This window comes from Ascidia mentula, chromosome 1 (assembly GCF_947561715.1).
Source record: "Ascidia mentula chromosome 1, kaAscMent1.1, whole genome shotgun sequence".
NCBI classification, from domain to species: domain Eukaryota; kingdom Metazoa; phylum Chordata; class Ascidiacea; order Phlebobranchia; family Ascidiidae; genus Ascidia; species Ascidia mentula.
Window position 1 is genome coordinate 10,978,989 of NC_138566.1, and position 270,682 is coordinate 11,249,670.

A 270,682-nucleotide genomic window follows, 5' to 3' on the forward strand; every position below is an offset into this window, starting at 1 on the left:
CGATGCCTACGATGCCTACGATGCCTACGATGCCTACGATGCCTACGATGCCTACGATGCCTACGATGCCTACGATGCCTACGATGCCTACGATGCCTACGATGCCTACGATGCCTACGATGCCTACGATGCCTACGATGCCTACGATGCCTACGATGCCTACGATGCCTACGATGCCTACGATGCCTACGATGCCTACGATGCCTACGATGCCTACGATGCCTACGATGCCTACGATGCCTACGATGCCTACGATGCCTACGATGCCTACGATGCCTACGATGCCTACGATGCCTACGATGCCTACGATGCCTACGATGCCTACGATGCCTACGATGCCTACGATGCCTACGATGCCTACGATGCCTACGATGCCTACGATGCCTACGATGCCTACGATGCCTACGATGCCTACGATGCCTACGATGCCTACGATGCCTACGATGCCTACGATGCCTACGATGCCTACGATGCCTACGATGCCTACGATGCCTACGATGCCTACGATGCCTACGATGCCTACGATGCCTACGATGCCTACGATGCCTACGATGCCTACGATGCCTACGATGCCTACGATGCCTACGATGCCTACGATGCCTACGATGCCTACGATGCCTACGATGCCTACGATGCCTACGATGCCTACGATGCCTACGATGCCTACGATGCCTACGATGCCTACGATGCCTACGATGCCTACGATGCCTACGATGCCTACGATGCCTACGATGCCTACGATGCCTACGATGCCTACGATGCCTACGATGCCTACGATGCCTACGATGCCTACGATGCCTACGATGCCTACGATGCCTACGATGCCTACGATGCCTACGATGCCTACGATGCCTACGATGCCTACGATGCCTACGATGCCTACGATGCCTACGATGCCTAATTTTGTTATCTGCTCTGCAATTGTATATATGCTGTCAAACTCGATTGTAACGTAGTTATTGCGTCAAATGGCCCAATGTTGCTTGACAACGTTGATTGTAAGTTGCATTTGGCGTATCAACAACATAGAAACAAAGTTTTTGTAAACGTCGCTTTTTAACAACATTTAATTTTGATAAGTGTAGTGTGACACGTGTTAACGACCTTATTACGACGTTGAGAAAGTTAAAAATATGTGTTAGCTGAGTGATTACCAACCATATAAGGCTGTTAAACTTGGCAGGCGGATCGTTTAACAACTGCAAACTTATAAAATTTCGGTTTAACATTGCACACATACGAGTAACAACATGCAGGTTGGGTGGAAACAATGATATTGACAGGAGATTGTGAATAAAACGTAGGAGTAATATTTCATGCAATAGCATGATTTACAGGATCACCCCACTGCGCAGGTCCTTGCTTGGTGATCACAACTGCAAGTGGTTTCGTCATTTCCGTCAATAAATTGCCTGCTTAAGTTTTCTGCTACCAGCAATGTAGCTGCGAGTAAGTTAGTTTATTGCAATTTTTTTCCTTTGATTGTACTGTATTTTTAACCCGTTAAGTTAAAAGGCGGCGAAAATGTACATATTAGTATATGGATGGTATACAGGATGAAACGAGTTTAGTATGAACAGGAATCACCAGATGCTAGTGTGGGCTGCTTGCGTATGTGTTGTGTGACACACAGAAATGTTACCTTGATGGTATAGTATTTTTCCAAACAATCGAATGTTGTAGTTCTGCCTTACAATGCCTAGGCTCAATGCCTACAATGCCTACGATGCCTACAATGGTATTTTAGAGGCACCCTTTATCTTCTCTTCTGTTTATATTTACATAATTTTGTTATCTGCTCTGCAATTGTATATATGCTGTCAAACTCGATTGTAACGTAGTTATTGCGTCAAATGGCCCAATGTTGCTTGACAACGTTGATTGTAAGTTGCATTTGGCGTATCAACAACATAGAAACAAAGTTTTTGTAAACGTCGCTTTTTAACAACATTTAATTTTGATAAGAGTAGTGTGACACGTGTTAACGACCTTATTACGACGTTGAGAAAGTTAAAAATATGTGTTAGCTGAGTGATTACCAACCATCTAAGGCTGTTAAACTTTGCAGGCGGATCGTTTAACAACTGCAAACTTATAAACTTTCGGTTTAACATTGCACACATACGAGTAACAACATGCAGGTTGGGTGGAAACAATGATATTGACAGGAGATTGTGAATAAAACGTAGGAGTAATATTTCATGCAATAGCATGATTGACAGGATCACCCCACTGCGCAGTTCCTTGCTTGGCCATCACAACTGCAAGTGGTTTCGTCATTTCCGTCAATAAATTGCCTGCTTAAGTTTTCTGCTACCAGCAATGTAGCTGCGAGTAAATTAGTTTATTGCAATTTTCCTTTGATTGTACTGTATTTTTAACCCGTTAAGTTAAAAGGCGGCGAAAATGTACATATTAGTAAATGGGTGGTATACAGTTTGAAACGAGTTGTTACGTTCAAAACGAGTATTGTATAAACAGGAATCATCAGATGCTGCTTGCGTATATGGTTTGTGACACACGGCAGTGGTGCGCACGATAATTATCATCGAATTGAGTTAAGTCACGTTGAACGCAATGCCTTTGCGATGGCTAAATAGCTTAGCTCGAGTTGTGTTAAGTTTCAGATTTTCAAAGTAACCAGTGAAGGAGTTATTTGTACCCGTCTCTATGATGGTAATCCATTCACTGGATGTTTTTTTATACGCTAGTAAAAGCATTTCGCAACTGCAGCAGGAACCTGAAAATGATCATAGGCATCCACACAACACATGTTTGATTTTCCGCAAGGCAGTTGAGGATTTGCTGTCACGTATTATTAGCAAATGTGTGCATACATATTGTGGCAGTTCAAGTAGTTAGGTACAAAGTACAGGTTGAAACGAAGCGAAGGATTTGTGCTGAAATCTAGGTATCGCCGTTCGTCCCGCGTCCTTCAATCGGGTTTGTTTGTCACACCAGTTTAGTGAGTATTGGTTTGGAGGTGGTTAAACTTATAGATTATTTTACAAAAATACGTTATGAGACCTATGTCTTGGTAACGATTCCTCACACAGCAAGAATTTTTTTTCAGTTTTTGAACAAAGTTAGTTTATGATCGGTGCAATGTAATCTTTGGGAATATCAGTAAAAAATTATTTAAGAATAATTCAAGAGCAATTTCTTACCTTTGATTGTATTGTAGTTTTAACCCGTTTAGTTAAAGGGAGGCGAAAATGTACATATTAGTACATGGATGGTATACAGGATGAAACGAGTTTAGTATGAACAGGAATCACCAGATGCTAGTGTGGGCTGCTTGCGTATGTGTTGTGTGACACACAGAAATGTTACCTTGATGGTATAGTATTTTTCCAAACAATCGAATGTTGTAGTTCTGCCTTACAATGCCTAGGCTCAATGCCTACAATGCCTACGATGCCTACAATGGTATTTTAGAGGCACCCTTTATCTTCTCTTCTGTTTATATTTACATAATTTTGTTATCTGCTCTGCAATTGTATATATGCTGTCAAACTCGATTGTAACGTAGTTATTGCGTCAAATGGCCCAATGTTGCTTGACAACGTTGATTGTAAGTTGCATTTGGCGTATCAACAACATAGAAACAAAGTTTTTGTAAACGTCGCTTTTTAACAACATTTAATTTTGATAAGAGTAGTGTGACACGTGTTAACGACCTTATTACGACGTTGAGAAAGTTAAAAATATGTGTTAGCTGAGTGATTACCAACCATCTAAGGCTGTTAAACTTTGCAGGCGGATCGTTTAACAACTGCAAACTTATAAACTTTCGGTTTAACATTGCACACATACGAGTAACAACATGCAGGTTGGGTGGAAACAATGATATTGACAGGAGATTGTGAATAAAACGTAGGAGTAATATTTCATGCAATAGCATGATTGACAGGATCACCCCACTGCGCAGGTCCTTGCTTGGCCATCACAACTGCAAGTGGTTTCGTCATTTCCGTCAATAAATTGCCTGCTTAAGTTTTCTGCTACCAGCAATACAATCAAAGGCAATTTTTTTCCTTTGATTGTACTGTATTTTTAACCCGTTAAGTTAAAAGGCGGCGAAAATGTACATATTAGTACATGGGTGGTATACAGTTTGAAACGAGTTGTTACGTTCAAAACGAGTATTGTGTAAACAGGAATCATCAGATGCTGCTTGCGTATATGGTTTGTGACACACGGAAGTGGTGCGCACGTGACTGCATATCACCTGAACAGTGGCAATAAAAAACCAAACAATCGAAATATTTTTCCAAACAATCGAATGTTGTAGTTCTGCCTAATCTTACAAAAGTAAACATGTTAATAACATAGTAATACTCTTCTTTGTAGATAACGTATATTCTGTTATTTATAGCTTACTTTAGGATAGGAAAACATGCAGTCCACCAATTTCATGGATGTTGCCAAAGTGGAATCATTGGAGAGTAAAGATCCAAGCACGCAGGTTTATGCTTAGTATTGTCACGCCACAGTACTAACCTAAAATTCCGTATCACAAGCTCACATGAATTAGTCGTCATGTTTGTTATTGGGTGGTCAGTAAAGTTATTGTGCTTAATGGCGTTGATTAAAAAATGATAAAAAAATTAATTTACTTACATTATCACATTGTTGTTTTTGGTTGCTGGTAGACACCCACTTCGCATACAAAGCGCAATCGTGAAGTTGCCAAACAACAAAATGCGTTTTATAGTTTTGTTTATTTCAGGTTGGTGCCTGTGTTGTTGATGGTTGTGGGAATGTTATAGGAAAAGGCTTCAATAAGATGCCAAATGGGGCGGAAGACAAATTTCCCTGGAGCCGTGATGCTGATAGGGAAGAAGATAAAAAATATTTCTATGGTTTGCACCAAATTGAATAAAACGAATAACAGTAAATGGTATTCTAGCATTTACTGAATGAACCATAAATGGCAGAGTAAGGCCTGGCAATCACTGCCCTTTCCGTAACGGTACACACAAAAAAGCATTTGTTATAAAAACAAGAACAACCTGATTTGTACTTGACTATCTGATATTGTATAATAAACACACATTTGGGCATTGAAAAATGTTAAAACGTCTGAAAAAACATTAGCAAGAAAAGTAGGAATTGAAATCCATATTCAACTGTTGTAGCAGTTCAGTGACTGGGCTATCTAGGTATAATGTGCAACGATTACCCACAGTGCGCTAGCTTTTTGTATGATTTTTATGTGTTTTGTGACTTTGCTCCAGGGGACTATGACCACATCCTATGTTGTTGTACTACCTTGTATGCTCATCAGTTTGTACGTCATCAACGCTGTCTTTCAAACTAGCGTGTGTAATTATTCCTGCCTTCCCCTGCGGTGCTTCTGACTTTGCACAGAAGATCTTGCTAGCCCAGATTTAATATTGTTATGACTGAATATGTATTTATTATACAGTAACTGACGATGTCGGCAGAGCGAAACATATATTGATTTTTAGAAAACCTGGCAGATCCAGTTTTTAAACCAGTGCTTTTTTTGTTTGTACACTAACAATAATTTACGTTACTTTACAGTTTGTCATGCGGAATTGAATGCAATAATAAACACTGGCAAAACCCGTTTGGAAGGTTGTACAATTTATGTCACTCTATTTCCTTGCAACGAATGTTCCAAGTTAATAATACAAACAGGTAATCCCTACCAGAAAAGCGCATATTCGAGTTGTAGATACTTCGCAACTGATTCAACTTTTAAATTTTATTCATTATTAATAGGCATCTCCAAGGTGATTTATTGGCAAAAATGGAAGGAACCTAATGATCCAAAAGTAAAGGCATCCGAGAAGTTACTTAGTGTAGCAAAAATCCCGACTGGGCAATTAAAACCTACTTGTGATGAAAATTTGTGATGCAAAATATAATAATTTCTTCCTTAAAGTCCTTAAAGTCCTTAAAGTCCTTATCCTTTTTCACATATTCTTAATTTATTTAAATTGTACAGTATTGGTCTCTTTTGACATTTGAACCTATAGGCTATGTTAACGCTGCAATTACTGTGGAAAGATTCACTTTCATGTTACCATTCATGAAAATCCTTTCAATCAATAGGATTACCTTTGTTTTCTTGATGGACATGCTATTACAGTTAATCACGCATATTTATCAGTTTTATTTACGGACGTAATGTTTGTAGAGTTGTGTGTTGTAGAACATAGTTGATGCAAATCAGTATGAGATTACACAGTATTGTATTTGAATTACTCGGTCCAAAACTTTTTTAATCACAATTTTGAAACTGTTTTATGGGTGATCGGGATTGTAAATAAAAGTGTATGTTAAATTCCAACTAACAACATTCTACCAGATGGAGAACTGCAAGGTAGAATTAGCGAAGTTCTTTAATACTACATTATTTTCAAAAGTTTTGATTTGGTCTGGTAATACTGGTAATCACCATGTCTCATTATGTCTAAAGCTACTGGAGAAGTGCAAGCGGGCTGTACATATAGAGGTCACTCGCTTACTCGCTTGGCACTTCTACGTTCATTAACACTTCTCAAAGGTTTCCCGGTCGAAAAGGTTCGCCTTCGGACGTGTTTAGCGACAACGGCACTAACTTTGTCTGGACAGAACGTGAGTTCGACAAAGGCATTGTCAATTTGAATCAAACTTGCATTCACAATCATCTGAGCCAGCAAAGAATCAATTGGTATTTAAACCCCCGCTTGCGAGTAACCAGGGCGCAGTATGGGAGCGACATCGTGTGGTTTACAAGAGGCTGAATTGCGAAAACGGTTCTTCGTCGTTTACCCGCATATTTTATAATTCCTGACGATATCGTTTAAAAAGTGAGGCCGACCTCCAAAAAGTGCAAAACCCGTTTCTGGGGGGGAGTAATGTAGCGACATATTATGTTGTAAGGATGTGACGTCGCAGTTTGGTTTCAATTCAGCGAGTGCTTTATTTAGTTTGCGATGATGACGTATAATCATCAATTTATTACAGCGTAAATCCCTTTTTCTCTGTGTGTTTAATCCCAAATATTGTTTGTGTCTCAGTACATTTTTACATGAAATAATGGGGTTATTTATTCATACAAATGTATTACAGCCAATACAAACAAAAGAAACCATTGGGTGGCAAATGTGATTAAAGACTCGCAAACCTGGTAAATAATCATCAAACGTTGTGTCAGAACTTATAAACAAATATTTACTTTCGAAAATTATGAAAGTGTCCACAGCTAAACATTTTGCAAAATTTTCATGATTTCGTTATTTTATAAAATATGCTCTTTTCATTGCAAAAGATTTATGACTTGGGTGGTTGATGAAGTGTTGATTATATATGTGTCGGGGGCATAATATACGAGAAGGGATGATTAAGGTTTTACTCCAAAGGCAGCCGTAATCACTGTGTGACAATTTTTAGTCATGCAACCGAAGCAATTGTGGTCGAAGCGGATTGTTTCCAATTCAATGGTGTCGCCGTTGGGACAGTAGGTGGTGCAAAGGTCGTTTGCACAGGCAGCAAACAGATCTCTGCAAGGAGCTGTGCACGAGTCACACTTGACTGCGTAGTGTTGATCTCGGCAAAATTGTAGGCAATGTTCCAAACACGTTTCGTTTCCTGTCACAAAAAGAAACTTTTCTACAAAAACGGCATATTTAAATTTATTTGGGTTATTGACGAGGATTAAACAATTGTTTATTGACTTAAAATAGCGCAAAGGATTTGCTTAAGGGATTTTTTATGTTTGCTGATGATATTTAAGTATACGTACCTAGAAAGATAAAGTACAATAACTTCTCAATAAAGTTTGTATGTAAAAAAACATAATCTGGCAAAAAAAAACACTCCCTATAATCAAAATAAAACAATTAAACGACAAATTAGGGATAAACTAATTTTTGCCATCAAAAATACAATATGTATGGTACTAAAGTTACCTTCCACGAAACAAATATATATCATACCAACCTTGGATGCAATTTGATTGACAGTTCTCAGTGCATGTTGTTGCCAACCCGCATGGTTCCATGCATTTCTTCCCACATTTTTCGAATGCCTGATTTGCCAGATTTGCCAGATACGATGCCTACGATGCCTACGATGCCTACGATGCCTACGATGCCTACGATGCCTACGATGCCTACGATGCCTACGATGCCTACGATGCCTACGATGCCTACGATGCCTACGATGCCTACGATGCCTACGATGCCTACGATGCCTACGATGCCTACGATGCCTACGATGCCTACGATGCCTACGATGCCTACGATGCCTACGATGCCTACGATGCCTACGATGCCTACGATGCCTACGATGCCTACGATGCCTACGATGCCTACGATGCCTACGATGCCTACGATGCCTACGATGCCTACGATGCCTACGATGCCTACGATGCCTACGATGCCTACGATGCCTACGATGCCTACGATGCCTACGATGCCTACGATGCCTACGATGCCTACGATGCCTACGATGCCTACGATGCCTACGATGCCTACGATGCCTACGATGCCTACGATGCCTACGATGCCTACGATGCCTACGATGCCTACGATGCCTACGATGCCTACGATGCCTACGATGCCTACGATGCCTACGATGCCTACGATGCCTACGATGCCTACGATGCCTACGATGCCTACGATGCCTACGATGCCTACGATGCCTACGATGCCTACGATGCCTACGATGCCTACGATGCCTACGATGCCTACGATGCCTACGATGCCTACGATGCCTACGATGCCTACGATGCCTACGATGCCTACGATGCCTACGATGCCTACGATGCCTACGATGCCTACGATGCCTACGATGCCTACGATGCCTACGATGCCTACGATGCCTACGATGCCTACGATGCCTACGATGCCTACGATGCCTACGATGCCTACGATGCCTACGATGCCTACGATGCCTACGATGCCTACGATGCCTACGATGCCTACGATGCCTACGATGCCTACGATGCCTACGATGCCTACGATGCCTACGATGCCTACGATGCCTACGATGCCTACGATGCCTACGATGCCTACGATGCCTACGATGCCTACGATGCCTACGATGCCTACGATGCCTACGATGCCTACGATGCCTACGATGCCTACGATGCCTACGATGCCTACGATGCCTACGATGCCTACGATGCCTACGATGCCTACGATGCCTACGATGCCTACGATGCCTACGATGCCTACGATGCCTACGATGCCTACGATGCCTACGATGCCTACGATGCCTACGATGCCTACGATGCCTACGATGCCTACGATGCCTACGATGCCTACGATGCCTACGATGCCTACGATGCCTACGATGCCTACGATGCCTACGATGCCTACGATGCCTACGATGCCTACGATGCCTACGATGCCTACGATGCCTACGATGCCTACGATGCCTACGATGCCTACGATGCCTACGATGCCTACGATGCCTACGATGCCTACGATGCCTACGATGCCTACGATGCCTACGATGCCTACGATGCCTACGATGCCTACGATGCCTACGATGCCTACGATGCCTACGATGCCTACGATGCCTACGATGCCTACGATGCCTACGATGCCTACGATGCCTAATTTTGTTATCTGCTCTGCAATTGTATATATGCTGTCAAACTCGATTGTAACGTAGTTATTGCGTCAAATGGCCCAATGTTGCTTGACAACGTTGATTGTAAGTTGCATTTGGCGTATCAACAACATAGAAACAAAGTTTTTGTAAACGTCGCTTTTTAACAACATTTAATTTTGATAAGTGTAGTGTGACACGTGTTAACGACCTTATTACGACGTTGAGAAAGTTAAAAATATGTGTTAGCTGAGTGATTACCAACCATATAAGGCTGTTAAACTTGGCAGGCGGATCGTTTAACAACTGCAAACTTATAAAATTTCGGTTTAACATTGCACACATACGAGTAACAACATGCAGGTTGGGTGGAAACAATGATATTGACAGGAGATTGTGAATAAAACGTAGGAGTAATATTTCATGCAATAGCATGATTTACAGGATCACCCCACTGCGCAGGTCCTTGCTTGGTGATCACAACTGCAAGTGGTTTCGTCATTTCCGTCAATAAATTGCCTGCTTAAGTTTTCTGCTACCAGCAATGTAGCTGCGAGTAAGTTAGTTTATTGCAATTTTTTTCCTTTGATTGTACTGTATTTTTAACCCGTTAAGTTAAAAGGCGGCGAAAATGTACATATTAGTATATGGATGGTATACAGGATGAAACGAGTTTAGTATGAACAGGAATCACCAGATGCTAGTGTGGGCTGCTTGCGTATGTGTTGTGTGACACACAGAAATGTTACCTTGATGGTATAGTATTTTTCCAAACAATCGAATGTTGTAGTTCTGCCTTACAATGCCTAGGCTCAATGCCTACAATGCCTACGATGCCTACAATGGTATTTTAGAGGCACCCTTTATCTTCTCTTCTGTTTATATTTACATAATTTTGTTATCTGCTCTGCAATTGTATATATGCTGTCAAACTCGATTGTAACGTAGTTATTGCGTCAAATGGCCCAATGTTGCTTGACAACGTTGATTGTAAGTTGCATTTGGCGTATCAACAACATAGAAACAAAGTTTTTGTAAACGTCGCTTTTTAACAACATTTAATTTTGATAAGAGTAGTGTGACACGTGTTAACGACCTTATTACGACGTTGAGAAAGTTAAAAATATGTGTTAGCTGAGTGATTACCAACCATCTAAGGCTGTTAAACTTTGCAGGCGGATCGTTTAACAACTGCAAACTTATAAACTTTCGGTTTAACATTGCACACATACGAGTAACAACATGCAGGTTGGGTGGAAACAATGATATTGACAGGAGATTGTGAATAAAACGTAGGAGTAATATTTCATGCAATAGCATGATTGACAGGATCACCCCACTGCGCAGTTCCTTGCTTGGCCATCACAACTGCAAGTGGTTTCGTCATTTCCGTCAATAAATTGCCTGCTTAAGTTTTCTGCTACCAGCAATGTAGCTGCGAGTAAATTAGTTTATTGCAATTTTCCTTTGATTGTACTGTATTTTTAACCCGTTAAGTTAAAAGGCGGCGAAAATGTACATATTAGTAAATGGGTGGTATACAGTTTGAAACGAGTTGTTACGTTCAAAACGAGTATTGTATAAACAGGAATCATCAGATGCTGCTTGCGTATATGGTTTGTGACACACGGCAGTGGTGCGCACGATAATTATCATCGAATTGAGTTAAGTCACGTTGAACGCAATGCCTTTGCGATGGCTAAATAGCTTAGCTCGAGTTGTGTTAAGTTTCAGATTTTCAAAGTAACCAGTGAAGGAGTTATTTGTACCCGTCTCTATGATGGTAATCCATTCACTGGATGTTTTTTTATACGCTAGTAAAAGCATTTCGCAACTGCAGCAGGAACCTGAAAATGATCATAGGCATCCACACAACACATGTTTGATTTTCCGCAAGGCAGTTGAGGATTTGCTGTCACGTATTATTAGCAAATGTGTGCATACATATTGTGGCAGTTCAAGTAGTTAGGTACAAAGTACAGGTTGAAACGAAGCGAAGGATTTGTGCTGAAATCTAGGTATCGCCGTTCGTCCCGCGTCCTTCAATCGGGTTTGTTTGTCACACCAGTTTAGTGAGTATTGGTTTGGAGGTGGTTAAACTTATAGATTATTTTACAAAAATACGTTATGAGACCTATGTCTTGGTAACGATTCCTCACACAGCAAGAATTTTTTTTCAGTTTTTGAACAAAGTTAGTTTATGATCGGTGCAATGTAATCTTTGGGAATATCAGTAAAAAATTATTTAAGAATAATTCAAGAGCAATTTCTTACCTTTGATTGTATTGTAGTTTTAACCCGTTTAGTTAAAGGGAGGCGAAAATGTACATATTAGTACATGGATGGTATACAGGATGAAACGAGTTTAGTATGAACAGGAATCACCAGATGCTAGTGTGGGCTGCTTGCGTATGTGTTGTGTGACACACAGAAATGTTACCTTGATGGTATAGTATTTTTCCAAACAATCGAATGTTGTAGTTCTGCCTTACAATGCCTAGGCTCAATGCCTACAATGCCTACGATGCCTACAATGGTATTTTAGAGGCACCCTTTATCTTCTCTTCTGTTTATATTTACATAATTTTGTTATCTGCTCTGCAATTGTATATATGCTGTCAAACTCGATTGTAACGTAGTTATTGCGTCAAATGGCCCAATGTTGCTTGACAACGTTGATTGTAAGTTGCATTTGGCGTATCAACAACATAGAAACAAAGTTTTTGTAAACGTCGCTTTTTAACAACATTTAATTTTGATAAGAGTAGTGTGACACGTGTTAACGACCTTATTACGACGTTGAGAAAGTTAAAAATATGTGTTAGCTGAGTGATTACCAACCATCTAAGGCTGTTAAACTTTGCAGGCGGATCGTTTAACAACTGCAAACTTATAAACTTTCGGTTTAACATTGCACACATACGAGTAACAACATGCAGGTTGGGTGGAAACAATGATATTGACAGGAGATTGTGAATAAAACGTAGGAGTAATATTTCATGCAATAGCATGATTGACAGGATCACCCCACTGCGCAGGTCCTTGCTTGGCCATCACAACTGCAAGTGGTTTCGTCATTTCCGTCAATAAATTGCCTGCTTAAGTTTTCTGCTACCAGCAATACAATCAAAGGCAATTTTTTTCCTTTGATTGTACTGTATTTTTAACCCGTTAAGTTAAAAGGCGGCGAAAATGTACATATTAGTACATGGGTGGTATACAGTTTGAAACGAGTTGTTACGTTCAAAACGAGTATTGTGTAAACAGGAATCATCAGATGCTGCTTGCGTATATGGTTTGTGACACACGGAAGTGGTGCGCACGTGACTGCATATCACCTGAACAGTGGCAATAAAAAACCAAACAATCGAAATATTTTTCCAAACAATCGAATGTTGTAGTTCTGCCTAATCTTACAAAAGTAAACATGTTAATAACATAGTAATACTCTTCTTTGTAGATAACGTATATTCTGTTATTTATAGCTTACTTTAGGATAGGAAAACATGCAGTCCACCAATTTCATGGATGTTGCCAAAGTGGAATCATTGGAGAGTAAAGATCCAAGCACGCAGGTTTATGCTTAGTATTGTCACGCCACAGTACTAACCTAAAATTCCGTATCACAAGCTCACATGAATTAGTCGTCATGTTTGTTATTGGGTGGTCAGTAAAGTTATTGTGCTTAATGGCGTTGATTAAAAAATGATAAAAAAATTAATTTACTTACATTATCACATTGTTGTTTTTGGTTGCTGGTAGACACCCACTTCGCATACAAAGCGCAATCGTGAAGTTGCCAAACAACAAAATGCGTTTTATAGTTTTGTTTATTTCAGGTTGGTGCCTGTGTTGTTGATGGTTGTGGGAATGTTATAGGAAAAGGCTTCAATAAGATGCCAAATGGGGCGGAAGACAAATTTCCCTGGAGCCGTGATGCTGATAGGGAAGAAGATAAAAAATATTTCTATGGTTTGCACCAAATTGAATAAAACGAATAACAGTAAATGGTATTCTAGCATTTACTGAATGAACCATAAATGGCAGAGTAAGGCCTGGCAATCACTGCCCTTTCCGTAACGGTACACACAAAAAAGCATTTGTTATAAAAACAAGAACAACCTGATTTGTACTTGACTATCTGATATTGTATAATAAACACACATTTGGGCATTGAAAAATGTTAAAACGTCTGAAAAAACATTAGCAAGAAAAGTAGGAATTGAAATCCATATTCAACTGTTGTAGCAGTTCAGTGACTGGGCTATCTAGGTATAATGTGCAACGATTACCCACAGTGCGCTAGCTTTTTGTATGATTTTTATGTGTTTTGTGACTTTGCTCCAGGGGACTATGACCACATCCTATGTTGTTGTACTACCTTGTATGCTCATCAGTTTGTACGTCATCAACGCTGTCTTTCAAACTAGCGTGTGTAATTATTCCTGCCTTCCCCTGCGGTGCTTCTGACTTTGCACAGAAGATCTTGCTAGCCCAGATTTAATATTGTTATGACTGAATATGTATTTATTATACAGTAACTGACGATGTCGGCAGAGCGAAACATATATTGATTTTTAGAAAACCTGGCAGATCCAGTTTTTAAACCAGTGCTTTTTTTGTTTGTACACTAACAATAATTTACGTTACTTTACAGTTTGTCATGCGGAATTGAATGCAATAATAAACACTGGCAAAACCCGTTTGGAAGGTTGTACAATTTATGTCACTCTATTTCCTTGCAACGAATGTTCCAAGTTAATAATACAAACAGGTAATCCCTACCAGAAAAGCGCATATTCGAGTTGTAGATACTTCGCAACTGATTCAACTTTTAAATTTTATTCATTATTAATAGGCATCTCCAAGGTGATTTATTGGCAAAAATGGAAGGAACCTAATGATCCAAAAGTAAAGGCATCCGAGAAGTTACTTAGTGTAGCAAAAATCCCGACTGGGCAATTAAAACCTACTTGTGATGAAAATTTGTGATGCAAAATATAATAATTTCTTCCTTAAAGTCCTTAAAGTCCTTAAAGTCCTTATCCTTTTTCACATATTCTTAATTTATTTAAATTGTACAGTATTGGTCTCTTTTGACATTTGAACCTATAGGCTATGTTAACGCTGCAATTACTGTGGAAAGATTCACTTTCATGTTACCATTCATGAAAATCCTTTCAATCAATAGGATTACCTTTGTTTTCTTGATGGACATGCTATTACAGTTAATCACGCATATTTATCAGTTTTATTTACGGACGTAATGTTTGTAGAGTTGTGTGTTGTAGAACATAGTTGATGCAAATCAGTATGAGATTACACAGTATTGTATTTGAATTACTCGGTCCAAAACTTTTTTAATCACAATTTTGAAACTGTTTTATGGGTGATCGGGATTGTAAATAAAAGTGTATGTTAAATTCCAACTAACAACATTCTACCAGATGGAGAACTGCAAGGTAGAATTAGCGAAGTTCTTTAATACTACATTATTTTCAAAAGTTTTGATTTGGTCTGGTAATACTGGTAATCACCATGTCTCATTATGTCTAAAGCTACTGGAGAAGTGCAAGCGGGCTGTACATATAGAGGTCACTCGCTTACTCGCTTGGCACTTCTACGTTCATTAACACTTCTCAAAGGTTTCCCGGTCGAAAAGGTTCGCCTTCGGACGTGTTTAGCGACAACGGCACTAACTTTGTCTGGACAGAACGTGAGTTCGACAAAGGCATTGTCAATTTCAATCAAACTTGCATTCACAATCATCTGAGCCAGCAAAGAATCAATTGGTATTTAAACCCCCGCTTGCGAGTAACCAGGGCGCAGTATGGGAGCGACATCGTGTGGTTTACAAGAGGCTGAATTGCGAAAACGGTTCTTCGTCGTTTACCCGCATATTTTATAATTCCTGACGATATCGTTTAAAAAGTGAGGCCGACCTCCAAAAAGTGCAAAACCCGTTTCTGGGGGGGAGTAATGTAGCGACATATTATGTTGTAAGGATGTGACGTCGCAGTTTGGTTTCAATTCAGCGAGTGCTTTATTTAGTTTGCGATGATGACGTATAATCATCAATTTATTACAGCGTAAATCCCTTTTTCTCTGTGTGTTTAATCCCAAATATTGTTTGTGTCTCAGTACATTTTTACATGAAATAATGGGGTTATTTATTCATACAAATGTATTACAGCCAATACAAACAAAAGAAACCATTGGGTGGCAAATGTGATTAAAGACTCGCAAACCTGGTAAATAATCATCAAACGTTGTGTCAGAACTTATAAACAAATATTTACTTTCGAAAATTATGAAAGTGTCCACAGCTAAACATTTTGCAAAATTTTCATGATTTCGTTATTTTATAAAATATGCTCTTTTCATTGCAAAAGATTTATGACTTGGGTGGTTGATGAAGTGTTGATTATATATGTGTCGGGGGCATAATATACGAGAAGGGATGATTAAGGTTTTACTCCAAAGGCAGCCGTAATCACTGTGTGACAATTTTTAGTCATGCAACCGAAGCAATTGTGGTCGAAGCGGATTGTTTCCAATTCAATGGTGTCGCCGTTGGGACAGTAGGTGGTGCAAAGGTCGTTTGCACAGGCAGCAAACAGATCTCTGCAAGGAGCTGTGCACGAGTCACACTTGACTGCGTAGTGTTGATCTCGGCAAAATTGTAGGCAATGTTCCAAACACGTTTCGTTTCCTGTCACAAAAAGAAACTTTTCTACAAAAACGGCATATTTAAATTTATTTGGGTTATTGACGAGGATTAAACAATTGTTTATTGACTTAAAATAGCGCAAAGGATTTGCTTAAGGGATTTTTTATGTTTGCTGATGATATTTAAGTATACGTACCTAGAAAGATAAAGTACAATAACTTCTCAATAAAGTTTGTATGTAAAAAAACATAATCTGGCAAAAAAAAACACTCCCTATAATCAAAATAAAACAATTAAACGACAAATTAGGGATAAACTAATTTTTGCCATCAAAAATACAATATGTATGGTACTAAAGTTACCTTCCACGAAACAAATATATATCATACCAACCTTGGATGCAATTTGATTGACAGTTCTCAGTGCATGTTGTTGCCAACCCGCATGGTTCCATGCATTTCTTCCCACATTTTTCGAATGCCTGATTTGCCAGATTTGCCAGATACGATGCCTACGATGCCTACGATGCCTACGATGCCTACGATGCCTACGATGCCTACGATGCCTACGATGCCTACGATGCCTACGATGCCTACGATGCCTACGATGCCTACGATGCCTACGATGCCTACGATGCCTACGATGCCTACGATGCCTACGATGCCTACGATGCCTACGATGCCTACGATGCCTACGATGCCTACGATGCCTACGATGCCTACGATGCCTACGATGCCTACGATGCCTACGATGCCTACGATGCCTACGATGCCTACGATGCCTACGATGCCTACGATGCCTACGATGCCTACGATGCCTACGATGCCTACGATGCCTACGATGCCTACGATGCCTACGATGCCTACGATGCCTACGATGCCTACGATGCCTACGATGCCTACGATGCCTACGATGCCTACGATGCCTACGATGCCTACGATGCCTACGATGCCTACGATGCCTACGATGCCTACGATGCCTACGATGCCTACGATGCCTACGATGCCTACGATGCCTACGATGCCTACGATGCCTACGATGCCTACGATGCCTACGATGCCTACGATGCCTACGATGCCTACGATGCCTACGATGCCTACGATGCCTACGATGCCTACGATGCCTACGATGCCTACGATGCCTACGATGCCTACGATGCCTACGATGCCTACGATGCCTACGATGCCTACGATGCCTACGATGCCTACGATGCCTACGATGCCTACGATGCCTACGATGCCTACGATGCCTACGATGCCTACGATGCCTACGATGCCTACGATGCCTACGATGCCTACGATGCCTACGATGCCTACGATGCCTACGATGCCTACGATGCCTACGATGCCTACGATGCCTACGATGCCTACGATGCCTACGATGCCTACGATGCCTACGATGCCTACGATGCCTACGATGCCTACGATGCCTACGATGCCTACGATGCCTACGATGCCTACGATGCCTACGATGCCTACGATGCCTACGATGCCTACGATGCCTACGATGCCTACGATGCCTACGATGCCTACGATGCCTACGATGCCTACGATGCCTACGATGCCTACGATGCCTACGATGCCTACGATGCCTACGATGCCTACGATGCCTACGATGCCTACGATGCCTACGATGCCTACGATGCCTACGATGCCTACGATGCCTACGATGCCTACGATGCCTACGATGCCTACGATGCCTACGATGCCTACGATGCCTACGATGCCTACGATGCCTACGATGCCTACGATGCCTACGATGCCTACGATGCCTACGATGCCTACGATGCCTACGATGCCTACGATGCCTACGATGCCTACGATGCCTACGATGCCTACGATGCCTACGATGCCTACGATGCCTACGATGCCTACGATGCCTACGATGCCTACGATGCCTACGATGCCTACGATGCCTACGATGCCTACGATGCCTACGATGCCTACGATGCCTACGATGCCTACGATGCCTACGATGCCTACGATGCCTACGATGCCTACGATGCCTACGATGCCTACGATGCCTACGATGCCTACGATGCCTACGATGCCTACGATGCCTACGATGCCTACGATGCCTACGATGCCTACGATGCCTACGATGCCTACGATGCCTACGATGCCTACGATGCCTACGATGCCTACGATGCCTACGATGCCTACGATGCCTACGATGCCTACGATGCCTACGATGCCTACGATGCCTACGATGCCTACGATGCCTACGATGCCTACGATGCCTACGATGCCTACGATGCCTACGATGCCTACGATGCCTACGATGCCTACGATGCCTACGATGCCTACGATGCCTACGATGCCTAATTTTGTTATCTGCTCTGCAATTGTATATATGCTGTCAAACTCGATTGTAACGTAGTTATTGCGTCAAATGGCCCAATGTTGCTTGACAACGTTGATTGTAAGTTGCATTTGGCGTATCAACAACATAGAAACAAAGTTTTTGTAAACGTCGCTTTTTAACAACATTTAATTTTGATAAGTGTAGTGTGACACGTGTTAACGACCTTATTACGACGTTGAGAAAGTTAAAAATATGTGTTAGCTGAGTGATTACCAACCATATAAGGCTGTTAAACTTGGCAGGCGGATCGCTTAACAACTGCAAACTTATAAAATTTCGGTTTAACATTGCACACATACGAGTAACAACATGCAGGTTGGGTGGAAACAATGATATTGACAGGAGATTGTGAATAAAACGTAGGAGTAATATTTCATGCAATAGCATGATTTACAGGATCACCCCACTGCGCAGGTCCTTGCTTGGTGATCACAACTGCAAGTGGTTTCGTCATTTCCGTCAATAAATTGCCTGCTTAAGTTTTCTGCTACCAGCAATGTAGCTGCGAGTAAGTTAGTTTATTGCAATTTTTTTCCTTTGATTGTACTGTATTTTTAACCCGTTAAGTTAAAAGGCGGCGAAAATGTACATATTAGTATATGGATGGTATACAGGATGAAACGAGTTTAGTATGAACAGGAATCACCAGATGCTAGTGTGGGCTGCTTGCGTATGTGTTGTGTGACACACAGAAATGTTACCTTGATGGTATAGTATTTTTCCAAACAATCGAATGTTGTAGTTCTGCCTTACAATGCCTAGGCTCAATGCCTACAATGCCTACGATGCCTACAATGGTATTTTAGAGGCACCCTTTATCTTCTCTTCTGTTTATATTTACATAATTTTGTTATCTGCTCTGCAATTGTATATATGCTGTCAAACTCGATTGTAACGTAGTTATTGCGTCAAATGGCCCAATGTTGCTTGACAACGTTGATTGTAAGTTGCATTTGGCGTATCAACAACATAGAAACAAAGTTTTTGTAAACGTCGCTTTTTAACAACATTTAATTTTGATAAGAGTAGTGTGACACGTGTTAACGACCTTATTACGACGTTGAGAAAGTTAAAAATATGTGTTAGCTGAGTGATTACCAACCATCTAAGGCTGTTAAACTTTGCAGGCGGATCGTTTAACAACTGCAAACTTATAAACTTTCGGTTTAACATTGCACACATACGAGTAACAACATGCAGGTTGGGTGGAAACAATGATATTGACAGGAGATTGTGAATAAAACGTAGGAGTAATATTTCATGCAATAGCATGATTGACAGGATCACCCCACTGCGCAGTTCCTTGCTTGGCCATCACAACTGCAAGTGGTTTCGTCATTTCCGTCAATAAATTGCCTGCTTAAGTTTTCTGCTACCAGCAATGTAGCTGCGAGTAAATTAGTTTATTGCAATTTTCCTTTGATTGTACTGTATTTTTAACCCGTTAAGTTAAAAGGCGGCGAAAATGTACATATTAGTAAATGGGTGGTATACAGTTTGAAACGAGTTGTTACGTTCAAAACGAGTATTGTATAAACAGGAATCATCAGATGCTGCTTGCGTATATGGTTTGTGACACACGGCAGTGGTGCGCACGATAATTATCATCGAATTGAGTTAAGTCACGTTGAACGCAATGCCTTTGCGATGGCTAAATAGCTTAGCTCGAGTTGTGTTAAGTTTCAGATTTTCAAAGTAACCAGTGAAGGAGTTATTTGTACCCGTCTCTATGATGGTAATCCATTCACTGGATGTTTTTTTATACGCTAGTAAAAGCATTTCGCAACTGCAGCAGGAACCTGAAAATGATCATAGGCATCCACACAACACATGTTTGATTTTCCGCAAGGCAGTTGAGGATTTGCTGTCACGTATTATTAGCAAATGTGTGCATACATATTGTGGCAGTTCAAGTAGTTAGGTACAAAGTACAGGTTGAAACGAAGCGAAGGATTTGTGCTGAAATCTAGGTATCGCCGTTCGTCCCGCGTCCTTCAATCGGGTTTGTTTGTCACACCAGTTTAGTGAGTATTGGTTTGGAGGTGGTTAAACTTATAGATTATTTTACAAAAATACGTTATGAGACCTATGTCTTGGTAACGATTCCTCACACAGCAAGAATTTTTTTTCAGTTTTTGAACAAAGTTAGTTTATGATCGGTGCAATGTAATCTTTGGGAATATCAGTAAAAAATTATTTAAGAATAATTCAAGAGCAATTTCTTACCTTTGATTGTATTGTAGTTTTAACCCGTTTAGTTAAAGGGAGGCGAAAATGTACATATTAGTACATGGATGGTATACAGGATGAAACGAGTTTAGTATGAACAGGAATCACCAGATGCTAGTGTGGGCTGCTTGCGTATGTGTTGTGTGACACACAGAAATGTTACCTTGATGGTATAGTATTTTTCCAAACAATCGAATGTTGTAGTTCTGCCTTACAATGCCTAGGCTCAATGCCTACAATGCCTACGATGCCTACAATGGTATTTTAGAGGCACCCTTTATCTTCTCTTCTGTTTATATTTACATAATTTTGTTATCTGCTCTGCAATTGTATATATGCTGTCAAACTCGATTGTAACGTAGTTATTGCGTCAAATGGCCCAATGTTGCTTGACAACGTTGATTGTAAGTTGCATTTGGCGTATCAACAACATAGAAACAAAGTTTTTGTAAACGTCGCTTTTTAACAACATTTAATTTTGATAAGAGTAGTGTGACACGTGTTAACGACCTTATTACGACGTTGAGAAAGTTAAAAATATGTGTTAGCTGAGTGATTACCAACCATCTAAGGCTGTTAAACTTTGCAGGCGGATCGTTTAACAACTGCAAACTTATAAACTTTCGGTTTAACATTGCACACATACGAGTAACAACATGCAGGTTGGGTGGAAACAATGATATTGACAGGAGATTGTGAATAAAACGTAGGAGTAATATTTCATGCAATAGCATGATTGACAGGATCACCCCACTGCGCAGGTCCTTGCTTGGCCATCACAACTGCAAGTGGTTTCGTCATTTCCGTCAATAAATTGCCTGCTTAAGTTTTCTGCTACCAGCAATACAATCAAAGGCAATTTTTTTCCTTTGATTGTACTGTATTTTTAACCCGTTAAGTTAAAAGGCGGCGAAAATGTACATATTAGTACATGGGTGGTATACAGTTTGAAACGAGTTGTTACGTTCAAAACGAGTATTGTGTAAACAGGAATCATCAGATGCTGCTTGCGTATATGGTTTGTGACACACGGAAGTGGTGCGCACGTGACTGCATATCACCTGAACAGTGGCAATAAAAAACCAAACAATCGAAATATTTTTCCAAACAATCGAATGTTGTAGTTCTGCCTAATCTTACAAAAGTAAACATGTTAATAACATAGTAATACTCTTCTTTGTAGATAACGTATATTCTGTTATTTATAGCTTACTTTAGGATAGGAAAACATGCAGTCCACCAATTTCATGGATGTTGCCAAAGTGGAATCATTGGAGAGTAAAGATCCAAGCACGCAGGTTTATGCTTAGTATTGTCACGCCACAGTACTAACCTAAAATTCCGTATCACAAGCTCACATGAATTAGTCGTCATGTTTGTTATTGGGTGGTCAGTAAAGTTATTGTGCTTAATGGCGTTGATTAAAAAATGATAAAAAAATTAATTTACTTACATTATCACATTGTTGTTTTTGGTTGCTGGTAGACACCCACTTCGCATACAAAGCGCAATCGTGAAGTTGCCAAACAACAAAATGCGTTTTATAGTTTTGTTTATTTCAGGTTGGTGCCTGTGTTGTTGATGGTTGTGGGAATGTTATAGGAAAAGGCTTCAATAAGATGCCAAATGGGGCGGAAGACAAATTTCCCTGGAGCCGTGATGCTGATAGGGAAGAAGATAAAAAATATTTCTATGGTTTGCACCAAATTGAATAAAACGAATAACAGTAAATGGTATTCTAGCATTTACTGAATGAACCATAAATGGCAGAGTAAGGCCTGGCAATCACTGCCCTTTCCGTAACGGTACACACAAAAAAGCATTTGTTATAAAAACAAGAACAACCTGATTTGTACTTGACTATCTGATATTGTATAATAAACACACATTTGGGCATTGAAAAATGTTAAAACGTCTGAAAAAACATTAGCAAGAAAAGTAGGAATTGAAATCCATATTCAACTGTTGTAGCAGTTCAGTGACTGGGCTATCTAGGTATAATGTGCAACGATTACCCACAGTGCGCTAGCTTTTTGTATGATTTTTATGTGTTTTGTGACTTTGCTCCAGGGGACTATGACCACATCCTATGTTGTTGTACTACCTTGTATGCTCATCAGTTTGTACGTCATCAACGCTGTCTTTCAAACTAGCGTGTGTAATTATTCCTGCCTTCCCCTGCGGTGCTTCTGACTTTGCACAGAAGATCTTGCTAGCCCAGATTTAATATTGTTATGACTGAATATGTATTTATTATACAGTAACTGACGATGTCGGCAGAGCGAAACATATATTGATTTTTAGAAAACCTGGCAGATCCAGTTTTTAAACCAGTGCTTTTTTTGTTTGTACACTAACAATAATTTACGTTACTTTACAGTTTGTCATGCGGAATTGAATGCAATAATAAACACTGGCAAAACCCGTTTGGAAGGTTGTACAATTTATGTCACTCTATTTCCTTGCAACGAATGTTCCAAGTTAATAATACAAACAGGTAATCCCTACCAGAAAAGCGCATATTCGAGTTGTAGATACTTCGCAACTGATTCAACTTTTAAATTTTATTCATTATTAATAGGCATCTCCAAGGTGATTTATTGGCAAAAATGGAAGGAACCTAATGATCCAAAAGTAAAGGCATCCGAGAAGTTACTTAGTGTAGCAAAAATCCCGACTGGGCAATTAAAACCTACTTGTGATGAAAATTTGTGATGCAAAATATAATAATTTCTTCCTTAAAGTCCTTAAAGTCCTTAAAGTCCTTATCCTTTTTCACATATTCTTAATTTATTTAAATTGTACAGTATTGGTCTCTTTTGACATTTGAACCTATAGGCTATGTTAACGCTGCAATTACTGTGGAAAGATTCACTTTCATGTTACCATTCATGAAAATCCTTTCAATCAATAGGATTACCTTTGTTTTCTTGATGGACATGCTATTACAGTTAATCACGCATATTTATCAGTTTTATTTACGGACGTAATGTTTGTAGAGTTGTGTGTTGTAGAACATAGTTGATGCAAATCAGTATGAGATTACACAGTATTGTATTTGAATTACTCGGTCCAAAACTTTTTTAATCACAATTTTGAAACTGTTTTATGGGTGATCGGGATTGTAAATAAAAGTGTATGTTAAATTCCAACTAACAACATTCTACCAGATGGAGAACTGCAAGGTAGAATTAGCGAAGTTCTTTAATACTACATTATTTTCAAAAGTTTTGATTTGGTCTGGTAATACTGGTAATCACCATGTCTCATTATGTCTAAAGCTACTGGAGAAGTGCAAGCGGGCTGTACATATAGAGGTCACTCGCTTACTCGCTTGGCACTTCTACGTTCATTAACACTTCTCAAAGGTTTCCCGGTCGAAAAGGTTCGCCTTCGGACGTGTTTAGCGACAACGGCACTAACTTTGTCTGGACAGAACGTGAGTTCGACAAAGGCATTGTCAATTTCAATCAAACTTGCATTCACAATCATCTGAGCCAGCAAAGAATCAATTGGTATTTAAACCCCCGCTTGCGAGTAACCAGGGCGCAGTATGGGAGCGACATCGTGTGGTTTACAAGAGGCTGAATTGCGAAAACGGTTCTTCGTCGTTTACCCGCATATTTTATAATTCCTGACGATATCGTTTAAAAAGTGAGGCCGACCTCCAAAAAGTGCAAAACCCGTTTCTGGGGGGGAGTAATGTAGCGACATATTATGTTGTAAGGATGTGACGTCGCAGTTTGGTTTCAATTCAGCGAGTGCTTTATTTAGTTTGCGATGATGACGTATAATCATCAATTTATTACAGCGTAAATCCCTTTTTCTCTGTGTGTTTAATCCCAAATATTGTTTGTGTCTCAGTACATTTTTACATGAAATAATGGGGTTATTTATTCATACAAATGTATTACAGCCAATACAAACAAAAGAAACCATTGGGTGGCAAATGTGATTAAAGACTCGCAAACCTGGTAAATAATCATCAAACGTTGTGTCAGAACTTATAAACAAATATTTACTTTCGAAAATTATGAAAGTGTCCACAGCTAAACATTTTGCAAAATTTTCATGATTTCGTTATTTTATAAAATATGCTCTTTTCATTGCAAAAGATTTATGACTTGGGTGGTTGATGAAGTGTTGATTATATATGTGTCGGGGGCATAATATACGAGAAGGGATGATTAAGGTTTTACTCCAAAGGCAGCCGTAATCACTGTGTGACAATTTTTAGTCATGCAACCGAAGCAATTGTGGTCGAAGCGGATTGTTTCCAATTCAATGGTGTCGCCGTTGGGACAGTAGGTGGTGCAAAGGTCGTTTGCACAGGCAGCAAACAGATCTCTGCAAGGAGCTGTGCACGAGTCACACTTGACTGCGTAGTGTTGATCTCGGCAAAATTGTAGGCAATGTTCCAAACACGTTTCGTTTCCTGTCACAAAAAGAAACTTTTCTACAAAAACGGCATATTTAAATTTATTTGGGTTATTGACGAGGATTAAACAATTGTTTATTTACTTAAAATAGCGCAAAGGATTTGCTTAAGGGATTTTTTATGTTTGCTGATGATATTTAAGTATACGTACCTAGAAAAATAAAGTACAATAACTTCTCAATAAAGTTTGTATGTAAAAAAAAATAATCTGGCAAAAAAAACACTCCCTATAATCAAAATATATGCTTGCTTGTGCACTGCTTTTATAAGAGACTGACTGTTAAACAACTTTATTCGCACGAGCTTTCGCGAGATTGATCTCGCTTCATCAGGTGCAGCAAATGACGTGTCAAATAAAATGCGGTAACAGCGCTAAAAACAAGGAAGAAAAAAAGGAAAAACGCACGAAGAGGTGATAATTGTTGGTCACTGAGTGCCCGTGGCATCTTGGTGCGTATAATGGCTCATGTGTATCGATCAATCGTACACTCACAGACACTCCGGTACAGACGAATATGTTCCCGTCGTGATGACTGCAACGCACAGTTGCGCGAACTGCGTACCAGGTTTATAGGGAATGACTACCGATCCAGCATGGTAGACAAGGAGATGGCAAGAGCGACGACCGTCCCACGAGACCGGCTTATTCAAGAGAACCAGCGTGGTAGCAAAAACACACGAATCCCCATCGTCGTCACATACAACAAACCGATGGGACGACTGAAAAAAATCGCAAAAGACCTACAGCCCATCTTGCATGGTGACAGCCGACTTTGTGCAGTGTTCCCGCAGCTTCCGGTTGTCGCTTATCGCCAACCACCAAACCTGAAAACAATGCTAACCCACACGGAGACTACTACCAAGAAAAACTTTGGGACATACCCATGTGGAGGTGCGAGATGCGCATTGTGCCACCACATTAACCGATCTAATCAGCTCATGACTAAGCATGGGCAACATTTCTCACCACAGGGAACATTTTCCTGCAGGTCAACGAACGTCATTTACGCTTTGACGTGTGCGCGCTGTCCACGAGCTTTGTATATCGGACAAACCGGACAAACACTGAGACAGAGAATGAACGGTCACAAAAATGATATTCGGCACAACAACTACGAGAAACCGGTAGGTGCTCATTTCAACGAGCCTGACCACAGTGTTGAAGACTTGAGGGTCATGGTGCTACAGAAGGTTATAAGAAGAACGAGACTAGCGAGAGAGACGGCAGAACAACGCCACATCCAAAAATTTGACTCTATCAACCACGGTCTCAATAGAGACTGGGGCTTTATGAGCCATTATACGCACCAAGATGCCACGGGCACTCAGTGACCAACAATTATCACCTCTTCGTGCGTTTTTCCTTTTTTTCTTCCTTGTTTTTAGCGCTGTTACCGCATTTTATTTGACACGTCATTTGCTGCACCTGATGAAGCGAGATCAATCTCGCGAAAGCTCGTGCGAATAAAGTTGTTTAACAGTCAGTCTCTTATAAAACCAGTGCACAAGCAAGCATATAGTCATAGATCAGAGACAGACACGACAAACTGAAGAAATATAATCAAAATAAAACAATTAAACGACAAATTAGGGATAAACTAATTTTTGCCATCAAAAATACAATATGTATGGTACTAAAGTTACCTTCCACGAAACAAATATATATCATACCAACCTTGGATGCAATTTGATTGACAGTTCTCAGTGCATGTTGTTGCCAACCCGCATGGTTCCATGCATTTCTTCCCACATTTTTTGAATGCCTGATTTGCCAGATTTGCAAGATTTGCTTTCACCACGCTCATGTAGCAAAAGCAAGCAAATGCACAAATCAAAACCAGTTTCATTATCCTGATTTTACAAATTGGCTACAAACAAAATAACAATCATGCATTTTTGTTTTCAACATTTAATTTCCCAGTCTTAATTCAAAATCATTATACGCATGTCGTTTAACAACTACGGAAACAACCTTAACCCAAGATACAACTTACAGACAAATATTAAGACGTTGCCACCAGCATTTGCCGTTCTCATGCTATATCAGCCCGACCACTTCCACATTGTCACAAACCACCGGTTCGACTTTTTTTTGTCTGCAATACGAGACTATTGTTTCCGTTCGGTTAGCTTCTTGCCAAATGCAAGACAAGCAAACCGCTGCAACATGGATCTGCATCATCAAATATTTTAGATTGTCAAAAGGTTTGCTACTGTTGCAAATGACAACGTAAGGTTTTACAAATCATTTTGATCAGTTTTTACCAGAATTTCCCAATTGATGTGTTCCTTTTTTTTTCTTTTCTAGTCATATAATAAAAAAGTTTTAAATAACGTATAAACATATTATTTTTTGAGCTGAAATACTCGATTCGAAAAAAAACTTTCAGGTAACAAGGTCGGTACACTTTTTTCCACTTAAAGTGTCAGGCACTTTTGCCATGCAGCACGACATTGGCTGTTAAAAGTCAATATTTTCCACCTTCCACGAATTGTTGAAGCAAGCAAAAGTGATCGCGGTGTTGAAAAAAAATCCCAAAGGGCTACATGCCTGTCTCCCTCCCCCACACAAACAGGAAATTTGAACGGTTCATGCTCTGTCATATTAAACCCATCGACGAAAACCTAATTCCAGAACAAGTTGGCATCAAATCATGAAAGTCAGGTCAACTATTAAAACTCACGCAACATGTTAAGAACGATTTTGAGAAAAAATTGATCACAGGTGTTGCCTTATGGTAGACCTCGACAATCATGAAGTTTTTGACACTCGATACTAAACTAACACTCATAATACAGTCCATGTTATGAGACCGACGTTTCTTGTTAACTTAAATGGAAACCGCAGTAGATGGCGCAAGCAGAGAGACGGCCCGACACAGGGAAGTGTACTACGTCACAATGTGTACTCAAATGATCAACCTGAGCACCCAGACACCAGAACCTATGTGGGTGCCGATGACTTCTGCATTGAATCCCACCCAACAATCTTTGAAAAAGCAGAAAATACCTGAATGATTCCATTTGTCTAAACTTTGTCCCCTACTATGCAGCAAATCACCTACGAACCAACCCTCTATTTCGAAAATAGATATGCCAATCGGCAACCAAAAGTAATGTGGCATGGCAAACAACATAATCACACTCCTAGCTTGGTGTTTTGTTAACTTAGACCAGTGACTTTCAACCGGTGTTCCGCGGAACACCAGTGTTCCTTGAAAGATCGCCAGATGTTCCGCAACGGGTCGAAATCATTTGTTTATAACAAAGGGCGTAAATAGCTATATGAAAATCACACACTATCAGCAGTTTTAATGATCCATCGTGAATTGCTTTATTTAATGTTGTGTAACAGTAAGACTCGTTTTGTAATAATAAGAATGCAATTGCGCGAGCCTGTTGCTGATGAAGTTACATGCCGCAATACTTCCAACAGTTTGGTGTTCCGCAAGATTATTTGAATAAAAAGTGTTCCGTGGCTCAAAAAGGTTGAAAAATACTTACTTACACCACTCCCTTTCCTGCAAGGATTACCAAAGTTTAAGTTGTTGCCAGAAATGACACCCTTACTTACGTCAGCTGGGGTACAGGTGTCAAAACTATCCACATAGCAGCAATGGCCATATGTTCTCAGCATTATATAGTTCACCAGAAAGGTGTGTAGATCATGCATTTTACCTTTTGGTTGGACCCCACCTTAAATACTGCATGCAGAGCCATAACCCGGTGTCTAAAAAACATAGTAGCAAACCTATATCTCATGTCTTGTTCCTCCTAACATAAGAAGTAAGAGGCAATCACAAAAAAAAGAAACTTAAGCAGGAAACTGCCCCCCTCAACCCTATGTTAGGTACTACAAGAAAAAATCTTACATAAAAAAATCCATTTAAATTTGTTATTGTGTAGCACAATACAAGATTAGAAAGGCGTATATATTTCGCAACTTTGTCTGGAATTTCTTATCATAAATTAACATAGACTACTTTTGCCAAATATGCCTTCGGAGTGCTCAGAAGTAAAAAAAAATAACATGTACTTGCTCTTGAATTCGTTTCGACACAGCAGCACTTACCTCTAAAGGGTGGCAACTGCTTTCTTCCTTGCTCACCGGGGCGTTACGGTTGTGAAAAAATTTTGGTTCTTAGCCATGAGTTGTACAAACTGCTGGCTTTGCGCAAAACTTAGCGCCCAGGTTGTGTAGCACATAGCAATGGCGGAACATTACATTCCAGTTATAGATTTCAGTGCATGTGCTTTGAATCAAGAAAAATGTTCACATGATGATTTGACAATCTCTGGCAAGCTGATGGTTGAAGCTTTTTCAAATGTTGGATTTGTTTACCTGAAAAACACTGGGATTGATGAGTAAGTTTGGTTTGGTAGAGACTTAGTGCATCGTTTACGATTTGTATTTGACGTTTTAGTCGGCGTTCGGTGTATACTTGTAGTATTAAAGTGCATATGACACGGCCATGACAACTTTGCGTAAAACTAAAGGTACATCTACAACAAACATATATCCAAAGTTTCACGGTTCTAAAATCGTAAACCTTTTGCGCGGAGGAGAAAAGGACATCACATAAGGCGCTTGCGTCGAAAAAATGCATTGTTTAGATAGGAGAAGGCGCCTGTTTTTGCAGATATCGAATAGTTTCAAACATAGGAGAATCCACAGATTACGTTACCGTAAAGGTCAGGACAGGGTTTTGCATCACACCAAAAATTTGTCATTGTGGCGTCAAGAATCAAAGGCTTATTTGTCCCTAATTAGAGGAAGACCATAGGGTATAGCAGAAACGACATAACTGTGAGTGAACAAAACGACAATGCTAAACAAACGGTTTGTCTCTGTCGTGTTTTCAAAAGTGTATCACGTTAGCGATCATAAATGCTGTAACAACAAGAACACCTTGTCCCAGTAACTGTTTTATTATTACACAACTAAATAAGACATAATAGGTCGAACAGCGGCCATCTGTCTTCAGCTTAAATTAACATCAAAATCCGTTTATTGCACTTGTTCACTTTTTGTCCCCTGTTTAATGCAATATTATGCTTAAACCAGTTTTACAATGTTCTCCATTCCTACGCATAAGGCTTGCTGCCAGCACTGGCGCACGACCGAAGCGCCTTCTATGACGTCACGCAACAATATCTCGCTTTCGCACGATTTCGTTCGCAGCGGCAAAAGTGCGACTTTGATCAGCTGTATCTTGATGAGTAAGTTTGGTTTGGTAGAGACTTAGTGCTTCGTTTACGATTTGTATTTGGCTTTTTAGTCGGCGTTCGGTGTATACTTCTATAAGCTAATACGTGTTGGTACAGTATGTGCATACGTTGAGCATTGTTATCAGTAAGAATTACAACAAAATTATTCGGGCCAATGCGGTTTAAAATTGGACAAGACCCCAAATTATTACATGTGGTAAATACTTTCTGATACGGCTTGGTTGCAGTAATCTGGTAAGCTGTAACAGGAGTTTGATCAGCGTATATTTAATTGACTACTTACACAGAATCTTTGTTCTAACGAGTGGCGCAAAAAAAGGCTTCACACTTGTTTAAACAAAGGTTGCACTTACCACAAAGGAATGTTTTGTGCATCACAATAGCTACATTACAATGCTAATAACAAACGTGGATTCATAGTTATCATTGCAACAATTCAATTCCAATCTAAATCTAAAACAGAAAAGTTACGATGTTCATTGTTTAAACAGTTTGAACAACTACATTTGCACAAATACGACATTTAATTTAGATCTGTCAATACTAAAAAATGCTTCAATATATTATTAGTTGCTGTTGATGTCTCAAACGGAAAAAATGTTCATTAGGATTCTAAATCCTACATAAACTTTGCCGAATAGATAACGCAAACCAAACTGATCGCAATTGCACGACAAGAATATTTTGCAGACTTTTCAGTTTTAAACAATCTTGTATCTTCACAGTGGTTTTATACAAAAAGTAAACGATGTAACGGCCAAGTTTTTTACAAGTCCGTTTGAAAAAAAGGAAAAATACAACAAAAAGCCTGGACAAATTTTTGGTTACATGGGATTAGGAACGGAGAAGTATTAGTGCATTGCTAAACTATTTTCAATTTTCTTAATGCAGGAATTCCATTTTTGAGCAGATTTCAACCCAATCTACCCTGCGATTACAAGGAATTCTTCAATGTAGATGGCGGATCTTTCTTTAGTAAGAAGGAAGAATGGCCAAATGATCTGGCACCGGGATTTTCTGACACAATCTTAAATTTTATGGAGAAGTCACAAAAACTTTCTCTTCGTATTCTTCATGCTCTTGCTATTGGTCTGGAGTTAAAGGTGGCCGAACAATTTCACTTTGAAAGTCTTTATTTATTTCATACAAAAATATCAAAGTGTATCGGCACAATATTTCCAATTCTAATGAAAAACGATTACATCTTCTGTTTAAGGATGAAGACTTTTTCACGAAGTGTCACACGGATATGCATTCAACAGAAACATCTGCGACTTACAGTAGCACTCTTTATTACCCACCAGTAACAAACGATTTGGAGCCTGGACAACAAAGACTTCTCGAACATTCCGACTTCACTTCGATTTCATTGATTTTTCAAGATACCATTGGTGGACTACAAGTAAAAATACTATCTAAATATTTTGTGTGTAATGCAACATTAGGGTTTAAAGATGATACACAAGTTGCGGTAAAACCGTTTGTTTGTTTAGGTCAAGCATGTGGATGGACATTATGTTGACGCAACACCAATAGAAGGAACGGTTTTGATAAACATAGGAGACACAATGCAACATTGGACCAAAGGCAAACTTAAATCCACGATAACGTCGATTTACTTAACGAATAACAAATGAATATAGAAATATTTTGTGTTTAGAAACATCGTGTGATTATCCCCGAGAGTGAGTTTTTGTTAAAATCTGTTCGGAGATCTTTGGCTTACTTCGTCCATCCAAATAATGACGTTTACATCAACCAACCACTCGTATACAAGGATGAGAGTCTCAATGACGTGGATGAAGTTCCTCAAGAGGATCTGTTAAAGTCTAAAGACTATTTGTCAAAAATATTTCGTTCCCTTTGGGAAAATAAGGCCCACTAAAATTTATGTTATGATGAGATTGAACAAAATGTAAAATTTTTATTGTCAAGTTTAATTTTCAAGCGACATTTTATATTTGCTGAATTGCTGATAATGTAGGCTACAGTTTGGGCCACATAAGGAGCGTTCACGTCACGGTGAATGTCGAAATACTGTTTCCTGCGAATCCTACTGACACGTTTCTTGTATTACATTTTCATATACATTCTAATTCATCTGTGATCCAATATTAATATATTAATAAGCCTTTACATGTCTGGTATGTCCTTTTTAACGTTTACGTTGTTCTCAAACCCGAACGCTAGCAGAAAATGTTTATATATGCCCCCCTCAACCCTATGTTAGGTACTACAAGAAAAAATCTTACATAAAAAAATTCCATTTAAATTTGTTATTGTGTAGCACAATACAAGATTAGAAAGGCGTATATACATATATCGTCATTGATTGTTGACCAAATGCATTTGCGTACAAAGGTATTTTTGTTTGGAGTCATTTCGCAACTTTGTCTGGAATTTCTTATCATAAATTAACATAGACTACTTTTGCCAAATATGCCTTCAGAGTGCTCAGAAGTAAAAAAAACAATTAACATGTACTTGCTCTTGAATTCGTTTCGACACAGCAGCACTTACCTCTAAATGGTGGCAACTGCTTTCTTCCTTGCTCACCGGGGCGTTACGGTTGTGAAAACATTTTGGTTCTTAGCCATAGAGTTGTACAAACTGCTGGCTTTGCGCAAAACTTAGCGCCCAGGTTGTGTAGTACATAGCAATGGCGGAACATTACATTCCAGTTATAGATTTCAGTGCATGTGGTTTGAATCAAGAAAAATGTTCACATGATAATTTGACAATCTCTGGCAAGCTGATGGTTGAAGCTTTTTCAAATGTTGGATTTGTTTACCTGAAAAACACTGGGATTGATGAGTAAGTTTGGTTTGGTAGAGACTTAGTGCTTCGTTTACGATTTGTATTTGGCGTTTTAGTCGGCGTTCGGTGTATACTTGTAGTATTAACGGATTCTATGAGCTAATACGTGTTGGTACAATATGTGCATACGTTGAGCATTGTTAGCAGTAAGAATTGCAACAAAATTATTCGGGCCAATGCGGTTTAAAATTGGACAAGACCCCAAATTATTACATGTGGTAAATACTTTCTGATACGGCTTGGTTGCAGTAATCTGGTAAGCTGTAACAGGAGTTTGATCAGCGTATATTTGATTGACTACTTTACACAAAATCTTTGTTACAACGAGTGGTGCAAAGAAAAGGTGTCACGCTTGGATAAACAAAGGTTGCACTCACCACAAAGTAATGTTTTGTGCATCACAATAGCTACATTACAATTCTAATAACAAACGTGGATTCATAGTTATCATTGCAACAATTCAATTCCAATCTAAATCTAAAACAGAAAAGTTACGATGTTCATTGTTTAAACAGTTTGAACAACTACATTTGCACAAATACGAGATTTAATTAAGGTTTGTCAATACTATAAACATGGCTTTAATATATTAGTAGTTGCTGTTGATGTCTCAAACGGAAAAAATGTTCATTAGGATTGTAAATCCTACATAAACTTTGTCGAATAACTAACGCAAACCAAACTGATCGCAATTGCACGTCAAAAATATTTTGCTGACGTTTCAGTTTTAAACAATCTTGTATCTTCACAGTGGTTTTATACAAAAAGTAAACGATGAAACGGCCAAGTTTTTTACAAGTCCGTTTGAAGAAAAGAAAAAATACAACAAAAAGCCTGGACAAATTTTCGGTTACATGGGATTAGGAACGGAGAAGTATTAGTGCCTGCTAAACTATTCTCAATTTTCTTAATGCAGGAATCCCATTTTTGAGCAGATTAAATCCCAATCTACCCTGCGATTACAAGGAATTCTACAACGTAGATGGCGGATCTTTCTTTCGTACGAAGGAAGATTGGCCAAATGATCTTGCACCGAGATTTTCTGACACAATGTTGGAGTTTATGGAGAGGTCACGAAAACTTTCCCTTCGTATTCTTCATGCTCTTGCTATCGGTCTGGAGTTAAATATGGCCGAACAATTTCACTTTGAATGTCGTTACAATATATAAAAATATCAAAGTATTTCGGCACAATATTTCCAATTCTATTAGAAAACGATTACATCTTCTGCTTAAGGATGAAGACTTTTTCACGAAGTGTCACACGGATATGCATTCAACAGAAACATCTGCGACCCACAGTTGCACTCTTTATTGCCCGCCAGTAACAAGCGATTTGGAGCCTGGACAACAAAGACTTCTCGAACATTCCGATTTCACTTCAATTTCATTGGTTTTTCAAGATAGCATTGGTGGACTACAAGTAAAAATACTATCTAAATATTTTGTGTGTAATGCAACATTAGGGTTTAAAGATGATACACAAGTTGCGGTAAAACCGTTTGTTTGTTTAGGTCAAGCATGTGGATGGACATTATGTTGACGCAACACCAATAGAAGGAACGGTTTTGATAAACATAGGAGACACAATGCAACATTGGACCAAAGGCAAACTTAAATCCACGGTAACGTCGATTTACTTAACGAATAATAAATGAATACAGAAATATTTTGTGTTTAGAAACATCGTGTGATTATCCCTGAGAGTGAATTTTTGTTGAAATCTGTTCGGAGATCTTTGGCTTACTTCGTCCATCCAAATAATGACGTTTACATCAACCAACCACTCGTATACAAGGATGAGAGTCTCAATGACGTGGATGAAGTTCCACAAGAGGATCTGATAAAGTCTAAAGACTTTTTGTCAAAAATATTTCGTTTCCTTTGGGAAAATAAGGCCCTCTAAAATTTATGTTATGATGAGATTGAACAAAATGTAAAATTTTCATTGTCAAGTTTCATTTTTAAGCCAAATTTTTTTTTTCGCCAAATTGATGATTATGTAGGCTACAGTTTGGGCCACCTAAGGGCGTTCACGTCACGGTGAATGTCGAAATACTGTTTCCTGCGAATCCTACTGACACGTTTCTTGCATTACATTTTCATATACATTCTAATTCATCTGTGATCCAATATTAATATAGGTCGCCTTTACATGTCTGGTATGTCCTTTTTAACGTTTACGTTGTTCTCAAACTCGAACGCTAGCAGAAAATGTTTTCATATCTCATACGAACAAGAAACAAGACTGATGTGTGCATTAAAATTTAAAATATACTTTTTACGGACCCTTGAAAAGGAACCCAAATATATCCAGGGCTAAATGAGTATACGGTTTTGTGTATGGAATATGTCTCGAGCGCCAATGCCCTCCCCGGAACGCTCTCTGCGTTCACCTAGCGATGATGTTTCGCTTATGCAAAACGGCGGAAAGGTGTTGAAAAGCGTGGTTTGTTGTACTTTTTCTTTCATGGGACTAGTGAAAAACTTTTTGTTAGATAAAAGTGGCTTTTTTCAGCTTCTTGTTTGTGATGTAATTCAGGGTTCATCGACAAATGAAAAGCAGACGAAATGGTTCTGATCTGTGGTTGACAATTGCATTGATTTTTAGGCCAAATGGGGGGAGGATGTTGGGAATGCGGGCTTGGTTTACAGGCAACCTTCCACGGAGACAAAAACAAGATCTGGGTCGTAGCCTCGTTTCCATCTTGATATACTGAAAGACGTGTGAAGCTTAGCATCATGTATAAACTTGGTGTCTACCATGTCCCCAAGTCAGCATACTATGGCTGTTAAAGCTAGCATTCTGCTATGGCATATGTGTGATTGGTCAATACGTGGGTGCAAAATACTTAAAGTTAATGAGTCTGAATAGGAAGGCCAAAGCTAATATGCTATTGCTGTTACTTATTATGGTCAATACGTATACCACAAAAACAAAATATGCAGAATTAATGAATGGAGAAATAATTATACATGAACGACGATGTCACCAACAATGAACCCTACGATGTTCCTTACTACCCGTTGTATTGTTACCTGGGTAAAGTGTGCAGTGCAGTTCTTTATTGTTTACCGATCGGCGGATCGTACAAAGTCATTGTGAAAGCTGCAGACACCACATACAACTTGTGTTTGCTTGGTGTCACGTAGCCAACTATACAGCACGCAGCAATGGCGGAACATTATATTCCAGTTATAGATTTCGGTGCATGTGGTTTGAATCAAGAAAAATGTTTACATGGAGATTTGACAATCTCTGGCAAGCTGATGGTTGAAGCTTTTTCTAATGCTGGATTTGCTTACCTGAAAAATACTGGAATTGATGACTAAGTTTGATTTTGTAAAGGATTTGTGAATGATAGTTTGCAATGCAGAGAAGTAATACTCAAACGTTCAAATCAGTCAAACTGATTGACCTGTTAAAAATGTAAAAAACATTACCAACGCCTAAAGTGCATATGACACGTAAAAATCAAACATGTTAATAATCAAACTAAGAAAAGTTCAGAACATTTCTGGCGAAAAAAGTAGCTTGATACGACGACTGGTTTCTGAGATACAGCTGATCAAAGTCGCACTTTTGCCGCTGCGAACGAAATCGTGCGAAAGCGAGATATTGTTGCGTGACGTCATAGAAGGTGCTTCGGTCGTGCGCGAGTGCTGGCAGCAAGCCTTATGCGTAGGAATGGAAAACATTGTAAAACTGATTTAAGCATAATATTGCATTAAACAGGGGACAAAAAGTGAACAAGTGCAATAAACGGATTTTGATGTTAATTTAAGCTGAAGACAGATGGCCGCTGTTCGACCTATTATTTCTAATTTAGTTGTGCAATAATAAAACAGTTGCTGGGTCAGGGTGTTCTTGTTGTTACAGCATTTATGATCGCTAACGTGATACATGAACTTTTGAAAACACGACAGAGACAAACCATTAGTTTAGCATTGTCGTTTTGTCCACTCACAGTTATGTCGTTTCTGCTACACCCTATGGTCTTCCTCTAATTAGGGACAAATAAGCCTTCGATTCGTGACGTCACAATGCCAAATTTTTGTGTGATGCAAAACCCTGTCCTGACCTTTAAGGTAACGTAATCTGTGGATTCTCCTATGTTTGAAACTATTCGATATCTACAAAACCAGGCGCCTTCTCCTATCTAAACAATGCATTTTTTCGACGCAAGCGCCTTATGTGATGTCCTTTTCTGCTCAGCGCAAAAGGTTTACGATTTTTGGTCGCCGTTACTTTTCGTGCAGTTTTCTACATTTTTTAGTTGACGTAGAACCGTAAAACTTTGGATATATGTTTGTTGTAGATATACCTTTAGTTTTACACAAAGTTGTTATGACCGTGGCATATGCACTTTAACCAAACTTCAGTACACAACAACCTAATTAGGCAATGCAAGCCCAGCCAAAACGGTAGCTATGAACTTAAATTGGATTTGTCCTGAGTCCGAATTTGACAGACATCACTGTCAGGAGAAACTGTTGTAATGTGCTAAAATGTTCTGGAGTTTTGGAAACTACATTTTGTAACTGATGTTAGGATAATGTCATCACTCAAATCTGTGCCGTACGTGTACCAGTAGGTGGCAATTTCAAATGTTTCAAATTCTCTTATTTAAATAATCTATCAGCACAGTTTGAGGGGTCGCAAATGCTTGGATTAACACACGGATATTTTTGCTAGTGACTAAATTTTGGGTAATTTATTTTGTTTTTAGCGATTTTGTTCGAAACGTTAACGATATGACGGCCACATTTTTCACCAGTTCATTTGAAGAAAAAGAAAAATACAACAAAAAGCCTGGACAAAATTTTGGTTACATTGGAATTGGAAAAGAGAGGTATGAATCCCAATATTAGCCGTCACATCGCAATAGTTTGCTCAACTAAATTGATTTTCCTTTTCTCGATACTGAATATTAATTGAACAGGTATGAACCCAGTACACCCAGCAATTACAATGAAACGTATAACGCTGATGGCGCATCTTTCTTTCGCAAGAAGGAAGAATGGCCAAATGATCTGGCACCAGGATTTTCTGACACATTGTTAGATTTTATGGAGAGGTCACGAAAACTTTCTCTTCGTATTCTTCATGCTCTTGCTATCGGCCTAGAGTTAAAGGTGGTCGAACAATTTCATATTGACAAAAGTTAAGATAATTTTGATACAAAACGTCATGCCTTAGGATGAAGACTTCTTCGCCAAGTGTCACACGGAAATGCATTCGAAAGAAACTTTTACGTGTACTCGCACACTATATTACCCACCAGTAACAAGCGATTTGGAGCCTGGACAACAAAGACTTGCCGAACATGCTGACATAACAGCAATAACATTGATTTTTCAAGATAGCATTGGCAGCAATGGCCATATGTTCTCAGCATTATATAGTTCACCAGAAAGGTGTGTAGATCATGCATTTTACCTTTTGGTTGGACCCCACCTTAATATACTGCATGCAGAGCCATAACCCGGTGTCTAAAAAACATAGTAGCAAACCTATATCTCATGTCTTGTTCCTCCTAACATAAGAAGTAAGATGCAATCACAAAAAAAAAGAAACTTAAGCAGGAAACTGCCCCCCTCAACCCTATGTTAGGTACTACAAGAAAAAATCTTACATAAAAAAATCCATTTAAATTTGTTATTGTGTAGCACAATACAAGATTAGAAAGGCGTATATATTTCGCAACTTTGTCTGGAATTTCTTATCATAAATTAACATAGACTACTTTTGCCAAATATGCCTTCGGAGTGCTCAGAAGTAAAAAACAATTAACATGTACTTGCTCTTGAATTCGTTTCGACACAGCAGCACTTACCTCTAAAGGGTGGCAACTGCTTTCTTCCTTGCTCACCGGGGCGTTACGGTTGTGAAAAAATTTTGGTTCTTAGCCATGAGTTGTACAAACTGCTGGCTTTGCGCAAAACTTAGCGCCCAGGTTGTGTAGCACATAGCAATGGCGGAACATTACATTCCAGTTATAGATTTCAGTGCATGTGCTTTGAATCAAGAAAAATGTTCACATGATGATTTGACAATCTCTGGCAAGCTGATGGTTGAAGCTTTTTCAAATGTTGGATTTGTTTACCTGAAAAACACTGGGATTGATGAGTAAGTTTGGTTTGGTAGAGACTTAGTGCATCGTTTACGATTTGTATTTGACGTTTTAGTCGGCGTTCGGTGTATACTTGTAGTATTAAAGTGCATATGACACGGCCATGACAACTTTGCGTAAAACTAAAGGTACATCTACAACAAACATATATCCAAAGTTTCACGGTTCTAAAATCGTAAACCTTTTGCGCGGAGGAGAAAAGGACATCACATAAGGCGCTTGCGTCGAAAAAATGCATTGTTTAGATAGGAGAAGGCGCATTTTTGCAGATATCGAAAAGTTTCAAACATAGGAGAATCCACAGATTACGTTACCGTAAAGGTCAGGACAGGGTTTTGCATCGCACCAAAAATTTGTCATTGTGGCGTCAAGAATCAAAGGCTTATTTGTCCCTAATTAGAGGAAGACCATAGGGTATAGCAGAAACGACATAACTGTGAGTGAACAAAACGACAATGCTAAACTAACGGTTTGTCTCTGTCGTGTTTTCAAAAGTTCATGTATCACGTTAGCGATCATAAATGCTGTAACAACAAGAACACCTTGTCCCAGTAACTGTTTTATTATTACACAACTAAATAAGACATAATAGGTCGAACAGCGGCCATCTGTCTTCAGCTTAAATTAACATCAAAATCCGTTTATTGCACTTGTTCACTTTTTGTCCCCTGTTTAATGCAATATTATGCTTAAACCAGTTTTACAATGTTTTCCATTCCTACGCATAAGGCTTGCTGCCAGCACTGGCGCACGACCGAAGCGCCTTCTATGACGTCACGCAACAATATCTCGCTTTCGCACGATTTCGTTCGCAGCGGCAAAAGTGCGACTTTGATCAGCTGTATCTTGATGAGTAAGTTTGGTTTGGTAGAGACTTAGTGCTTCGTTTACAATTTGTATTTGGCTTTTTAGTCGGCGTTCGGTGTATACTTCTATAAGCTAATACGTGTTGGTACAATATGTGCAAACGTTGAGCATTGTTATCAGTAAGAATTACAACAAAATTATTCGGGCCAATGCGGTTTAAAATTGGACAAGACCCCAAATTATTACATGTGGTAAATACTTTCTGATACGGCTTGGTTGCAGTAATCTGGTAAGCTGTAACAGGAGTTTGATCAGCGTATATTTAATTGACTACTTACACAAAATCTTTGTTCTAACGAGTGGCGCAAAAAAAGGCGTCACACTTGTTTAAACAAAGGTTGCACTTACCACAAAGGAATGTTTTGTGCATCACAATAGCTACATTACAATGCTAATAACAAACGTGGATTCATAGTTATCATTGCAACAATTCAATTCCAATCTAAATCTAAAACAGAAAAGTTACGATGTTCATTGTTTAAACAGTTTGAACAACTACATTTGCACAAATACGACATTTAATTTAGATCTGTCAATACTAAAAAATGCTTCAATATATTATTAGTTGCTGTTGATGTCTCAAACGGAAAAAATGTTCATTAGGATTCTAAATCCTACATAAACTTTGTCGAATAGATAACGCAAACCAAACTGATCGCAATTGCACGACAAGAATATTTTGCAGACTTTTCAGTTTTAAACAATCTTGTATCTTCACAGTGGTTTTATACAAAAAGTAAACGATGTAACGGCCAAGTTTTTTACAAGTCCGTTTGAAAAAAAGGAAAAATACAACAAAAAGCCTGGACAAATTTTTGGTTACATGGGATTAGGAACGGAGAAGTATTAGTGCATTGCTAAACTATTTTCAATTTTCTTAATGCAGGAATTCCATTTTTGAGCAGATTTCAACCCAATCTACCCTGCGATTACAAGGAATTCTTCAATGTAGATGGCGGATCTTTCTTTAGTAAGAAGGAAGAATGGCCAAATGATCTGGCACCGGGATTTTCTGACACAATGTTAAATTTTATGGAGAAGTCACGAAAACTTTCTCTTCGTGTTCTTCACGCTCTTGCTATTGGTCTGGAGTTAAAGGTGGCCGAACAATTTCATTTTGAAAATGTCATGCAAAAATATCAAAGTGTATCGGCACAATATTTCCAATTCTAATGAAAACCGATTACATCTTCTGTTTAAGGATGAAGACTTTTTCACGAAGTGTCACACGGATATGCATTCAACAGAAACATCTGCGACTTACAGTAGCACTCTTTATTACCCACCAGTAACAAACGATTTGGAGCCTGGACAACAAAGACTTCTCGAACATTCCGACTTCACTTCGATTTCATTGATTTTTCAAGATACCATTGGTGGACTACAAGTAAAAATACTATCTAAATATTTTGTGTGTAATGCAACATTAGGGTTTAAAGATGATACACAAGTTGCGGTAAAACCGTTTGTTTGTTTAGGTCAAGCATGTGGATGGACATTATGTTGACGCAACACCAATAGAAGGAACGGTTTTGATAAACATAGGAGACACAATGCAACATTGGACCAAAGGCAAACTGAAATCCCCGGAACGTCGATTTACTAAACGAATAACAAATGAATATAGAAATATTTTGTGTTTAGAAACATCGTGTGATTATCCCCGAGAGTGAATTTTTGTTAAAATCTGTCCGGAGATCTTTGGCTTACTTAGTCCATCCAAATAATGACGTTTACATCAACCAACCACTCGTATACAAGGATGAGAGTCTCAATGACGTGGATGAAGTTCCTCAAGAGGATCTGATAAAGTCTAAAGACTATTTGTCAAAAATATTTCGTTCCCTTTGGGAAAATAAGGCCCTCTAAAATTTATGTTATGATGAGATTGAACAAAATGTAAAATTTTCATTGTCAAGTTTTATTTTTAAGCAAAATTTTATATTCGCCAAATTGCTGATTCTGTAGGCTACAGTTTGGGCCACCTAAGGAGCGTTCCCGTCACGGTAAATGTCGGAATACTGTTTCCTGCGAATCCTACTGACACGTTTCTTATATTACATTTCCATATACATTCTAAATCATCTGTGATCCAATATTAATATAGGTCGCCTTTACATGTCAGGTATGTCCTTTTTAACGTTTACGTTGTTCTCAAACTCGAACGCTAGCAGAAAATGTTTACATATATCATACGAACAAGAAACAAGACTGATGTGTGCATTAAAATTAAAAATATACTTTTTACGGACCCTTGAGAAGGAACCCAAATATATCCAGGGCTAAATGAGTATACGGTTTTGTGTATGGAATATGTCTCGAGCGCCAATGCCCTCCCCGGAACGCTCTCTGCGTTCACCTAGCGATGATGTTTCGCTTATGTAAAACGGCGGAAAGGTGTTGAAAAGCGTGGTTTGTTGTACTTTTTCTTTCATGGGACTAGTGAAAAACTTTTTGTTAGATAAAAGTGGCTTTTTTCAGCTTCTTGTTTGTGATGTAATTCAGGGTTCATCGACAAACTGAAAAGCAGACGAAATGGTTCTGATCTGTGGTTGACAATTGCATTGATTTTTAGGCCAAATGGGGGGAGGATGTTGGGAATGCGGGCTTGGTTTACAGACAACCTTCCACGGAGACAAAAACAAGATCTGGGTCGTAGCCTCGTTTCCATCTTGATATACTGAAAGATGTGTGAAGCTTAGCATCATGTATAAACTTGGTGTCTACCATGTCCCCAAGTCATACTATGGCTGTTAAAGCTAGCATTCTGCTATGGCATATGTGTTATTGGTCAATACGTGGGTGCAAAATACTTAAAGTTAATGAGTCTGAATAGGAAGGCCAAAGCTAATATGCTATTGCTGTTACTTATTATGGTCAATACGTATACCACAAAAACAAAATATGCAGAATTAATGAATGGAGAAATAATTATACATGAACGACGATGTCACCAACAATGAACCCTACGATGTTCCTTACTACCCGTTGTATTGTTACCTGGGTAAAGTGGCAGTGCAGTTCTTTATTGTTTGCCGATCCGCGGATCGTACAAAGTCATTGTGAAAGCTGCTGACACCACATACAACTTGTGTTTGCTTGGTGTCACGTAGCCAACTATACAGCACGCAGCAATGGCGGAACATTATATTCCAGTTATAGATTTCCGTGTATGTGGTTTGAATCAAGAAAAATGTTTACATGGAGATTTGACAATCTCTGGCAAGCTGATGGTTGAAGCTTTTTCTAATGCTGGATTTGCTTACCTGAAAAATACTGGAATTGATGAGTAAGTTTGATTTTGTAAAGGATTTGTGAATGACAGTTTGCAATGCAGAGAAGTAATACTCAAACGTTCAAATCAGTCAAACTGATTGACCTGTTAAAAATGTAAAAAACATTACCAACGCTTAAAGTGCATATGACACGTAAAAATCAAACATGTTAATAATCAAACTAAGAAAAGTTCAGAACATTTCTGGCGAAAAAAGTAGCTTGATACGACGACTGGTTTCTGAGATACAGCTGATCAAAGTCGCACTTTTGCCGCTGCGAACGAAATCGTGCGAAAGCGAGATATTGTTGCGTGACGTCATAGAAGGTGCTTCGGTCGAGCGCGAGTGCTGGCAGCAAGCCTTATGCGTAGGAATGGAAAACATTGTAAAACTGATTTAAGCATAATATTGCATTAAACAGGGGACAAAAAGTGAACAAGTGCAATAAACGGATTTTGATGTTAATTTAAGCTGAAGACAGATGGCCGCTGTTCGACCTATTATTTCTAATTTAGTTGTGCAATAATAAAATAGTTACTGGGTCAGGGTGTTCTTGTTGTTACAGCATTTATGATCGCTAACGTGATACATGAACTTTTGAAAACACGACAGAGACAAACCATTAGTTTAGCATTGTCGTTTTGTCCACTCACAGTTATGTCGTTTCTGCTACACCCTATGGTCTTCCTCTAATTAGGGACAAATAAGCCTTCGATTCGTGACGTCACAATGCCAAATTTTTGTGTGATGCAAAACCCTGTCCTGACCTTTAAGGTAACGTAATCTGTGGATTCTCCTATGTTTGAAACTATTCGATATCTACAAAACCAGGCGCCTTCTCCTATCTAAACAATGCATTTTTTCGACGCAAGCGCCTTATGTGATGTCCTTTTCTGCTCAGCGCAAAAGGTTTACGATTTTTGGTCGCCGTTACTTTTCGTGCAGTTTTCTACATTTTTTAGTTGACGTAGAACCGTAAAACTTTGGATATATGTTTGTTGTAGATATACCTTTAGTTTTACACAAAGTTGTTATGGCCGTGGCATATGCACTTTAACCAAACTTCAGTACACAACAACCTAATTAGGCAATGCAAGCCCAGCCAAAACGGTAGCTATGAACTTAAATTGGATTTGTCCTGAGTCCGAATTTGACAGACATCACTGTCAGGAGAAACTGTTGTAATGTGCTAAAATGTTCTGGAATTTTGGAAACTACATTTTGTAACTGATGTTAGGATAATGTCATCACTCAAATCTGTGCCGTACGTGTACCAGTAGGTGGCAATTTCAAATGTTTCAAATTCTCGTATTTAAATAATCTATCAGCACAGTTTGAGGGGTCGCAAATGCTTGGATTAACACACGGATATTTTTGCTAGTGACTAAATTTTGGGTAATTTATTTTGTTTTTAGCGATTTTGTTCGAAACGTTAACGATATGACGGCCACATTTTTCACCAGTTCATTTGAAGAAAAAGAAAAATACAACAAAAAGCCTGGACAAAATTTTGGTTACATTGGAATTGGAAAAGAGAGGTATGAATCCCAATATTAGCCGTCACATCGCAATAGTTTGCTCAACTAAATTGATTTTCCTTTCCTCGATACTGAATATTAATTGAACAGGTATGAACCCAGTACACCCAGCAATTACAATGAAACGTATAACGCTGATGGCGCATCTTTCTTTCGCAAGAAGGAAGAATGGCCAAATGATCTGGCACCAGGATTTTCTGACACATTGTTAGATTTTATGGAGAGGTCACGAAAACTTTCTCTTCGTATTCTTCATGCTCTTGCTATCGGCCTAGAGTTAAAGGTGGTCGAACAATTTCATATTGACAAAAGTTAAGATAATTTTGATACAAAACGTCATGCCTTAGAATGAAGACTTCTTCGCCAAGTGTCACACGGAAATGCATTCGAAAGAAACTTTTACGTGTACTCGCACACTATATTACCCACCAGTAACAAGCGATTTGGAGCCTGGACAACAAAGACTTGCCGAACATGCTGACATAACAGCAATAACATTGATTTTTAAAGATAGCATTGGCAGCAATGGCCATATGTTCTCAGCATTATATAGTTCACCAGAAAGGTGTGTAGATCATGCATTTTACCTTTTGGTTGGACCCCACCTTAATATACTGCATGCAGAGCCATAACCCGGTGTCTAAAAAACATAGTAGCAAACCTATATCTCATGTCTTGTTCCTCCTAACATAAGAAGTAAGATGCAATCACAAAAAAAAGAAACTTAAGCAGGAAACTGCCCCCCTCAACCCTATGTTAGGTACTACAAGAAAAAATCTTACATAAAAAAAATCCATTTAAATTTGTTATTGTGTAGCACAATACAAGATTAGAAAGGCGTATATATATATATTTCGCAACTTTGTCTGGAATTTCTTATCATAAATTAACATAGACTACTTTTGCCAAATACGCCTTCGGAGTGCTCAGAAGTAAAAAAAAATTAACATGTACTTGCTCTTGAATTCGTTTCGACACAGCAGCACTTACCTCTGAATAGCGGCAACTGCTTTCTTCCTTGCTCACCGGGGCGTTACGGTTGTGAAAAAATTTTGGTTCTTAGCCATAAGAGTTGTACAAACTGCTGGCTTTGCGCAAAACTTAGCGCCCAGGTTGTGTAGCACATAGCAATGGCGGAACATTACATTCCAGTTATAGATTTCAGTGCATGTGCTTTGAATCAAGAAAAATGTTCACATGATGATTTGACAATCTCTGGCAAGCTGATGGTTGAAGCTTTTTCAAATGTTGGATTTGTTTACCTGAAAAACACTGGGATTGATGAGTAAGTTTGGTTTGGTAGAGACTTAGTGCTTCGTTTACGATTTGTATTTGACGTTTTAGTCGGCGTTCGGTGTATACTTGTAGTATTAACGGATTCTATAAGCTAATACGTGTTGGTACAATATGTGCATACGTTGAGCATTGTTAGCAGTAAGAATTGCAACAAAATTATTCGGGCCAATGCGGTTTAAAATTGGACAAGACCCCAAATTATTACATGTGGTAAATACTTTCTGATACGGCTTGGTTGCAGTAATCTGGTAAGCTGTAACAGGAGTTTCATCAGCGTATATTTGATTGAATACTTTACACAAAATCTTTGTTCTAAGAAGTGGCGCAAAGAAAAGGCGTCACGCTTGGATAAACAAAGGTTGCACTTGCCACAAAGTAATGTTTTGTGCATCACAATAGCTACATTACAATTCTAATAACAAACGTGGATTCATAGTTATCATTGCAACAATTCAATTCCAATCTAAATCTAAAACAGAAAAGTTACGATGTTCATTGTTTAAACAGTTTGAACAACTACATTTGCACAAATACGAGATTTAATTAAGGTTTGTCAATACTAAAAACATGGCTTTAATATATTAGTAGTTGCTGTTGATGTCTCAAACGGAAAAAATGTTCATTAGGATTGTAAATCCTACATAAACTTTGTCGAATAACTAACGCAAACCAAACTGATCGCAATTGCACGACAAGAATATTTTGCTGACGTTTCAGTTTTAAACAATCTTGTATCTTCACAGTGGTTTTATACAAAAAGTAAACGATGAAACGGCCAAGTTTTTTACAAGTCCGTTTGAAGAAAAGGAAAAATACAACAAAAAGCCTGGACAAATTTTCGGTTACATGGGATTAGGAACGGAGAAGTATTAGTGCCTGCTAAACTATTCTCAATTTTCTTAATGCAGGAATCCCATTTTTGAGCAGATTAAATCCCAATCTACCCTGCGATTACAAGGAATTCTACAACGTAGATGGCGGATCTTTCTTTCGTACGAAGGAAGATTGGCCAAATGATCTTGCACCGAGATTTTCTGACACAATGTTGGAGTTTATGGAGAGGTCACGAAAACTTTCCCTTCGTATTCTTCATGCTCTTGCTATCGGTCTGGAGTTAAAGGTGGCTGAACAATTTCACTTTGAAAGTCGTTATAATATATAAAAATATCAAAGTATTTCGGCACAATATTTCCAATTCTATTAGAAAACGATTACATCTTCTGCTTAAGGATGAAGAATTTTTCACGAAGTGTCACACGGATATGCATTCAACAGAAACATCTGCGACCCACAGTTGCACTCTTTATTACCCGCCAGTAACAAGCGATTTGGAGCCTGGACAACAAAGACTTCTCGAACATTCCGATTTCACTTCAATTTCATTGGTTTTTCAAGATAGCATTGGTGGACTACAAGTAAAAATACTATCTAAATATTTTGTGTGTAATGCAACATTAGGGTTTAAAGATGATACACAAGTTGCGGTAAAACCGTTTGTTTGTTTAGGTCAAGCATGTGGATGGACATTATGTTGACGCAACACCAATAGAAGGAACGGTTTTGATAAACATAGGAGACACAATGCAACATTGGACCAGAGGCAAACTTAAATCCACGGTAACGTCGATTTACTAAACGAATAATAAATGAATACAGAAATATTTTGTGTTTAGAAACATCGTGTGATTATCCCCGAGAGTGAATTTTTGCTAAAATCTGTTCGGAGATCTTTGGCTTACTTCGTCCATCCAAATAATGACGTTTACATCAACCAACCACTCGTATACAAGGATGAGAGTCGCAATGACGTGGATGAAGTTCCACAAGAGGATCTGATAAAGTCTAAAGACTTTTTGTCAAAAATATTTCGTTCCCTTTGGGAAAATAAGGCCCTCTAAAATTTATGTTATGATGAGATTGAACAAAATGCAAAATTTTCATTGTCAAGTTTCATTTTTAAGCAAAATTTTATATTCGCCAAATTGCTGATTCTGTAGGCTACAGTTTGGGCCACCTAAGGAGCGTTCCCGTCACGGTAAATGTCGGAATACTGTTTCCTGCGAATCCTACTGACACGTTTCTTATATTACATTTCCATATACATTCTAAATCATCTGTGATCCAATATTAATATAGGTCGCCTTTACATGTCAGGTATGTCCTTTTTAACGTTTACGTTGTTCTCAAACTCGAACGCTAGCAGAAAATGTTTACATATATCATACGAACAAGAAACAAGACTGATGTGTGCATTAAAATTAAAAATATACTTTTTACGGACCCTTGAGAAGGAACCCAAATATATCCAGGGCTAAATGAGTATACGGTTTTGTGTATGGAATATGTCTCGAGCGCCAATGCCCTCCCCAGAACGCTCTCTGCGTTCACCTAGCGATGATGTTTCGCTTATGCAAAACGGCGGAAAGGTGTTGAAAAGCGTGGTTTGTTGTACTTTTTCTTTCATGGGACTAGTGAAAAACTTTTTGTTAGATAAAAGTGGCTTTTTTCAGCTTCTTGTTTGTGATGTAATTCAGGGTTCATCGACAAATTGAAAAGCAGACGAAATGGTTCTGATCTGTGGTTGACAATTGCATTGATTTTTAGGCCAAATGGGGGGAGGATGTTGGGAATGCGGGCTTGGTTTACAGGCAACCTTCCACGGAGACAAAAACAAGATCTGGGTCGTAGCCTCGTTTCCATCTTGATATACTGAAAGATGTGTGAAGCTTAGCATCATGTATAAACTTGGTGTCTACCATGTCCCCAAGTCATACTATGGCTGTTAAAGCTAGCATTCTGCTATGGCATATGTGTGATTGGTCAATACGTGGGTGCAAAATACTTAAAGTTCATGAGTCTGAATAGGAAGGCCAAAGCTAATATGCTATTGCTGTTACTTATTATGGTCAATACGTATACCACAAAAACAAAATATGCAGAATTAATGAATGGAGAAATAATTATACATGAACGACGATGTCACCAACAATGAACCCTACGATGTTCCTTACTACCCGTTGTATTGTTACCTGGGTAAAGTGTGCAGTGCAGTTCTTTATTGTTTACCGATCGGCGGATCGTACAAAGTCATTGTGAAAGCTGCTGACACCACATACAACTTGTGTTTGCTTGGTGTCACGTAGCCAACTATACAGCACGCAGCAATGGCGGAACATTATATTCCAGTTATAGATTTCGGTGTATGTGGTTTGAATCAAGAAAAATGTTTACATGGAGATTTGACAATCTCTAGCAAGCTGATGGTTGAAGCTTTTTCTAATGCTGGATTTGCTTACCTGAAAAATACTGGAATTGATGAGTAAGTTTGATTTTGTAAAGGATTTGTGAATGATATTTTGCAATGAAGAGAAGTAATACTCAAACGTTCAAATCAGTCAAACTGATTGACCTGTTAAAAATGTAAAAAACATTACCAACGCATAAAGTGCATATGACACGTAAAAATCAAACATGTTAATAATCAAACTAAGAAAAGTTCAGAAAATTTCTGGCGAAAAAAGTAGCTTGATACGACGACTGGTTTTTGAGATACAGCTGATCAAAGTCGCTCTTTTGCCGCTGCGAACGAAATCGTGCGAAAGCGAGATATTGTTGCGTGACGTCATAGAAGGTGCTTCGGTCGAGCGCGAGTGCTGGCAGCAAGCCTTATGCGTAGGAATGGAAAACATTGTAAAACTGATTTAAGCATAATATTGCATTAAACAGGGGACAAAAAGTGAACAAGTGCAATAAACGGATTTTGATGTTAATTTAAGCTGAAGACAGATGGCCGCTGTTCGACCTATTATGTCTAATTTAGTTGTGCAATAATAAAACAGTTACTGGGTCAGGGTGTTCTTGTTGTTACAGCATTTATGATCGCTAACGAGATACATGAACTTTTGAAAACACGACAGAGACAAACCATTAGTTTAGCATTGTCGTTTTGTCCACTCACAGTTATGTCGTTTCTGCTACACCCTATGGTCTTCCTCTAATTAGGGACAAATAAGCCTTCGATTCGTGACGTCACAATGCCAAATTTTTGTGTGATGCAAAACCCTGTCCTGACCTTTAAGGTAACGTAATCTGTGGATTCTCATATGTTTGAAACTATTCGATATCTACAAAACCAGGCGCCTTCTCCTATCTAAACAATGCATTTTTTCGACGCAAGCGCCTTATGTGATGTCCTTTTCTGCTCAGCGCAAAAGGTTTACGATTTTTGGTCGCCGTTACTTTTCGTGCAGTTTTCTACATTTTTTAGTTGACGTAGAACCGTAAAACTTTGGATATATGTTTGTTGTAGATATACCTTTAGTTTTACGCAAAGTTGTTATGGCCGTGGCATATGCACTTTAACCAAACTTCAGTACACAACAACCTACTTAGGCAATGCAAGCCCAGCCAAAACGGTAGCTATGAACTTAAATTGGATTTGTCCTGAGTCCGAATTTGACAGACATCACTGTCAGGAGAAACTGTTGTAATGTGCCAAAATGTTCTGGAGTTTTGGAAACTACATTTTGTAACTGATGTTAGGATAATGTCATCACTCAAATCTGTGCCGTACGTGTACCAGTAGGTGGCAATTTCAAATGTTTCAAATTCTCGTATTTAAATAATCTATCAGCACAGTTTGAGGGGTCGCAAATGCTTGGATTAACACACGGATATTTTTGCTAGTGACTAAATTTTGGGTAATTTATTTTGTTTTTAGCGATTTTGTTCGAAACGTTAACGATATGACGGCCACATTTTTCACCAGTTCATTTGAAGAAAAAGAAAAATACAACAAAAAGCCTGGACAAAATTTTGGTTACATTGGAATTGGAAAAGAGAGGTATGAATCCCAATATTAGCCGTCACATCGCAATAGTTTGCTCAACTAAATTGATTTTCCTTTCCTCGATACTGAATATTAATTGAACAGGTATGAACCCAGTACACCCAGCAATTACAATGAAACGTATAACGCTGATGGCGCATCTTTCTTTCGCAAGAAGGAAGAATGGCCAAATGATCTGGCACCAGGATTTTCTGACACATTGTTAGATTTTATGGAGAGGTCACGAAAACTTTCTCTTCGTATTCTTCATGCTCTTGCTATCGGCCTAGAGTTAAAGGTGGTCGAACAATTTCATATTGACAAAAGTTAAGATAATTTTGATACAAAACGTCATGCCTTAGGAAGACTTCTTCGCCAAGTGTCACACGGAAATGCATTCGAAAGAAACTTTTACGTGTACTCGCACACTATATTACCCACCAGTAACAAGCGATTTGGAGCCTGGACAACAAAGACTTGCCGAACATGCTGACATAACAGCAATAACATTGATTTTTAAAGATAGCATTGGCAGCAATGGCCATATGTTCTCAGCATTATATAGTTCACCAGAAAGGTGTGTAGATCATGCATTTTACCTTTTGGTTGGACCCCACCTTAATATACTGCATGCAGAGCCATAACCCGGTGTCTAAAAAACATAGTAGCAAACCTATATCTCATGTCTTGTTCCTCCTAACATAAGAAGTAAGATGCAATCACAAAAAAAAGAAACTTAAGCAGGAAACTGCCCCCCTCAACCCTATGTTAGGTACTACAAGAAAAAATCTTACATAAAAAAAATCCATTTAAATTTGTTATTGTGTAGCACAATACAAGATTAGAAAGGCGTATATATATATATTTCGCAACTTTGTCTGGAATTTCTTATCATAAATTAACATAGACTACTTTTGCCAAATACGCCTTCGGAGTGCTCAGAAGTAAAAAAAAATTAACATGTACTTGCTCTTGAATTCGTTTCGACACAGCAGCACTTACCTCTGAATAGTGGCAACTGCTTTCTTCCTTGCTCACCGGGGCGTTACGGTTGTGAAAAAATTTTGGTTCTTAGCCATAAGAGTTGTACAAACTGCTGGCTTTGCGCAAAACTTTGCGCCCAGGTTGTGTAGCACATAGCAATGGCGGAACATTACATTCCAGTTATAGATTTCAGTGCATGTGCTTTGAATCAAGAAAAATGTTCACATGATGATTTGACAATCTCTGGCAAGCTGATGGTTGAAGCTTTTTCAAATGTTGGATTTGTTTACCTGAAAAACACTGGGATTGATGAGTAAGTTTGGTTTGGTAGAGACTTAGTGCTTCGTTTACGATTTGTATTTGACGTTTTAGTCGGCGTTCGGTGTATACTTGTAGTATTAACGGATTCTATAAGCTAATACGTGTTGGTACAGTATGTGCATACGTTGAGCATTGTTAGCAGTAAGAATTGCAATAAAATTATTCGGGCCAATGCGGTTTAAAATTGGACAAGACCCCAAATTATTACATGTGGTAAATACTTTCTGATACGGCTTGGTTGCAGTAATCTGGTAAGCTGTAACAGGAGTTTCATCAGCGTATATTTGATTGAATACTTTACACAAAATCTTTGTTCTAAGAAGTGGCGCAAAGAAAAGGCGTCACGCTTGGATAAACAAAGGTTGCACTTGCCACAAAGTAATGTTTTGTGCATCACAATAGCTACATTACAATTCTAATAACAAACGTGGATTCATAGTTATCATTGCAACAATTCAATTCCAATCTAAATCTAAAACAGAAAAGTTACGATGTTCATTGTTTAAACAGTTTGAACAACTACATTTGCACAAATACGAGATTTAATTAAGGTTTGTCAATACTAAAAACATGGCTTTAATATATTAGTAGTTGCTGTTGATGTCTCAAACGGAAAAAATGTTCATTAGGATTGTAAATCCAACATAAACTTTGTCGAATAACTAACGCAAACCAAACTGATCGCAATTGCACGACAAGAATATTTTGCTGACTTTTCAGTTTTAAACAATCTTGTATCTTCACAGTGGTTTTATACAAAAAGTAAACGATGAAACGGCCAAGTTTTTTACAAGTCCGTTTGAAGAAAAGGAAAAATACAACAAAAAGCCTGGACAAATTTTTGGTTACATGGGATTAGGAACGGAGAAGTATTAGTGCCTGCTAAACTATTCTCAATTTTCTTAATGCAGGAATCCCATTTTTGAGCAGATTAAATCCCAATCTACCCTGCGATTACAAGGAATTCTACAACGTAGATGGCGGATCTTTCTTTCGTACGAAGGAAGATTGGCCAAATGATCTTGCACCGAGATTTTCTGACACAATGTTGGAGTTTATGGGGAGGTCACGAAAACTTTCCCTTCGTATTCTTCATGCTCTTGCTATCGGTCTGGAGTTAAAGGTGGCTGAACAATTTCACTTTGAAAGTCGTTATAATATATAAAAATATCAAAGTATTTCGGCACAATATTTCCAATTCTATTAGAAAACGATTACATCTTCTGTTTAAGGATGAAGACTTTTTCACGAAGTGTCACACGGATATGCATTCAACAGAAACATCTGCGACCCACAGTTGCACTCTTTATTACCCGCCAGTAACAAGCGATTTGGAGCCTGGACAACAAAGACTTCTCGAACATTCCGATTTCACTTCAATTTCATTGGTTTTTCAAGATAGCATTGGTGGACTACAAGTAAAAATACTATCTAAATATTTTGTGTGTAATGCAACATTAGGGTTTAAAGATGATACACAAGTTGCGGTAAAACCGTTTGTTTGTTTAGGTCAAGCATGTGGATGGACATTATGTTGACGCAACACCAATAGAAGGAACGGTTTTGATAAACATAGGAGACACAATGCAACATTGGACCAGAGGCAAACTTAAATCCACGGTAACGTCGATTTACTAAACGAATAATAAATGAATACAGAAATATTTTGTGTTTAGAAACATCGTGTGATTATCCCCGAGAGTGAATTTTTGTTAAAATCTGTTCGGAGATCTTTGGCTTACTTCGTCCATCCAAATAATGACGTTTACATCAACCAACCACTCGTATACAAGGATGAGAGTCTCAATGACGTGGATGAAGTTCCTCAAGAGAATCTGATAAAGTCTAAAGACTTTTTGTCAAAAATATTTCGTTCCCTTTGGGAAAATAAGGCCCTCTAAAATTTGTGTTATGATGAGATTGAACAAATTGTAAAATTTTAATTGTCAAATTGCTGATTAAGTAGGCTACAGTTTGGGCCACCTAAGGAGCGTTCACGTCACGGTGAATGTCGGAATACTGTTTCCGGCGAATCCTACTGACACGTTTCTTATATTACATTTTCATATACATTCTAAATCATCTGTGATCCAATTTTAATGTAGGTATGTCCTTTTTAACGTTTATGTTGTTCTCAAACTCGAACCCTAGCAGAAAATGTTTACATATCTCATACGACAAGAAACAAGACTGATGTGTGCATTAAAATTAAAAATATTCTTTTTATGGACCCTTGAAAAGGAACCCAAATATATCCAGGGCTAAATGAGTATACGGTTTTGTGTATGGAATATGTCTCGAGCGCCAATGCCCTCCCCGGAACGCTCTCTGCGTTTACCTAGCGATGATGTTTCGCTTATGTAAAAACGGCTGAAAGGTGTTTTTCTTCCATGGGACTGGTGAAAAAATTTTTGTTAGATAAAAGTGGCTTTTTTCTGCTTCTTGTTTGTGACGTAATTCAGGGTTCATCGACAAATTGAAAAGCAGACGAAATGGTTCTGATCTGTGGTTGACAATTGCATTGATTTTTAGGCCAAATGGGGGGAGGATGATGGGAATGCGGGCTTGGTTTACAGACAACCTTCCACGGAGACAAAAACAAGATCTGGGTCGTAGCCTCGTTTCCATCTTGATATACTGAAAGATGTGTGAAGCTTAGCATCATGTATAAACTTGGTGTCTACCATGTCCCCAAGTCTTACTATGGCTGTTAAAGCTAGCATTCTGCTATAGCATATGTGTGATTGGTCAATACGTGGGTGCAAAATACTTAAAGTTAATGAGTCTGAATAGGAAGGCCACAGATAATATGCTATTGCTATTACTTAATATGGTCAATACGTATACCACAAAAACCAAATATGCAGAATTAATGAATGGAGAAATAATTATACACAAACGCCGATATCACCAACAATGAACCCTACAATGTTCCTTACTGCCCATTGTGTTGTATTGTTACCTGGGTAAAGTGTGCAGCGCAGTTCTTTATTGTTTACCGATCCGCGGATCGTACAAAGTCATTGTGAAAGCTGCTGACACCACATACAACTTGTGTTTGCTTGACGTCACGTAGCCAACTATACAGCACGCAGTAATGGCGGAACATTACATTCCAGTTATAGATTTCGGTGTATGTGGTTTGAATCAAGAAAAATGTTTACATAAAGATTTGACAATCTCTGGCAAGCTGATGGTTGAAGTTTTTTCTAATGTTGGATTTGTTTACCTGAAAAATACTGGAATTGATGAGTAAGTTTGATTTTGTAAAGCTTTTGTGAATGATAGTTTACAATGCAGAGAAGTAATAATCAAACGTTCAAATCAGTCAAACTGATTGACCTGTTAAAAATGTAAAAAACATTACCAACGCTTACCCAAACTTCAGTACACAACAACCTACTTAGGCAATGTAACTATCCACAAGCCCAGCCAAAACGTGGTGGCAATGAACTTAAATTGGATTTGTCCTGAGTCGGAATTTGCCAGACATCACTGTCAGGAGAAAATGTTGTAATGTGCTAAAATGTTCTGGAGTATTGGAAATTACATTTTGTAACTGATGTTAGGGTAATGTCATCACTCAAATCTGTGCCGTACGTGTACCAGTAGGTGGCAATTTCATATGTTTCAAATTCTCGCATTTAATAATCTATCAGCACAGTTTGAGGGGTCGCAAATGCTTGGATTAACACACGGATATTTTTGCTAGTGACTAAATTTTGGGTAATTTATTTTGTTTTTAGCGATTTTGTTCGAAACGTAAACGATGTAAACGCCACATTTTTCACCAGTTCGTTTGAAGAAAAAGAAAAATACAACAAAAAGCCTGGACAAAACTTTGGTTACATTGGAATTGGAAAAGAGAGGTATGAATCCCAATATTAGCCGTCACATCGCAATAGTTTGCTCAACTAAATTGATTTTCCTTTTCTCGATACTAAATATTAATTGAACAGGTATGAACCCAGTACACCCAGCAATTACAATGAAACGAATAACGCTGATGGCGCATCTTTCTTTCGCAAGAAGGAAGAATGGCCAAATGATCTGGCACCAGGATTTTCTGACACATTGTTAGATTTTATGGAGAGGTCACGAAAACTTTCTCTTCGTATTCTTCACGCTCTTGCTATTGGTCTGGAGTTAAAGGTGGTCGAACAATTTTACATTGACAAAAGTTAAGATAATTTTGCGTTATTCTGATACAAAACGTCATGCCATAGGATGAAGACTTCTTCGCCAAGTGACACAGAGATGTGCATTCGAAAGAAACTTTTACGTGTACTCGCACACTATATGACCCTCCAGTAACAAGCGAATTGGAGCCTGGACAACAAAGACTTGCCGAACATGCTGACATAACAGCAATAACATTGATTTTTCAAGATAGCATTGGTGGACTACAAGTAAAAAAATGCTACTTCAATATAGTTTGTGTATAGCACGATATAAGATTGGAAAGAGGTGAAACATAAACAGGCAAATATTCATACATTGATTCAGGTCCAATATATAGAATATAGAAATATTTTGTGCAAAGTATCTGGAGTTAAGTAGTTTAAATAAAAAAAAACAAAGCTAGGATGCTGTTCATCATAATGCTGGAAGATGTTTCGAACTCATACATGGTTCATCATCAGTACTCAAATGGTATTTGAAAATTTTGAGTTTAGAAACATCGTGTGATTATCCCCGAGAGTGAATTTTTGTTAAAGTCTGTTCGGAGATCTTTGGCTTACTTCGTCACTCCAAATAATGACGTTTACATCAACCAACCACTCGTATACAAGGATGAGAGTCTCAATGACGAGGATGAAGTTCCTCAAGACGAACTGATAAAATCTAAAGACTTTTTGGAAAAAAAAGTTCGCGAAATTTGGGGAGATCAGGCCATCTAAATACATTTAATTAAACGCAAAAACATTGTATTTAACTTACAGTAACACGGCTGTTATGTGCAACTCACCGATACATACATACCAAAAACGTCTATTATATTCCCATAGACCAATGCCGCTGGGGGAAGATTGCGAAATCCAACTAAGTTCGCAGTTAATCAGATTAAAGTTCTAGCGGTTGCGGCTTGTTTTGTAAACCTTCTCAGCTTGGCAACCTGACCAACGCCACACCATAACTTCACAATCATGTTGCAGGAATATGATATTGTGCCTGTTCTTCAAAAACTTCTCACACAAGTTTCACATTCATACGATGTCTGTTCTCTGTCACCGCATAAATTTTAAGACATTTTAAACTGTTACGTCGAGATTGAAGAATGCATCAAAAACTGCAACAAATTTATGTTACGCCCAACACCAGAGCAGTCAACAAACAAACCACAATTTCATCGCGAGACAACATTACCCGATGACGATGCAATTTTGTAAAGAAATATCGCTGCCTTGACTTTCATGTGTAAAATATTTTGCTTTATATCTTTACATATTTAATTCTACTTCTTATGTTTTAGTTCATCAAACGAAAAATTATCACCCATTTAATTGTGATATTGTTGTGTGGCATTTGTAACATACGTCAGAGAATCCAGTGCTTGTATTGCGTAATGTTTTGTGAGCAGCATTGCACAAGTGTTGCACAACCCATTGCAAACCACATGCATACCAACGTAAAGCTTCGTTTGCAGCATTGCACAAGCATTGCAAGCCCCGTTACATGATGCATTGTATATTTCGCAACTACCGACCCAAGTGTAAACATAACCCAATAATGCGACACAAATGATTTATCCACCGATTGTTTTAGAGTAAAGTCATTCGTTCAACATCATGTGTGATAACTAGGACTGGCCTAGATTTCTACTTAATCATTCAACCAAGATGTTTTTTTTTAATATATATCATGTTTACCACATTCTACTATTCTGCATTGTTTTGATGAAACAGTCAACAGATTTCAATACAATCGTTATCCAGAGAATTATCCAAAATCTGATTACTTTGTAAGACGAGGTAGAATAAATTATTACAACCCAAGAGCCTCACCACGCACTAGCGCCATTGAGACACTGTTAGATATCTCTGAGACAATTAGAGTTATTTACACATTTACATTTATTAAATAGGTTGATTACAATGCATACATCGTCAAGTCAAAGTAATAGCGACAACTTGCGTTCATTCGCTACTTGTCCAGCAAAGGTTTCCAGTATGATGACAGCTTCCTGTTGACCCATTGCTCAGTGGTTATTGGTTTGTGCGAATCGCCAGGTTGGTTTCTACTCTGGTCCTTGTAAACCAACGGAGTGTTGATGACAACGTCATTGTTGGGGATTGCGAAATACACAAGTGAACGACGAAGAACCGCATCATCCACGCCATTCTTTTTCACAACCACACGATGTTGCTGCAAAGTTGAGGTCATTTTGCAATATTGAAGTTATTTTTGTGTGGAAATATAGCCATTATTTGACTTTTGCCACTAACCGTAGATTTAAGTTGGTGACTTGTCCAGTGTTCCAGAATATCTCCCACATTTACAACAACCGTTCCTTTGATAGGAGTGGCATCCACGTAATTGCCGCATGTATCTTTAACCTAAAGATCAAATTTAGATTTATGCTAATGGATGAAAGGATGCTGCCAGAATGAGATTTACCTGCAAACCTCCATTTTGATCCTGGAAAACGAACGTTACTGACGTCGCATCCGTGTGTTCTCCGCACCACAATTGGCCAGGAACCAATTCACTTTTCACAGGCGGATAATAAGCGGTCCGAGCTGTGGTGTTGCTTTCATTCGTGTGCATTTTGCTGTGACATTTGTTGAAGAAATACTCGTCCTGTTTCAACAAAATTAAAAGTTGATTCGTTATTTTCATTTATAATTGTAAGTCTTACCTCCAACTGCATTCCAACAGCTAAAGCACGAAGAACTCTCAAAGTAAGTTTGCGTCCGTGCTCCATGAAACCTAACATAGCATCTGAGAATCCTGATGCGATATCATCCGCCATTCTTCTTTTCTTCTTGCAAACGACGCGCCATTTGCATTGAACGCCTCTTTGTAGTCTGAAGGTTTCTTTTGGTCAGCACTGAACAATTTAGTTTAATTATTAAACGAAAGGAAAGTCTAAATACCCTTTTCTTAGAAAATTAACGGAACTTAGTTTTTCATCGTTAGTGCAATGTTACTCAAAGTTTATTTGTGTTAACATGTGCTTCATTAAAATTAAAAAAAAGCCGAACGAGCATGTTTTGCAAAAAAGTTTAATCATTGAAAAAGAAAATTAGGCTTACTTCACATTTTCTTTTCCCATTTCTATCCATCCAAAATTTGTGACACCCTTTTTCGCATATCGACTATTATCTTTTCCTGGCTCGTGAAAAAAGTATCGGTCACTTTATGGACATCTTGGACATACGAGCTGCAACATTTTAAAGAAAATATTACCACTAATTATATACTTCAAGCAATTAATTTTGACTAACTCAGTTATGCCGTAGTTTTTCAGGTACGCGAATCCAACGTTGTAGAAAGCATCCACCAACTGCTTTCCGACAACAGCAAAATCCTCTTGTAAACATTCCTCGTTTTGCAATCCACAAGTTTTAAAATCAATGATTGGAATATTGACATCTGTCATGGCAATTATGTGCCCGCTTTTGTGTTTTTAACAGAAATGGGTCGACAATCAATGCCTGATTCCAAAATCGACATACACTGGAATATACAAGTAATACAAATTACAGCGGTGTTCTGAGGAAGATGTGGCAAAGTAAACAAAAGGGTTTACATTCAGAAAAGTAAAACGGTACTTAGAATTTTCAGAACCTAATGTACTCATTGTGTCAATCACTACACTTTCGTTTTATAGGGAAAAAGCATTTATAAGGAAATTATTCTTTAGGCTACATGAACACGTTTTGGTGTTCAAACCCCAGAAATGAGAGTTAACGGACAAAACGTTAAATATCATATTATTTGATTATTTACCAGGTTAGCGAGTTTCTGATCACATTTGCTGCCCAATGGTTTCTTTTGTGTGTGTTGGCAGCAATACATATGTATGAATAAATAACCCCCTCATTTCATGTAAAAAATTACTGAGACACAAACCAGATTTGGAATTATACAGAAAAACCTATGGGTGTAATTTGAAAATCATTGCTCAAATAACTTTAGACAACGCCAGCGGAAACGTATCGTTATTTATCATACATTTCTCAGTTTGTGCATGTAGCCTGGTGAGCACGTACGGCATAAGAGACTTGCAAGTGTTCAGCTTGGGTGTTGAACCACAAACGTGTGACGTTGCTGCAGGAAACCGCAAATACACGATGAATATGTTGCAAAGTGTAGTTAACTATTTTCATGCTAACAAGGCAGCTCTTAAGTTTAGGCTTTTAATTTTATGATTATGCCTGCTTGAATGTTTTGTAAACATTATATTTTAGCTGTTTTAAAACTTTTCAAATACATTCGAGTGTAATAAGCTAAACATTTAAGTGATATTGTATCCTTATGAAAAAGTACAATAGATGAGGGTGTCCGACCTATTTACCTTTCAGTTGAAGAACAAAATTAAGTTAACTTTCGTGGTATTTTTTTACTTTGTATTATTTCTGTTGTGAATTATATTAATACAAAGCAGCGCAACTTGAAATGGTGACGTCATCATCGCAAAACAAACATTGTTATATTTGCGCCATGTAATAAATGATCAAAGGTTTTATTGCCATCATGACAAAATCTATGCCTGGAATGTAATGTTTCGCTATTGCTGCGAGTAGTTGGCTACGTGACCTAGAAGCAATGGCACTTTGTGCACAGTTAGCAACGATCGGTAAAGCACAAGCTGCATTCACAACCTTAACGCGCCGGTGAGCAAGGAGTTTGGCGCTATTTCAAGGTTATGTGCTGACGCGTCGCAATACATAGCAAACCAAGTTAAAGTTAATATTTTTGAATGTAGAGCACTCCAAAGCAATATTTGGCTGAAATAGTCTGTGTTAATTGAAAATGAACGTTCCCAACCAAAGTTACCGATGATCATTATTTGCAATTGAAATTTACTTCAATCTTTGACTGAAATACCTTTGAACGCATGCATTCGGTCAACAATAAATGCCAACATGTATAGTTTTTGTGGGACTGCGTTTACTTTGCTATTTCATAAATCATAACCTTTCCGCACAAAAAATTCAGTGTACAATTTGCAACTTTAATTGCAATGCAAACAATTTGCAGCATTTACATTCATTCAAAGTTAATTTAAATACATTGGTCATGGGCTTAAGATTATAAAAACACATTTAGTTCATTCTCCACTGTTCCCTGCATTCCAGTAAGTAGAAAACATCTTTATGCCCCACTGCAACGCAGTTAGCGGTTCATACGATTCGTCGTATTTGTTTCTGGTCTCGTCTTTGTAAACCAATGGTTTATTGATGACGACATCGTTGTCAGGATATACGAAATATCCGAGTGAACGACGAAGAGCCGTATTCCGCATTTCAGCCTCCTTAAAAACCACACGATGTTGCTGAAATAGAAAACAAATTTTACACACTAGTCTTGATCAACTCTAACGTGGGACATATTACGGACAAATACCTCAACGTTCGGTGTCACCGCTATGAAGAAATTGAAACAATTAAGCAAATGATTCAAAAAAACACTGTCAGCTTAGAATCGCAGAAAAAGGCTAAACGAGTTTTGTAAATTTGAAAACAACTTATGTTTGTTTTCGGAATGATACCAACCGTTGATTTAAGATTTTTGTTTGACCAAATTTCCAGCATATCACCAACATTTACAACAACCGTTCCTTCGATAGGGGTGGCATCCACATATTCGCCGTCTCTTGTTCTTACCTTTGCGACAAGATAAGTGGAATTTGGTGACGCTGATTTAACAAACTTTTCTTACCTGCAAACCTCCAACTTGATCCTGGAAAACGAACGTGATAAATGACGAATCCGCGTGTTCTCCGCACCACAATTGACCAGGAATCAATTCACTTTTCACAGGCGGGTAATAAATGGTCCGAGCTGAGCTGTTGCTTTCATCCGTGTGCATTTTGCTGTGACATTTGCAGAAAAAATACTCGTCCTGTGTCAACAAATTTAAAGATGGTTCGTTAATTTTATTTATAATTGTAAGTCTTACCTCCAACTCCATTCCAACAGCTAAAGCACGAAGAACTCTCAAGGTAAGTTTGCGTCCGTGCTCCATGAAACCTAACATAGCATCTGAGAATCCTGGTGCGATATCATCCGGCCATTCTTCTTTTCTTCTTGAAAACGACGCGCTACTGATATTGAACGCCTCTTTGTAGTCTGGCATATTCGGGTTTCCTCTAAGTGTATGTTTCAACAGAATTTTTTTTACAAAAAGTTTTATAGAAGCAACAGTGACTACAATATTTTCCAAGAGTAAAATACTTTCGACAATTTCAACCTTTCGTCTGTGAAATGGCTTACGTCGCGCTTTCTTCATTCATTCCTATCCATCCGAAATTGCTGATACCCTTCATGGCGTAGCGTTTTTTTTCCTCTAAGGTTTTTATAAACAATCTTTCTGTCACTTTATGCACGTCTTGTATGTAGGATCTACCAAAAAAATAGAAAGGATTTACCCATCAGTAATTTTCAGAAATAGTTTGCCTTTAATCAAACAATTGACTAACTCAGTTATGCCGTAGTTCTTTAAGTACGCGAATCCAACGTTGGAGAAAGTATCCACCAATTGCTTTCCGACGACAGCAAAATCCTCTTGTAAACATTCCTCGTTTTGCAATCCACAAGTTTCAAAATCAATGATTGGAATATTGCTATCTGTCATGGCAATTATGTGCCCGCTTTTGTGTTTTTAACAGAAATGGGTTGACAATCAATACCTGATTCCAAAATCGCCATACACTGGAATATACAAGTATAATACAAATTTCAGCGGTGTTCTGAGTAAGATGTGGCAAAGTAAACAAAAGGGTTTACATTCAGAAAAGTAAAACGGTGCTCAGAATTTTCGGAACCTAATGTACTCAGTGTGTCAATCACTACACTTTCGTTGTTGAGTATTTAGATGATATTTTAGTTGCCTGCCCACTAAAAGCATTTATAAGGAAATTATTCTTTAGGCTACATGAACACGTTTTGGTGTTTAAGCCCCAGAAATGAGAGTTAACCGAATGAATTTTGTAGGTTACAACTTCGACTAACATGTTGACAAACCACTATTCGGGAAGGCCCAGACAATTTAAAAATTTTATCGACTAAGCACGCTTAAGACGCTGTACCAGTTCTCCAACTTTTATCACCGCCTTTGGCTGCGTGGCGTCCTTTTTTTCTTTCTCGTGTATTGCCGACATTTGCTTATGGCACCTTTAATAAAGTCTCTTAATAGCCTAAGATAAAACTGTGAAGAAACTGCTGTCGATATTCTGGTTATATCTTATCTGGCCTCTACTAATTCTTATTAATTCTTTTTTCAGATACCTGAAGTTCCCGGTAAGCAAGTCCAACATTTGAAAAAGCTTCAACCATCAGCTTTCTAAAGATTGTCAAATCATCCCGATTTGTTTCTTAATTTAAACCATATGCACCAAAATCTAATTGGAATGCAATATTCCGTTTTGTAGTTACAGACTATGTGCACTTGGCTGCGTAACCTGCAGGAAAAGACAAGTTTTCTACAGAGTCAACAGACAACACACTTTGACTTGCGGTCAACAACAAGTGAAGTGATGCAAAATTCCCTGATGTTGCACCATGGACTCTATTTGAGGATGGTGCAAGCGAAATTTAATCACGAAGTGATTAAAGCAACAGTACATTGTGTGTGCGGCGCAGTAGCTTTTGGTTTTGCATTTTTGTTGCATTTCCGGATTCATGTCGAATTTCGTGACAGCCATTTAGTTACGTCAGTGCTGCTTCAACTCGTTTAGCTTCCAGAGTTACTTAGCACTTGTTTGCGACAAAAAGTCATGTTGCGATGTGCATTGCTTACTACACTATAGCTGACATTACCAAGTATAGGGATTGGGGGTAACAACGTCATCTGGATACATATAGGTTTACACACGAAGTCATACAATTTTCTATATCGTAATCAGTTTCGTACATAAGTCCAAAAATTATCTAGTTTGGGAATTCGATTGCATTATTACCTCACAAAAGAACAAAGAGGAAAATTCAATTTAATTGATTTAAAACTGCACACCTCACAGACAGCTAACAGCAAAATTTTAGCATTTACCATCAATGCACGAGTGAAAAGGGTCTAACGTGCAACTGGCCTTGCGAAACGTAGTACGCTATGCCACTGCTGAGAAATGACAAAATTTGCATCAGGAACCGCCAAGCCACATTGAACGAACAGTGTTCGTTCAAACCTCATATTAGCAGGCATTTGCTGCGATTTTAGCTTGGATTATATTACAGTAGGAATACAAATACGTTACGTTCCTCTCAGTTCCATCATTTGCGAAGAGAAGTAGGAAAACTCCATGTATCGCAGGTGATTTGTACAAAACTCCTGGTGATGACGTGGGTTGGGGAAATTCATTTTCTCATCTCTGGTGTGAAGTGCGTCCAATAAAGTTTTAAATGTAATCTTGTGACGCGTAAATCGACAACTTCCTCCTTAATATGGTGAAAAAAGTAGCGGTTTTATCAGTTCCAAACCACGTTCAGTTCCATTCAGTTTTTGAGTTTTTGTCTTGCTAAAAGGTGAACTGTATGAACATAAGAAATTAGATAATTATTGGTTCATTATAAAAACAGGATCCTTACGAAAGCAACAAGACGTTTCTTAACAAACAAATAAACCTTGAAGAACTAAAACGATAAAGAAAAAAATCTGAAGAAGATAATTCAAGTTTTATAAAAATTAGATAAAAAAGTTGGATGCCTAAAACTCACAATGTCTGCCCAAGTCGTGTTTAAAGCATAATTACAAAATTAATAATATCAAAGGGAGAAATATCAAAATTAAAAGATTGGAAAGAGGTGAAGAATGAACAAGCAATTTATCATGTGTTTGTTTGGGCCAAGCATGTTGATGGACATTATGTTGACGCAACACAGTGGATGAACAGTTTATTAATTGGCTTATGGGAATAAATTTTGGCGATTGGCTTGAGGCTTGAGTCTCAATGATGATAGCAGTGTCTTGTCACAGAAATATAATACAATTGAATTGGACAAATTATACATTGATTTGATTTATAAACTTTCTTGATACTAATCTGGAAATGTAAATGAACAGCAATTTAAACTGTGGATCACGTGACATAGCTATATCAGCGACACAAAGAGAAAAAGGATAAAATGTTACGTAATTAACTTGTCTTTATTGCCAATTATTCTTAAACGCAAAAAGATTCCGTTGTGAACACAAATATGCCAATCGTATGCTTTGATCTTCATTCAAATAGTAATGATTATATATTATAGACGTAAACTCTGTGTAGGAAACTTACCTTTGCTTGCTAATCATGTAGGCAACTGCACATAGCAATGCCGGAACATTACATTTCACTTAATGATTTTGGTAAATGTGGTTTGAATTAAGAAAAATGTTTGCACGAAGATTTGTTCAGCACCCTGCTGCTGGAGTGTTGCAGGGACGTCTCACGTTTGCAAAAAAAAACACCCCGTGTATCTCGACTCCTATGACTATCAAAACATTTGCCACGGGATACCTTTGCGGCCTTTTAATTAGAATAAAAACAATAACGAACAATAACACATACCTTAGATCACTACACGTAAGCGCTCAATGCAGCGACGAATCTATGCTCTGTTTGCGTAACTTTTTTCTTTCCCCAGCAGTCTCTATTTATCTTATGGCCGTGGCGATATTTATAACATAATTATAACAGGAATGAAAAAAATAGTATTATGGACAGGATTATAATAACGTCGATTTGATTATTAAACCCAAAGCCGATTTTCCAATATGTCAGGGAAAAGCGAAGCGATTACCCCAAAAATACCATATGCGCCTGTGCGCGATGTAATTACAACTAGGCACAAAATTGTGTGATTTGTTGAAGCGATATACGAGACTGTGCGTGATAATAAGTATATCGATACAGCTTTCCAACTGCTGATAGGCGCTTTGGGTATTTGCAAACATCACCTCAAACATTTTTGCCTTCGTGGCAACAAGTAAATAGCGCTCTGTAAACAGAGCCAACTGCCGCGTTTTCCTTGGTGAAGTGCATGTGTACTATATCTTTTCTTGTTGTTCACCACAAGTCAAGTCGTGACTGCGTTTTAGGGTGGCTGATGAGGAAAAGTTAGCTAAGTCAAGCAATGGCGGAACATTATATTCCAGTTATAGATTTCGGTGCGTGTGGTTTGAATCAAGAAAAATGTTTACATGGAGGTTTGACAATCTCTGGCAAGCTGATGGTTGAAGCTTTTTCAAATGTTGGATTTGCATACCTGAAAAACACTGGAATTGATGAGTAAGTTTGATTTTGTAAAGCTTTTGTGAATGATAGTTTACAATGCAGAGAAGTAATAGTCAAACGTTCAAATCAGTCAAACTGATTGACCTGTTAAAAACGCAAAAAACATTACCAACGCTCACCCAAACTTCAGTACACAACAACCTACTTAGGCAATGCAACTATCTTACAAGCCCAGCCAAAACGTGGTGGCTATGTACTTAAATTAGGTTTGTCATACGTCAGAATTTCCCTGACGTCACTGTCAGGAAAAAATTTCATAATGTGCTAAAATGTCCGCGATTTGAGAAACTACATTTTGTAACTGATGTTAGGGTTATGTCATCACTCAAATCAGTGACGAACGTGTACCAGTTGGTGGCAATTTCAAATGTTTCAAATTTTCGTATTCAAATAATCTATCAGCACAGTTTGCGGGGTCGCAAATGCTTGGATTAACAAACGGATATTTTTGCTGATGATTAAATTTTAGGTAATTTATTTTGTTTTAAGTGATTTTGTTCAAAACGTTAACGATGTGACGGCCACATTTTTCACCAGTTCGTTTGAAGAAAAAGAAAAATACAACAAAAAGCCGGGACAAAATTTTGGTTACATAGGAATTGGAAAAGAGAGGTATGAATCCCAATATTAGCCGTCACATCACAATAGTTTGCTCAACTAAATTGATTTTCCTTTCCTCGATACAAAATATTAATTGAACAGGTATGAACCCAGTACACCCAGCAATTATAATGAAATGTATAACGCTGATGGCGCATCTTTCTTTCGCAAAAAGGAAGAATGGCCAAATGATCTGGCACCGGGATTTTCTGACACATTGTTAGATTTTATGGAGATGTCACGAAAACTTTCTCTTCGTATTCTTCATGCTCTTGCTATTGGTCTGGAGTTAAAGGTGGTCGAACAATTTCATATTGACAAAAGTTAAGATAATTTTGCGTTATTCTGATACAAAACGTTACGCCTTAGGATGAAGATTTCTTCGCCAAGTGTCACACGGAAATGCATTCGAAAGAAACTTTTACGTGTACTCGCACACTATATTACCCGCCAGTAACAAGCGATTTGGAGCCTGGACAACAAAGACTTGCCGAACATGCCGACATAACAGCAATAACATTGATTTGTCAAGATAGCATTGGTGGACTACAAGTAAAAAAAATCTACTTCAATATAGTTGTGTATAGCACAATATAAGATTGGAGAGAGGTGAAACATGAACTGGCAAATACTCATACATTGATTCAGGTCCAGCATGTTGATGGACATTATGTTGACGCAACACCAATAGAAGGAACGGTTTTGATAAACATAGGAGACACAATGCAACATTGGACCAAAGGCAAACTTAAATCCACGGTAACGTCGATTTACTAAACGAATAACAAATGAATATAGAAATATTTTGCGTTTAGAAACATCGTGTGATTATCCCCGAGAGTGAATTTTTGTTGAAATCTGTTCGGAGATCTTTGGCTTACTTCGTCCATCCAAATAATGACGTTTACATCAACCAACCACTCGTATACAAGGATGAGAGTCTCAATGACGTGGATGAAGTTCCTCAAGAGAATCTGATAAAGTCTAAAGACTTCGTATCCAAAAAAGCTCGAGAAATTTGGAATGATGAAGCCTTCTAAACTTTTCTTATTTTATGTTTGTTCCAATTTTGATCAAATCAAGATCTTTTCAGTTCAAACGTTTTGAAATTATTGAGATTATGATCCTATTCTATTCATGTGATTTGTATCTCTACTTGCCTAATTATCAGCACTTACACAAAATGTGTTGCAAATTGGTTGCGATCTGCGGTGTTATGTGGGTTATGGGAATATTGCGTCACACTTAGCTTGAGTGAATTTGATGTGAATGTATGAAACATCAGATTGTGCAAAGACAATGCATACCTTAGTGATTTTGTCGTCGGTTGTAGCTTGTTTTTATCCCGTGGCGATAAAATGATTTCAGCTTTTCTGGGACGACTGTACAAAGTTTGTGATATAAAAAAATATACAAATGTATTACGTCCTTCTTATATATAGTTTTCAAGCGATAAGTCATTCGAACTTCAGTTTGAAAGACCAGACCCAACCAATCCGAAAGTAATCCAGCTATAATGGAATTGGCTAAAGTCACTGTTAGATGGCAATGTTTGATATCTGCGTTGCCAGGAATGAAACGGGGTGATCCTGTGCACAAATGTGATAAGGAGGAATAGTGTTACCAGTATAACCTAACCGCCATACTTACTCGTCCTGGTAAACTCTTGCAGACGATTATTGAAGAATGTGTGTTTTGCCTGGTAAAACTGCTATCTATTGAGTGGCATAACATTATTCATAAACTGTGGTCAAACCAAGTACTTCTCTGTGCATCGCTGAACAAACGCATTTAACTGCAAAGGATCCCGACTTTTCAATTGCAATTAATGGGCAATAACAAATTGGCTGGGAATGCTGCAGGCATTACGATGTTTACCCAATACTGCAAAGACCTTGATGACGCAGGCGCATTGAGTCTGGGGGTGGTCGAACGCCTGTTGCCTAATAATTGCCTAAATGGCTCTCGCTAGTGTCACTTTGCAGATATCACTTTTGAAAAGTTTAGTTTTAATAAACAGTTTATTAATTGGCTTATGGGAATAAATTTTGGCGATCGGCTTTATGGCCTAAGTCTTAGTAATGATAGCAGTGTCTTGTCACAGCAATATAATACAATGGAATTGGACAAATTATACACTGATTTGATTTATAAACTCTCTTAACATTAATCTGGAAGTGTATGCACAGCAATTTAAACTGTGGATCACGTGACATAGCTATATCAACGACACAAAGAGGAAAAAGATAAAATGTTACGTAATTACAAACTTGTCTTTATTGTCAATTAATATTAAGCACAAAAAGATTCCGCTATGAACACAAATATGCCTTTAGTATGCTTTGATCTTCATTAAAATAGTAATGATTATTTGCTATTAATTCTTAGCGACGAGACAGCGCTCACGTACAACAGAGCTAAATGCCCTTTTTCCACGCGAACTGAGACATAACTGCAAGAGTGTATTACATCTGTTTTTATGTTTACCGATCGTCAGGGTTTGTGGAAAACTTACCTTTGATTGCTGATCATGTAGGCAACTGCACATAGCAATGCAGGAACGTTGCATTGCAGTTAAAGCTTTTGTCAAACGTAGTTTCAACAAAAAATGTTTGCACGAAGATCTGTCAGCAGCCTGCTGCGGTAGTGTAACGAGACTGCTTGAGAAGTGCCAGCATGACGACTACAAATTAAACTGAAAGCGCACAACTGGTGATTGTTATCGCGATATACGACGTTGTGCGCAATAACAAGGTATATCGGTACTGTTGGTTTCCAACTGCTGATAAGAGCTTTGGGTGTTTGGAACAAAATGGTAAAGGTTTTCCAGACTTAAAAAACGATTAGAGTACTGCATTTCGAATTATTCCAGCAGTGTAAACACCGTGTCTTTCGCGCATGACCTTTGTGATAATTGCAAATATCATTTCAAACATGTTTGCTTTTGTGGCGACGAGGTAATAGCGGTCTTGCAACAGAGCCAACTGCCTTTTTTCTTTGCGCGCTCAGGCGTTAGTAAAGTGTGCACTGCAACTTTTCTTGTTGTTCACCAGTCAAGTCGTGACTGCTGCGCTGTCTGTGCGGAGAAGTGAGCTTAAGTCAAGCAATGGCGGAACATTACATTCCAGTTATAGATTTCGCTGCATGTGGTTTAAAGCAAGAAAAATGTTCACATGAAGATTTGACAATAAATGGCAAGCTGATGGTTAAAGCTTTTTCAAATATTGGCTTTGCTTACCTGAAAAACACTGGGATTGATGAGTAAGTTTTATTTTGCTATGATAGTTCAAAGTGCAGAGAAATGGTAGTCAAATGATATGATGGGTTGTGTGAAAAAATTGAACTTTATATGTATTTGAAATTGTCAACCTGTCAAAAACAATAACGTCAATTATTACCAGTAAACGAAAACTACCAACGCTCGCTAACTATTGTGGCCCAAAACTCTAGTCACAACAATCTGCATAGACAATGCAACTGTCGACAATCCCAGCCAAAACGTGGTGGCTATGTACTTAAATTAGGTTTGTCATAAGTCAGAATTTCCCGGACGTCACTGTCAGGAGGAAATGTCAAAATGTACTAAAATGTCCGGGATTTGGGAAACTACATTTTGTAACTGATGTTAGGGTTATGTCATCACCCAATTCAGTGGTTTCCAAGTCGGCGTGTTGACCGGTCTTTCAAAATTTTACGTATGCCTGTAGGTGGCAATTTCAAATGTCATAAATTCGCAATTTATTTTGTTTTTAGTGATTTTGTTCAAAACGTTAACGATGTGACGGCCACATTTTTCACCAGTTCATTTGAAGAAAAAGAAAAATACAACAACAAGTCAGGACAAAACTTTGGTTATTTCGGAATAGGGACAGAAAAGTATCAATGCTTTGGTAGACTGAAATATTTTTCTTAATATCACACATTCCCATTGCTTGTGCAGATTAAATCCCAATCTACCCAGCGATTACAGGGAATTCTACAACGCTGATGGCGCATCTTTCTTTCGAAAGAAGGAAGAATGGCCAAATGATCTTGCACCGGGATTTTCTGACACATTGTTAGATTTCATGGAGAAGTCACGAAAACTTTCTCTTCGTATTCTTCACGCTCTTGCTATCGGTCTGGAGTTAAAGGTGATGAAGGCATATGGATTAATGCTTTTATTGGAAAGCGTCAAGGATTTTGCTGCTTCCTTGTTCATATTGTTTAGGAATTTATGCAATTCTTGGTTTCAGGATGAAGACTTCTTCGCCAAGTGTCACACAGAAATGCATTCGAAAGAAACTTTTACAACTGTTCGCACTCTTTATTACCCACCAGTAACAAGCGATTTGGAGCCTGGACAACAAAGACTTCTCGAACATGCCGATGTCTCTTCGATTTCATTGGTTTTCCAGGATAGCATTGGTGGACTACAGGTAAAAAATAAAGAAAATGTCATCTTTGTGAGATTCAACATTAAGATTCATGAGAGATTCACAAATTGCAGTAAATAAACCGTTTGTTTGTTTAGGTCCAGCATGTTGATGGACATTATGTTGACGCAACACCAATAGAAGGAACGGTTTTGATAAACATAGGAGACACAATGCAACATTGGACCAAAGGCAAACTTAAATCCACGGTAACGTCGATTTACTAAACGAATAACAAATAAATATGTAGAAATATTTTGTGTTTAGAAACATCGTGTGATTATCCCCGAGAGTGAATTTTTGTTAAAATCTGTTCGGAGATCTTTGGCTTACTTCGTCCATCCAAATAATGACGTTTACATTAACCAACCGCTCGTATACAAGGATGAGAGTCTCAATGACGTGGATGAAGTTCCTCAAGAGGATCTGATAAAGTCTAAAGACTTTTTGGAAAAAAAAGTTCGCGAAATTTGGGGAGATCAGGCCATCTAAATTTATTTAATAAAACGCAAAAACGTTGTATAGCCTACTTATAGTAACACGGATATTATGTGCAATTAACCGACACATACATATACATATCAAAAACGTTTATCATATTTCTACAGACCAATGCCGCTGGGGGAAGATTGCGAAATCTAATTAAGTTTGCAGTTAATCAGATTTGAGTTCTAGCGACTGCGGCTTGTTTTGTAAACCTTATCTGCTTTGCAACCTGACAAACGCCACACCATAACTTGACAATCATGTTGCAGAAATATGATATTGTGCCTGTTATTTAAAATCTTTTTACACAAGTTTCACGATCATACGATGTCTGTTTCTGTCACCGGATAAAGTCTAAGACACTTTTAACTGTTACGTCGTGATTGAAGAATTCATCAAAAACTGCAACAAATTTATGTTACGCCCAACACCAGAGCAGTCAACAAACAAACCACAATGAACATAGCACGTTTAGATGGCTTTTCTGCATTTTCATCGCGAGATAACATTACCCGATGACGATGCAATTTTGTAAAGAAATATCGCTGCCTTGACTTGCATGTGTAAAATATATTGCTTTATATCTTTACATATTTAATTCTACTTTTTACGTTTTAGTTCATCAAACGCAAAATTCTTACCCATTTAATTGTGATATTGTAGTTTATCGTTGTGCTGCATTTGCAACATACGTCAGAGAAACCAGTGATTGTATTGCGTAATGTCTTGTGTGCAGCATTGCACAAGTGTTGCACAACCCATTGCAAACCACATACATACCAACGTAAAGCTTCTTTTGCAGCATTGCACAAGCATTTCAAGACCCGTTACATGATGCATTGTATATTTCGCAACTACCGACCCAGGTGTAAACATAACCCGACAATGTGACCCAAATGATTTATCCACCGATTATTTTAGAGTAAAGTCATGCATTCAACATCATGTTTACCACATTCTACTATTCTGCCAATATTCTACTATACAACTGCAATTCACTCTGAACCTGGTAGAATCAATGTTCGCATTGTTTTGATGAAACAGTCAACAGATTTCCATACAATCGTTATCCAGAGAATTATCCAAGGTCTGATTACTTTGCAAGACGGGGTAGAAGGAATCATTACAACCCAAGAGACTCGCGCTAGCGCCATTGAGACACTGTTAAATATCTCTGAGACAATTAGAGTTATTTACACATTTACTTGTATTAAATAGGTTGATTACAATGCATACATCGCCAAGTCAAAGTTATAGCGACAACTTGCGTTCATTCGCTACTGGTCCAGCAAAGGTTTCCAGTATGATGACAGCTTCCTGTTGACCCATTGCTCAGTGGTTATTGGCTTGTGCGAATCGCCAGGTTGATTTCTACTCTGGTCCTTGTAAACCAACGGAGTGTTGATGACAACGTCATTGTTGGGGATTGCGAAATACACAAGTGAACGACGAAGAACCGCATCATCCACGCCATTCTTTTTCACAACCACACGATGTTGCTGCAAAGTTGAGGTCACTTTGCAATATTGAAGTTATTTTTGTGTGGAAATATAGCCATTATTTGACTTTTGCCACCAACCGTAGATTTAAGTTGGTGACTTGTCCAGTGTTCAAGAATATCTCCCACATTTACAACAACCGTTCCTTTGATAGGAGTGGCATCCACGTAATTGCCGCATATATCTTTAACCTAAAGATCAATTTTTGATTTGTGCTAATAGATATAAGGATGCTGCAAGAATGAGATTTACCTGCAAACCTCCAACTTGATCCTGGAACACGAACGTGACTGCCGTCGCATCCGTGTGTTCTCCGCACCACAATTGACCAGGAATCAATTCACTTTTCACAGGCGGATAATAAACGGTTTTAGCTGTGGTGTTGCTTTTATCCGTGTGCATTTTGCTGTGACATTTGCAGAAAAAATACTCGTCCTGTGTCAACAATATTGAAAGATGATTCAGTATTTTTATTTATAATTGTAAGCCTTACCTCCAACTCCATTCCAACAGCTAAAGCACGAAGAACTCTCAAGGTAAGTTTGCGTCCGTGCTCCATGAAACCTAAAATAGCATCTGAGAATCCTGGTGCGATATCATCCGGCCATTCTTCTTTTCTTCTTGAAAACGACGCGCTACTGATATTGAACGCCTCTTTGTAGTCTGGCATATTCGGGTTTCCTCTAAATGTATGTTTCAAAAGAATTGTTTTTTTCCAAAAAGTTTTATAGAAGCAACAGTAACTAAAATATTTTCCAAGAGTAAAATAATTTCGACAATTTCAACCTTTTGTCTGTGAAATGGCTTACGTCGCGCTTTCTTCATTTATTCCCATCCATCCGAAATTGCTGAAACCCTTCATGGCGTAGCGTTCTTTTTCCTCTAAGGTTTTTATAAACAATCTTTCTGTCACTTTATGCACGTCTTGTATGTAGGATCTACAAAACAAACAGAAAGGATTTACCCATCAGTAACTTTCAGAAATAGGTTGCCTTTAATCAAACAATTGACTAACTCAGTTATGCCGTAGTTCTTTAAGTACGCGAATCCAACGTTGGAGAAAGTATCCACCAATTGCTTTCCGACGACAGCAAAATCCTCTTGTAAACATTCCTCGTTTTGCAATCCACAAGTTTCAAAATCAATGATTGGAATATTGACATCTGTCATGGCAATTATGTGCCCGCTTTTGTGTTTTTAACAGAAATGGGTCGACAATCAATGCCTGATTCCAAAATCGCCATACACTGGAATATACAAGTAATACAAATTACAGCGGTGTTCTGAGTAAGATGTGGCAAAGTAAACAAAAGGGTTTACATTCAGAAAAGTAAAACGGTGCTTAGAATTTTCAGAACCTAATGTACTCAGTGTGTCAATCACTACACTTTCGTTGTTGTGTATTTAGATGATATTTTAGTTGCCTGCCCACTAAAAGCATTTATAAGGAAATTATTCTTTAGGCTACATGAACACGTTTTGGTGTTTAAACCCCAGAAATGAGAGTTAACCGAATGGATTTTGTAGGTTACAACTTGGACTAACATGTTGACAAACCACTACTCGGAAAGGCACAGACAATTTAAAAATTTTATCGACTAAGCACGCTAAAGACGCTGTACCAGTTCTCCAACTTTTATCACCGCTTTTGGCTGCGTGGCGTCATTTTTTTCTTTCTTGTGTATTGCCGACATTTGCTTATGGCACCTTTAATAAAGTCTCTTAATAGCCTAAGATAAAACTGTTAAGAAACTGCTGTCGATATTCTGGTTATATCTTATCTGGCCCCTACTAATTCTTATTTGTCTTCTTTTTTCAGATACCTGAAGTTCCCGGTAAGCAAGTCCAACATTTGAAAAAGCTTCAACCATCAGCTTTGTAAAGATTGTCAAATCTTCCCGATTTTTTTCTTAATTCAAACCATATGCACCAAAATCTAATTGGAATGCAATATTTCGTTTTGTGGTTATAGACTATGTGCACTTGGCTGCGTAACCTGCAGGAAAAGACAAGTTTTCTGCCGAGTCAACAGACAACACAGTTTGCAACCTCATTGACTGAAGTTGCCGCAGTTTAACAAGTGATTCTGTTTGCTTTAACCAGTGAAGCGTAACATAGGCTATCAGGATCGATACCAAATTAGCAGGAGATCAGAAAATTTCTTCCCGGAAACCAATATCAGGTTGTTTGCAAACACGTGTTGCCTCCATGACATCTCGTCAAATATGTTGCGTGAGCGACGCGTTACCCCAATAATATCAGTGAGAATTGAGTACAGCCTTTAACCTTTTAAATCATGTACAGCAGAATTGTGCAAAAAAAAACACTGATATTTGCAGTTGCAGAAATTAACGTCAACAAAATTGACCTTTTGTACAGCTTCTGGCGCTAAAAAAGCCATGTAACTAAAACAAATTCGAAAGTTTTTCCAATGGTATAAAAGCACCCAGTTTGGAAGCACTAGTAAGTTCTGACAAGCCCGGTTAACTCGACCATCATTACATAATGAATGGACAAAATCTGAAGCTTATACTAAACTCGAGTTTTTCTAATGATGCAAAATTCCCTGATGTTGCATCATGGACTTTATTTGAGGATGGTGCAAAAAATTTAATCACAAAGTGATTAAAGCAACAGTGCATTATGTGTGTGGCGCAGTAGCTTTCGGTTTTGCAACTTTTTCTCTTTTTGTTGCATTTCCGGCATCAAGTCGATGTTCGTGACTGGCATTTAGTTACGTCAGTGCTGCTTCAACTCTTTTAGCTTCCAGAGTTACTTAGCACTTGTTTGCGACAAAAAGTCATGTTGCGATGCGCATTGCTTACTACACTATAGCTGACATTACCAAGTATAGGGATGGGGGGTAACAACGTCATCTGGATACATATAGGTTGACACACGAAGTCATACAATTTTCTATATCGTAATCAGTTTCGTATTTACCATCAATGCACGAGTGAAAAGGGTCAAACGTGCAATAACAGGCCTTGCGAAACGTAGTACGCTATGCCACTGCTGAGAAATGACAAAATTTGCATCAGGAACCGCCAAGCCACATTGAACGAACAGTGTTCGTTCAAACCTCATATTAGCAGGCATTTGCTGCGATTTTAGCTTGGATTATATTACAGTAGGAATACAAATACGTTACGTTCCTCTCAGTTCCATCATTTGCGAAGAGAAGAAGGAAAATTCCATGTATCGCAGGTGATTTGTACAAAACTTCTGGTGATGACGTGGGTTGGGGAAATTCATTTTCTCATCTCTGGTGTGAAGTGCGTCCAATAAAGTTTTAAATGGAATCTTGTGACGCGTAAATCGACAACTTCCTCCTTAATGTTGTGAAGAACTTCCTCGAAACAGCAAAGTAGCGGTTTTATCAGTTCCAAACCACGTTCAGTTCCATTCAGTTTTTGAGTTTTTGTCTTGCTAAAAGGTGAACTGTATGAACATAAAAATTAGATAATTATTGGTTCATTATAAAAACAGGATCCTTACGAAAGCAACCAGACGTTTCTTTACAAACAAATAAACCTTGAAGAACTAAAACGATAAAGAAAAAAAATCGGAAGAAGATAATTCAAGTTTTATAAAAATTAGATAAAAAAGTTGGATGCCTAAAACTCACAATGTCTGCCCAAGTCGTGTTTAAAGCATGAATGCAAAAATAATAAAATCAAAGGAAGAAACATCAAAAATATAAGATTGGAAAGAGGTGAAGAATGAACAAGCAATTTATCATATGTTTGTTTAGGTCCAGCATGTGGATGGACATTATGTTGACGCATCACCAAAAGAAAGGAACGCTTTTGATAAACATAGGAGACACAATGCAACATTGGACCAAAGGCAAACTTAAATCCACGGTAACGTCGATTTACTAAACGAATAACAAATGAACATAGAAATATTTTGCGTTTAGAAACATCGTGTGATTATCCCTGAGAGTGAATATTTGTTAAAATCTGTCCGGAGATCTTTGGCTTACTTCGTCCATCCAAATAATGACGTTTACATCAACCAACCGCTCGTATACAAGGATGAGAGTCTCAATGACGTGGATGAAGTTTCTTAAGACGATCTGACGTGGATGAACAGTTTATTAATTGGCGTATGGGAAAAATTTTGGCGATTGGCTTGATGGCTTGAGTCTCAGTAATGATAGCAGTGTCTTGTCACAGCAATATAATACAATTGAATTGGACAAATTATACATTGATTTGATTTGTAAACTCTCTTAACATTTATCTGGAAATGTAAATGCACAGCAATTTAAACTGTGGATCACGTGACATAGCTCTTTGTGCGACACAAAGAGGAAAAGGATAAAATGTTACGCAATTAACTTGTCTTTATTGTCAAATAATATTAAGCACAAAAAGATTCCGCTATGAACACAAATATGCCTTTAGTATGCTTTGATCTTCATTAAAATAGCAATAATTATTTGCTATTAATTTTTGGCGACGAGACAGCGCTCACGTACAACAGAGCTAAATGCCCTTTTTCCACGCGAACTGAGACATAACTGCAAGAGTGTATTACATCTGTTTGATTGTTTACCGATCGTCAGGGTTTGTGAAAAACTTACCTTTGATTGCTGATCATGTAGGCAACTGCACATAACAATGCAGGAACGTTGCATTGAAGTTAAAGCTTTTGTTAAACGTAGTTTCAACAAAAAATGTTTGCACGAAGATCTGTCAGCAGCCTGCTGCGGTAGTGTAACGAGACTGCTTGAAAAGTGCCAGCATGGCGGCTACAAATGCATTTTACGCATTAAACTGAAAGCGCATAAACTGGTGATTGTTATCGCGATATACGACGTTGTGCGCAATAACAAGGTATATCGGTACTGTTGGTTTCCAACTGCTGATAACAGCTTTGGGTATTTGGAACAAAATGGATAAGGTTTTCCAGACTTAAAAAACGATTGGAGTACTGCATTTCGAATTATTCCAGCAGTGTAAACACCGTGTCTTTCGCGCATGACCTTTACTGTGATAATTGCAAATATCACTTCAAACATGTTTGCTTTTGTGGCAACGAGGTAATAGCGGAAATGCCTTTTTCCTTTGCGCGTTTAGGCGTTAGTAAAGTGTGTACTGCAACTTTTCTTGTTGTTCACCAGTCAAGTCGTGACTGCGCTGTCTGTGCGGAGAAGTGAGCTAAGTCAAGCAATGGCGGAACATTACATTCCAGTTATAGATTTCGCTGCATGTGGTTTAAAGCAAGAAAAATGTTCGCATGAAGATTTGACATTCTATGGCAAGCTGATGGTTGAAGCTTTTTCTAATGTTGGATTTGCATACCTGAAAAACACTGGAATTGATGAGTAAGTTTGATTTTGTAAAGCTTTTGTGAATGATAGTTTACAATGCAGAGAAGTAATAGTCAAACGTTCAAAACACTCAAACTGATTGACCTGTTAAAAACGTAAAAAACATTACCAACGCTCACCCAAACTTCAGTACACAACAACCTACTTAGGCAATGTAACTATCCACAGGCCCAGCCAAAACGTGGTGGTTATGAACTTAAATTGGATTTGTCCAGAGTCAGAATTTGCCAGACATCACTGTCAGGAGAAAATGTTGTAATGTGCTAAAATGTTCAGGAGTTTTGGAAACTACATTTTGTAACTGATGTTAGGGTTATGTCATCACTCAAATCAGTGCCGTACGTGTAGGTGGCAATTTCAAATGTTTCAAATTCCCGTATTCAAATAATCTATCAGCACAGTTTGCGGGGTCGCAAATGCTTGGATTAACAAACATATATTTTTGCTGGTGATTAAATTTGAGGAAATTTATTTTGTTTTTAGTGATTTTGTTCAAAAAGTAAATGATGTGACGGCCACATTTTTCACCAGTTCGTTTGAAAAAAAAGAAAAATACAACAAAAAGCCTGGACAAAACTTTGGTTACATTGGAATTGGAAAGGAGAGGTATGAAAACCAATATTAGCCGTCACATCGCAATAGTTTGTTCAACTAAATTGATTTTCCTTTCCTCGATACAAAATATTAATTGAACAGGTATGAACCCAGTACACCCAGCAATTATAATGAAATGTATAACGCTGATGGCGCATCTTTCTTTCGCAAGAAGGAAGAATGGCCAAATAATCTAGCACCAGGATTTTCTGACACATTGTTGGATTTTATGGAGAGGTCACGAAAACTTTCTCTTCGTATTCTTCATGCTCTTGCCATCGGTCTGGAGTTAAAGGTGGTCGAACAATTTCATATTGACAAAAGTTAACATAATTTTGATACAAAACGTTATGCCTTAGGATGAGGATTTCTTCGCCAAGTGTCACACGGAAATGCATTCGAAAGAAACTTTTACGTGTACTCGCACACTATATTACCCACCAGTAACAAGCGATTTGGAACCTGGACAACAAAGACTTGCCGAACATGCTGACATAACAGCAATAACATTGATTTTTCAAGATAGCATTGGTGGACTACAAGTAAAAAAAATCTACTTCAATATAGTTTGTGTAATGCACGATATAAGATTGGAAAGAGGTGAAACATAAACAGGCAATTATTCATACATTGATTCAGGTCCAGCATGTGGATGGACATTATGTTGACGCAACACCAATAGAAGGAACGGTTTTGATAAACATAGGAGACACAATGCAACAATGGACCAAAGGCAAACTTAAATCCACGGTAACGTCGATTTACAAAACGAATAACAAATGAATACAGAAATATTTTGTGTTTAGAAACATCGTGTGATTATCCCCGAGAGTGAATTTTTGTTGAAATCTGTTCGGAGATCTTTGGCTTACTTCGTCCATCCAAATAATGACGTTTACATCAACCAACCACTCGTATACAAGGATGAGAGTCTCAATGACGTGGATGAAGTTCCTCAAGAGAATCTGATAAAGTCTAAAGACTTCGTATCCAAAAAAGCTCGAGAAATTTGGAATGATGAAGCCTTCTAAACTTTTCTTATTTTATGTTCGTTCCAATTTTGATCAAATCAAGATCTTTTCAGTTCAAAAGTTTTGAAATTGTTCAGATTATGATCCTATTCTATTCATGTGAATTGTATCTCTACTTGCCTAATTATCAGCACTTACACAAAATGTGTTGCAAATTGGTTGCGATCTGCGGTGTTATGTGGGTTATGGGAATATTGCGTCACACTAAGCTTGAGTGAATTTGGTATGATTTAATGAAACATCAGATTGTGCAAAGACAATGCATACCTTAGTGATTTTGTCGTCGGTTGTAGCTTGTTTTTATCCCGTGCCGATAAAATGATTTCAGCTTTTCTGGGACGACTGTACAAAGTTTGTGATATAAAAAAATATACAAATGTATTACGTCCTTCTTATATACAGTTTTCAAGCGATAAGTCATTCGAACTTCAGTTTAAAAAACCAGACCCAACCAATCCGAAAGTAATCCAGCTATAATGGAATTGGCTAAAGTCACTGTTAGATGGCAATGTTTGATATCTGCGTTGCCAGGAATGAAACGGGGTGATCCTGTGCACAAATGTGATAAGGAGGAATAGTGTTACCAGTATAACCTAACCGCCATACTTACTCGCCCTGGTAAACTCTTGCAGACGATTATTGAAGAATGTGTGTTTTGCCTGGTAAAACTGCTATCTATTGAGTGGCATAACATTATTCATAAACTGTGGTCAAACCAAGTACTTCTCTGTGCATCGCTGAACAAACGCATTTAACTGCAAAGGCTCCCGACTTTTCAATTGCAATTAATGGGCAATAACAAATTGGCTGGGAATGCTGCAGGCATTACGATGTTTACCCAATACTGCAAAGACCTTGATGACGCAGGCGCATTGAGTCTGGGGGTGGTCGAACGCCTGTTGCCTAATAATTGCATAAATGGCTCTCGCTAGTGTCACTTTGCAGATATCACTTTTGAAAAGTTTAGTTTTAATAAACAGTTTATTAATTGGCTTATGGGAATAAATTTTGGCGATCGGCTTTATGGCCTAAGTCTTAGTAATGATATCAGTGTCTTGTCACAGCAATATAATACAATGGAATTGGACAAATTATACACTGATTTGATTTATAAACTCTTTTAACATTAATCTGGAAGTGTATGCACAGCAATTTAAACTGTGGATCACGTGACATAGCTATATCAACGACACAAAGAGGAAAAAGATAAAATGTTACGTAATTACAAACTTGTCTTTAATGTCAATTAATATTAAGCACAAAAAGATTCCGCTATGAACACAAATATGCCTTTAGTATGCTTTGATCTTCATTAAAATAGTATTGATTATTTGCTATTAATTCTTGGCGACGAGACAGCGCTCACGTACTACAAAGGTAAATACCTTTTTTCCACGCGAACTGAGACATAACTGCAAGAGTGTATTACATCTATTTTTATGTTTACCGATCGTCAGGGTTTGTGGAAAACTTACCTTTGATTGCTGATCATGTAGGCAACTGCACATAGCAATGCAGGAACGTTGCATTGCAGTTAAAGCTTTTGTCAAACGTAGTTTCAACAAAAAATGTTTGCACGAAGATCTGTCAGCAGCCTGCTGCGGTAGTGTAACGAGACTGCTTGAAAAGTGCCAGCATGGCGGCTACAAATGCATTTTACGCATTAAACTGAAAGCGCACAACTGGTGATTGTTATCGCGATATACGACGTTGTGCGCAATAACAAGGTATATCGGAACTGTTGGTTTCCAACTGCTGATAAGAGCTTTGGGTGTTTGGAACAAAATGGTAAAGGTTTTCCAGACTTAAAAAACGATTGGAATACTGCATTTCGAATTATTCCAGCAGTGTAAACAACGTGTCTTTCGCGCATGACCTTTATTGTTATAATTGCAAATATCATTTCAAACATGTTTGCTTTTGTGGCGACGAGGTAATAGCGGTCTTGCAACAGAGCCAACTGCCTTTTTTCTTTGCGCGCTGAGGCGTTAGTAAAGTGTGTACTGCAACTTTTCTTGCTGTTCACCAGTCAAGTCGTGACTGCTGCGCTGTCTGTGCGGAGAAGTGAGCTTAAGTCAAGCAATGGCGGAACATTACATTCCAGTTATAGATTTCGCTGCATGTGGTTTAAAGCGAGAAAAATGTTCACATGAAGATTTGACAATAAATGGCAAGCTGATGGTTAAAGCTTTTTCAAATGTTGGCTTTGCTTACCTGAAAAACACTGGGATTGATGAGTAAGTTTTATTTTGCTATGATAGTTCAAAGTGCAGAGAAATGGTAGTCAAATGATATGATGGGTTGTGTGAGAAAATTGAACTTTTATATGTATTTGAAATTGTCAACCTGTCAAAAACAATAACGTCAACTATTACCAGTAAACGAAAACTACCATCGCTCGCTAACTATTGTGGCCCAAAACTCTAGTCACAACAATCTGCATAGACAATGCAACTGTCGACAATCCCAGCCAAAACGTGGTGGCTATGTACTTAAATTAGGTTTGTCATAAGTCAGAATTTCCCTGACGTCACTGTCAGGAGGAAATGTTAAAATGTGCTAAAATGTCCGGGATTTGGGAAATACATTTTGTAGCTGATGTCAGGGTTATGTCATCACCCAATTCAGTGGTTTCCAAATCGGCGTGTTGACCGGTCTCCCAAAATTGTACGCATGCCTGGTGGCAATTTCAAATGTTTTAAATTCGCAATTTATTTTGTTTTTAGTGATTTTGTTCAAAACGTTAACGATGTGACGGCCACATTTTTCACCAGTTCGTTTGAAGAAAAAGAAAAATACAACAACAAATCCGGACAAAATTTTGGTTATTTCGGGATAGGGACAGAAAAGTATCAATGCTTTGGTAAATTAAAATATTTTTCTAAATTTCCCACATTCCCATTGCTTGTGCAGATTAAATCCCAATCTACCCAGCGATTACAGGGAATTCTACAACGCTGATGGCGCATCTTTCTTTCGTAAGAAAGAAGATTGGCCAGATAAACTTGCACCTGGATTTTCTGACACATTGTTATATTTTATGGAGAGGTCACGAAAACTTTCTCTTCGTATTCTTCACGCTCTTGCTATTGGTCTGGAGTTAAAGGTGATGAAGGAATATGGATTAATGCTTTTATTGGAAAGCGTCAAGGATTTTCCTGCTTCCTTCTTCATATTGTGCAATAATTTATGCAATTCCTGATTTCAGGATGAAGACTTCTTCGCCAAGTGTCACACGGAAATGCATTCGAAAGAAACTTTTACGACTGGTCGCACTCTTTATTACCCACCAGTAACAAGCGATTTGGAGCCTGGACAACAAAGACTTCTCGAACATTCCGATGTAACTTCGATTTCATTGGTTTTCCAGGATAGCATTGGTGGACTACAGGTAAAAAATAAATAAAATGTCATCTTTGTGAGATTCAACATTAAGATTCATGAGATATTCACAAATTGCAATTAATAAACCGTTTGTTTTTTCAGGTCAAGCATGTGGATGGACATTATGTTGACGCAACACCAATAGAAGGAACGGTTTTGATAAACATAGGAGACACAATGCAACATTGGACCAAAGGCAAACTTAAATCCACGGTAACGTCGATTTACTAAACAAATAATAAATGAATACAGAAATATTTTGTGTTTAGAAACATCGTGTGATTATCCCCGAGAGTGAATTTTTGTTAAAGTCTGTTCGGAGATCTTTGGCTTACTTCGTCCATCCAAATAATAACGTTTACATCAACCAACCACTCGTATACAAGGATGAGAGTCTCAATGACGTGGATGAAGTTCCTCATGACGAACTGATAAAGTCTAAAGACTTTTTGAAAAAAAAAGTTCGCGAAATTTGGGGAGATCAGGCCGTCTAAATACATTTAATTAAACGCAAAAACATTGTATATAACTTACAGTAACACGGCTGTTATGTGCAACTCACCGATACATACATACCAAAAACGTCTATTATATTCCCATAGACCAATGCCGCTGGGGGAAGATTGCAAAATCCAACTAAGTTGGCAGTTAATCAGATTTAAGTTCCAGCGACTGCGGCTTGTTTTGTAAACCTTATCTGCTTTGCAACCTGACAAACGCCACACCATAACTTCACAATCATGTTGCAGAAATATGATATTGTGCCTGTTCTTTAAAATCTTTTTACAAAAGTTTCACGATCATACGATGTCTGTTTTTGTCACCGTAAAAATTTTAAGACATTTTTAATTGTTACGTCGTGATTGAAGAATTCAACAAATTTGATCCACAAGTTTTGAAATCAATGATTGGAATATTGACATCTGCCATGGAAATTCGTGCCGTCTGCTGTGTGTTTTAAGTAGAAAAGAATAGGCAGACAATGTTTCTGATGAAAATTACTTTAATACACAACCCATGTTCATTCTATCTTGTGTAAATCTTTGCTTTGTGGCCTTTTACGTCAATCAAACTAAACTTGTGTTAACTAGGTGCTTAAATTGTATCTGGCTTGTTATACCTACATATACTTTTACAGCTGCGTCAAAGTCAGATTTCACAACTCGTAAGCACGAAGTCAAATCCTTATTAATCATTGACTAAAATTGCCAGTTAACAAGTGCTTCTGTTTACTTCACCCAGTGAAGCGTAACATAGGCTATCAGGATCGATGCCAAATTAGCAAGTGATCAGAAAACCTCTTCCCAAACAACAATATCAGTTTTTTTGCCAATGCTTGTTACGTCCATGACCTCTCGTCAAATGAGTTGCGTGAGCGACGCGTTACCCCAATAATACTAGTGAGAATTGAGTACAGCCTTTAACCTTTTAAATCATGTGGAGCATAGTTGTGCAGAACAAAACAGTGATACTTGCAGTTGCAGCATTTAACGTCAACAAAACTGATCTTTTGTACAGCTTCTAGCGCTAAAAAAGCCATGTACGACTGTATAAGGTTTGTGATATAAAAAAATATAAAACTGTATTACGTCCTTCTTAGTTTTCAAGCGATAAGTCATTCGAACTTCAGTTTAAAAGACCAGACCCAACCAATCCGAAAGTAATCCAGCTATTATGGAATTAGCTAAAGTCACTGTTAGATGGCAATGATGGCAATATTTGATATCTGCGTTGCCACAAATGAAACGGGGTGATCCTGTGCACAAATGCGACAAGGAGGAATAATGTTACCATTATAACCTAACCGCTATACTCACTCTTTCTGGTAATCTCTTGCAGCCAATGACTGAAGAATAAGAATGGGTTTTTGGCCTGGTTGGACTGCTATCTATTGAGTGGCATAACATTATATATTAACTTTGGTCAAACCAAGTACTTCTCTGTGCATCGCTAAACAAACGCATTTGCCTGCAAAGGATCCCGACTTTTCAATTGCAATTAATGGGCAATAACAAATTGGCTGGGAATGCTGCAGGCAATAGGATGTTTACCCAATACTACAAAGACCTTGATGACGCAGGCGCATTAAGTCTGGGGTTGGTCGAAGGCCTGTTGCCTAATAGTTGCCTAAATGGCTCTGCCTACTGTCACTCTGCAGATATCACTTTTGAAAAGTTTAATTTTTATGGGAATAAATTTTGGCGAATGGCTTATGGCTTGAGTCTTAGTAATGATAGCAGTGTCTTGTCACAGCAATATAATAGAATTGAATTGAACAAATTATACACTGATTTGATTTATAAACTCTCTTAACATTAATCTGGAAATGTAAATGCACAGCAATTTAAACTGTGGATCACGTGACATAGCTATATCAGCGACACAAAGAGGAAAAGGATAGAATGATACGCAATTACAAACTTATCTTTATTGTCAATTAATATTAAGCACAAAAAGATTCCACAATGAGCACAAATATGCCATTCGTATGCTATGATCTTCATTAAAATCGTAATGAATATTTGCTATAAATTCTTGGCGACGAGACAGCGCTCACGTGCAACAAAGGTAAATACCTTTTTTGAACGCGAACTGAGACGTAACTTCAAGAGTGTATTACATCTGTTTTATTGTTTACCGATCATCGGAGTTTACGAAGACGTAAACCCTGTGTTGGAAACTTACCTTTGCTTGCTGATCATGTAGGCACATAGCAATGCCGAAACGTGGTTTGAATCAAGAAAAATGTTTGCACGAAGATTTGTTCAGCACCCTGCTGCTGGAGTGTTGCAGGGACGTCTCACGTTTGCAAAAGAAAACACCCCGTGTATCTCGACTCCCATGACTATCAAAACATTTGCCACGGGCTACCTTTGCGGCTTTTTAATTAGAATAAAAACAATAACGAATAATAACACATACCTTAGATCACTACACATAAGCGCTCAATGCAGTGACGAGATCTATGCTCTGTTTGCATATCTTTTTCCTTTCCCCAGTCTCTATTTATCTTATGGCCATGGCGATATTTATAACATAATTATAACAGGAATGAAGTAAACAGTAATATGGACAGGATTATTAAAACGTCGATTTGATTATTAAACCTAAAGCCGATTTTTCATATGTCAGGACGGAGCGAAACGATTAACCCAGAATACCATATGCGCATCTACGCGATGTAGTTACAATTTTTTTACAAATATAACAAAGAATGACAAGAAATAACAAAGTTTGATGCAGTGTAACGAGACTGCTTGAAAAGTGCCAGCATGGCTACTACAATTGCATTTTACGCGTTAAACTAAAAGCGCATGAACCTGTGATTGTTGAAGCGATATATACGAGGCTGTGCGTGATAATAAGTATATCTATACAGGTTTCCAACTGCTGATAGGCGCTTTGGGTATTTGCAAACATCACCTCAAACATTTTTGCCTTCGTGGCAACAAGTAAATAGCGCTCTTTCAACAGAGCCAACTGCCGTTTGGTAAAGTGTGTACTGCAACAACAAGTCAAGTCGTAACTGCGTTTTAGGATGTCTGTGCGGGAAAGTGAGGTGAGTCAAGCAATGACGGAACATTACATTCCAGTTATTGATTTCGGTGCTTGTGGTTTGAAGCAAGAAAAATGTTCACATGAAGATTTGACAATCTCTGGCAAGCTGATGGTGAAAGCTTTTTCAAATGTTGGATTTGCTTACCTGAAAAACACTGGGATTGATGAGTAAGTTGATTTTGCTGAGCTTTTGTGAATGATACTTTAAAGTGCAGATAAGTGGTTGTGATAAATATTTGAATTTGGTTAAGTGTTAACTTGCCAAAAACAAACTATTGGGCCCCAAAACTTTAGTCACAGCAACCTATGTAGACAATGCAACTGTCGACAATCCCAGCCAAAACGTGGGGCTATGTACTTAAATTAGGTTTGTCATACGTCAGAATTTCCCTGACGTCACTGTCAGGAGGAGATGTTAAAATGTGCTAAATTGTCCGCGATTTGGACAACTACATTTTGTAACTGATGTCAGGGTTATGTCATCACTCAATTCAGTGGTTTCCAAATCGGCGTGTTGACCGGTCTCCCAAAATTGTACGCATGCCTGGTGGCAATTTCAAATGTTTCAAATTCGCCTAAATTAACTCAAATAGTAAGCGTTGATGTTTTTACTGGTGATTAAATTATAGGTAATTTATTTTGTTTTTAGTGATTTTGTTCAAAACGTTAACGATGTGACGGCCACATTTTTCACCAGTTCATTTGAAGAAAAAGAAAAATACAACAAAAAGCCTGGACAAAACTTTGGTTATTTCGGAATAGGGACAGAAAAGTATCAATGCTTTGGTAAATTAAAATAGTTTTCTAAATTTCTCACATTCCCATTGCTTGTGCAGATTAAATCCCAGTCTACCCAGCGATTACAAGGAATTCTACAACGCTGATGGCGCATCTTTCTTTCGCAAGAAGGAAGATTGGCCAAATAAACTTGCACCTGGATTTTCTGACACATTGTTAGATTTTATGGAGAGGTCACGAAAACTTTCTCTTCGTATTCTTCATGCTCTTGCTATCGGTCTGGAGTTAAAGGTGATGAAGGCATATGGATTAATGCTTTTATTGGAAAGCGTCAAGGATTTTCTTGCTTCCTTGCTCATATTGTTCAATAATTTATGCAATTCCTAATTTCAGGATGAAGACTTTTTCGCCAAGTGTCACACGGAAATGCATTCGAAAGAAACATTTACGACTGGTCGCACTCTTTATTACCCACCAGTAACAAGCGATTTGGAGCCTGGACAGCAAAGACTTCTCGAACATTCCGATCTCACTTCGATTTCATTGGTTTTTCAAGATAGCGTTGGTGGACTGCAAGTAAAAATAGCGTTTGAATAGTTTGTGTATATACACAACATAAGATTGGAATAGGTAAAGAATTAACAGGCAATTATTCACATATTAATTTAGGTCAAGCATGTTGATGGACATTATGTTGACGCAACACCCATAGAAGGAACGGTTTTGATAAACATAGGAGACACAATGCAACATTGGACCAAAGGCAAACTTAAATCCACGGTAACGTCAATTTACTAAACGAATAACAAATGAATAGAAGAGCGCAAAATAAGTGGAGTTGATAACTTTGAAGAGAAAAGCCAAAGCTAAGATGCTGTTAATCATATTCCAAGTAAACGTTTCGAACTTATACTGGGTTCATTATCAGTACTACTACTTTTCTGCAACCAGTTCAATGTAGTAGTACTGATGATGAACCCAGTATAGGTTCGAAACGTTTACTTAACATGATTAACAGCATCTTAGCTTTGACTTTTCTCTTCAAAATGAATAGAAATATTTTGTGTTTAGAAACATCGTGTGATTATCCCCGAGAGTGAATTTTTGTTAAAATCTGTCCGGAGATCTTTGGCTTACTTCGTCACTCCAAATAATGACGTTTACATCAACCAACCACTCGTATACAAGGATGAGAGTCTCAATGACGTGGATGAAGTTCCTCATGACGAACTGATAAAGTCTAAAGACTTTTTGGTAAAAACACTTCGCGAAGCTTGGGGAGATCAGGCCGTCTAAATACATTTAATTAAAAGCAAAAAAAACGTTGTATAGCGTACTTATCGTAACTGATTCAATTAAACCGATACATACATGCCAAAAACGTCTATGTCATATTCCCATACGCTAATGCCGCTGGGGGAAGATTGCGAAATCCAACTAAGTTGGCAGTTAATCAGAATAAATTTTGAGCGGTTGCGGCTTGTTTTGTAAACCTTCTCAGCTTGGCAACCTGACCAACGCCACACCATAACTTCACAATCATGTGGCAGAAATATGATATTGTGCCTGTTCTTTAAAAATCTATCACACAAGTTTCACATTCATACGATGTCTATTTCTGTGACCACATAAATTGTAAGACATTTTTAACTGTTACGTCTTGATTGAAGAATGCATCAAAAACTGCAACAAATTTATGTTACGCCCAACACCAGCAGAGCAGTCAACAAACAAACCACAATGAACATAGCACGTTTAGATGGCTTTTCTGCATTTTCATCGCGAGATAACATTACCCGATGACGATGCAATTTTGTAAAGAAATATCGCTGCCTTGACTTGCATGTGTAAAATATTTTGCTTTATATCTTTACATATTTAATTCTACTTTTTACGTTTTAGTTCATCAAACGCAAAATTATTACCCATTTAATTGTGATATTGTAGTTAATTGTTGTGCGGCATTTGCAACATACGTCAGAGAAACCAGTGCTTGTATTGCGTAATGTCTTGTGTGCAGCATTGCACAAGTGTTGCACAACCCATTGCAAACCACATACATACCAACGTAAAGCTTCTTTTGCAGCATTGCACCAGCATTGCAAGACCCGTTACATGATGCATTGTATATTTCGCAACTACCGACCCAGGTGTAAACATAACCCGACAATGTGACCCAAATGATTTATCCACCGATTATTTTAGAGTAAAGTCATTCATTCAACATCATGTTTACCACATTCTACTATTCTGCCAATATTCTACTATACAACTGCAATTCACTCTGAACCTGGTAGAATCAATGTTCGCATTGTTTTGATGAAACAGTCAACAGATTTCCATACAATCGTTATCCAGAGAATTATCCAAGGTCTGATTACTTTGCAAGACGGGGTAGAAGGAATCATTACAACCCAAGAAACTCGCGTTAGCGCCATTAAGACACTGTTAAATATCTCTGAGACAATTAGAGTTATTTACACATTTACTTGTGTTAAATAGGTTGATTACAATGCATACATCGCCAAGTCAAAGTTATAGCGACAACTTGCGTTCATTCGCTACTGGTCCAGCAAAGGTTTCCAGTATGATGACAGCTTCCTGTTGACCCATTGCTCAGTGGTTATTGGTTTGTGCGAATCGCCAGGTTGATTTCTACTCTGGTCCTTGTAAACCAACGGAGTGTTGATGACAACGTCATTGTTGGGGATTGCGAAATACACAAGTGAACGACGAAGAACCGCATCATCCACGCCATTCTTTTTCACAACCACACGATGTTGCTGCAAAGTTGAGGTCACTTTGCAATATTGAAGTTATTTTTGTGTGGAAATATAGCCATTATTTGACTTTTGCCACCAACCGTAGATTTAAGTTGGTGACTTGTCCAGTGTTCAAGAATATCTCCCACATTTACAACAACCGTTCCTTTGATAGGAGTGGCATCCACGTAATTGCCGCATGTATCTTTAACCTAAAGATCAAATTTAGATTTATGCGAATGGATGAAAGGATGCTGCAAGAATGAGATTTACCTGCAAACCTCCAACTTGATCCTGGAAAACGAACGTGACTGACGTCGCATCCGTGTGTTCTCCGCACCACAATTGGCCAGGAATCAATTCATTTTTCACAGGCGGATAATAAGCGGTCCGAGCTGTGGTGTTGCTTTCATTCGTGTGCATTTTGCTGTGACATTTTTTGAAGAAATACTCGTCCTGTTTTAACAAAATTAAAAGTTGATTCGCTATTCTCATTTATAACTATAAGTCTTTCCTCCAACTCCATTCCAACAGCTAAAGCACGAAGAACTCTCAAGGTAAGTTTGCGTCCGTGCTCCATGAAACCTAAAATAGCATCTGAGAATCCTGGTGCTATATCATCCGGCCATTCTTCTTTTCTCCTTGCAAACGACGCGCCATTTGCATTGAATGCCTCTTTGTAGTCTGAAGGTTTCGTTTGGTCAGCACTGAACAATTTAGTTTAATTTTCAAGCGAAAGAAAATTCTAAATAGCCTTTTCTTAGAAAATTAACGGAACTTAGTTCTTCATCGTTAGTACAATGTTACTCAAAATTTGTTTGTGTCAACATGTTTTTCATTGAAATTAAAAAAAAAGCAGAACGAGCATGTTTTGCAGAAGAATTTAATCACGAAAAATAAAATTAGGCTTACTTCACATTTTCTTTTCCCATTTCTACCCATCCAAAATTTGTAACACCCTTTTTCGCATATCGACTCTTGTCTTTTTCCTGGCTCGTGAAAAAAGTATCGGTCACTTTATGGACATCTTGGACATACAAGCTGCAGAATTTTAAATAAAATATTACCGCAATTGTATGCTTTAAGCAATCAATTTTGACTAACTCAGTTATGCCGTAGTTTTTCAGGTACGCGAATCCAACGTTGGAGAAAGCATCCACCAATTGTTTTCCGACGGCAGATAAATCCTCTTGTGAACATTCTTTGTGTTGCAATCCACAAGTTTCAAAATCAATGATTGGAATTTTGATATCTGCCATGGCAATTTTGTGCCGTCTGCTGTGTGTTATAAGTAAAAAAGAATTAGCAGTCAATGTTTCTGATGAAAATTACTTTAATACATAACCCAAGTTCATTCTATCTTGCGTAAATCTTTGCTTTGTGGCCTTCTACGTCAATCAAACTAAATTTGTGTTAACAAGGTGCTTAAATTGTATCTGGCTTTTACTACCTACATATACTTTTACAGCTGCGTCAAAGTCAGATTGCACAAATCGGAAGCACGAAGTCAAATCCTTATTAATCATTGACTGGAATTGCCAGTTAACAAGTGCTTATCTTTGCTTTAACCAGTGAAGCGTAACATAAGCTATCAGGATCAACATCAAATTAGCAGGTGATCCGAAAACGTCTTCCCAAAAATAAATATCATGTTGTTTGCAAATGCGTGTAACCCTCAAGACCCACTATATTATTTCAAAAAAGAGCCAGCTGAAAATAAATTGTACGTGTAAGAAACATGCACTATGGTTTATTGTAGAACATTTTTTATTGGGGATAAGTTTTTTACTAACTACATGGTGCACCCTTTTACTTTTTAGCCTTTAGTTTCAATTCACATATCGTAAAATAGACTGAGGCGTGTTCGTCGTCCCGTATTAAATTAAGCTTTACATGATATTCAAAAAATGTATCCCAATAATACTTGTGACAATTGAGTACAGCCTTTAACCTTTTAAATCATGTGCAACACAATTGTGCAAAAAAGCACCAATACTTGCAGTTGTAGCATTTAACGTCAACAAAACTGACTTTCCATACAGCTTCTAGCGCTAAAAAAGCCATGTGACTAAAGCAAGTTTTTCCAATGCTGTTGAAGTTGACAACTTCAAAACCAACCAGTTCAAATGCACCGGTACGTTCCGACAAGCCTGGTAAACTCGATCATCATTGCACAATGAATGTAAAATCTGAAGCTTATGCTAAACTCGTTGGAGTTTTTCTAATGATGCAAAATTCCCTGATGTTGCATCATGGACTTTATTTGATGCAATCGAAATTTAATCACGAAGTGATTGTTGCAACAGTACATTATGTGTGTGGCGCAGTAGCTTTCGGTTTTGCAACTATTTCTATATTTGTTGCATTTAGGGCATCAAGTCGATTTTCGTGACTGGCATTTAGTTACGTCAGTGCTGCTTCAAATCGTAGCTTCCAGAGTCACTTGGCAATTTTTTGCGACAAAAAGTCATGTCGCTACGCGCATTGCTAACTACACTATAGCTACCATTACTAAGTATAGGGATGCGAAGTAACAACGTCATCTGCATATATGGTTGTAGGTTGACACACGAAGTCAAATAATTGATATCGTAATCAAGTCCAGAAATTATCTTGTTTGACCGTTCGATTGCATTATTACCTCACTAAAGAACGAAGGGAAACAATACAGTTTAATTGATTTAAAACTGCACACCTCACACACAGCTAACAGCAAGTTTCCAGCACTTACCATTGATGGACGAGTAAAATGGGTCTAACGTGCAATAACAATCCTTGAGAGTTTTTATGATTCCTCACCATACCGCGTTTATAAACCAGCTTATCAAAATGTCTGTTAGTACGCTATATGCCACTGCTTATAGAAATGACGTTCAATGCTATTTGCAATATACTGCTGTTTGATCTGTTCTTTCTGTTGTGACTTTAGGTCAGCACACACCGATGTAGTTCATTACACGAATTAGGCCATTGTCACAATCTGTAAAACCGTTCAGTTTCCATTCAGAGTTTCTGTTTTGCTAAAAGATGAACTATAGTTGGATGAACACAAGAAATTGGATTATTAATGGTACATTATGGAAAAAGGTACTTGTCCTTACGAAAGCAACCAGACGTTTCTAACACACAATTAATAAACCTAAGATAGAGTAATAAATCTGAAGAGGAAAATTATAAAAATTAGATAAAAAAGTTGGATGCCTAAATCTCTCACTGTCAGCCCAAGTCGTGTTAAAAGCATGAATGCAAAAATAATAAAATCAAAGGAAGAAACATAAAAATACAAAAAAAAAACGTTTTTATGTTTGTTGTTTTTAGTGATTGTGATCTGCTGGTATGGAACCTTCTTTGCAGATAATCACACCGGACTTTCCGGGGCGCGGTGATGTCTAGATAAATATGATATGTTGTTTATTCATTTTAAGGTTAAACTGATGCGCATATCCTTGCTCAGTTGCTTTTCGAAAGTTCTTTGTACTTTTACCGTTGATATTAGTGCAACAGGTTAATGTTAAGTTGAATGTGTGCGTGAGGGCCGCGATGATGGTGCACTCGGGTGTTAAATCGGGAATAGCAAAACGGGTGTTGAAAAGAAAGCCTGTGACTTTCCGGAGGTCTGTACAAAATGAGGTTTGATGTAAGTTAAGCAAAGTCGGTGATTTTCGTCACTTTCCAGTGCAGAGTTAGAACGGATGTGGAACAGCCGGTTCTTATTTCAACTAAGTTAATTTTACACAAACATGGAGTGATACAATGTTTGACATGTGTTTGCTGTAGGGAAATGTCTGTTGTTTGATGGATCAGCACCAGATGTTACGTATTCGGTCAGGACTTTCAACTGAAAAGGGAAAATGCGCGTTCGTGTAACTCGCTTTATAATAGCATCAGTTACCAAGGCTCCTCGCGGGAGGTTCAACAAAAAAAACATAAATGATAAAACACAATAAACCCGAGGGTATTGACAAAACGTGCTTTAAGTTTCGACAATTGCTGATCTTGTTTTTCTTTCGAAGCGACGGATCAGCAAATTTCTCTGCTACGTCGCACCTGCCTTTTTCCTTGCGCCTTGATGTGTTAAACTCTAAACAGGTTTGGACGGTAACTGCCTTTTTCTTCATTGTTTACCGGTCATCGTGCTGTGCCGCGGCTATTTTTGCGGTGGCTGTACAAGTCTTAATGTACAGGTCGCTTGATTAACTGCACATAGCAATGGCGGAACATTACATTCCAGTTATAGATTTCGGTGCATGTGGTTTGTATGAAGAAAAATGTTTACATAAAGATTTGACAATCTCTGGCAAGCTGATGGTTGAAGCTTTTTCGAATGTTGGATTTGCTTACCTGAAAAACACTGGGATTGATGAGTAAGTTTAAATTTGTGATTATATTATTTGGTAGTTTAATCAACTTTTGTAAGTTTGCAAACTTTAAAATGTGTCAATTAAATATTTAAATGTGTAAGTTGTTTGTGTCCAGATATAGTGAATCGTTTTCCACTTAGGATACATATTAACTTTGTTACTACATCAATACTGTACCTTGGAACTTACAGGTTATCACTTTAATCTACTGAATCATTGCACTTTTGAGTCAAGTTAGTTGTTACATTATTTTTAGTTAGTCGTATATTTACATGTAGAGTAAACATTTATCAGAAAGGCCATTCATGAAATACTTTTCTGGAGAATTGATAGATTTAAACAGTTTTTTGTGTTTGCAGTGAATTTGTACAAAACGTTAACGATGTGACGGCCAAGTATTTCACCAGTTCGTTCGAAGAAAAAGAAAAATACAACAAAAAGCCTGGACAAAACTTTGGTTACATTGGAATTGGGAAGGAGAGGTATGAAAATGTGCAAATTCTGCCTAATTCTTTTGCATTCAAATAGGCAATGGAACTTTAAACAAATATAAGATTTTGTCATCTGTATAGATTCAATCCCAGCATACCTTGCGATTACAAAGAAGTGTACAACGCTGATGGCGCATCTTTCTTTCGCAAGAAGGAAGAATGGCCAAATGATCTGGCACCGGGATTTTCTGACACATTGTTGGATTTTATGGAGATTTCGCAAAAACTTTCTCTTCGTATTCTTCACGCTCTTGCTATTGGTCTGGGACTGAAGGTACCAAAGCATTGTAACATTTTCGACCAGCTGTTTAAATACTTCAAGTGTTTAAGCGTTACTTCCGTTACTGTACATATTCTTCATTTGATTGCATGTCGTGTCTCAGGATGAAGACTTTTTCGCCAAGTGTCACACGGAAATGCATTCGAAAGAAACTTTTACGACTGGTCGCACTCTTTATTACCCACCAGTAACAAGCGATTTGGAGCCTGGACAACAAAGACTTCTCGAACATTCTGATTTCACTTCAATTTCATTGGTTTTTCAAGATAGCGTTGGAGGGCTACAAGTAAAAGACGATTGTTAATTTTTGCGTAACATAACATTAAGAACCTAGGTAGACACACACACACACTAATCCGTTTGTTTATTTAGGTCAAGCATGTTGATGGACATTATGTTGACGCAACACCAATAGAAGGAACGGTTTTGATAAACATAGGAGACACAATGCAATATTGGACCAAAGGCAAACTTAAATCCACGGTAACGTCGATTAACTAAACGAATTATAAATGAATACAGAAATATTTTGTGTTTAGAAACATCGTGTGATTATCCCCGAGAGTGAATTTTTGTTAAAATCTGTTCGGAGATCTTTGGCTTACTTCGTCCATCCAAATAATGACGTTTACATCAACCAACCACTCGTATACAAGGATGAGAGTCTCAATGACGTGGATGCAGTTCCTCAAGAGGATCTGATAAAGTCTAAAGACTATTTGTCAAAAATAGCTCGCTCGTTGTGGGCAGATAAAGCCTATTAAAAGTATTTTTGATCAGATATATTTTCAGTCAAATCTAAAAAAAATTTCAAGTAGACCAACATGTTGTACATACCTACTACTACTGTGTTTTTCGTTAACGCGATTTCCGCAAATCATGCTACTTAAACAAACAAAAAATCCAATTGTGTGGTGGTGCAGCGTACAATAGGATTCCCCAGTCGCTGCTTTGCTGAATCTAAAGTCTGCTTGCGTGTTCTTGCTGTATAGGTTGCAAAGTTCGAATCCGTGGCAGACTTGTTTATTAATTGAAAGACACGATTGCAATACCAGATGGCTTAAGTTTAATTTGTTCCAAGCGCGTTAGTGACGGAGCGAGTAACTTCTACCGCGTGCCAGTTGTTAGTTAAGTGACCGAGACTATAGTTGGGAGGCAAAGTTAATGACAGAGAATAATGAAAGCCAACTATGACAACGAATCCTAACAACGAATTGAGAGAGAGAAAAGTGCGAACGGGTATTTAAGAAGTTACAATGAAGAAAAAGGTCTGTCGTCGAGCCGGATGCCAGAAGACTGTGCGATTTCTGCCGGAAAGCCTAACTCCGTCTGCAGCCTTCGGTCCGCCTGTGTTCCAAATGTGTGAAGAAGTAGGGAAACACGCGTGTTGCCACAGTGGTTCTATGTGACCAAAACGGCATCTTTCGAGATAAATTACTTCAATAAATCCTTTGGTTATGGCTGGGTCTAAAATACTCGCACGGAACGATTTGACATTCTCTCAAGAGCAAAATATCCGATTATAATTGTTTTAAAGAAAACACTGCAGAATTTGTAGAGTTTGTTGATAAACCTATTGTGATATCATTGAAAGAAAATCACATATTTTAGCCACAATGTTAACTTCATTGTTTTGACGTTTCAACGCCACTCTGCACTGATTAACTAGTTGGATAAAACGTCGAAAAGAACACCAATATTTCTCCAAATCACCCAAATTTGCAACAGCAACAAAAAGATAATTGCTGCGCTTACGAGATAAAGAAGACTATGACGTAGAAGTAGTAGCGCGCTGAAAGACAATGTAGCGTCTCGTTATTGGACATTGCTTAACTTTTACAACTTTATGTAATATTAACTGTCGTAAAATAACCGTGTTTTGTATCACCACAAGTATAACAACCATTACGCATTGTCGCCTTCATCGTTTAAAAGCCGTCACATTTCCAACCTTATGATATATTTTATTTTGTCCCTGAATACAATGACGCGGTAATAGTCGTTAATTCGAGACGTTTATCTTTGCCCAAACGTAAATTTTCGTCTGGTGTTTATATTTCTCGACATTTTTGCTTTGCTATAATGGAAAATTTTTCCCCAAAAAGGATTTTTACCGCTGCTCTGCAAGCGTATTGTGAAGAACTCGAATCTTAACCAATGCATTTTCAACCAATCCATACCTGTAACATTGTGACGTCAGACCCATTGATGACGCAAAGTCGGAACCATAAGTACTTAAAAATTCGAATAGTTTGGTTTCTTGTAGCAGTCATCCGCGGCATATTTGCTCGTAACAGACGACTTTTTCTCTTGCAGGCAAGCTGCCATTTCTTCAGTTGTTTTAACTTCACAATTAAATGAAATGTTCCATAACCATCAAAAAATCATTTTGGATATTTTTGTCCGAAAATCGCTGATTGGCACACTGCATCACAATCATTAGTGTTGCAACCAAGGTACACAGAAGCACACAACTGTCGCGACACATTTCCAGGCCCCTTTCTCTTTTAGACTTGCGATGTTGACTTAGCGGGATTCACAGTTCTAAGCGGCAACTGCTGAAAACTGGTCACGGTTCGAGCTACGTAAGTTAGCAACGTTGCAAGGCGCAAGTAGCAATGGCGGAACATTACATCCCAACAGTAGATTTCGGTGCATGTGGTTTGAATCAAGAAAAATGTTTACATGAAGATTTGACAATCTCTGGCAAGCTGATGGTTGAAGCTTTTTCAAATGTTGGATTTGCTTACCTGAAAAACACTGGAATTGATGAGTAAGTTTTGCACAGCAGAAATTTGAAATTTATTTGTGACATTAATGTTAAGGTTGGTTGGAAGTTTTATTTGCCCATGTTTGTTAGTTTCGCACACAGCATCTAGCACACAGCATTTAGCAATAAAACAATTTGTTTTGTTAAAAATTGTAATCTTCAATTTTACTTCAAATCTTCAGAAAAATAATTAACTGTAAAAAGTACTAAAATTTACTGCATGTTATTGTCTTTAGCGCAAAAACTAATCAGTGCTAGGCTAGCTTGTGTCTAAAGCAGTTGCATCCATCTTGTGTAGTAGCTAAACACCAAACTCTATGACTTTCGCTGTTTTTTCAACAATAAAAAGAAATCCTAAAGATAACCACAAAGTCATGTAGCATCATTGTATCTTATATTTACTTACAAATTTCATGTTAATTAATATGGCTCAAGTCATCATGTTTGTAGTGTACATCTATGACCTAACGGTCCCATTCCCCATGAAACAAATTAGTCTAAAAAAATCAGCTATATAGTTCATGCTTGTTTGCCTAAAACTATTGCTAGGGCTTGTGGTGATTTTAAAGGTATTACTCTTGATTGCAAACAAAACAGCATGACTTTGTAGAGCTGCCTAGAAACCCTTAATGCAAGATGTGTTAAACAAGTGAGCAAGTGAGCAACTACAGTATTTGTACAGCAACTCATTTTGATGTTATTATCCAAAGGTGAAAAGTGCTAACCTGGAAACACAATTTAGTGTGCACATACAAAATTAACGTTTCCACAAAATCAAATTAAATTGTTTTGTACTTTCAACTAAAATTTTAACATCACGTCACTTAAAGCGCCTAAAACCAAAGTAAAAGAAAAAAGGTAATCTTTATTGTGACGTTGATGGGGACTTTCCCGATATGTGGCACATAGGAACGTACGATTGCGCACTTACTTGGAAGTAAAACAATTTCGACGTGTACCACCTAGTTGAGTGTTACAGAGTAACCTATAGGGGATGAGGTAACAAATATTTTGAGATAACAAACGATTTTCTAAATTCGAACTAGCCTATATCCACAAATTACGGAAAGGTGCTCGCGTAACACTAGTAGTACGCGTACCACCGTTTGGGAGACACTGTCGTAGAGCAACCGACCCGTATTCGCAAATTTAATGTAACAATAGAAATGCTATGATGATTTTATATGTAAAGAATTAATGTGTGTTTAGTGATTTTCTGCAAAAACTCAACGGTGTGACGGCTAAGTTTTTCTCCAGTTCGTTTGATGAAAAAGAGAGATATAATAAGATATCCGGGCAAACTTTCGGTTACGTTGGAATTGGAAAGGAAAGGTAGCATGTACTGTAATAATAATTCGACCAAGAATATTTACCAGACTGTATTTTTTTAATTTATCAAAGAAGAACTTCAAAATCATTTTTTCTTTATTTGCGTAGATTTGATCCCAGCATACCAAGCGATTATAAAGAAGCGTTTGACGCTGATGGTGCATCTTTCTTTCGCAAGAAGGAAGAATGGCCAAATGATCTGGCACCGGGATTTTCTGATACATTGTTAGATTTTATGGAGAGGTCACGAAAACTTTCTCTTCGTATTCTTCACGCTCTTGCTATTGGTCTAGAACTAAAGGTACCAAAAGCATTTTATAGGCTACCGTATTTAACAAGAATTGCTTCCAAGCTATGTAAATTTCTGAAGGGTTTGAGTAAAACGGCTGCATGTCGTGTCTCAGGATGAAGACTTCTTTGCCAAGTGTCACACGGAAATGCATTCGAAAGAAACTTTTACGACTGGTCGCACTCTTTATTACCCACCAGTAACAAGCGATTTGGAGCCTGGACAACAAAGACTTCTCGAACATTTTGACTTCACCTCGATTACATTAGTTTTCCAAGACAACATTGGTGGACTGCAGGTAAAAATGGAAATGATTAAGTATTGTTTTTGGTAATAAAACGAGATTTAGAAGAGGGGTACATGAATAACAGGTCAAGCATGTTGATGGACATTATGTTGATGCAACACCCATAGAAGGAACGGTTTTGATAAACATAGGAGACACAATGCAACAATGGACCAAAGGCAAACTTAAATCCACGGTAACGTCGATTTACTAAACGAATAGGAAAAGAATGTAGAAATATTTTGTGTTTAGAAACATCGTGTGATTATTCCCGAGAGTGAATTTTTGTTAAAATCTGTTCGGAGATCTTTGGCTTACTTCGTCCATCCAAATAATGACGTTTACATCAACCAACCGCTCGTATACAAGGATGAGAGTCTGAATGACGTGGATGAAGTTCCTCAAGAGGATCTTATAAAGTCTAAAGACTTTATTTCCAAACGAGCGCGTGCGCTGTGGGAGGAGAATTCCTATTAATGTTTCCTTGTATTAAAATTTTTTTAATTTTAGTTCAATGCAACATTTCCATTTTCCAATTATGATGTCTTGAGATTACATGTGATACGTATGTGTTACAAATGTGATTTGTCCAATGTAAGGTCTATTTTTGCGCACTTTTGCAAATCGTCTTCAATGTGTCCGTTGTGTTTTGAACACGCACAATTCATCAAATAGGAATTTTGATTTACATTTTAATGCTTGGGCTAGGAATATACTCTACTTAATTGAATCGTGCTCATTGGTTTGCTGTGGGAGCAGAAATGGTTGTTGATAGTTTAGTAATTTCAGGCATTACGTTTGGCGGGAAATCCGAATGTTTGTACAGCTGGATTGTTTTGTTTTTGAAAGGAATACTTTTTATGCCTGGTGTGTTAACATCGCTGTATACTGTCAACAAAAACGAAATTTGGAAGAACACTGAGGCATGACGTGCTCTTCGGATGTGATAAAATGCTACAATGAAAACAAATTCAAGGAATTAATCTCAACTGTGGGAAAGTTAAGCATTTCAACCATCTTAGATCTTCTACAAACCAACTTGCATACGGGTAGTTCAGACGATAGTCTTGCACTTTTAAAGGGAATTATTTTGGGTAAGCAGCTAATGTATAGTCTATATATACCTTATACTAGTTTTTTGCCAGATTGGAAAGTTTGTATTTCGTGCATAGAAGATTTTTTGGTTAATGGTAAATGTTTTTGGAATAGCTCAGTGTGTTGCAAATTGTGCGTATGCAGTACTACAAAACTGCTTCAGCACAAGCTGGCTGGCCGCAAGTACAAAAAAATAAACTTAAAAAATCAGAATTCACTAAAGAAGTTACTTATGCCAAAACAACTTATTCTATGGCCAAAAAAGACATCTTGGGCGTCTTTTTTGGTTTAGCCAATATTAGTTATTTTTCTGAACAGTTTGTCGGCATAATTTTTCAATCTGGCTTTTCGCACTTCAATTTTGTGACTTGTACGCATTGAGCTGTGTAGTCATGTTGTTTTTTTGTTTTATCTGGTTATTAAGCAGCAGCTACAGTTTGTCCCCAAAATAGGCATCTTGCCAATTATGAGCTTACCAATTTGTTTCAAGGTTGTGAGAGGGATTCAATAAAAAGGAGTTTGGCCCTGTCAGGTGCCTTCAAAGAAGTCATCAAAATTCTTGGCAATGCGTCATCTAAAGATAAACACCATGGTGATTTAATATGCATTCTTAATCATGAGGTGTGTTTGATTTTCAATTTTAAGTGTTTCCTAGTTGATGACTTAAATATTGCTAGGTAAGCAACTTGTCACCTGAAAGCCTTGTTGAAATATCTTCTTCTTTGGTGGAAATGGTACGAAATGATAAACTTGGTCAAGGTCAGCCTTTAAAGATTCTTTCAAAAGTATGAGTTTGTATATATTTGATTGTTGTGTAACATGTATTTTTTCATTTATAAACTTGTTTGTTCATGGAAATTATAGATTTTGGAGACTGCACCACAGCATACATCACTTACATTGGAAAAAACCTCTGAAGTTGTTTGTGGAGCTGAATATAAAAAATATGTTGTGGAAGAGATATCCTCTATGACATGGAAACCATCAACAATTTTTCCCATAATTGAAATGTTTAAGTATGAGAAATGTTCTTGTCCTTTCAGTATGATTTTCACACAACAATAATTATGTTGCAGACAGGGTGTACACACTGTTTTAACCTGTAAGGTCTCATCGGTGCAGCTGTTCACTGAGGCACTGGGCTAGCTTTTACATTAACAGACACAGATTTCCACTTTGTTGCACTATCAGATACCAAGCAGTCGTTATCAGATAGCATTATTATAGCTCTTTTGCACATATAATAATTAGGTTTGTCTCTTTTGTTTGACATCCAAATGATTGACAAAGGTACCACAAAGTGGAAATCTGTGTGCCTGCTAATAATTATGTTGTTTGCAAAACATAATTTTTGTTCTGTCAGGGATATATCACTGACCCCTGATGAGACAAAGATTGTGATCAATAAATGCCTTGACCAGTTGTCCAGCATGAATGGTCAAACCTTGCCACCATTGATATATCAACTTATTGCATTGGCAACAGCATGCAACAAGCTAGACCCTGTCATAAAAGGAATACTCATACATTTCAATAAACTTGATCTTCTTTCACCACAAGTTGAAGATTCTCTTGCCACAGGTAAGTAGGTCATTGCTATAAATCAAAGTTTGTGACTATGTGCTTCTTCAGTGTTGTGTCAATTTGTGTGGCATTATGAATGGAACAAAATATTTTACAGATGTTGAACATATGGAAGCTGATGATAATACTACCACCAATATTGCGGATCTGAAGTCCATGGAGGGTACAGTTTTGCTGTATTTCAGTAATACTCTGCGGCAAAATCATGATTTGGGAAAAGTGATCATGAAACTATTAAAGGTATTTAAATAGTTAATATCATTTAACAAATGCTTTGAACTTAAAATTATTGAGGGCATTTTTGTTAGAAAATTAATTTTGAAATTATTGCACTTTGGTGGGCACAACAAATTTCTTCAGGGTACAAGAGAGAGTGCTTCACCAGAAAGTGTGTCAGAATTTTTCCTGTCCATGGCCCTAACACTCACCCAGGATAGCAGGTTCCAAGAAGATGCAATGAGTGGTTTACGTCTTCTTGTGCTAAAGTAATCCACTTTATTAGTTTTGACGAGTACAGCTGTTCACTGAGCCCTTGTTTTAAAGAAAATCTTTTAATTAAAGGTGTTTTCAAGATGCTCACAAAACCAATGAACGGAAATGGCTTAAAGATCACCGACAGCCATTAACAGACATCAATAAAGTTTTGCTATCCGTTGTATGTATATACACATGTTTAAAACATTACCCTTTCATCAAAAGTGATTGGAATTTGGAATGTTGTATTTTTAGGTAAAAAACAGTTTATATGGCTGGGATCATGTTATTTCCGGGATTGTCGACCTTGGATTCAACCTAATGGCCAGCTATGGCCCCAAGCAAGGTTTGTTCTGGTACTGCTAAAGCTATGACAAACTGTTGTAACTCCACGTGGAGAATTCAGCAAATACCTTTTAAGTGAGCTGGATACTATTTGCATCTGCCTCATCATTTGGCTGCCAACATCTTAACAGATACCACAAACCAGCATGCAGCTCTGTAAAAACATAATATTGACTCTATTGCTTATCTATGAGTTAAATTCCTGTTAAAAAACACTGTTTTTATACGAACTGCCTTTAACATCTCTAGCGATTGAGGAATTTTGTACATTGTTTTCAGGTCCCTTCAAGAGAACTTTTGATCCAGAGCATCACAAAACTGTTTCACCACAGCAGAATGCGTGTGATCTTGGCAGCCACCTTCTTGCTAGAACCTTCAAACTACATCAAATAGCGAGAAGGGATATCGTCTCACAAGTCATAAACAGAATCCTGATATGTGGAAACAGTCCCGCTTACCTCTACATTGGTAAAAAGTTCCTACCCAATGGCACCTTAACTTTGTATTGGACACATCCTGCAAGTGTTGTTGACATATTTTTTTGATATTTTTGTTAAGGTTAAAGTTGTGTATGAGCTAAAACCATTAGTCCTGGAATTACGATTAAGTAAATGGTGTTTGTATTTAGTCTACACACTAGATATTTGCAAGTTCTAAACTTTTCCTAAAATCCTCTAAGGGGTGTTCGGCAACAAACAAAAAAGTGTTTAAATTTTTAATAAAAAAATTTGTCTTAGATTTACTGAAAGCGATTGTGAAGAGTTACCCCCAGCTGTTACTACAAGCAGTTCCCCAGGTTTGTTCTTGTTAATCATGAAACTAAGAAGTGTTTGTAACCTTTCAGTTGTAATTTTATTTGTTCTAACCCTTAATCTAAACCATACAAAAACATGGAAGTAAGATTGGATTGTAAATTGCCGAGCTTTTGGATCAGGAGAAATGTTCTGAACTGAAAGCTTCTAAAAAAAACGTTACTTGCTAAGAAACTCCATATAGAAACCGTATGGCTCCAAGATACTTGTTTAATTACCTCAATTTGCTCAGGTTAAGAATATGCTTGACAATTTGCCTCTTATGCACGAATACAATGCAAAGAAATTGCTCTCGGCCTTGCTTCCGTTGCTTAAGATAAGCGCTTCTCTGCGAGATGGTCTAATGCTTACACTGCGAAAATCTCTGTCCTCAAGGTGCGTCCTGCTGAAATCGTCAGCAATATCTTTTTAATTTCCTTCTTTTCATTTTATGTTTTTGAGCGCTCGATAAATTCCTTCAAATAATTTATTTTAGACAGAGGGAGTCTCGTCATATGGCGGTTCACGGGTTTCTGATGTTTTTGAAAAGCTTTCCTTTGTCGGAAATAACTTCTCTCAGTCAGATTTCGAGCCAGTCATCTCAGTCGATCTTTTCTATGAGCACAGTAAGTTTCTTTGCCACTCTTATCAATTGTCCCAACAGCAACAATCCTCTGGGATGGAGTTGGATTTGTTTTTTATCGAACACGGGCAAAGGTAATTTTGGAAGCTCGCAATTTTCTCACGTGGGATCAAAAGAGGAGAAAATGCACTTAGGACTTATTTATTAAAGAATGCAAACAATTTCAGTCGTACGTTTATCCTTAATCGTTTTACCGTGTAGGTAAAACTGCATGCTCAAGGCACTCTTTCTGTTCAACATGTGCTACGTATATATGCCAGGTAAACGAAGCATTGTTATGTTTTTGTTCACAGCAATCTCAGACAGACGTCCACAGTCAGGGAAGTCCTCCGCGGAGTAACGAGTTGTTGTGTCTCGAGATTTTGCAAGTTCTGAAACGTTGTTTGAAGCAGCAAGCATCCGTGAGGTGCCAACTCTACGCCGGTTTGACAGAAGTTGTGAAACACAACCCTCGGCTTGCCCCATTTATACTCAACAACCTTGTGAAGCAATTCAAGTAAGAATCACTTTCTGCTTATTCTTTTTGTCGATAGATTGTCAGCTAAAGTTTGAAATATTCGAATTATTCTCCAGAATCCTTAAAAAAAAATTAGCAAGCGTTATTTACACATCAGGTTTTCTCAACCTGTTATGATATTTTTTACCCGTACATCGGCGTTTTATTCGCCCAGGTGTTGTGATTCCCATATAATTGTGAACAACATTTATTTGGGCTAAACATGAGAGATTGTGCGACTTTTTTTAGTATGGTGCAAACAACAATTGTCGCAAGCCAAAAAATAAGGACAAGTCTTAGAAATAAAGAACATGTACATTTTTACACCCTCCGTCACCACTGTCCAAATTTCTTTCACAGTGGGTGTGAACTAATCACTCAAATATAGTATATACTACAGTGTTTGTTTAGGCCGAACCAAACACTATCCTAAAACATCAAAGCACCTAGAACATATATGAGGCAAAAAAGGAAAAATTTACGGCTTGAAATGTGTCTACAATATAACTTACGGCCAAAACAAACACTGTAGTGTTCACCATGTATTTGAAGGTTGTATTATGAATCGGTGGCTGACATCCTCCCTCCACTCAATCTGTCCGCTTGTATTTCAACGTCACAAGACAAATGTGTTGAACAAGAACCTCTTCCTGTACTTATCACATCAATATACACTTGTTTGCAAGAGGTATGGTCCGCACTCTTCAGTACAACTGACGTTAAAGCAGAGTAAAAGCTGCCAACTATTTAAAAAATCAGGCCCGCAATCGTCAAACGACCTTAGGAGATGATGACGAAATACTTGACGACGTCACAAACGAAAGCATTCGGGAAATATTCGATTCAGTAACGATAAGAATGTGTAAAAGTGAGATGGATGATTATCAACTGGTAAGCCCACGACAACTGTGTATTTGATGTCTTGTTATTTAGTTTAACAAATCATGATAAAATGATAATCGACATGTAGGCAGTGTCGACCTTTCAGATATCATCAGTATCTTACGATGATAATCTTTTTTTTGTCTATTTAACAGGAAAAAACGTCGGAGTATGGAAACAGTACGAAGACAGGACAGAAGAATGCCTCTCTTCTATGCTTGTTCATGAACGTTCACCAAGTGCTCATGGGTTATAACTTCACCTGCTGCGATCTCACGTATGATAGTTTTTACCCATTGTTGGCAATGCTTTTGAATTGTAACCTTTGAGAGTTTCGAGATTGTAAAATGTTTTTGTTGTAAATGTAAATTGCCGATATTTGGTTTGCTTGCATGGAATTCCAACTGCAGCGATGACAGCGTCCATCACATCTTGCAACTCCATCAGAGTTACCAGAAAGCTGCTGATTTCACTCAAAGCCTCAAGAATCCGGATTTGTGCGGAAAAAACCTGATAGCCAAGCAGATGTCCGCGATGTCTGCAACCAACCTGTGTCAACTTATTCACAGTTAAGCAGCATATAAATAAGACAACACTTTGTATTTATAACTGGGCAAAAATTCGTAAATATTGTGAAGTAACTTCGCCATGTTATACTTTCTCCGTTTATCTGTATATGATTACAAACCAAAACAAAGATTCGAATATATTGCGCTGATTATTTGTAATTATGAATCTTTGTAGCGCTTTTCTGCGACGAGTCCATTGACAACGAGTCTGCAATTGAAGCTTTGTCGTCCAGTGAAAGCTTCCTCAAATATTCGATGAACTTCGCACACGAAATGTTGATCAGTGCCAAGGATTCCTCACACTTTCCAGGAGTTGGATGTCAGTCAAGAAAAAGTTCAAATTTCCTCATTTATCGTAAAACTGAAAACTCCATTTGCGAAGTTTTTCATTATGTTTCTAAATCGGTCATGGTTAACTTGTGACCTAGGTTCAAGGGTATTGTCAAGCATATTGTGCACAAGTAATATTTTATGTACATTTACAATGTCATGTATTCAAAAACTGTAGTAAACGCCCAGTTGCCCGCGCATGATTAAAATTAATGCTTGTGAATTGATTCTAGGATCATTTTCCATTCTGTTGCAAGTGGCCCTGACGATTTTCCCCTTATTTTAAATACATCAGTCACAAGACTGGCAAATTTTAGCCTGAAACGAAAGTTTCTTAGATAGTTTAATAAATGAATGCTTAATCGTTTTGTTTTTGTATTGTTCGTTGCAGACTACTGTATTATAACATTTTAACAGGCGATACGAAGTTGGAGACTTACAGTTGTGTTACAAAACTTGCCCGCGCCTGTCTTCACAAATTCATGTTGGAAAAGAACGAACCCGCGCGATGTCCTGTCACCCTCCAATGCCTCCAGTGTTTCCACGTCTCAATACAGTACACCAACATATGGTAAGAACACTGTGAAGTTTGAAGAAGCTTATGAGACGAGTAATGGGCTGCAGACACTGCAAATTACTAGTGATGCACCGAAACAGCATTTTTTTTATTCGGCCGAATTTATTCGGCAACCGAAACTAACTTTGCTATCAATCTCTTTAAATGGAATAAATTTAAACAAATCATGTGCTGGATTGGATCTAATCCTATCATAGAGCCTTTTCACTGAAAGAATAACCTAAAGTTGATTTTAGTCATTTCGGGGACAATAAACAAATAAAAACGAACACATTCGTGCAGTTTGAACAATGATTTTAAACTTTGCGTATTAGAGTTGGATGCAGTAAAAAGTTTCGGTTTCGGCCGAATTTTGCAAAATATTCGGCCGAAACCGAATAATTATAAAAACCTTGGTTTCGGCCGAATAAATTCGGCAAACCGAAATTTCGGTGCTTACCTAAAATTACCACGAAGTGGGAAAGTCTTTGTCTGGCTAGTTAGTTGGCATAAGACCGTCTTCAGTCACCTGATCTGATGAGACCTGAAAATTGGAACAGTGTTTGCAGCTCGTCATAAAGATTGTTGCATTTTTTTGAATTAGTTTTGCGAGCTCTATTCCAATATTGCGTTGCGTGTTTTCTACACAGGCACAAGAGCAAACTTTCGAGTTTCTTAGCTGAGATTTGTGGAGAAGATGCGGATGGGACACAGGGTGGCGACGCAGTGTCAAAGCTTATTAAAAGGTGACGTTTGAATGACGTTGCATTCATTACTTTGTAATAATTTTACTGACCCATTGACAATATGAAATGACTCTTCTGGTTCTGAGCCTTTTTGCATTGTAATTAATGTCTTGTCAAAACATAAAATAACGCTACTTAAACTATAATGAAAAGTGACTGGTTGCTGTTTTGTGCTCGTTCCTAACATGTCAATGAATGTTGATGACCAGGTTTCAACGAATTGTGATGTCCTTTTTGGCGCCCGAAAATCAACCACTTTCGGCTCTAGGTAGAAAAATTTTGCCGGAAGTTTTATCGTTGATGGAAAGTTTATTCGAGGTGGCGTCAACTTTCTCAAACCACGAAACGTTACAACAATGCACCGAGTGGTTTTACAAGCTGTGCGTCGAATATAAAATCGGTGGGCTACTTAAATTAAACACCGTCACCAAAACTACCTACAGACTGTTAGATTTACTCTGCGGATGTACGTTATCAACAAAAATCTTAATGTAATTAGGTGTGCCTTTTTTGCACATTTAATGTAGTTAGTTGGACGAAGAATTTTGAGGTCATCGGTATAATTTAAATTTAATTTTCCCATGACAAAAGTAAACGGCAAACTTGTAACGTCCGTTGTTTCGTCACACAGAAGAAACGAATGCGACAAAACTGCTTCTTCACAACCACCTTCACAGCACCCTGTTGATGTCACCTTACCCAGAAACTTGTTTCCGTGATCTTTCCTTTGACGTGAGAATCGAACTTGGTTCGTTTGGGAATGCTGAGTTGTCGGAAGGTGCTTCCCCCACTTACCAACTTGTTACGACCGACAACGCACATCATGTGCTGGTAAGCTTTGTACACACCAATATAACAAACAACATATTTTGCGTATAAGCTGCAGACAGATGGCCACTGTTTCGACCTAAAAGGTCTCATCATATATTTATTGGTAATATATCAAATATAATATATTTTGCTGTATTTCCAAGCTTGACTGAAAGCGTTTGCGAACAGTTTTGCCAGACTTGAATTCTTTGTGGGAGTCTATCCGACATAATTTAAACCTAAATGCGTGTAAACGATTTTCTTAGATATATTTTCAAATGAAGAAGTGCGAAATAACTTTTGTCGTAATGAATCAATCCGCATGGGGTATTGCAACTTATTTTTATAAGACGTCACCTTCGAACAGAGTTTGCAAAACAGTACGAAACAGTCCATGGCTTTTAAGTCTAAAATTGCGAAATAAAACTTAAGGTGGCGATTGCTGTGCACGCGGAAAATCTCATTTCCGACTGCGAGTGGTTGTTGCACCACCTCAAAGGTCGCTTGGTGGCGCACGGGTGCAGCAAGGAGGAACTTGTTGACGACGATGATTCTCTTCACGAGGCGAGAAGGAAAGCGGAAGGTCAGTGAGAGGACGTTAGCGATCACAGACTAAATAATATTAGAAATCTCTGCTGCTCCGAAAATGGGTTAACGTTGCGGAAAATCGGATTAACGTCCGTTTGAAAAATCGATGAAACGCTTTTCCTTGTGCTGCTGACGTATGTATGTGTGTTTGGAAAGGTCAAACTGCTTAGAAAGCAACTAGCCTGACAGAAAAAAAACGATCCTAAACCAATTAATTTTGTTGCTGACACCCAAACATTGTTTCAGGCGGTTGAGCTGGAGGCTCTGCGCCACTTCTGCAACTTGCAAGTTGAATATTCTCTGCGTTCAATAGCGATAAGAGGATTATACTGCATGTTAAATACATACTTGATTTTTAAAAAAAAATGAAAACACGATATTCTGTGTAAAAAAAAAAAATTATTTGGTGATATTTCCCCCAAAAAATGTATTTTTGCCCTGCGATTAATCATGCTATTGCGAAAAGTTTCATTCTTTATTGAAAAACAACAAAATATTTACCTTCGCGCAAATATTTTTCTTATAATTTTGTGGATGGTTTACAACATAGAAATATGGACATTTGTATATGATCAATGAAAAACATATCTCAATTTTATTTTATCATCCTAAACATTCCTCTCTCTTATACAGGCTCGATATGTAGTCGTGTATGTGCGATGGCCGTTGGAATGTTGGAGTTGGCACAATGCGCTTGCCAAAGTGCCGCAAATGTTGACAATGTGATTCGAACTTTCGTCACAGTTTTCACTTTCCTCACCAACTTATCGAAATACGTGAGTGTTGTCAATTGTGCATACTATATACAACTTTTGGTTTTTTAAATCTAAGTTTCATGTTTGTGAATGATAAAGCTTCATAATTTTAAGCAATACAACATGCCAACGTTGACTTATAAGCAGAGTCAGCATTCCAAACGGAATACAGGCTTTAATTCCCCTACAATTTTTTTTTACTTTATGATTTTAAATTAGTTTTTAGAGCATAAGTCTATGGTTCGCGAGCCAGATGTGGATCTTTTGATGGCGGCATCTGGCTCGCAGATAAATCTAAGTTGGCATTTCTTAGCAGGATTGTTACAAACAAAACTTTTTCTCTAATTTTCTTAACGTAACAACCGTGCTGAGAAATGCCAGGCGTTATTTCGGTCACTTGAACTTCTTTACCAAGTGTTTAAAAAATATTATATGTTTATCACAGAAATACAATTAAAATATGTAGTTTTCATTGTTCCCTTAGCCAAAAAGTTTACCGATCCCTGTTTTAGTGCTGCTTTCTCATTGTTTAGTATCAGTGGCTGTACGGTCAAGGACTTGGTCACGTGCCGTCACGCTTCGAAAAGCTGAGCAACTTCGTCGGTTCGGAGCTGATGAAGCCTATCTACTTATTTATCAACTACGCTGAAACCGCACAGACCGAGAGACTTGAATCGGTGAAAGCGAAACAAGATTCCAAGAAAGGGAAAAAGAAAAGTTCCGCGACTTCAGTTTCTACCACTGGGAGGGTGAGGATACTTACAATAAAGTGGATTTTTTGCTTATTATGTGTTTTTTTTTATAAATTAACCCCGTTTAAGTTTGCTGGTGAACGCAAGTAATATTCTTTCACATTATTGAGTCATGTTGTACTGTTAATGTCGACACAGTTAGCAGCCTTATATTTTGAGTAGTCGTTGATAATCGACTCAATTAAAGCGAGATAATCTTGTGCAACAAATCTCGTAACATGACCACGTATTCAATCAGTAAAGTTGGAGTATTTACAAAGTTAAAACAAATGTGTTTTTAAGGCCAAAGTCCTGCGAGAAATGAAAGGCATCGCCCGGTTGGTTTACGCCATCGAACAACACGAACATCATCTGATTCTTCTCGGACGCAAAGCGAAAATCGACTTCATGCGCTTCCATCACCTTGCCACGTCACGTGACTTCCGCATTCACAATGATGTGTTGAGAATAAGTTTGGCCGAACGAGAGGCCCTGGCTAATAAGGTAGAATATCTTTCTACGGTATAATGTTACATTCGGCTATTTTACATTGTAAATCATCCCGATTTAACCTTCAATCGAATCGAATAGGTTTGTTGCAAAGAATGCCGAGTTTTTTGGGTTTTTTTTTGCATACTAAAGAGTAAAGACGTATGTTGTTCTCAACTCAGTTTTTACCCAGAATTAAATCTGCAATATTCGGTATTCTGTGTCCCACAGGAATCATCACGTAATGAAGACGATGGAAATAATGACGACGAAAATGTCGAACCTTCTCCGAAGCGAGTTCGAACTGATTCCTAACATTTTTATACTTTATACATAAACCACATGAATGTCACCATCCTGTTCTGCTTTTTAGGCGAATAACAGTTGTAAGTTTTTTTCTTCTACACAATGTTCCGTTCCTTCTTTCCCAAAGCGTTCGTTTAAATGCGTCTCCAAGCAATTAAATGCATGAGAATTGTAAATTATGGAATTGTTTTTGTAAATGCAGAATGTCCGGTGGTTACCTGTGGGCTGTGGAAAAGCGACAAAATTGGAGGGGTTTCAAACCATTTGAATAAATTATGAGATTGAGTGAATTAGTCAGGTCAGTCTGAAGTCGATTCTCATCGAATCATGTACATTTCTTACACGTGGAAAGAAGTCAGATTTATGCTGTAGAGTTACCACATCTGATGAGCAGAGTAGTTTTTAATTGCCTAATAATTTTAGCAACATAACTTACGTTTGCTATTTTATGCCCTTAATTCTGGGTTATTTTCAATAAATATTCAGTAATCCAGTAGTGTATCAACACTTTATTTGGGATAATTATTCAATATGACCAACTGCGACAACACATTTTATTCTTTAAAATTGTCGGCATTTGTGAACCTTATTGTTGCAATAAAGATATCCTACAAGCAGAAGGAACAGCAAAATGTTGAAAGAATTATTTCAAAATTTTGCGACCCAGAATTGAATATTTTTATGTCACAAAAGCTTGAATATTTGTTCGTGGTCTGAAGTCCCAAGAAATTTTTCCCAACTTCAATCACCTAAAATATATCCTGAAGCATAAATATGACTTTTTTTTAGTCATTTAGCACAAAAAGTTTTTGTAAACATTTTGACATTGTGACAAAGAATTAACCGAATGATGAGACTAAGATTCCTAGCCGATATCCCTGAACACTTGTATTTTAGTGTAAATTTTAACATTTCTCCCTGGCGCATATTTGAAAACTAAAATCCCAAACTTACGCTGAAAAACCTTTATTTCACAAACATTTGTTTCTCCACGACTGGTTTAATCCAAGCACGAGGGTGACTGGGCTTTAAAGCTGAAAAGTCCCTCAACCATCCGCATTTTCTCGGACAAACAAAATGGACAACAAAGATTGGTTAGCCGTCTATGACAATTGCTCACATCACGGGGTCTAAATACAATAGATAGCTGATGAACGTGGAATACTTTTCAAACCAATGTGACACTTACCACATGCGATTATCTCGAAGTACTGTTGCTACACAACAAAAACTGAATTTAAGAAACACCCAAATGCTTGGGGCTGCAGCCAGAATTTTATTCATTGTTTTTAACGGTTTTACAGTAGACATTAATGCCCGCGAGGGGGGAGATCTTAAAAACAGCAAAGAAAACGCAAAGGAACAAAAACAAATTCAGGGTCGTGGCATTGCCCACAGAGAGACCGGAATCCGATTTCGTTTCGTTGTGACGTAAAACACGAACAGACCTAATGTTACAGCAAAGGATGAAGGCTCGACAAATGTTTGGGAGGAATTACACGTGATTATCGTGGGGCGATCGTCGGGTGAGCTTCATATCGCCAGCAGTGCCACGACCCAGGCAAACGCGCTCGACACAAAACAAACAGTAAACTGACGAGCACACCGTTAGTATAATATCTGTGTCATCTGTCGGAGAAATAGAAGAAGTTTTGTCGAAGAAGCAACAGGGAGTCTTGTAAATAAAACAGATAAAGATAAAGAGGAAAAATTTCGGCCACTTGAGAACGAGAGGCGATGGCGACGAAGGGTCATTGTCTTTTTTAGGAAATTCTTTACGGGTGATTACTGGCTTTGTAAGGCGTTTACAGCAGTGCGAGGGAGTGGCATTTGCTACAAAGCATCTCGGTGACTTTCCCGTATATTGGATCATCATCGTGGAACGTAGGTGTAAGTTCGACTTGGCGATCTGCGTAAAAAAATGTTTTGGGTAAATGGCGTTATAAATTTGTTTCTCACGATAACGAAATCAATGCGACAAATACAAGTAACCCCGTTTCAATGTTCTGATTAAAGGTTCAGATACGACGGTAAAAAATCAACAATTTTAAAATGGCTTCTTTTAATATCTTAACTGATAAACTTTACCACAAATTTTACTGCAATTTAACACAACGATTCAACACTAAAACGTACATATGTACATGTATGTAATACAGTAAGTTACAAAACTGTTATTTTTTTTATTTCAAACCTCCTACTTTGTAGCGTTGGTCGCGTTCTGCTCGGGGACGTTGAGGAAATCCCATATAAGTATGGAGTCGTCGTGCGAACTACTCACGATCTGGAATTCGTCGAATTGAAGACGGAAAACGCGGCCCGTGTGTTCCTGCAAATCACACCATGTATATTATGATGATGCATGAGCAACAAAAGTTCGCATTGTGACAAAGAATCGCCAGTTAAACATTACTCGCATGGGGGTTCAGACCGACGACCTCACCAGATGTGGATCAATATTTATCCATGTACTCAGTCAGCAGACAGGGTTGTTATGGCGACTCCCTCAAGTTTAGCTGTGTTGTGTCAGTCCGGGGTGTTTATTGCCACGGATTTATACCGAAACTGTTACAAACGATTTGCCGAAATGTTCGACTTGTTTTTGTGATGGATTTGGTGCCACATATAATATTCAATTGCCTTTAATGGCAAAAATACGCACAGTCATAAGATGCGAAAATTTTTTTTGCAAGATGCCAGAATCAATTAAAATCCGTTACAAACACCCTAACACATAATTATTGAACTAAATAATTCGGTCTCCTACCACGAGTGTTCGTAAACAAAGTGTGCTGGATGGAGTTCGGGGGTCGAGTGCGGCTTGAAGATCCCACACTTTGATTTTCCTGCAAACGAGAAATTACATGTGTTATCTATATGTGCTTATAGCTCTTATGTATAGAAATCCTAAGCCATGCAAGCAAAATACACCATCTGCTGTACAATTCCAAGTTAAACGAAATGTTAATTGCTGCGCAATGGAGGTAGGTGTAATAGGAATGTCGTCACCATAGTACAGTGGGCGTTTTGTTTACAAGCTGACAGGTATGTTGTATCATTGATGAGGTCGCGCCAGACTGCGAAAACATTCGTCAGAGTCACGTGACCGAAGTGCGCAATGCTACAGACCTCAATACACGAAAGCAAACCAACGGCAAGTCTGTGATGGTTGAATTCAAAGTATTACAAATTACTTGGAAATTTACTTATTGGTGTTTTTTATGTAGAAAAGAACTCCAAAAGGAGTAAAAAGACGATCACACCAGTATAAGATCTTTATTAACAGAAATATTAATTTTGCTAATTGGCATCTTCAGTTTCTGTCTTATTCAAATAGAATCAAGATAACATATATATTGAAACACAAGGACAGATCCGTCAGTCACCGACTTGCACAGGATGATTTCTGTAGTCACTTTTGACTTACCACTATTTAAGGCAAATTAGGATACAAATCTCTGTTTTGTGACTTTAATGTGCAAAGATAATTATGGTATTAACCTTAATGTTATAAATGCGCACTACAGAGCAACACATGCTGAATACATGGCGTCTTAACATCGAGTTAAATCTGACGTTTACTTCAAACAGCTGTACAGGCAACTACCGCTACTCCATTTAAACCTATTACCACGAAAACGCCTATCAACGTGAAGCGCGATTCAACACAACCTTCAATTCCGCGAAATCATCGATACAACGTTCACTCACCCGTCGTATGCCCCGCTCACTATACGCTTGTTGTCGAACCGAATGCACCGAACCAACTCCTCGTGCCCCTCCAAAATGCGCAGACAGGCGCCGAATTCAATGTCCCAAAGTCTGTGAAGGCAAAACGGGTTAAAGGTAAAACTGCGTCAAGGTTACTGATGATGATTTTTGAAAGATGAATCGGCCAAAATATTTGCAGACTTTAAAGTCGAACGGAATAAGTTTCTCGCCAATTTACTTCACTGTGAAGTTTATGGTGTTTCCTTGTGTGGGAAAGCGATGTGATGAAAGTTATAATTACACACGAAATTGAGGATGATCGCTGTCAAAACATCTTTGTCGGAATTCTTTACCTTCGCCAAACGGTTGACCGCAACATACCGGGATTCTTGCGTTAAACCATTAGGTCGGGAGAGCTTGTCAAGAGGTATCTACAGTCACTGGCTGAAGAAATAGGGGACGGGCTTTCCCGATTTAACCGTACATCGGTATTGTAGTGCAGAAACCTAATTTCGGTTTCCAGGCGAGAATTCTATGTCATGTTATCACGAAAGTGTTTTGAATAAACAATGGATATCGGTGGCTAAAATACATTTCCGTGTTTGTGTCTAAATGTGCCGAGGTCAAAATGCGGCCTTGCCCATATGTGGAAAATATAGAGGAAACCAACATACTGCCTCAATTATGCGATTAGATGCGGGTTGAAACCTGCTTGGGTGATTTTTTTTCTGTTCCAATCGTAACGAATACAACAAAATTTCGGTACATTTGGAATTGGTTTGTTCAAACACGCCTTTTCACTTGGCAAATGAACCCACTATACATGTAACAATTTTGTGTCTGTTAAGATTAATATCAAACAACAAACCGGGCTCCGCAAGTCATTACGTATGACACTGACATGTACTAAACACAGGTTTGCGGGACCGCAGACGTCCAATTAACGTTGTACGAAATATCGTTGATCGGAAAGGCGGGCGACACTGAAGCAAACCGGACGAAGGGTGATGAGATTACCGAGCAATTATTTTTACCTGATCGTGTTGTCCGATGATCCACTCACAACCAACCGATCTCTGTACTGTAAACAAGCGATTCCCCGTTTGTGGCCGTTCAAGGTTCGCACGAATTCACACGACGAGGTATTCCAAACCTGCAAAATGTGAAGTTGTAAGTTGTTTGTTTGTCGTGAAGTGGTTGTGATGGTGTTTTTGACTGGTGCGCTCAAACTTGTTACTAATTAACGCCCCTGTGACGTTATTCCGCGTCCTTCATTTAATATTAATCCACTCTTTAAATTGAGAAGTTGACCCGCAAACCAAATGTTATTGAGTTACGAAAGTCAGCACTGTCAAAGAGTAAAATTATTTCACATCAAAGTATTCCCCGGGACATTGTACGCTCCACAAAGCCCCAAGGCATCTTTGCTGTGAAACAAGGAAAAATATGCGAGAATACAATGCACTTTGCATGTTCGCTTTACGCTACATGAACCATGTTTGGTTAGTTATAACTTTTAAATAATTCATAAAGCGGTCTCTATTTTGTGCGCATTGCGAGTACGCGCCACCCACTGCACAAAAAAAACTGCTGACGACAGAATGGAGAGAATTTTTTTTTTAATCGACTTAACATAGCTCAGGTTTCAAGACGCAAGCGCAATGCCCCCAAAAAAATTATCTCAACAACTACAGCACTGCCAAGAGTGAGTGATTTCTTTGAAAATATGAACGTCGAAGACAACCCTCCACCAAGTGGAATGTCACAAACAAGTGTGAGTGGAGGGGAATCAATAGGTGTTGGGTTTGTTTACATAGCGAGCAGGTGTCGGTCGCTTTCTTCAGCTGCCTGTATGCGGGCGCTCTTTCATTTCCAGCCGCATACGTTTATTAGGTTTGGTATCATGTGACTTGGGAAGAAGACCGCCCGCAAATGTGTGGATGCGTTCAGAGGAAGGTCATGGCGATTAGTTTTTTTATTACTACAAGCATTTTTGGAAAAAAAATTGGAAATTTGGGAGATTTTCTAAACAACGGACTTGAAAAGATGTAGTGGCGTCTGAACAACTCAAATGCTACTATTAAACGTGTTTGCAAGTAAATATCTCGAACGATTCGATCCCAATTGCTCGAAACTGTACAGTTTACCCTATACCATATGTGTTATTTCACCAACCGGGTGAAGTAAATTGGGTCGTGATACTTTAACCGGGTTTACCGGATCTGGTAGTCACATGTCATACCTTGATGGTGCGGTCGCCGGATGCTGACACTATGTATTTGTCATCGAAATCCACAACATTGACGGCTGCTCTGTGCCCCACCAGAACTCGTCGCATGTTGATCTCTTTAGGTGACACCATGTCCCACACGGCTATTGAACGATCCTGCGCGAGAAGTTCGTGCAAATTAGCATTCGATTCGATTTTCGGAGGTTCCATCTGTGTGTGCGTTCAGGAAAAGCAATCAACACTAATTAAGGGCTGGGAGTTTGTTCAGCGAAAGGCAATAGCAAATCGACGAGGGATTTCGTCAGCGCGAACACTAATGGGTGTTTCGGACAAACGTACTGGCGTTTGTGCGATTAGCTCTCCTGTTGCTTCACAGTGAGAGTCCGAACTTACGACCATTGATTAACCGGCCAAGCTGAACCCTTCGTTTGATTTGTAACAGTGAGTCATCTGGGAGTAAATTTGGTGTTGGTTCCGCACAGTAACGTGCAAACTGTCATTTGCTAGTGATATCCAAAAAAAAATCTACTAATATTTGCCACGAATAACTGGTAGTTTTACGACAAGTGAATAAAGTGGGCATTCAAAAAGATCAGCATTTATCCCTAAGCTATTTAATAATACGAACCACTCAGTTAAATCATGAATGCAGACTTTGTTCGACCAAACTAAAAAGACTCTAAAAACGCTATTAACGATCTTGGTTAGGGCTGATGCGGAGGTCGAGGTGAGGGTTTCTGCTGTCTTATTTTAAGGTATTGTCAGTAATCACACAGCTAATCAGCGGAAACTCATGACAATGACGTTGATAGGTCAGCACGGCTAAATATCCATAACCATCAGACGTTGAAGCACAAACAATTCCATACAGAGTTGCAACACATATTATCGCTACATATTTCAGTGGCACCATCAGTTTGTGAGATATCACATAATGTTCAACATGGCATGCTGTTGATAACGCAGATGTCAAACCGAAATACATTCGCCTCCCTTACACACGACTAGGTATGGCCAGATTCGAAATACACACAATAAGAAGGTTTCGGGAAAAAGGCACACTTTGCGAAACCAAAACCATTTTCAAGCGTTGTGGGGGAATGCCCACTTAAGTTCTGTCACAAATTAAACATTAGAGTCGTGCGGTTGAGGGCACAAAAGTTTAATAACTTTGTATTGTCAGTGTTCAGGCTTAAAACTACTTGTTATCTCACAGTCACCAACCATTCATAATGGCAGGAAATGCGTTAAAACAAACAAAAAGTAACATTGTTTTGCAAAATTTATCGACAGTGCATGGTGATATTTAATGATTGTTAGGTAAATGCATTCCGACGTGCTCCTGACTTTCGCAAAAGTGTTACGAAAACCCTTCAAAGATTGGCGGCTATCAGCAATAAAGGCGACGGTTGAGATGAATTATTCAAAAGTTCAATATACCGTTCGTGTTTTTCGCTAAACAAGTTGGCGTGACACGTTAGGTCGACACCACATAGGTTTCGGGTCGCATCTCAGCTATGAACTGAGCGGGTAACGCAAACCTACCTTGGAACAGGTGACCATGAGACCGGCATCGAAACGAAGATGCAGCACCGCCTCGCAATGATGAACCAAAGTGTTCACCATCTCTCCCGTGTTCACATCCCAAACTCTGTACGAAAACAGACGCAGTCAATAAATGTGGGTCATCGATTTATTGGCGAGGTACCGGCCAGGCAGCAGGTTTATTGTTGTGGTGACGCTCATTGTGCATCGCCCGAGAGGCGAACAAAGATTTGGGGTTAAAAGGGGAAAAATTGTTGGTGACGCACCTGACTGTGGAGTCTGATGATCCGGTAATGATCACCCGCTCGTCATACTGGAGACAGAGCACTGATCCAGTGTGGCCTGTCAACACCTGGTTTGGATAGCAGGAGGTTTAGAGGTGTAGAATCACGCGAAGTATTCAAGGCGCTTGGAAAATGCGATTTAACGGCAATATGGGCGAGCGTTTAATGGCATGAACTATCTACAACCACAATACATCAGTTTAGTAAAATTACTTTGTATTGAAAACGAAAAATTGTCCAATGATACCTAACCAGTTTCTTTCAAAAATCATTGGTAGCTTTTTCCTACATAAGGTTTTACACTGAACATCAGTAGATATTTGCCAATAACAACTACAGCTATCATAAGAAATAAAATACTTGTTCATAACAAGAGATGATCATTGGGTAAAACACTGTTTAATTAGTTGCGACACTTATCATCATACAGGAAGATTAATCAAATGTCATCATATACCTTAATATTATCAAGGGTTTTACGGTCCCAGAGCTTGATTGTATTGTCACGTAATCCTGACACAATCTTCTGGTCATCATATTGCAGACAGTAGACTCCTTTGCTGTTGTCACTTCGACACATTATTCGCTTCAACTCATGTCGCCCACATCTCCAGTTGGCCTCGATTTTCTGATCAAACAAATGTTTAAAAGTTATAAGAGGCTTCATGGGGGCAGGACAGTTGACAGTGTTTGACACTTGGTTTAATGTAATTGCCAGTTTTTAACCAGACGTTCAATATTCAAAACAACTTGTTTAATTTCCCTTCAAAAAGTTTTTTTCGCACAATTGCAACCAATGTCAGCTGATGTTCAATGTTGCAAATACAACAGAGTTCCTACCTATAATATGGTTATGCATACTAAACTAACCATTGCTAAGCAATAATACCAGTTGTCAAGTACCAATCAGCAACTTGCAATACTACCTATGATTGTCTTATGTACTCAGTTTAATTTCCAAAAGCAGTCTGTGAAAACCCAGTTGTGTCTACAATCATGGCTATTGGATACTTTCTAGCTAGCAAGCAATCAATAGATTAATCTTAGTCAAAAGACCTGCTGAAATGAAGTACTTCCACACAAAACACTTAATCACTACCAATTAAAGCCTGCAGCCTTGATCCATTGCCAGTAATCAGCCCGACAGGGCAAAGTAATGTTAATGTTTGGTGTAACAAATCTCAAATTAGCTGGCATGAGTGAAAGTCAATAAAGCATCAGTTGTTGTACCTCTATGTCACTTATTATTGTTGGATAGAGGCTGCGAAAAAACGAATCCGGAACTTCCTCATTCGGTTTTCCTTTGAAAAGGTATTGACCCCTGGCAATGAAAAATACATAATATTTTGCTAATGGTTGGTTGCTTTTGACAAGATGATATGCGGTCAACTTAACAAATCACTTTTCCACAAAAAACTACATCAATGTGGTAGTGTGATTGATAATGGTCTATAACTATAACTTTATAATGACCACATAACAGACTATAACATCACAGCATTACCATCCCATTCGTTCAGCAAGGCCCTTCCATAATGTATCTGTTGAGACATTTCTTTCAATAAGACGCTTCCAAAGGTGACCATCCTGGATGACGCGATACCACTCACGACACACTAGTTCAGCGGCACCAAGTGATTTGGCATCAAGATATGTAAGAATGTTTTCAGCAATATGCGATAAGCCACGACCTGCGCAGACAAAGCAGCTCAATAACACACAAATGAATAACCATCATTTATAACACACATGTTATTTTAACAAAAAATGTTCGATATTATATTCATCCTGTATAAACCCGCATAACAAAGAAGTCAATGGCTCCAAAAACACACAGAAACGTCACAAATAGGTATACATACTCACCAGGCAAGGCAGTAATAAAATCACGTTGCAACATAGGCTTCAAAAATAAGTTAACTTGACCATGCTGGTAGTGACACATACGTAATATCAAGTGTTGGACATAGTCGACCTAAAACGTACCGCACAATTGATACATAGTCACAGAAAATATATTTGCTATTTTACCTAAAGATGTTGTGTGATTTCATTGCTCCTTGTATCAAGGTTAAATTTTACACAAATGTTTTCAAAACAGTTTATCAATAAGTTAAAAAATGTTTACGAGTTATGAACCTTAAGACATTCTAAATAACAGAAAACTACTACATAGATGTCACCTGTTCGTATTCCGACCAAGTATCGAAGTGCTTTGTACATGAGTCTCTTTCATTCTTGTAACTTTCACTTAATGCATCTTGATTTTTTCTGTGTTTGTTTGAAGTAAAAACTGTCTGTATGTAGTTATAAGTGTCCTCTGGCATCACACCATCATCCAGCAAAGAGTTCATGTTGGATATAGGTTGTGAAGAGGGTGAAATAACTGACACAGTGACTGGCTGGTGCTGAGCTGTAAGGGACATGTTTGGAGGGGAGAGAGATGACTCATTTCTGTCAACAGCAATAGATACAGGAACACCCTGAGAAAAAAAAAACATGAATAAATATCTTGCAGTTTAAGTAACAGGCTTTATGGAATAAACTTGAGCATTTATTGCATAATTGCAAACAGAGACTAGCATATTCAATAAGACAAGATTCCCTCTTACTAATAAATGCAGAGTTGGGCTATAAACAGGGAACAATATTTGCACCTGCAGTTTTTGTTAATCCACGTAAACCATTTTTTACCCAACCAAACCACAGCATGTTGGATCAAAACTCAGTGGAATATTGGCAAAACAATTGCGATAACTGAGTGATACATAGCACCACACAAAAATTACGACCCTACCGAAAAGTTTATACAGACTACTGTGTAAATACATCATCCATTCAGAGTTAAGACACACTTTGGTTAAACTATAATGGTTTGTAACTAGGTCACAAAAACACAAAAGCTTAAAAAAGGTCAAGCCATAATCCCTGATTAATTATTGTAGTTTTTTGATATATATATTATATATATGTTCATAGATGTTGAACAGGGTTGTTTACAAAAGTACATAGTTACATATATATTTATTAAGTAAACCTAATATATGGTAATACCAGGGGCAAAAAATCGTAAAAATACAGAAGGAAGTGCATTAACACTAGTAGGTGGAACAGTGTCTAACAAACTAGAATGCAACAATTTTTTTGAATAATTACATATGAAATATTAAAGTAAGAGTTCCAATGGAACAGAAAATGTTCAGAGCTAGAATGTCAGTGGTAGCAAATTCAAAATGAATTATATACTTGTAAGTTTAGGGTAGAAGATATGTTGTCATCCATTTCTTCATCATTGGAGGAATCATCGCGTTGGGCTATGGCTACTTCCATATGTTGCGGTGAAGCAGACCCCTTTAAACAAAGTTGTTAATATAATATTTAACTTATACCACATGTTTATGTAAGCTTCTACACATTCTGTTTGTCTAAAATTGTTTCTCAGTTTTCTAAATTATAGTCAAATTTATATGATCTGTCGGCCCACCGTTCGATTGTCACCAATATCTTCGAACAAGCAATCATCAGGATCACTCTCCATTATTAAATATCTCCAGATTGTGAAAAATACTCCAAATTGAAGGTCAGATATTCACAAATATGTACTACAAATAAAATCCTTTACCGAATAACTAGTTAAAATATACTTTATTATCTTGTATGTAACAAAAAGGGTGCAAACAATTGTATTGTGCACCCCATCAAAACAACAAGCGTTAAGTGTTTTTGAACATTAAAATCCGACCACACCACAAGAAATTTGTGAAAACCCTACGTTACAAACCTTTTAACGCCTAAAACAACTATTTTGCAACTTCCACAGGACTATTACGCTTACAAATCTTTCTACAACACATTTTTTATATTTTAAATGTCAAATTTACTAGTTCAAATACATAATAAGAGCAAAAACCATCCAGCCCCTGCGAAGAAATCAGACAAAGGTAAAACGGCCAAGCGCGTGCGGGTGTGCGGCGCAACCGGTGCCGAATACCTAACAGTTTGTTGGAAGGCAACTTCTAAAAAGTGGGTGTGTGAATGGGCGCAAGTATTCAAGCCGAAACCTCTTTGTTATGGCGCCACCTAGAACGAAGATATAGCTGATCACGACTGGAACAGACAAATTATAAACTCGGCAAGGTAACAACTCAAGTACCCAGGGTTTCATAACAGAAGACATAATGAGTTATTTTCACATGGAAAATATATTGGTTATTACTAAAAACGAATGATTTTAAGTCGTTTACGGCGCAAAGCATTGACAATAATATTATTTAGGACGCCCAACTCACCAGCGTCTAATGTGGACGATTTTTTCAGGAAGTTCTGTGCTATGAAACGAAGTTGGTGGGTCAAGAAAGCGATTTTGGGGTGATGAACTACAATTATTCAAAACCTATCCTCGGGAAGGCAGAGTTAAAAGTATAAAAATTCTCACAGGAATGATTGAATTTACAGGAAAAATATGTATATCCGTATAGTAGGTAAGATTTCCGAAATAAATGAATAAATTTAAGTTTCTCGTAAATATTTTGGACACGCCAGCCGTTTTACCGGAACGGCGTACCGGCAGGAATTCTTTTACCGATTAGCGTTCTGTGGGATTTCTACCGTAAAGTCTTCATATTCTCCAAAAGTGCTCACAACGTCATTTTTACTTTTAAGACCTGAGTTTAGAGCCAATCAACTCCATGGTGTATATGCAGCAACCAAGCGATGTTTTATTCGGCGAGTGATCAACCGTCAATGGCTCAAGCAACAACTACTCATAGGATCAGTACACTAAAAGCGTCCACAACATTATTTTTACAATGTTAATTCGCGGTAATGAAGCACGACAATTACAGAAAGGGAAGTCGGTATGGAGGCTATTTGAAAAATATCCTTATTGTAGATTCTATGAAAAATCATTAAACCAAAGGAAGCACGTACAAGCTTTTAGGAGTGCAAAAAGATTTACTACTACACTTTGAGCGTTGATTTGATAGGAGGTGTCAATTGGGATATGGTCAAGGTGTTTTTAAATGTGAATAATACGAAACAAAGACCGTGTCGACAACAAAACGTGATTCGTGTATAGTTGCGAAGAAATGGGTGCGGCAGAAGCAACATGACATTATCGACGACAAGAACGCATCAAAATGCTGTGAAGAAAGACGACAAAAGCGGAGGGGTCGGATTACCGACGTCTTTGAAGAAACTCCATAGTTAAGTACAGCTCATTATCGTCACATGCCATCAAGTAAATCAACCTCGATCTGCAGGTTATAATGAACTCCGGTAACCCGCGTTTTAGAACACTACCGCGGTTCGGCAGTTGCCCTTGGCCCCGAGCGGCATGAATGTATTATTTAAAGAAGAGTTACGTTAACGCACCTGCTACGTGATGTTTAGTACAATGGTTTCTAGGGCGGTGGGTGTCGATTGCGGACATGTGCAAAGTGATTAGCGGATGACAGTGAGCGAGCGATTATGTACAAATGCGTGTACGCGCAGCGAAGAATGTATACATGCATGCTTGTTTTGTATGGCACACGTTTTATGCCGACGATCACACGACGAACATTACGACAAATGTTACGCAATTACAGGTAATTACATTCACAGTACAGGGCGCGTTTTTGACTTGCAACACATCAAATTACTTTGCGGATACCAAAGGCCAACCTTCCCAATTTTGTGTTGACGCCTAATTTTACCCACCAATGATATTGAAAAAAAAGCAAAACTATCTCCCCCCGGATGGAAGATAGTGGACATAAAACCAGTATCACGGCTGATAGAAATTAAAAACTGACTTAAAATGAATCAAATTTCCCGCACTAAGGTAAAAGAGGGGTTTCAAACGGTAAAAGCGCTTGTTCAATAATGACGCACTTTATTTCAACTAAAAGTAAGACTAAATATGCCGATACGGTAGCAGCACCAAGCGTTACGAAAATGTTAACTGGGCTTTAACATGATAACGCAAATTACTAAGGGTTCGATGACGCAGCACATATATGAAGCAACAAAACATGATTCAACAAACAGCACCAAGCTATCGGACTTCAACTGAAACTTTATAAAACAACGGCTCACTGAAATGAATAGGCAGTCAGGGTCAATGTGTCTTAAGGTAAAAAGCGTCATCCGGTTGCCGTGGCAACAGGAGCCACGAAAACTCGCCGCAAAGCACTAGCCCAGAGGGAAACCCCCATATTTTGTAAGCAGCGAAGCAAGATTTTCTACTCTTAATCCTTTTGCTTTTTCTTCTTCAGGAAGCTGAGTGACCTCCTCTTTTTCTTCTCCGTCTTACGATCTGCATTCCTCGACTCCCTTCCTGGCGATCCGTTATTCCTCATCACGACATCCTCTTGCTTCGCCTCCTTTTTGGGCGTCGCCTTTTCCTTAACCGGACTCTTTTTTTCGGGTTCGGGAGCAGCAGGAGAAATAGGATGGTCGTTTGATGAATTTGAGTTAAAGGATGAAGTAACTTCGGCTACAATTGGCTCCTCCTTTGGTTTCTCCTTTGGTTTCTCCTTTGGTTTCTCCTTTGGTTCCTCCTTTGGTTCGTCCTTCGGTTCTCCACCTTTAGTGAGAAATGTCAGCTGTTGTGTTTTTGTGTAATGTTTTCATGATTAAACTGACTATTTCATGCAGCAGGGAGAAAAATGGTTGTTTGTAGTTTGCATGACACTGTGTTTATATTGGTAATTTTCAGTCGCACTTATATACCGATACTCTTGGGCGTCCCCGCCTCTGGAGAACGAAAAAATGGGAATGCACTCAAAGCCTTTTTAAAACAGTCAATACGACTAAAAATTAGTAAGTGTTTTTATAGCACTATGTGCGCCGTGGCTGCCTTAGTTAGCCCTAATGCAAGCTAAAACTACCAGGATAATGGTGTCCGCACGACCATAAACTTGCGGTGAGAGTTACACTGAAAGGTGTCGGGTTTTCAGAGCATTCTTCGAACCGCAAAATCGTTTTGCGACAGCGCGACGGAATACAAATTGTGTGGCACGTTAAAAGCATAATTAACTGTGTCGGTGGCCACAGCTTGCTTGGGAAAAATCACGTTAAGCGCGCACTGCTTACTTTCAGCGACTGGAGGTTCTTCTGTATTTTCAATTTTGGTTGCTTTTTCGGAGACTGGTGAAGCAATCTTGCTTTCTTCGAGCTCGGTAGACTCATTTTCTACTTCTTCGTCTGTTTTTGGGTCTACAGTGGAGTAGAACATTATCTTTTATTACATCTAAAACCCCAGTAATCTGTACAGTGATTGCTTTTTGCCATGGAATTCGATTCCAGCTACTGCAGATTTACCTTTAAGCACGTTCTTTTGGTACTCCTTCAAATCACCGTCTGATATCATGTTAAATGGGTTGGGTGGCCCCGCGGCCGACACCACGTGGATGTTGTGGCCTCTTTCGATAATTCCCTTGCTTGACGTCGACACGTGATCATCCTGCGTGAAACGATAACACAACAAAGTTAAACTTTAACTAACTCACTGGTGTATTCCAACTAAGTTGTGAAGCAATAAAAAGCAATCCAAGCGCATCCGTCAATATTTACATAGTAGTTGACATGCGGACGTATAATACGATCGTTGCGCGGAATGAAAATATGATTTATGTGATTGGCAACCATGGAAGTACGTGCTATGACCACGCGTGATGTCACCTCGTCAACAAAGGGACTAATGAGAAGGCCGCTGACGTCATCAAAAGTCGAGGATAGATAAGAGTCCGAGAAACACTTGACGAAAAGAGAAATTGAATGGAAGAAATAGTTGCAAACGAAAGAGTTGATTCAGCCAAAAAGATCAATTCTCAACCGTAAATAAAAGCGACAAAGTCCAAAAGTAACCTAATATTTGAGTGAAGAGTTTAGTTAAACATTTGTTAATATGATTTATTTGCTAAGGTTTATCCCTCACGGGTGTTCGGGTTCGAAAACAACTGAATGTGAAAGATTACATCATAGTCGTTGTACGAACACTGAACGAAACGACTAGACAATGGCATCCCTCACCACTAGTTAATAAACAACCTCCCAGCAATATTTTCCCATCAAACGCGTTGCCGTTTTGTGCCAAACAGGCCACAGTGAGGTTGGTCGCAGCACGCGCGCTTGATAAGCGACCCTGGACAAACAATCGGGGCGGAGGGACGCGAGACGGGCGACTTAATTTTCCCGAAAGCATCAACAGAAAGACGAACTGCCGCGTCGCGGCCCTAGACGCAGTTAAAACGATCTCGCGGCGCGCCAATTGCGTTTAAGTCAATAACTAGTTTAAGTACTTACGGGCGCTGATCGATCAGGAGACACACCGTGCAAGAGTTGGGACTGTGGACCGGGTTTGTTCATCTCATAACGTCCTTGTCCGCGTATCTGCACAAGCAAACAGAGGGTGGTGATTGGCTTGGTTACTAATTGATTTAATGACACTCCCTTGGTTTCTGACAGCACGTGCTCTGTTAATACGAAATTACGCTGCAGCCATGCAAAGGTAACTGTTTTGCACGCGTTAAGTTTTTTGCAGCCGATTTCGGTAAATTACGATCGGCGATAAAAGATTATCACATGATTGACTCACACTTTTCCGAGTTTGAAGAACTTCTCTAGGGTCGGTATTGGTGGGAACGAATTGGTTGGGGTTGGTAATGTGAACTGATGAAGCCGATTTTCCATCCTCACTTCTCTTCCACTGTCATAAGAAATTAAATTGTTTAAACCAAACCACATAATTAATTACAAAATAATTTTTTTCTGTATCTTTCTATAAAAAGCAAATTATCATGAGAAAAAAAGGTTTAGAAAAAAACAAAGTTTGGGGGCTTGACATAACTACTCTTTTCTGGTATACTTAGCAAGGAAGAGTGATTAAATAATTTTTTGCCACACAAACTTTTACCTTCATTCTAACAATTGGTTCATACTTCTCCACATCAACACAATGAAAATGACATAATGTTATGTGGCAAACACACTGGCTTATCAAGATCATTAACGACATTGACGAAGCAGTTATACAATCCACGGCCCCATTCCTCAAACAATAAAGCAAATACATCAAAACAAATAAAATTTCACAAGTAACCTTTGTTCTGGTGTGTGGGCTAACATCACCATTCTGGGAAGAGTTGGCAGAATTCTTATCATCGTCAATCACCCTTGTGTACTGGTTTGGTGAATTGACCCACCTGGAGTGTTCAACTTTCTTCAAAGAACCCCTCATTTCTGGAAAAAAAACAGGCAGAAGTTACAAATTTGCACTGACACAAACCAACATCACCATGTGTACAGAGTGATGTTTTGAAAAATTAGCATGAGGGAATTATGTGAAAAAAGTTGATACCTTCTAACTGTTCTGGCAGTGGTGACCCAGGGTTGAATGCATAAGCTGGCACCTCCACATCGCTGTGCATCCGCGGTTTCCTTTCTTTAAGAATCACCGGATTTTTGTAGGAATATCCGGAACGATAACCCTGCACAGCAAAAAACAAATTTTTTTTAAGCACTATTTTTGCAACTTTTTTTAAATGTAATCAAAACTGAATGGTGATAATAAAGGATTTTATAAATAACCTTTTACAATTTTCATTTTCAATCATGTTTTCCAACAAGGAACATCATTATGCTGATAGTGAAACAATATTCTTACCATGTCATCGAGCATTCTAATGAGAGATTCAAATAACATCTCTCCCACGCCCCACTGCACACCTTCCTTTCCAGCAGTGCTGTCTTTCCTGGCAACCTCCTCAGTTCGTGCCTTCATCGATGACCGATCAAGTTGAATGAGTTTGTCAGGCCTCATGCATGACATTGCCTTCACCTTTTGGTACAAATAGAAAAACAAACATGCCATCACACCCAAAAATACACTATTTTCATTTTGCAAAGAAAATGTAGGGACTCACTTTATACTCAAACAAAATTTAATCTAAAACACCACAATCCCCATATATGACATTTGGTTAACATAAAATCACTTTTGTCACTAACACATACCTGAATACTGCATGCAAGCATTGTAAAGTAGAGATAATGAAAAGCTTCTTCCACTGTTTCCCCACAAGCAATAAGTCCATGATTGCGCAAAATCATTACCTTCAAAATTATGCAACCAGTAAATCACATAATAATTCTAATATGTGCATTTTGTATTAAAACAAACCAAGCATACCTTGTTGTTGGGGCCAAGATGCTTTTGGATTGCCTTCTTCTCTTTGGCATCAACAACAATGCCATGGTAATTGTGATATGAGACTTCACCAATGATGAGTGCTTCTTGTGATATGGGTAGCAGACCGCACTCCATGGCTGAGACCTAATAATCAACACAACATGCCATTTTACTGAACATTCTTAACAAAAGACACGAGAGACCTTGTAGGGAAACATAACTCATGATTATAGGCATGAAAAGTGAAGAATTATACTGTATAAGGTGTTGCTACATGTCACATACAAACAAGCACTTAAATTCTTGCTTGAAATCCACTTGACCACCCTAAGCCTTTTCAAAGCAAATTGAGATAAAGAAATGGGTCAACTTACTGCAACAACATCGCTGCTATGGACATGTATGACACAGTGCAGGTCTGGTCGAGCAGCGTGTATGGCAGAGTGAAGGACATAGCCTGCCTGATTGTAACCAAGTGTGGTTGACCCAGGATCCATTACATCTCCTTGCATGTTGATCTATAAAACAATAAAATAAATTAACCTAATATTCGGTGTGATACTTACAACTAACCATTGATAGCTGCATTTTGACCCTTAATTTATTACTTAAATAACATAATTATGGGAAACACATCAACAATTGGTAGTTTGTTGTTGGCTTTGATCATCAAAATGCTTTGCTTTGATTTCAAATTGAAGTAAACTCTTTTGCAAAAAATGCATTGTGTTCAAGTTTTCAACAAGCTTCAGAAACCAACTTCAAGTGCAATGCAAAATTAAATGTTTACACAAGATCTCAATTAGCTTCTATCCAAGTATACAGATCTGCTTCTATTGATTTTGTAACCATATTTATAGTTCAACCATTTGTGATTGTAGCACCATTTTCTTTCAGGTACATCTTAGAATAATTCTAAACAAAAAAGTGCCTAATGCACATGATAACAAATCCTTGCACACTACAAACAAAAATCACTAAAAATTTTACCTTTAGCAGTTTTGATGCTGAAACCTCATGATACAATAGTCCAAAAGGATTTATAAGGAAATGTTCTTGTTCCCTGTTGACTCTTACCTACATTATAATGCACAATTTTGTTTCACCAATGAAATGACTGCAGCATACAATAATTTTTACAACATTCCACCATCTGTTGCAGAAACACCAATGATATAGTTTACTGTCACACAAATTTCACTTACAGTGATGTGATTGTAGACAGTGCTTGACCATCCATAAAGATCAACAATTCGGTACAGGGCAGCCAGTTTGCATCTCAGCAACTTTTCGCCTTTGCCATACATTGTGGCATCTCCCAATAAAAGGTCGTTGATGGGTGAAACACAACCAACTCCTGAAAAACATGCCAGGTTTGTAAATCAGTTCTTGTTCACTTGTATAATGAAGGATGGTGTTTGTTTATTGTTAGAAAATTGTTTGGAATTTGGGATGGTCATGCAGATGCACATCGTACTGATCACAAAATCTTTTAATTAGTCTTGATCAAAACAACCGTTCAACAAACGGTAAGTGCAAAATTGTGATTTAATTACAAAATACACCATAACTGCAACACAAAATACTTGACAATAGAAATAGGCGTGAGTAGGGCTTGGTTAGTGTTAACGACACAAGTCAGAAGTGTTTTAAAACAAACCAGTTTTATTGTTGTATAGCTATTGAGTCAACACCTGACACCAAACATGGTTCTTTATACCAATTCTATGTAGAGCTGTATAAAGCCCAATTAAAACCAATTTGATATGAAAATATCAAATTAAAATGAATCAGATAATACACATTAAACACCCTACCAAAAAACAATTAGCCAAATATAAAATTTGATCACTGTCAACAGCCTACTTTTAAGATATTCTTCTACCTTCAAATATCAAGATAGCTGGATAATGTGATTTTTTGTTTCTTAAATCACAGCAAATTACAAGACTGTTATGAATTAACTTAATGCTGTGGGAAGTATTGTGTGAATGCATTGACTTGAAATGCAAATGTCTTCTAACTACCTAGCTTTCTAATCTTGGTTTAAGAGCAACATGGGTGATTATGCTGGTTGCTTTTCATGCATGGCAGTGAATAGCAATAATTCATGTACTGCACTGAAACAATGCATGTAATTAAAAGTAATGATGCAAGGTCATGTTCACCTGACTTCATTCCAAGCATTGTGCTTCCTGACGAAAAAAATATTTACACACTTTTTACATATTCTCCACACTTTTAATACTATTTCACCAGATGATGGTATTATATTCTGTGTAAACCAACTGCATATTGTATCCAAGTGATCTAGCTTTTAAGTAAGCCTTTTTGTCCAGCATACATATGCAAACCTTTAAGGGTTTCAATACACGAATGACTGAGTTCATTGCTAAGAAAAGAGAATGATACAATATGAAAGCAATTCAACACACTGTGTGTGTTAACTTTGGCAAACACACAACTCAAACAACCTTGCCATTGCTTTTTCTGTACAGTCAGAATAAAACTAAGTCAATTTGGCAAAGTAAAACTTACCTTGCTGAAAACTTCGATTACTTGGAGAAAAGAAATTAGCTATTTCTTTAGCAATGACATGACCACCACCATGACCAGATCGCAACAGGTCCGTCACCACAGTCTCCAATTCTTCCTTGAAGTACTAAAAGCCCACAAGCAAAACTTAATAAGTAGACGGTGTTCCCATCAAGCAAAAACTCAACATTATTTTGTGACGTTTCTGGCAGAACAGATATAGATTCCAATAACTTCCTGAATTGCCTTACAGAATAATACCAGGCAAAAAAAAACTTGTTCGCAACAAAACAGATGCCCAAGTACCAATTTTTGTTAGCTTACTGGGCTTGTCAGAATATTGGAAACCCGCTTCTTCTGTCCCAATGAGCTGACATCATTCTCAATGTTGGTGGGTCTTTTCACAGGATGTATTCCCATTTCCTCCTCGGAATAATCACCATTGTGGACTTCACTGTTGTTATCTGCCATCTAAACCAATACACAGGTTCAACATCAAATTGAGTAGAAATGAGCCATAAGAAAAGTGAACTTTTCATAACAATAGGTGACAAATGAAAAAAACACTTATACACAGTACTATCACATCATTGCCTAATACGTTACATGCATCCCAAACGTTTCACCTTTTTTTGCTTTCGTAGACGATAGGGTGATTTTATAACATCCAAAATATTTCCATAACACGTTGTGCAATCAGAAACAAACCAAACTAATTTAAGCGTACAGCATACACTGCCGAAAAACAGACCAATAAATACTCGAGGTGAGGTGTCAAGTTACTGTTTAGAGTGCGCATGGGCACAAATATAAGCTTTTAATGACCACACTACATGCGAACAAGCGTTGCTATAATGATGAGTAACAACCTCTCCTTCCACACTACAACAAGAGCTGGCAGTTACCCTTGCTTTGTAAAACACGAGACTTTTGCTCACTGCTTTCCCCACAACTCATTTATCTTTTGGCGCGCACCAAGGCTTCTCTCGTCGCATGAGTACGATTGTTTTGGCAAAAAAACAATGGCGGAGGGCTCGTCCGAATATAATCCAAAAAGGGGCAGTCTGCCTTTATTTTGTATGACGTAATCTCGAGCTGTTTGCTCTCCAAACAGTTGTCTCGGTCCCTCCATTTTCAGGCTTTTGAAAAAAACTCATAGCTTTCAAATCACCAGTTCCCGCTGTGAACATTATTGTCGGCCCTGTTTGTAAAGAGTAAAGACGGGAATATCCACACCACAGGATACTAGTTCACACTGAAGTGCATTATTAATCCAAAGGACTGATTCGAAATTCCAACTCAGAGCTGGTTCTTTTTTTCAAGTGAAATCTTCTTGCACGTCCCCGAGAGAATTCTAATACGGTTATTCTCCAAGGGTCTGCCTTTAGTTAACTTTCAACTGAAAGTCAAGTAAACATTTTCTCAGTAAGCTTTTGGATTGCAAACTTTCATAACCCTGTGACGTACCATCCCTTACAAATTATTATGGTAACGCACCGTAATAATAATGACAGTTTTTACGACAAATGTTTTTAGTCACTGCAACAGCTGAAAGACTTTGCAACATTAAAACGACTTACTAGATCGTCGCTCCACTTGGGAACCACTGCTTTAATTCAACCTCAACTGTCCCATGTAAACACCAATCAACGCAGTATAGCTACATAAAACCACCATGCGCTGTAGACAATGAACTCCAGGAAAGCACTCACTTATAAAAATTTGATGCACATTGGATTGCTTGCAGCTGCTTACTACCTTTTTGTGCACTACACCAGCGCTGAAGGTTGCAATAGTCTTTGGTGCATGACGTTGATTACAAGATTCAAAGACAAACATACACAAAAAACACGATTTCGTGAAACGATAATTGAAGTGCATACGACAGTTATTTGAAAACAGAATTGGGAACAGTTTTTCGCTTGGGCTGACATAACTTGACGCCAAATATTCATTGGTGAACTTCGGTTGCTACAGTAACGACACAATACACTTAGCTCTACAAATTATACAAACGTCTACGAAAAAGCTCAACAATCGTTGCCGTGTAAACTACAGGTACATGCATATATATTCAGGGGACAATGTACAAGTATCTTGGATTTGGTTAATTTTCGTCATCATCATCTTCATTATCTTCGCGCCTCTGCTTTCGCGAAACTTCTTGCAGAATCCGGGGTGGTCCGGCGCCAATCAACCCTTGTGCAGCATTAAACAGGTTGATTGGAGAGTTACCGTCGGTGAAGATAGTCGATTTGATACCAAGACTTCCCAGAAGTTTGACCTGATGACGTAAATGAATAATATTGAAAAGATGAGATCGCATTTTCCAGCATCATTTTCTTAGGGCGTTCAGGATAAAAAATTATAGCTTGCGTTTTACGATTTTTTTTCACCATCGCGTTTATAGTCAAACATTTTTGTAATGTTCATAGCAAGTTTTTCGTGACATGAGAAGTCAACACAGCAAATCGGTACGTGCATAAGATTTAAGAAAGAATACTAGTTCCGAACAATGATCTGTACTGCTCTACGCAAGAAACAAAAAGCCCCTTTGAGCTGCAGTAAGTATTGCACATTCATTCGACATACGGACATGGTTGTATTTATATCGGTCAATACAATACGCCACAGCTACACTACACCCATTTCCACCATAGATACAGGACTAAAAGATAGAGATCATTTTTCAATTTACGATAAATACCTGCATTTCGGGTCCGGCCACTGCGATAGCGCGGATGGTATCCGCTCCGATGGCGTCGATCATCAACCTGAACTTCTCAGTTTCGATCTTGGACAACTCCTTGTCCTTGTCAATTTGTAGTTGATTCTGCTCGCGCAAGTAGTGGAGTTCAGCCTCGCGCGCCTTGCGCATACGACTCAACTCAGATTCCTGTGGAATTAATCAACTGTTTAACTACAAGCTTATGTGAAAGTGATGGATACAAATGTTTTTTTTACATACACAGCGACGTCACACTTGCGTACTAATAAATACTTAGACGGATACTCACAGCTTCGATCTCTGTGGCCTTCGCTTTTAAACTTGCTTGATCCACTGCCGCTTCACCTTCAATTCTTGCAGCCTCAGCGCGGGATTGAGCCTCGGCCTTAGCCTGTCCAGTGCTCTCGATCGCCGCGCTTTGAGATTGTAACTCCAGAAGGTTACGTTTCGACTTTTCAGCCTCGGCTTCGTCAGAGATCTTCTGACGTTCCAGACGACCACGTGCCTCTTGTTCTGTGCGTTCTGCCTCGTGCCTAAATCAAATGCAATTTGTTTAGTTTCAAATTTTATGAAGTACAATCTTGTGGAAGTTTAAACATAAAACATAACTACACGTTAGAAAATTAACGTGCTGCGCAAAGAACAGTGAAATAAAACGTACAGTGAAAATACAGCCAATCACGATAGAACCTTTGTGATCACAATATCAAAGATTGGCAACAAAAGGTGAACTTCGCCTGCCCAACTCAATTCGGTTTGAATCATTAATGTGGTGGTTGTTTAAGTATAGTTCACTATCCCATTATCGCTTCTACCAGGATAATTCATTGCTGAGGCATATTTATTACTATATATGGCGGCTCTTCTGTCAAATAAGGGTTGTAAGTTTAAACGTTTCGTTTCGTCCTGATGAAGGCTGCTGCAAGGCAACCGAAACGTGGAATCTTACAACTTTTTTCCTTTTTTCCCCAGAAGAAAACCTTATTTTGCAAGAAGAGCCGCCTTAATATCAGGGTAAGTTGGTCGAAACTTGCTGAGAAACATTTGAACTTTTTACAAGAAATGAATTGTGTGGTATGGAAACATTTGGTCCACCGCGCTGGTAAACGCCAGATATTTTCTAAAAATGTCCTTTTGACGGTTGTTTTATATGGTCAAGGGCGTACTGAACAGAGCTTACTACATTAAAAAAAAAAACTGGTTTAAAAAAGAAAATTTCATGGATGCAATAGACAGTTGGTTTTGCTCTATGTATGGACACGAAGCCCACCTAGCTGTGGCTTCCTGGGAATTGGTTGTGATTTCTATGGCGAGTTGGACAGATTTAAGGAGGGAGTCACGTGTCCTCTGATCAACTGGTTCAACTGATTGAATGTCGATCGACGTCACAGCCAAGTTGTTTTGTGGAAAGTCGAAGCGATCTCGCACTTTCCGGTTTTCGTCGATTCCGAACACAGATGAGCGGATTATGCGCGAAGAGTTCTGGAAAAATTGAGGAAATGAAAATAACAGAAGAATTAACAAATATTGGTGAATTATAACGCCCTAAATTTGTGATTTCAAACTGCGTCGTTTTATCATTTTACGGGTATCGCGTAACATGCTGTGTTTGTGATATCTCAGTGCAGAGAGTCATTACCTCTTAAAATAGTCACAATCTCTTCCAGGTTCAAATTCCAACGCTTGCTCGGTTCGCAGAATAATTGGAAGTCTTCCAATACAATTGTTTATTCGAAAAGTATTTTTTCCACATACTTACACGCGGAAAAATTTGGAAACCAATGACCTGACTTTTTTCCACAATATTTACATAAAAAACACAAACTTCTAACAGCCGTGCACTGGACTAGATAAAATTTGAAAACTCACCTTATGGAAGTCGTCAAAGCTCACAGATGCAACCGCACCTCTGACCCGTGATGCAATCGCCTTGCACATGTCGCCAACGAAATCTGGAACGCTGAAGAGTTTTGCTGCTTCCGCTTGGCTTTCCAGAGCTTTAGTGATGTCGAAGTGCCTGAAATAGAACAAAGTCGAGCTTATATGTCAGTTTAACAGTTGATATCAGGCCCATGTTCAAACACAAACTCCTAACTGTATGAGAAATCTCAAGCAGGATACATGGATCCTTGTTATTTCGCATGTTAAATACACACAAGTCTATGCCATTCAGCACTCCTAGACTTGTTGAAGCTTCGAGTATCGAAAACCAAACTTGTAACACGTAATATCAACCGCAAGTATAAGCCCAAGTTTCTTGTTCCCACATCCCAGAAACTTCTTCTCAACAGTCATACCAGTTATATGCAAGCTGAAGGGAAAGCCTGGCGTGGTCGGACGTCTCGATCGTGATGACGTCAGTGCAGAAATCGGGACCGAGCAAGAGGGCAAGGGACCTGATGACGTTAGGACGCTTGGGTTTTCCCCCGGACAATGAGAGTTGAGTAAAATGTTCGTCCGGACCAAGCATGACCAGGTGGGGACCAAACACGACTCTGAATGTATGATGTTTGTGAGCAAAAAAAGCGGTTTATGATATAGTGGGGCGATCCTGCCTATCATGCCATTGCATGAAATATTACTGTTTTAAGACGATTGTCAATTTTTTGTAAGATTGGTTCAAATGTGTACATAAAGTTATTGCATTGGTGGATTATTTGTCAGTAGAAGAATATTTGAGCAGATTTTTTACCAATCTTACAAAAAATTGACAATCGTCTTAAAACAGTAATATTTCATGCAATGGCATGATAGGCAGGATCGCCCCACTGCACAGGTCCTTGCTTGGCGATCAACTATCATGCCATTGCATGAAATATTACTGCGTCATCTGATACGGTGGTAGAGATCCCCTACGTATATGTGAAGGTTGCCTGGCAAGTTGTGCGCTTGCGCACCAGTGTACCTTGGCCACAATATACCCCGTGAAACCACTGAGCTCCTGTAGCTCAGTTGGTAGAGCGTTGGGCCTGGTTAGCCCAGGGTCGTGAGTTCAAACCTCACCGGGAGCTTGATTTTTCAAATCTTGCTTCGACTTGTCAGGAAAAAGTGGCTGATCCAGCTGAGCTGCCAAGCCTGAAAACCTCATGATCGTCTTAAAACATACACCTTTCCCCAACTCGTTGTTGTTTTTTTTGCGTACCTGGCTTTCTTGTCTTTGTAATCGTAGATCTGCACACAGGCATTGTGCGGAACCCTGAATGTAACCACCTGCGTTTTGTTGCGAGAAGTTGATTGATCTGCAGACAAACAAAACTTTGAAAACAATCAGTTAGTGATATGCTGCATGGTGACCAAGGATTAATACCAATATCAACATCCATTCTGATTCTGAATACATGTGGTATATAGTTACACTTAGTTGCGTCAGCATCGTTCTTAAAAAGAACATTTACGTTCAAAAAACGTTTTCTACCGACAGATAAAGCTCAACTGAACAATTTTAACGTTCGTTTCTGTAATAACGTCTCTATCAACGCGTACGATTAGTTACCAAGTTCTCTGTTAAATTACTAGTTTAAAAGTACTCGTGGCAAATATGTTCCTTTTTTTCAAGTAGAACGTGTATTATTTTCTAGTGCCCACGTCAGTTTACTTGACATTTACTAAACTTTAATGCAAAACTTAAGGATATGCTCCATATACAGTTCTTGACCAAATAAAATTATCTGGTTTGATTTTTCCATTATTTATCTGCATGCACCTCCCATTGTTCATAACACCAAAACACTCAAAAAAACAACCGCGGACCATACATGCAAGACAAAACTAAATTAGCTGGAATTAATGCTTACAGAGAAAACTATATTATTTTCTACTTGGCCGGCCCAGGGCAAATAGCCCAACTTAACTGATAGCTTTGGGAACATTTGTTGTTGTTGTTGCTGTTGTTGTGGAACATACATGTTCGAAGCTTGGTAAGAGATACCTGGTTGCAGATTCACTGCAATAAAACACCATTTAAAGATTAGCTCTTTTCCAATTTCAGTTACAACAACAGCAACAACAATAAAGACAGCAAGAAAGGATTTGTTAAGTTAATCAATTGTTGGGTTAGTCAACCCATTCATTATCATCATACATGTATCTGTTTTATGCAGTGGAACATTTTCGACTGCGGGTCGGCAGAAACCGGGATTAAAAGTTTGGTTTGTTTGGCGGATATATTTTGTGGTGGTGACCGAAACTTTCGATTCCTTTTACTGGAATTTTTTACATCTCTAGAACTTCTGCAAATGAAACAGGAACCAATGCGAAAGCGCTTAGTTCATGTCGTAAAAAAAAAAAAAATTTAAAAACCTTAAATTAAATTCTTAAAAACACACTTTAAAGTTGATGACGATTTGCGTGAATATTTAACACTGCAGCAGCGTACAATTACACAATACATCCCGACATTTTTGTGGCGTGGAGGTTTTGTATTGCGGATAAAGGTTTTCCGAGCCGCCACGAACAGCAGATCCCGGCATATGGTAAACAAAAATCTTGGTTAGAGCTACCATGTGTCAGGTTTCGTTTGGCGACAGTACAGGAACAGGTAAAAGTGAAACTAATCGTTTCCATTTGACAGACATTTCCAAACAGACGTAGGCGCCTGTTTAATTGCACGCGTGCGGTCGAGTGTCACAGCATTAAATTGGTTAAACCCATCAAAAATTATCAAGACTTGGCATTAAATCTAAAGCCAGTGCGATACCCCACCACCGAACACGTGCACACTCACCCTTGACAACCAATCACAGTCACAACCACGGGCAAAAACGAAGGAGTGGTATTTGAATCGACAAGTGTCAAATTGCAACCGACCTTGTCCGCGCTTCCCGCGATCAGCCAATGGGTCGCGGTCTGCGCTCAGAAGGTTTTCAACGGTTGGCGACAGGGTTTTCTCCCAAAGTTCTTCGTCGTGTGTGAGCATGTACGTGCGCCCACAAACACTGCGCACCTGAATAGAAAATTAGTGAATAGAGAAAAATACACAATAGGAATGTGCCTCGTTGGGTTTAGGCGGTCTTTTGTGAAACCGGTGTTCAATGATAAGGAACCCCCTATGTCGGACGGTGAACAGACCCAGTGATGGGGTTGCTTTTTCTCTTGAGTCCGTTTTATGCAACTTACAATTCAACATTGACTTATTGGGGAAAGCTTTCCATGTTTAAATTAACATAAAACTACACTCTTTTTACAACAAACCGTTTGTCGGCATAAATCTTATGGGATAGTTATTACAAATTTATTTAAAATTTAGTGACAATAAGCAATGTTTTTCATTTACGTGCACAGAATGAGAATATTTTACAATCATTTGGGTCTTGATCTTACCTTGCCAGTCTTCATATCTCGAACGTAAATTCCTTCACTCTCGTCCAGAGCAATCGCTCTTCGCTTGGCGTGAACCAAGACTTCCACTGGAGGAACATATTCACAGGGTCCTCGTATCATCCATCTAATATACATTATTGGATGCGGTTTTGTTCAGTTTTAACATGTGTTTTAAGTGCAGTTGAGAATGAACATGACAAGGAAAAAGTTAGTGGGACAAAGAGAAGTATTCCAGGATCATACAAAACGTTTGGCTTTTAAAGATTATTCCAGGGGTTCCCAAACTGGGGTCCGCAACAACAGGGGGTTCATGGCGGTATGGCAGAAAAATCAAACTGATGTATTGCAAACAGTCCATACACTGAAAATTGCTACATTTATTCATAAGCTTATATATACTGGCATTGATCGTATTTTTCCTTTTTTTGGAGTTCAAGAAGTATAACATATATGGATTCTCAAAGACAGATCTGCTATTCACCGACTTGCGCAGATTCCTGTAGTCACTATTTACATTTTCTCTATTTATTAAAGAGATGAAAGTTAGGCCAGGTTTTCCCAAACTGTTTTGGCCACGGACCCTATTTTGTAAACCTGTTTTTTCTCGGACCCCCTGTCTTACGTCACATCATTTTGCAACATAATCAGCATTAAGAATACTACAAACAATATCAACAATAGTGATTGGGGTGAATTCTTACGTCATAGACGCATAGTAAAGGAAACAAAAGAAAGAAAAAAGTGTAAACAACTTTGAAATCGTAAGATACAACGATGGTGTAAGAACCATTCAAACGTAGAGCAATTGTATAATGTAAGTATTGTAAAGCTTACGAAACCAATCCAGTTATAAATTACTGCAGTGATTGCTACTTATCCACTGCATAAAACTCACTAATTGTTTTTTGAGGTATCATTACAGACCCCCTTGCAGTCGATGCGGACCCTAGTTTGGGAACCCCTTAATTAGGCAACTTGGTCACACAATGGATTCACGCATTACCCTGTATATATACACCACCAATCGAACATAGTCAAATTTAGAAATGATTCTTACTTATCACCAGGCTTTCTCTCTTTTTCATTTTCCTCATCATAACATATTTCACCTGCCTTCAAAATCAAACCTTCATCCTCACCAAGAACATAAACATCCTGTGTGAATAGAAAAGGGAAAATATAAATCATGAACACACTTGTCATCACAGCAACTTTTTTACATCATTGACATAACATTACAGAATGAAAGTATTACAATAACAAACATTCATTAAAACAGTCGTCATGGCAATCAAAACAAATCTGCATTAAACCCTGCCACAAAAATCTGCACACAGCCACAAAAAAGCTTTTGAATGATGCTTACCTGTATTCCACGCTCCAGTTTTTCACCAGGTCTGATGAAGAAAGATGATTCTCCCTTGACGAGTTTTCTCTTTCCAAGCTGGTTTTTGCCATCCTCACCAACTGGATTTACTACCACACAATACTGCCTGCTGGTAAGAGTCGTGACATTCACAATTCCCTTTACCTAAACATTTTTGTTGGTTCAGTGCAAATGCGTGCTGCAATTTGCTACTTTTCTACCCATTTTCAATATTTGTAAAACAAAACAGGCTCATAAAAATTCAGTCGAAACACCAGTATATGAAACAAACAATGAAATAAATGACCTCTTCGTGAACATCAGGAATATGAGATTCAGTGTCAGCCATTGTTATCAGCCACTCTTCACCATTTTTCCTCTTCACATCCAGAAAATCTGTGAAGGTGCGATTGGCCAACATGTGCAGAGCAACCTGCATCAAAATACTAACTTTAAAGATTCCTCATTGAAATCAGCTTCTAACATAAACAATGAGGTGTTTAATATCATGGAATTCTCTGTAGAAACAAACCCAAAACAACCATTAGGTTTACAGGCTTGATATCTCAGGCATTGCAGCCTGGCATTATCGGCCACTTAAAAGTCGAATTCGCAATCCTCGGCTAACCAACCAGGCCCAATGCTCTACCAACTGAGCTACAGGAGCTCAGTGGTTTTATGGGGTATATATATTTTAGCCAAGGTACACTGGTGTGCTTTTAACTTGCCAGGCAACCTTCACATACCACCATAATCAGACAACACAGTAATATTTCATGCAAATTACATGATTGACAGGATAAATGTGTGGAAACCCAAAACAATACTGTGCTAAGACAGTGTCAACAATGTTGCACAAAGCTAAAACAAGTGAGAGCCAGTTAACCTTTTCAGTTAGGACATATGCATCAACAATTTCCACTACTTCTTCATAGACTCCTGGAAGGTAAGCACCAACTTTTTTTATCAGCCATTCCTCACCTGCAAAAATTAGAAACATTTTTTATGTTATTATTTATGTATGTTTGCTGTATGTTTCATTTTACCCTTTTATTTTATTGGTAAATTTGGGGCTCAAACAAACCCACTCTTTGTCCCTGTGTCTGTTGACTATACTGACTTATTGTTATATTTACCAGTAACCCTTCCAACTTTGTCACGATCCTGTGTCTCCTTTCTTGCCCTCAGCTTAATCGCCTGATTCTTTTTGATGACAGTAGCACGGATTGTCTCTTCCACTGACACTTCCTTCCTTGGAATGTAAGTTCCTAAAACAAATCTTGTGTTAAAGTAAAGTTGCGGTGTCAACTTTTTTTTTCATTTGTGTAAAACTTACCTGGGCCTTCAAACAACCATTCATCACCAGCAACTCTCTGAATATCACCGGCATCAGTAAAATCCAGCTCAGCCTTCAGTCTGAGTGCAGTGTTGGCTGGCACCACCCTCAATGGTGTGACAGTCTATAAAACAGCAAACATATTTCAAACTCATAGGTGTGTTGGTGTGTAACCCACATGCATCATACATGATTGTATGTTAAAACAAACAAAATTTGTTGTCACAACAAATAACCTGTTTTAGTGCTTCACCCGGATACAAAGGAAATGGATCTTGTGCCAGTCTTATTTCCCGATCAGCATGATTTAGCTTTGCTTGACCCGAAGGATCAAGTTGCACCTCACCATCAGCATTTTTAACAACTGGGTTTTCAACCACGCAGTAGGTACGGGGAGGGACTGTTATCATTCGTTCCGGTCCAAATATCACACTGCACAATTTTTTAATGTCTTCAGGTTGGGCATATTATGGTTTTGTTTATATATATAAACACACCAAGAATCGATTCTAAACTGAACACACAAGTGAAATGGTAAACACCAAGTAAATGCATGGGCATAAATCACCCTAAATGCCTTTGTCGCCAAATACAGAGGATAACTGTCAAAATTTAGCACATTCAATCTAATCGAAAGCAAGTGCATATGTAAGTTAAACAAATTACCGTTCATTGTCTTGTCTGATGTATGTTTTCGGACCAATTTCTAGCTTTGTAACATTTGAGTTCTGGTCCAATACATGAACGAAAAAGTATGGTGGTATTCTGTATATAGCTTCATCCCCACCACCTTGTGCAGAAGCTATAATTGCATTACACATGGAAGTTAGGATGGTGCATTAAATTAATCTATAGAAAAAAACTACCTGGAAGTCTTCCCTTACTCATTATGGTGAAAACAATAAGTTTGCTTTTTTAATTACTCAAACACCTGCAGAAACATAATATAAATATAAAACCATGATTGTCCATATTTGAACAATATGGATGTATTTACAAAAAGTAATGCTATAGGCTACTACTACTTCAAATACACAAAATAAACTGTGATCAACATATTATAATATTATTGGGCAATCAACAAAAAAGCCACAAAAATAAATTAATACACATAGAACATAGATAGGTACTAAGGTACATACAAGGTACAATTGTACATCACACTACAACAACAAAAATATGAATGTGAATTGTGTCTGTGCTAAAAAAAACAGTGCTGCAAAGAAGGAAGTCGATTTGCGTATGCCGCAATGTGGTGCAACTTCACTCACGGGGAAGATACTTTTACACCGGGTCACAAAGATTTTTCCAAACTTGATTCACATACAAGCCTATGTAACATAGAAATCTGTGCGAATATTTACGCTACGATTTCGTGTAGTATTTCAACTCAATTTCAACTTTATAAACAAAAATAACAGGCGGTGACCCTGTTCACGCCTAATCATTAAAATTCGCACAGCTTTCTGTTTTACACATACTTATATGTGGATCAAGTTTAGAAAAAACTTTGTGACTCTGTGTAGTAGTATTTTCCCACTCACGGTACCTATAAAAACCCAATGTAGGCATCGTTAGGCATTGTTGGCATCGTAGGCATTGTGGGCATTTCAGGCAATGAGTCTATAGGCATCGTAGACATTGTAGACATTACATGCATAATAGCCATTGAATATAAAAGTAAGAAATCTTACCGGAACGATTGAATTTAAACGAAAAAACATCATCATTGTGTTTTCGTATACTAGGTGCGATTTCGTAAATAGCTCAATAAATTTGCTGATTTTCCTTCGGTCCTGTGATCCATCCTTCAAGACAAAGTACTGTGTTCTCCGTAAATTTGAAGTCTTGATTATGTTGCTCTTTTTATTTTAGAAATGGCGTTTGACGTGACAAAATGTTTTGGTTTCAAACCATTGGAGAAGAAGAAAAGAACCGCTGCACCATAGTAGCCTAACCTGCATACGTTCGAAAACCATTGATATGTCCCTTAAGCCTTGTTCTGGAGGCGCAGCCAGTCACCCCAATAAAAACACCGGTTAAAAAATTGCGTGGTGATTTTGACTTTAGTAATAATGTATTTCCCATAGGTTGGCAGGACACGGCAGGGAATAACCACGCCTCTGACATTGAACGCATTTCAAATAAGCTGTTCTTATAATGCGAGATCAGAAAACGCAGTGTAACAGGCCAAAAAAGAAAATCAACAAAAAAATCCCGGAACATGAGGCAACGCAACCACACCCGTCACATCTCGCCGATAAGTGCCAGGTAGCGTGAGCAATCAATAGGAAAAATTTACCAACATTATCACATCAAAGAATAATACAAATCTAACAAACTGTTAGATATTAATATGTTATAAAATACGGGCAAGACAAAAAGCAGACACACTTGTCGCTGCGACAAACTGTCGCGAAAATCTCCCGCCAAACCGTGAGCACTGCCTGTACTCACTCAACTGCAGCTCTGTATGTATGTTGCCAGGACTCAAACAAGTATCTGCTTTATTATTATTTAGTCTAATTTAAAATAAAGGTGGGATATTTCACATTTGGGCATTTGTACAATAGTAAAGTGTTGTAAAAAAGCTATTTCGTTTACAATAGGATTGCTGTAGGTATCGTATCTAATGTGCACAATCGCTGTTTATTTTCTTGTCCGTTACCTCGACCAATTCTTAAAACCCAAACACATTCATCATGGTATAAATTTCAGACACCATTGCACACACAAAATGTTCACCTCTTTTTCTCTTTTGGGAACTTAAGAAGTACTAATATAGTCAACAGCAATTACTGATGTATTAATATTATATCACAATATGATATTCACTTGAGCATTTTTCACCATGTCTACCTCTCCCTGACACTAAAATTCCAGACATGTCATGGAAGATTTCTGTAATCTATGACAACCTTAGTTTATGTATTGTTGAACTTAAAATTAGACCAATCACATTTGCCGATATTTTAGTTTCTTTATTTGACTGTACGATATGGTGTAGGCAACTGCACTAAGTACTGTCATAAACAATAACATAATCATGCATAGAAAACAGGATAGTTATTTTCTCAAATAAAATCTTTTAGGACCAAGGTGATGATGGAAGATGCAGAATTAGTCGGTGTGGAAGGAGATGTTGAGGAAATGACTGATAACAAATCAGACCTGGAGACTTACATGGAAGTTGAAGAAAATGTTGATGACAAAGACACCGCTGATAATGTACAATCAAAACCCAAAAAGGGAAAATTTAAGGGCAAGATCTCAAAAAAACCACCAGCAAAGGGATTATTTAGATGTACCAATTCTTTGAAGGTGAAAAAGCAAAATGACTTGAAAATAAGCTGAAAGAGATGGTGGTAGCATAATGGTTTTTTTTTTTCAGGAGGACCATGGCCAGCCTTTATTTGGAGTTTCATTTTGCTTACACAAGCTGAAGAGCAATTGGCCTTTGTTTGCTACTGTGGGCAGTAACAGAATAACAATTTACGAATGCAGAGAAAACGGATACATCAAACTACTCCAGGCTTATACAGACCCAGATGTAAGTAAATAAAGGGCTTTGCACCTGTTGTCTTAACAACTTGTGCTGTTTAGTGTGAAGAAAATTTTTATTCCTGTGCTTGGACCATTGACTCAACGAATGGTCACCCATTACTAGCCATCGCTGGGTCAAGAGGAATTATTAGGGTGATCAATATATATACCAAGCAGTGTGTGAAGGTATGCAATGATTAAACCTCTTTTTATATTTGATAGTGTTTATTTTCTATCCTAGCATTACATTGGTCATGGAAATGCAGTAAATGAACTTAAGTTTCATCCACAAATGCCCCACATCCTTTTGAGTGCTTCCAAGGATCACTCACTACGTGTGTGGAACATAAAGACTGATGTGTTGGTTTGCATTTTTGGAGGTGTTGAAGGACATAGGGATGAGGTGTTGAGTTGTGTAAGTCGCAGGTTTACTTGTGGGTAATTTTTTCTCAGTTATTTTGTTGTGTAGGACTTTGATATATTCGGAAAGAAGTTAATCTCTTGTGGAATGGACCATTCCCTAAAAATTTGGAGATTTGACTCAGAAGAATTAAACACTGCTTTAAAGGCCTCCGAGTTGTATCAACCAAACACATCTAATGAGTAGGAACATTTCTGAACAAAATTTCCCTTTTGTGTGAAAAGTTAAGGAGTTTGAAAATGAAAGACAGGGTTGCAGCAAAACGCAAGCAGAGGTAGGCAGGCAGGCAACCGAAAAGACAAAAACAACAACACAAGTAAAACAGTCATGTGATGTGTTTCAGTTGTGTTTTTGTCTGTTCAGTTGCCTGCCTACCTCGGCGGGCGCCTTGCTGCAACTCGATGATGATGATGAACACAGTGGTGTTTAAAATGTCTGCTTAAGCATGAGTAGCATATTAGCTTTTGCTTTCCTTTTCAAACCAGTTAACTTCAACTTGTATTTTGTGTTCAGGCCCTTCCCCACTCTCCACTTTCATTACCCAAACTTTTCAACCAGAGACATTCACAAAAACTATGTTGATTGTGCCAGGTGGTTCGGAGATTTCATACTCTCCAAGGTGCAAACCAGTATGCATGTCATGATATATGGTGGTTATCTTACTATATTAGTAGCACAAACTTTGATTGGATTGAAAATAACGTTATTTTAATATTGCAAAACTGTGTGTTCAAAATAAATTTCTGCACACCTGCATATATTAAATAGCTTTACTGTTTTCATTTGCTGGGAAAATGCTGATATAGATTTATTTTTTGTAATATTCATGACAATAGGGTCTTTAAATTTCTCAATTGGAATCCTGCTAAGAGTATGTACAATTATATATTGTGCTACTTTAGTCATGTGAAAATTGCATTATATGCTGGAAACCTGGATCGGTCGACTGTAATGTGGATGAACTGAAACCAAAAGAGGGAAATGTGACTGTGCTCAGCAGATTGGACTTTCAACATTGTGATATATGGTACATGAGATTTGCCATTGACTATTGGCACAAGGTAGGTTGTTCTTTGTATTTTTCATTAAGATATTTTATTTGTTTGAAACATTTTTGCAGTAAGTTGGGAACTAATGATGGTTCAAACTACTACCAAACATCTTATAAAATAAATATGTATAATAATAATAAAAATACATGTAAAGGTTGTTTGCAGTGTGGATCATCCATTTGTCATCAGTCATCACAATCATAAACAGTTTTAAAGTTTCAGAAATTTTCATGTTTCTTTTTATTAGAATCGAAGTTTAGTCCCATTGCAAAAGCATCAAACCAGCCAACATAGTCCTTATGTCTTTAATTTGTGTGTTTTGCACATTATAGTACCTTGCAGTTGGAAACCAATATGGAAAAACATTCGTGTGGGAGCTTGACCAGCTTGATTCAGTCAAGTCGAAGTGAGACAAAAAATGCTTTTCCTCATAACAAGTCACGTCATGTGTTCCGTCTTTACAGATGTTTTACGTTGACAAATATTCGTTGTACGACCACAATACGACAAACAGCCTTCTCCAAAGGAGGAGACATCCTTATTTGTGTGTGTGACGATTCAACAATCTGGCGGTGGGATCGACAATCGAAATAATACAACGTAATAATGACGTAAAGGGAAGTTTATGTGAATATGTTGCACGCCGTGCAGTGCGGTTTACAGTGAGAGTAAAAGTGTGGGTTTGACAAACAAAAATAACCCTGTGGCAATTTTTCGTATATTGTGACCATGAAGGTTTTTCCGCAAAAACTCAAGGGCAACATTGTATGTCTGTAAGTTCGGACAACATGTTTATTTGACGTCACCACGAACTGACGTACACACCAATCGTGAAATACAAAATCATCGACAACAGTTGTAGAGATTCCTCTTTAGCAGTACTAGAAACAGTACTTTGAGCGTTCATGAGACAATTTAGCATCATGGTAAATTGGTTCCTTAATATTGCCAGAATCTAACCGTCTATTGGGCATCGTCTTTCTACTAGCGCCACCAATTTATTTGGATAGGAAGTTAACAGTTTCAAGAACACTTCAGATTCAAGTCTGCTGGTTTATTTTGTATATAAATACAAAATTGCGCACAGACAGCTCCATCTTAAATTGCATTTTTTTTTTTGAGAGGCACCATGTTATGGGGCGGAGAGGCAGCTTTCGGTGCACCAATGATGTTTTCGGAGCAGCAACTGCTCCAGATTGTGGGTGGTTTATTAGATTCGACCACAGAGTTTAATTCAGACGTACCCTTGCGTATAGTTGCTGTGGCAATACAGGTCTGTCATGTAAATGTCAGGTAACGGCGCTAAAACCACGAAAGAAAAACGCACGAAGAGGTCATCACCGTTGATCAATTTATGCCCGTGGCACCCTGGTGGTGTACGACTGCAACGCACGTTTATGTGAATTGCGTTTTTAAGGAATGACTATCGAGCTAGGATGGTAGACAAGGTGATGACAATAGTGTCTAGTGACCACACATGTGTATTTTTAACACGTATATATTTTTTTAAAAGGTTATAGCCTATTGTTAGATGAACGTTGCGAGTGTGTTTAAAAAGTGATGTAATGCATTGTCTAAAGCATTCAGAGAAGACTATTTTCAGACCAGACCATTCCAACGATTCTACTCAATGCCATTCCGAACCAAAGAGACGCTAGTCGACAAAACTTTTATTTTATTTCCCCCTACGAATGAGAAAACAAGTTATGTATCGTTGGAAAGGTTTTTCAATGAGCTTTGCAATGGTGGTGTAATTATCTTGAGCGAAAAACTGTTTTTTGGAGCCGCGGTTATGAACAATATGCGGCCGGTAAACATAGGCCTATATAGCCCCCGCAAATGAAAAGACAAGTTTGGTATCGTTGGAAAGGTATATTTGTGTAGGCTTTGCAATGGTGGTAGAATGTCTTTCCCGTCGAACTGTGGCCAAAGTTATAGGTAAAAGACTGATTCTTGTTATGAAGGTCATATTTAACATTCGGTCGGTAAACATATAGCCACACGAAATCACGTACAAGTTAGATATCGCAGTAAAGAGATTTTAAGGGGCTTTTCAACGGTGCTAGAATTATTTTACCTGTCGACCTATGAAAAAAGTTATAGCTGATTTATGACAATGCTTATTAATATGCGTTACAAAAATCGTTGGAAATTGAAAATTTTGTGTCAATCTATTAGCCTTGTGCAAAAATCACCGAAATCCTTTGAGAAACGACAAAGTTATGTGTGTTCGAAGTTTTGTCGGCTGGAAAAAAAGTTTTGTCGACTGGCGCCTCTTTGGTCATTCTGACTATGTCGATACCGAAGTTTTTGCCATCTTTAATAAAAGATTGTTCACTCTGAAATGGTGTTGGATCTATACACGGATCTAACAAGAGCAACCATCGTCCCCGTGGCCGACTAAATCAAGACAATCAGCGAGGTAGCAAAAACACACGAATCCCCATCGTCGTCACATACAACAACCTATGGGACGACTGAAAAAAAATCGCAAAAGACTTACAATCCATCTTGCCTGGTGATGGCAGACAATGTGCAATGTTTCCGCAACGTCCACTCGTCGCTTATCGGCAACCACGAAGCATCAGAACAATGTTATAACCTTCACGCGGACTACAACCAAAAAGGACTTGGAAACAGCATACCCATGTGGAGGCACGAGATGCACATTGTGCCAAATCAAATCAAATCATGTTTATTTTTGCGATAAAGGCAACTACGCGTAAGAACAATATACAGAGAAATGAAATGGCATGGGTACCGATAAAACCATAAAGGTTATCGAGTCAGGCGCCCACGCAAAGGTGATTTCCTCACGAAGAATCACCGTCTGTCGTAGGATCGCAGCCAGTCGCACTGGGAGGTGATGGGTTGCGACAAGCTGCATGTGACGAATGGTGGCCACCTGGCCGTGCTGGCCAAAGCCACCTGATATACCGGGCTGAGCAGCTCATTGAAAAGCAGGGGCCACATTTTACACATTTCCTGTAGGTCCACCAACGTGATATACGCCATAACTTCTTTGCCCTGTCCACCAGCTCTACACATCGGACAAACACCAAAGCAAAGGATGAATGCACACAAGAATGACATCCGGAACAACAACACCGAGAAAGCGCCCCACTACAACGAACTTGACCACAGCGTTGAAGATATGGGGATCATAGTGCTGGAGAAGGTCAAGACTAGCCAGAGAGACGGCGGAACAACGCCACATCGAACGTTTTGACTCTATACGCAACGGTAAAATTCCTCCACCGCAAAGCAATACCGTATGGCCAAGTGAGTCGAAGGTGCATGGTTTAGTCCTATGCGCATGAGTAATTACGATTAATAACTACAGTTAATTTCAGAATTCACCGAGTACTAGTGCTTAAAACCTGCCATAAATAACATAACTTACCAAGAATTATTGCATGAACATTTTTAACCGCAGTATCACTTTACAAACAAAATTTCATATTTTGCTTACAATAGATCATGTACAAGTGACACCACTTGAACTCACTTGCACCTATTCGCTCTACCAAAATATTAGTTCCTTAAAGCTAGAATTTGGCAGAAAAATTTGATGCTATTGTGTGTCTGTATACCGCACTTAGTTGTCAAACAGAAAGAATAAGTAGAATGAACTAATGGTGAAGGTTAATAACTGGATTAGTAATATGTCACATTTCATTGTTGGCCTAATTGGACTAATCAAAGTGGCAATTTCTATATAATCGCCTAATGCCTATTGTATAACAATTATAGTTTTGTAATCCGAATTGCTTCTGAGTAAACTACTACAGTTGTTAAACGTCACGTTTAATAAGTTGTTAAACTGTAATTGTTGATGGTACCATTATTTGTCCTGCACTTGCATTGCAAAAGTGATGTTGTTTTTGTGTCAGGGTATTATAGTGCTTAGTTTGTTAAATGAAAGTATGACTATGAGTATATGCTAACAGAATATGGACTATAAGGTCATCGATGTTCTTCGAAGCCCAACAGTAGTGTTGTTGGATACACTTTTATCACGAAGAATCAAATTCCCATGGTCATCACATGCATTAGCTAGTTTTTTTATAACCACTGTTGGTAAGTGAATTTTTTTGTCATTGTTGTTGTTTCATTGGCATCTCAAACTTTGTTATTTTTTAGGTTCGTTGGTTTCCATTTGCCTATTTGTATGTCAAGAAAGTTGGCTAATTGAATTTTACAAATTTCTGGTGGGTTGTTTGATTTTTGCGGCGTCAGCAGGACTTCAAACCATTCTAGTTGCATCATGTTATCAAAATTATAATTTTCAAAACCCCAGCATGAATCATTCTATGTTGTATTCCCTAGTAACATCTTCTTTAAATTCAGACAGCATGAAAGTTCACGAGGTAGGAGTAATTAATTTCCCAACTCCTACCTTTCAAATGTGTACAAAAACTGTTTTGGTTTTGCAGATTGACCTCCTTGTGAAGGTGGCATTCTATTTTTTTATTCAAGTACTTCTTCAGCAGATCTACACCACCGCATTGCCGATGTCACACAAACTTCATAATTTGACAAGCGGTGTATCCCTAGCTTTCATATCCTTGACTAGCATAGCTACACTGCTGAACGTTTCCAGTATCTGGTTTGCATTTGCTGTATGCATTACTCTATTTCCTCAACTTCTGCCACTGTACATATTATTGGGGCAAGGAATTTCATACATTAAAGATCATAGTAAAGAAAACATTCTTCAAACATTAAGGACATTCAAAGAACAGGGACTGCCGTTGTTTATTGAAACTGTATGGGGTCATCTGCGAGTTCCCCAGGTATTAAGAGTGTACTTTGTGTTCCGCTTAACAACAGTAGTTGCAGAAATGATCACATATGGGCTGATTGAAATGGAAGCAGACAATTATTCTTCACAACATGGCATATTTCATTTTTTTATGAACAAGAACAATTCTCAAGGGGAATTAGCAAATAACCTTTCTTTGGCCAATGTAACAAACTTGAATACAACAGAATTTTATAAAATCGAGCACTTGGCAGTAATGCTCACAGATTCTGTCATATCAGTGTTTTGCATTGGATCAGCAATTTCTGTCCCATTTTATTATCTTGGAATTGAACTCCACGGCTTTGTTGGGGGAGCTGACTTGGGCCATGCTGAATCACTTGGCTCTGTTTCAGCAGTTTTGTTTTGCTTGTTAGCAATTCAAACCGGACTATCGAGCTTGACACCACCAATGAGATTGGTGCGTTTGTATAGAAATGTTTGTCTTCTTCTTGCCGCGGTAATGCATTATGCACATGACTTAGTCCACCCTGTTCTAATGAGTTTAAGTGCCCAGGTATGTTTTCATCAGCAACGTGTGTTATGTTATTGTTTAACTTCATTCTTCTTTCCAGGCCAACATGCCGCTTAAGAAGCATGGCAAACCACTATTGGTGGCACTTTGTTTGGTAGTTACCCCCACTTGCTTTTGTTTGTGGCTAGTGCACACTAAACCCATATCAACATGGTTAATTGCTCTGACTGCTTTTAGCATAGAGCTTGTGGTGAAGGTAAGTTCTCTCTCTCTTGTGCAACAAGATGCATTTTTAAGTAACATCCTCTGTTAGGTCTTGGCCACACTGATTTTGTACCTTCTATTTGTTGCGGATACAAGGCTTGATCACAAGCCATGGCCTCATTTAGATGACTGGGTGTTTTATGTGCAATCTACCTCCCACACAATTGAGTTTATTTGTGGATGTGTCATGTTTGTGAATGGGGCCTACGTCCTGTTTTTTGAATCTGGTAGTGCTCTTCGAGCATTTATGATGTCTATTCATGCTTATGTAAACATCTACAAGTAAGAAATTAATATGTGGTTTTAACAAAGTAACATATAACTAAATGTGTGCAATTACATGTTTCGTTTAAAGAGCTGCATGTGAAGGACTGAAGACCATTAACAACCGGAGAACTGTTAATTTGAAGCTTTCTATGCTTGTTAAGGCAGACATGGACAATCTTAATGAACATTCTGAGGATGTGTGTAGCATCTGTTACCAGAGCTTCAGTGAAGGTTTGTTTTTGAATTTAGTTTTTTTAAATTCAATCTGCTATTTTGTATATTTCAGATCATGGTGAAATTCGAATGACAAATTGCAAGCACTTGTTTCATGGTGAATGTCTGCGGAAATGGTTATATATACAAGATACTTGCCCTATGTGCCATCAGAAAATCTTTCCAGAGGAAAAGAAAGACTCATGACACTTTCTGAAAACAGTTTTTGTTAAATATATTTTTTTGCTGTAGCAGATAATTTCACACCTTCTCACAGTGACTTGCAAGCAAAGTGATTTAAAGACTGGCCGTCTCATTCTTCTTGGTTGGTTTTACCCCTTGTTTTTATGTCAAGATACTTTATATCGCAAAAGTTTGCTTTCAGTTTTTATGTGCTTTTGTCCTTACTGTGCCTTTGCTAGGGATAAAGGTCACTTCTAGTTTTTTTATTGAATGCCTGAAATGAATAAATTAATCAGTGGATTTTTATTTTAATTGAACTCCAAAACGAGAACTAGTTCGTATTTGCAAGAGAGAACTGAAACACGCGTGTATGACAATAATTATGCTGGAAAGTCCTAACACCTGCTGAGCATTGAGCAAGCCTGACACGAAAATTTTATACAACTAACTTCCCGTCCACCTGTCAAACAGCAATCATGTATATTTTGAGCCTAACGTTTTGGCAAATAAGATTATTTCCGCCAATTTATTCGGCAGAGTGACACAAAGTTGAGTGAAAAACTTGTGTAATGGTGCCACAATTCGAAATTTCAAAATTTTGGGTGAAGTTGAAGTTAACGATATAGCATTGGCAACCCTTCAAAAATTGGCGCACGATTTTAGTTAAAGTATGCTGGTTTTATATTCTTGGATACTATTTGTGCGCAGCTTAAATTTGCCATTCGATTCATTTGTGTGTGAATGAATGTGTACAATAACGTTCCATTCTATTTTTCACATTTGTTGCCAGTCCGGTCGCACTGACGTTTCATAAAAAAAATAGTAATTTTGAATCTGTGCAGTCATCACCAAAGCATATAATTTATTTCAAAATCATTGTCGGAAAACCCAGGTTGGGGTTTGGATGTTATGTATTTTGCGCTGGACTTACTAATCCACGTCTACGGTGAATTGAATGAATAAAATACTTGTAACGCAGGTAATGTACACAGAAACAATTGTTCTTCACATTCCACAACACCAGGTCACCAACCTAACCGACGACGGGTGAAAAATTGCACATCCTTGCATTAAATCTACGCTAAAACTCAAACAACAATTACATGTGGTTACATTGGCGAAAACAAGAAACAAGGTCCTGTATTGCAACTATCACTCTCCAACAATGACACTGTACAATCAAACTATAAAGGCAAAGCTGGTTCAGTTAAGTGATATATTTGTCATCGGTGGTCCTTGGTTGCTGTATTGTTGCACAGGCGGTGGTGGCGCAGACAATGCGTTCTGTTTGTCAAGCTGGCTGTCTGACAAAACACCCATCATTCCATACAGTTCTTTCATAACAAGCAGTACAGTGTCTTCGTTATTCCTACAAACAATTTTAATAGTAAGCAGCCGATGCAACAACACATAATGTAGTACGGATATTTACCAATAACATAGGTGACTTTGAAAAGCAAATAAGTAGTCATTGAAACTTTCCAATGGTCTTTCCTGCAAGACATAGTCGATTCTTCTTCCACTGTTCAGTTTGCCAAGGTCTGCATGGTGCACTTCAGATGTAATTGAAGCTGCAAAAAGACAAATTAATGATATTGGTTACAACATATGTTTTATCTCTCCTTCACATTATATGCACACACTGTGAGCAGAATAAAAAGGAATTGGGTTCAACCCAGTAAACTGTAGATATGGTAAATGTTGAAACCTGTGTCTTCATTGTCGATAGCTTTGTCCTGTTCATCCTGAAGAATTTGCTCAGTCATGTTTTTAACTTCTTCTTCCACCTACAAACAATCAAATAAATTGAAACTTTTTACACAAACCTCAAAAATATAATTACAATTTGTTAGGCAAGTTTGAAAATCCAAAAGCAAATACGACAATTAAGCTCACCTCAGCCTCAGTTTTCTTTTGAGTTTGGTTCCAATGGGACTGAGCAAAACGCTGCATGCTTCCAACCGCAAGCTTGACAGATCGCATGATACTTTGCTTCAACTCTTGTCCCATGCGACCAAGGCTCTCCTTCAGTTCTACACAACATCACATTGTTAGAAAATTTGGAAACACAAGTGAGGTTTATTTTTCTCACCTAAATGCATTCTTTTTCGTCCTTTGTAATGAGGGACAAGTACAGGTTTTTGCTGGAAATCTGGGTTTACCAAAGGTTCCATTCTGTATGCAACTGGATCAAACTTTTTAAAAAAAATTGTTTTGTTTGCTGTTTGAATTTTAGGTAAAGTTGATTTAAAAGAGAAACTTACTGGATGAAAAATGTTTAAAAATCCAGGACAAGTTGGTAAAGCAAAATCTTCCCCAAGTTCAGATGCTCCTCTTACAGTGAGAAACACACCTGAAAATAATTCCATGTTATGTGTAATATAACATGGAATAATTCCATGCTCCTTGGTATGTGTAATATTGTGCTTACCAATTGGAGATCCAAGTGCAAAAAGATACTTGGGTTGAAAAGCCAACTGAGGATAGTTCACCACTGGTTGGCCAGTCCCTACATCGAACTGCTGGAAGTCAACATGCACATTCGTGGCTCCAGAAAAGAAACTCCCAATGGAGTCCAAATGATCCTGTAAACAAACATAATGTTATCATATGTGACATAATATGTAGGGTTTACACACTGCCCACATGCAGTCATTTCTATTTAATCTGTTGACTGATGACTATTGCAAGATTTCTTTTTATGCATTCGAAATGGTATATTATGGCATATATAATTGATGGGATGATGGTTATGATTAAATAACCGATATTTTTTGTGGCTTTATAACATATTTATGAATGTTTTTTTCTTACAGTAAAAGTACAATTTTTGAAATAAAACCTACTATTTGTGCAACAGCACTCTTGCTCTCAGCTAAAGCAGCAGCTGCAGCTTCCTGCTGTTGTTTGAGTTCTGCCTCCTTTTGCTTCTGTTCTTCTTGTTCTCTTTTCTTTTCTTCTTTTTCTCTTTGCTTTCTTAAGTATCCCTGCATTTTCTTTCTTGGTCCCATCGGCAATCCAATATCCTTCAAATCACTTTCTGAGCACAGTAACTAAAAACATAAATATTAGTGGAAAATGAGTTTTGTACAGCAAAATGTGTTTTACAGGTGCAAATAACACATATTTTGAAATACCAAAAACAATTACAACATTTTTACCGCATTGAAGAGAGTTAATTTAATATTGCCACAAAAGAAATAATTAGTCACACTGATCTGCAAGGTTTTTAAATTCCAACAAAGGTTTGTGTCTTACCAAGGCATCCATGTCAATTTGTTCTTCTTCAAACTTAGTCAGAAATCTTTCCATGCCAAGCTTTTGCAGAAATTCCTCCAATGACTCCTCTGCAGTGCTACTAAGTGAATGGGAGCTGCTGCTTGATTTAATGCCATTGTTTGTATGTTCACTTGAAATGGAGAGGTCAGCACTTGCTGTTTCAGAAGCCACACCATTGGTGTTGACATCTTGTTTTGCAGGATCAGATTGATCTTGAGTTGCTGCTTCAGATTCCCTTCCAATAGTTTGGTGGCAGAGTAAATCAAACAGAATTAAAGATCCTACACATGACATAAACATGAATGGTTGCAATTAATTGTGAAGTTGATTGTTACAGATACTTTTCTATGAATAAATTTTAAGTGAAACCATATAAGCATTAAGTATTCGAACCCATCTTCAAAAATTAGAAAGCATCATACTGTTGATAAAATATTTTGAATAGCCACATTTTACTAAAGAATGTGCAAAGGTTTCTTATGCAAATATCACTTGCTTGCAATACTTACCCAAGCTGTGACCTGCCAGTGACACTTCACCTTCAAAGTGTGGATTCCTTGACAAGAAAAGTTTATACAGGGAATTGATTTCATTGCCAATGGTGTCAGCAATGGTTTGGCAATACACAGGACTTGAATAGAAAAGGATGTCTAGCAGTGTTTCATTGGTGAAATGTCGCAGTCGAGAAATACTGGGTAGAGTAAGCTGCCGGACATTCCTAAGAAAAAACTATTGTAAAAAAATAAAATAAGCATCTAAATGGCAGAAGAATGCATAAAAAAATACAAAAAAATTTAAAGTGACATTGAGATATTGTATTGTAAACTTTATAAAGTTTGCCAGAAGGGCAGTATTCAGCAATATAATATGCCTGACAGCATCAGTAACAATTTATTGAAATATTTTACCTGTCGACACCAGTAGCATCACCATGCAATGCCCTATGCCAGTGAATTGGTAGAAATTCAATGCGATGAGCTTTATGTCCTTCAAGGCCTTTTTTGAAATGTGACTGAAGTAAGCTGAGATGGATGGTTCGAAAATCATCAACTGCAACACAATGCTCGTGGTTACATATGGTTAGAAGAAAACAAATATATAGCCTTAATACAGATTACACAACTGGGGTTAATTTATAGACTTTATACAATAAAAAAATTGAACAAATAAACAAAAATTTGTAACAATAAAAAGTTGCAAGATGAGAAAGAGTGGCACAAAAACCTATGCTTTTAACTTAAACTCAGTTCTTGTCTTGACATATCCTCAACTGCACTTTTGTTCTACAATAAACTGAAACTTGGTTGTCATTTTAAATTATCATATCATAATTCGCCGACTACATATAGACAATTTTATGCTCACCACCCTTTCTAAGTCTATTCTTTCTGTACGAGTAGCCTTCACCAATACCATGTGCAAACAACACCAAGTGGGCCACTCTTTCAAATTCATCTTCAACAACATGCAATTAAAAGCATTTATTAAAAACACATTAGTTGGACTTCAATGTTTATGACTCTTGAAGTATGGTTGGGTGAATGGAGGCCAGTAACAAAAGTAAGCAGACTAGAACATACCACATTCTACAACACTTCTTGACCGTAGGTCACAGACAGGGCCTATGCCATGACAAAGGAACACCACATGGTCTGGTGTACCTGATTCACCTTAAAACGTACAAAACAAGCAAAAAATATAGTTATTAACACAAGAAATTTCACTATGTGGTATTTGTAGGAAAATAAATATAGGACGCAAAAACACACACTACAGAATGACATCAAGATCTAGCCAACTACGTCAGTGGAATGCCTTTAAAAATTGTGTACTACTAAAGAGTGACAAAACTGTTGGTGAGAACAAAACTATTTTCTTTTTTTAGGCAGCACACAGTATATGTTGCTTTGTTATGACTTAAATAGTTTACAAAGTCTCAATTTATGTTTCAGTCTTGAGGATCATCGATAGATGCATGGAATAGGAGTCTAGTTCACAACCATAGCATAAGCATTAAAATATGCTTCCAAAGCTAAATGTCATTGTTTAAAATTATATTTTTAGCTCATATTATCATTGAATTTAAATAAAATAATATAATAATATGAGGATTTGTACCAAAACACATAATATGTGCTCAAAACAATTTGATATCATTTGCTTTCTAGACATGTAACAATTACATGACAACAAGGGCAAAATACTTTTATATTTGAAACCTTACTTTCAGGAATCTCTTTTTCAAACTCTGTTCCACTTATTCCCCGCTTCACTACTTTGGAGTGCATCTGAGTTTCAAACACACTTCCAAATTCATCTTTGCTTGCTACAGGCTGCAGTAATGAGTATATCTTATATTTATACACATAGTAACACAATTTAAATAAACTTTTTACCTGAAAGTGTACAATTAACTGTGGACTATGGACAACGACTACTTCCCCATTGTCAAGTTCAATGCGATTGTGCCACAATCCTTTGGTCACAACACTATGGTATTCAGCCTAAACCAATTAACACCAGTTAGAGTTAATTTAATACAAACACACTAATTTACTGCTATTTTGTGTAAAGTTTTACCTCAAGCCTGTCAGCAATTTTCTCATCATAAGGTGAGTAGCGATTTTCATTGTCACTTTTGCAAAACCAAGTGGCTCGTCTAACCATGGATACTTCTTCATCCCAGTACACACTTGTGCGTTCATGTTTGCTTACATTCACATCGTATCGACCTCCATCAGTGCTTATTATTTTTTCAACAGAAAATCCCTGGTTTTTACCTGGACACAATCATGGGTATTAAGCAATTTAAAAATTTCTGTACATGCTATAAATATGTGATGCACTATGTACTTTTTACTATAACAAAATGCTTACTGTAAAGATATGCAGACTCCAAATTGCTTGAATCAAAATGTGAGAATGGACACCAAACCAGATTGTTGTCTGAAAGCTTTTTGCAATAAAACCAGTGTGGAGAAACATGTTGGTAAAGACTTGCAGCTGAGGGTGGAGCAGAAGGACTGGAAGCTAGGTTCTCAAATGATGGCGGAGTAACCGATGATGAAGGAGGCCTAGGTGTGCCTTGTGGCATTGAATGAATAGGTGGTGGAGTGTTGTAGCTGGTTGCCTGCACTGTTGGGGATTGGTACAGTTGGGCATTTGAAGGAAACATAGGTCTAGGTTTGTGACCTGACGTTGCAGCTCTTGCGTATGGGTTGACAAGGGGTGCTTGACTGTCAAACATAGGTGTTTGCATTGCTGCAGACTGAGTCATGCCAGTATAAGTTGGCACTGAAGGAGAAATGTGTGACCCAATGGGGCTGTTGGTACTGGGATCTGGGGATTTTGGTGGGACAACCAGTTGTGGCTCTTGTTGATTTGAACTGAACAGTGTTGGCACTGGATTTGATGTTGTTGAAATTACAGGTGCAGATAGCGACGCAAATGGATCTATTGATGGCAAATTGTGAATTATTTGTAAGTTGGGGTAATTCTTTTTCAAGGGGTTGGTTAAATTAGTTCAAAAATAACCTTGAAATCCTTCCGACTTTTGTGAAAACATCGTGAAAGTGGCAACATTTTGTTGCTGTTGTGAATAACTAGGTGTTTGTCCTATGAAACTTGCTTCTTCTGTGGGGTCACTCTCTAAAACACCAAGTTACATTTACACATTGATACAACACATAAAATATGAACAAACCAGGTGACAAGATTGCTGATGAAGTACTTTGTTCTTGTACTGGCATAAACAAGGCATTCGGGGCAAAGTCCAAATTGGTTGTACTGAACAAAGGGTTTGCTGGAGATTTGTTTTCTTTTGACATCCTTTAATTTTTTTAGTCTATTCACTGACTTGTTTGAAGCTATTATTTCAACATTGCCTACAAACTGCTTACAAATAAACTAAAACACATACAATATATCTGTTTGTGTTTAGTCAGGCACCAAATGTTCTCCATGTTGTTAAAGAAACCTGCTGATCCTCAAACTTTTTATGTACCTCAGTTCAGTCTATATAGACTTAACTAAAATGCCTTTAAGTATATAATGATGATGACCAGCAAGGTTTGTTTTATATGTAATATATTTACCTTTGCAGCCTGGTTATGACTATGACAAAAACCTGATGGCAAAGCTATTCCTGTTTAATTAGTGCCAAGACCATACTGTATTTGAGACCCTACTACAATCATTGTGCTTCCCTGTTTTGTATGACTCGCTTTGAAAACACTTCTTCTCTGTCCCAAGACTACCGGTCCAATGCTTCCATCAAAAAATGTGCCAAGTAATCATTCGTGTACATGGCGCAGCAAAAAAAAATCAAAAACTGGTTGGACGAAGTTTGAGAACAATAATACAAAAATTTGCAATGATTTTGCAGCAAACCAATAAATCGTATTTTATAGATAAACTGATAAAGGTTGGTGTTGTTGTTTATGTGGTTAGCATAAGTCAAAAAATTCCAAATACCTCGCATACAATTATCTTTGTAGCAAAGTTGCAATCTGCATGGCTTCACTAAAGTTTCGTATTTATAACATGTAACATCTGTACTTTTTTTAATGTGGTAAACCTGTGACGCAGCAAACGTTTTTCGAAACACTGCTGTGTGTTGACCGACCGGCGCGGACAGACCGCACAACATGACTGAAAGTTCGACTTCACCGGGAACGGAAAAAGCCAAAGCACCGGAGCCAGAAGCAGGAAAAATTAAAAGTAATACCGACCCAGGAGGTATTCGCAGTATTCGAACAACAGCTGCTTTTCGTGCCGTGAACTTTGAGCTGTATGCGAGACCGGTAAAGTCTTTTTAAATACGTTTTTATTCAGCGAAAACAAATAAGTTCTCACTGGTAGGCTATGTTCTTTTCAGAATAAATATGTTATGGGATTTGGCTTGATTGCAATTACTGGCTGTGTTGCATATCTCGCTTATTTGAATGCTACAAAGGACAACCGTGAAGCTGGTGTTTACGAGGTGTACAATCCTGACGGCTCATTAAAGTCTACCCAACGAAAAGTTTCGAAGTGGGACTAGCGACTCCTTACAAATGCTGTTTTCTGTTATACTACTTTTGTCTGTCATACAAAACATTTTGGATGTGTTGGTAAAGCTGACTGTATTATTGGTCAAAAAACTGATGGCAAAAACTTCAACTTTTAATGACTTTAAGAGGTTGCAGGCAGAATTACAGCAACTATGTAAAATGCAGCAAGAAACCAGTGCGATGGATGAGTTTGCCAAACATGCGCGGTAAATATAGTATTTGTCTCATTGCTTATAAATAACCCCTTTCAATCATCTATCTTGTGTTACTTAGGTTGCAAAGAAAGATTGAAAATGTGAAGGACCAAATTGCGCACATGTCAAGCCAAATGACGAAGAGAGTTGTTTATTTTCAAACTGCGCTGTACTGGATATTAAGAGCAACCATTGCACTGTGCTTTATTTGTATTGCTTTTATGTACAGATATGAATCTGTGATTGCTGTAGATAAAAATATTTTTCCTTTTCACTTTCTCGCTCTAATTGTTGCATTTCCAACTGGAGAACCTGGTAAAGTCGGATGCCTATTTTGGTTGTTTCTGTGCCAAATTTCTGTTCGAAGACTGGTACAGTACATTAAAAGTCGATTGTGACACATTGTGTGGCAAATGGTACTAATTGTGAAGACAAAAATTATTGCACAGGACAATTTAAAGAAATTGCAATGATATACCAAACATCACATGAAACTCAGTTCCTCACAAAAGTTCATCTTCTTTGAAACTGCATTAGAGCAGCTTTCATCTGTTCTGCAATTTCTCTGTGTTCTACACCACATCTCTTCAGTGTCATGTCCAAATCAACAGGATTTTTTGTTTGAATGGCCAACTCTGCTGCTGCCTTTACGTTTCTTTGGAATAAAACTAAAGTTTTACTTTAGCACTTAAGTGGCAACGTTGATTTTCGGATACTTACCCCACTTTCAACAAAGCTGGCACCCTTTTTTCCTGGGAAACTTTAGAAATGTATTTGTTTACTTCAGTGGGTGCATTGTATTTCATGCACATCTCTATGAAGGGCAGATATCCAATGGGTGACTTCTTAGATTTTGAAAAAGACTCCAGCTCATTAAAATTTCCCAGTTCAGCAAGGGATTGTATTCTTAACCACCACCACCTTGAATAATGAGTATGTTAACAAAATAAGTTATAATCTGTCACTTGCCAGCTGACTGGTTTACACTCATTGGGAGATAAACCAACAGACAAACAAAAACATTGCAGTTCAAGCTTAAAAGTTTAACACTTTATTGTTTTAATAAACCAGTAATTTAATAGAAATTGCTGAGTTCCTATGCAAGATATCTGTTCAAGAAGTAAAACATCAACATTTTTAATAGCTTAAAAACATATATATCAACTAAACAGATGTAGGATTGTGCTGTTACACTCATCAAAACCAATTTCGGTTTTAACCTAGTCACTTATTACCTTTTGTCATTGACTTTGTATTGTTTACGAAGCTGCTCTGCCTTTTTAAGTTGATTAGAAATCAGCAATTCATGTAAGGTGTCATGAAGAGAAAGTTCGGCAAAGTTTCGATCGGTCTGTTGCTCTAAAGATGTTTGGTCTCTGTGTAGTTGCAATTGTTCTTCTGTGCACTAAATAACAAATTTTACAGTTTATATGCTAAATTTACAAAACTACCCAATCTAACTGCCTGTAACAGCTTACCACACTAATGTGGTACTGTTGTCTTGCATTTTCAAGGATTATGAACATGAAATAGTGTTTTTATGTAGGTGACTTATGTTGGGTTTACCTTTACTCCAAAATCATCTCTAGCTTTGTTGTAGCTGTCAAGAGCAGCATGTAAGGAAACCACCCGGTCCTCTGAGCGAAATGTTGAGCAACTGTCATGTATGTGGCAATGAGCAAGCTCAATGAAGTTATCTTCTTGCTCATGCAAGTCTTTCAACATCTGTTCATTCTGCTCCCTGCATGACTACCAAAAAGGAACAGTTTACTGTAGATAACCATGAATCCAATAAAATGAATTCACACACCACACTGCACTATAGGCAGAAACAGTGGCCACCTGTATGCAGCTCACATACTTTGCTGTAGATTTACCAACCATGAACAAGAAATACACTTAATTGAAACCTGCCAAACATACTTTTAAGTATAACTTGTATGCAATAGGGTGTTGTCGAATAGCCACAAGAAAATCAGATAAATTGGTTCTTTCTCTTAATCTGGCAATGGCTGAATATGTCAGGTCTGTGTTTCCACTCATCACAGCCTTTTCTAGGGCAAGTGCATGTTTTCCAAGTTTGGAGAGCAACTTCACTTGCTCTGAAGCCCTAGGTTCATATTCCAGCAACTGAAAACAAACACCATAAATTAAATTACACACAATTCCACCTCAGGCTAAACAAAAATATATACCTTGATTGCAAGTTCTTTTCTTCCACTTTCAACAGCCTTTTCAGCAATTTTTGCGTAGGAAACACCATGTGCAGATTGCAACTTGTCACGAATAGCCCTTGCACTGTTGGCATCATCAACATTGCTTTGTTGAACCTACAAACGCCCTATGATTCTCTGTTGTCTGTGAAATTGAAAATTGTTACCTTATAGCAAGCCCAATGTGACAGTATTCGACTTGATCCTTGCTCATCTGGCAATTTAAGATACTTGCAAATGTGAAATGCCAAGTAAAACTCCCGTCGGGCAACAAGGCGATCAATTAAACGGTCATAAGTCAAGTGCTGCAACCTTTAAAAAGTCATTTTATTGTAAATTTTGGGCGGGGAATTCAACAATTTTAACAAACACACTTACTGTGCCGCAGTCAATGCAATTCCAATGTTATAATCTTGAATCGCATTGAGAATTCTCAACATTTGACAAGTTTCAACAAAAAGCTCAGTTAATCTCGGGCTGGGAACAAATGACTTTCCAAATGATGCAGCCTGATTTAAAAAAAACCTAAGTAGCAACAAAAACACAACATATTTCAGCAAGCCAACTACACATACACTCAAGAGCAACTTTTGTATTCTTGGTTGAAACTCTGCTGCAGCTGCCAGGGTGCACTTTTCAACAGCTTCTGGAAGTTGTCCATTGTCTAGCAACATTCTCAAGTATTCATCTGCTTTTTCACTTTGGTGCTGGACAAGGTGGATAAATATTAGGTTTGTGTTGGCATTAAAACACATTTTGGTCAAAGCTTTTTTGCAGAGAAAAATCTATGCAACCACCTACATTGTATTCCTTGGCAGCTTCATTTAACAAAGCTCCTGGTGCCATTGAGCCCACTTTAAAAATTCCCTCCACAGCTCCTAATTCCACCAAACAAACAAGTTACACCAACTTTCAAATTGTAAAAGAAAATTTGCATAATAAACAAATTGCGTACGCGGTACATGTTGTAGAAATTCATGTTGACTGGCTGTCACAATCCGCACACCATCTACATCAGCACAAAGCACAGCAGTCCCCATTCCTGATTGGTCATACATGTCATCTTCCACTGTATATCTCACCCAATCTTTCTTGGGTCCAACCACTACAAGTGATTTGGGCCAGTATACAACAACTGCAATATCACACTCAGAAAGTCTGGTTGTAGTTTGTGTGATTGAATTGCAACACCACACAAGCTGTTTGGGTCTTCTTCCATCGTTTGTGTTAAACTCACAATACTTTTCCTGTCAACAAGAATGTTAATTTGTCGGCAAACGTAACCAACTTCACAAATGCCTACACTACAGGCTTAAACAAATTCGCTATAGTAGATCAATGACTACAATATTTACTTATTTCACAGAAAAATGTACAATGTAAGATTATCACCAAGTAAAAGAGTCTTTCATTTTTTGTCTAGTATGTATCTTACCCTGGAGATAATAAAAGGAAAAGCATGTCTGCTTATGAAAAAATAATTATAATTCATCTGTAGAAAAATGTACAACATGAGCTTGTGACACTTATAGCTCAATGAGAGTTTTACTGAAATTACTTTTTTGAATCTAAACATTGCACAAAACTCATGTATTGCAATTAATGACAAGCACATTTGTACTCTGCTCAATGGTGAATGGGCACATATTATATTACTTTGTTGACATCGAATTGTCACCAAGTATCACCACATGTTATGTTCCACATTATAAAATATTACTTGCAAGTTAACAGTTGATGCTTGAAGTGCAGCTAGCAGCTGCCATGGTGATAACGTAAAATTGCTGAATGTGTCAAAGAATTAAAAGTGAAAAAAATGTTGCATAGTAAAAGTTGGCCACCCCCGCAGCTCACAGAATTTGATTAAGTAGTGACCATAAATGCTAGTATTTAATTAAACCAATGAAACAGAAATCCAGCATTACAATAAACAGTTTAAACAATTGACATACTACACTACAGTACATTACCTGAAAATCAGAAGACCCAATCCAAAGTGTTCCTGTGTTCATGTACAAAACAACATGTTTGCCATCAACAGAAACGGACATGGAAATATATGATGATGGTCTTATGCTGAGTCCTTATCACATAGTTGATGGGTTGTAAATAGAATGTACACAATACATGCGTATTTACAAACTCACCAGTTGGCATTTGCTGTGAGCATTGTCCACCCTGATCAAGAAGATAGATGTCACTGTCATTGGCTGCAAGAACCCTTGCAGTTCGTACACCAGGCAACACACACCAACTACTTGGTGGGGTGGTCCGCAAGCCTGGTATCTCTGCTAATTTTCTAACCTGAATCAAATTACTTGGAATCAAGGATTGTTAAAGATTACACAACATGGCAATACCTTTGGATCATCCACATTGTTTATCAATATAAAGCGATATAACCCACTCATGACAACCAAACCTGTTCCTTGCTGACCACTAAACACTTCGTATTCCATCACTTTGTTTTCTCTACATTCCTGTTAAAATGGCCAACAACCTATATATCAGACATATCTGCTTTTGTGGGCATGCAAACCTTACCATTCCCAATGTGAAAGTCCTTTGAAATTGCCCAAAAACATTGTAAATCAGAACTTGGCCATCTTCCTGCAAACACAGCAACTCATCAGAATGTGTCCAAGCAATTCCTATCAAAATCCCACTGTTCCACCTGTTACATTACCAAACCAAATTTAATACAACAAAATTTCAGTTTAATTTGTTGTGAAATGTTGTCTTTATATATGCAAAAGAATGTCTACATGTTTATCCAAAAAAACAATTTGTTAAACAAATTGTTGATAAACAAAAAAAAAAGATTTTGAACCTTTAATTTTATTATTGTTTCCAAACCTAAAAATGGAGATTTCTTTTCCTGCAGCATTGTACACTGCAACATCAGGTCTATTGCTTGCCTTTGCACCCTGTGATTCGTCATTTGACACAGCTTAAAAGAAAGAAAAACAAAAAAAAGTCAGTATATATTCAGAGTTTTCTGAATATTTTTTATTTATTTCTTGTTTAGTTTTCATTATGAACAAATGTATCATCACAAAATATTGTGTTTAAACAATTTAGAGCACATTCCTATGAAATAGTGCTAAATAAAACAATAGCATTTTACAAAAACAATTATTGCGTTGTATTTGGTGCATAAATTTAGTTTCATTCACCAAGATGACATTCAAAATCAGGTTTCTATCATAAAAAAAAAAATTTTAAAAAGTGCCACAAAGGCTTCTTAGAAGGTGGGGCAAAAATTTAAACAAAAAAAACACTTCAAACCAAAAAGATCAAATTGTTTTCCAGTGATTTTTTCCATTTAGCTCTTCTCATATTTGCTTCACATTGTTTCAGTATTAAATATCCATTTACACTCATCAACACCACAATATCAACTATCATACCTATTAAACCTCCATACTTGGATATGCAAACCAGTTTCTTTGACAAATCCAAATTAGATTTCCAACACATAGGTGTGTAAAGTGTACATTTTCTAAAATAAATTTTAATTAGATTTATTTTTATCTGTATATTACAAATAAAACAAATAAATGTGCAAACCTAATAGTTTTCTGTCCAAAAGGATTCCAATCAATTGTTTCAGACATTCCTACACTATTACCAAAGCTGGCAATAAAAAACAAACATGTTGTACCTCAGTTTCAGGTTGAGTGCACTTTATGGTGAAGCAAAATATATGAAAATTTAAAGGTTCCTTATGTACAAATGTTATGAGATATGAAACTGTTCTTCTCTATTGGGGTGTAGTGCCTGCCTCGCAATCCACAATCCTTGGTCTGGGCATAAAGTAAGCTAAGTTTCAAATATTGCTTTAACACAGCCAATGAAAATCTTAAATACAATAAAAAAACGACAGAAACGCAACAACCAGAACCAGAAATTACGCAGGTCAACTTCACAAGTTTTCGGCATTCGGCCGGCCAGAAACGAAAACAAAGTTATGACGTCACAAGACCTTAGCGGCGCGTTGCGCATACTGGAATGTAAAACACAGAGTTAATTGAGGCATAATGAAAATAGTTTATATTATTGTTATTTTGCGAAGATATACATGTTATAGCATCTGCAGCGTTTGCAGCATCTTGAAGTTTTTTTACTATTGTCATTCTGGCAGAATCCAAAATTATTTTTTTGTAAAATTTGTTCCGCATTATTGAGCAGCATTTCACAGCAAAGTTTAAAAAACACAATTAGGTTTATTTTGGGTTTATGTCATACCAGATTACATAATTGTGCAAAATATTTGATTTGACAACTCCTTCGCATTCATACCACCACAGAATTCCCACGTATTCCATCAGAATGACCTGAAACATGGGTGTTTTTGCGCTTTTTTGCATTGGCGATGACTTCACATGCAGTCAAGTGCCAAACCACTTTCCGCTTCATAGGATTTTTTTTAAATCTCAGTATCTGTCAAGGATAGAGTGGAGAATAGCGTGAAAGTAATAAAAATCGGTAGAGATCCCACGTATTCCATCAGAATGACCTGAAACACGGGTGTTTTTGCGCTTTTTTGCATTCCCGGTGACTTCACATTCAATCAAGTGCCAAACCACTTTCCGCTTCATAGGATTTTTTTTAAATCTCAGTATCTGTCAAGGATAGAGTGGAGAATAGCGTGAAAGTATTAAAAATCGGTAGAGATCCCACGTATTCCATCAGAATGACCTGAAACACGGGTGTTTTTGCGCTTTTTTGCATTGCCGGTGACGTCACATGCAATCAAGTGCCAAACCACTTTCCGCTTCATAGGATTTTTTTTAAATCTCAGTATCTGTCAAGGATAGAGTGCAGAATAGCGTGAAAGTAATAAAAATCGGTAGAGATCCCACGTATTCCATCAGAATGACCTGAAACACGGGTGTTTTTGCGCTTTTTTGCATTGCCGGTGACGTCACATGCAATCAAGTGCCAAACCACTTTCCGCTTCATAGGATTTTTTTTAAATCTCAGTATCTGTCAAGGATAGAGTGCAGAATAGCGTAAAATTAATAAAAATCGGTAGAGATCCCACGTATTCCATCAGAATGACCTGAAACACGAGTGTTTTTGCGCTTTTTTGCATTGCCGGTGACGTCACATGCAATCAAGTGCCAAACCACTTTCCGCTTCATAGGATTTTTTTTAAATCTCAGTATCTGTCAAGGATAGAGTGCAGAATAGCGTGAAAGTAATAAAAATCGGTAGAGATCCCACGTATTCCATCAGAATGACCTGAAACACGGGTGTTTTTGCGCTTTTTTGCATTGCCGGTGACGTCACATGCAATCAAGTGCCAAACCACTTTCCGCTTCATAGGATTTTTTTTAAATCTCAGTATCTGTCAAGGATAGAGTGCAGAATAGCATGAAAGTAATAAAAATCGGTAGAGATCCCACGTATTCCATCAGAATGACCTGAAACACGGGTGTTTTTGCGCTTTTTTTTGCATTGCCGGTGACGTCACATGCAATCAAGTGCCAAACCACTTTCCGCTTCATAGGATTTTTTTAAAATCTCAGTATCTGTCAAGGATAGAGTGCAGAATAGCGTGAAAGTAATAAAAATCGGTAGAGATCCCACGTATTCCACCAGTATGACCTGAAACACGGGTGTTTTTGCGCTTTTTTGCATTGCCGGTGACGTCACATGCAATCAAGTGCCAAACCACTTTCCGCTTCATTGGATTTTTTTTAAATCTCAGTATCAGTCAAGGATAGAGTGCAGAATAGCGTGAAAGTAATAAAAATCGGTAGAGATCCCACGTATTCCAGCAGAATGACCTGAAACACGGGTGTTTTTGCGCATTTTTGCATTTTTGCGACGACAAAAATTCTGGACAAATACAGAGATTTAAAAAAAATCCTATGAAGCGGAAAGTGGTTTGGCACTTGATTGAATGTGACGTCACCGGCAATGCAAAAAAGCTCAAAAACACCCGTGTTTCAGGTCATTCTGATGGAATACGTGGGATCTCTACCGATTTTTATTACTTTCACGCTATTTTCCACTCTATCCTTGACAGATACTGAGATTTAAAAAAAATCCTATGAAGCGGAAAGTGGTTTGGCACTTGATTGAATGTGACGTCACCGGCAATGCATTATAGCGTAAAAAGATCCGTGTTTCAGGTCATTCTGATAGAATACGTGGGATCTCTACCGATTTTTATTACTTTCACGCTATTCTGCACTCTATCCTTGACAGATACTGAGATTTAAAAAAAATCCTATGAAGCGGAAAATGGTTTGGCACTTGATTGAAAGTGACGTCACCGGGAATGCAAAAAAAAACGCAAAAACACCCGTGTTTCAGGTCATTCTGATGGAATACGTGGGATCTCTACCGATTTTTATTACTTTCACGCTATTTTCCACTCTATCCTTGACAGATACTGAGATTGAAAAAAAATCCTATGAAGCGGAAAATGGTTTGGCACTTGATTGAAAGTGACGTCACCGGCAATGCACAAAAAAACGCAAAAACACCCGTGTTTCAGGTCATTCTGATGGAATACGTGGGATCTCTACCGATTTTTATTACTTTCACGCTATTTTCCACTCTATCCTTGACAGATACTGAGATTTAAAAAAAATCCTATGAAGCGGAAAGTGGTTTGGCACTTGATTGCATGTGACGTCACCGGCAATGCAAAAAAAAGCGCAAAAACACCCGTGTTTCAGGTCATTCTGATGGAATACGTGGGATCTCTACCGATTTTTATTACTTTCATGCTATTCTGCACTCTATCCTTGACTGATACTGAGATTTAAAAAAAATCCTATGAAGCGGAAAGTGGTTTGGCACTTGATTGAAAGTGACGTCACCGGGAATGCAAAAAAGCGCAAAAACACCCGTGTTTCAGGTCATTCTGATGGAATACGTGGAATCTCTACCGATTTTTATTACTTTCACGCTATTCTGCACTCTATCCTTGACAGATACTGAGATTTAAAAAAAATCCTATGAAGCGGAAAGTGGTTTGGCACTTGATTGAATGTGACGTCACCGGCAATGCATTATAGCGTAAAAAGATCCGTGTTTCAGGTCATTCTGGTGGAATACGTGGGATCTCTACCGATTTTTATTACTTTCACGCTATTCTGCACTCTATCCTTGACAGATACTGAGATTTAAAAAAAATCCTATGAAGCGGAAAGTGGTTTGGCACTTGATTGCATGTGACGTCACCGGCAATGCAAAAAAAGCGCAAAAACACCCGTGTTTCAGGTCATTCTGATGGAATACGTGGGATCTCTACCAATTTTTATCACTTTCACGCTATTCTGCACTCTATCCTTGACAGATACTGAGATTTAAAAAAAATCCTATGAAGCGGAAAGTGGTTTGGCACTTGATTGAAAGTGACGTCACCGGGAATGCAAAAAAGCGAAAAAACACCCGTGTTTCAGGTCATTCTGATGGAATACGTGGAATCTCTACCGATTTTTATTACTTTCACGCTATTCTGCACTCTATCCTTGACAGATACTGAGATTTAAAAAAAATCCTATGAAGCGGAAAGTGGTTTGGCACTTGATTGAATGTGACGTCACCGGCAATGCATTATAGCGTAAAAAGATCCGTGTTTCAGGTCATTCTGGTAGAATACGTGGGATCTCTACCGATTTTTATTACTTTCACGCTATTCTGCACTCTATCCTTGACAGATACTGAGATTTAAAAAAAATCCTATGAAGCGGAAAGTGGTTTGGCACTTGATTGAATGTGACGTCACCGGCAATGCATTATAGCGTAAAAAGATCCGTGTTTCAGGTCATTCTGGTGGAATACGTGGGATCTCTACCGATTTTTATTACTTTCACGCTATTCTGCACTCTATCCTTGACAGATACTGAGATTTAAAAAAAATCCTATGAAGCGGAAAGTGGTTTGGCACTTGATTGCATGTGACGTCACCGGCAATGCAAAAAAGCGCAAAAACACCCGTGTTTCAGGTCATTCTGATGGAATACGTGGGATCTCTACCGATTTTTATTACTTTCACGCTATTCTGCACTCTATCCTTGACAGATACTGAGATTTAAAAAAAATCCTATGAAGCGGAAAGTGGTTTGGCACTTGATTGAATGTGACGTCACCGGCAATGCAAAAAAGCGAAAAAACACCCGTGTTTCAGGTCATTCTGATGGAATACGTGGGATCTCTACCGATTTTTATTACTTTCACGCTATTCTGCACTCTATCCTTGACAGATACTGAGATTTAAAAAAAATCCTATGAAGCGGAAAGTGGTTTGGCACTTGATTGAAAGTGACGTCACCGGGAATGCAAAAAAGCGCAAAAACACCCGTGTTTCAGGTCATTCTGATGGAATACGTGGGATCTCTACCGATTTTTATTACTTTCACGCTATTCTGCACTCTATCCTTGACAGATACTGAGATTTAAAAAAAATCCTATGAAGCGGAAAGTGGTTTGGCACTTGATTGAAAGTGACGTCACCGGCAATGCATTATAGCGTAAAAAGATTCGTATTTCAGGTCATTTTGCATGTAAACTTGGGACTTCTACAGAGTACGAGTATTGGTACGAATTGGTTAACAAGTGAAATATTTTGCAAAATAATGCTTACTGGTATGATATATCCCCACAATAAACTCCTTTGTATAAGTTAAACCTTTTTGTGCAATGCTGCTCATTGATGCGGAACGGATTTCGCGAAACAATAATTTTGGATTCCGCCAGGATGACAGTAGTGTTTTTTTCTAAGGTGTATATCTTATATGGTACATTCCCTTAAACGAGATAGTATAGTCCATGGAAATGTTATACCAGATTATTCCTGTTTTTTTTTTAACAGTCCAGTCTGTCACTATTACTCCAGCTAGCTGTGCTTGCGGGAGTTTTGCATACGATTCACTGCCGTTCTAAGTGCCAGACAAAAGATGCAGGTAAAAACCATAATGACAAAAATATTGATTATTTGGTCCACCCTAATGAATGTGGTAATGTTTTGTTTTCTGTTGTTTTAGGGTCCAGAGGGTAAAGCTTTGGAGGGTTCTGTAGATGCACTTATCACAAGATCAAAAGATGTTCAAAAGTCATTGGAAGACTTTCTTCACAAAATCGACCACGATCCTTCACTTTCATGGTTGCCAATAAGAATTTGTTTTTACAAAATCTCCTGATAGCTTAATGGCTTACAAAGACAGATATAACAACTTATGAAATTTCAAAAGTAGTCAATGTAACTAAAATTATAGTTGATTTTTTTATATATTCTATCCATTCATTTGATGTTTTTCCAGGCCTTCAGTGTTGGACAGCTTTGCACTGCTCTCTGGACAAATAAGCTCTTTGCTTACAGCAATGAAATCGGACAAAACTCCTCCATTGAGAAACTATCCAGTTGTACCTTTACACTTATCACAGGACCCCGATCCACATCTGTTGGTGTGTTAACATAAGAAATATGGTTGCTATAAACTGATCGTTTCTCACCAAATTTGGTGTTACAGAGGTTGACTGACAGGCGAATGTCAATTATGTCCCATGCTGAGGTACCAGACTACCTCAGAACTAAACCAGATCCTGAAGTGGAAGTTGCTGAAAAACAACTTATCAGTGATGTGGGGGCTCAGGCGGATCAACTCAGTATAAATGTATGTTTTTTCCTTGTTTTGTATTGTAAGGTTGTGTTAGGTACAAACTACCAAAAATGAGTCATAGTTTTAGAATAAAATCCATGACACCTCTCTCCCCCTAACACAGAGGTGGGCAACTTTGGCATGAGCAAATTCCTTTTTTTTTGTATCAAATTAAAACATGTCCAGAGCCACAAAGCCCAAGTTGACAGGGATTATTTTGAGCCTTTAACTCATAAACAAAATAACTGTGTTGTGTCAAATGATATAGCATCAAATTGTATCCATCATAGTCTGGCTCCAATTTCTAACTACAAATTCCAGGCAATTTAAACACACCCTTGCATCACTACTGAATTAAGTTATGTGATTGCTTTAACTTAGTTTTGAATGTTTTGTCTTTGCTAGACTTTTTTGAATTCAAGATTTTTAATGTGAACTCCAATAAAATTACAAAACGTCAAAACTATCGTACCAAAATAAATCCTAATTTATTCTGCCACAAACTACATAATCATCTTATCTTCTCTCTTCAACTAGTAAAATACCATTGCAATTACTGCATAAGTCACAATGAGTGTATTGGCGTGATTACAATTAGAATGTAAGCTTTGTATTGCTTTAATAATTATACACTAATATCGCTTGAAATTACTGCAAATAATGAAAGCAGTCATTATTACATAAAAATGTTATTGGGCTAAAAATAAATGACTTTAAAATCTTTAGCTGTGACCGAATAGATTTGGCAAGAAGAAATTTCAATACATCTCTATAAGTAATACGTTTACTTAACACATTGAATCGTATAACGTTGAGTTGTGACTTACATTTGTAGTGGACAAAAAACTGAATTCGAGTTTCGTCCAAAAACCTCCACTCAGGCACGAATGAAGAATTGAAAATGTTTTGTTGAATGCAATGTTTGCATTTTAGGACGTTATTTAGTTGTTATTGTTGTAGTTTGGAAATCGTTATTCTATCAATTACACCAGTGTTTCCCAACCAGTGGTACGCGACGGCATTCTGGGTGGCACGCGCGAACCTTTCCGTAATTTGCTGATATAGTTCGAATTGAAAAAACCGTAAATGGTCCCAAAATGTTCGTTACTTCATCCCCTAGGTGGTGCGCGTCGAAATTGTTTACCTCCAAGTGGTACGCAACCACAAAAAGGTTGGGAATCACTGAATTACAGTAGCTCTTAAATACGAATTTGTGACTATTTAATTGTGTGCGTCACAATCATTATAGATCTTAAATTACAGCAAGTCAACCAGTTTAACAAACAATGCAACAGAATCCTGGACAAAATTAAGAACGCGCGAGCAAACTGGAGAGCAGATGCCATTCAATCAGCTTCCACACCAAGCAACCACAATCCGAAGGCAACAAATGAACTGATTGCTGCAACCAATTATGGTGAGAAGAATGCGAGCAGCTTGCGCATTGACCGCCACGTGGCCCACATATCTGCATGGTGCTGTTTTTTTGCGGTCTAGAGAATGCTAGTTTTAACTCTGCATTAAATTAGTGCACTTACTTAGCCAGGTACATATAAAGTGCTGCTTAAGTAAGTACGTCAAAATGTATAACGACAGTTTGTAATTTCGGAAGTTTGTTACAAAGTAAACTTTTTTGACAAATTGTAACCGGAAAAAGGTTGTTGTAGTTTCGACCATGAATGAAAAATTATCATCTTTTGGTTATTTAAAGTATTCGCTCCTATTTTGCCCTACTGGTTTGATGGAAATATTTCTTATCAATAGGTCGGGGCATCAAAGCAAACACCGCAATAAGTCAGACACAGAACCAGTCAATGGTTGGTACGAGTTCAGTTGTTCTCTGAAGCGGGAGCTCATCTCAAATTTGTGACAACAAATGACAAACCAAGCACTAAAGATGAAAATAGGAACAACGGGTGCGGATTTGTTCCCCCAATTTCGAAGAAAAAGCTTTTCGCAAAACTATTGTTTGTGCAGTTATATTTTGCGCGTGGGGCTACTAATGCTTCGTGTTTGAAAAGGACATTTTGTTCTCATCGGAAAAAGAAAATAATGCAAATATTTTATAGCTCTGTTTTCCGGTCATTAGGTTGTATATGATGCGATATAAATACCACAGGATGAATCAGCAATGGTAATACACATTATTTCCAAGTGTATCACAGTCCCACCCATCATTATCGTCAACCTGGCATTTACTTGAACCACGCCAACCCTTCAATTTCCGTGTCATGTCATGTACTGCTAATGGCGATTAAAAACGATTCTTATTCAGGTTGCTTGTTTTTGTTGTGCAGTTGTTATTCTCAGCAGAAACACCCTGTTGCAGATGAGCGTGCTAATATGTTAAGGACTGGAATGTCTGTGGTTCCCAAATGCTCCAGGCGAAGATATTCAATTTATAACAACACGTTTCATAAGTCGTGCCCAAACACATTAACTGGGGACCTGAAACACGCGACAATCGATTGTCCCAGAAAATTACAGGTTGGTTTTGCACAGTGACGAAAAACACTTTGGACGTTTAAATCATAAACAAGAATATGAGGAAAGCTAGAAAAATTTCGAACCTTACAAATGCACAGGCACCATACCTTCTGTTGCGCTTTCGAATTTATGAGCTTAAAATTTGGTTACGCACATTTAACAAATTTAATATTGGGGCGATAACCAATTTGGGAACGTACGGCTTTTCTACCTGGAGGCCCCAACCATTATTTCCCTTATTTTTGTCCCCACAATCGCAAAAGCGTATTGGTTGACACAATTTTCCTTTTCCGGTGCTGAGAATATCACAAATTGCTTTATTTAGATAGCGGCGCGAGTTGGGCTACACGCATTAGGTTTCACTGTCAGACGAATATTTTGGGAACCTGTGATTTGGATGCATTCGTCAAGTGACGCATGAGGTTACTGCTATTACTTTCCCGGACAAACAGTTTACCGTATCATCGCGCGACGTTGCCGATTTCAAACATGCATAAAATCTATATGAGGAAATTACTCACAATAGAAGAAATATTGAACGCGTCATTTTGAGTCACAACCATTATTACAGAACTATCGTAAGGTGAGATTTCAAAACAATGCTTCATGTTTTGAAGCTCTAGCTCTTTGATGTGTTTGTAAACGCCAACAAAACGTATTTTTATACATTGTACGCTCGGATGTTGACCTTTTGTTATCGGTTTTGTTATTAGTATACTTAAAACTTTACTTTATTTGAGTAAATGTGAAGAACAAAGTTTTTTCACGTCGTTTACAAACATAAGAGTATTTCGGGGAAAATACGAAGCAATAAATCGTTGCGGGTGTAATAAGAAATTTCAATACCTTATACAGCTTATCTAACTACAGTTACAAAACTAACACTTTTTTATCGAATGAAAATGCTTTTGAAAAGACTATTTTTTCTAGATAAGATCAAACGTTGAGACGCAGAAGCTTGGCAATTGCTGTGTCGTGAGACCTGGCGATTGAAATTATGTTTTCTCTTAATGTGAAGTTTGTGGCGAACACTGAATCACTTGGGATCGTGACTCGTCTAAAAATGGTGCGAACTATCACGAATGGATTAAGGCCGGTTTGCGACGGTCTATTTTTTGAAAAATCACCCCGTAATTAACGTGCGCAAAGTGCAGTTTGGGGTACAATTTCAAATTACCTCTTGCATAGATGACAAATCTGGATGCATAATTTAAATAAAAACAAAAAATGGAAACGTATGCTCATGGGACTTTTTTCAAACCATATCCTAAAAAATGGAAACGAAACACTTGTTTATCTGTTGGTTTTGCGCATATTCAACTTTGGAAGTTTAAACTTTTTGAAACATACAAATCAAAGCCCAAAAAGGTTCCAACTCGACTACATTTATTATATAATCATCATTAAAGACTTTCGACAGTTATTTTACGTGTAATATGTGAAATATACTATAAGCAAAATACTAAAGTAACCTACGGTAGGCCTATAAGTAAAACTGTACTTGGTCCTAGACAAGCAAAAATAACACCAACATAATTCCTACAAAGTAGTAAGTTAAAATATGCGTGTGATTAATTGGACGGACGGTCATTCTTCAAACGATTTTTCACTGTAGTTTTTTCGCCTCGAGGTTCGTTTGCGGTCGATGACAAATTCTCCAAAATATGCCGCGGGAAAAACATTTTGCCAAAAGTCTCGCTCTACTGCCGTCGTAATGAACTGGATAAATGTCAGTGCGTGCAACGTTCTTGTCACCTCAACACATTAAAACTTGGATTTTGTGTTCCTGTGCGGCCACATTTGGCTATTTTGGGTCGTCGAGGTTTGTATTCCCTGTTCAACGTTTTCTCCCCAAATAAAATCATTGATTAATAATCTCGTGGTTACTAAGCGCCTATTTTCCCACAGGAAAGGATGCATGGAAGCATGTTATCGCATTAGTGTAAACGGCACGCACAAAATTTCCGGATGACATCACTTTGCCCCCCCCCCCAAAAAAAAAAAACTCCAACTGATATTTCTACAGAACAGTTTGGGTCGGAATTTCGGAATTGGTTCACATTGAAAAGTTTATGGCAAAAGGCAAGCGAACGTGGGCTAAGTCAAGCTCTGTACTGATTAAACCGGGATGTTCTGTTTAAAAAAACCACGGCCACACCGTAGCTGCAGGGTATTGCGATACGGGTGCCAATTTCCGTAGATCAAGTATTTCGCGCACGAGAATGGATTATTTTGGCTCAAGGAAAAGCGGCCGTTTCACTTGAAACCACCTGCCAAAAAAGTAGTTATCTGGCGTATCATACGCTTGTAACTTGTGGGCAAAATTTACGCGTAATTCTCTACCTGCACGTTGGCATGGGGAGATTTTGCAATGCATCTCAAGGCAAATCGCAGCGAACGCGAAGTTGTCACGAATCGGATAGTACCTGCGTCAGTTCCCACGGGCGAGCTCCATATATTGCGCAAGTGTGCATTTCAAAGGCGAGGTGGTTATAGATATGTCGAGGATGACGCTCCGTGTTGAAACCGAACCGGGAACTGCTGACGTCATGGGTAATATTTTTGTTTGGAGAAAATTTTCATGTGAAGTAATCACCACACAAAGAAAAGTCTGGGCGAAATTGATGGGAAAGACTGATTTTTAAAATGTATTTATGTTATCCAAATTTAGGTTTGTGTCGCACCTGCTACCGAATAAACAGCCTTTTTACCGTTACTGCAATTTCTGTAATACAAAATATATATTTTTTTTAGTTGAAGTCCTTATAATTTGTAACAGAACTGTAAACCTTACTGGTCGTTAATGCATTGGTGAAATAATATCTTCATTAAAAATTCGTAAACGAAGATTTCAAACGTTGCAAATACGATCGTGCATATATACTGAAAATGTACACATAGGTATAAACCCACCAAAAAATATATACAACGCATACCACAAATATTATGACAAACGTAGGAACATAAATCACGGTTTTATGAAATAATATCTTGATTAAAAATTCGTAAACGAAGATTTCAAACGTTGCATATACGATCGTGCATACACTGAAAATGTACACATAGGTATAAACCCACCTAAAATATATACAACGCATACCACAAATATTCTGACAAACGTAGGAACATAAATGACGGTTTTATGAATCTTTAAAACAAACAACCCAGGGTCTTAGCAGTTCTATTCCGACAAACTTTTATTGTATTGCGCATGACAAATGGCAACAATTTACAATATTTTAAAACACACACATTCAGGTTTGCTGCGGTTAGACTCAAATTTGGCCTCCAACCAAGTGATAGTGCGAGGGAACCGGAGATTATCGCAATACGCAAACAAAATAAAGAGAAAAACTACTTTATGCCAGCAGTGTTGGGTGGCACTCGATAAAAGCGCCCGCGGGCGTGTTTCGCACGGAGCATAGAGTGGACCAGAAAAACGTGATGCGCCGTAAGACCCTTCAAACTAACGGAAGAAGAAATCGGGACTTTATAAAACGGGCAAAATCTTTGCTGGAGCGTCGAGACACCTGGAAGTCTGATTCGTGAACTCACAGACGCAAGTTTTCTTGAAATCGCTCCGACTCTCGCTGTGATCACAAACATGAGGAATATAACTGCGATCATCTTTCTCGTGGCGATGATTTTCGTGTTCACATGGCAACCAGTTAATGGAAGAAAAGTAAAACTTCAGCTGCAGGAGTTTGTGTGCAGGCGCTGCTGGAGACTCTTGTATCGTCATTGCACCTACAGCGTTGGATTGACAAAGAGAAGTGGTAAGTTGTTTATTTATTTGGTAATCACGTCATTGTTATCGCCTATCGAAGTTTTCTTTTAACGAATAAAACATATGTAAAACATAATAAAAATTTTCCACTCTTCAATTCTTGGAATAGTTTTAATCAATATCCCTAACTTGTTTTGCTTTCGAATGAACTTCGCCACATATCATTCATTCACTTAAAATTATTGCATTGCGATAGAAAAAATCCGAAAATCTTTCTTTTAAAAAATGGATTTCCAATAAAAACATATAAAAAAGGATTTTAATCTGCCCTATTATACAAGTTGACGCAGTTTTAATTTTTTAAAAAATCGACAGCGCCCATAAACAATTATGTCTATAGGTATTTTTTATCCCCGCGACAATCGCAGATTTTTATCTTATCTGCTGCACTTTTGTGTTGCGGATGTGTTTGTGACGTGTGTATACGTGACAATGGTAATGGAGTCGCACCCAAACACGATATGAGCCTACATGAGCGTATATTAAAGAAACAATAAAAAATGACAAGAAACATATCACGCCCAATCCAAGCCGCGGTTTTGTCGAGTGCTCGTCAATTTGTTACGGCAAAACCATCGAGGCTTACTAATTCTTTGTTCGTAATTGTTCACCAACGCAAAACAGATAATCTAGAGAAAAGAGAAGCACGGCGCGCATGGTCGTGTTTTTTTCTCGCAGAATTTGTGTTTTTCGCCCGATAGCTGGGTTTGCTGTGACCACAAAATACTATAGCGCTCCAGGCGAGAACAATGTTCCAAAAAACGCGGTTCAAATTCATTGAAAGTTAAAGGATTCACAAGCAGAAGCAATTTTGCAAATAAAACTGGCATTTCTCATGTCGGGCGAGTCGTCCCATCGTGTTAAAAGAAATTTCTGCAAAATATTAATTCGCGCAATAACGCAATCAAAGTCAATGTGGCTTAAATGAAAATCACTATATTGTTATTAGCAATGAAAATTTTCGGCACATGTTTTATCAATTTGTTTTAATAACCCTTAAATATCTAAATTTTGAAAAGAAAATAGGCCAGCTTTAATGTTGATTTTTATTAATAGTCTGATCATTAAAGAGCTTTGTTGTTTACGTGACAATTGTCAGTTTGGCACCTGACCGAACACTAACGCAGGCAATTTACAAAGACATTACCCTACCGCTGGCAGTGTTGTATCTATCAAAACCAATATGGACCAAATCAGTAAAAATACTATCACTTAGAGACCAATGAAGGTGCCACAAAAAGGTCAATCTGTGTTAAGTAGGCCGAAATAAGAGATACCTCTCAAGACAAATGCTTCAAGTGGAGTCGTAACGAGTTCATTCTTCTTAGATGCGTTTGGCTCTTCACCAAACTTCTTTTACATTTTCCCCACGAATTATAGGAAGTTTAAATTGTTATATTAAGAAAGCTTGGTAGTACCACCAATTACTTGTACAATATGGATACCATATCCGGTCTGTCCGCCTAATTTATTCAAACATGCTAATTGACGTATAGGTGCGCTTCAACAGTTATACACATGAAGAAAATTGCATTTTGGAATTCTCAGGAACTCGAAATGTTTTTATCCAACTTTTTGCGATTTAACACGTTTGGTGCCAAATAATTATTAACCTAATAAAACTCTTGACAATGCTCGTTTATCTGCAGTGCTTGAATCGGAGGAAAGTGACCAGTCGGATTCCTCTCAGGTCATCAGGCATCACCTGGCGCGGAGAGCGGCGTCGCAAGGGCGCCGACTGCGAAGAAAGCCCCGAAGGCGAATCTTTAAACTCAAGATTAACTGTGGCATTTGTAGAAAGTTTTGCTTTAACTGAGATGCCGCCAGGCTTGTGCGCCCAGCCCAGTTTGTATTTATGTTCGAACGCCCACTGGGCAAAGGTCAGTCACTCGGAGAAGGCGCTGTGCTCCGAGCTTTTCCTATTCGTCAACAAACCGGAAATTGGACATACAACACAAACAAACACACGGCAATTGTGTTAATGTGGCATTTGACGATTTAGCGCATTTGGACTCCTTTTCCTTCTTCCATACCACGCTATTTTTATTTATTCTACTGCACTGTATGTTAAGCCAACTGAACCAAAAGTATAATATTATGTTTGCACTCGTATAAAACAAAAATGTACAACCTGAAAATATTGTGTTTTGAGATATGTCATCATGCCAGATACACATCCAGTAGTTGCTGAACTTCTGTTTTTTCATCTTCAAGACAGAACAGAATGCAATCAACCATTAGTTTAAATTCCTGGCTGTTGTCACAGATCATCAAGCTCAAACAATTAAGAAACACCAGAAGAAGATTTGAGGACAATGTGCAGCAACAAAACTGTCAACCAGATATAACAATAAAACTAAAAAGACCTTTCCATTAATATACCCACCCAAGTGGAATGTTTAATGTCTGTTCTGATACTGTATGGGATGTTGTTTGACTTCCAGTTTTTACTTCTGGCCAAGCTAATGAACCAATCAAACACATGGTCTTTAAATAAATTTGGAAACACCTTTGCAAAATATTGTTTTAAAACAAAGAAAAGAGGAAAACACTAGTCAACCTACCTCATAAATTTGAACAAGGATGGGTAATGATAATTTTGCTTTGCACTCAAATAGACTATGGACATATTCACAGTCCATTTTACAACTGTTAATGTTTTGGTATATATTAAGCAAGACTTCTGCAACTTCATTTACAGCCGGTGTGTACAACAGGATTGCACCCTTGTTACACTCCAAGAGAACACTTGCTTTTTGTTTGTTTGTTAAAGTGACTCCTTTTACATAACTATTAATTGTACAAAGTGAACTTAGAGATCTCTCAGTTTCATAGGAATGATAACTGCACAAAAAAAATACAAAACGTAACCAAATGAAAATCCACGATAACATTTATTTTTACTTACTTGTAACCAATCTTTTGACAAAGCAAAAATTCATTTCTGGGTGTCCAATTGCTACAAATACAACACATACATAAAAAAAACTACTAAGAAACACAAATATACAAAGGGTAACATACCCAGGATTGTCTGTTTGATAAGGTTTTTCTTGTTGAGAGAGAGGGGGCTTCAAAAGACGTCCAATTTGTTGCCAAGCCCACTCTGTGGATCTATGTTCAATGCTGTTTGCAGGTTGTTTAACAATAAACAATAGCAAGCACTGTATAACAAGTGTTGTCACTTCTTGGTGCACAAAAAATGTTGGCACCCAAGCAATGTGTCCCAAAACTTGACCTGTATATACACACTATGGTCATTCTGTTGTGTAATAGGTTGTGTTAAGAAATTACTGAGTTATTTTTAATCGACTGTTAGCCAAAAAACTAGTTGAAGAATATCTGAAGTATCATTTATCTTCAGGAAGACTTACCCACACTTGGCAATTGGGTAACAACTTTTGTGACATCGTTCACTGTAAGAATTGTCTGTCTTAAATCATGAAGAAAGTTTAGGACACTTTGCAGTTTAGACTTTACGGAAATGAACGAAACACAGCGGTCTTGCTTCCAACCATGCTGTACATCAAACAACCATTGCTGTAGGTCATCTTCACTCGTCGGCATATGTTATTTATATTAAATATTTCATTCTACCACCAACAACACATTGCAAAGATTTTTTTGTTTTTCCCGCGTATTGTCTCGTTGGCTTTGATTTGAATCGTGGTGTAAATAAATATGGCGCATGCGCAATTCATTGCTGGAACAAAATACCAATGGTCCATGACGTTTTGCTGCGTTTGATAGAAAGAGCATGTTTCATTAAGGTGGGTTGCGTGGATGAGCGAAGTTTTGCTTTAAAAGCTTTTTCCAGTAGCAAATAATCTTACAGTGGAGAATAGACAAACTCTAACTAGTATCCTAAGGAAGTGGCAAATATTTGTTACATATGCATTCTAATGTTGTTCGTTATTTTATTTCTGTAACTTCGATAGTAGATAGATGGTAAGAAGAATGGTTACCTAAATAAAAATGTCCCACGTACTTAACAAACAAACCATACCATACAAAACAAACCTCAAACGAAAAAATGTAGTTTTTTGTAAGTTGCAACATAATGCAAGCAATAGCATGATTGAAAAAAAGTCTTTGCCCTTTTTATGTATTATACTGCCATTGCCATATAGCCTACATACATTAGCATCTTTGTATTCATAATGTAAAATAAGTTTTTGTGAAACCATTGTCTGATTTAGTTTGTGGGCTGTTACAACGTTTTAGGATTTTTTATACATTTAATTATTATATCCAACTAACTGTCAGTGTTTTAGTGTCAATATTTAGGCAAAATGGCAACGGAAGTGTTTTCCAACCCTATGGCACCAGACCTGGATGATGAGTCTGGTGGCACAAATGAGCAGCCTTTGACAAATGCTGATTTCAGAAAATTGCTTTCGACACCAAGAGCTGATGGCACCAAGCCTGGTAACAAGGCGACAACCAAAACCCATCGAGGATTCGCAGTTCCAAGAGAATATGATGCATCAAATGATGCTTCAGCTGCAGAGCAGAGACGGAAAAAGAAAAGCTTCTATGCAAAGCTCAAAAAGCAAGAAATGGAACGACAAGCAGAATTGGCCAAAAAGTATAGAGACAGGTCTAAGGAAAGAAGGGAAGGAAAAGGAGATTATAATGATGTTGAATTAATGAGCACAACTGCCGACTACCGTGCTGTAGGCCCTTCTGCCGAGATTGATCGCACAACTGCTGAAAAAAGAAGACAAGTAATTCAGGAATCCAAGTTCTTAGGTGGTGACATGGCTCACACCCATTTGGTGAAAGGGCTGGACTTTGCTTTGCTTCAGAAAGTTCGAGCAGAAATCACCACAAAGGAGAAAGAAGATGAGGAGATTTTGGATAGTGTTATTGAAAAGGAAACGCCTGTTGAAGCACCCAAAAAGGAATCTCCATTTGACAACATTAGAAGCAAAATGGCTAAAAATGTGTTTCGCACTTTGTTTCAAAGTCAATTTTCACGCCAAAATGAGACATTTTTACCTGGGCGCATGGCTTATGTTTTTGATTTAGATAATGAATATAATGAAAGCGATATACCAACCACGCTAATCCGAAGTAAATCAGATTGCCCCAATCTTGAAACACACACCACACTTTCTACCAATGACATTGTCATTAACAAGCTAACCCAAATCCTGGCTTACTTGCGCCAAGGCACGAAAGAAAAGCATCGACGCAGGAAAGAAAAAAGATCCAAGGGAGATGAAAAGATTCACAGGCCTGTTGAAGCTGATCTAAGCATTTTTGATGATGTTGGAGATTATGTACCGTCGACCAAAAAATCCAAACACAGTCGCTATGGAGTTGGTCCCTATTTTGAAAAGCCACGGATGGATGAAGACAGCATCGAGGCTCACAATGCAGAAGCAAAGGCTTCAACTAAACAACTGCTTAAGAATGTGAATGAAAAGCAAACAGCTGATAAAAAACAGAAAGTTGAGGAAGAATCGAAAAAGAAGAAAACTACAGGAAATCCATTGGTTGGAAGCAATGTGAATTTACCTGATAGTTATGCTGAATGTTACCCTTCAACACAGTTCCACATTGCTGCCATGGGTGGTGACAGTGATGAAGAAGCTGACTATTCAAAAATGGACCAGGGTAGTAAAAAAGGTCCTGTTGGTCGGTGGGATTTTGATACCCAGGAAGATTACAATTCTTACATGTCCAATAAGGAAGCCATGCCGAAGGCTGCCTTTCAGTATGGCATTAAAATGTCAGGTGGAAGAAAAACTCGTAGAACTCGTGAACAAAATGAGAAGCAGAAGTTGAACAGGGAGCTGCAACAAATCCAACAAATTATAGACAAGCGTAAGGGGGGGAGCAGTAAAGGTGACAATTTTATGAAACCAAGCTATTGATTTATGTCTATTTTTGTATTGTTGCTATCTATTCCTTTCAAACATGTTTGTTGCTTTTAAGGAAATGGAACATTTTCTGTAAGTCCAACATAAGAACTGTTTTACACAATGCTTGTAGATGCATAAGGTCACTTTACATGAATTCACCTTTTCAAAAAACAAATTCTCAATCAAAAATGGTTTGATTGAAGAAGTTTGTTGTACATTTTTGTTGCTTGTTTTTCTGTTTGATTTTGGTTTATTGATTACAATCAAAAGCTATTTCGTTGAATTTCAGTACGCAAATACCATTAAGTCAAATAAATAGGTTTGAAAAAAGCCAGTATGGCGACTTGTGTGGTGCAGGTTGCTAATGTTGCTCCTTCAGCAACACGCGAACAAATGGAAACACTCTTTGGATTTCTTGGTCCCATTGAAGAAATGCAAATCTACCCAAGGAAATTGTAAGTTCCTTTTTAGATATTATCACTGTAGAAGTTTTATACTTTAAAATCCAATGTATTAACAGCTTGTTTTTGTCTCAAGGGATTCAACAGTTCGAACAACCAAGGTTGTATATCTACGATATCGTGATCCGAGCTGTGTAGGTGTTTCTCAACATTTATCAAACACTGTTTTTATTGATCGATCTCTCATGTGCATTCCTTATACTGAAGGTAAATATTATTGAAAATATGCAGGAAATATCCTACTAGATAATAGTGAATTTGTTGTCAAGCAACCATAAAACTTGTTATTTCAATAAACAAAATGTTTGTTGCAACATTAAGTCTTTGTTTTTTGTTTGTTTTTGTTCTGTGCATATTCACTTCTATCTGAACACATCCACAAGAAACTGGGGCTTGAGTATTGAGCCATCCATTGTGCTTTTCATCATCAGAACCACGCTTAGCAAGCGTGGCACAGGTGTTTCTGAGTTGAACATGAGTTATGGGATGCATTGGAATAGTTTAATGCTGTGTTTCACATTCACATGCCTATAGAGCTGTGAGATAGACTACACTCAAATCAATAAAACTTATTGATAATTCTATCAGTCACATAATTGTGACTTATTCAGAAAGTTACTGGCATTTAAATACGTATTTACCTTGGTTTCAATGGTAGCTTTGTTGCAAAAGTTTCAAACCACTTTGTTTTTCGTGTATCCTTGTTCAGCACAACACACTTCTTGAACTCGCAAATATTGCTCATGAAAATAGCGGACATGAGGAAGCCATCCACCAACTCAACAGGCTCTCATCACATTATAACTTTCTTTTTCTTCTGTATACTTGCAGATAAAAAAGTCCCAGTTGAAGTTAACTCATACTGCTGTCGATTGACATATTATTAATGTAATATTTTTGCTGTGTCACAGATTGTTACAAGGTCATTGTTTTAGTAACTGTAGTATGAATATGCATAATTTGATTGGTTTAGTTCACCAAGATATAAATTCCTATAATGTACCCTTGGATTATTTACAAGCACAGGTAAAATTATGTGTTTCACAAAACGATAAGCTTGGCCTTAGCACTAGTACTGTTGCTCATACCCATACACCTAAAAAATAATCATTTGAATGTATGGTTTGTTTGTGGTAAGTATTTCTTATTTATGCTAAATTAATTTAGTTTGCCATTACTCTTAATAAAACATAGTCCATTTTTAGGCATTATTCCTGATGAAGAAACAGCAATGCAGTTTGTCCTACCTGCAAGCTCTGCATCCAATATTCCAGGATTGCCGGTTTGTGGACCACTTTAAATTTTGATTTTAAAAAACCTTGCAGAATGTAAAATGTGGAAATAGAAAATAAATAATTCTTTGTCTGAAGAAGTATTGTTCAGATTTTTGGGGGGTTAAGTTTTATTGAGAGTATTTTGTTTAGGGAAACATCGCCAAAACAATTGTCCTCAACTACATAAAGTGGCCAGAAAAATAATTAATATTTTTTTTAAAACAAAAAACAATTTTCTTTGACTAAAATTACCATTTGTGTCTATAGGCGACAAATGAGCCAGCTAAAATAGACGATCTACGACGAACTGTGTATGTGGGAAACTTGGACTCTCAGGTATTTTTTTTGCAAATTATTTTGCCTAGTAATTTGTAAAACTACCATGTTATGCTTTGTTCTATCCTGTTGTAGGCTGTTACATCAGAGAAGCTGTCAGCTTTTTTCTCAACATGTGGGACTGTCAGACATGTGCGCATGGCTGGAGATGAAACACAACCAACCAGATTTGCTTTTGTGGAATTTTCAACCCTTGAATGTGCTCAAAATGCAGTGCAGCTGAATGGCATGAACTTCTGTGAAAGACCTCTGAAGTGTGTTGAGATTAAATTTTGGTGTTTGATTTTGATAAATGTTTAAATAAGACAGGGTTGGGATTCTATTCTAAGTTCTCTTAATGGTCCATGGTGAATAGCTCTTTCCGTGACAGTCTTAAATCATGAAATTTGCAAACATGAAATAGGTGTTCAATCAATCTTTTGTCATAGATCAGAAATATTGTCTTGTTGCTTTGCAGTGTTAAAAGTCTTTATGCTTATTATTGAACCCCAAGAATGACCTGCTTAGTAAAACTGCATGCCACAATAGCTAAACTGTAGTCATTGTAGTAGTAATAAGATAGTAAAAAATTGTGAATTACTTTTTCAAAAAAAAATATTGGAAACACAACAAACTACTGTAAATATGACCCAGCTGCTCATAATTCATTTTTCAGAATAAACCGTTCTAACAACGCTATTGTGAAACCACCACCTGGATCTAAAGCACCTGGTGATGCAACTGCAAAGGAAATTGATGAAGCAATGAGGAGAGTTAGAGAGGCACAGTCCCTGATAACCAAAGCATTGGAAGGTGACTCCAGATCAGGTAACTTGCATCAATTGTTTATTAAAATATATAAACCAGCTCATGTCCTCGGTTAATTTATCCAACTAATTTATTTTGTTTCTTTAACTCAAGGTGGTTAAATGGTTAACAACATGACTACAATTGTTGTCCCGCACCTTTAGAATGATAACTCGATAGAATCATTTGTGTAAAGGAGAAATGTTTGACACAAAGGTGTTTGGTTTCTAAAGCTGTCTGGTTTCTAAAGCTGTCTAACAACCGCATGTTGCAATATTCGGAATGTCCCTACTTCTGTTTCCTACACCTTATACCTACACACAGACCACTATCATTTGATAACAGGATCAGTCTGGCTGTTGTTTGGAATATATGTTTCACATTGTGGGCATTTTCAGTTCCTTAGCTACAGTAAACACAATGATAAAATGATTTAAAAAGCTTCTGAAAAACTATAATACTAAATGGACTAAGGATAACAAAACAACATCAACCTGTTGCAACTTCAAAATAGTACGGTGGGCGAGTAGGCACTATACTGTGTTGCAAGCCGTGCATGAGAAGGCAAGGCAAGACAACTGCCTGCACAGTTAAAAGGCAGCATCCAACGCTTGTTCATAAGAATCACGCTTACAAGACGAACTGCTGTCCAGCCCAGCATCTGCTGTCTTTTAGATCACAATTTTTCAATATTTGAAGTCATTTATGACTACCTACTTCAAAAGTTGAAATATTGGGATCTACCCAAAACTGCAGATGCAGGCCTAGCGATCACTGTAACTTATTTAATAATACTAAAAAAAGAAGCAGCAGTAGCTTTTTATTACAGGATCAACCTGGCTCATAAACAGGAATATATATTTCGACAATACTGTTATTGTTTTTTAGACGTTTTTAAAATCATTTGTTACGTTTATTTCAAGAACTGAAGATGCCCATGGGGCGAAATTTATATTCCTGTTTATGAGCCAGGTTGATCCTGTAATAAAAAACTACTGCTGCTGCTTTTTTTAGTATTATGACTACCTTTGTATGTTTTTAGGCAAAAAAAGGTCGCGAAGTCGTTCGCGGTCTCGCGACAGACATCGACGGAGAAGGTCGAGGAGTCGGGACAGATCCCGACGCCGTCGGTCTCGTTCGCGGTCACACGGAAGATCGAGACGTTCGAGTTCTCGTTCGCGCAGGTTGGTCAAGTTCATCGTAGTTATGTTTATGTCTTTGTTGGCTTACAACAAAACTGCAAATGCGCAATCTATAGGCTAAAATTTATTGCTAAGATTAAAGTGAAATGAAACAGTGTGATTATAACAGCTCTGATTTATTTCAGCAGGAGAAGGAGGAGCCGCAGCAGAAGCAAAGATAGGAGGCGGAAGAGAAGCCGATCCCGGTCACCGCGCAAAAAATCTGGATCGCGATCGCCAAGTAAAAAGTAAGTGACTCCACACAATTCCTCATTGGCAACTTTGTCGCAATTGGGCGCTATTTAAAATCACTTTTGCGTATTTCCGTTGTTGAGGAGGTGGCGGATTATATATTTCTTAAAAATAAAATCGTATGAAACATACATTAGGCGTGCGTCTCTTATTCCTTGTGTGCTTACTTCGTGTTTTGTTTCATGAAAGGAGCAGCAAGTCGCACCGCAAAGATCGTAAACGAGATCGTGATCGTGACAGGGATCGAAAACGCAGCAAACACAGCGAGAAAGACAAGACGGCTGAGAACGGTTCCGACGCCGACGAGAAACAAGGGACACCGAAGGAAGGCGCGGATAATCAAAACGGAGCTGTTGCGGCTGCAGAATAGTTTTTTTTTAGTAGGCTGTCAAGACGCTTTTGAACTCCTTATCGGTCTCCGCTTTTGTGACATTTGTTTTAGTGTTGTAACACTTTTAAGCTTTTGCAGGTCAAACACCCACACAATCATCAAGGTTCAGTAATTTTCTTCGATTATCTTTTTGTTCTTGGTCGCTTTTCTCTGTAAATAGCGGTGTTCGGCTTACTGCCTTCAGCAAGCGAAGTTGGAAACCGTTCAATAAACGCGAGGCTTTTTATGGCTTTTGTACAACTTTATCTCTTGCGGTCACCATTCTCTTGTTAAACGCACAAAATCCATTTTGATAAATAACGGACAGCGAGCCCACGATTTCCAGTAGTCTGGTTAAGACAGCAGGACACAGAAATTTTGATCCAATGCAGTGGCTCCAATTTTTGTTAAATAAAATATATGGGTTTATGTATGCTACTTTGTCGAATGTCAGCTACGTTTCTGTCGAGGCAATATTTCATCCACCAGGTAAATTGTTTAGCGTAAAATTGACTAATATTTGCAGATAAATCTTCTTTATTCTGATGAGATTGAATTTCGATGCAGTACAAGTAGAACTTCAGCAGTATGGAACTTTTACCGTGCAAGCAAACGAGGTTGCTGCACTGTTGTTAAAACATTATGGTGAAATACGAGAAAGTTGCAAGTTTGTGGGAAAACAAATTAAATCCAAAACTTATCGGAATTTCTTCTAATTTCAATCTACTGTCCTCAAAAATGATTGTTTACGTAGAATACTGTTTTACTATTCTGTGGTGGAAACGCAGTTGTTGAATCGCTCATGCGGAACCTATCGGCGCCAGACTGAGCTTATTGGAAGATACTTTTACACCGGGTCACAAAGTTTTTTCCAAACTTGATCCACATATAAGCCTATGTAACATAGAAATCTGTGCGAATATTAACGCAACAATTTCGTGTAGTATTTCAACTCAAATATATAAACAAAAATAACAGGCGGTGGCCCTGTTCATGCCTAACCATTAAATTCGCACAGATTTCTTTTTTACACATACTTATATGTGGATCAAGTTTAGATAAAACTTTGTGACCCGGTGTAGTAGTATTTTCCGAGCTTATTGGCACGTTACAGTTTCCGATTACTCCACGTTTATTTTGTTTTCGATTTGTGCTGATGTTATGTTTTATGTAGTTTGCATACCGACTAAACGTGTTTGGTGTCGCCATATTTTCTCATTGCTCTAAAGATCGGAAAGCAGATGATGTATAAGACATAAAAAAATGTCTGTTGATGAGTTCACGACAAGCAATAAAGTATAAAATGGGTCTAGTGTACAATTGTTGTACATAGCTCTGTTCTGAAGATCTGGGAAACTATGTCAGTTTTTCATTTGGGCCGTTTAAAAACGTGTTGAATTTTACAGTCCTTTAGGGGTTAAGTAAATTTAAAATCTATACTTATGTCTTCAAAAAGGAGGCCTGAGCATCAGGCTCCACCAGAGATTTTTTATAATGAGGAAGAGGCCAAGAAATATACCACCAACTCAAGAATGATAGAGATTCAAGCTGGTATGAGCGAAAGAGCAATCGAGTTACTTAACTTACCAGAGGATACTCCGTGCCTTATTCTGGACGTTGGTTGTGGGTCTGGACTAAGTGGCGAATGCTTGACTGAATATGGACACGAGTGGATTGGAATTGATATAAGTGCAGCGATGTTAGATGTTGCCAGAGAGAGAGAAGTTGATGGGGATGTTGTCTTGGCTGATGCTGGACAAGGTGTAAGCTTTCGCCCAGGAATGTTTGATGGTGTTATAAGCATATCTGCTCTGCAGTGGCTGTGCAACGCAGATAAAAAGTACCACAAGCCACAAAAGCGTCTGTACACTTTCTTCTCAACTCTTTATGCTTCAATGAAGCATGGCACCAGGGCAGTGTTTCAGGTGGGCTAAAATATAAAAGTTTTTAAAAATAAATTTCCAGTAAATTGAAGCAAGTTGTCAAAGAGCAAACGTAAATCACTTGTCTTGTAGATAGATATATTTCGCCTATATCAAGCATTATCAGTATCACGAAAAACAACACTTATTCAAATAGAATCAAGTAAATTGAATAAACTTTTAACTTAATATCTAAACATGTCTACAGTAGGCCCTTTAACTTCCGAATAAAATCTCAAAATTTGTGTTTTTCACCACCTTATGCTTGCTATAAGGTTTTGAAGGGCTTTGTTTTGTTTACTGTAGATTTACCCGGAAAATCCACAACAATTGGAACTTATTACCAGCCAGTCAGTCAGAGCTGGATTTGGAGGTGGTGTTGTTGTCGACTATCCGAATAGTACAAAAGCAAAGAAAATATTTCTGTGTCTCTTCTGTGGAATACCTTCTCCGACTTTACCACAAGGACTGGGAACTGGTGATTCAACATCACAAGTAAAATACACTTCAGAAAGATCTTTGAACAGTTTTCACAAGCGACAGAGTATAAAAAAATCTAGAGACTGGATAGTAGAGAAAAAGGAAAGAAGAAAGCGCCAAGGAAAATCAGTTCGTCCTAACACTAAGTACACTGGTCGCAAGCGCAAATCTCACTTTTGAAGACCTTTTCTGCAGTTTAGGGCAGCGGCCCACAATTTTTTCTGCACTGCAAACTGTATGCATGAAGGACTTGTATGGACTGACCTTTAAGGTGTAGGAATAAACAAAGTATACACTATATGTTTTAGTGAATTTAATGTAACTCATCAGTCAAGATACGAAATACAATATAAATATTTGCGCAAAAGAGCCATAATAATCAATGAGAGCTACCAGCTAGCACAGTGCCACATCAACAGCTGCACTGATGAGACCTTACAGGTCGAAACAGTGCGTGTATACACCCTGTCTGCAGCTCTCAACAATATAAATAGAAGGAACCAAGAAAATAGCAATAATAATTTATTTTTCCTATATGTCGATCGACAGCCTGCCGGGGTAGTTTGGTTCAGATTCAAGCATATTTCATCTGTCAATATTCGACACTGATCTTTTTTTTGAACACTAAAGCAAAAGAATAAAATCTATACAATAGGTAAATATGTATTTGAAAACACAAATAGAAATGTTAACTGGTCTCGTATTTCTTTGATAGCTTCGCTCTCCCAACCTTTGATTCATTGTTTCTGTTTAGAAAGGTACTAATGTCATTGCCAACCAAAACCAATTTTTCCAAATCAATTCCAGTGTCCATTCCCATGCCATGCAACATATAAACAACATCTTCAGATGAAACATTTCCAGATGCACCTGCAGCATAAGGGCAACCACCAAGCCCTGCAACAGAAGAGTCAAAAATTCGTATTCCGCACATTATTCCTGTTAGAATGTTTGCAAGAGCTTGACCATATGTATCATGGCAATGCAAAGCTAACTTTTCAATGGTCACACTTTTGGTGAGAGTTTCCAACAGGGCTCTGATTGAACCAGGAGTGCCCACACCTATGGTGTCACCTAGAGATATTTCATAACAACCCATGTTTAGCATAGCTTCTGTTACATTTAGAACTGCCTTGGGGTCAATCGTGCCTTCATACGGGCAACCTGCCACACAGGAAACATAGCCTCGTACAGGTATATTGTGCTGTTTTGCTGCAGTTAAAACTGGTTCAAACCGCTTCAAACTTTCTTGTATTGAACAGTTTATATTTTTTTTACTAAATGACTCTGAGGCAGCTCCAAAAATAGCTACTTCATCTGCATTTGCAGCAACTGCCCCAGTAAAGCCCTTAAGATTTGGAGTCAAAGCAGAGTATTTTGTGTTTGATCCTCGTTTAATTCCTTGTAGGACCTCAGTGTGGTCTTTCATTTGTGGCACCCACTTTGGTGATACAAAACTGGTCACTTCAACAGCCTTAAATCCGCAATTTGTAAGCTGATTAACCAGGTCGATTTTGACTGCTGTTGGAACAACTTGTTTTTCATTTTGCAAGCCATCCCTTGGTCCAACTTCAACAATTTTCACATAATCAGACAGGAATCTTCTGGCACAACATTGATTCACAAGTTTTGAAGACAAAAGCATCACGTAATACTACAAACCCTGCAAAGCACAAACAGGACTTTGACTTAAAATATTAAACATGAATGACAGTTGAAACGTCATAAAAACTCAATGACACAACTCAGAGAACATTCACAAGCACAAAAACATACAAGTTTATTAATCTTCAACATGTTTTGTTTTAAAAAAAACGGACAAAAATGTTTGCCATGAAAACTATTTGTGATAATTTTTCCAATAATTTTTTGTAAAAATGAATGCCTGACACTGGATGGAAGAAGGAATTGTAATGCAACAAAGATTTAGATGGCGCAACATGTCACACAATTGAATAAGGTCATGCCATCAAATTCACTCATGCATCATATGAGAATGTTGCCGTATTTTATTTGTTACTGTCCGTGACACACAGTTCCAGGAATCTACATATCGATCAACACATTTCGCAAGGCATTTCTGAAAAATAAATACTATTTTTTGTCAAAGTTACAATAACTAAAAGCTAGCTAAATATTGCAACACTTGTGCAAAACTAAACCAGCTATTTTATTTTTTGAATATGCACCTGCTGTGAGTTGTCCAAACTTGATCCAGGAGTTTGTACACAGAGCTTGAAACATTTGTCATTGATAGTCTACACAGAAACTTTTACAGTTTACATTCAGGCAAAGTCTAAAAAAAAACATTCGTACCTGAACCAACATTTCTTGTTGTTGTATAGCAGCTTGAAGTTCGATAACTTTCAACGATTCGGCTACAGTTTCGCGGTTTAATGTTGGGGGTCCTGAGGGATTGGATCCATACGAAGAAAAACTATCCATCACTATTATTAAGTAACACTTCGTCTATCCAAAAGCACAATGCATAAAAATGTGTAGGACAGTGGGTTATCAAACAAATAAATTCAGGGAGAAGATTTCGTTACGCTTGAACACCTCACGTGGAAAATTCTATTTACTGTAGCATGGGACTCTATATTTACGACAATTGCTATAGTCCCGAGCGTATGCCCGCACGCTGGCGTATAATGAAACAAACAAAGAATCAACCGGCGCAAAGCGTGAGTGTGGACCCGGCCTAGTTGTACTAAGGTTTTATACCTAGTAAATATATCACTAAAAATTCAAAAAAACAAAAATGGCTGGCGAAATAGAAAGTCTGCGCAGTTCACAATTTATTTTCATGAAGGCCGGACAAATCAAGTCGGGAGAATTTCTACGACCGGCTTCACAAGTAGTGGTTGTAAAGATAAATGACTTAAAAATGGTGATAAAAGGTTGTTTTAAAGCGAAAATACCTTTGCAAGATACATATAATAGTATGCAGGAGTCCTACACATTTCCAATTGTAATTGGTTAACGCTAACAATTTTATTGTTGTGTGCTTTTTCACCATAACATATTTCGGTGCCGCGTGCCTCTGATTAATTACATAGAAATCCCGACCTCTAACGAAAGTAGTCCTAACATTTGATTGACAGGTTTTCCTGTTAGATTTTCGTGAAATATTTGTTTTCAGTACACACAAGGCGATAACATATTGCGATTTTTGCCTTTTTTCCGCACTACGTAGACTATGCATGCCGCGTTTATAGTGATATTGCATGACAAACTGTTCATGCTGTTTTGTGTGTGCCCATACTGGCTTTTATTTCTTGTACTTGCTGCTGCAATATACTGCACTGCTGTTTGCTGAAACTCCCCCATAAACTGCTATTCGGATTAAACTGTCTTCTAAGTGATCTCTGTTGAGCTGCAGAAGGGCAGACGATTTGGCGGCAATCGTAAACGGCCAATCAGGCTCATTTGCGTCAGTGCAATTGAGATACTATTGCACAGAGATAGGATTCTTAACCAGAGGTACAGGATTTGCTTTTGTGGTTTGCTGGATGTTGAATCATTAGGCTAGATTATATAAATTCTTCATTACATCTCTATCGGAATGGGGTGCGAGAACTGGTTGTGATTTGGGTTTCCGATTATAAAAGCAAAAAAAAAAAACATGGCGCATATGTATGCCTACTACAGAAACATAATTGCGCAATACGCCTTTATGCGACAGGTACCGCAAATCAAGGGCGTTTGTGATTATTTCAGTAACTTTGTCCGATGTTAGAGCTAAGTCAAAAAACTTAACGCCACATTTTAGGCAGGCATTTAAAACAATCCGTATTTGATCATTATAAACACGTACTAGTGATTTCTTGAGCCGGATCCGGGTACCCGGACCCGACCGGATATTGACCAAGTTTCAATACCCGGATGCGCCCGGATAATACACTTCATTTTACTGGATAGTTGGGAAATCATTTTTGTGCAAAAAAACGGACAAACATTTCGCAAATTACTCGTTTTTGGGACCCAGTCTATGATACTCGCCGACTTACGATTTTTCTGTTGTTTGTTATCAAGGCTTTTCGTGACGTGTTATACCATATTAATAAATACCCACGTTTATTTGTTCCACTCATGATAAGCTTAACCTTAACACAGCATTCTGTTTGGCAATCAAACATTTTTTGCCATACCGATAAAATACACGAATCGGTGTTAACAAACTGCCGGATCCAAATTATCCGGCCGGATTTGATTGATTAACTATCCGGGTCCGGCAGGGCCGGATAGTTTGGAACTGGGAACATCACTAAAACGTATAAATAAAAAATCGAAAATAAGCACGCTTCTCAGAAATAAGTACCTTTGAATTTGATTGGATACGGCTAAGTACGGTATGGCAACTCAACTTGTAGCACTACTGACGGCCGATCCACCGACGATTTTTAAAGAACCTTTTTAAAAGCTTTTTGAATAAACCGAAACAAACAAGGAAATGGTCTGACTAGTTTTTTTCATGACAAAAATATGTCAACACTTTTAAACATTTGGACAAAAACGAATTGACAAACCAAACCACAACCTAATACATGATTTGCACCAACGCCAATGCGCATGCGCGAGAATCGGGGTCATAGGTTAAGTTGTGCTACGCGCGTTTTGTTGTGTAGAAAATGATTGGTCTTGGTTGGTAAATGTCAAATATAACAACAGTTTTGGGATGTTTTTAAATTTTTTGTAGCAAAATGGAAAGCAAAGACCTTAAGCATGGCATAGGCGTTGCGGACGTGGACAGTTGGGAGTTTGCGGGAACATTTTAAGCTGTTTGGTTTGCAACCAATAACAAAACAAAGTCGAAACATGTTGCTTTGGTCTTTTCCGCAGATGTTTTGGGTGTGCAGTAAAGAATTAAGTTGTTAAAATCACCAAGGGAAGTTGCCTACATAAGTATTTTACGTTTTTCTGAAAAAGAGCAACTGCTTGACCCATGTGATGGCATTGCAAAGACAATCTGCTTTGTCTAAATGAAAACGATGTCGATTTACGTGGCCAAAAAGCTCCTAAATGTCAACCTATAAGCAGAGCATTTTAATACCTGGAGTCTCATTATATTAAACCTTTAAACTGCTGCCTACTGCAGAAGTACTGATTTTTCACATCCAAGTGTAAACCATCCCAAAAGATTCTCTTTGTGTTAGACCATCTGGAGAAATTTTGCGGGCATACTGCACCTGTACAGGTAAGTTGTTTGGGTAGTCCTATTAATTGTAAAGTAGCCTAAAATAGGAAATCAGTCTGCCTTGAAACCATGGCATTTTTTAGATTAAATCAAAACTGCAATCTCATTGCAGCATCGAGCTGAAACTACAGCAACTAAATTAAGATAAATCGTGCACTTCACTTCTCTTTCAGAGGAATGTATCAAACTCAAATTTTATAGGTTCATTGATTGCTAAAGAAATAGATTTCTAGCAATCTGGTTTGGACAAAACAAGTGATTATTTTTATATCTTTAAATGCACATTGTTAAACTGCCCTTCTTATGTTGTACTTTGTTCAATGCCTTTGTTTGTTCCTTTCAGTTTACTGTCAAATTACCTCGTGTAATTGAAAATTCTTGTGTTCACACAGTGCTGGTTGATTTATTAATCTTATGTGCAAACATTTGTATTAACAATAAAGTATGCATCTCTGTGACAAAACTTTCAAGAGAGCAACAATTTAAAATAAACCATGTGAACAATATTTCTTCTGACTAAGTAGTTCCATTAGATTACACAGAGCAGCGCATATCATGACAATATCAACAAAATACAAAACATTTTCAACATATACTCGATGATTGGCAAATTGTTTAGTTTTCTGGACCTCATACGAGGTGGCTTCAATAAATCACAACGTCTTACAAGCAACTCCTCACAAATGTGAAAAATCCTGTCAGCCATCACAAAGTCGCCAAACAGTGGTGTGTAGACTGCCTCTTCCATCAGAAACTGTCTTGATTTGCAATTACATTTTTAGGAGCAGTCAATAATATATTAACTTTGTTGTAAGGAGGTTTTTGAAAAGGCTCGGATAGGTCAACATTTAGGTCAATACTATGACTTTTTAGTTGCCCTGAAAGAAATTTGGTTAATGTTGTTATGATTTTTGAAGCCGATGACCAAAAATGCCAAATCTCAGTGCTAAATCTTTTTCCAACAGTTCAAATCAAAATCTCATCAATGTCAACACTAACTCATCATCAAATAACAGACATGTACAGATTTGTTTGCTTCTTGTTGCATTGCAACTTAATCTTTCCAGTAATTCATCCCAACAGATCTCTTGTCTAGTAACTTGAAAACTGATTTTTTGTTCAGTTTTACCAGTTCAAAAGATGTCAGAAAGTTAAATTCACATCGGCATTATTGCAATAGATTTTGTTTTCGGTTTAAAGAGTTCACTTGCATCTGCAACTACCACCTGCACCCAATATAGAACTTGGTTCAATTGTTTCATGGCTTGTACTTATGTTGGGACTATTTAAAGTTGTTAGGGCTCTTTACTTGCTTGTCAACCAGATGGTGGTTTCCTAGCTTTTATGACACTGGTTGTATGACCCATGTGTAAATTAGGAACTGGATTTTGTTTTGTTGGCCTGCCTTTATCAAAGTGCTGTTTGGAGCAAATGCGAGTCCATTTGCGTTTTTCACAACCTTCCCTTTTAACACAATTCACCCATCGATCATGATCTTCTTTATGTTTTGATTTCGTTGGAAACGGGTGAAGTACGAATGGAGAATGACATACGCACCGCGGCACCGACTACATCCAAGATTGCATTCATGAATTTCACACTCACACTGTTTAGATCTCCACTGACGCAATTTTCTTTGATTGTTATTGCAACCAACTACGCAACATCCAAGTCCTGACATTCAGTTTACAACCAAAGCCGTATAACAAACAAAATAAGTGATTATTTCCATAACTTACTATCACACAAAACAGCACTTCGCTCGCGTAGCACAACTTAACCTCTGATCCCGAGCTGACACTAGAGGCGCTGTTTTGGTGCAAATCATGTATTAACAGAAATCATATTAATGAGCGCGTGGAGTTGTCAATAGTATTGAGCTCACGGGACTTTTGTTTTGTTTTCACCTTTACAGCTGTTGCGGTTGGTTACCTTGTTCTGTTTCATTACATTGTGATGTAGGCCTAATGATACATCTTTTTAATTATGTTTTATTAGATATGAATGTGCAATATGTTATATAGTAAAATGTTTAAGTTATATATATTTTTTTATCTGTATATTCTGATGAGCGCTGCCACACTAACAGCTGATGGAAGCACTTCATGTAAGTTTTACTGTTTATTTTTACCACTTTATTCGAGTTTTTGTAAGCAATCTATTGGTGTTCATAGTTTAAATATACCACTAATGCTTTAAAAATTTTGTGAAGATATTAAAGTTTGATTTAATTTTATTGAACAGATTTAACATGGAAATCAACTGGAAAACTCATTCCTGGAGAACAAGACAATGTCACCTTTACTCTATCCACTCAACAATCAAAAAATTTTACACTGCATTTAAACACCTCACATCAGCATTCAGCAAATAGTGGTCCACCAGTCAAGTATCCAATACAGGTACAACACAGTTTTGCCGGATGTGATGCAATGCCATTATCTTAAAGCCTATTCATAGTGAATGGAGTATTTTCTTTTAAATTGGTTATAAATAACATGACCATATTCAGAAAAAATCATTACAATAGTAGTGTACAAAGGAATCTGCTTAGTCATATTTTGGAGCTGGATTATGACCTTTGGTCAACAACCCTTCTTCCACTAACACTTCCTTACATTTGATCCATATATACAGGTGATTTTTCCTGCCAACCACTCTACAATTCAGATGCCAGTAAATGCTTGCGCTGTTGGACAAATAGTTGTTGTGGTTAACACTTCTGATGAGTTAGTAAGGTGATTGTCTTTTCCATGGTTTCCATTTTCAGGTCTAGATGGACACAAATTAAAAAAAAGTTAAATTTCAGCCTTCCTGATAATCCCCGATTTAGGATCTATGTCATTCATAGCAAAACGCTTGGCATTGTTAACACTGTGATTGGGTGGATCTATTTTGTGGCATGGTCGGTCTCTTTTTACCCTCAAGTGATTTTAAACTTCCGGAGAAAAAGGTTTTTAGTTTGAATTCAAGTTAACCACTTTAATTTTAAAATCCCATTAATTCTCTTTGCAGTGTTGTCGGGTTAAACTTTGATTACCTTGCCTACAACATTACAGGATTTATTGCCTATGGATTATACAACATTGGACTGTTTTGGATACCTTTGGTTAAGGTTGGTGTCAGGAATACAAATATTTACACTTGATGAAGTGCTCCCTAAAGTAATAATTTATTTTTTTTGTGTAGCAACAGTACCTTGCAAAGTTTCCAGATGGAGTTAATCCTGTTCAGCCCAATGATGTGTTTTTCACACTTCATGCTATTGTCCTAACTGCTATCACCATCGTTCAATGCTTCATATATGAAGTATGCATCAAACTTATGTGTTTTCTTTTAATTCTTTGCTTCCTGTTCAATTAATTCTTACCATGTTTGTGAACAGCGAGGTGGCCAAAGGGTTTCTAAGATTGCAATGGGCCTTTTAAGCATTGGTTGGTTGACAGTCTTTATTCTCTTGTTTGTTGCTATTGGACACAAAATAACATGGTTGGATTACTTAATGGCTTTCTCGTATTTGAAGTTGGCGGTCACCCTTGTCAAGTACATGCCTCAGGTAAGACTATAGATGTTGTCTCTGTTGTTGTACTGGTTTTTAGTTTGTAACATTTCATGTCCTGTACAGGCTTATATGAATTACAAACGCAAAAGCACAGAGGGTTGGAGTATTGGAAATGTGCTTCTGGATTTTACTGGAGGTTCTTTAAGTATTTTGCAGATGTTTCTGCAGTCTTATAACAACGGTATGTTCTATTTAATTGTTTTACTACCAACCCTGTTCGTTGAACAAGAACAGCCCTAACCGTGTGACGCCTCGGCATTTTATATCCCGCCTGCAGCTATTGTATGTTGTCGCACAAGCTGCGGTACTTCGTTTGATCAATGTAAATAGTGTGGTTCGAGCTGGACATGTGACCTGCATCTACGTCACGGAAAAACTTTTTCTATGCTTGCGAAATAACTATGCATTAAATTTAGTTTCTACGTCTGTGTAGTTTCATTAGCGTTAAAGAAGGTTTTGCGTTTATCACAGATGAGTGGAATTTGGTTTTCGGCGACCCCACTAAGTTCGGTCTTGGTCTCTTCTCCATTCTCTTTGACATTCTTTTCATGGTTCAACATTATATTCTATACCGCAAGAAGAATTTCAAGGAAGGTGAATTATTGAATGACACAGACGATGCCAATGAAAACTGAACAACCTGAAACTGCTTGTTTTTGTTCCTGATGTGTTGATGCTTCAGCAATCTTTCATCTGTCATTTGTAAATATTACCCACACATTTTCCATACATCAAAAGTCAATTATTACCCGGCTAACATTTTTGGTTTGTCCAAAATTTTTGTTGATCTTTTTATCATTGTAGCAAAGTTTTAAGGGTTGAGTTTTAAAAGGTTGTTTTATGTCACGTGTTTACGTAGCACTTAACAAGACCTTAACACTTTTAATATAATTCAGTTCCACTATACATCAACTGCACTAAGCTTTTAAATGTTGTTTTCAATGCATTGTGCACAAGCAATGTTAATGATGTTACTTGTTTTTAACAAAGCTCATGTTCAAGAAAAACATGTTTTCTTCCTTTGTTTTTGATCCACAAAGCTTTAAACGTTGTGTTGATCGATCAGCGCTAGAACGGTTGGGTTTAGTAGTGTTAATTTCTTCAAGTTCTGTTAGATGTTGTTCGCCTGACACTTTGTTTGAAGTTTTTGGATTTTTAACGCATTAATGCAGATCCACCACTGACCGCCTAGAGCAATTTTGTTTGGTTTTATAACTTTTTCACTCTGGATTTTCTGAATATTGCGAATTCTTTTTACTGCTGTATTACTTTTATTTTGTCACGGTGAGGCGCTAAAGAGCAAACGTTGATCTCGTTAGCCTGATTTTGCCAGACAGATACGAGCGATAATTTGAAACGCAATAAAGCATCGCTAAAAAAGAACTGCTTGTGTCACTTTTATAAAGTTAGTATATTAAACCGACTTTGTTTTAAAACAGCCACTCTTACATTTTCTTCGTTACTGCAATAGTTTCCGGTGCACTTCTTGTGACAGACCGAAATTTTTAAAGCTAGGGGAAGCGGGTGTAGTCGCTCGCGTAAGCCCGTGCTATTAAAAGTATTATGACAAGAAATACTCAAACCAATACTAGAGGAATTTGCGCCTACAAAAGAGCGTTTTACGCCAAATAAAATTTTGTGCTGCAAAACAAACTAGTCTTTATCACAGCCATCCTGGCTTCTCGCAGCGCACGAAAATTTGTGAAGCAAACAAATTATATGCAAGTAAGATCTACTGTCATTATCATGATGTGTGTTGTACAATGAATTTCGCTGTTTCCCGAGCTTTAAAGTTTAGCCCCGCCTGAAATTATCTTCCATACCAAAAAACCGAAACCGTTTCGGGGCAAACCTAGTTGGCATCGGGCACCTGCTTTTTATGTTGTCTCTTCCGTTTTTAAAACCCGCCATCGGCTTTTCGTTCCGTTTGTCTTTCTCATTAGCTTAGCGCCCAGCTTTCAAAAGCAAACAAGCTCGCGGGCCTTAGAAGCCGCCGCTACTCAGCCACGAAAGCTTTGTTGACCACTTTACGATCATCAGTGAGGGCGGGAGCGCTGGTTCCCGACTCGACGCCTATCCCACGAAGTACCGGCTGTCCAATGCTATTGTGAGTCGCATCTTGTATGGTGCTTAGTTTGGGTTGTAAACAAGTTGCAGTTTACACTCGACACACGTTCCCATTGACTGAGATTAGTATCATTGCATTGTGTAACGACTCGCGACGTCGGTTGTCCTCGGTGCCTATTGGAATACAGGAATTCGCGACCGGATTCGTTTGATCGGGCGCTCGATTCGTGCCAGACAATAAGGTCCGAAGTAATCCGACGCCAATTTTGTATCAAACATGTGCGCAATTCAAGGGTCTCTCATACGTGTACACGCGGGAGGCTTAAGGGGGGCTTTCTTCCGCCAAATTCCGTACTCTCAATTCCGGTAAATTTTATCGTTTGATGTTTTGTGGTTCACGACCTGACCTTACAAAACGTAAACATGTTTTCGAACAGTTTGTTTCTGACTTTGCCAGGCATGTTACCATCTCAAAAAGGCTCTTCCGACAATGTTTTGACATGGGAAGGCCCTGTCACATGTTTGCCCCAAATCGTTGAAACGTTTGACATTGTTCTGAGTTTTTCCCACTAAAAAATCAGCATCAACATGTCATTTATCACCACACGAACAGTTTATAGAACTTTTTTTAGTAAAGGCAATTTTACTATCCCACATATCGATTTACAAACCTATACTAACATGTTAGGGGTGTGTAATTCCAACGGGCACTTTTATTGGTCTATTCGAAAATAGGTTTTCGTTTATAAATAGCGAGTGACGGATGGACAAAGCTGTCCAACCAAAATCGGTAACACTGCCGTCCAGCAGGCCGTCGGAGAAGTTTGATGTGTTCATTTGCCACTTACGTTTTCAGGCGTTTCACGCAAACTGACCAGCAAGTCGAACCCGTGTCGCCCTCTACTTCTGGGCAGTTTGTCGACAGCTGTAATCCGATAAAGACAAATGACAACGACGCCAGTTTCACAAATTGTGTGCTTGCTTGTAACTGATCAACCTGTTGGGTTGTTTTTATAGTGTGCAACTATTTGACCCGTCGTTACAGCACTAAAGGTTGGTACAAATGAGAACGTACCCAGCGTGGTTTGTCATTTTGCACCGTTGTCATATCCCACAGACGCACCGGTTGTGGATTGGTGCTTCCTGGAACAATTGAAAGGCAGCCGTGAGAGGTGAGATAGGGGACGAGTCGATCCCTCAGCGAAAGAGGTCGCGCTCCTTGCTACCGGCCAACACGTCGGGCTGAGGAATGCGCTCAATTGCGGATATAGAAAGGGATTTCGCTTTGACAACGGAAATCGTATTACAGCGCCTGTTCAGTCGTAAACCGACACCACATTAGACGGTTACGTCACCAATAAGAGACCGAATAGTGAATCATTAAACCGTCTGCGACGAGTTCCTTCGCGGCGGGCGTGTATACAACACCTTGACAGGGCGATTGTGTGCGCTTTGAGAGATGAAGTGAGATTCAAACAGAAGATACCCACTCGTCGGCCGGCATCGTTTATTTTTCGCCTCTGCGTTCATACTGAGTCACGTTGAATGGCGCACCAAATCAAAGTGGCCGTATCGCCATACACGTCATATACCTTCACATCGTGAACCTCGCTTTCGTCCAAACTTGTTGCGCAAATAGCAACGGAGCGCGTTGGTTGGAACTTGGCCCGGGTACAGTTTTGCCTTTGGCCGGGCTTTACATGGCTTGCAAACCAATCATGCGTGTGGTGGAAAAAATTGCCACCTGCGCGATGCACTTGATGTGGTGAGAAAACATTTGCCAACAACGGCGAAATTAATGAAAGGATCAGATGCGCCTGTTGCGCTTGTCAACGTTCAGTATCTCTAAAGACCTCTTCCGCTGTTTGTTGTTGCCGGGCGTATTGTTTGTTTTGGGGCTGAAAATTCCAGACGTATTTGGTTAAATCGATGCAGTCTTTCTATTGTTTTTGCTTTACAACAAAATTTTAGCATTTTCAAGCTGCGGATTACATGTAAATGTTCCAAATTTGCCGATGGGCTTTGTTACAGAAACATTATAACTCGGGAGCGCGAACGCATTGGACATCAGCTCTTTATAGAAACGCGAGTGAAAATGAACGGGGAAAAAGTGATAAAAAATAATTTTTATCAATCGTCAACGTTGCGAAGAAGTGCTGTTATCGTTGTCACGGTTGACTTGGGGGCATTACGGCCGTTGACTGGTTCGCTTAAACGCTGTCCGTCAGGCAGCAGCTGTTGCGGTCCGCTGCCGGGCAAGAAATAGCGTCCATTATTGTATTGCGCAAAAGGTATCTCTATGGGCCCCAGGGCTCCGCCAGTGGTGCCGAGGGCTGACCCTGTACGGCTGTAAACAAGTCTCGACACCGGAAGCCAGATGCTTGACTGACAGCCAACAAACTGCACGATCCAATTGCGGGGAATAAAACAGCCGCATGGAATGTGGGATCCACTTCGGGCAAGCACTATAGTAATGATTGGCAGCAGGGAAGGATCGCATCTGGCAACGATGCCGAGATTTGTCCACGTAGCATGGGAATGGGTCGCGAGCTTGGCAAAGGCCTGGGGGCATCAACATGTCAATGGACATATTTTAAACACCAAGTCATAAGAGTTCTTGAATTTCTTTTGCCCCGTGTTGGACACGATCGCTTCCTTCCTGTTCTGTCCCAATGACCGCAATGTAACCTTGAATTGCGACACTCAAGTGTTGTCCATGGCTCTGGTTTTATACAATCCGGCCAAAAAGCTCCAATGGCATGTTAAAATCTATATACAAATGTGACTTTAGGCTGCAAAGCATTTAACTGAATAGTAGGCATATGAAATAGTAGTTTCAACAATAAAAAAAAATCTTTTCCAACATTTTGCGGTGATAATAGAGCATTATTTGTTGATTTTTTCTTCACATGAATAGAAGCACGAACAGTACCTGTACATTGTTTTTAATATTGTGGATGGTGTTGCAAAGATACAAATCTTAAGCTGTAGTACAAATGGGTTTCCCTTGTTAAAACGCTTTGCAACCTTCGCGCAATTAAATATTTATTTGCGTCCACGACAAGCCGAAGGATCACCTTTCCCCTGCACAATGAATATATACCACCCCGATGCGTCAATAATCTATTCTCTCGACTGCGATTAATCTTTTCATAAAAATACAAAGAGGATGGACAGGTCATGTACCACTGGAGACAACGGGAAATGCCCCCAAACCTCTTATGGCCAAACGTACACCAGTGAGCTTTTAAGTCGCTATATGAACTCGATATATCGATTAAATAACTAGCCAGAGGGTGATTGGATGATCTCATTGAACGCAGTAGCCGTACGGAAATCCCAAACGAAGGGATTTAAGGTTGAGACAAACAACCTAACAAAGCCGTGGGACGACACACTCACATCGACCCTCCCCCCACTACAGGTCGCATCGTTCTGTTCTGTGGCTTTCGGAAGGGCTCTTAGGGTGGCAACGTTTAGCAGCCTGCGATCGATGCGCAACCCCTTCACCACAAGTGCTGTTTGAATTATTGTTTACTGCGTGTCTCGGTGCTAATTGAATCAAGGCTCTTGTGGCAGGTTGTCTTTGTTGTCGAGTGGTAACCGAGTGATAATTTATTGTCCTGTGACGCAACCTGTTCAAAGGATTTTCTGTTGCCTCTTTATGTGCGCAAAAAGCTGAAGATGTGAGGAATATTACTTGAACATAGTTATTTGGTTAAAGCAGTGCTCAACCTTTATTGGCTTACGACACCCAACGAAAAAAAATGGATTTCGCGGCACCCAGTGGCGAATCAAAGAGCGTCAGCATCGAAATATTGCTAAAAATATATTATCAATATCAATATACATGGTAAAAACAACAAAAGCCCGCAACACTCTTGGAAGTTACATATGGCACTCTTTCTGCTAAGAAACCACTGGGTTAAACTTAAGCAAGAAATATTTAAAATGCCGCGGTAGTATTATGGAGCTAATGGCAGATTTCCTCTGTTTGGTATTTCCGTACTGCGAACCAATACGCGGGATGTTTTTCAACGCATGTTGCAAAATTTACCATAAACTCTCACCTAAAACGGGATTTTCTCTGACCTTGAACTCCCTGAATAGAAAAGCGCGATAATCACCGAAAAGGTGGGTGTTGTTGCGCGTTTTTGCTTCGCGTGAAGCGCTGCAGTCTCAACAAGGAAACCGCGAACACCAAAACAATCCCTGGTTTGCAAACGTGCAAACGGAAAAATTTATTTTCTCATGTTGCCTTCAATCAGTGCCAAAGTTTCGAGCTTACAGCATTGCCCGTTCCTATTTTCACACCCAATATCCCACGCCGAATTGCCGCAAGACATTGCCAATTTCATGCGCAGCCAAATTGTTTCTTGCTCCTTCACTGGGAAAATTATGTCGCCTTGAGTACGTGCTGGGCAACATGCCAAAGTCGGGCCGATGGTTTCATTTGATTTGCCTTCAACCATTGCACCGAGCATAAGGATGCGGGTTATGGAAATGCAAATTTGAGTTTGCGGATGTTTTCGCGATCGATATGCGGTGTTGGGTTTCTCATTTGAGAAAACGATTTCCCGCAGAAATGCACGTCTGAAGTTTGTGAACTTAATAAATCTTTTAATCAGATAATTCACTGAACAAGTTTTATCAAAAGGGACAAAACCTCTTGAACAAATACAAAAGTAAAATAAAGTTTGTGTTATGAACGTTGTTTCGCTATTTGAGATGTAAACAACATGCAATCAAGAGAAATGTTCATTTTCCTTATCTTCCGGCGTCATTTAACTGGTTCATCCCTGTAGTTCATAGTTATAGATCGTATCTCCAGGGATTGCAAACTGGCACGCTTTAACCTAGAATATAGGCCCGACCACCGATTTCACACGCACCAAGACCAGCCTCACTTCGCGTGTGGATCAGCGCCAGGCGTCGACCCCATGTCGGCCCGGCGTATAAGAAGGAACGATTCGAATCTTGTGAACGTAGAAAGAGGCTACGGTCGATGCGAAACGTCAACTTTCCATGGTTCAAGTGCCACGGAGAAAGCTCAGGGTCGGTCGTGGACGAGAACCCAAGTCTTAGTTCGGCGCTTTAAGCAGGAGGCCATGGACCAAAGCCGTCGAAATATATCGAAAGCCGCAAGGTGGATTGCCTACGACCGGTATGGCATGGTGTTGAAAAGATGGCCAGGAGGGCTCTTCAGACTCAGCAGTGAGGGAATGTTTATTTGACGAGCGACTCGGGTCGTTTTCTCATCTGAAATTTAATCTTGATTCATAATCTGCAAACAAACGCTGCAGATGGAGAGTTGTGTGTATAAGGCACATGAGGAAAATACATGTCGGCGAGGCTTCTGTATATATCTAGTGCTGGCAAGAGTTTATTGCCACCGATTAATCATCAGGTAAAGCTTAGCTTGCGCAGAACAATCGCTTTTTTGCAAGCAAACCTATTTGGGTTAGCGTAGATGTGAAATGATGAAGTTGCCCATAAACTTTGTGACAGCAAATTGGCTTGATCAGACCATTACAAGCAAAAAGAGCTAAAGTTGAGAAATGGTGCGGCAACAAATTACAATTATCGTGACTGCTCTCGTCGGGCGAAAGCTTTGACGCCGCAATTTGTACTGTTAAGGTTTGGTGCGTGTAATAAGAGGATGATCGTCGGATCACAGCACGCAGGGTAAACGATGCGGCATGGTGGCCTCAGTGGCGACTTTCTCTTTATTCATAAGTCCGCTGTAAAATACAACTTACCCAGCGCGCGACGTCGATATCGTCCATACTGGTCAGTTGCGATATTGTTGTTTGTTTAATATCCAGCATCGCCAAGCCACAGCGCATAAATTCTTTTTGCATAACCTGGTTTTCAAGTGCTTATGGTGAAAGCAGTGTCCCATAACAGGGATTTGCCAGGCTAAGTCCCACGCGATCGACCTACCACAGTTGCGTTGTTGTGACAATATAGTTGCAATAATCTATCCCGTTCGGTGGCACGATTACCTGTCGCCCACTGACGTCAATCAGGAACGGCGAGGTCTTAGCTAAGTTTAGGTTGTACACCAACGAGCAACGGATATGCGTTGATTCGACGCACGCCTCATCCGATTAAGCATTTTTGTCGATACGGCCGCCAATCGCCTAATCTCGTTTCCTTGCGGCCACTAATGGTTCGATTTCGACGTCTTCGGCACGATGTCGTGAATGTAAAATCCATTCAGAATGTTCACATATCCGTGCACTATTATGTGCCCAAGCGGAAAAGAACAAAGCCCTAATTGTGATGCATTGGGTGCCGTTACCAAAAATATTTTAGGTATTTTTGCAAAACACGTAGCTTCTCGCGGTAACATTTATGCGTTTGTAAAATCAGTCATATTTTGTTCACACGATTTGAGCATTAGTTTTGGTTTTGTATCAATCTTTGTAGGGTGATGTTTTGGAGTATACCTGAACTTGATATTTCTCTGCGGTTAACCATCATGAATGTATTTCTGTGTCGATAAAACGTCAAAGCGTTTGTCCGGTCGTGCCTGGTTGAAGAGAGAAGATGCCCCCACCCACCCTTTAGTGGCCGGGGTGCATAGGTTGGGGATAAGGGGCGCGATGGCACTGGCAGCAAGCCCTCGCGGCTTAACCAAACACTGTAATTGGAGGAACGCAATTTTGCTCTTAAGGAAAGCGAGCGTCTGTTTCGAGTTGTCGTAATTTGACTCTGCTCGGGTTCGTCTGAGCATGTCGTGCCGTCGTTCACGGAGGCATTGCGGCGTTGACAGACGAAGACATTTTCCTAACCATGACATTTTAGTTACCAAGGCGAACTTGGCTGGCGTTTTACAGTTTGTGTCGGTGTTGCAACATACTCAGACACAAGGTATCAACTCTAGCAATGCACCTGCACTTTCATTGTAACGTCGCGTATTATATTTGAAGCACGCCCAACCTCATATAGCTACAACGAAAACATTTTTTTGTAATTGCGTTTTGACACCAATTGCGCATGGTCGCTTTGCAGTGTTTCAACTTAAACTTTGAAAGACCGGGCTGTCAAGACGCATGGGCTTTTGTCGGGCATTTCGAGGCGGTTTTTTACGGATGGATATATTTTACCCTAGTGGGTTCGATGCACACCAATTGAACATGGGTGGTCTTGCACTATTGAGACAACATCATCACAGCGCACTGTCAGTTGGATTTTGACAGCACCTCGAACTCCAAGCGGCTGCCCTTGTCGTCCATTCACACTCCTAAGTGTTTTCGTCTCCTAGTTCGATGTTTAGAAAACACGTACTGAAAGGAAAATACAATTTACAAACGCGAGCTTCCGCGGTTGTTTGCGCATACTGCCCGGTTTATCATCGGCTGATATTTCACTCGGAGGTATGTGCGCAGTTGTGTAAGATTTTCCACTTCCCAAGACAACGCGTTAAATTGTACAACCGAGCAATAAACAGAACAATGGGATACTTCTAGATCACCGATTATCGGCTCGATGTGCGGTTTCGAATTGCATCAGAGGTCTTTGAAATGAAGATACGCTATTTGCTCTGCGCTGGCGCGAACTTGGAGTTTGATGAAAGGGACGAGGTGGCGATAGACAGTCCACAGGGATTTTGCTAATGCACCGATCGAAGTTCGAGAAACAGCGATAGGGAGATGTGCCATCGTAGCTGGCAACAAGATCCAATTCGTTCTATTCAAATGTCAGAGAGATAACTCTTGTTAAATATGGATGAAATGGGATTTTAACATTTTGAAAGATGTGTATTGATACAGAAATATGACATTCCACGATATATGTTTTCAGCGAATCAATCAATGAAATGTTACCCCACGTTAATTGATTAATGCCTTGGAAGAAAAGGGAAATATATTTGTCTTTGTCTCTTGCCTGCCGCCTACTGTTTTACTTTCCTTTGCTGTGGTTTGCTTCAAAAACTTCATTTAATTTTCTCTTGTTTACAGTTTGTTTAGGCAACCGCCTCCAGCGAGCCCCCCAATTTGGCATCGTTGTTTCGGGCATCTACACAGCTGCAATGACCCGGATTAGTGCGTACGTCAACTAGGGGGGTTTCACGGGTGTGTTGCAGGCGGAGCTTGTCTGTTTTATAAACAGTCGACGGCCTTTTCGTGACTCCGCGAATGCATTGGGCCAAGGATTAAACAATACGTTAATATTTTATGTAGTGCATGAAATTGGGGTGGATGAACTTCGAGTCGTGGCGAGCGTCTGCTGTTTTCGCCATTTTTTGTTTTCCGCGCTAAACCCACAACTTTCCTTTGGGTTTGGGGTAGGACATCGACGAAAGGTTAATCGTGGGTTGTTATATGTTCGCCGTCCAGGCGTACTTTCTTTGTCGCTTATTGTGCTCCAACCACAGTGTTGTCTCAATGTCAGTGCCGATGCCTCGTACTAATAATCCCCCACTTAGCAATCGAGACGACGCACGCTCAATCCTGAAAAACTGGGCTTTGTATTGACCCAGTGTCGTAGCGAGGTTTTGTGCTTTTCCTCTCCATGATTGACTGCGTAGGACAGTTTGTGTTTTTACGGGACCCTCCCTTAGCTCAACTGAAACATCCGTCGCGGTCTATTGCATCACAGTGGACCAATGAAACATCGCCTACTCAGTAAGAAAGACACACATTGTCACTCGATGACGATATTATCGCAGTAACGGCCAAGTCCCGGAAGATAAGTAAAAGCGCGGGACCCGGCATCCTTTGTATGCTGGAGTGTACCCTCGTGCTATTTCTTCACGTTTTCCAATGTCTCCTTGGCGCCCTTTGGTTAATTATTTATGGATATTATTTTATTGAGTATCGGCGACGACCCAATGACTTACCCGCGAAACCGCCCGCCTCGCGTATATTTGTGCGAGCTGGTCTCGTGTCCTTTGTGATCGGGACTGATTGACATCGCCTTTCATTGTTCCCCTCCTCTCTAGGGATGCTTTTCTATTCTTTGGAATTCGCCTGCGTCTGGTGTTTGTGTTAGTCCAGAAACCGTTCGCCGTTTACCCACCCAGGAAGTGTTTGCTATTGTGATACAATGCGCTCGATGAGGTGTATTGTGTTTACAAATGGAGGGTTTATGAAAATCTCTTATATTCGCATTTTTCTGTTCACCAGAGTGGATTTGAACGAGGCATCATTATTCACACGTTATCACAACAAAATGTGCATTAACTTCCTGAAATGTTTCAGAAAGGGCCCAAAGTGTAGAAGTAAAGTCAACGACCACACCCAACGGAGTGTTATTTTGACTCCATACTTTACGCGTGCTTGAACCTGAAATCGTTGTTATGACACCCATCATTTGAAGGTAGAGGCGCAAATGCAAAATATACTTCCTTCACAGGCCAATGACTCGCATAGCTGTGTACTTCCCAGTGGCGGCGAGATGCGAAGCGCTAAAAAAACATCCAGTTTTCGAGGGCTCCTATCGTCGATACTGTAACGTGATGAGATCTGTATCCCTTGCGTTGCACACAGCTGTTCGGCGAGACGCATTGGCAATGGTTGTTGATACAATCGTTGAATAAATCGGTTGCTATAGGCCATACGACAAATATTTGGCCTCCGCAAACAACTGGGAGTGCACGTGGTTAACGGTTATTGTTTTAGCGGTAAAGGGTGTTGATCGACCAGATAATTAAATAATATGCTAAAGGTGAAAAAAATAGTCGATAGTTTACCGATTTACGAAAATTTGTTGTAAACGCTGTGTTCATAAACCGGAAATACAAAAGATGCAATCGATTGAGAATACAGAACAGAAACCGTTCACGTCCAACAATGACAAATCAAGTAAACAGTTATTAAAACACCCATAAATACTTCATAATCGTTGGCACCAACACATGACTTTGACAAAAAATCAAGAAACGCGAGAAAGAAGGGAGCAAGAAGCGAGTGTTCGCTCACTCATGTTCCGCGGTATTCGGAACCGAATATGTGAGTTGGGTTTGCATTCGATTGCTGTTGACTGCTGGTTCACCGAACTCAGTTTATCGATAAGTGGTCGTCATTTTACCCGCGAACAAACAAACCCACAGACACCTTAATCCCGTCTTGTTGTCGAAGCTTCTCTGGGAAGTGTAAGAAAAATGTTCCGATCCAACCAACGGCAATCCATCATTTTGTGCGTTTGTCAAATCCCCTCTTTCATTAGCGTCGCTTGACGAAGCGCCCGTTGCGTCTAAATTTGGTTATATATGATGACCCACCATGTGAGGTGATCAAAAACTGAGACTGTCCCGGTGAGCTTGTATACCAGACGGCGTTTGTCGGAGCTTTGGTGCTTCAAAGCGGTTTGAACCCGCGTTCGTTGAAGCTGACCCTCCGATAAACTTGACTGATTGCGTCAGGTGGACGTCCATGGTCTGACGAGTCTCTGTTTTGGGTTAAAATCGGATTAGTTGGCAAATTGGCGCCGGAGGTTTTTCATCATTAATTCATTACAACGCATGAAAGTTGGACCATTAAGTTAAGTCGCTTTTTAACGTAGGCCTGCTGTTTCAATTGCCCACATTTTGTTATAAGCAGAAATGCAGGATTTTTGTTTATCACTATAGACGTATTTTCCCTCGATGCATGGTGTTATTAAATAAGATTTTCGCCCCATTTTGTTTTCATGGATCTCACCATTGTTGCGTGTCGTTTATCAAGCCTCGCCAGACACAATCTTACAGAAAAATCTTTTCTATTCACGATTCTTGTCGCGGTTGCTAAAAGCGAAAAGGTGGCCATGAAATTTTAATACGGCAAGCAGAATTTTGCGTTGGTGAAACTCGTGCATTGGAAGAAAGGAATAAACGAGCTGGAGCCACCTGCTCTAATTAGTGCGATGAATATTTTATGACTTCGTCCGCTTCGACGATCATCTGTAACTGGAGTTGTAGTCACAAATTACAGCTTTGTTTAATATCGCTTGTTTTGTTTTAGTAACTGAGTCGCCTTTTTGGTGCGCAAGGCAAATCGTCGATAACCTGGAACCACCGACCCCCGAGGCCAGTCATGCTTTTGCGAAGTTATTGAATTCACGTAAACATTATTACTTGATGTCAGCGAAAGCTTTTCTATTTGCTTCAATACTTTTGACCTATGTGAAATGGTGCCAAAAATTAAGCATAACTCACTATCTTAATACAGGATTGCAATACTAAGTGTACGAAGAGTAGGCAGTGTGACGTTTATCTTTAGAAATCTTTTCAAACCCTTTTCAGTCAGATCATTCGAAGAACTCTGTATGTAGTGATATTGCATGTGACAAGCACTTTTGCTGGTTACAGATAGGTGGCACAGTTTTGATTTGAGTGAAAGTTTTCAAGAAGTATAAAAAAACCATAAAAAAACTTGTTTTCATTTGAGGTTTCAAAAAGTGCGAAGTGTTGCGTTTGTGTTAAGTTATGTGACGTCGGAATTATTTTTAAGAAGGATGTAAAAAAAGCAGTAATTTTTTAACAATTTAAAAATTTGTCATAAATTGTCTTATGTTATTCCTTTACCTCTAGTTTTGAGAGGTAACGAGTAAAGAGAGGGTAGCAGTCCCCGCTTGCAATTTTAAGATATTTTTTAATTGAACTGAAATTTTAGTGACGCTATAGCGATATAATGCTGCTTTATCAGTATAGGCATCGAGCCCTGCATTACCACAAACACGACGTTTTGATTACATCGAATCTGTCAGTCAAAGCGGTTTCGCGCTACAAGCTCATTCGTTGATAACTGTTATTCCTGTTTCCGATCAAAACACCTTCTTCGTTGAATCACGCCATCGCCAAATCGCGGCCTGCTCGCCGCCGGCAAACGTAAACTTGTAAACTGGCCGCTGCGCCAAATCTCCGGCATTAAGCGGTCCACTCTTCTCCTATCTGTCCATATCCATAAACTGTCAACAAACACTTGCAGCGGCGGTATTTGCGTCCTTAATGAGAGGGAGTGCGGTATACCATGTGTACATGCGCGGTGTAAGGCGAGAAAATTGGAATTGACCATCATACCGTGGTGTGTAATGAAGGTGGATGCCTTTTCTCATAATAACGTTATACCGCAAGATGCTCACGGTTGGCAAGTGATTATGTAGAGTGCACAAAAGTAGGCCGACCTGTGGTTAGTCTGTTTACATATATTCGCCTGCAGTTATGCGATAGCTCGTGCACGGAATTTGGTCTCTGGCTGATGTAAAGGTGGCGTGGTTACAGGTTCATAAATTAGTGTAAAATCAGCCGCTGTAAACAAACAACTGAAACTTTGGAGATTCTTTACCAGGAACCATACTATTTTTGTCCATGATTTTAACAGGGAAAAGTCACCGGAGGCCACAAAACGCCTTGCTCCACATAAAAGCGAAACCAGTTCAACCGCTTATAATTGTTGTCCACATACGTATTCACAAAACCATGAAACTGTATTTGACGGTTACAGTTCAACATGAAAGTGTATAATGAACCCTGTCGCCGTTGGTAAAAGAGCACCCGGAAAACAAGCAGTTATTTCTAAAACACTGTTCCTCGCCCGCAAGTTGTCATTAAACATCGTCGAGGCGACGACGGCTTCATTCCTCGACTGCACGTCGCCTCACAATTACCCAGCAGGTTTCCACATCCGCCACTTGTGTTTGGACATTGCCCACACAGCGTGAAATGATGGCGAGCTAAAGATCGTAATAATATACTTTCCGTGCGGAAATCAGAGGAACGTCGATTACTGCGGACGGTTTAATTGTTTTTTCGAACGGTCTGTAATGACGTTGAGCCCTTCGTCGCCTCCAGTCCCCATGGGAACCGCTCTGTAAGCGAAGGAGCAGAGACAGCTTCAAGTGAAGTCGGCTAAAAAGTTAAAAACAACGGCGTGCTGTAATGAGTAAAACCAATGTCTGAAATTAGGCCCGGAGGGCGAAAATACGTTGAAAAAGGCAGAAGATAATGGTAGTGAGAGAAATTAGTTTTAATAATACGAGATAGACGATTAAAAAACAAGAAAACCGCCTTTGCGTTAGTTTAAATGCAAACATTTTTAACGATCGTGTAAGTGGAAAAATAATAAATATTTTGTGTTAATTGGTTGTCTGTTGTAAACAAATGGAGTAAATATTTTGGTGCCATTATTTTGTTTCCGCAAGTTATTGCAAATTGAGGAAGTATTTGAGCGAACGTTGACATTCAGGTGGGTTGTAATCCAAGAAAAAGTATTCTAAAAGTGTCAGCGGCAATCTTTCTTACTGCCCGTTTCCTGTTTTGCTGGCATGCCATGGCGGGTATTGCTATGAAATGAAAGGATTTGCGGTCATTGGAAAGCATTTGAAACGGTTTGATCTCGAACTGACATTTCCAAACGCAACCAACCAATTAATTAACCCGATATCGTTTTTTTTTAAAAAGGTCGCAGGCATTTAATCGTTGGTGGCCCAAATGAAGCACAACAATTCGGGTCGTTTTTCACCGAGAACGTCATGCGTGGAAGCCAGTATTTGCCAATGGCTTTTAGCTTGCTTGTGCTAATGGCGCGCCAAGACCATTCGCGACGCCGTGTGAAATGGTGAATTCATCGAGAGTGAACTTGAACGCCTGACTTCAAATGCCCAAGACCGCGCCACCAAATATGTTTCCATTCCGTTTCGGTGCTCGTTGGGAGCAACAACGGTCGTTTTGCGTTTGTTGATCACCTCCCGTTCACGCCCCAACTCGCAAGAAAGCTGCAGCACTCCTGCCGCCTACGAGTGCCTGCCTCGATGCGACGAACCCAGTATTTTCGCGGCCTCCGCCGTTTCCCACGTTATTGGGCCCCAATTACCACTCGAGTGCCATAATTACTTGCCAGAGCAGACTTGCAACACATTAAACCCACCCTTCAAAAAGTGCTATACTAAGTTAAGACTGATTCCGACTACATTTATCATTTTCCTGCCACACGCGCGATACACGGGGGAAAGATTTGTGCAACACGTTTTGTGCAAATACATTCGTGCTTGGGTTACAGTAATTATTTCGCTATTAATCCCGAGGTTGTCAAGTCATTAAAATTCCTAGCAACCGTGCTTCTTTGAGCGATGTGTCCGCACCGCAGCGCATTTGAAACCAGGTCGCTGGCGGAGAATTAGGATTTCACGCTCACCTCCAGCCATCAGGACATCCCGATTCCCGTTTGAACGACTTCCGAGGCAGCGCGGAAGGAATCTGTCCAAAATTTCTCACAGAGACCTAAATGCGGCCCAAGTTCAAAGTGGTCGCCTGCATCCACAAATCGAAGATCGTGTCGTCACCAATTCCAGGTTTGCTGCTTGCGGCTAATTGGAAGGACGACCAAAATCGATATCGTTTGCCCTCGCGCCGACCATCAAACGCGACCCCTGGATGGCTGTAAACCAAATTTTGGTGTAGAACTGGGACGCTGGCGTGGTATCAAGCCGTCATATACGGCTGCTGGGCGATTTATTGCCTCGCTTTGCCCGATGCGAAATTTACTCAGATGCAAAGCAAATAGAACTAAGATGCGCGACAGTGTTTGAAGTCTATTTGTGAAACTTTAATCGTGTCTCGGAGTAGCTTTTAACATCAAAATGTCGCTTAGTATTTTATTTATTGACGGTGTGATTGGCAGTGACCTTTATTAATAAATTGTGATCTATATATAATGGCCATAGCGGGAAATATTTAAAGACGAAAGCAAGTCAATAGTTCTATGAATATCTGGCGCTTACTTCAAAAACCCAATCAACTTCGTCGGAAATGTCGCATTTTATCTTTGTGAAACGGTGGTAATAGTTCGATTGCCACTCGGCTGCATTTGATTATTGTCGAAGTGCGCTTAAACGCAAAGTGGATCCAAATGGAGTGTCCTATTTGCGACTCGGGCCTCGAGTATTTTGCCACAAGCAGAGTGTGCGCGTCGCGGCGGGACAACGCTGAAAAGGGAGATTCTTGTCGCACGCGCATGCGTTGAGAGAAAGAATCGAGCCGGGAAACGAAGTCTTTTTTCTTCGCGTTCCTTTCGCTGCTTGAGACTGAAGTCGATCCCAGTATGAGTGGTTTGATTTTGGTGTCGACAGCGGCTTTGTTTCACTAACGCGAGATTTGAGATTGACTTGCCGGTTGCGGTGTCAGTCAGGTGGTAAACAGAGGTGGAGGTTTTCAGCCATTACGTTTCTGTGTAGAACAGCATGTAAGCAAATAGACAAGTTGGTTAAATGTATGTTCTGAAGTTGGCTGGGATTTGCAGCGCAGTGTCATGAGACGGAAAATAGATATGTGTTTGTGTGTTTCAAGTAGGGCGTAGTTGCCTAAGAGCGTAAAACGAATGTTCGAACAGGAATATACTTCAATGTCCGAAGCACGCCCCGGGATTTCTGTGGATCTGAAAATAGAAGTGTCAAGATTCCTATGAACACAGTCGAGGAGTGGGCAAGCTTTGTTTTAATTACGTGGTGGTTGATGACAGGCTGCGGAATGTGTCATTGACGGTCCTCTGAACGGCCGCTAGACGGGTGCGCGGAAGTCAAGTTTAATTCATTCAATAAAACACAGTTGCGACTTGGCCTCTCGAGGTAGAACGGACCGTTTGTACAACGGGCACTCGAACCGGTCTCGAGCATTGAACAGAAGAGGGTGGCGTTCAGCTTTGGTATGTCGACTGAATTGAGGAATTGGGTGGTTACGTAGCGCGGGGGTGAAAATGTCGTTTCTAACCATGTGGTTATTTCGGGGCAGGTGTTCCAAGCTGGGGTGAAGAGATTTCACGCATCAATGGTCAGAAGGCATATAGGTGACTGTTAACACCGCTCACGGCCCTGAATTTTAAAATCGCGGTGGAGGTTCGAGGTTCGCGGGAAAGTGCGCAAAAAATCCCGGCAAAATAATTTCCACGATACCGAACTTTACAAATGCGTACTATTTGAAAGAGTGAAAGTTGTTGCAAGACACCGTGTGTCATTTTGCAGGAAGGAGCCACGACAGTTTTGTGAAATCTGTCGCTAATCGGATTTCGTTTGGACAGACGAATAACGGGAGATATTACATCGGATTTTCACCATTCATGCAGCGTCTGTTCGGCGTGGCAGCAGCAGGTCGTCGTTTGCGCCATGGGCAGATCAAAATCTGTGTCAAGGCATGCGGGTCGTTGTTATAAGAGGAATGAAGAAATGCGATTATTTTAGTCCGCCCTGTCAATGAAGGAAAGTCAATCGTGTTTAATTGTTTTCCTCAAATTTCCAACAAAGCAAGATTTGTCAATATTTAATTTGCTATTGAAAGGGGTTGGGTCGAAAAGGCGCGAAAACGTAAAGAATATCTTTCCGGTGTTATGTCCACACAGGAACACCACATCGATGCTGTTCAGCAGTCTTTGCGTGTACCGCGTTCGCTTTCTAATTCCCGATCGTCGCGTGTGCAGAAGCGGTTATTAGCTACCTCTCTCACCCACGGCTCATGTCAGTTCCTTCGCTCTTTTTCTTGTAATTACACTGCCCGCACTGCGTCCAACCGCCGATGTTTTGGTAATGCTGTGCAGAGACGGTGGCAGTTACACACTTGACAACACTGTTCTGTGTCTATTATTGAAAGTCCTGCACTAGAATTGTTTCGCCAGCAGTTGTGGTTGTGGGAACAGATCTGTATTAAACAATCACCTGCGTTAAGCCACAAGGCAATTCATGATGGTGCTGTGATACCGATGGTAGTATATGGTTGGTTTTTAGAACGTCATCCATTCATCCTACAGGCAGTGCCGAGTATATAGGGCATATGTGAGTGACAGACTCAACTGATTTACACCGCTATGAAGTTAATCGAATCTCATCAATCTAGTGATGTTCCAGGCAGTTGCCCTTCAACTAAACTTGGCGCGTTCGGAAGTATTTCATATTAAGTCAGTGTGACAGAGAGAACAAAACTAGAGTTGAACCTGTATGTATCCCGTTTAAGCGCATCGCTGTCAGTAAAAGAACGGCTCTGTATTTCAAATGCCTGATTTGGGCACCTCTCTTCGTAAAAATGCTGTGGCGCGTTCCCAATTTTCTGCCATCGGAAGTAATTTTGCGAAGTTATCGCATCAGCGGCGTAACTCGTCCTGGGCAGGTGTCGAACCTCTCACTTTAGCAAGGGTTGTTGTGTGTCGAGATATTGTCAATTCGAGACATATCACATTTGATGGAATGACTCTATTGTGTGGAGTTCCTGAGAATCCAATTCATCCCGATTTCACGCCTCCGGCCTCACCTAGTGACATATGGGGATTGATGTAGTCCCGTTGTCGCAGCATACAGTGAAGAGGGTACTTGAAGTCAAACAACAAGCTTTGATGTTGTGACGATGTGGTGTTACTGCTGCTGCTTATACAGTAAGGGCCAGAGCGAGAAAATCGAAACCCGCCTGGCGATTGCCTACCGGCAAATGAGATCAGCGTCGAAGTCGCGATCTGAATCGATTGCTGCCACGCACTTCACCGAGTTAAACCAGATTTAAACGCTTTTAGGTATAGGATTGTTCCGCGGGAATTGGATTATCTCGGCAGTGGAAGCCAAACTTTACATAAACTGTTGTTCAATGAAACCTAATTGGGTTAATTTGCATATTTTATTTTCATGTTCGAAGTCGTGTACGTGGCTATAATTCTTTTCCCTTTTCAGAAAGAATTAGGCGATGTACGAAGCTATTAGTGATCAGTGAAATAATGCCACAAGCGTGAACTGAGTTCAGGTCCAAAAGAGAACAGAAAAAGCAAGGAGGGAACACTGAAAACATTTGCTGAAGAGCAAGGGATTACAAATAAACAGGATTCTGTCAATCAAGATGGAAATCTGGAGAGGGAGGAAGTCTGCTCGCTACTTTTCGCTCAAAGCTCTTTTCTTAGTCTTTGCAATAAACGCCGCCAATGGTAAGTGAAAGGAAATTGCGTTCCCCGGCAAAACCTTGCTCTCGCGCGAGCTGTATTTGCATGCATAATGCATGGCAAGATTGGAGTAATGTACTGCAGAACCGCCCAGTCGACCCTAAAACTAATTTCGGCGTTAATTAGGGCAAACGGCCACTCGTATCAATCGATCTAACTTGCTGAAATGCTGTCATTCCATGAACTTTTCCAAGATCGCCCACTGTTAACATAGAACTGAAACTACTTGTATCCTTGTGCGCTCCTATTGTTTGTTCGGCTGCTCGGGTTAAGACCTTGAGTAGATGCTTTTTAGCACATACGAGAAAAATCCACTTCGGTCACGTACAAATTCCTGGCGCGATGATAAAAAACCTTTCAGTTGGTCTACAGACGGCAGCCCTCGTGAACTTGTTGTTGACGAATTAGTTCTAGTGTTTACACTTCCATAGAACGTGTATATACTCCCCTTGAGCATTTTCCTTATGCCCCTATTTGTTCGGCGACAACCAACCGCATCAATTTTCCAGGCGGTGTAGAAATGATACATGGTTCTGTGCTGTTCGTTTCCCATCTCGAATGCACTGATCTATGTTGACATAATCTCATCTCACAGCAACGAAGGGCGATGAAAAACATAAGCCTGGCAGCACACAAGGCCCCGCCCGCTGGATTGGTTGCGTTTCACGTTTTAATGTCGCCGAGCCAAGACAAACACTCTCTTATCCCGAGCGCCCTATTAATTGAACCAGAATTTGTCACTTTTGTTTGTCTGCAAAAGCCGTGGGCAAACCAACTTTAATGGAAGGCCGCGATAGGGTCTTACATCAAGATTAGCAGAGCATGACTGTCGATATTTGCGAGATAGCAGCAGGTGCTGGGGATATGCTTGCCGGAAAGCACGTATTATATACAGAGCAGGTATACGCACGGAACGTGTAAACAGTCATTAGCAGTTTCCAGTTAACATCTAGATCGCACGGCGCTTGTAACATGTATACGTTTGTAATTCGCCCTTCCGGCCATTTTGTGTCGGTTCGCAGCGCCCGATTATGCGCGCGATTGTTTATTCAAGCGTGTCTAACTTGTTGCCACATCTCGTCGTGCCATATTGTTTTCTTGCGCCCAGTTTGTGTGAGTAGCCACATTAGAAACACTAGAAGTCAATCTTCCTGTGGCCGCTGTGAGATCCCCTCGCGCCATCTGCTTATCCTTGCGCGTTGCTAGCCAATCTCTCTTCACCGAATGCCGACAGACTTGACACATAAATAATGCAAGGCAATGATTTGCGAAACACGAGATATTGAGTTTTCCGCTTAATTACCTGCATGTGCTTTGGTGCACTATTTCACTTCAAACCCATTTTGTCTAAATTCACCGTGAAATCAAAAACGGCGCTCGTGTGAAGTATGACGTGACATATGGCGTTTTGCTGATGTCCAGCGTGTCTGTGCGTGCTTAGTGTCATTCATAAATCCTATGCACCAGGTTAACATGCGCTTTGCTATTTCATTCAGGTCGATTGAATTTCGGCGGTGGAGGGATACCGTTTCCTATTCCAAGCGAGCTGGCTTGCGAGAATTACCCCATCGTGCTTCGGTGTCCTGGGACGGATGTGATTGAGGTATTTGCATGATCCTTATGATCTGATCTCATTGTAAACATTCCTTGTCTGGCCTTAAAGCCAGGTTATGCTTCTTATTCAAGCCTTAGTGGCCCAGGGCCCTTCTGTAATGATTAAATTTATGTTTGGCCGTGTTTGCCCGACAGCCTCTCACCGCAAGCCGCTGATCCGTCTTCGTAATTGGTTTAATTGTCGTTGATTAACAACGATTGTTTTTCCTGCCTCTGACTGTCGTCCGGCTTTGCATGTAACATTTCTATGGCTCTGCGCAGGTCGTAGGAGCGGAGTACGGACGTCAAAATACCGAAACATGTGTAACGAATCCTGAGCAGATGCGTGACACCGATTGTTACATGCCAGAAGCGTCTTCTATCATGTCAGAAAGGTAAGAAAAAAACAAACGACTTACGTTGAGCCTGGTTCAATAGCAAACCTTACATAATCATCCAGATGGCAAATGACCTCAAAACAAGCACAGATGTGCTGTAAATTTACAACGACTGAACACAAATGTAGTAAAGTAAAGGGTAGTTGTTTGAAACAGGAAGCCTATTTAGAGATATTGGTCCAACACAATGCAATGGCTATATCTTGGACCTGAGGTGCCTCAAGACACCACAATGTTGACGCTGTACCGAAATAGCTGCTAAGGATCGGTTTCTCCGAAGCTAATACACGATCCAGCGTAACGCGATGCCCAGACAGATTGATACGGCGGCATTAACGACGCGGCGGTCTGTTGTCGTCGTACACAAGAGACTCTATCGCTGCCCGATCACCTCCACGGCGTAACAATCGACTTCAACTTGCAGGCGAGGTTCACGGGCGTTACCTCGTCTCTCAGCTCGAGTTGCACAACGATAAAATCAAGACGCGGTTTTTTAAGCTTGCCGCAAAAATCGAGAGGAATGTCATCGCGAGTCGAATTTACCTTGTAACGACTGACATGTTGTTTAGACGAGTGCGTATCTGTTTTACTCTGTTTATTGTGCTGCTTGGCGGGTGGTTCGCGAAATCAGTGAGACGTTCGTTTTAGCAACAAATTAGCTTGAATATTAACATAAGTTGAAAAATGCCCACCTGGAATTTGGCGACCGTAAATTACTTCATCTTAGTTGAAGTTCGTATATTCGTTTGAAATGTCATGAAACCTTTTCTTTAGCATATGATTTTTCCAAACTGATTGACACGATTTCACTGGCATAATTTCTTCAAAATCCATTAGACACACTCTTGGAGTTTCAAAGTTATAAAGTATGGTTAGCTGATGGATAAAAAGTATCAAAACCCATTTTCATTTTCTTTTCACTAAAAGCCTTACCCACTTTCTTATGAAGCGCACGACATTGCCATGAGAAAAAATATATGCTGGGAAATTTGACTGGGAACATATTGGTGGTTTCATCGTCCAGCTGCGAAAAGTTGCCGATAATTCAATTGAATCTCCATGTCGATGCCGACGGCCTTGGAGTTTGGCTTCGACTCGGTTAGGGTTTTCCGCGACAGACCTTCCTCACAATAAATCCCCGCTGTGCTCGATATGAGATGAGTATGCGTCGATTTGGAGCATGACTGCGATAAACCCCCGTACAAACTGGTGTTAGCTCTCTTAAACACACGCTGGTAGTGCGGAAATAATCTCAGTTTAAGTTTATTGTTGTTAGTGTTGCACAGAAAACAATAAAAAGTTACAAAATCCTGAACAGTAACTCTTTCAACTTTATATATTGAAAAAACTGTAATAGACAAGATTTGTGGACTTTTTTATGAGGTTTGAACGACTGCATTTCACCTTACGAGTTCTGATGGGAATAAACGATGGGATTATGACAAAAACAGGTTTTTATCCGGATCTGTAGCGCTAAGCACACTCCAACCAGATGAAAAAGACACAACGGAAAATATACAACTTTTCCTTATGACATGTTGTGGTATCATATGACAACAAATATTTAAAAAAAAGCTTTAGCATGTCATTTTCCTTTACCGTGGTCGATTGTGATCATTTCCTTTTTCGATTTTGGGTCACCCTGTGTCTGATAAAGTTTGTCGAGTGTTTTAATCAGCTACCTCAGTTCCCCTGCAAATGGCGTTATCGCCGACATCGATCCACTTTCTTTGTCCGCCGTGACAGGTCGTCCACCATTTTGTGTATTGCGATCGTTAGTCCATCAATCCTAATTAGCTTATTGGTCACGTGACTGAGCGCTTGGCTGACCATCCGCAGTTTATTGTCTCTTGTTCAGGAAACTGCTTAATGCGCTCGCTTTTCTCTATGTATCATTGCCTTTAAAAATTTTAAGCTCGAAATCGATAACAAAGGTGTAGGGGCTGCACAAGACAAACAAACAACCTACACAGTGGACGTCACACGTGGTTATCGACAGAGTAAATGACCGTTGTGGGCAACAAGTAGCAGTATTGTCTTTCGAAGGTCAGCATGCACATGGGTCGGCAGTGTCAGATAGCAATCAGCTTTGTACCGTGTTTCTGACCCAACCGGGTTTGATTTTTGTTGTTTTAGCAGCGGATTTTGAAGATGTTTTTTTTACATCGCTTGCCAGTCCATTCTACCCCGCCGACCGTGCTTTGCCCATGTCCGGGAGGATAAGTCTTGGCGGCGCTACGCCAAAAGTAGTTACCCCAGGAAACCTAATTAGGCTGGGCCAGTGGAAGAGGCCGTTCGTTCTGGGGAACTGTTCTCCTTGCTCCCTTGAAATGATAAAATCAAGTAGCCGACGTTTTGTAGAGACAAACGGGATGGCCACACGCCGCTCGAATTCTCGGCGTCCTCGCTATGCAAGTGCGAAGAAACTCGAGTCACAAAACTGACAGAGTTTTCAATTCACACCCCGTAATTGAGGGTCTGGCGTCTGCGGTGTGGTTGGTTTAGTGCCCGCCGCTGAGGCTGCAAACCACGTAAGCTCGCCACGGGTCAAGTCGCTGATGTCCGATGGTTCATTGCGGTCCGCTGTGGAGCTGATGCTCCTTGAATAGCCAAGTCCAGGTCCCGCCGTTCCCCTTCTAACGACCGTTAAAGTTTAGGAAACTCTCATTTAATTATGAAGCCGACGGCATGTGTGCTTGACATGCCTCAATGACGACATGCGCCATTCCACCCGTTTCTTTGCTCCCGAGGTTAACCGATCGGCGACAAGAAAGGGTGTGATGACGGCAGCTGTTATCAACCGACCACCGCGGCTAAAGTTACCTCAATGCTAGCGCACTTTATCCGTTCGGCCGTAATGCACGGCTGCCACATTGCTCCCGGTGCCATTGTTGAAGCGCCATCGCTTTACCTGCTGACAACTTAATGGTGTAGCCGGTTAACTATTAAAAGCTCGTTTGCGATACGCAATTTGTCGATTCTGGAAAACACAGACCATTTAGAAAACACCAAATTGGCCCAGTTTCCATATCGCTAAGATTTTCTTGTTTATGGCAGGAACTGTCGGTGGTCTTTTGCGACCGAATTAAAATTCTTTAACGTTGGCTTTAAAGATTTTGTTAATATTTTTCAGATGCAACAACAAGACACAGTGCAAGGTGACAGTTTCCGAAGATATCTTCAGACCTGATCCGTGTCCAGGGACGCATAAATATCTTCACGTCACATTTAAATGCGTCAAATACAGTGAGTAGATTAAAAATCGGTCGATTTCATTACACGTTCAAATGTTTAATGACTGCTTCAGTAAATAACTAATTTTGAATGCCTGTTTGAAGCCGAAAGCAAACCGGGTCAAAGTAATAAACGGTGGCAAGGCACTGCCCGGCGAATTCGTTTTTTTTTTTATTTCCGCAAGGCCTCATAAACTTTACGAGTTGTGGATTTTGACGGCTCCTTTTACGAGGGACCACCGCCTGGTCAGTAATTTTAGCTGGCCCATGTTGGCGGGATCGTCAGCTTCGCCGAGCGACCAGCGACGATCCAAACCTGTAATTAGTTTAACGAATCATTATCCCTCCTTGTGTTTGTTTTCTGATCTCCCGTTCAATTAGCTCGCGACCCCCCGGCGACTGAGGCCGACGAGGGTGCTTGCTGCTGTTTTAGAGGGGGGAGATCAGAAGGTTTTCGTCGTCGCGCTTCGTTTGTTCTTGTAAATTTAATCGTTGTCGCTTTACCACATATAATAATGGCCAATTACGCAAACGTTTCCAATTTATGAACTGTTTTACGACATTGCATTGCGGTTAAACGATACCACGCCCACTGCAATTATAAACATGCGTTTAATCGTGCCAAAGTAAAATTCCCGTGTTAATTGCCTGGCAATGTTAATACGTTTCCTAAGTTTATAACAAACCAACTTCGACTAAGTATCCGCACTTCAACCAGTCAGTAAATTGCTTCCGCTTTCTAGTGTTCGGGTGTCCTGGAATGTTAAATGGAATTGGTTCGAATGTAAGCTTGGATATTGCCATGTCGCCACGGGCTGGTACTTGGCTCAAAGATCCACTGTACAACCCACAACACGTGTTTTTCATTCCGAAATCCCAACAAATTGTACAGGTCAGTTGATTTTTAAATGTTTTTTAATTATACATTGTATTTGTGACCAAAATTTCTGAATGTGGCACTTTCCCCATCATTGTTAACTTTCTCATTGCATTAGCAATTACATATATTGACATATTCATACAGGATTACGAAGACACTGACCAGTTTCTTCACGGAGATCCAATTTTCACCTACAACCTACCTTCGCCTATTTCTGGCACCAGTGTTGTCATTTACGATGGCAACGTCTACTATGTGAAGGTATGAAGCCCCAAAAGCAACGAAATGCCTTGGTAACTTACAACTTCGCTTTTTTTTAGGCTGGAACTCGTCACATCGTAAAATACAGCATGCTCGTTCGAATTCGGATGAGAGAAGGTTCTGTTCCCGGTTACACGGGCAAGCGTTCTTCCACACACAGAGGAAGTATGAACGGCATCGAACTTTCGGTTGACGAGGAAGGTCTCTGGGCGATTTACACGAGCACACACGACTCGGATTATGTTGTGTTGAGCAAACTGAACAAGGATGATCTGCAGCTTGAGGTGGGAAATACATGCTCATGGCAAAAGTTAAAAAAAAAAAATTGCGTTAAATAATACTGAATGTAATTTGATTTGTGTGTAACGTAGGCTTTAGTGCATATGAGAGGTTACATGCATATGGTGAAAGAGGTTTGCATCGAACACCTAATAATTTGCTTTGCCGCCAAGGTAGCTTTACACTGTTGATTTTCTCACCAGAATACGTGGCGCACCACTTATCAGAAGAAATCGGCTATGCACACATTTCTAATTTGTGGAGTTATGTATGTGGTTGGATACCAGTCTGGAAACATCGAGTACACCTTCAACACCAATGTCAACAAACGTCAAGGGAAAACTAGCACCATTGGCTTCGATCGAAACCGATCTTACCTGGCTCCCTCCCGTCAGAGAATTTCATCCAAGCAAAACCTTGCGCTGGGGAGGTCTTTTAGAAATTACAACTTCACGTCTGTGAAGTACAACCCCAGGGAGCGCTTACTTTATGCCTGGGATGCGTCGCGAAGCAATGCTGTGTATTACAAACTTCATTTCGACAAGTCTCATCCAGCAGACGGTAAACAGTGTTACGCAAACCCATTAACTAATCTTTACGTAATATGTTGATATTTGTAGCCAACCGTGTGACCACCACAACACCAGTCCAAACTACAACTACGACCAGGCGATTCCCGATAGTGACGTCACACCCTCCTCCTCCTCCATTATTCCCAGCCAAAACTACAGATGTTCCTTCCCTCCCAACATCCCCGGGATTGTCCATTGACCATAAATGCCCGCCCACAGAACGCGACGGATTTTCTTTTCCAATTACCAACGCCGGATCATATGCGACAGTGCCGTGTGGAGACAACGTGGAAGGTATAGTCATATCTTGGTCGTACTTCTAAGCTGGTAAAATTGAATTTTGAATTGAAAAAAAATCGTCGTTTTGTTATTTTAAATGCCTTGTGTCAATACCCATTGGGATTGTGACCTGTGTTTTTTGTAGCCCATTTTTCTTTGTCACGGGCAATGTCGGCCCAACGACGATCCCTAGGTGTTTGTTCAAGAGAAAAACACCCTGTGCTCTGTCTTTAAAAAAACAAACCGTATCCGGCCTTTTCACTGTTCCGTCGCATTTAAATACGACATTTGTGTTGTACGAACTGCAAAAACATGTTGCCCCACCGGGAGTGTCATGGAGTTAGTCGCAATTGTGATTGTTCTTGTTTGTTGCAAGCATCGGCATCCAGCCTTTGGTATCAAAGCTAACCCTCGTCACTTTTTTGGCATGTTTTCATACGCTAATTGCCTGCATAGTTGTTACTTGATACTACTCTGTGCCCGGTGGTGGCGAAGTTGCAGCGTTAACTGTCTGCTGCCAAAACACCACTGTGGTGTTACCGGTAATGAGCCCTCCCCCGGCGCGCCGAGACATTGGCAGAATCAACAAGTGTCAATCTCTACGCCTGTCTTCCGCCCAGGCGGCTGTTTTAAAGCGCCGTTTGTCTCCATAGGCGAAGCCTCTTGGCAATGCGAGATCGATCAATACACTGGGGAAGCGAATTGGGAGCTTCAAGGTCCTGACATATCGAGCTGCTATACTTGGATTAGAGATTTGGAACAAAGCCTTGTCAACGGTATGAGATAAATGTTGAATTGTTTGTTTCACGCCATGATGGTCCGCGAAACCTAAATACCGAGAGTTTATAGTATGAGAATCATATAGCTTTCAACCACAGTAACTTGTACATATACAGTGTAGGGCTTGCGCACTACCAGTCTCCATAACCTCGTAAGAAACGATGTCCCAAATAACACTGGGCGGTTACGTAACGTCTGCTTGCATGTTCAGGTGAAATCCAACCGAACGTCGCGGTCGAAAGCCTTTCGCGTGACCTCCAGGTCACCTCCCAATCAGGAACACCACTGAGAAGTGGTGAAATCAGTGACGCTGCGCGACTGATGAAGCTCGCCCTGGAAAACACAGATCAACTCACTACATTTCAAGTGCAAAAGTTGACCGAGGTGAGCTGCTTGGGAGAAAGTTGGCTTACGAGTGATAATTTGACTTAACGTTCGAAAACAGTGATGTAATTGTTTCGACAACGTCTGTGTCATCGCGAGAGGTTTGAGGTGATGGTGGTACTCCGCTATTTAGCGTTGCAGCGACAACCCGCTTCCCCGATGACGCTTGGTCTGACTTGTTGCTGACACTTGCTTTGGTTATGCGCTTAATTGGCTAATCCAGGTGCGGTGATGGCCGGAAACGGGAAAATGAGTCTATAGGAAACCCGACCTGGCCTATCATGGTGGCCGTCCCATGAGCACGTACCTGACCAAAGGGTAGTGCGACCAGGACGAACCATCATCTGGCATCAGTCAGATCGTTAATCCGCTTGCTGTCGGTTTTTGCTGCGCGGTTTCGTCATGGTTGCTTCGTTCCGAGTATGGGAGCGCTCGCAGTATCTCATTTCGGCAAACAAACAATGCTCGAGGTGGAACTGACGGGGGTCAATCGCACGTGCCTTCAACGGGCCCCTACGCCGTGTCCACAGCGAATGTAATCAAAGGGAGAACACGCCCAGCCCCATCTCTCCAGCTAAGGGCTAGCTTGTGTGCTGCAGGCAAATACTCGCTTTTCGATGGGTAGGAATATTGACGCACCGCCGTCTTTCAGTTTCCCGCCGACGTGTTTGTTTTGGAGAGCGGTCACTTAAGCGCGGGGCCGCGACCTGTGTGCCGCGATCCAACCAGCCGTGTTCATATATGGGTAGCGTCACCTACAGTTTGTGTGTTGGTTGAAGTGGTTGTAGAGCGTGAGAAGGAAACCCACTCCGCGACAAAATTTGCCTCCTCTCGTGTTTAGTGCCACAACATACACGGTTTGGTGATTCCTGACGATCTAGTTTTCATCACAAGAAAGTTTACCTTGTTGCAACTACAGACCTTTCTCGCGTCGACATTTTGTGTTCGAAGGAATTGCGAAGAAATGACAATACCAAAAACCTACGATAGGTATATTACCACTCGGGCACATTAGGCAAATTTACAAAACAGTGTTGCTATTAATTTATCACTCAGATTGGGATTCTGTTGTTTCATATGACTTGACGCAAGGTAGCATGATGTTGCAAGTAATTTTTTAAGTTCGATTCCTTTCCATTTACCGTTTTCCGTGAGCCCTTTTCTTTACCGTGACAAACGTCGTCTATTGCCGAAATGACGCATCGACTACGAATCGTACCAAACACTCCCTTTTGCGCGCTCAGTTGCCAAAGAAAACTTTCCCAAATTTAACTCAGCCTCCGCTTTCCCGGCGTAAAATACGATTGTAAATGAGCGTGACGAAAGAGCATACGTCACAGGCATACCTAAGTTAACGGACGCTTGGATGAAGAATTCCTGAGTGGCGAGATTCTCGAGAAAATCCGTCGACGTTTTGATGTAATAACGCAGCGCTCCGTGTTTTAAACTATCGAAGACCTTTAGTTGGCCATACAAGTCGTTGTCGTACGCAAAGCAATTACATCCATCGTGATATTAACAGTTAGTAGCCTGGGGCTTAAACAACAAGTGACGTCATATCCTCTGCAATGCATTAAATGATTTATCTGCATGTTGTAGCGAAAATTGGTTTTGGCATTTTAAGCAAGGAAAAATTTAAAAGCTCTAATGGAAATGATTTCCACTTAAAACCACAGTCTAGTTTTATGTCGCTGTCAATTTGTTTTCTGAGTTTTGACATGCTTGAAATTGATTTTGACCGTGCCCTGTGAGCACGTTTTAGCGGAGATATTTATCTCGTTCTAATTAAACAGGGCATTTCGAGGTCTACCGACGCACTCATCAGCAGCACGAACAAGCAATCGTGGATGGATATGAACGTTAAAACAAAGCACAAAAGTGTCAACGACATCTTACAGAGTGTGGAGGCCGCTGGATTTTTACTGTTGAATAATGCTGGTGTTTCGAAATCAGGTAACTTTAATCCCATGCTTTCTTGCAGCGAATATTTGATTTAAAACCACGTGTAATATAGCCAAGGAATCATGTGTCAAATTTGGATAGATAGTCCGATATTTTTTCATGATCATGCTAGCATGAATTATTCATTAGCTTTGGAAAGTTCCAATGCAGCAACGTAAGTTGAATTGCTGACGACGCCTTTCCTTGTCAGGTTTGAGTCAGTTGGAACAGAGCGATTTGTTGGTGCAAGCGACGGTTCAAAAATCCTCGAAGTTTCAAACTGTTACTTTTCCCGACCCGTTCAACACAAACCACCGTTCGAAGTGGTCACGCATCGACGATCGCATCGTTATGCCTTCTGACAACATGGCATCCCAAGCAAGTCAAGGTAAAAGAGTTTGAATCAAGGCGCTCCATTTTCTTATTTGGGATGAGTGCGAATGGGTAATGGACGTGGTTGGGTATTTTTATTTTGTGGTCATGGTAGCGTGGAAATCAATGTTCTAAAAATGGTTAAGAATGAGGGAGAATTGTTGGTGTTTTATCAAAGTTCAATAATACCCTGCAAGGCAATTTGTACGTTGTTGGACATTCCAGTAATGCAACAACATTTAATATTATTGTGATCTTTAGAACCTTTAGATACAACTCGCCTATGTATTCTACCAGGTATCAGCAAGGCTGTTTTCGGCCTATACACCAATCTGGGCGAATTCGCCGGCGCCCCCGCTGAAGAGGGCGACCCCAAACTGTGGCACATCGATTCCCGAGTCCTTTCAGCATCTCTCGGTCGTCCCAGCAACAAAGTACAACTCAAATCCCCGGTACACATCATCCTCAAAAACAAACAGGTAAGTTTTATCTCCCTTAGTCGGATCCTCCTAACCGGCATCTAGGGATTTAATCTGTTTCGCTGGCAAACATTCCTCAATGACAACGGTTAACATTTCGTGTGATCGAGCTCCTCGTAAATAATTAATGTACCGACCAGCTTCGATGCTCGTATGTTGTAATTATGCGATCTGCCTGCCCATGTTGCCCCCGCACATCGAGCGGCTAATGAATGCGATATTTCGAGCTCCCTTGGCCCATCTCCGGATCGTTTACGCACGACTGCACTATTTACAAGCATACCGCGTGTAGCTGGGATTCTGCTCTGCGCAGACAGTGTCCAGTTACTCGTAAATACAGCTGACTCTCTCTTTCGAATCTACCCGCCTTTGCTGCTTGTCGGTTTTTCCTGTTCGCCGAGCTCAGCTTTTTAAGGCAAGTGAACAGCAGATCATCCCCGAGACTCGGTCAAGAGCACGTAAGGCCTTTGACCCTCTAATGTCCCCCGCGCCCCGTGGGGTAACTTATTGTTGACCGGCCAATTGTCCCAGGATTGGCAACAAACCTGCACACAACGGGAGATTAACTTGCGAACTTTTGACAGAGAAACAGAATCCTTCGCTCTCGTAATGCTAAAAGCATGTCGCGGCGCCTGGACGATACAGTTAACGGACTGACGCTAATTCGCAGCCCCGCGTACAGTAAACAATGATTATCGTTCTTGTGTTTGCGGTCTTCCAAAAGGGTTTCCCTGTGCCATTTTGCCCACTGATACCCTGTGGGGAAGAGTCACGTTATTGTAAGTCATCTGCTTTGGTTAAGATTTTTATCAGTTGGCAAGTAATCCACCCGGGTTTGTTCGAATGTTTTGTTGGTTTAGACTTCTGTCTAAGTTATGCTGTTCTCGCCGCGCGACGCAATGGCCGAATCATTGCTGCCGCGATCCCACGGCAAAAACTAATGAGACGTTATATTTGCGCAACGCTTGTACTGTTTCGAACCCGGGCACTGTCAAAACATGGCAGAAGAAGAAACGCATCTTGCGTAGGTCCAGTTAATTGATTGGCGCTTGTGATTAGCTGACCAGCTGAGTGGATACTTGGGCGAGGACCAGGGACTTGTCTTTCCACTAAACTGTTTTGGGGATCACTACTCCGAATTCTTGCCCGTAATAAAGTTTAGACCGAACAAGCGCACACTTGTTGTTACGTCAGTACCTGCCTCGAGAAATAAATAGAGTCACTTTCCAACTCTTTGCAATTTGCCGCCGTGTTATTTTAACCTTTGACCTTCAGCAGTCCGTGTAGTTCCGCATGGCTGGCATCGTTGCGCACCCAAAATATAGATCTGTGTTGAGTTGAACTCAATGTAGATCATGAATATATTATGAATGTCGAGCAGTTTTCCCCGTATCGATTTCATAGTATTTTGATGGAATCTGTCAGTTCGTAAATCTGCACTAAAGGGGGTTGAGTTTCGACCGACTTATCAATATTCGATCCGAAAGCTTTGGGAGAAAATGTCAAAGTCATTCTAACCTAATCCCTTGTTCCAACAGGCCAGCGACGCAGAGAGGAAATGTGTCTACTGGTCGTACTCCGAAAGGTTGGTACACTTCTAATGTTTATTGCCCTGCAGTATCAAAGAAACTAATTGAGTTACTGCTTTTGCTGCAGCGAGCGTGTGGGAAAGTGGAGTAGCAGTGGCTGCGTGGTGACATCATCAAACGTGACGCATACCGAGTGCAATTGCGATCACCTGACCAACTTTGCCTTGTTGGTGAATGTGGCGGGCGTTGTTGCGAGTCCAGCAAATTCCCTCGCTCTGGAAATCATCACCAGCGTCGGAATTTGCATTTCTCTTGTCTGTTTGGCGATCTGCATCTACACATTCACCTTTTTCAGGCAAGTGTCGTGAGAAGTTTAAATGATTCTTTTGCTACCAATTGCGGGTTAGGCCCGGTCGTTACTGACTGTGCCATGTGACTGGTTTATTTTCTTTGCACAACGTCGACGATTAAAGGTGATTCATTTTGCCGCCAAATGGTTCATACCAGATTCGCTTTAAGATGTCGTCGGTCGGTGTTCAACATTCGCAATCTCCGTTACAAGCACGCTTTGATGCGCTTGAAACGAGAACAGCGACCTTGCTTTTCATGGCTCGCTTCCGTTTCCGTGACCGGCGTTTTTCTCTTGTCGCAACAACCTTTGCGATTGCCTTGACGACAGAAGGGCAAGGTGCACGGAGGAAATGTTGTCGGCTGATCAAATGCTGGACCCGCGACGCCAAACATAAACAATTTCACTTGCACCTGACGCGTGTTTACGTCGCGTCTGCCATGTATAACTGCGTCTCCGGCTAAAAGGCGACCCTAACATTGAAGCCGACAGAAATTTGCATAAACATGCAGGTATCAAGACATTGCAACGACGCCAATCGTGATCTACTGCCAATTAAGCTGTCACATCTCATACATTCGTTTGATGACAGAATCAAATGCGGCGCCATGCTGGCCCCTCGTGGCATATTGCGCGTGCTTTAAACGGCCCAAAGAAAAATAAACCAAGCTCAATTTACCAACTTAATTGCAAGTTCGTGAGGGGACGGCGCGGCATCTTTTAAAGCATTTGGACTTGAGACACGTGCCAGGTCTACCGAATGTGCATATTTGTTTACCTCAGCGTACATGGTCCAGTCTTACAAAATCATCCCGCGGTCCAGTATAATTACTTTTGTTCATACATGTGCAGTACAGTGTGACTCTAGAGAATTAATCTCAGGTTTAGACGCAACTGCCTCAAGGCCTCGGTAAATACCAACACTTATCCCCTCTTCTTAGGCCAGAAGATCTGGCGGCTTTGCGGGCGATTTAGTGGGATCGTGCGATCACTTTGCGCAGCATGTTCCGAGCGGTTTTCAAACTCGATACTCTTCGTTTAGACTGAGTCGCCCGTCAACCGTAACGTCTACGCCTTAAGGCAACTTTGATCGCAAAAATCCACCCAAAACCTTTCCATCGCCTCATGTCACCAGAAAGTTGCCCCAAATAACCTGGACTGACGTTGTTTAGCCGCGGTAGAACCACCTCTCACTCCACGCCCTTCTGTAACTTGTAATTATGTGCACAGGAACTTGCAGGGGGATCGGAACACAATCCACAAACACCTGTGTCTGAGCCTCTTTGTTGCCGAGTTGGTTTTCCTCGTGGGAATTAAGCAAACCGCTCATGCAACCCCCTGTGCGGTGGTGGCTGGAATCCTACATTATACCTTTCTTGCCGCCTTTATGTGGATGGCACTAGAGGGATTTCAACTTTACGTTATGCTGGTGGAGGTTTTTGAGGGTCGGTCTCGTTGGAAGTGGTACTACCTGACTGGCTACGGTAAGCGTACACGACATTGTTTTAGATGCTGTTAGTAGTTTTTGCGACCAATATTCGTGTTATTCACGACCGAAGAAGACGTTGAGTCGGTCTCGGATTGTTCCTTATTGGTTTATCATTTGGTATCCATTTTTGTACCATTGTGCCAACACCGGCACATACAATGGTTCTTTGTCCTTATTTAAATTAACTTAACGTCAGTTTTGAGCAATACACAAATCATCCCCTTGAACTTATGTTTTTGTGTATTTACCAATTTAACTCGCAATCGATACCACGCCACCGGTCACTAACGGCTCACGACACCAGCGCATAAAAACAACACGCGTTCCCGATTAGGTGGACCCAAAACACTTAGCTGTCATGTTTTGCGCTGCGGGTGTACGTATGGGATCAATTCGTGCCGAACAATTCCCCGAGCACATCTTATCCTACTGTCCTTCCTGCATAGGTTCTATTTACGCAGCGTTTTTTCCCCTGAGAATTTTGGCACAAAATCGACTCATCCGGCTAATGGCAAGTGCAAATCCGTAGCATCTGGGGGAAAAATCAATTTCACGGACACATCTCAAAAACACAAAAGTAGATTGAAAATGCCTAATACATTTGACCTATATGTATGTTGTCCCAGGAAAGTCTCAGTCCCAGCTTCCTTATGCCAGCGAATGGAATTAAAATAAACGTTAACATGTTTGCTGAATTTAGGTATTCCAGCTGTGATCGTGGGTGTTTCTGCTGTTGTCGATACTTCGGGTTACGGAAGTTCAACCTCGTGTTGGCTCAAGGTCGACTCGGGTTTCATCTGGAGCTTCGTTGGTCCAGTGTGCGCCGTCATCCTTTGCAACCTCATCTTTCTCGCCATCACTGTGTTCAAGATGTACAGACACACACTGACGTACACCGACTCGTCCAAAGTCAACGCTATAAAGTAAGAATCGATTCCACGTTTAAATTTTTTACGATAAATAATTGGCAATAAAAGTAGGCGCTAGAGTCGCCACTCCTCGATCGGTGCATCCGCTCTTAATGCACTGCCGCCATTTAAATCATATCGCTATTCCCAAATGAGACCACGCATTGATATAATTGGACACTTCCATTTGCCAGGGTGTCAGTGCGCGGGGCATCCGTTCTACTTTGCCTGCTTGGAATCACTTGGGCATTCGGAATTCTCTGGGTTTGGGAGCAAGCACCGGTCATGGCTTATCTTTTTTGCATCTTTAACGCCTTCCAAGGAGTTTGCATCTTTGTTTTCCACTGTTTACTACAGAAAAAAGTAAGTTTGATGAAAATTCCTGGCATTTTTTTAAGTTTTCCATCAACCTGAAATACGCACGCAAACCTTGTGTTCGTAGACCAAATATTTTGTGTGTAACATGTCTATTCGGAAGATCATTACACGAGCGTGTGTTTACTGTGCAAGAGTTTTGGTTGTATTCAGATTTGACATTTGCGCAGCCACTCACATTTGCGCTTTTAAATAATTAACGGCGTCGTTTTTCGTGGAGTAACATCCATTATTGATTCTTGGGCGGCGAGCAGTAGACACTTCAGCACTATGACACTTTTCCCCATGTCAGCTTCGTTTCCTGGCATAAACAGGTTGCGTAATCCCACACCAGTGTCCGCAGACACGCACTTCAACTTGAACATGATCCCAAAGCGTGGTACGGTTACACGATTTTGGTTTCTACTTGGGCCTATACATGTCGTCACTCACAAGGGCCTCCTACACACGATTCGAGCGGAAATAGCAATAACCCCCCGCCTCCGCTGTATTCCATTTGCGTACCGCTGGCAATCTTTTTCCGACCAAATTGTAGCAAAGGCAACGTGGTGGGCACAAAAGGTCACTTCCTATTCCTGTGTTGGCGCTTAGGTTGAAGGTGGCTCTATTAGATCAACAGGAACATTCAATCGTGTATGGTTACGTCAGAGGACGGTCAAACCACATAAGTTGCCGGGCAACAAGTTCTCGCATTCCTCTCCGCTCAAACACAACTATTTGCTGGCTGGTTATGGGTTTCCTCCAAGCTCCGCACTTGCTGCGCAGTAAATAATAACATTCCCGAATCTCTTAACAGAAGATGCCAAGCGTGTCGAACGCCCGTTATCGCGAAGCCATGAAGGCAAACAAACCGTTGTCGCATTAAGCAATTCGATACAGGCACCAGTAAATAGCGCAGTGTGCCTTGTGCGCATTTCAACTTCCTGCTCACTGGTCGAACCCCGAAAGCTTTGCTGACGGTCGCGAACGGTTCACTTGCAGCGGGAAGTTAGTTCCCATGACCCCCGACGGTGCAGGGCGCTACAGAGACGGCGAGGTGTCGTGACCTGTTTTCATCTTTCCGTATGTCCTCGATAAGTCTCTCTCCAAATTCTTTGAGCGTCGGCAATGTCACGGAGATACGCAGAGTCGACGAGTAAAATGCCGTGACTCATTTCGTAGCTTCATATTTCTCCTTTATATTTACAGGTTCGCACTGAGTACAGCAGGTGTTTTGGTCGTTCGGCGTGCTGTCGCAAGAGGGGTCAAGAGTCTTACGTCAGCAACAGCATGTCCTTTTCGAAGCAGTATACACCCGGTCGCTACTCTGGCAGTAACGCCACAACACACAGCACCACACTCACTACCCAATCCGCCAGCGTAAGTAGTGGACATAAACCTCTTGCAAGATAAATTACTCACCTTAATCCCGCTTTCGGCGTTGTACGGTAGTAGAGTTGTGCGATGGTACCAGAGCTGTGCCAGTGGAAGTAATTGGGCGGCCATAAATCTAAATAATCAGCTTAACGAGTGCGTCAGTGATAAATTCTTACATTTTTTTGTTCGCAGCAATCGCAGCTGAGGCGCATGTGGAACGAGACGGTAGTGAACGGGCCACGAACCTCCGACTCGGCGATCAATCACTCGCAGGATTTAAACACGATGCCGAACCGAGGTAAGGATTTCGAGTTAAAACCTTCATGGCCCACCGATGAAATTCAGTGGAAAATAAAGGCCTGAGGTCGCAAAAGGCTTTGAACCTTCCCGCTTTGACTTCTTTGCAATGGACGCTAAGCGCTTGACAATTCATTTCAACGCTGCCTGTGACATATCACTTACAGTCGTGTAACTTAAACATTTGCTCAGAGTTTGGCACGAGCGCCACAGTACAGCATCGTGAAGACCCCGCCTCGCGCCCTCTGCGACCTCTAATGTCGTAAGAGTAAGTCTTCACCTAATCACCCACCGCTGCTTAACACAGAAACATTGTAGCAAACACATTCAAAACACTAAAACACATTGTCACGTATGCAGCACTTTTGTGTTTATATTGGTTTATCCTACTCCACATTCAAAAACGCGAAACTGATATTCGAAATGTCGATCAAGGGTCGGTTCGCTTGCTAACTCAGCCTGGCATGCGGTGCGCCACCTTGCGGAGCCACGGATTCGGCACCACCTCCTCATCGATCATATTTTTCTATCCATATAACCAATCACCGCCGCCCGGTAGCATTAGCTGCAGTGACACACTCATGGCAGGTTCGGGTACGTGGGAGTGCCACTCCATGTTGTAGTGTGTCGAGTGCTCGCAACACACGTTAGTCAGATCCCTCCTACTAACGAACTCTAACCTGTGTCGTAGCATGACCCTCCACCTTGATTCAATCCATTTTTTGTTGGAATGACTTCTGTTGTTCGTATTCTGTTGCAATATACAGTTGCTGATGATAACCTTTGTGATTGTGGATCGCATAAAACTTGAATTGCTTTATGTGTGACGTGTGTGTAATGTTGTATGATGGCGTGTATGCTGATCAAATTTAAACTTTATTCCACCTTGCAGATCAAGTTCGTACCGGCACCAAAGGGCAACGTCATAGCGCCACTCAGCAATTCCCATCCTCATCATCGCCACAACTGCGACGTTCCAGCGTCGAAAGACCTCTGCATGATGCGACGCAACAGAACGCAATGCCTCTGAATGAACACATGGAAAGCGTTAACCAGCACGAGGACGAAGTGTTTCTGCCTACGAAATCCATGCCGCGAGATGTCGCACCAGAGATTGTTGGCGAGGATGCATACGAGTATGATCGCTTGCAGCGCCATTGCCACATGCCAGACGGTGGATGCCACAGGGACTGCGTCCAGCACTACCACTCATCCGACAACGAGTGCTCTCATCGTCATCACACCGGTCACTACATACTTCATCAGCAACCGGCAAGTAACCCCCCACGACCCCATCCGCGCTCAATGACCATGAACCCATTGAAAACCCCGCAGCAGTTCCAAGATAACGATGATGCTCTTCGTTCCAAGAGGCAGCAGTTTCCGAGAGCCAGCACTCTAGCACAAAAACCGGGAAGACCGTGGGATGGAAGGAGACCTTCCTCCCCATCCCGTCGTTTCTCCCAGCCAGTACATTTGGACAACATGTGTCCACACCATCCACCACAGGAGCGCTGTCAGGAAACCTGTTACGGTTCGTCAGATGCTGCACAACACCACTATCGTCAGTATAATGATGGTGTATACGTGTCAGGAAAACAGAGACCCACTCTGGAGCCGCTTCATTCTTCTCGCGTCTCTCACAGGCGACGACGCTCACTCACCAGTTCCGACTCCGACGATCCAATCGTCAACGACTTTAGCGCCAGCAGCAGTGCCGGGTCTTCATGCGGAAATCCCGCTTCCCTGAGTCGTGGTGGAATTATCAGCAGATCGACGATTGCCGATAATATCATCCACGAACATCGCGACCCTGAGGCAGGCGATGCCAACACTCGGGAGCAGCCGATACCACAGGAACGACATCGCGAGCCGTGGACGCCATTGTACAGAGATGAAACCGACTTGGAAGTTCAGATGTTAACTGACCCGAACGAGGCCAACAGCTCGGACGAGCGTACTCACGTTAAGTTGGGTTTAGTTGACAACCAGCGCGATTCCGCTTTCTATCAAAGTATGAACGACTTACCCGATAGCGCCGGTGTGCCGTACAGCTCGCCGTCAAGTGGTTGCAGCACTGAAATGGCAAGTGGAGATGACGACGCGGCCTTCCATGATCGCCAACACCGCGTGGGAGATAATGGCAACCGTCGATATGTTCTCTCTCCTCCAGTCGCCTTTAAATCCTCGAGAACAACCGCGCATCCCACACGCAAGGAACGCGCATATGAAGACATTTTGATTAAGTCGCACGATGACGGCGACGACGTGGCCGCTTATTACAAGCGGGACGGCAAGGAGTTGCGAGAGGAACGCTACACAGAACACACACCCAACGCTTCCCTGCTTTCCGCATCTCGTCACCACGCGAATGAAAACTCTGACGCAGGCCGAAATTCGGCGGGTTCCGCTCGTATGGCCACTTGCTTGTAGACATTTTGATTGCAGCGCTTTCGTAGTAAGAATTCTGTCAGACAGACATAGCGCCGCTTCGTATTAGTCCATTCGCTTTATTTATGATCGCGTCCCAACCCCATCCATCATCAGCAATCGGGAATCGCGTTTTCGTTTATTTTGGTTATTTTTGTTTCGCTAGACCAAGCCGGCTGTTGTTTGTTTTGCCCCTATTCTTGTTTGCCGACGCTTTTCAGTTTATCATGTTCCAGATCGCACCGCTGTCTGTGCTTCGTTTTCAGACTCGTAAACAAGCGCCACATAACGCTTACTTCTGATGGTGAATTTTCGTGACAATACTTTGAATATTCCTATCCGCACAATTTTCCTATTTCACCAACATCATTAAACTGCACCTGTTTTATCTCCTACTTCGTTCTCTGGCGTTCTCGTTTCAACGCGACACGAATGAGTGTTATGTTTGTGTGAGTGTATGTGTGACAGCACTGTATTATTGCACTTCACCCGATCCTGGCGATGGAAAACAATCGTACCAGCATTATTAATAAAATGCCCCCTGATGAATACAACACAAGGTCGACTTCTCCCATCTCAGACAGGCTCAATATTCGCCGCAAGAGTCATTTACTTCGCACCGCAGCGTTGACACAAGCGAGCGTTAAAGCACGCCCGGAAAGCGAGAACCGCGCGTCCCCTTTGTTAAAGTTGGGCAGCTAAGTTGAAGAGCCTCATCTCACTATAACAACAAGTCGAAGAAGTTCGCTGGGCAGGTGCAACAGGGCTGACAAAAGCACATATTTTGTGTGGTAATTTCGTACATGTTTTCCTTGGCGTTTAAACGCGCAAAACAGTGGAGCATAATACTACACGTAAATATTTCAAGAAAACACAGTTTATGAGCTCAAACGGTAACACCCAAACAAAACTTAAACCAAGCACAGTGTTTAATTTCTTGTCACGTCACGCTTGTCACTCCATATACACAGCGAACATGGTGACAATGCAGAACAGGGAAGTGTTTTGGTACGTCGAGGTCACGTAGTTGTCGCTTTTCGGATCCCAAGCGCAAAGACTTCCAACTTGGATGCCTTGGTCCATTTTTTGTCCCAACGTCACGTACACGACGCATTTGTAACGCCTTGCCCACACTGAAGACTTTATTCTGTCTTTTGTTTCATCTGCGATTGTTCTAAACATCATTAAAATACAAAATTTAGTCCAGAGTTGATTTAGGAATAATGTTGAAATTGGTTGAATTACGACCCCTCAACCTTGTAGTAAATACAATGTGAGCAAACTGGTCAAATGCAAAAGGTCGCGGAAATCTAAAAAATGTGTCCCAACTTGGAATTAAATAATAATTTGACAATCTTCATCGCGTAATTTTAACTAGCCTGCGCCATAATACAAAAAGGACACTAACGGGTTCTGCAAAACTTTTGCTTCGTGGTCGCAAACCTTGTTTCTTTTACATATAATGTAGGCGTGCGCGAAAAATGTGATGCACCTCAAAAATCATCAAAAATATATATTGAAATGCTGACCTTGAAAGAGCAGAAGCGGAATCTGCCACATCTTCATAGACGACACCTTTCAGTTTTTCTTTCAAATACGCGTCAATAACTTCCTTGCATTTGGTCTGAGATGGTTTTTCATGCGGTTCCATGCGATATGTTGGTTCCGACTCAATCATCGGCATGAACTGCTTGCGTCCACCTCTGCTTGTGCTGCGATCAAGCTGCAATGGACAAAGCACCATCCAACAAAAAAGTATGTGTTTTTTATCTTTACTGTTTATTAATAATACTTTTACTATAACGTTTATAACATTGTTCCTTAATTGCAGCACAAGCAGAGGTGAACAAACTGCGTACAGCGCTCAAAAACACGTAACTATCCTTTAAAAAACTTGGCCTGGAGTGCCACGAATTCGGCATACCTGCACTTACTTACCCAACAAAATGTACGCTGTTCATTCTGCCTGTCCACAACGCGTTGCTTGAGATTCCTCGTAAACCTTCTCCAAATAAGGATATCTGTCAAGTTCATGCGTCTTGCCTCATTTAGAACAGGTAGAGGTCGATTGTCGCTCGTTGAACTCATTCCGCCTGCAGAAACCCCACCGACAGATGTATTTCTGCGTTTTGACATTATTTCTATCTATAAACCTCGGTGATCTGCAGAGGGTACGGTAGCATCAATGGCAAAGCGATTTTGTGGAACAACCCCTCATGTCAATGCCGCTCTTTTTCATTATCGACCGGTCTTACTGAATATCAATGCTAAACGATTGTGTTGCGTCTTTCATGAGCGTCACCACCGTCCACCTATACAATGCTTTGACGCTTATCTAAACACGACGCACGTACGACGTGTTAACGGCGACTCCACAATACCAAAAGCGCAATCTAGAGTCTCAATTGTGCTTCCCTTGCCCAATTCGATCGGCGCTGCAGCACTTATATACAAGGACACGAAGGGACAGATAAACCGTCTTGTAAATTCTGTTTATTTACACCCGCTCAGCAAATAACCTGATTTTTCAGACTGCTGTCAAGACAAAGTGCAAACGCTTTGCTCAGTTGTGCAAACCGGTTTCTAAGCGACTTTTCAATGTTCTGTTTTCGAGTGTTGTATAACCATTTCGTAGAATTCCGCCGTCTACTTTTACAGCCAGTTGCGCAGACTGCTTGAAACCTCCCTAAGCTCGCCTAAATCGTTCAGCAAATCTTGAACAAAAATAAACGACCTGAAGTGCAATTTTTCTGGTTCGACGTTTTACTCCCAGTCACTGAAATTCCGCGGTCCACAGTAATTTATACACAATTTTGTGCGGAGTTCACTTACTTTCCGCCATGTGGGTTTGCCTCCGAAATCCGGTTCGCAATGATGGAGCGGCGCTTGACCGTCGTTGATTCTCGCTCGATGTCGTGTCGTTGGACGATTCCACACTGGACGATGGCGCCGAAAGCGAAGCGAGCCTTCCCGAAATTGACAACCTGTAATGGTTCCGTAAGTCGCTTTAACAACGAAAACAACACAACGGTCACACAACAGCAGTGTGGAGTGGCCACGCGAAAAGCTTAAACGGCAATGATTATTTGCGATTTCGCTTGACATTGACTTGGAGCACTTGTGCTTCCTCGGCCAAGTTCAATGATAACAATCTCACTATTGTATATTTTGTCAACTCACCCGCTCTGTTTTCGCGGACGCGCGAACGGCATCGAGTCTCGATCGAATTGTTCGGCAAACCTCTGAACCTGCTGCAAGGTGGAAGATTGTGTGCTGCCGCTTTGAACTGTGCTCACACTCATGTTTGTAGATCTCAGTACTTGATTTTACTGTTTCACCTGCAACGATACTGCCTGTTACTTTTAATGTTACTTTAAAAACAGGCAGCCATAAAACGAGATATCCCGTTTTTCCTTCAGTGCAAGGGCCGACTGCGAAATGCCGAGAATCGTGTCCTTGTCATGGGTGAAATGCGGTGACAGATCGGATCGACCGCTCTGTGTCGGACCTCTGGCTGCGATACACCGTACACCGAGCCACAAAGCGCAAAAACAACATATGTGCTCGCCAGATGCTTCAAGCGTGGCGCCGAGTGCATGGGGAAAGGCGAGGCAAAGTTTCTTCCAAGCGAAGTTGACCCACGCAGCATTAATCTCCCCCAATCTTTTCCACCCTTCAGTATGCGAGCACGCTCACCAACTTCAACATACGCACAGTCAATATTTGACCGCGAGCAAGAGAAAGATATCGTGCGCTGCGTTTCGTACAAAATTCTTTTCACTGAAATCCAAAGTAAATAACCCCGTGACCTTGAGGGTCATTTATAACCGAAGCCTATACTCCACAACATTAATTATCTTGCACACGGAAAAGGTGGTTTGGGCAACACGTCGTGGTAGCAAACGTGTTTGATTGACTTTCGCGGCATCAGAGAAAGTCAAAGACTAGATTAAAAACAAAACAATAATGTATGCCGGTTTAATCATATACCCGTCAATATTTTACCAGGCAGATTTTATATCTATGCGTTTTTGCGCTCTCCTTCGATCATTATAATGGAATCAGGTCCGTGACATTATTTACACTACTACTGAACAGGTTTTCCACTTCTTTGGGTCTTTACTTCAAAATACAAACCCCATCCCAAGATCATTAATTTGTTGCTCTCTAGCGCCATGTAACGCATACGTTACTTCAAAATTTTGCTTCATTTTAACATAGGGTGTGAAGACCTTATTTACATCCGCGACAAGCGGGTGTATCAGGTGACTTTACAGGCAATCAGACATCATCTATTTTGCAACCAAGTAAACAGAACTTTTGCGTGAAATGGTGGCACAAATGTTGCGAACGCGTCTAAAATGAGAGTAGATTCTAGATCAGTGGTTCTTAACCGGGATGGCGCGCCCCCCCAGGGGGCGTCAACCAATTCTCATGGGGGGCGCAAGCTTTATAACAAAACTTCATTTTTTGTAGTGACTTTTATGTCCTATGCTGTCTGTCATATTTTTCTTACAGTTTCGGAACAAAATTCTTGCACTTTAAATGAAAAATCCGCCTGTGCAGTTAAGTTACTGTTACGTCATAAAGCAACCATTGCGTCACAAAAGACCTGTTGTAATGGTTCATATGTTTCGTCACAAACCGTTGATTGGTCCCGTAATTTTTTAGTTTACATAAACAAGCTTAAATTGACACGTATTATGTTTTTATCGTGTTGCAGTGTTTAGCTAGCTAGCTTATTTACGTAGATCGACAAAAACACAATTGCTTTTGGTATGAAACCTATTTACAGTTGGGGGGGCGTAAGGCACAAGTCCGTTACTCAAAGGAGGCGTGATAGAAAAAAGGTTAAGAATCACTGTTCTAGATTGTTTACTTACCTGATTTTACAATTTATTGCTTTACTTGGATATTGCGTGTCAAGTTCTGCTAATGAATGAATGCAGCGTAAACGTTTAAAAAAAATTTGACGTTGGAAACAATTTTTTTTTGTATTTTGCAAATTCTCTGTGGATCTTTCAGGACCACAAATACAAAACTGTCGAGTTTTTTTACAAGGAGTTCTTGAAAGCGTGACACGTTTTGATGTAGACTACACAATCTGGGTCCTAGTTATAATAAATAAGAAATCACATATACCACCGAAAAAACTAATTATGTAATGCATGCAACCCGCGTTCTGAGACATGCTTTTCGATTTGCTTCGTTGAGGTATGGCTGATATAAACGTAAATTGTCTCTCGTTGACATCGACCAAACGCTTCTAATTGTTGTGTCAACAAAGCGTTACTACGTGTGTGAACTGGATTTCCGTCTACAAACAGTTTGTTTGTTATACAAATAATGCGTGTATACAGTGAAAAAACTAATAGTATTTGGTGTTTTATACAATAATGTGTGTTAACACAGCGACCAGTTTTGGTCAAGTCAATGTAGTTGTTATGCAGAACCAAAAGCGTTAGCAGACATTCTGTCGAATTTTGGTAAATACCAAGGTCTATTTTCAAACCTACAACAAGACTGCTTGTATTATTGCACGTCAGCGAATTTACTGAATATACAGCACAATAGTTTTCAGTTTAATTTTGTGATCAGTCTGTTTCCTTAGCCGTTAAACCATTAATGTTTTCGCGAATGCTTGTAAAACTGGCTTATTGTAAGTTTATTGACTGGCAGTTTGCCGCGAAAGAGTTAAACAAACAAAATACCATTAACAGCTTTTGTTAAAATCGGGTCTGTAGAAGACCTGTTCATTATGTTCAATTCCTCCAATATGTTTGCTCAAGAAGTTTGCCAGTTTTTAACAAAGAACTCTCATGAAAAAGACGCATTTCGCGAGTCATTCTTGTCTACAGAGAAAGCAAAAATTGCAAACGTCGGGTTTGAAACCATGCAATCAAACGTCACAACCGCGAGCAAACAACTTCAAACGACGAACCGTAAAAGTTCCAAGTGAATCATGACGCTTTGTTTTACGCTCTCGCAAACTAAAAAGGTCAACGTCCTGTCGGTTGTATCTCCATGGGTAAAGTGGTTCGTCATCTCTCCTAAGCTGAAGATCAAGTATGTCGCCATTGTACAAGATGAAAACCACAATGAATAAGGAAGTTATGAGAGTATTAATGTTTTTTGCTCGCCACAATGACTAGGATCTCGTCTACGTTATAGAGGGCGCCAAACCAATCTTTGGCATACAACACGTGCCTGCTTTTCAATGTAGATCCAAACCGCATCAAAACTGTTTGTTCACCCTTTGACCCACTGACTTTTACAGCGAGAGTTCAATCCGTTTTTATGGTAAATTTATACAACGGCAGCATCGCGCGAAATCGTGGACAGAAAATCACTGAGCCGTAAATTTTCCAAGCTATTGTTCAGGTTACGAGATCATGTGAATGTAAAGTTCAGTGCTTGCGACTGTTTTTAAACAGCCATTCGTTCTTTGTCACAGTTTAATAACTAGTTTTACGCGGACTTATTTGCTTTTTTTTCCATTACAACCAAAATCACAAACGTTGATTTATTAAAACGCTCACAAAAAGAGACAATTCGGACCTGGATTCCTGTTAACCTATGTGTTAATACTGTATACCTGATTCAACAACATTTTATGAAGCTTAGTCTGCAGTCTCATGCGGAGGTGTGGTCATGTGGTGACGGTCCGGTCTTTTGGCATGTGATAAAGCCGGGAGGCCAGCAGTTGACTCAAGTGCACTTTGACCGAAACACGGTGCAGTCGAGAGAAGCTCTTATTGTTGCACTCACTCGACAACGAACAGATTTGTTTTTACGAACCGTTTTACAAATATCAGATTTAGTCGCGCACAGATTCAACGACCGCATGGAAAGACGCGTAGTAAGATGTTTACGAGTAAAGACAGTTAAAGTGTTTGCGATGAAACTAAAAGTGCTGGTTTATACGTTTTTCAATTTTGTTCATGTCCCTGGGAACAAGTCCTGTTGTTAGTGCAGAGTACTTAAGGTCAATAAGATTCAGTCATGTGTCGTGTGGAGTTGTTTTTGTGACAAATCGACGAAACTGTTGCGCGAAGGTTGTAAGAGTATGTTAAGTAAGCAAACACTCCCTACCTGGTCCCAACCGTTCCTCGTGTCCGACCCATTGCCATTTCTGTGCGTCTGGTTTTTCATGTGACGGATCTTGAATACGCGACATTCGTGCAAACAAACATAAAACGTCACCAATATAGGTTCAGTCATCGCTATTCGTTGAATCGCGTCTTTTCTCCTAATTCCTTCGTATGTTCGCGTTTCGAATGAGACTACTTGTGGCCCTTTTTCTTTCGCTTCAGCCTTTGCTCTAAAGAGGTCGACTGTTTCCTCAATTAAACGATTGGTCGTGTTTCAGCAGCTAGGGCATAACGCGTTTTCGTAGGGGGAATGTTCTGAATAACAAAGATCCAGTTCAAAAATTAAAGTCGAAAAGCATGAATACGACAAGGCATATTAACCAGACGGTGGTAAGTTCTGTATTTTTCTTTGAATTATCCACTTTTCTACGTTAGATGCTAAGGCATTGGAATTAAATCTGTCGGTAAAAATGCATGAAGACATAGCGCAAAACTTTTGACCGCTATGCTTTGTTAATATAGAACTCTACAGTTACAAAGTTTGATCCAATCCAAGCAGCAAAAGAAAAATACAAGTACCACTGCTTAAACGATCCACTGCCAAATGCCCGACAAGTTGTTGACAGTGAGTATTGACATCTACTGTAGATTGTTGTTATAACTGTGGTAAGATTTGCAAGCATAATTTGGATTCCAACAGTTTAGCTTGTGTTAAGCTGTTTGCCTGTAAGGCAGATAGCTATCTGGCCTTTTAGGGCTTAACGCATTCCACTATACTTGGAAACGTAAACAAAGTCTTGACTAAAGCCATCTATCTCATGGAACGCGGTTTATCAGTTTTCTGTTGCGATTTGAGCAATATTCATTCACAATTTTTGCGAATTTGTGAGGTTGTCGGGTATTGTATTTTGTCATCTTAACATATGGGTTCGTTCAACACTGAAGAAAATTTTTAATGCGTTTTTTGCGGGGCTAAAAAAGTGTAGACGCCAATTGATTTTTCAGCAACAGCATGCGTTTTTCGTCACCATGTTGTCTGATTTAGCCGAACAACGAATCGTAATGAATTTCTTTCTGGTCAGGTTTCGATGCCTCCGCGATCGCCCTTCACGTATTTCTCATCATTCTGGCAACGATCACGTTAGGTCTCTTTATCGAAGAAGTTTTCTTCCTGAAAGCCAACATTAAGAAATCTTATCGTAGGAGATTAACCATTTTACAGGTAAGTCGTAAGCGGGGTTTACGACGAGACGTTGCCCTCCACATTCAATATCATAAAAGCTCGTTAGACGTTTAATAGTCGTGGCAATTAGGTTGTAACGTGGATAATGAGGGAATGCGAACCATTTGCCGGCGTTTTACTGCTTATTTTACAGCTCTTCCAATAAACGTGTTTTTATCAAAGGCAGGAATCCCGCCTGTGTTTGCCGTCTCGTCGGTAGTTGGGTGTTTCTTCCCAGCAGGACATAATATGATCGACTTCGTGTGTTCAGTGTAAGTATTCATGTTTTTTGAAGCTATTCAGCACATGCCAATGAATGTGCCCACGCACAGCGAAGTGTGATGATTGACACATACACAACATGCATTTCAACGACCTCACTCCTGTTATGTCCCCCGTTCGTACATTCAAGTCTAACATAGAAAACATAATTGTGAAATATGTATGACATTGCTCGACAAGACATTCCGGATGTCAAACTTAATCAAGAATTTAGGTTTGGACTTGTATCTGTCGCATGAATGCGTTTCAAAGCAGGGCTTTCTTAACTGGCGGTCGCTGGAGGAGTAAAAGCAACACAAAGTACAACATTTAGTTACTATTTTCGTACTATTTCGCCCCTCCTGAGAATGTTTCAGTCGTATCATTAACGAAGTATCTCAATATCATACTGCCGAACATAAGGGGTCGCAGGGGAAAAGTTTGGAAAGCCCTGATATCAAGTCAGCAGAAATTTTTCATACGAGACGTTTACATCTCTACTGAAATTTGCTGGAACGTAAAGAAGGATTTTTTTATTTATTGCTTGTTACCATGCTGTACTTGAAACGTTTTATTTAAATATGCAGATACTTTGGCTTTGGCCTACACGCCATGTTGGTGTTGTATGTCAATTACTTCGGAGGATTGCGACAACTTCTCTTGCGTTTCGAAGGTCGATATATTGAAATTAACACCGGGCCGTTTTGCTGCTGCTGTTTTTGCCTTCCCAACTTTAAAATGACAAAGTAAGTTTGTTTTTAACCACAGGTTATATTTATTACAGCATTAAGTTTTTCAACTCCACGGTTCATCGTTTCGTAATTTGTCACGCTTTAGCGGTATTGTACGTGTTTCGTCGATCAAATCACACATGATCGAACTTGTGAACATTTGGACGTTTGTACCATGCCCCTTCTCGCAAACGCGTAGCCTATCATTTTTTTACCAAACAAAACTGGTTCTTACCAGCAGGCACATTGAAATTACAACTAAAATAACCTAAAATTTGATTCACCAACGTTCAGTTTGAAAGCAGTAGTAAATGAGTGCACAATTACACCCTTTTGGGTTTATTTTCACAGAAAAAACTTTCAGTTTCTTTGGTACGCGACTTTTCAAGCGGCGTTCACAAGACCAGTCGTGCTTTTCTTTGAGGGCGTTATGGTGCCAGACGGGACCGTTCCTATCCCGGGGGTGAGTCATCACATTTCACGGATACTTTTTACGAATGGAGCAAGTATGTATTGAAACTTTTTTCTCGACAGCTTGCTTACTCTGCGGTGTTGATTGCATCGATGTTGACTGGCATGTGGGCTCTCGTCATATTTCGACGTAATTCGGGTGACTTCATTGCGAATTTTCGCAGCACTGGAAAGTTCTTTGCTTTCCAGGTATGTAATCTTTTCTCAGCAGTTCATGTGTGTTGATCATTGTTTTAAATGTTGAATTGTTTTTATTCGTCTACAATCTTCACCATGGAAGATTTGTGTTGTAAAATTCTTAAGTTTTATCAGTGAAAGTCGCGATGATATTAGTACTCATATAGGTTTGTTTACTTTAGGTAGAAATCCCGCCCCCGAACCAATTTTGTTTTGTTAAAACATTTATGTTAAACAGTAAATAAATTTTTTTTACCATCATATGCTTTTAACGTACTTAACGTTCGGACATGATCCTAACTTCGAAGCGTAAGCTTTTATCCAAATATACTTTTTGTGTAGATGGTTTTGCTGATCGCTAATCTCCAGCCTTTTATCATTCGCCTGTGTTACATTCCTTGTGCCCTTCCATACACCGTACGTGCTCGTCAAATCGTCGTCAACTATCAGATCACGGTGGGTTTGGCACATATAGTAGTTGGAAAGGTGGCTTGGGGAAAGGCGTATAGTTGCCTCGCGGTGAAAAACTTGTTTAGCTGAAATTTAGTCAACACAAATATTTGTAATCATAATCATTGTTGTATAGTCAACGCAGTTGTTTATTAAAAATTGTTGACGGTTTTAGACGGTGGAATTTTTCGTCCAAGCCCTCATCACCCGCTGCCTTTATAGACATAAGAGCGACAACGACGATCTTCCTCGCATTGAGACAGATAGCAAAATGTGGGTGAATTTGAAAGGCAGTGAATTCTAACAACTATAATATGACTTTTCATTATCAGATATATAAACTGAGATTTTATTTTCGCAGAGTCGAACTAGACAGCGGTGCTTCAACTGATGCTGCTCTTCTAACTAATGGCGATAGTCGATCCGAAGAAATAGTTTAAAACATTAGTTTTGGTCTGTTTTTTTGTCGCCAGCTTTCTGTTAGCAACTTCAAGTCCACTGAACCCACTCCGTACTAAATAACTTATTTATGTTTTTATGTATTTTCGCCTCACAAAACAATGTTGATTTTTCACTGTGCGTTATTTATCACAAGTCCATCCAACCTAATTTTAACATATTGCACAAAAGGTTATCCGCGCCACGTGTCATTGCGATTAACGTCACGTTCCTGCATTACATTAAGCGTTATACAAAACACTGCTGCTTCCCCCGCTCAATTCATCAAGTTCATTGCAGTATCTAATATATTTTTACAGCTGTTGGTCGATTTTTGACGTTTGTTTCTTTGGTATGATGTTGAACGACAAGCGAAGGACAAAAATGCAAAAAAAATGATAAAACTTGATCGGTTACATTTCAAAACGAAGCAAACTTTAAAATAATATATATTTAAAATAATTCTAATAACATTTACTACGGTGTGAAGAGAAATATGCATACTCTTGTCGACATTGCTCAGTTCTAGCCCAATTAAATCATTTCCATTTTGCGGGAAAAAATACTACGCAGATGAACAATAATACCGACAAAATTATAAACGTTATTAAGTTCAGGCACTAAAGTAAAGATAATTTCCTCTCGGAGAATTACCGTCTGTTGAAAGATAGCAGCCACATACAGTGCCAGTCGCTCTGCTGTAAGGGAAAAGGGTTGCGACGGCATTCATTCGACGTTATAGTTGGTCAGTAAAAAAAGAAAACCGAAACGCATACAATAAAAAGTAAAAGAATTTGGGTTAACCCCAAAAAAAGCAAATGCAGTGTAGCTTTACCGTTGGCTGCTGCTGGCCTTCGTGTTAACGCAAGGCGAAGTTGTTGCTAATTCATGATCTTGGACCATATAGTCCTGATCATTGAAAGTCGGTGTCTATTTGAATCTTTACGGGACGTCACATAGTGAACTGGACAAGAAGTACTGCATAAGAGGCGAAAAATACTTTAGCCAGGCGAAATGTGGTGGTGGCGGATGTTTAAGACATAACAATACGACGACATATCTTGACTCGATTATTTCCCAAATACATCAATAATGATTAAAATTTTTCATCTCATTTTATTCTTGTGCGGCCTAAGATGTATTTGAAAACAATGGGGCCTAAAAAAATAGTTGGTTATACAACCACTGGTTATAGGCCAGATTCAGCGACGCTTTGCGCCTGCAGTTACGTTTGTTTCTTTATTCTAATTGGGAAGGCTTGCACGCTCAATATAATGAGGCGAAAAAACAATTTACACTTAATATTATATTCCTGGGACTCCTAAAGGATTGATTCATGAAGAAGATTCGCCGATCACCGACCTGCACAGGCTGATTCCTGTGGTCATGTTTGACATTTTCTCTAGTTCATATTTTGACATAAGAAAAGACTTTTGAGTCATGTATATTGGGGTATTTTAACGATTTTGTTTTCTGTAGAGAGTAGTATAGTTACTGTTGGCCCGACAAGTTCCCATGGGGCCACATTCTGTTGATAGGCCTATTATTAAAATCGCTAATATTAAAAAACAGATATATTTACACAAAAACTGAAAAAAAATATCTGGCTTGCTTAACAGGCAGAATGTAGTTTGTCTCTGGTTGTAAACTGATTAACATAGAACCTTTAAAAATGCGTTGGATTTCAATCAAATAGAGATCATCCATCCGAATAGATTTGGGCATTTCCCTGTTTTATCACAATTTTTTCGAATTCGTTGCAGCTAACTAAAAGTGGCGGGAAAGGAAACCTTACAAGTTCGTCATTCCAAAAATAAATTGCTTAATTAAAAGGGAGAATAGTGAATGTGGGCTTTAAGGAGCATTGGTCCTCTTGATTTTACATTTGACATTTTCAGGTTGTATTTTAAGGTAGGCTAATGCACAAAAATGTTTATTAAAAGCGTTACTATCGATGGTTTCAAGTCTTACGCTCAACGCACAGTAATTACGGGATTCGATCCACTCTTTAATGCCATAACTGGATTAAATGGAAGTGGAAAATCTAATATTCTGGATGCAATTTGTTTCTTACTTGGAATCACAAATTTGTCGCAAGTAAGAATTTACACATTTTTTTTGGCTGTAACTACTGTAGATTGATATGCGGACAATTGGAAAAAGAATATGTTTTTCCACCTTTCCAAAATAAATAAATACTTCCAGTTATTTGCCACAGAAAATGTTGCTTCTGTAATAAGCCATACCAAATTGGAAAGTTTGTTTTTCGCGTTGAAGATTTTTTTTCAGCGATCGTTAATTGCGCGGAAGATCGCAACGTTTTTTCGTATGTTAATGCATTAGCTGATTAATATTTCGCAGATTATCGATAAATATTTTTCGAAATTTTTTTCAGTCGGAAAACCATATAGATGTAAAGTTAACATTCTTAGCCAACCTTTCTGCTGAACAGTGCTAATGCATTCATGAATGCCATACTGTATGTGGTAAACAAGATAAATTTTCTATTTCAATATCACTAACATAGAAAAACTGCGGGCATATATATGTCATAAAATTTCTTTCCGAACCTCTTAAAGTTTGGAAATATTGTAGGTAAGTTTGTCACAATGAAAACAAGTATACTGCAGCTGGCTTAAAAATTCTTAATTCCATTTAAAATGAATACTGCAAATTGAAAGTTTTTTTGTTGAGAAATCCTCAAACCTTGACAAGTGTTTGTAACTATGGAATGGAACACAATGTATTTTATAAAGTGAACAAGTGCACACATTTCAAAAAACACGGATTTATTTTTAGTTGTGTTATGTAAGCCACACCAAAATAGACTTTTTGATGGAGTTGTTATCTATTAGATGTACTGTTGATGATTGTTATTAAAAAATTTTTTACAAAGCATTGCAATTTTGCACAAGGTTTAGATCAGACATAGACAACATGTGGCCCAAATGACCCCTGTCCCCCAAATGGTAAAATGTACTCCCCAGTTGAATAACAGTTGACCATGTCTTGGTGAACGAACCAAGTACTTGTTTGGAGTCAAAAATTTTATACAAAGCTGTTGTTTTTTCTTGATGTACTGTAAATTTCAACATATGTATCTTTTGATCTTGAAGTTGGTCTTCGTGTTTCTTCAAACATGACTAAACAAAAGTAAATATATTTGTGGAGTTTTTTACATTATTAGTGCAAATATTTTACCGGTTTCATATGTCACATTCGCAAACATTTTGGGGTGTTGTCTGTTAATGTCATTGTCAGGAAGCACATCTTCCGTCATTCCATTTTTCAAAGAGATTTCTTCCCTTTCTGAATCTGTTTCAAGGTGTGGGCTAATGGCCACAGGTTCTTCAGCTAATCTCCACGACCTCTCCTGTCTATTCAAAATAAATATTTTAACATCAATATCCTGTTTTAATTGCACATCTTTGTCAGTTCTATGACAACATATTACCTTTTTCTTTTAACTGACAAAAATACTGCTATGACCACAACCACAAGAGCCAAAAATGCAAGCGGGAGAATAATTTGCAAAGTTGGATCACTGGTTTGTTGCTGAGGAGGAATAAGTGGATTGGAAGAAGTTAGTGCATTAGTCAGGATTGTTACTGTTTGCATGCTTTCAACCAAACTCGTTGGGCTTCTTTCTTCAGAAGTTGTTGTCAGTGAAGCTCTCTCGTAGTGTGATGTTGCCAACAATGATGTTGTTGTCGTCTCTAAAGTCAGTAAATTATGTTTTTCTATGTCTTTATGGTTATGGTTTTTAAGTAAAAACTTATTCTTGCATGCCTTTGTGCATACTGCTTTGGTTTTACTGAGTTGAACATACAAACTACAATAAAAAAATTACTGCTTGCAAGCATTTCTAAGTGTATGATGTTGTGTTAGCATTACAGGTTTGTAATCTTTATTCCTGTAAGACACAAAACTTCTGGCAACAGATTATGTTCTGTGTATTTAATCCCATATTTTTTTCAATTTTGTCGGCCCAAGTACACTACTAAACCAACATTATTTAATAGTCTGACTAAATGAGGTCAGACTGTAATTTACAACAACATAATATAGTCCACTAACAAGGTTTACTTGTAATTTGCTAAATATGATCAGAGTTACATACATTTAAATGAACTAAATTTGTATGATAAAAAACTTAGCCTTACCAGTAACATGGCTTCTGTTTCTTTGACAAATGTATCCTAAAGAATCATCAATGCAGACTGTACTGAGCCATTTATACCCTCCACTTGGCCAAAGAGATGAGCATGTTTCACCAGCGTTGCGTGTTTCATTTTCTGTCAGCCAATTAGAAAAGTTTAATGGTACACCACCAAGCCATTGCCAATGTCCAGTACTCTGTGTGGCACCAATCCAGAACTTCATGTTATTGGTTGTTGTTGTATTGAGAACAACCTCTTCAATAAACGTCTGTATACTGTGTGACAAAATTGTTGCAAGTGTTCCTCCTAAATTACTACATTGTTTCAATGCATCAGCCTGGTCAAGTATTTGTGTCTCATTCACATAATACTCAACACCTGTCGAAGATTCTGTAGTCCAAAGTTGATCCATGCTGTATCAATTTACACTTGTCCTTTAATGAAACACTATTGCACTGTAAAGGGTTTAGCAATCTCTGATGTGTAGATGTATCTACATTACCTCTGTTGTCATTAGTCATACTCCATTGAATCACTTTTGTATTATTCAGACTGCCCCATCCTGTTGGCTAATATGGCTGCTGTGTGTCTATTAAGTGTGCCATACGCGGTTGACGTTCATGCACGTGAATGAATTGTCTACAAGTTTACTTATTTATATCCATAGGTAAGAGCAACCAATCTTCAAGATCTTGTGTACAAAAATGGACAAGCTGGCATCACCAAAGCTGCCGTATCGATTACTTTTGACAACAGCGATAAAGAACAAAGTCCTATGGGAATGGAAGCACACAATGAGATCACAGTAATTTGCTATTTTTTCCAACTTTTCTCAATCAAAGGTTTTGTTTTGTTTTCGGCAGATTACACGCCAAATTGTGATTGGTGGAAGAAATAAGTATCTTATAAATGGTGTTAACGCACAAAATTCAAGAGTATCTGATTTGTTTCGTTCAGTTGGGCTTAATGTCAACAATCCACATTTCCTTATCATGCAAGGTCGTGTGACGAAGGTATGATGCTATACAATTGTTTGGTTAAAGTGGCCACAATCATGTAGTTATCTTATGAACAAACTTTGAATATGATTGCTTAGGCTAAGTAAACTTAGGCATACATTTATGTTTCTGATTTTATTTGAAATCAATCAAAGGTAATGAACATGAAGCCACCGGAAATTCTTTCCATGATAGAAGAAGCCACTGGCACGAGTATGTATGAATCAAAAAAAGATTCTGCACAGAAGATGATTGAGAAAAAAGAAAACAAGCTTGCACAAATTAATCAGGTAATAGGAGGTTGGATAACAAAGAAATGCTAAGTTTGTGAAAGAGCTTGTTTTCACTAGATTTTGTACAGTTTTTTGGATTACATGAGTGTTGTTTCTAGTTATACAGCTGATACATATACTTAACAGCTTCTTTGTAACATATTTATCCAGACTTTAAACGAAGAAATTACTCCCACCTTACAAAAATTGCGGGATGAGAGATCATCATATCTCGAATATCAGAAAGTGCAAAGAGAGGTCGAGAGGTTACGTCGCCTGCTTATTGCTTATCACTTCATGATGGCTGACAACACGGCCAACAATGCATCAGGAGATCTTGATGATTTAAAAGCAGAAAAAGAACAAATGGGAAAGCAAGTAAGTTGAATACTTGGATTATAGGGTTGCCAATTTTTTTTCAGTGTGACAATTTACCCCTTAACGTACTGTATTGTTTCTCACACTGTTGTCGAAATTAGTTTCATGCTACAGCAACTCAAATTAATGGATGAAATTTTTCTTTGTTTTTTTTTCCCAGATAAAAAACTTGCAAGAAAAGTTTGAGGAAATGACAAAGGAAATTCAGAACCTGGAAAGTTCCCTCGACAATGTATGACTTTTTTCATAGTTCAATTTAAATTCATGTTAAAAATATTGTTATATCCTTTCATGTAGGAAGCCGGAGTTCGACTGAAAGAACTTGAAAAACTGTTGGGAGACAGTGAAAAATCTGAGGCAAAATCCCAAAGCGATTTGACAAACCAAAGAAACAATGTCAATGCAGAAAAAAAGAAGTTAAAAAACTTGCAGAAAAGTAAATCTGAGGTACTTGCAGTTTTACTTGCGTTGTGGTGGTTAATCATAAACATGCATAATGTTTGAATTCCAGTCAAACAACATTTAAAGATCGCAACAGTCAAAGACTTAACATGAGTAACACACTTACTTAGCACACAAAAGTCCCCCCCCCCCCCCCCGAAAAAAAAACTTGTCTGACGCTAAACTGTTTCAGGCTCCTAAAAGACAAAGATCAAAAAGTTGTATTGAAACCATGTGTGAACTTGACACCCAACATTTAATACTGTAATGTCTTACAAAACAAACATGATTGAAGTATTATTATTCAAATTTGAAATGATAGCTCAGTGTGGAAAAAAATTGGCGATATGGCAACCCATAATTGTCGATTTCTTTGGTTTCCTCCGGACAATATCATATTTCTCACGATAAATTTTTATGTACACGTCGCACTGATCAAACGTTTTGTTTTCATTCAGTGTGAAACTACAAACACCGCCAAAAACAAAAGACTTTCTCAGTTGGAGGAAAAATACAACAGAGCGGAAAAGGAACGCCAGGATCACGCTGATGCTTACACTGACGCACAAAACCACTTTCAGGTATCAATTAAACCTGAATATCTTCAAAGCATTATTAGAAACTTTGGTTTGTTGTCAAAGGCGGTGTCGACCGGATTGGCGAAGGCTGACGACGGAGTGGAGGCATCTTGGAAATCGCAATTGCTCAAAGTTAAAAAGGAAATCAGCGAGTTTGAAAGCGCATTGAAAAAGGTGACAATCTTGTGAACGAAATACGCATCAGTTCGATTTTGCATAGTACTGACGTGTGGGGCAAAAGTAACTTATAAATCGTTTTTTTTTGCGTTATAATTCGGAGCTGTGCGCTTGTAAAAGTGGGTCCACGGGCTTTACATTATTTTTGTATCTAATTTAATTTCTCGAGCCATTTGACCTTTTATCTCAATGTTTGTTCAATCTATATTATGTAGTATGGTGCTTTTAGACGGACATGCGATTGAAACACGCAAACAAGGAACTGAAGCCAAAACGATCTCAGCTGAAAAACACTGAGTCATTGTACAAACGTGACGAAGCTGTTTTGAAGAAGGCGCACGGAGTTTATCAGGAGAACAATAAGAAACTGGATAAACTCGGTTACGAAGGTTTGTTGCATTAACATTGATCAACAAGTTCGGTTGATTTGGCAGGGCGACGTGTTGCTTCGCCACAAAGCCAACACTTTCGTCATATTATTTTTTGCAGGTGAATCCAGGAAATTCTGTTAAAAGTCCAACTTACGATATGATGATTTTGTTGTGTTACAGCAGTCACTTGCGTTTGTGTAACACAACTAAATTCTTGCTGTTGTCTGTTTTTAAATCCCCTTCTTGTTTAGCTTACGTTTGTAATCTTTGCTTACAGAAGGTAGAAAGGAACAACTGATGCAGGAAAAACGCAACTTGAGTCGAACGATTTCAAACCTCCGTCACCAATCACAAGATCTCTACAACAAATTCCCTCAACTCAGATTCGAATACAGGTGATTTGTCTTCAAACGTTTTTCCTCTTTACCAAAATACCCGAAAGAAAAACTGAGTTGTTTGTACAGAGACCCGGAAAAAAATTGGGATAGGAGCAGAGTAAAGGGGTTGGTTGCAGAATTAGTCAACATCAAAGAAGTTTCGACCGCTACAGGTTTAAAGAACAAATTATAGAATACAAGCAAATTGTTTATCCCGAAACTTTTTTAAAAATTTATATCTAGAATTCGGTATTTTAGCTTGCAAAAATATAATTTAATTTGGTTGTAGCGTTGGAAGTTGTAGCTGGAGGAAGGTTGTACAACATTGTTGTCGACACTCACGATACCGGAGGTAAAATCTTACAGTATGGCCAACTGAAGCGGAGATACACAATTATTCCAATCAACAAAGTGGCGGCACGTTCACTTGATAAACGGGTAAATCAGTGTGGTTATCAAAATAAACCATATGTAAACAATAAACCAGTTCGTTTTAATTACGATATTTTCGGCTTAACTTGTTTCATCCCAACTGAATTATGTGCTTACGTTACATATTGGTTTTAAACGATAAAAAGGTTTTGCAGTTACGATTACTGATATTTTTTAATCACCATAGTTGTTTGTATGTATGGTGTAGGTTGTACAACGCGCCAAATCGATCGTGGGAGCCGAAAATGTGGACTTGGCTCTTTCTCTTGTCGGCTCACAACAGGAAGTGGAGAAGGCAATGGAATTTGTGTTCGGTACAACCCTGGTATGCGACTCCATGCAAAATGCCAACAAGGTAGTGTGTGCAGTAAATTCAACTTGTATTTATTTTGTTCAAAAAGTGAAAATAAACTATTTTTTCTAAGTTGTGCGCTGCAGTAGCCACCACTATTATGTAATGGGCAGAAAATACTTGCAATGTAACCTTGGAGCTAACACTGAACTGTGGTAACTCTGTGTGTTGCACTTCGAAATCAGGTTGCATTCGACCCTAATGTAAAAGCAAGGACTGTGACTTTGGCTGGTGAGTTGTACGATCCGTCTGGAACTCTTACTGGGGGAGCGAGGCCACAGACGAGCCCAGTACTTGCCGAACTACAGAAACTTAAATCTTCGCGTCAGGAATTAAAAACTAAAGAGGTTTGTGTTTTCTTGTTGAAACAAAATGCAATCACGCGTATTATTTTTGTTTCAGACAAAAATCTGAATCGTAACTATTTTGCGCATATTTGATTTCTCCGAATTTTGCTTAACAAACTCTGAACAAATTTAAATATATATGAAAGCTGTAAATTATTTGCCTCAGAACGAATATGCTGCGATCGAAAAGGAAATAATCAGAGTAAATGAACTTGCCGAAAAATATCTGGAGTTGAGAAACCAGATGTCGCTGAAGGAAAGGGAGATTGAAGATTTGCAGGCAAGGTTGGATGATGGTTCGCATGGAAGGTTGTTGGCTGAAGTCAAATCACTCGAATCTACTGTTGGTGAGTGGTTTGTGTGTTATTTTTCAAATCTTCACTACGAACGTAAAATTCGTCCGAGAATCTTATTGAAAGGAACTTCCTGCTCATTTTTTTAGCTTGGAACGAAAACCTAAAGAATTTCTGTTACAACTTGAAAGTTTAGAGAAAACCAGCTTATGTTGTTAGGTGGCGACCAACGATTCTGTCCTTACTCCTTACATGCCAATATCCAATACTCGCAGAGAGTGGCCGACAAATCCGCAGCATTTTTTTTCTTTAACAAGAAACAAGGATCTTAAGTTCGCTTTATAAAGGCATCTTCAGCCTCTGTCCTATTTAAATAGAATATTTTTTTTCATTTTTTGAGTATTTCTGGATTTTTTGAAAGTTCGGTTTGTATTTTCTGTACAGATATCCATCATATAGGGATTATGGGTTGTCAACGTTATAATGACATCATGTTATCGCTTGTGCAGCCGAATGCAACCAGCTGCTGAATTCATCAAAGGAAACCCTCGATAATCTCCACAAGAGATCGAAGGAACTGCAGAGAAAGATTGAGAACGCACCGGCCGAACGCGAGAGGGAACTGAACAAAGCTGAGGCGGATATGAAAACCGCCGCTAAAATGGCTGAAAAATCCCAGGTTGCCGCCGAAACAATAAAAGAGGTAAAACCGACATATTTGTTTATTTCGGGCAACTACTTGCTTGTCATAATATAAGTCAAACATGCGCAAACTTGTCGGACAATTTTGCTGGCGGCCATCGGAAGATGCGAGTAAACAATGGACAGAAGTGTTTGCATTACACTTTAAGTACCGACCATTTACAATATTTATACGTGCATTAAATTACATTTAAATGTAGTAAGAACACTGAACTGAACAATAAGACAGAAATTATTTCAAAATATGGCTGGTAAGTTTATAAGACTAAGCGGCCGGATTATCAGTTAAGTGACGTCGTTGTCATAAAGTTAACCACATCACCATATGATGAAAGAAACAAATGATATTTTATTTCTGTTGTTGTGGTTAATTTACGAACAGAAATAATACACAAGCATATTTGTCTAAAAAATACTAACAACATAACATATTTATATTCGTATTATTTATCATCATTTAGCATTAAACAAGAAGAATCTTTTCGGAGAGCTGCAGACATGGTGTGTAAACGCACTGTTTCGGCCTGTAAGGTCTCATCATTGCAGCTGTTGACAGTGCCACTGTGCTAGCTTGTACGCTAGCGGGCACACTAATTTCCACTTTGTGGTACCTTTCGGTCAACGTCGATCCGTTGGGTACCCTATACTGAGTACCAAACAACAGATACGAACCACTGTAAAGAAAATCACAATCTCTTCATTAATGTTTTTAATTTTCAGGAGCTGAGCACATTGAGTTTAGAAATGCAAGAACTTTCACAAGAATCTTCGGAATATGACGTGCAGATAAATAATGCTGAGCAGTCGATTTCACAAGCACAGGAACAATATTTGGCTGCTAAGGAAAAGGTCGACGCGGCAATGGTAGGTTTTCATCTGATATAATAAAATAATTGCACTGGTGTACTTACTTTAACATACTGATTAGAAATTCTACTAACAACAAACCTAGATGCATTTTTTCCAGTTTAAAACAGTACTTAAATTCTTGGAAAACCTAAGTAGGTTGTTGCTAATAACGCCCATTTGCGTTCAAGTTGAAGAAGGTCAATGACACATATAGGTATTTCGTACTGGGTCATGAACGCGAACTAAGTTTTTTGCCTTCTCAATTTAGATTGGTGGTATATTCTGTTTACAGGAGTTGGTGAAAACATGTAGAGCTAACTTGAAAAAGCATCGGGAACACATTCAGATTGTTAACCGGGATATTCAAAAACGAACAAAGGCAAAAGCCGGTGCTCACCAGGAGATTCTTCAGTGGACGAGGAAAAACCAAGAGCAGGAAGCGGCAATCGAAAAACACATCCAGGAGAGTCGAGATGCATCGAACAAGGTACAACATGTTGTGCTTTTTGATCAATTACAACTTCTTTTACAAATGCCGGTTTACCAAACTACTAATTTGTGAAACAAGTCGAGTGAGATATATGGTATAGTGTGTTGTGTATCAACGTATTCTGTCCGAATGTAAACCTAAACAATAGCGCTATATAACTGTTTGTTGGCTTTGAAGTTAGTGCTATTTTTAATCAAGGCTTTTCACAAATTACAAATGCTGGCTGCCTGTATGATATTTGTACCTGTAATGTGTTTTGAAACAAGTATTTCCAATTAACACTAACCGGATTGTGGCAAGAACAAATCTGTCTGTTTTTTAATTTTTGATCCTGAATTCCTACTTGACGTGGACAGGTAACAGACATGTTGGAGGAACACGATTGGATTAAGAACGATCGAGTCCAGTTTGGTAAATCAGGTTCCGCTTACGATTTCACCGCGAATCCGCCGAAAGAGGCGTCCAGGAGGTTGGAAAAGATGCAGGAAACGCAGGAACGATTGAGTCGGTCGGTTAATATGCGGGCGATGAGTCTTCTCGGAAAAGCAGAAGAAAAGGTTTGGATGTGATTTGTAAATAAAGATTTTGTTTTAACGAATAGGCACTTGGTGACGTAATAATATCTATTTTGTGTATGGGTAAACTACATTGGAATTTCTGCAATACAGAAATAAAACCGACTAAAGCTATGTACTGTTGGATTTATTTTTCGTTTAGTATAATGAACTGGTGAAGAAAAAGAAGATTGTTGAAAACGACAAGGCAAAAATTCATCGAACCATAGAGGAGCTTGACCAAATGAAAAACGAAGCTGTAACCAAAGCTTACATCCAAGTAACTTCATTTATGGTTGAAAGCATACAACGTTTTGTGTAACATTTTTTTGATATGTTGAAAAGGTGAACAAGAACTTTAGCCAGATTTTCTCAGCATTGCTTCCCGGTGCTACAGCTAAACTCGCGCCACCGGAGGGCGGTAGTGTGCTTGCTGGGTTGGAATTTCACGTTGGGTTCGGTGACGTTTGGAAAACCAATTTAAATGAATTGAGTGGCGGTCAAAGGTATTCTATCATGCAACTCAATTAAAATGCTCAAAAATTTAAAAATTATTCATATGTGTTGAATTCTGGGTTTTTTTGTGTCATTTGTCTGTCATTGACCCATTTTTTTAGAAATGTCACAAAAAATAAAAGCCATTTCGGACACAATGTCCCAAAGGAAATTGGCTGGTAGATTATTCAAGTTGCTTACATTTATGCGAACGAAAGTATTATGCCGTAAATGACCCAAACAATTTGAAAATGTCATAAATTTTTGCTGGCATTTCGGTCATTTGACAGAAACTTTTTCGTGAAAAAAAAAACCCAGGTTGAATTTACCAAAATTATTTGCAACATCGACACACCCCAGGGCCGGTTTCACACAACCAATTGAGGTTTTTACCGTCCCTTCATCTTAATCCAAACTGGTTCATTTATTGTGTTTAACTGTTCCGTTTTCTACTTTATCGGATAATGATGAAAATAAACTGAATTGAATTATTGTTCGTGCGCACTCGATAAATTTAGTGCAACTTTAATTGATTTGTTGTAGATCTTTGGTGGCGCTTTCTCTGATTTTGGCGATGCTTTTGCTTAAACCAGCACCAATCTACATACTGGATGAGGTGGACGCTGCACTGGATTTGTCGCACACACAAAACATTGGAGGAATGCTGAGAGAGCATTTCAAACACTCCCAGGTAGGAAATATGATGTTAGGAGGTTATAAATACATACATTACTGTTGTATTTATATGCGGTTTGAATATCACGTGACGCGCCACACAATAAATCTTTGTACATAATTAAAAAATCGGGTTCCCAGTGTTTATTGTTGAACTGCACTTGGTTCGTCAAAATCTCCGTGAAACAAGTTGTTGTTTGCTTGTTGGCAACAGAACATGTACTCTCGACTCTGCATGTTGAAAACACTGCATATTTGCAAAGCCTATTTGGGTGGCTGTTATGTTACCATGTTTAATAAGTATATGTCAATAGTATTGGTAAAGTGATTGACTTTGATATCAGGATTCTGCAGGACTTCCGCCCATATATTTATGACGGTTCTACAATTTCACGTGTTTAGTAGTAAAGCAATATTTTTTGGTTTCGTGCGTGTCGTTGCGATACAGAATTTAATCTTGGTTTTTATATTTTAGTTTATCGTGGTGTCACTCAAAGACGGAATGTTTAACAATGCCAACGTTCTTTACCGCACCAAGTTTGTGGATGGAGTTTCCACAGTAAACCGCTACGCACAGTCGAACACAACTACCCGAAATCCACTAACGAGCTTGCCACTTTCAACTTCTGCCACCACCAACCAACAGAGGACACGCAAACGCGCCCAAGTGTAAATCACTAAACCTAATCTTTTCCCACGTTGTATCTTGTAATAAAATTCATTCACCAGAAAATGTTGGTTTTTCGGGAGTGAAGTGTGGTCAGTGGATGTGATAAGGCAAAATCAAGTAATTTTGTTTATCAAAATAGCCAATAGCAGCTCAGTAAATTTGATTTTATTATACTTTCCTAAACGCGCAACTGGTGACAGTTTTTCCTTGCCGTCCACCAAACGAAAAAGTAGGCGCATGAAGTTCCTCAACAAAAGTTAAATTTGAAAAATGAGAACGCAATTCCGCACCAGTCCAGTTGCAAGAGGTTATTAAAAACAGGCCATCCTTAGCCAACAAACCATCAAGCTGTTTTATGTAAAGTCGTCGCTTTTCGCATGCATTGTCCGGATATAAGCTGATTGCGTCATACGTCCCTTTGTCCAAACATATGGTGAAGGTGCATTTTGCAACATTATCTGGTACAACTTCGCCATTGTTTACCACTTTGTACTGATTATTGCCTTTGTCGTATGTCACCGTTTGATTGGTTATATCAACTTCCAACCATACAGCGTTGCTGTCTAATCCTTCCTGCTTAAAAATCTCTTGTGCCAACAACAGGGCATCTAAACCACATTATACAAGTCAAGATGAAGAATTAGTTGGACTTTTAAATACACACTCACTTGCACAATAATCAATCCCAACCAAGTTTGTGTAACCACACTCAGCTAAGGCAAGCAGTAATAATCCATTTCCACATCCTAAGTCAATAATTGCGGAGTCCTTCGGCACTGGCTGTTTTTCGACCCATCTGACCTTTCAAAACACTTAATATTTTTGAACAGGAGTTAACAAATGTGTGTGAATAGAATACCATGCGTTGGGTGGCAGCAGAACCAAACCACTCTTCACCTGGATCATTGATGTTATTGAATTGGTGCAATTCATTATCATAGGCACTTTTCCAGTAATCAAAAGTACCCAACACAGAAGAATTAAGTTCAGTTTCACTGTTCATGTTTACACATCTGTATCACAAATTGAATGGTGCAATTTTAGGCAGAATAAAACATTCACAATTCAATGAAACTGTCAATGACAAATTGTAAAATGTTTCACAGTCAATAAATAATAAAATAATTAAATTTCATTTCAGATACACATTAAGGCAAAGCTATAAACGACACAGAATTTAAAACAACACAAAAGTATTTACAACATGACCAGTAAAATAACAACCAAAACATATTTTGCAACACATGAAGAGTAAGTTCAGTTTTAGGTAGAAACACAAGTTTGACAAGGATCTCCACTTTTAAACATATAGTAAACATTGACAAGAGGAAACATAATGAGGGCCCCTGTCATGGAACCAGCCTGAACTGTTCCACCATACCACACCAAAGATTTATTATGACCCATCTTCCGAAATATTTGAGCAATCGAAACTTTCACATAAGATGCACAACCAACAAACAAAATTTGGCACAATACCTGCAAAAACAACCAACAATAATAATGGTGAAAAAAAATACTAATAAATAAAACTTACCATTACAACTGCACCTATTGATTCATTTACCAAAACTGGACAAGGGCTCTCCACAGCAAGGAACAACAAATAGCTTGCAAAGCCTGATAAATTATCACAAAATGTAGGTACAAACAAAACAGTGAATATTATTTTATGAAACAAAATAACCAACCAGCAGATAGCGTTGCCATAATTCCAATCCCAATATATGAGCTCATAGGCAAAAAGAAGGCTATGAAACATGCAAACGGGTTTGCCATGTTTCCCAATGACGTAGCAAGGTGATAGGGAACTTCACCATAAGGTAAAGAAGAATAAGATGATACTGATGGCAGAATACCATTAGACAATGAATTGACAAGAAAGATTATCAGTAGAAGATATGTG

General features: G+C 39.1%; 49 protein-coding genes and 3 pseudogenes across 57 annotated transcripts in view; 33 read left to right on the top strand and 19 right to left on the bottom strand.

The window, feature by feature from the left end:
* Positions 1–3,759: 3,759 nt before the first annotated feature.
* Positions 3,760–6,310, top strand: LOC145903849 (deoxycytidylate deaminase-like). Its single transcript, XM_082992022.1, has 5 exons — positions 3,760–4,314; positions 4,379–4,468; positions 4,733–4,865; positions 5,551–5,667; positions 5,752–6,310. The coding sequence occupies exons 2-5, from the start codon at positions 4,400–4,402 to the stop codon at positions 5,883–5,885; spliced, it is 453 nt and encodes a 150-aa protein (XP_082848148.1). The 5' UTR covers positions 3,760–4,314; positions 4,379–4,399; the 3' UTR covers positions 5,886–6,310.
* A 728-nt stretch (positions 6,311–7,038) lies between these two features.
* LOC145913046 (uncharacterized) lies at positions 7,039–8,044 on the bottom strand. The gene is made up of 2 exons (XM_083000565.1): positions 7,957–8,044; positions 7,039–7,605 (listed from the first exon to the last, which is right to left on the bottom strand). The coding sequence occupies exons 1-2, from the start codon at positions 8,015–8,017 to the stop codon at positions 7,358–7,360; spliced, it is 309 nt and encodes a 102-aa protein (XP_082856691.1). The 5' UTR covers positions 8,018–8,044; the 3' UTR covers positions 7,039–7,357.
* A 4,395-nt stretch (positions 8,045–12,439) lies between these two features.
* On the top strand, positions 12,440–14,990 carry LOC145903832 (deoxycytidylate deaminase-like). The gene is made up of 5 exons (XM_082991998.1): positions 12,440–12,994; positions 13,059–13,148; positions 13,413–13,545; positions 14,231–14,347; positions 14,432–14,990. Exons 2-5 carry the CDS (start codon positions 13,080–13,082, stop codon positions 14,563–14,565), a joined length of 453 nt encoding a protein of 150 aa, XP_082848124.1. The 5' UTR covers positions 12,440–12,994; positions 13,059–13,079; the 3' UTR covers positions 14,566–14,990.
* A 728-nt stretch (positions 14,991–15,718) lies between these two features.
* On the bottom strand, positions 15,719–16,724 carry LOC145913036 (uncharacterized). Its single transcript, XM_083000552.1, has 2 exons — positions 16,637–16,724; positions 15,719–16,285 (listed from the first exon to the last, which is right to left on the bottom strand). The coding sequence occupies exons 1-2, from the start codon at positions 16,695–16,697 to the stop codon at positions 16,038–16,040; spliced, it is 309 nt and encodes a 102-aa protein (XP_082856678.1). The 5' UTR covers positions 16,698–16,724; the 3' UTR covers positions 15,719–16,037.
* Positions 16,725–21,425: 4,701 nt separating this feature from the next.
* LOC145903841 (deoxycytidylate deaminase-like) lies at positions 21,426–23,976 on the top strand. The gene is made up of 5 exons (XM_082992010.1): positions 21,426–21,980; positions 22,045–22,134; positions 22,399–22,531; positions 23,217–23,333; positions 23,418–23,976. Exons 2-5 carry the CDS (start codon positions 22,066–22,068, stop codon positions 23,549–23,551), a joined length of 453 nt encoding a protein of 150 aa, XP_082848136.1. The 5' UTR covers positions 21,426–21,980; positions 22,045–22,065; the 3' UTR covers positions 23,552–23,976.
* A 728-nt stretch (positions 23,977–24,704) lies between these two features.
* Positions 24,705–27,138, bottom strand: LOC145912399 (uncharacterized). The gene is made up of 2 exons (XM_082999857.1): positions 26,950–27,138; positions 24,705–25,271 (listed from the first exon to the last, which is right to left on the bottom strand). The coding sequence occupies exons 1-2, from the start codon at positions 27,119–27,121 to the stop codon at positions 25,024–25,026; spliced, it is 420 nt and encodes a 139-aa protein (XP_082855983.1). The 5' UTR covers positions 27,122–27,138; the 3' UTR covers positions 24,705–25,023.
* A 2,346-nt stretch (positions 27,139–29,484) lies between these two features.
* Positions 29,485–32,388, top strand: LOC145914396 (uncharacterized). The gene is made up of 6 exons (XM_083002262.1): positions 29,485–29,639; positions 31,229–31,351; positions 31,414–31,606; positions 31,720–31,905; positions 31,997–32,106; positions 32,163–32,388. The coding sequence occupies exons 1-6, from the start codon at positions 29,485–29,487 to the stop codon at positions 32,386–32,388; spliced, it is 993 nt and encodes a 330-aa protein (XP_082858388.1).
* A 774-nt stretch (positions 32,389–33,162) lies between these two features.
* On the top strand, positions 33,163–35,226 carry LOC145914503 (uncharacterized). Its single transcript, XM_083002359.1, has 6 exons — positions 33,163–33,317; positions 34,072–34,194; positions 34,256–34,441; positions 34,533–34,743; positions 34,835–34,945; positions 35,002–35,226. Exons 1-6 carry the CDS (start codon positions 33,163–33,165, stop codon positions 35,224–35,226), a joined length of 1,011 nt encoding a protein of 336 aa, XP_082858485.1.
* Positions 35,227–36,494: 1,268 nt separating this feature from the next.
* On the top strand, positions 36,495–39,006 carry LOC145914612 (uncharacterized). Its single transcript, XM_083002465.1, has 5 exons — positions 36,495–36,649; positions 38,051–38,173; positions 38,264–38,456; positions 38,521–38,738; positions 38,991–39,006. The coding sequence occupies exons 1-5, from the start codon at positions 36,495–36,497 to the stop codon at positions 39,004–39,006; spliced, it is 705 nt and encodes a 234-aa protein (XP_082858591.1).
* Positions 39,007–39,295: 289 nt separating this feature from the next.
* On the top strand, positions 39,296–42,190 carry LOC145914712 (uncharacterized; annotated as a pseudogene).
* A 1,265-nt stretch (positions 42,191–43,455) lies between these two features.
* Positions 43,456–45,967, top strand: LOC145914801 (uncharacterized). The gene is made up of 5 exons (XM_083002685.1): positions 43,456–43,610; positions 45,012–45,134; positions 45,225–45,417; positions 45,482–45,699; positions 45,952–45,967. The coding sequence occupies exons 1-5, from the start codon at positions 43,456–43,458 to the stop codon at positions 45,965–45,967; spliced, it is 705 nt and encodes a 234-aa protein (XP_082858811.1).
* A 297-nt stretch (positions 45,968–46,264) lies between these two features.
* On the top strand, positions 46,265–48,328 carry LOC145914942 (uncharacterized). Its single transcript, XM_083002698.1, has 6 exons — positions 46,265–46,419; positions 47,174–47,296; positions 47,358–47,550; positions 47,660–47,845; positions 47,937–48,047; positions 48,104–48,328. The coding sequence occupies exons 1-6, from the start codon at positions 46,265–46,267 to the stop codon at positions 48,326–48,328; spliced, it is 993 nt and encodes a 330-aa protein (XP_082858824.1).
* Positions 48,329–49,594: 1,266 nt separating this feature from the next.
* On the top strand, positions 49,595–52,103 carry LOC145915098 (uncharacterized). The gene is made up of 5 exons (XM_083002710.1): positions 49,595–49,749; positions 51,151–51,273; positions 51,364–51,559; positions 51,621–51,835; positions 52,088–52,103. Exons 1-5 carry the CDS (start codon positions 49,595–49,597, stop codon positions 52,101–52,103), a joined length of 705 nt encoding a protein of 234 aa, XP_082858836.1.
* A 297-nt stretch (positions 52,104–52,400) lies between these two features.
* Positions 52,401–54,464, top strand: LOC145915258 (uncharacterized). The gene is made up of 6 exons (XM_083002720.1): positions 52,401–52,555; positions 53,310–53,432; positions 53,494–53,686; positions 53,796–53,981; positions 54,073–54,183; positions 54,240–54,464. The coding sequence occupies exons 1-6, from the start codon at positions 52,401–52,403 to the stop codon at positions 54,462–54,464; spliced, it is 993 nt and encodes a 330-aa protein (XP_082858846.1).
* Positions 54,465–55,660: 1,196 nt separating this feature from the next.
* Positions 55,661–57,464, top strand: LOC145915417 (uncharacterized; annotated as a pseudogene).
* Positions 57,465–58,707: 1,243 nt separating this feature from the next.
* On the bottom strand, positions 58,708–60,166 carry LOC145915573 (uncharacterized; annotated as a pseudogene).
* A 1,563-nt stretch (positions 60,167–61,729) lies between these two features.
* Positions 61,730–63,743, bottom strand: LOC145912215 (uncharacterized). The gene is made up of 6 exons (XM_082999628.1): positions 63,212–63,743; positions 63,006–63,134; positions 62,692–62,881; positions 62,452–62,634; positions 62,286–62,396; positions 61,730–62,065 (listed from the first exon to the last, which is right to left on the bottom strand). Exons 1-6 carry the CDS (start codon positions 63,364–63,366, stop codon positions 61,841–61,843), a joined length of 993 nt encoding a protein of 330 aa, XP_082855754.1. The 5' UTR covers positions 63,367–63,743; the 3' UTR covers positions 61,730–61,840.
* A 3,099-nt stretch (positions 63,744–66,842) lies between these two features.
* LOC145915733 (uncharacterized) lies at positions 66,843–68,643 on the top strand. The gene is made up of 6 exons (XM_083002752.1): positions 66,843–66,997; positions 67,493–67,615; positions 67,706–67,898; positions 67,973–68,155; positions 68,252–68,362; positions 68,419–68,643. The coding sequence occupies exons 1-6, from the start codon at positions 66,843–66,845 to the stop codon at positions 68,641–68,643; spliced, it is 990 nt and encodes a 329-aa protein (XP_082858878.1).
* A 2,028-nt stretch (positions 68,644–70,671) lies between these two features.
* Positions 70,672–73,507, top strand: LOC145912225 (uncharacterized). The gene is made up of 6 exons (XM_082999640.1): positions 70,672–70,864; positions 71,357–71,479; positions 71,544–71,736; positions 71,839–72,021; positions 72,117–72,227; positions 72,286–73,507. The coding sequence occupies exons 1-6, from the start codon at positions 70,710–70,712 to the stop codon at positions 72,508–72,510; spliced, it is 990 nt and encodes a 329-aa protein (XP_082855766.1). The 5' UTR covers positions 70,672–70,709; the 3' UTR covers positions 72,511–73,507.
* Positions 73,508–73,781: 274 nt separating this feature from the next.
* LOC145915891 (uncharacterized) lies at positions 73,782–75,173 on the bottom strand. Its single transcript, XM_083002763.1, has 6 exons — positions 75,019–75,173; positions 74,813–74,941; positions 74,497–74,686; positions 74,256–74,438; positions 74,084–74,194; positions 73,782–74,003 (listed from the first exon to the last, which is right to left on the bottom strand). The coding sequence occupies exons 1-6, from the start codon at positions 75,171–75,173 to the stop codon at positions 73,782–73,784; spliced, it is 990 nt and encodes a 329-aa protein (XP_082858889.1).
* A 4,010-nt stretch (positions 75,174–79,183) lies between these two features.
* On the top strand, positions 79,184–81,253 carry LOC145912244 (uncharacterized). The gene is made up of 6 exons (XM_082999659.1): positions 79,184–79,338; positions 79,828–79,950; positions 80,041–80,233; positions 80,298–80,480; positions 80,578–80,688; positions 80,745–81,253. Exons 1-6 carry the CDS (start codon positions 79,184–79,186, stop codon positions 80,967–80,969), a joined length of 990 nt encoding a protein of 329 aa, XP_082855785.1. The 3' UTR covers positions 80,970–81,253.
* Positions 81,254–83,016: 1,763 nt separating this feature from the next.
* Positions 83,017–85,274, top strand: LOC145912235 (uncharacterized). The gene is made up of 6 exons (XM_082999651.1): positions 83,017–83,206; positions 83,696–83,818; positions 83,883–84,075; positions 84,178–84,360; positions 84,456–84,566; positions 84,623–85,274. Exons 1-6 carry the CDS (start codon positions 83,052–83,054, stop codon positions 84,845–84,847), a joined length of 990 nt encoding a protein of 329 aa, XP_082855777.1. The 5' UTR covers positions 83,017–83,051; the 3' UTR covers positions 84,848–85,274.
* Positions 85,275–87,924: 2,650 nt separating this feature from the next.
* On the top strand, positions 87,925–89,945 carry LOC145916053 (uncharacterized). Its single transcript, XM_083002773.1, has 6 exons — positions 87,925–88,079; positions 88,561–88,683; positions 88,748–88,940; positions 89,043–89,225; positions 89,319–89,429; positions 89,721–89,945. Exons 1-6 carry the CDS (start codon positions 87,925–87,927, stop codon positions 89,943–89,945), a joined length of 990 nt encoding a protein of 329 aa, XP_082858899.1.
* Positions 89,946–91,210: 1,265 nt separating this feature from the next.
* LOC145916209 (uncharacterized) lies at positions 91,211–92,670 on the bottom strand. The gene is made up of 6 exons (XM_083002787.1): positions 92,516–92,670; positions 92,324–92,452; positions 91,914–92,118; positions 91,685–91,867; positions 91,513–91,623; positions 91,211–91,432 (listed from the first exon to the last, which is right to left on the bottom strand). Exons 1-6 carry the CDS (start codon positions 92,668–92,670, stop codon positions 91,211–91,213), a joined length of 1,005 nt encoding a protein of 334 aa, XP_082858913.1.
* A 2,950-nt stretch (positions 92,671–95,620) lies between these two features.
* LOC145916362 (uncharacterized) lies at positions 95,621–97,307 on the top strand. The gene is made up of 6 exons (XM_083002802.1): positions 95,621–95,775; positions 96,132–96,254; positions 96,345–96,537; positions 96,647–96,829; positions 96,916–97,026; positions 97,083–97,307. The coding sequence occupies exons 1-6, from the start codon at positions 95,621–95,623 to the stop codon at positions 97,305–97,307; spliced, it is 990 nt and encodes a 329-aa protein (XP_082858928.1).
* A 1,799-nt stretch (positions 97,308–99,106) lies between these two features.
* On the top strand, positions 99,107–101,945 carry LOC145894657 (uncharacterized). Its single transcript, XM_082983292.1, has 6 exons — positions 99,107–99,316; positions 100,523–100,645; positions 100,751–100,943; positions 101,047–101,229; positions 101,303–101,413; positions 101,470–101,945. The coding sequence occupies exons 1-6, from the start codon at positions 99,162–99,164 to the stop codon at positions 101,692–101,694; spliced, it is 990 nt and encodes a 329-aa protein (XP_082839418.1). The 5' UTR covers positions 99,107–99,161; the 3' UTR covers positions 101,695–101,945.
* An 83-nt stretch (positions 101,946–102,028) lies between these two features.
* Positions 102,029–113,553, top strand: LOC145894646 (Fanconi anemia group I protein-like). The gene is made up of 28 exons (XM_082983281.1): positions 102,029–102,311; positions 102,803–102,933; positions 102,990–103,097; positions 103,177–103,328; positions 103,676–103,893; positions 103,994–104,136; positions 104,257–104,381; positions 104,458–104,551; positions 104,626–104,716; positions 104,995–105,183; positions 105,453–105,511; positions 105,760–105,902; positions 106,003–106,132; positions 106,443–106,645; positions 107,198–107,333; positions 107,405–107,536; positions 107,683–107,804; positions 107,938–108,095; positions 108,272–108,415; positions 108,844–108,997; positions 109,633–109,728; positions 109,938–110,128; positions 110,360–110,559; positions 110,971–111,121; positions 111,760–111,902; positions 112,415–112,630; positions 112,916–113,116; positions 113,333–113,553. Exons 1-28 carry the CDS (start codon positions 102,143–102,145, stop codon positions 113,414–113,416), a joined length of 4,083 nt encoding a protein of 1,360 aa, XP_082839407.1. The 5' UTR covers positions 102,029–102,142; the 3' UTR covers positions 113,417–113,553.
* Positions 113,554–114,663: 1,110 nt separating this feature from the next.
* LOC145912820 (F-box/WD repeat-containing protein 11-like) lies at positions 114,664–124,802 on the bottom strand. Of its 2 annotated transcripts, none has more exons than XM_083000352.1 (15): positions 124,662–124,802; positions 124,424–124,528; positions 123,361–123,660; positions 123,044–123,152; positions 122,682–122,868; positions 122,408–122,498; positions 121,635–121,805; positions 121,160–121,245; positions 120,894–120,999; positions 119,361–119,504; positions 118,153–118,271; positions 117,119–117,229; positions 116,175–116,253; positions 115,609–115,736; positions 114,664–115,316 (listed from the first exon to the last, which is right to left on the bottom strand). In XM_083000352.1, exons 1-15 carry the CDS (start codon positions 124,713–124,715, stop codon positions 115,280–115,282), a joined length of 1,827 nt encoding a protein of 608 aa, XP_082856478.1. In that variant the 5' UTR covers positions 124,716–124,802; the 3' UTR covers positions 114,664–115,279. The 2 variants fall into 2 exon arrangements, with proteins under 2 accessions (XP_082856478.1, XP_082856479.1); XM_083000353.1 differs by having other exon boundaries at positions 115,602–115,736.
* Positions 124,803–125,877: 1,075 nt separating this feature from the next.
* LOC145917883 (alpha-adducin-like) lies at positions 125,878–134,631 on the bottom strand. 2 transcript variants are annotated; one of them, XM_082978859.1, is made up of 17 exons: positions 134,513–134,631; positions 134,211–134,357; positions 133,890–134,013; positions 133,520–133,546; positions 132,557–132,708; positions 132,342–132,428; positions 131,726–131,869; positions 131,352–131,495; positions 131,177–131,275; positions 130,827–131,000; positions 130,521–130,650; positions 130,263–130,402; positions 129,759–129,869; positions 129,467–129,553; positions 128,483–128,624; positions 128,255–128,377; positions 125,878–127,745 (listed from the first exon to the last, which is right to left on the bottom strand). In XM_082978859.1, exons 2-17 carry the CDS (start codon positions 134,355–134,357, stop codon positions 127,408–127,410), a joined length of 2,169 nt encoding a protein of 722 aa, XP_082834985.1. In that variant the 5' UTR covers positions 134,513–134,631; the 3' UTR covers positions 125,878–127,407. The 2 variants fall into 2 exon arrangements, with proteins under 2 accessions (XP_082834985.1, XP_082835068.1); XM_082978942.1 differs by lacking the exon at positions 133,520–133,546.
* A 920-nt stretch (positions 134,632–135,551) lies between these two features.
* LOC145917894 (major vault protein-like) lies at positions 135,552–145,568 on the bottom strand. Of its 2 annotated transcripts, XM_083003199.1 has the most exons (19): positions 145,502–145,568; positions 145,302–145,437; positions 144,872–145,067; positions 144,636–144,759; positions 144,436–144,567; positions 144,186–144,280; positions 143,607–143,732; positions 143,300–143,464; positions 142,991–143,088; positions 141,934–142,057; positions 141,421–141,556; positions 140,465–140,557; positions 139,757–139,853; positions 138,912–139,109; positions 138,484–138,631; positions 137,885–138,096; positions 136,904–137,147; positions 136,594–136,782; positions 135,552–136,170 (listed from the first exon to the last, which is right to left on the bottom strand). In XM_083003199.1, the coding sequence occupies exons 1-19, from the start codon at positions 145,521–145,523 to the stop codon at positions 135,994–135,996; spliced, it is 2,712 nt and encodes a 903-aa protein (XP_082859325.1). In that variant the 5' UTR covers positions 145,524–145,568; the 3' UTR covers positions 135,552–135,993. The 2 variants fall into 2 exon arrangements, with proteins under 2 accessions (XP_082859325.1, XP_082859326.1); XM_083003200.1 differs by lacking the exon at positions 140,465–140,557 and having other exon boundaries at positions 135,553–136,170.
* Positions 145,569–146,830: 1,262 nt separating this feature from the next.
* Positions 146,831–150,492, top strand: LOC145917837 (polycomb protein eed-like). 2 transcript variants are annotated; one of them, XM_083003132.1, is made up of 10 exons: positions 146,831–146,906; positions 147,728–147,956; positions 148,027–148,185; positions 148,239–148,364; positions 148,420–148,593; positions 148,648–148,781; positions 149,113–149,218; positions 149,502–149,660; positions 149,984–150,057; positions 150,116–150,492. In XM_083003132.1, the coding sequence occupies exons 1-10, from the start codon at positions 146,860–146,862 to the stop codon at positions 150,243–150,245; spliced, it is 1,338 nt and encodes a 445-aa protein (XP_082859258.1). In that variant the 5' UTR covers positions 146,831–146,859; the 3' UTR covers positions 150,246–150,492. The 2 variants fall into 2 exon arrangements, with proteins under 2 accessions (XP_082859258.1, XP_082859259.1); XM_083003133.1 differs by lacking the exon at positions 146,831–146,906 and adding an exon at positions 147,052–147,173.
* A 3,056-nt stretch (positions 150,493–153,548) lies between these two features.
* LOC145896425 (E3 ubiquitin-protein ligase RNF139-like) lies at positions 153,549–156,829 on the top strand. Its single transcript, XM_082985101.1, has 7 exons — positions 153,549–153,731; positions 153,795–154,021; positions 154,088–154,972; positions 155,031–155,186; positions 155,244–155,476; positions 155,550–155,692; positions 155,748–156,829. Exons 1-7 carry the CDS (start codon positions 153,605–153,607, stop codon positions 155,879–155,881), a joined length of 1,905 nt encoding a protein of 634 aa, XP_082841227.1. The 5' UTR covers positions 153,549–153,604; the 3' UTR covers positions 155,882–156,829.
* Positions 156,830–156,966: 137 nt separating this feature from the next.
* Positions 156,967–163,052, bottom strand: LOC145896408 (triacylglycerol hydrolase DDHD2-like). The gene is made up of 18 exons (XM_082985100.1): positions 162,840–163,052; positions 162,671–162,784; positions 162,014–162,589; positions 161,717–161,916; positions 161,533–161,640; positions 161,361–161,469; positions 160,717–160,806; positions 160,045–160,186; positions 159,646–159,854; positions 159,116–159,417; positions 158,704–158,910; positions 158,289–158,442; positions 158,122–158,210; positions 157,950–158,052; positions 157,754–157,890; positions 157,566–157,644; positions 157,290–157,428; positions 156,967–157,226 (listed from the first exon to the last, which is right to left on the bottom strand). Exons 1-18 carry the CDS (start codon positions 162,961–162,963, stop codon positions 157,061–157,063), a joined length of 3,048 nt encoding a protein of 1,015 aa, XP_082841226.1. The 5' UTR covers positions 162,964–163,052; the 3' UTR covers positions 156,967–157,060.
* Positions 163,053–163,761: 709 nt separating this feature from the next.
* LOC145893416 (small integral membrane protein 8-like) lies at positions 163,762–164,177 on the top strand. Its single transcript, XM_082982079.1, has 2 exons — positions 163,762–163,938; positions 164,013–164,177. The coding sequence occupies exons 1-2, from the start codon at positions 163,783–163,785 to the stop codon at positions 164,175–164,177; spliced, it is 321 nt and encodes a 106-aa protein (XP_082838205.1). The 5' UTR covers positions 163,762–163,782.
* Positions 164,178–164,190: 13 nt separating this feature from the next.
* Positions 164,191–164,783, top strand: LOC145893400 (uncharacterized). Its single transcript, XM_082982078.1, has 2 exons — positions 164,191–164,393; positions 164,461–164,783. Exons 1-2 carry the CDS (start codon positions 164,191–164,193, stop codon positions 164,777–164,779), a joined length of 522 nt encoding a protein of 173 aa, XP_082838204.1. The 3' UTR covers positions 164,780–164,783.
* LOC145893384 (vacuolar protein sorting-associated protein 16 homolog) lies at positions 164,784–170,226 on the bottom strand. Its single transcript, XM_082982077.1, has 18 exons — positions 170,165–170,226; positions 170,005–170,096; positions 169,451–169,544; positions 169,139–169,268; positions 168,955–169,074; positions 168,742–168,898; positions 168,565–168,677; positions 167,550–167,841; positions 167,396–167,472; positions 167,170–167,301; positions 166,973–167,103; positions 166,762–166,906; positions 166,577–166,711; positions 166,305–166,511; positions 165,948–166,130; positions 165,617–165,786; positions 165,102–165,302; positions 164,784–165,036 (listed from the first exon to the last, which is right to left on the bottom strand). The coding sequence occupies exons 1-18, from the start codon at positions 170,209–170,211 to the stop codon at positions 164,895–164,897; spliced, it is 2,568 nt and encodes an 855-aa protein (XP_082838203.1). The 5' UTR covers positions 170,212–170,226; the 3' UTR covers positions 164,784–164,894.
* Positions 170,227–175,391: 5,165 nt separating this feature from the next.
* LOC145908397 (mediator of RNA polymerase II transcription subunit 8-B-like) lies at positions 175,392–178,457 on the top strand. The gene is made up of 6 exons (XM_082995676.1): positions 175,392–175,521; positions 175,603–175,721; positions 175,879–176,023; positions 176,089–176,232; positions 177,481–177,634; positions 177,982–178,457. Exons 1-6 carry the CDS (start codon positions 175,516–175,518, stop codon positions 178,059–178,061), a joined length of 648 nt encoding a protein of 215 aa, XP_082851802.1. The 5' UTR covers positions 175,392–175,515; the 3' UTR covers positions 178,062–178,457.
* Positions 178,458–181,558: 3,101 nt separating this feature from the next.
* LOC145901498 (uncharacterized) lies at positions 181,559–184,616 on the top strand. Its single transcript, XM_082989198.1, has 2 exons — positions 181,559–182,480; positions 184,141–184,616. The coding sequence occupies exons 1-2, from the start codon at positions 182,309–182,311 to the stop codon at positions 184,305–184,307; spliced, it is 339 nt and encodes a 112-aa protein (XP_082845324.1). The 5' UTR covers positions 181,559–182,308; the 3' UTR covers positions 184,308–184,616.
* Positions 182,313–186,142, bottom strand: LOC145901481 (uncharacterized). 2 transcript variants are annotated; one of them, XM_082989183.1, is made up of 7 exons: positions 185,866–186,142; positions 185,516–185,729; positions 185,400–185,450; positions 185,056–185,335; positions 184,878–185,000; positions 184,623–184,822; positions 182,313–182,451 (listed from the first exon to the last, which is right to left on the bottom strand). In XM_082989183.1, the coding sequence occupies exons 1-6, from the start codon at positions 186,056–186,058 to the stop codon at positions 184,652–184,654; spliced, it is 1,032 nt and encodes a 343-aa protein (XP_082845309.1). In that variant the 5' UTR covers positions 186,059–186,142; the 3' UTR covers positions 182,313–182,451; positions 184,623–184,651. The 2 variants fall into 2 exon arrangements, with proteins under 2 accessions (XP_082845309.1, XP_082845313.1); XM_082989187.1 differs by lacking the exon at positions 182,313–182,451 and adding an exon at positions 182,494–184,229.
* A 624-nt stretch (positions 186,143–186,766) lies between these two features.
* LOC145898555 (protein Red-like) lies at positions 186,767–188,650 on the top strand. The gene has a single exon (XM_082987063.1). The coding sequence runs from the start codon at positions 186,784–186,786 to the stop codon at positions 188,371–188,373; it is 1,590 nt and encodes a 529-aa protein (XP_082843189.1). The 5' UTR covers positions 186,767–186,783; the 3' UTR covers positions 188,374–188,650.
* LOC145898566 (putative splicing factor, arginine/serine-rich 7) lies at positions 188,570–193,268 on the top strand. Of its 2 annotated transcripts, none has more exons than XM_082987074.1 (9): positions 188,570–188,816; positions 188,899–189,029; positions 190,028–190,104; positions 190,364–190,432; positions 190,508–190,686; positions 191,088–191,239; positions 192,261–192,402; positions 192,546–192,647; positions 192,841–193,268. In XM_082987074.1, the coding sequence occupies exons 1-9, from the start codon at positions 188,698–188,700 to the stop codon at positions 193,019–193,021; spliced, it is 1,152 nt and encodes a 383-aa protein (XP_082843200.1). In that variant the 5' UTR covers positions 188,570–188,697; the 3' UTR covers positions 193,022–193,268. The 2 variants fall into 2 exon arrangements, with proteins under 2 accessions (XP_082843200.1, XP_082843208.1); XM_082987082.1 differs by having other exon boundaries at positions 192,549–192,647.
* A 1,163-nt stretch (positions 193,269–194,431) lies between these two features.
* Positions 194,432–195,605, top strand: LOC145917869 (18S rRNA (guanine-N(7))-methyltransferase-like). Its single transcript, XM_083003175.1, has 2 exons — positions 194,432–194,946; positions 195,250–195,605. The coding sequence occupies exons 1-2, from the start codon at positions 194,464–194,466 to the stop codon at positions 195,601–195,603; spliced, it is 837 nt and encodes a 278-aa protein (XP_082859301.1). The 5' UTR covers positions 194,432–194,463; the 3' UTR covers positions 195,604–195,605.
* A 506-nt stretch (positions 195,606–196,111) lies between these two features.
* LOC145917868 (hydroxymethylglutaryl-CoA lyase, mitochondrial-like) lies at positions 196,112–197,087 on the bottom strand. The gene has a single exon (XM_083003174.1). It carries the CDS (start codon positions 197,066–197,068, stop codon positions 196,112–196,114), a length of 957 nt encoding a protein of 318 aa, XP_082859300.1. The 5' UTR covers positions 197,069–197,087.
* LOC145917870 (mitochondrial import inner membrane translocase subunit Tim13-like) lies at positions 197,087–197,942 on the bottom strand. Its single transcript, XM_083003176.1, has 3 exons — positions 197,740–197,942; positions 197,613–197,681; positions 197,087–197,503 (listed from the first exon to the last, which is right to left on the bottom strand). Exons 1-3 carry the CDS (start codon positions 197,866–197,868, stop codon positions 197,399–197,401), a joined length of 303 nt encoding a protein of 100 aa, XP_082859302.1. The 5' UTR covers positions 197,869–197,942; the 3' UTR covers positions 197,087–197,398.
* A 2,212-nt stretch (positions 197,943–200,154) lies between these two features.
* Positions 200,155–205,550, top strand: LOC145889021 (cystinosin-like). 2 transcript variants are annotated; one of them, XM_082979906.1, is made up of 10 exons: positions 200,155–200,620; positions 200,704–202,727; positions 202,865–203,022; positions 203,258–203,358; positions 203,430–203,573; positions 203,636–203,735; positions 203,810–203,929; positions 204,006–204,176; positions 204,246–204,363; positions 204,654–205,550. In XM_082979906.1, exons 2-10 carry the CDS (start codon positions 202,625–202,627, stop codon positions 204,815–204,817), a joined length of 1,179 nt encoding a protein of 392 aa, XP_082836032.1. In that variant the 5' UTR covers positions 200,155–200,620; positions 200,704–202,624; the 3' UTR covers positions 204,818–205,550. The 2 variants fall into 2 exon arrangements, with proteins under 2 accessions (XP_082836032.1, XP_082836024.1); XM_082979898.1 differs by having other exon boundaries at positions 200,155–202,727.
* An 18,331-nt stretch (positions 205,551–223,881) lies between these two features.
* On the top strand, positions 223,882–244,873 carry LOC145917853 (adhesion G protein-coupled receptor L2-like). Of its 2 annotated transcripts, XM_083003149.1 has the most exons (23): positions 223,882–224,125; positions 225,637–225,743; positions 226,016–226,128; positions 229,265–229,377; positions 230,108–230,256; positions 230,389–230,505; positions 230,565–230,789; positions 230,988–231,345; positions 231,405–231,650; positions 232,289–232,411; positions 232,627–232,799; positions 234,593–234,752; positions 234,952–235,128; positions 235,410–235,591; positions 237,130–237,176; positions 237,248–237,475; positions 238,700–238,953; positions 239,659–239,881; positions 240,061–240,229; positions 241,430–241,600; positions 241,790–241,895; positions 242,330–242,488; positions 242,787–244,873. In XM_083003149.1, the coding sequence occupies exons 1-23, from the start codon at positions 224,041–224,043 to the stop codon at positions 244,325–244,327; spliced, it is 5,226 nt and encodes a 1,741-aa protein (XP_082859275.1). In that variant the 5' UTR covers positions 223,882–224,040; the 3' UTR covers positions 244,328–244,873. The 2 variants fall into 2 exon arrangements, with proteins under 2 accessions (XP_082859275.1, XP_082859276.1); XM_083003150.1 differs by lacking the exon at positions 242,330–242,488.
* A 245-nt stretch (positions 244,874–245,118) lies between these two features.
* LOC145909196 (uncharacterized) lies at positions 245,119–247,847 on the bottom strand. Its single transcript, XM_082996530.1, has 5 exons — positions 247,505–247,847; positions 247,157–247,308; positions 246,263–246,417; positions 245,854–246,047; positions 245,119–245,498 (listed from the first exon to the last, which is right to left on the bottom strand). Exons 1-5 carry the CDS (start codon positions 247,624–247,626, stop codon positions 245,279–245,281), a joined length of 843 nt encoding a protein of 280 aa, XP_082852656.1. The 5' UTR covers positions 247,627–247,847; the 3' UTR covers positions 245,119–245,278.
* A 3,817-nt stretch (positions 247,848–251,664) lies between these two features.
* On the top strand, positions 251,665–255,571 carry LOC145903692 (organic solute transporter subunit alpha-like). Its single transcript, XM_082991824.1, has 10 exons — positions 251,665–251,805; positions 251,938–252,040; positions 252,498–252,637; positions 252,821–252,909; positions 253,486–253,644; positions 253,981–254,092; positions 254,164–254,289; positions 254,620–254,733; positions 254,903–255,000; positions 255,089–255,571. Exons 1-10 carry the CDS (start codon positions 251,773–251,775, stop codon positions 255,165–255,167), a joined length of 1,053 nt encoding a protein of 350 aa, XP_082847950.1. The 5' UTR covers positions 251,665–251,772; the 3' UTR covers positions 255,168–255,571.
* A 1,499-nt stretch (positions 255,572–257,070) lies between these two features.
* Positions 257,071–268,848, top strand: LOC145910903 (structural maintenance of chromosomes protein 2-like). The gene is made up of 24 exons (XM_082998122.1): positions 257,071–257,262; positions 259,993–260,130; positions 260,189–260,338; positions 260,479–260,613; positions 260,767–260,973; positions 261,134–261,205; positions 261,271–261,420; positions 261,873–261,995; positions 262,056–262,166; positions 262,399–262,558; positions 262,818–262,935; positions 263,005–263,090; positions 263,207–263,355; positions 263,558–263,704; positions 263,887–264,048; positions 264,215–264,395; positions 264,851–265,044; positions 265,764–265,907; positions 266,185–266,379; positions 266,739–266,939; positions 267,100–267,216; positions 267,282–267,442; positions 267,975–268,122; positions 268,582–268,848. Exons 1-24 carry the CDS (start codon positions 257,095–257,097, stop codon positions 268,777–268,779), a joined length of 3,615 nt encoding a protein of 1,204 aa, XP_082854248.1. The 5' UTR covers positions 257,071–257,094; the 3' UTR covers positions 268,780–268,848.
* Positions 258,214–259,737, bottom strand: LOC145913117 (uncharacterized). The gene is made up of 4 exons (XM_083000659.1): positions 259,329–259,737; positions 258,620–258,881; positions 258,367–258,542; positions 258,214–258,308 (listed from the first exon to the last, which is right to left on the bottom strand). Exons 1-4 carry the CDS (start codon positions 259,735–259,737, stop codon positions 258,214–258,216), a joined length of 942 nt encoding a protein of 313 aa, XP_082856785.1.
* Positions 268,796–269,784, bottom strand: LOC145910922 (EEF1A lysine methyltransferase 2-like). The gene is made up of 3 exons (XM_082998145.1): positions 269,636–269,784; positions 269,445–269,577; positions 268,796–269,384 (listed from the first exon to the last, which is right to left on the bottom strand). Exons 1-3 carry the CDS (start codon positions 269,777–269,779, stop codon positions 268,945–268,947), a joined length of 717 nt encoding a protein of 238 aa, XP_082854271.1. The 5' UTR covers positions 269,780–269,784; the 3' UTR covers positions 268,796–268,944.
* A 252-nt stretch (positions 269,785–270,036) lies between these two features.
* LOC145910912 (solute carrier family 52, riboflavin transporter, member 3-A-like) overlaps positions 270,037–270,682 on the bottom strand; it is a 1,771-nt gene continuing 1,125 nt past the window's right edge. The window contains exons 4-6 of the mRNA XM_082998133.1: positions 270,468–270,682; positions 270,314–270,396; positions 270,037–270,255 (exon numbers count right to left, since the gene is read on the bottom strand). The exon at positions 270,468–270,682 is cut by the window's right edge and continues 324 nt beyond it. Coding sequence (XP_082854259.1) covers positions 270,040–270,255; positions 270,314–270,396; positions 270,468–270,682 — 514 coding nt within the window. The 3' untranslated portion in view covers positions 270,037–270,039. The remainder of the gene's footprint in view (positions 270,256–270,313; positions 270,397–270,467) is intronic.

Coding starts and splice junctions, on each gene's coding strand:
- LOC145896408 (XM_082985100.1), bottom strand. CDS start 162,963: ATGTCAAAAGAAAACAAATCTCCAGCAAACCCTTTGTTCAGTACAACC. Junction 160,807..161,360: donor TGAAAAAGAGATTCCTGAAA/GTAAGGTTTCAA, acceptor GTACGTTTTAAG/GTGAATCAGGTACACCAGAC. Junction 157,227..157,289: donor CAAAGTCACCTATGTTATTG/GTAAATATCCGT, acceptor AATTGTTTGTAG/GAATAACGAAGACACTGTAC.
- LOC145912820 (XM_083000352.1), bottom strand. CDS start 124,715: ATGGAGAGTGATCCTGATGATTGCTTGTTCGAAGATATTGGTGACAAT. Junction 122,499..122,681: donor CTTGCTGAACGAATGGGATG/GTAATGCTGTGA, acceptor TTTCATTGCCAG/GGGTCAATACCTTTTCAAAG. Junction 117,230..118,152: donor TCATCGGACAACACGATCAG/GTAAAAATAATT, acceptor TTGCCTTCACAG/ACTTTGGGACATTGAATTCG.
- LOC145912225 (XM_082999640.1), top strand. CDS start 70,710: ATGGCGGAACATTACATTCCAGTTATAGATTTCGCTGCATGTGGTTTA. Junction 70,865..71,356: donor AAAAACACTGGGATTGATGA/GTAAGTTTTATT, acceptor TTTTGTTTTTAG/TGATTTTGTTCAAAACGTTA. Junction 71,737..71,838: donor CTATCGGTCTGGAGTTAAAG/GTGATGAAGGCA, acceptor TCTTGGTTTCAG/GATGAAGACTTCTTCGCCAA.
- LOC145894657 (XM_082983292.1), top strand. CDS start 99,162: ATGGCGGAACATTACATCCCAACAGTAGATTTCGGTGCATGTGGTTTG. Junction 100,944..101,046: donor CTATTGGTCTAGAACTAAAG/GTACCAAAAGCA, acceptor GTCGTGTCTCAG/GATGAAGACTTCTTTGCCAA. Junction 101,414..101,469: donor AAGGCAAACTTAAATCCACG/GTAACGTCGATT, acceptor TTTTGTGTTTAG/AAACATCGTGTGATTATTCC.
- LOC145910903 (XM_082998122.1), top strand. CDS start 257,095: ATGTTTATTAAAAGCGTTACTATCGATGGTTTCAAGTCTTACGCTCAA. Junction 261,206..261,270: donor TGGAAAGTTCCCTCGACAAT/GTATGACTTTTT, acceptor CCTTTCATGTAG/GAAGCCGGAGTTCGACTGAA. Junction 268,123..268,581: donor AGCATTTCAAACACTCCCAG/GTAGGAAATATG, acceptor TTTATATTTTAG/TTTATCGTGGTGTCACTCAA.
- LOC145917894 (XM_083003199.1), bottom strand. CDS start 145,523: ATGAGTAAGGGAAGACTTCCAG. Junction 144,568..144,635: donor ATGGTTGTTTGAAGGCCCAG/GTAAGTTTTACA, acceptor GATTTGTTTTAG/GAACTTACATTCCAAGGAAG. Junction 143,465..143,606: donor TTCCTGATGTTCACGAAGAG/GTCATTTATTTC, acceptor AAAAATGTTTAG/GTAAAGGGAATTGTGAATGT.
- LOC145917870 (XM_083003176.1), bottom strand. CDS start 197,868: ATGGATAGTTTTTCTTCGTATGGATCCAATCCCTCAGGACCCCCAACA. Junction 197,682..197,739: donor AACAAGAAATGTTGGTTCAG/GTACGAATGTTT, acceptor GTTTCTGTGTAG/ACTATCAATGACAAATGTTT. Junction 197,504..197,612: donor GTTTGGACAACTCACAGCAG/GTGCATATTCAA, acceptor TTTATTTTTCAG/AAATGCCTTGCGAAATGTGT.
- LOC145917869 (XM_083003175.1), top strand. CDS start 194,464: ATGTCTTCAAAAAGGAGGCCTGAGCATCAGGCTCCACCAGAGATTTTT. Junction 194,947..195,249: donor GCACCAGGGCAGTGTTTCAG/GTGGGCTAAAAT, acceptor TGTTTACTGTAG/ATTTACCCGGAAAATCCACA.
- LOC145908397 (XM_082995676.1), top strand. Junction 175,722..175,878: donor CACGATCCTTCACTTTCATG/GTTGCCAATAAG, acceptor ATGTTTTTCCAG/GCCTTCAGTGTTGGACAGCT. Junction 176,233..177,480: donor CGGATCAACTCAGTATAAAT/GTATGTTTTTTC, acceptor CTTAAATTACAG/CAAGTCAACCAGTTTAACAA.
- LOC145912215 (XM_082999628.1), bottom strand. CDS start 63,366: ATGACAGATAGCAATATTCCAATCATTGATTTTGAAACTTGTGGATTG. Junction 62,635..62,691: donor CTGTTGGAATGGAGTTGGAG/GTAAGACTTACA, acceptor TTGTTGACACAG/GACGAGTATTTTTTCTGCAA. Junction 62,066..62,285: donor ACAAAAATCTTAAATCAACG/GTTGGTATCATT, acceptor TTTCTATTTCAG/CAACATCGTGTGGTTTTTAA.
- LOC145903692 (XM_082991824.1), top strand. CDS start 251,773: ATGAATACGACAAGGCATATTAACCAGACGGTG. Junction 252,041..252,497: donor TGCCCGACAAGTTGTTGACA/GTGAGTATTGAC, acceptor CTTTCTGGTCAG/GTTTCGATGCCTCCGCGATC. Junction 254,093..254,163: donor GGACCGTTCCTATCCCGGGG/GTGAGTCATCAC, acceptor TTTTCTCGACAG/CTTGCTTACTCTGCGGTGTT.
- LOC145915891 (XM_083002763.1), bottom strand. CDS start 75,173: ATGACAGATGTCAATATTCCAATCATTGATTTTGAAACTTGTGGATTG. Junction 74,942..75,018: donor AAGAACTACGGCATAACTGA/GTTAGTCAATTG, acceptor TTTGTTTTGTAG/ATCCTACATACAAGACGTGC. Junction 74,687..74,812: donor ATAAATGAAGAAAGCGCGAC/GTAAGCCATTTC, acceptor ACATACATTTAG/AGGAAACCCGAATATGCCAG.
- LOC145896425 (XM_082985101.1), top strand. CDS start 153,605: ATGGACTATAAGGTCATCGATGTTCTTCGAAGCCCAACAGTAGTGTTG. Junction 153,732..153,794: donor TTTTTTTATAACCACTGTTG/GTAAGTGAATTT, acceptor GTTATTTTTTAG/GTTCGTTGGTTTCCATTTGC. Junction 155,693..155,747: donor TTACCAGAGCTTCAGTGAAG/GTTTGTTTTTGA, acceptor TGTATATTTCAG/ATCATGGTGAAATTCGAATG.
- LOC145915098 (XM_083002710.1), top strand. CDS start 49,595: ATGGCGGAACATTATATTCCAGTTATAGATTTCGGTGTATGTGGTTTG. Junction 49,750..51,150: donor AAAAATACTGGAATTGATGA/GTAAGTTTGATT, acceptor TTTTGTTTTTAG/CGATTTTGTTCGAAACGTTA. Junction 51,560..51,620: donor TCGGCCTAGAGTTAAAGGTG/GTCGAACAATTT, acceptor GTCATGCCTTAG/GAAGACTTCTTCGCCAAGTG.
- LOC145915258 (XM_083002720.1), top strand. CDS start 52,401: ATGGCGGAACATTACATTCCAGTTATAGATTTCAGTGCATGTGCTTTG. Junction 53,433..53,493: donor ATGGGATTAGGAACGGAGAA/GTATTAGTGCCT, acceptor ATTTTTGAGCAG/ATTAAATCCCAATCTACCCT. Junction 54,184..54,239: donor GAGGCAAACTTAAATCCACG/GTAACGTCGATT, acceptor TTTTGTGTTTAG/AAACATCGTGTGATTATCCC.
- LOC145901481 (XM_082989183.1), bottom strand. CDS start 186,058: ATGCCGACGAGTGAAGATGACCTACAGCAATGGTTGTTTGATGTACAG. Junction 185,001..185,055: donor TCCTTGTTCAAATTTATGAG/GTAGGTTGACTA, acceptor TATTTTGCAAAG/GTGTTTCCAAATTTATTTAA. Junction 184,823..184,877: donor ACATTAAACATTCCACTTGG/GTGGGTATATTA, acceptor TCTGGTTGACAG/TTTTGTTGCTGCACATTGTC.
- LOC145916209 (XM_083002787.1), bottom strand. CDS start 92,670: ATGGCAGATATCAAAATTCCAATCATTGATTTTGAAACTTGTGGATTG. Junction 91,868..91,913: donor AGTTGGAGGAAAGACTTATA/GTTATAAATGAG, acceptor TTGTTAAAACAG/GACGAGTATTTCTTCAAAAA. Junction 91,624..91,684: donor ATCAAGTTGGAGGTTTGCAG/GTAAATCTCATT, acceptor TTTGATCTTTAG/GTTAAAGATACATGCGGCAA.
- LOC145893400 (XM_082982078.1), top strand. CDS start 164,191: ATGCTGTTTTCTGTTATACTACTTTTGTCTGTCATACAAAACATTTTG. Junction 164,394..164,460: donor GAGTTTGCCAAACATGCGCG/GTAAATATAGTA, acceptor TGTGTTACTTAG/GTTGCAAAGAAAGATTGAAA.
- LOC145916362 (XM_083002802.1), top strand. CDS start 95,621: ATGGCGGAACATTACATTCCAGTTATAGATTTCGGTGCATGTGGTTTG. Junction 96,538..96,646: donor CTATTGGTCTGGGACTGAAG/GTACCAAAGCAT, acceptor GTCGTGTCTCAG/GATGAAGACTTTTTCGCCAA. Junction 97,027..97,082: donor AAGGCAAACTTAAATCCACG/GTAACGTCGATT, acceptor TTTTGTGTTTAG/AAACATCGTGTGATTATCCC.
- LOC145913036 (XM_083000552.1), bottom strand. CDS start 16,697: ATGGAACCATGCGGGTTGGCAACAACATGCACTGAGAACTGTCAATCA. Junction 16,286..16,636: donor TCAATCAAATTGCATCCAAG/GTTGGTATGATA, acceptor TTTTTGTGACAG/GAAACGAAACGTGTTTGGAA.
- LOC145903832 (XM_082991998.1), top strand. CDS start 13,080: ATGCAGTCCACCAATTTCATGGATGTTGCCAAAGTGGAATCATTGGAG. Junction 13,149..13,412: donor GTAAAGATCCAAGCACGCAG/GTTTATGCTTAG, acceptor TGTTTATTTCAG/GTTGGTGCCTGTGTTGTTGA. Junction 14,348..14,431: donor CAAGTTAATAATACAAACAG/GTAATCCCTACC, acceptor CATTATTAATAG/GCATCTCCAAGGTGATTTAT.
- LOC145912399 (XM_082999857.1), bottom strand. CDS start 27,121: ATGAAACTGGTTTTGATTTGTGCATTTGCTTGCTTTTGCTACATGAGC. Junction 25,272..26,949: donor TCAATCAAATTGCATCCAAG/GTTGGTATGATA, acceptor TTTTTGTGACAG/GAAACGAAACGTGTTTGGAA.
- LOC145915733 (XM_083002752.1), top strand. CDS start 66,843: ATGGCGGAACATTATATTCCAGTTATAGATTTCGGTGCGTGTGGTTTG. Junction 68,156..68,251: donor ATAGCATTGGTGGACTACAA/GTAAAAAAAATC, acceptor ACATTGATTCAG/GTCCAGCATGTTGATGGACA. Junction 68,363..68,418: donor AAGGCAAACTTAAATCCACG/GTAACGTCGATT, acceptor TTTTGCGTTTAG/AAACATCGTGTGATTATCCC.
- LOC145914503 (XM_083002359.1), top strand. CDS start 33,163: ATGGCGGAACATTACATTCCAGTTATAGATTTCAGTGCATGTGGTTTG. Junction 34,195..34,255: donor ATGGGATTAGGAACGGAGAA/GTATTAGTGCCT, acceptor ATTTTTGAGCAG/ATTAAATCCCAATCTACCCT. Junction 34,946..35,001: donor AAGGCAAACTTAAATCCACG/GTAACGTCGATT, acceptor TTTTGTGTTTAG/AAACATCGTGTGATTATCCC.
- LOC145894646 (XM_082983281.1), top strand. CDS start 102,143: ATGACGTGCTCTTCGGATGTGATAAAATGCTACAATGAAAACAAATTC. Junction 107,537..107,682: donor AGATGGATGATTATCAACTG/GTAAGCCCACGA, acceptor TCTATTTAACAG/GAAAAAACGTCGGAGTATGG. Junction 108,096..108,271: donor CCTGTGTCAACTTATTCACA/GTTAAGCAGCAT, acceptor GAATCTTTGTAG/CGCTTTTCTGCGACGAGTCC.
- LOC145912235 (XM_082999651.1), top strand. CDS start 83,052: ATGGCGGAACATTACATTCCAGTTATAGATTTCGCTGCATGTGGTTTA. Junction 83,207..83,695: donor AAAAACACTGGGATTGATGA/GTAAGTTTTATT, acceptor TTTTGTTTTTAG/TGATTTTGTTCAAAACGTTA. Junction 83,819..83,882: donor TTCGGGATAGGGACAGAAAA/GTATCAATGCTT, acceptor TTGCTTGTGCAG/ATTAAATCCCAATCTACCCA.
- LOC145912244 (XM_082999659.1), top strand. CDS start 79,184: ATGGCGGAACATTACATTCCAGTTATAGATTTCGCTGCATGTGGTTTA. Junction 79,951..80,040: donor ATTGGAATTGGAAAGGAGAG/GTATGAAAACCA, acceptor TTAATTGAACAG/GTATGAACCCAGTACACCCA. Junction 80,481..80,577: donor ATAGCATTGGTGGACTACAA/GTAAAAAAAATC, acceptor ACATTGATTCAG/GTCCAGCATGTGGATGGACA.
- LOC145903849 (XM_082992022.1), top strand. CDS start 4,400: ATGCAGTCCACCAATTTCATGGATGTTGCCAAAGTGGAATCATTGGAG. Junction 4,469..4,732: donor GTAAAGATCCAAGCACGCAG/GTTTATGCTTAG, acceptor TGTTTATTTCAG/GTTGGTGCCTGTGTTGTTGA. Junction 5,668..5,751: donor CAAGTTAATAATACAAACAG/GTAATCCCTACC, acceptor CATTATTAATAG/GCATCTCCAAGGTGATTTAT.
- LOC145903841 (XM_082992010.1), top strand. CDS start 22,066: ATGCAGTCCACCAATTTCATGGATGTTGCCAAAGTGGAATCATTGGAG. Junction 22,135..22,398: donor GTAAAGATCCAAGCACGCAG/GTTTATGCTTAG, acceptor TGTTTATTTCAG/GTTGGTGCCTGTGTTGTTGA. Junction 22,532..23,216: donor AGATAAAAAATATTTCTATG/GTTTGCACCAAA, acceptor GTTACTTTACAG/TTTGTCATGCGGAATTGAAT.
- LOC145913117 (XM_083000659.1), bottom strand. CDS start 259,737: ATGGATCAACTTTGGACTACAGAATCTTCGACAGGTGTTGAGTATTAT. Junction 258,543..258,619: donor TTGTCAGTTAAAAGAAAAAG/GTAATATGTTGT, acceptor TATTTTGAATAG/ACAGGAGAGGTCGTGGAGAT. Junction 258,309..258,366: donor GAATGTGACATATGAAACCG/GTAAAATATTTG, acceptor ACTTTTGTTTAG/TCATGTTTGAAGAAACACGA.
- LOC145917883 (XM_082978859.1), bottom strand. CDS start 134,357: ATGGCAGATAACAACAGTGAAGTCCACAATGGTGATTATTCCGAGGAG. Junction 132,709..133,519: donor AATGCTTGGAATGAAGTCAG/GTGAACATGACC, acceptor CATGTTTTTCAG/GAGTTGGTTGTGTTTCACCC. Junction 132,429..132,556: donor CTGTCTACAATCACATCACT/GTAAGTGAAATT, acceptor ATTATAATGTAG/GTAAGAGTCAACAGGGAACA.
- LOC145917868 (XM_083003174.1), bottom strand. CDS start 197,068: ATGCTTTTGTCTTCAAAACTTGTGAATCAATGTTGTGCCAGAAGATTC.
- LOC145909196 (XM_082996530.1), bottom strand. CDS start 247,626: ATGAGTGTGAGCACAGTTCAAAGCGGCAGCACACAATCTTCCACCTTG. Junction 247,309..247,504: donor CGTCCGCGAAAACAGAGCGG/GTGAGTTGACAA, acceptor GAACCATTACAG/GTTGTCAATTTCGGGAAGGC. Junction 245,499..245,853: donor TCCGCTTCTGCTCTTTCAAG/GTCAGCATTTCA, acceptor AATGATGTTTAG/AACAATCGCAGATGAAACAA.
- LOC145893416 (XM_082982079.1), top strand. CDS start 163,783: ATGACTGAAAGTTCGACTTCACCGGGAACGGAAAAAGCCAAAGCACCG. Junction 163,939..164,012: donor TTGAGCTGTATGCGAGACCG/GTAAAGTCTTTT, acceptor TGTTCTTTTCAG/AATAAATATGTTATGGGATT.
- LOC145898555 (XM_082987063.1), top strand. CDS start 186,784: ATGGCAACGGAAGTGTTTTCCAACCCTATGGCACCAGACCTGGATGAT.
- LOC145914942 (XM_083002698.1), top strand. CDS start 46,265: ATGGCGGAACATTACATTCCAGTTATAGATTTCAGTGCATGTGCTTTG. Junction 46,420..47,173: donor AAAAACACTGGGATTGATGA/GTAAGTTTGGTT, acceptor GTATCTTCACAG/TGGTTTTATACAAAAAGTAA. Junction 47,551..47,659: donor CTATCGGTCTGGAGTTAAAG/GTGGCTGAACAA, acceptor CTTCTGCTTAAG/GATGAAGAATTTTTCACGAA.
- LOC145917853 (XM_083003149.1), top strand. CDS start 224,041: ATGGAAATCTGGAGAGGGAGGAAGTCTGCTCGCTACTTTTCGCTCAAA. Junction 226,129..229,264: donor TCTTCTATCATGTCAGAAAG/GTAAGAAAAAAA, acceptor AATATTTTTCAG/ATGCAACAACAAGACACAGT. Junction 230,790..230,987: donor AGGATGATCTGCAGCTTGAG/GTGGGAAATACA, acceptor TTTTCTCACCAG/AATACGTGGCGCACCACTTA.
- LOC145910922 (XM_082998145.1), bottom strand. CDS start 269,779: ATGAACAGTGAAACTGAACTTAATTCTTCTGTGTTGGGTACTTTTGAT. Junction 269,578..269,635: donor CTGCTGCCACCCAACGCATG/GTATTCTATTCA, acceptor GTGTTTTGAAAG/GTCAGATGGGTCGAAAAACA. Junction 269,385..269,444: donor TGGGATTGATTATTGTGCAA/GTGAGTGTGTAT, acceptor AATGTGGTTTAG/ATGCCCTGTTGTTGGCACAA.
- LOC145913046 (XM_083000565.1), bottom strand. CDS start 8,017: ATGGAACCATGCGGGTTGGCAACAACATGCACTGAGAACTGTCAATCA. Junction 7,606..7,956: donor TCAATCAAATTGCATCCAAG/GTTGGTATGATA, acceptor TTTTTGTGACAG/GAAACGAAACGTGTTTGGAA.
- LOC145893384 (XM_082982077.1), bottom strand. CDS start 170,211: ATGTCTGAAACAATTGATTGGAATCCTTTTGGACAGAAAACTATTAG. Junction 166,907..166,972: donor ATTGCATTGACTGCGGCACA/GTAAGTGTGTTT, acceptor GACTTTTTAAAG/GTTGCAGCACTTGACTTATG. Junction 165,303..165,616: donor TACAAAGTCAATGACAAAAG/GTAATAAGTGAC, acceptor TCATTATTCAAG/GTGGTGGTGGTTAAGAATAC.
- LOC145889021 (XM_082979898.1), top strand. CDS start 202,625: ATGTGCAATATGTTATATAGTAAAATGTTTAAGTTATATATATTTTTT. Junction 203,574..203,635: donor TTAAACTTCCGGAGAAAAAG/GTTTTTAGTTTG, acceptor TTCTCTTTGCAG/TGTTGTCGGGTTAAACTTTG. Junction 204,364..204,653: donor TCTGCAGTCTTATAACAACG/GTATGTTCTATT, acceptor CGTTTATCACAG/ATGAGTGGAATTTGGTTTTC.
- LOC145916053 (XM_083002773.1), top strand. CDS start 87,925: ATGACGGAACATTACATTCCAGTTATTGATTTCGGTGCTTGTGGTTTG. Junction 88,941..89,042: donor CTATCGGTCTGGAGTTAAAG/GTGATGAAGGCA, acceptor TCCTAATTTCAG/GATGAAGACTTTTTCGCCAA. Junction 89,226..89,318: donor ATAGCGTTGGTGGACTGCAA/GTAAAAATAGCG, acceptor ATATTAATTTAG/GTCAAGCATGTTGATGGACA.
- LOC145914801 (XM_083002685.1), top strand. CDS start 43,456: ATGGCGGAACATTATATTCCAGTTATAGATTTCCGTGTATGTGGTTTG. Junction 43,611..45,011: donor AAAAATACTGGAATTGATGA/GTAAGTTTGATT, acceptor TTTTGTTTTTAG/CGATTTTGTTCGAAACGTTA. Junction 45,418..45,481: donor CTATCGGCCTAGAGTTAAAG/GTGGTCGAACAA, acceptor GTCATGCCTTAG/AATGAAGACTTCTTCGCCAA.
- LOC145914396 (XM_083002262.1), top strand. CDS start 29,485: ATGGCGGAACATTACATTCCAGTTATAGATTTCAGTGCATGTGCTTTG. Junction 29,640..31,228: donor AAAAACACTGGGATTGATGA/GTAAGTTTGGTT, acceptor GTATCTTCACAG/TGGTTTTATACAAAAAGTAA. Junction 32,107..32,162: donor AAAGGCAAACTTAAATCCAC/GATAACGTCGAT, acceptor ATTTTGTGTTTA/GAAACATCGTGTGATTATCC.
- LOC145914612 (XM_083002465.1), top strand. CDS start 36,495: ATGGCGGAACATTATATTCCAGTTATAGATTTCGGTGCATGTGGTTTG. Junction 36,650..38,050: donor AAAAATACTGGAATTGATGA/CTAAGTTTGATT, acceptor TTTTGTTTTTAG/CGATTTTGTTCGAAACGTTA. Junction 38,174..38,263: donor ATTGGAATTGGAAAAGAGAG/GTATGAATCCCA, acceptor TTAATTGAACAG/GTATGAACCCAGTACACCCA.
- LOC145898566 (XM_082987074.1), top strand. CDS start 188,698: ATGGCGACTTGTGTGGTGCAGGTTGCTAATGTTGCTCCTTCAGCAACA. Junction 190,433..190,507: donor TGGGAAACTTGGACTCTCAG/GTATTTTTTTTG, acceptor ATCCTGTTGTAG/GCTGTTACATCAGAGAAGCT. Junction 192,403..192,545: donor TCGAGTTCTCGTTCGCGCAG/GTTGGTCAAGTT, acceptor GATTTATTTCAG/CAGGAGAAGGAGGAGCCGCA.
- LOC145917837 (XM_083003132.1), top strand. CDS start 146,860: ATGAGGCAACGCAACCACACCCGTCACATCTCGCCGATAAGTGCCAG. Junction 148,594..148,647: donor GGGATGAGGTGTTGAGTTGT/GTAAGTCGCAGG, acceptor TTTGTTGTGTAG/GACTTTGATATATTCGGAAA. Junction 150,058..150,115: donor CTTGATTCAGTCAAGTCGAA/GTGAGACAAAAA, acceptor CCGTCTTTACAG/ATGTTTTACGTTGACAAATA.
- LOC145901498 (XM_082989198.1), top strand. CDS start 182,309: ATGAGGAATATAACTGCGATCATCTTTCTCGTGGCGATGATTTTCGTG. Junction 182,481..184,140: donor TGGATTGACAAAGAGAAGTG/GTAAGTTGTTTA, acceptor GTTTATCTGCAG/TGCTTGAATCGGAGGAAAGT.